Source organism: Brachypodium distachyon, chromosome 3 (assembly GCF_000005505.3).
Source record: "Brachypodium distachyon strain Bd21 chromosome 3, Brachypodium_distachyon_v3.0, whole genome shotgun sequence".
Classification (NCBI taxonomy): Eukaryota; Viridiplantae; Streptophyta; class Magnoliopsida; order Poales; family Poaceae; genus Brachypodium; species Brachypodium distachyon.
The window spans coordinates 32,518,922-32,796,996 of record NC_016133.3 but is presented as its reverse complement, the minus strand read 5'-3'; the positions used below and the strand labels follow the sequence as shown (position 1 = coordinate 32,796,996).

General features: G+C 45.7%; 22 protein-coding genes, 5 long non-coding RNA genes, 6 other non-coding genes and 2 pseudogenes across 54 annotated transcripts; 23 read left to right on the top strand and 12 right to left on the bottom strand.

The window, feature by feature from the left end:
• Nucleotides 1-2,994: 2,994 nt before the first annotated feature.
• LOC104583684 lies at nt 2,995-7,536 on the top strand. The gene is made up of 16 exons (XR_001407121.2): nt 2,995-3,332; nt 3,637-3,687; nt 3,846-4,001; nt 4,599-4,674; nt 4,862-4,909; nt 5,005-5,049; nt 5,142-5,241; nt 5,433-5,484; nt 5,568-5,609; nt 5,739-5,800; nt 5,892-5,990; nt 6,175-6,248; nt 6,330-6,399; nt 6,536-6,601; nt 6,691-6,779; nt 7,089-7,536. It is a non-coding gene; the product is annotated as a methionine aminopeptidase 1A (long non-coding RNA).
• A 7,049-nt stretch (nt 7,537-14,585) lies between these two features.
• On the bottom strand, nt 14,586-21,063 carry LOC100838914. Of its 2 annotated transcripts, none has more exons than XM_014901489.2 (8): nt 20,328-21,063; nt 20,165-20,235; nt 17,817-17,961; nt 17,369-17,627; nt 17,201-17,272; nt 16,839-17,074; nt 16,381-16,447; nt 14,586-14,805 (listed from the first exon to the last, which is right to left on the bottom strand). In XM_014901489.2, the coding sequence occupies exons 1-8, from the start codon at nt 20,433-20,435 to the stop codon at nt 14,798-14,800; spliced, it is 966 nt and encodes a 321-aa protein (XP_014756975.1). In that variant the 5' UTR covers nt 20,436-21,063; the 3' UTR covers nt 14,586-14,797. The 2 variants fall into 2 exon arrangements, with proteins under 2 accessions (XP_014756975.1, XP_010234912.1); XM_010236610.3 differs by having other exon boundaries at nt 16,839-17,077; nt 20,328-20,868.
• Nucleotides 21,064-49,878: 28,815 nt separating this feature from the next.
• Nucleotides 49,879-51,426, bottom strand: LOC104584175. The gene is made up of 3 exons (XM_010238333.1): nt 50,779-51,426; nt 50,346-50,562; nt 49,879-50,273 (listed from the first exon to the last, which is right to left on the bottom strand). The coding sequence occupies exons 1-3, from the start codon at nt 51,424-51,426 to the stop codon at nt 49,879-49,881; spliced, it is 1,260 nt and encodes a 419-aa protein (XP_010236635.1).
• Nucleotides 51,427-59,061: 7,635 nt separating this feature from the next.
• On the bottom strand, nt 59,062-68,697 carry LOC100838006 (tubulin-folding cofactor D). Of its 3 annotated transcripts, none has more exons than XM_010236607.3 (17): nt 68,343-68,697; nt 67,290-67,837; nt 66,946-67,048; nt 66,478-66,654; nt 65,259-65,435; nt 64,507-64,623; nt 64,262-64,366; nt 63,770-63,940; nt 63,469-63,684; nt 62,928-63,126; nt 62,633-62,838; nt 62,187-62,411; nt 61,516-62,067; nt 60,862-61,131; nt 60,354-60,398; nt 59,659-59,877; nt 59,062-59,575 (listed from the first exon to the last, which is right to left on the bottom strand). In XM_010236607.3, exons 1-17 carry the CDS (start codon nt 68,571-68,573, stop codon nt 59,279-59,281), a joined length of 3,858 nt encoding a protein of 1,285 aa, XP_010234909.1. In that variant the 5' UTR covers nt 68,574-68,697; the 3' UTR covers nt 59,062-59,278. The 3 variants fall into 3 exon arrangements, with proteins under 3 accessions (XP_010234909.1, XP_010234910.1, XP_014756566.1); XM_010236608.3 differs by having other exon boundaries at nt 59,659-59,841; nt 68,343-68,696; XM_014901080.2 differs by having other exon boundaries at nt 67,290-67,867; nt 68,343-68,456.
• An 84-nt stretch (nt 68,698-68,781) lies between these two features.
• LOC100830229 lies at nt 68,782-72,138 on the top strand. Its single transcript, XM_003574145.4, has 6 exons — nt 68,782-68,962; nt 69,064-69,119; nt 69,187-69,310; nt 70,333-70,439; nt 71,647-71,713; nt 71,789-72,138. The coding sequence occupies exons 1-6, from the start codon at nt 68,890-68,892 to the stop codon at nt 71,866-71,868; spliced, it is 507 nt and encodes a 168-aa protein (XP_003574193.1). The 5' UTR covers nt 68,782-68,889; the 3' UTR covers nt 71,869-72,138.
• Nucleotides 72,139-80,738: 8,600 nt separating this feature from the next.
• On the bottom strand, nt 80,739-82,567 carry LOC112272042 (serine/threonine-protein phosphatase 7 long form homolog). Of its 4 annotated transcripts, XR_002965722.1 has the most exons (6): nt 82,419-82,567; nt 82,219-82,350; nt 81,848-82,149; nt 81,544-81,767; nt 80,843-81,301; nt 80,739-80,764 (listed from the first exon to the last, which is right to left on the bottom strand). XR_002965722.1 is itself a non-coding variant. In XM_024462568.1 (2 exons), the coding sequence occupies exons 1-2, from the start codon at nt 82,552-82,554 to the stop codon at nt 81,823-81,825; spliced, it is 663 nt and encodes a 220-aa protein (XP_024318336.1). In that variant the 5' UTR covers nt 82,555-82,567; the 3' UTR covers nt 81,808-81,822. The 4 variants fall into 4 exon arrangements, 1 of the variants encoding a protein (XP_024318336.1); XR_002965721.1 differs by having other exon boundaries at nt 82,219-82,567; XR_002965723.1 differs by having other exon boundaries at nt 81,848-82,128; nt 82,219-82,567.
• A 2,242-nt stretch (nt 82,568-84,809) lies between these two features.
• LOC100837698 (pectinesterase inhibitor 7) lies at nt 84,810-85,912 on the bottom strand. The gene has a single exon (XM_003571919.3). The coding sequence runs from the start codon at nt 85,717-85,719 to the stop codon at nt 84,997-84,999; it is 723 nt and encodes a 240-aa protein (XP_003571967.1). The 5' UTR covers nt 85,720-85,912; the 3' UTR covers nt 84,810-84,996.
• An 11,796-nt stretch (nt 85,913-97,708) lies between these two features.
• On the top strand, nt 97,709-111,349 carry LOC100829925 (endonuclease MutS2). 3 transcript variants are annotated; one of them, XM_010236605.3, is made up of 20 exons: nt 97,715-97,945; nt 98,043-98,174; nt 98,665-98,832; nt 98,936-99,019; nt 101,313-101,363; nt 102,092-102,148; nt 102,225-102,307; nt 102,693-102,816; nt 102,890-102,949; nt 104,772-105,014; nt 105,113-105,196; nt 105,268-105,415; nt 105,895-106,022; nt 106,432-106,479; nt 106,915-107,045; nt 107,715-107,797; nt 108,077-108,180; nt 108,703-108,773; nt 110,480-110,778; nt 110,886-111,349. In XM_010236605.3, exons 1-20 carry the CDS (start codon nt 97,739-97,741, stop codon nt 111,062-111,064), a joined length of 2,484 nt encoding a protein of 827 aa, XP_010234907.1. In that variant the 5' UTR covers nt 97,715-97,738; the 3' UTR covers nt 111,065-111,349. The 3 variants fall into 3 exon arrangements, with proteins under 3 accessions (XP_014756807.1, XP_010234908.1, XP_010234907.1); XM_014901321.2 differs by lacking the exon at nt 110,886-111,349 and having other exon boundaries at nt 97,709-97,945; nt 110,484-110,655; XM_010236606.3 differs by lacking the exons at nt 110,480-110,778; nt 110,886-111,349 and adding an exon at nt 108,877-109,141 and having other exon boundaries at nt 97,709-97,945.
• Nucleotides 111,350-117,197: 5,848 nt separating this feature from the next.
• Nucleotides 117,198-120,099, top strand: LOC100837090. Its single transcript, XM_010236604.3, has 3 exons — nt 117,198-117,366; nt 118,130-119,551; nt 119,638-120,099. Exon 2 carries the CDS (start codon nt 118,191-118,193, stop codon nt 118,623-118,625), a length of 435 nt encoding a protein of 144 aa, XP_010234906.1. The 5' UTR covers nt 117,198-117,366; nt 118,130-118,190; the 3' UTR covers nt 118,626-119,551; nt 119,638-120,099.
• Nucleotides 120,100-120,387: 288 nt separating this feature from the next.
• LOC100829618 (probable plastid-lipid-associated protein 10, chloroplastic) lies at nt 120,388-125,789 on the top strand. 4 transcript variants are annotated; one of them, XR_002964349.1, is made up of 9 exons: nt 120,388-120,616; nt 120,712-120,816; nt 120,940-121,080; nt 121,640-121,735; nt 122,462-122,542; nt 123,021-123,107; nt 123,607-123,662; nt 125,334-125,466; nt 125,568-125,789. XR_002964349.1 is itself a non-coding variant. In XM_024460456.1 (8 exons), the coding sequence occupies exons 1-8, from the start codon at nt 120,458-120,460 to the stop codon at nt 125,374-125,376; spliced, it is 768 nt and encodes a 255-aa protein (XP_024316224.1). In that variant the 5' UTR covers nt 120,389-120,457; the 3' UTR covers nt 125,377-125,714. The 4 variants fall into 4 exon arrangements, 2 of the variants coding, with proteins under 2 accessions (XP_024316224.1, XP_024316223.1); XR_002964348.1 differs by adding an exon at nt 123,738-123,904 and having other exon boundaries at nt 120,394-120,616; nt 125,334-125,714; XM_024460456.1 differs by having other exon boundaries at nt 120,389-120,616; nt 125,334-125,714.
• Nucleotides 125,790-126,061: 272 nt separating this feature from the next.
• Nucleotides 126,062-126,834, bottom strand: LOC100829316. Its single transcript, XR_001407251.2, has one exon. It is a non-coding gene; the product is annotated as a protein RESPONSE TO LOW SULFUR 2 (long non-coding RNA).
• Nucleotides 126,835-132,462: 5,628 nt separating this feature from the next.
• Nucleotides 132,463-132,599, top strand: LOC112272115. The gene has a single exon (XR_002965811.1). It is a non-coding gene; the product is annotated as a small nucleolar RNA snoR77 (small nucleolar RNA).
• Nucleotides 132,600-132,656: 57 nt separating this feature from the next.
• Nucleotides 132,657-132,754, top strand: LOC112272065. Its single transcript, XR_002965764.1, has one exon. It is a non-coding gene; the product is annotated as a small nucleolar RNA Z103 (small nucleolar RNA).
• A 696-nt stretch (nt 132,755-133,450) lies between these two features.
• Nucleotides 133,451-134,897, top strand: LOC104583682. 2 transcript variants are annotated; one of them, XR_731587.3, is made up of 2 exons: nt 133,451-134,429; nt 134,531-134,897. It is a non-coding gene; the product is annotated as an uncharacterized LOC104583682 (long non-coding RNA). The 2 variants fall into 2 exon arrangements; XR_001406614.2 differs by having other exon boundaries at nt 134,502-134,897.
• A 2,638-nt stretch (nt 134,898-137,535) lies between these two features.
• LOC112272066 lies at nt 137,536-137,632 on the top strand. The gene has a single exon (XR_002965765.1). It is a non-coding gene; the product is annotated as a small nucleolar RNA Z103 (small nucleolar RNA).
• A 2,354-nt stretch (nt 137,633-139,986) lies between these two features.
• LOC112272116 lies at nt 139,987-140,117 on the top strand. Its single transcript, XR_002965812.1, has one exon. It is a non-coding gene; the product is annotated as a small nucleolar RNA snoR77 (small nucleolar RNA).
• An 82-nt stretch (nt 140,118-140,199) lies between these two features.
• Nucleotides 140,200-140,284, top strand: LOC112272067. Its single transcript, XR_002965766.1, has one exon. It is a non-coding gene; the product is annotated as a small nucleolar RNA Z103 (small nucleolar RNA).
• A 1,245-nt stretch (nt 140,285-141,529) lies between these two features.
• Nucleotides 141,530-143,361, bottom strand: LOC100828816. The gene is made up of 2 exons (XR_138285.4): nt 142,247-143,361; nt 141,530-142,130 (listed from the first exon to the last, which is right to left on the bottom strand). It is a non-coding gene; the product is annotated as an uncharacterized LOC100828816 (long non-coding RNA).
• A 4,063-nt stretch (nt 143,362-147,424) lies between these two features.
• On the top strand, nt 147,425-148,362 carry LOC112271675 (L10-interacting MYB domain-containing protein-like). The gene is made up of 2 exons (XM_024461420.1): nt 147,425-147,751; nt 147,841-148,362. The coding sequence occupies exons 1-2, from the start codon at nt 147,425-147,427 to the stop codon at nt 148,360-148,362; spliced, it is 849 nt and encodes a 282-aa protein (XP_024317188.1).
• Nucleotides 148,363-157,781: 9,419 nt separating this feature from the next.
• On the top strand, nt 157,782-160,835 carry LOC100828515 (actin-2). Its single transcript, XM_003574140.4, has 5 exons — nt 157,782-157,974; nt 159,195-159,266; nt 159,367-159,760; nt 159,893-160,506; nt 160,594-160,835. Exons 2-5 carry the CDS (start codon nt 159,207-159,209, stop codon nt 160,657-160,659), a joined length of 1,134 nt encoding a protein of 377 aa, XP_003574188.1. The 5' UTR covers nt 157,782-157,974; nt 159,195-159,206; the 3' UTR covers nt 160,660-160,835.
• A 1,436-nt stretch (nt 160,836-162,271) lies between these two features.
• On the top strand, nt 162,272-163,966 carry LOC100836163. The gene is made up of 2 exons (XM_003571915.2): nt 162,272-163,082; nt 163,683-163,966. Exons 1-2 carry the CDS (start codon nt 162,590-162,592, stop codon nt 163,964-163,966), a joined length of 777 nt encoding a protein of 258 aa, XP_003571963.2. The 5' UTR covers nt 162,272-162,589.
• Nucleotides 163,967-167,196: 3,230 nt separating this feature from the next.
• Nucleotides 167,197-169,791, top strand: LOC100835857 (annotated as a pseudogene).
• A 2,928-nt stretch (nt 169,792-172,719) lies between these two features.
• LOC100835236 lies at nt 172,720-173,893 on the top strand (annotated as a pseudogene).
• A 259-nt stretch (nt 173,894-174,152) lies between these two features.
• Nucleotides 174,153-179,605, bottom strand: LOC100834624 (protein ROOT PRIMORDIUM DEFECTIVE 1). Of its 3 annotated transcripts, XM_010236601.3 has the most exons (5): nt 178,161-179,605; nt 177,819-177,875; nt 177,455-177,660; nt 176,358-176,870; nt 174,153-174,882 (listed from the first exon to the last, which is right to left on the bottom strand). In XM_010236601.3, the coding sequence occupies exon 1, from the start codon at nt 179,508-179,510 to the stop codon at nt 178,395-178,397; it is 1,116 nt and encodes a 371-aa protein (XP_010234903.1). In that variant the 5' UTR covers nt 179,511-179,605; the 3' UTR covers nt 174,153-174,882; nt 176,358-176,870; nt 177,455-177,660; nt 177,819-177,875; nt 178,161-178,394. The 3 variants fall into 3 exon arrangements, with proteins under 3 accessions (XP_010234903.1, XP_024317036.1, XP_003571961.1); XM_024461268.1 differs by lacking the exon at nt 174,153-174,882 and having other exon boundaries at nt 176,441-177,353; XM_003571913.4 differs by lacking the exons at nt 174,153-174,882; nt 177,455-177,660 and having other exon boundaries at nt 176,441-176,870.
• On the top strand, nt 175,339-176,364 carry LOC100834928. The gene has a single exon (XR_002964912.1). It is a non-coding gene; the product is annotated as an uncharacterized LOC100834928 (transcript).
• Nucleotides 179,606-179,698: 93 nt separating the features above from the next.
• LOC100828212 (probable methyltransferase PMT17) lies at nt 179,699-186,193 on the top strand. 7 transcript variants are annotated; one of them, XM_014900988.2, is made up of 7 exons: nt 179,699-179,846; nt 180,769-181,008; nt 182,980-183,680; nt 183,755-183,965; nt 184,068-184,380; nt 184,464-184,928; nt 185,567-186,193. In XM_014900988.2, exons 3-7 carry the CDS (start codon nt 182,985-182,987, stop codon nt 185,790-185,792), a joined length of 1,911 nt encoding a protein of 636 aa, XP_014756474.1. In that variant the 5' UTR covers nt 179,699-179,846; nt 180,769-181,008; nt 182,980-182,984; the 3' UTR covers nt 185,793-186,193. The 7 variants fall into 7 exon arrangements, with proteins under 7 accessions (XP_014756474.1, XP_024317034.1, XP_014756472.1 ...); XM_024461266.1 differs by having other exon boundaries at nt 182,964-183,680; XM_014900986.2 differs by lacking the exons at nt 179,699-179,846; nt 180,769-181,008 and adding an exon at nt 181,966-182,193.
• A 14,672-nt stretch (nt 186,194-200,865) lies between these two features.
• LOC112271979 lies at nt 200,866-203,977 on the bottom strand. The gene is made up of 2 exons (XR_002965580.1): nt 203,944-203,977; nt 200,866-201,226 (listed from the first exon to the last, which is right to left on the bottom strand). It is a non-coding gene; the product is annotated as an uncharacterized LOC112271979 (long non-coding RNA).
• On the bottom strand, nt 201,365-202,428 carry LOC100827904 (auxin-responsive protein SAUR32). Its single transcript, XM_003574138.4, has one exon. It carries the CDS (start codon nt 202,144-202,146, stop codon nt 201,742-201,744), a length of 405 nt encoding a protein of 134 aa, XP_003574186.1. The 5' UTR covers nt 202,147-202,428; the 3' UTR covers nt 201,365-201,741.
• Nucleotides 203,978-210,629: 6,652 nt separating the features above from the next.
• On the bottom strand, nt 210,630-215,728 carry LOC100827293 (CDPK-related kinase 3). Of its 2 annotated transcripts, none has more exons than XM_014900158.2 (11): nt 214,573-215,728; nt 213,247-213,377; nt 213,037-213,078; nt 212,848-212,956; nt 212,631-212,709; nt 212,232-212,504; nt 212,026-212,135; nt 211,632-211,736; nt 211,411-211,473; nt 211,142-211,309; nt 210,630-211,045 (listed from the first exon to the last, which is right to left on the bottom strand). In XM_014900158.2, exons 1-11 carry the CDS (start codon nt 215,233-215,235, stop codon nt 210,902-210,904), a joined length of 1,887 nt encoding a protein of 628 aa, XP_014755644.1. In that variant the 5' UTR covers nt 215,236-215,728; the 3' UTR covers nt 210,630-210,901. The 2 variants fall into 2 exon arrangements, with proteins under 2 accessions (XP_014755644.1, XP_003574184.1); XM_003574136.4 differs by having other exon boundaries at nt 212,232-212,528; nt 214,573-215,577.
• An 11,192-nt stretch (nt 215,729-226,920) lies between these two features.
• LOC104583681 lies at nt 226,921-228,362 on the top strand. The gene is made up of 2 exons (XM_010236595.3): nt 226,921-227,965; nt 228,070-228,362. The coding sequence occupies exons 1-2, from the start codon at nt 227,101-227,103 to the stop codon at nt 228,084-228,086; spliced, it is 882 nt and encodes a 293-aa protein (XP_010234897.2). The 5' UTR covers nt 226,921-227,100; the 3' UTR covers nt 228,087-228,362.
• A 9,953-nt stretch (nt 228,363-238,315) lies between these two features.
• On the top strand, nt 238,316-243,636 carry LOC100834018 (probable serine protease EDA2). The gene is made up of 14 exons (XM_003571912.4): nt 238,316-238,711; nt 239,468-239,593; nt 239,735-239,890; nt 239,969-240,151; nt 240,252-240,368; nt 241,116-241,169; nt 241,256-241,327; nt 241,570-241,675; nt 241,838-241,934; nt 242,173-242,267; nt 242,608-242,682; nt 242,818-242,901; nt 243,065-243,163; nt 243,279-243,636. Exons 1-14 carry the CDS (start codon nt 238,517-238,519, stop codon nt 243,329-243,331), a joined length of 1,512 nt encoding a protein of 503 aa, XP_003571960.1. The 5' UTR covers nt 238,316-238,516; the 3' UTR covers nt 243,332-243,636.
• Nucleotides 243,637-248,306: 4,670 nt separating this feature from the next.
• On the top strand, nt 248,307-252,941 carry LOC100826990 (probable serine protease EDA2). Its single transcript, XM_003574135.4, has 14 exons — nt 248,307-248,586; nt 248,741-248,863; nt 248,972-249,127; nt 249,227-249,412; nt 249,557-249,673; nt 249,859-249,912; nt 249,986-250,057; nt 250,680-250,785; nt 250,879-250,975; nt 251,539-251,633; nt 251,992-252,066; nt 252,182-252,265; nt 252,445-252,547; nt 252,641-252,941. The coding sequence occupies exons 1-14, from the start codon at nt 248,323-248,325 to the stop codon at nt 252,648-252,650; spliced, it is 1,542 nt and encodes a 513-aa protein (XP_003574183.2). The 5' UTR covers nt 248,307-248,322; the 3' UTR covers nt 252,651-252,941.
• Nucleotides 252,942-256,622: 3,681 nt separating this feature from the next.
• LOC100833705 (zinc finger CCCH domain-containing protein 19) lies at nt 256,623-265,891 on the top strand. The gene is made up of 12 exons (XM_010236594.3): nt 256,623-257,285; nt 257,395-257,474; nt 258,284-258,468; nt 259,280-260,231; nt 260,310-260,437; nt 261,148-261,207; nt 261,308-261,358; nt 261,483-261,553; nt 262,189-262,334; nt 262,434-264,404; nt 264,477-264,634; nt 264,739-265,891. The coding sequence occupies exons 1-12, from the start codon at nt 256,813-256,815 to the stop codon at nt 265,633-265,635; spliced, it is 5,172 nt and encodes a 1,723-aa protein (XP_010234896.2). The 5' UTR covers nt 256,623-256,812; the 3' UTR covers nt 265,636-265,891.
• A 36-nt stretch (nt 265,892-265,927) lies between these two features.
• LOC100826677 (transmembrane and coiled-coil domain-containing protein 4) lies at nt 265,928-270,378 on the bottom strand. The gene is made up of 15 exons (XM_003574134.4): nt 270,149-270,378; nt 269,983-270,064; nt 269,479-269,874; nt 269,220-269,385; nt 268,955-269,107; nt 268,619-268,716; nt 268,407-268,498; nt 268,042-268,112; nt 267,823-267,958; nt 267,112-267,171; nt 266,946-267,028; nt 266,768-266,844; nt 266,623-266,693; nt 266,377-266,434; nt 265,928-266,291 (listed from the first exon to the last, which is right to left on the bottom strand). The coding sequence occupies exons 1-15, from the start codon at nt 270,376-270,378 to the stop codon at nt 266,166-266,168; spliced, it is 1,899 nt and encodes a 632-aa protein (XP_003574182.1). The 3' UTR covers nt 265,928-266,165.
• A 3,304-nt stretch (nt 270,379-273,682) lies between these two features.
• On the top strand, nt 273,683-276,353 carry LOC100826154. Its single transcript, XM_003574133.4, has 2 exons — nt 273,683-274,297; nt 275,738-276,353. Exons 1-2 carry the CDS (start codon nt 273,698-273,700, stop codon nt 276,068-276,070), a joined length of 933 nt encoding a protein of 310 aa, XP_003574181.2. The 5' UTR covers nt 273,683-273,697; the 3' UTR covers nt 276,071-276,353.
• Nucleotides 276,354-278,075: the final 1,722 nt, after the last annotated feature.

Sequence of the window (278,075 nt, the reverse complement as noted above, 5' to 3'; positions counted from 1 at the left end):
TGCCTGCACAACGGGGTGGGATTGCCAGGCTGGCGGCAGTTGTATTTGTTGGGTTGGCACGACCGCACGAGGTCGGGCATAGAGGCACGCTGGGCGGGAGAGGGGACCAAAAATTTCCTTAAACGGAAGGTGCAAGGATGGCTTTCCATATATAGCTGTGCACTTTTGACAGGGGCAAGTGCACGGGCACCCTGTAGTCTCGTCCATATAATAAATAAGACAAGAACTAGATGCCATACAAGAACAAGAACATATCTATCTATCATGCCAAAGGATTAAAGATGACAACCTAGATTAGGAAGGTGAATAGGTTGCCTACAAATTTCAACCAAATTGAATATTTCTTAAGGTGATGAAAGCAAATGGTTCTAGGTGAACAACGTTAAATAGGTTGCCTACAAATTTCAACCAAATCGAATATTTCTTAAGGTGAATGAAAGCAAATGGTTCTAGGTGAACAACCTTAAATACGTATAAAAAAAACTTAAGTACTACCATAAGCTATAATAAGAAGAGAAAGAAGAAGCAACAGCAAGAACAAACTTTCAAAAAGTAAAGCAAAGAGAGTATACCGAAGAGGGGCTGGATATGATGATTTGTTTCCATTGAGGTGGCACCAATCACAAAGGTGCGAATATAGTCACAAAGATAAGAATGTAGGGCTGTCTTTCAAGTTGCTTCCCTATGAGGCTCATGCTCCTTTTAATATTACTTTTATTTCAAAGGTGAAACCCGACCTTCACAAACTTGCCTAGAGAAAAATCATAAGCTTCGATGCTTCCTGACGACCCCAACCATACATGTGTCCTAAACTTCCAGGGGTAACAAGCTTTTATAAAATACATAGCGAAATCATTGTTTGGCGAGGTACCATGCAGCGCGGTCGATCCGACACGCGTCTGTGTGGCCACACACCTCCTCTCTCTCTCTCTCTCTCTCTCTCTCTCTCTCTCTCTCTTTTCGTGCTCTCCTCCTCCAAAGCATCGTCATGTCCTGTCTCTCCATGGCCCTCCTCTCCGCGTCTGCGTCGCAGCTGTCCTCCTATTTGCCGTGTCGTGCCGCCGCCTCCCTCCACTCCCTGGGCTACTAGGAGGTCAGCGTAGATCGAGGGGCGGCCTTCGGGGATATGGATCGCAGCCGTGGGGGCGCCGCCAGGGAGGTGTGTGTGCCGCAGCGTGTCATTGGGAGGTTGACATAGATCGAGGGACAACTACTGTGGATCTGGATCGCCATCGCCGGGGAGGTGTGTGCGCTCCCTTTAAAGACAAGATCCCTTTAAAGACAAAAATTTGACAATCAACCAAACGAGCTTAAGTATTTGGTTTGTTGGTCTCCGTCCCATTTCTCTCAGGTGGTCGCTGTGGCGGTGCCGGAGATGGGCGTCGGGAGTTGGCTCTGGCACAAATACTTCCAAGGGCTACCTTTTCTTTTTCTTCGTTCGGGAGTCGCTTGTGCTTTTGTTGGGGACCTTGTCTCTTTCAGTTTTTTCTTAGTTTTGTGCATGTCTTGTACATTGTCTTCGTTATGATATGAATGGTACATGTATGCTTTAAAAAAAAAAGTTGTTACCTATCTTTTCCATCCTCCTCTGTTACTCATTTTTTTTCTCTCGTCAATCAATCTCGTGATATTTTCCACCAAGATAATTTTTTCAATTTGAATTGATATACTCTCTTCTCCGATCACTTCTCTCCTCGCATTCTTGGTCTCCATTCTTTTTCGAGAAAACATCTCCCTATCTTTGCTCGCAGGATAATTTTTTCAATTTGAACTGATATACTTCCTTCTCTAATCACTTCTCTCCTCGCATTCTTGGTCTCCATTTTTTTCTCGAGAAAACATCTGTCTATCTGTGAGAAGGATTTAAGTTTTTTTTTACTCTACGTCTCCACATCTGTTCAACGACGACCTATGCGAGCCGTGACTGATGTCATCTGAGTATCTGACTCGCAGGAATAAACCATTCTTCCCTTCTCCCTCTCCGACTCTTTTTCCCCCCTCGAGTCCCCAACCCTAACCTCCGCCCTGCGCGCATGCCGCAGGTGAGTAAGACCGGCACGCCCTTTCCTCGCCCTTCGCTTTCCTTTCGTTTCATCACTCTTGTCGATCGGCTGTTGATCCTATTCTGTATTGTCCATTGGCGAAGGACAAATTTTTTTTTGAGGTAGGACGAACTAATATCCATATACATAACATTTAATATTTATTTATGATAATATTTGATGTATTTTTTTAGTTTTTTAATAATTTGTATGACATTGTATTTTTCAACATTTAATATTTGAATAGGTGAATTTATATTGATTTTGGGAATTAATTTAATATTTACGAGTGCCCATAACAAGGCGGGTACAATAAGTCTCATAGAAATACAGATCACTGACAAACATATAGTTATATTTTTTGTAAATACCTCACCAAAATGTGAATGCGTGTTTGTGATGATCTTTGTGCTACGTATGTTTGGTAATTTAATGTTTCATACAACGCTATAATAAATATATATGAATTGTCAACTCAGGTTTTTATAACTGTTAATCTGTAATTATATGTTTTATTCTAGAAACATCTCGATACTTACAAAAAAAAGATCAAGTAGATATGTGACATAGCAAACGAGACTATTCTCAGCAAAGATATTGTTACATTAACAATAGTATAAAAAGTATAAAATAATAAATGTATTGTGTATAAAATAATTTGGTCAGGCCGGCCCGAGGCCCCACCCGTGCCGTGTTTGGGCTTCAACCTCAGGCCGGGCCGGGCACGAACTGTTTATTTTTTTTTTTTTTGGATTAATATATTTGGCCATTAACCTTCTTAATTCTGGCCCAACCTAACTCATTTTTACATTTGGCCCGTGAACTCAATTTGGCCCAAATCTAACATTTTTTTTCCTACCTTAGGCCTGAGGAGCCTTGCTGGGCCGTTGGCCACCTATATTTTGGCCCATCCAGGTGCCGAGCGCCACGCCCCCCCCCCCCCCCCCCCCCGCCCTCGCTGGCACGCTCCGTCCCTCATCTTCCTCCTCGCGCGAGCGCCGCCGCCCCTCCCTCCCCATCCCGCTGCCGGGCGCCGCAGACCCCTGCGTCGTCTCCTCCACCGTAGGTACTATCTCCCATTCGATTCTCTCGGTCCCGACCTCCCATCACCCCACGAGGGCACGAACCCTTTAGTTGCCCGTCATAATCTTCCCCAATTCGTAACCTTGGCCTACCGGGTCCTCCGCCCGTGGTATCGTCCGTGCGGCCGCGCAGCTGAGAGATGGAGAAGGGACCGTCCGAGTCGTCGCCGCTCGACTGCGCTCGCTGCGGCAAGCCGGCCTCCCTCCAGTACGTTCCCTCCCTTCCCCGTCTCCACCAGTTAGTTGCAATTGGGCAGTTGATAGACGCCACCTTTGCGGTGCACTACACTTTGCTGTTGCTGCCGTGATACGAGTTGACGAAATACCTCACGTATTATAAACCATCTAAAACCTCCAATCTCGCGTGACTTATCTCTAACTAAAAAACTTTGTTATGGCGCTATAATTATAGAGAATAAAGCTATAGAGATTGATCTTTAGTTTGTTACAAGGTGCAGTTATTACACGAGCTACTTGTTGAAGTTGTTGTTGATAACATTCGTTATTTTCAGATGCCCCAAGTGCGCACAACTGAAGCTCCCCCGTGAAGCTGCTGCTTTCTGGTAAGTTATAAGCCCTTTCTCCCCCCTTCCCCCAGTTTTTGTACTAGCCGGCCATTATCTGTAAGGCAAACAACGTGCCATCATACTAGCATAAGGTAGAATTGTGCATTTGTGCTTACAAGTGAAAACATTTTATGCTTCTGCGAAAATGTCCGCAGTTCACAGGACTGTTTCAAGGCAGCATGGGTCTCTCACAAGTCTGTCCACGCAAAGCTAGGTGCACTCACATCCCAGCTGTCTCAAGAAGGCTGGAAATATTGTTTGAAAAAAGGGCGGACCCGGACACTGGAACTTCCTCGTTTTGATTGGACAGGGTAAAAAAACATTACACCATATTTACATCTGTATTATTGGGTCTATGCCAAATTACTACTTTTCTTATAGCTAACAAGATACGTTTAACAATTTCGTTTGCAAAAACATGCCTCTATTTGATGAACAGTGCTTCACAAATTTTTTTGTACCTCTATTGCATAGGACCACTCCAACACATTTCTTATTTATGTTAGCTGATAATGTATTACTCCCGCCGATCCATAATAAGTGTTTCGGATATTGTACTAACTTAGTACTCCCTCCGATCCTAAATTATTGTCTTTGTTTTAGTTCAAATTTGTACTAAAACAACGACAACAATTTAGGATCGGAGGGAGTACAACACTTAGTACACAGTTGTACTAAGTTTGAGACACTCATTATGGATCGGAGGGAGTACATTTTTATTGAGACCGTGTCTGGTACCTGTGGTACTTTGAATAACTATACTTGTTTGCTGGTATACATATTAATAAATCCATTTGCAAAATGAGTCTTGATAGACCAAAACTGAACTTGTGACTTTTGTTGCATTGAAACTTATTCTCTTGCATAGGACTAATCAATTTTTTACTTTGCATTAATTGTGTTTTTAGTCCATTGAGACCATTTCCGATATCAAAGATGCGATTGGTGCCAGATGAAATTCAGAAGCCTGATTGGGCATTTGATGTAAGTATTAACTGTGCTCAAGTTTTGTTTCCTCCCATCTTCTGTGTTTTGTTGACATTACCCTTTGCACTAATATAGTAATGTAGCTATCTATACCAACAGAGTGGATCACTAAGTTGTACCAGTGTATTGTTATCTTGTAATCTGCTCTCGTACACTTCACTAACATTGTCAAATATATTTCTAGGGAATCCCCAAGATTGAGCCAGATAGTGATTTGCAGAAAAGAGTAGAGGTAGAACTCTCCAGAGATCTGCAAGTATCATATATGATCCACAAATAGATATCTGATGATTTTTCTTGCTGGATTCATTTCTGCTATTTCTTTAGATCAACTCCCCTGAGCAAATTGAAAGGATAAGGGAAACATGCCGGGTGAGTTCACAGCCAACTCTACTAAAATAGTGAAATATTGCAATGGCATTTTGCTAACTGTTTTCTCATTGTTCTCAACTATCCCTGTTTAGATTGCAAGAGAGGTTTTAGATGCAGGTGCTCGTGTAATCAAGCCAGGAATTACAACAGATGAAATTGATAGAGTGATTCATGAGGAGACAATTGCTAGAGGTCTGAATAACCTTCTTAATGAAATTTAAATGTGTCGTGAAATGTTTCAAGAAACCTTGGACTTTTATAGTTGTAATATCTTGAGATTTATTGTGAATTTGTTATAAAGAAGAGAAATTAAATGTACTCCCAAGCTATTTGATATGCATCTTGTCTTGATATATTTCATAATTTCCATTCTTGATTCTCAGGTGCATACCCGTCCCCATTGAATTACCATTTCTTCCCGAAGTCATGCTGCACGTAGGTTATTTATTATTCTTTAATTAGTATCAAGTCTGCAACGCTGAGTGATATTATTGCTCATTGTTGTCATTTGTATTCAGGTCAATTAATGAAGTCATTTGTCATGGAATTCCAGATGCCAGGTCCCCTGAAGTTTACAAATAGAGCTAATCATTCATTTAATTCCTTGCTTGAAAATGATGTTGCTTTGGCTGATTTTGATTTACATCTGAAAGATTGACTGTTAGTTTCTATCTAAATATTTCCAACAGGAAACTTGAAGATGGTGACATTATAAACATTGATGTAACTGTATACTATAAAGGTGTTCATGGTATAGTCTCAGTTGCCTTATGTGGTACTTAACTGCTTAATATTTATATTTGGATTTTGACTGGGCATGTAAGCTGTAACATTAATCGCAGGTGATTTGAATGATACATATTTTGTTGGAAATGTCGATGAAGCTTCCAAACAGCTTGTACGTTGTACCTACGAGTGCTTGGAGAAAGCTATCGCAATAGGTGATACTTCGTCTTCAATCTTGTACTCTTAGTAATCTCACCTTGCTTTATTTCCTGGCTCCTTTTCTCCACCGTTACTATGCCTTACTTCAAGATATATAATTTCCTTCTGTTTGGAAGAGCTGCTACATTTTGGAAAACATAAGTTATTTATGTATTTTGATTTTGCCATTTTCATGCACAGTTAAACCTGGAGTTAGGTTTCGAGAAGTCGGAGAAATCATAAGTAGACATGCATCGATGTCAGGTTTATCTGTGGTCAGTATTGCTTTGGCTCTTTACTATTTTTATGTTGTATACTTGCACCTTTACAATAGTAACTAAATCTTTTTATTTCAGGTGAAATCTTATTGTGGTCATGGCATAGGAGAACTGTTCCACTGTGCCCCGAACATTCCCCATTATTCAAGTATGTTTCTTGCAATTTGTTTTCGTATTTGCATTTACTTTTCCATTAATGCTGTAAGCTTTAGACTACCATGGTATTTATGTCCTAGTGCTAGAGAAGGCCATCTAATATAATGTATCGTTCCTTCATAATGTAGGAAACAAGGCTGTTGGTATCATGAAGGCTGGGCAAGTATTTACAATTGAGCCAATGATAAATGCAGGCAAGTGTGTAACACTGGCAAACACAATGTGCACTTGATCTAGTTCTGGTTCTGCAGCATCGTTTAACTGAAGTTTTCATATTTGGTAGGAGTTTGGCATGACCGTCTATGGCCTGATGAGTGGACCGCTGTGACCGCAGATGGTAAACGGAGTGCTCAATTTGAACACACCCTTTTGGTGAGTATGTTGTTTGTTTAGACGGAATTAATCCATTTGCTCATGTGGCCATGCGGCACTATAGTTTCACATGTATTTTTATTGCGGAAAATAAAAGCCCCTCATTCGGAATGTAAGTTAACCCTTTGACATACTTGCACCGCTAAGTACCATTACATCTAAACTAAACAGGTTTTACCCTTCCAGGTTGCCTCCAGCTTCATAGTTATTCTGATATTACTTTACTAGCTGCATACAAGCTCGGTTTGATCTTTACTGCATTTTGATGTTATATGTGAGCTTATTCTCTGTGTCTGTTACACACTACAGGTTACGGAAACTGGAGTAGAAGTTTTGACTGCACGACTACCATCGTCACCAGACGTCTATCCATGGTTGAAGCCCTCGGCACCAACTAGCAAGTGAGCGAGTACAATGAGACTGCATAACTTTTTTGTGGTCTACTTGCCAGCGAGATGGTGTCAACTCTTTAAACTCCAAACCATGTGGATCTTCTGGTCAGGGTTGCGGCAACCATTGTTCTTGCTGCGTGTTGATCATTTGGATCAATTTACTTTATATACTTGTTCCGTGGTGTAAGGCACATGAGCTGGATTGGGGTTTCCTTGGCAGCTAACATGCCGAGTATGATCATTCATGTCATTTTGAGCAGATTAAATTTGAAAGTTGAGTGTGGTTGTACCTTTCTCGTGACTTGGGGATTCAATTATTGATGTTTCGAATGAAATGTTGCAGCAAAGCCTGTTGCAGAACTTTTTGACCATAAACTCAACTGCTGGTGTCTGTCCCGACGAACTAGCGTGTGAGTTGTCCAAAAAGTAGCCGCCGTGGTTCAAAAATTTAGCCGGCGCCCCTGGGCCGCTCCATACTCACAGGAGGGTTAGCAAGCTAAAAAGCACCGCGGAACACCACTGTAGGGGCTAACATTTGCGGGGTGCGGCTGAGTGCTGGCTTGACCCCCAAATGAATTGCTTCTGCCGGCTCCCCTCATATGGCCATGCGTCGGACAATTTATGGGGAGACGAGTGAAGATGCTCGTAGGCCTTGTTTGGTGTTATTGTATTTTTTTAGTCACTAGTATTTTGATATTTCGGTGTTTTGGGTTTTCACCAAAAACTCTCAAAAACCCAAACACTTCTTATACTACTGTATTTCTAAAAAACACTAGTATAAGAAGTGATAATCCTCTCTAAACCCTTTTTACTAAACAACCATTTATGGTTTCTAGTGTTTTTGATTTTGGAGTGGATAATACCCTAAAAAACACCCCAAAAACTCTATTACCAAACAATACGTCAGGGTAAAGTTTTGATCCCTTTGATACTCAAATTCAGATATGATCTCTTTGGTTTGCGGAAAGGTTTGCAAATCGCATGGTGGAACAGAACGTGGGTTTGCTAAAAGGTTGTTCCTTAAGGACGTGTGCAAGAGAGAGCCGCCTCGTCCCATCAGATCATCGTCTTCATCATCAAGAATAACAAATAAATGAATTCGCTACATTGCAATTGTAGTTTGTGGAGAGTTTCCACGTCGATCTGCTTCTTGCTGTTTAATACGCTGCCACAGATCCACTTGGAGTTACCGTCAGGACCCCATGCTGATTTTGTGGAAGATGAAAGAGGGGATGAACATGGTTAAGAGATCAACCCAAAGTATTAAAGCATTAGTAAAACATCAGCACATATGGAATATAGGGATCCACTTCTTAGAACATCTCCGACATATGATGTATTATAGGGCTTGTGCCCAATAAACCATTTTTTAGGACACGGGCAGCAAAAAATGCCTCTCCAACAGATGATCTAAACCTATCCAGTGCCCAATAATTTTAGGACGGGCCCAAAAAAACCAACCCAAGTGATGTAAATATAGGGCACTGGATAGGGTTGCCCTATCCCTTCAGTGCCCCCTTCCTCCAAGCGCACCCTGCCAACTCTTTCTCTGCCCCGACCGCCGGCGGTGGCAAAAAGGAAGCGACGCTCTCCTCCGCCGCTCTGCTCCGCACTGCTCATCCGCGCCGCTCAGTTCTGCCCCCATCGTTCCTGTTGTCTCGCCCCCATCGTCTTGCTTCGCCCCGACGGATGGTGCCTCGCGGCACCTGCGGCCCGCTTCCCCGACGAGCACCAGCCCCGCTCCCGCTTACAGCATCGCAGAGACGAGGCGAAGCTCCTAGGGTCGGTGGTAGCAGTAAAAACACAGAGGTGGAGGCTGTCCACGATGAGGGGCAGCGGCCGACGGCGTTGCCGACGCAGAGGCGACGTGGGCATCCGCGGGCTCGGGCGAGCGCACCGGACGAATCACAGAGGCGCCGCGGTGCTCCCTAGGGCGACGACGGGGCGCTGCAGGCTGTGGTCGGGCGGGTCGACGCGGGTGACGCTTCCGCCGAATTTGGGGAAGACGAGTGCCTCGCGACGGCCATGGGCACGCGCGGGCTCCAGGGCGGGGGCTATCGTGTGGGGTGCAGCATGGGGGAATAGCAGGCGCCGGTGATCGAGCTTGGGCGGGCTCGCCGGAGCGGAGAGGGATGGCAGCTTCGGTTGGGGGAGAAAGAGCAGAGGAAGGAGAAGGGAACTCACGGAAGAATAGAAGGGAAAATAAGAGATGTGTCGTTGACTGGTGGACCCCATGTGTCATTGTGAAATTTTGTCACCTGCCTTATTTTACATCATCTTGATTTCTTCTAGTGCCATATTTTACATCATCTGAAATGGCTCTTCTATTTTAGGGCACAAAAAACTGAAAAAGTGGTGCCCTATCCTAAATTTCTAGTGTCCTATTATACATCATCTGTTGGAGATGCTCTTATGTGCTAAAGTTAAACTTCACTCTCCAGATATATGTAGACTAGTGAAATGCCCATGCGTTGCTACAGATCGACAAAAGAGTTTACCTTTAGACCATTCCACTACGACCACCTTGCTATCCCAAAGATGTTGAACTGTCTGTTGCTCCTCCTCAACTCCCGCATGCCTGAGCTTCCGTCGCCTTGATGCTCTGCCTCGGCCGCCGCACATCGCCGTCAAGGACCTCGTCACGGTGCTCTCCGCCGCTCCCGACCTCTAAGTTGCACATGGTGAGCTCATTGTTATCCCGACCATCTTTTCCCTCTCTCCGTGTGTTGTAGAGCAAAGCGCCACGCCCTTCGCCGTCCCGCAAGTCCGCCACTGGCAACGAGCTGCCCCAGGTCACATATTTTGAATCAATCTTCTTGACAAGTGCCGGCACCGTAAATTCCCAACCGATAGAACAATTTCACTTTACAGATAAAAATGATTTCGTATATAACACATGTTGGTGATAATACATCCTGAATGCAAGTAACAGATAGCGAGCAAACCATTTTCATCTGCAAAAAAATGAAAAAAAAATGGTTGTCTTGTTTTGTGAAATAAGTACCCTAGGATTATGATGTCTTGAATGCACAGGAGAACTTGAACTGGCACCAAAAGCAAGAACTCCACCATCTTTCCTTTACAACTCTAGAAATATATACATCAATTATCTTTGCACTTGAAACTATTTACTCTTGATTTATTCCTCTTCTATTCTTTCCCAGAACTGCAATCCTCATATTTACAGCAGATAAATATCATAAATCAGATAATCAAAAAAGGAGCAGCGAAGAAAAAAAAATCCCACAAAGAACACACAAACAGAAGCATCACCTTACTCTTCTTCACACAACTTCTCTAATGTTTGGAATAATCTGAGACACTTGTTATGGATATGAGGAAGTAGCATTAGCAAATCATACAAGATCAATTCTTAGTTTTTTTTAGATAATGTTATCAATTCTTAATCAACAGCACACCGAAACAACCTTGGATAGGAACAAGGAAAACTGGATAGGAACACATCAGGCCATTAATAAGACCTCCCAACCAATGTATTTATGCTCACTTCTGATGATAACAAGCCTCTTTAGATGATTATGGTCCACTATAATCAATACGATTGAATAATATCTTAAGACCATATCTTTCATATATATATATATAAACAGCTAGCTTGTCAAAATTTCATATGAAAAGTACCAAGCATGTGTTTCTCTCTCACTATCTTTTATCTACCCAACCGATTTGTGTAGTCCCTTTTAACCAAATTTTTGTGCAAAAGAGAGCTGAACACCACTCAATGAGTTTAACACAAAATTAGCATTGGGAAAACAATCACGGTAAAGTGGAAAGGTCTGACCCAATGCAATCAAAATTATGCATACAAATTACGATCAAGACAGGTGAAAAGAAAGGAGCCATTAGTGTTGGCATCTGTCAGCGTCATGTGCCTTCGTTCCTCTTTTTATGAAGTCTGAACTTTTCTCTCCTCTGATAGTTACTCCAGAAACATGCAGTTCTGCCATCCTTTAGACATTCAGAGTAGAAATTTATGTAGAAGATGCATGGTAACCAATAGTAATTTATGTGCTAATGTGGTCAGGTTTGATCACCGTTCACATGAAGCATCACTTGTGGAAAAAAAAATTAAAATTAAAATGAAGTATCAAAGCTTGGATTTAACCATCCTACATATACAGAAGAGTAGAAAATTAACACTCAAATAAGCAATGCATATCTACTTGAAGAACTTACACGCCATATACGATATTTTATCTGAAGAACTTAGCTTCGAATTTTGTACCACATAATATGCACTGTCTTTCCTTCCAAAAGACCAACATGAAATGACATGCAGCTGAGTTTTAAAATGAAACAAATTTAGCTTATAAGTGTGCATCCACCTCCTCGACCATATGGCTTAGGATAATTCTCCCACGTCCCTCTACAAATCCACCCAACCCCACAAGGAAAAGAACCCAAGTGATTGCTATCAAGGATTGGTTTTTAGATATACTCCGTTTTTGTACCTAAACATGTCAGCAAACAGAAAAACACATAAACAGGTATGTCCCTGGCTCTACGTGAATAATTTTTTGAACGAATAAGATTGTCTAGACAGCCATGCACTTGTACAGAAACTTGAACTTACACATATATGCTACTCCAGTGCATCCATTTCTCTGAACCAAAAATTATAAGCCTGTTGCTAGTTGTACCACACTACAGATCTGTTGTACTGAACAAGCATACAACATATGAAGCAACACCGCCTTAATTATATCAAGGATTTTTGTGAGCAATTGCAGTCCTAGATCAAATACAAGCTTGTGTAGTGTGTACGACATACATACTCCCAGATTTTACTCTTTAATAGAACTAATGATTTTCTAATTTGACACAGCCTGCTATTATACACAAGGCCTGAAACTGATTTATCACCAAGCCATCCAAGTGGTTAAACAACAAGGACATAAGCTTTCTTTACCTCTGTCAACTCTTCTTCTCTGAAGCTTAAATTCTCAAAGGTTAACCTGCACTCTCTCCCTCACTGGACAAAATTTGTTTAAACAACAAGAACATAAGCGTAATCACCTAGGGATGCTGCTAAACCCTCCTCGGTTCCGGACATCACGAGAACAATCTGCACTTGCCGCTAAACCCTACTGCAATAATGATCACAAAAAGGAAAATTTAGACAACAATTTAATATCTGAAAGTACAACTTACCGAAAACTTGTTTGAGTTGAGAAAATTATGGCATAAAAAATGGTGCCTAACCAACTCCCAAAGCTGTCCAGTTGAAGTGCACCAAGCAGGTGATGATCTAGTACAAGTAGAAGAATTGTCGGTTTCTATTCCAAAATTGAAAATAGTGCAAGATTTCCACTGAAGGTGAAGTAAACATAACCCAAATCTGTTATTTTCCACCATCCGACTGGACAAACAAAAGGAAGTTTAAACAAAAGGGGAAAGTGCATTACTCAAAGAGTGAGTATCTATGCGTCTATTTAAGAAATTTGGAGAAATGCACCAGCAAGCATTGCTACTCTAGTATTAATCCTTCACCTACTTTGTGTATTTAAACAACACATGTGGCTATACTGGCGGACCCACGTTAAGGCCCATGGGGGCAAATGCCCCCACTTATTTTTTTGGTCCAGTAGCATATGGCTCATATTACAAGTAATGCCCCCACTCAGCCCATTTATCCATTTTTACCCCCTCTAAAATGTTTTTTTTCTGGGTCCACCCATTAGGTATACATACCGACATACAGTTCCCATGGTGAAGTTTTAGCAGGTTGTATAACAATCAATATTTGAGCTAGTTGTTACCTTTCTCTCCTGTAAAACAACCAAGTTTTAGCACACGTTTATTTTTACATATCAGCTACGTGTTCATGATTAATAAGCAAAGTGTTCATGATTATTATAACATCACAGGCGCATCAGTACAAAAAGATCGAACTGACAAAAAGACCTATGCTTGCTACTAACTTACTGAAGATGGGGTATGCTGCCTGTGATGACGAAGCGTGGAGAGAGCAGCGGCGGAGGATTGCCGCCTTGCTGCTGCCAGAGGTGATGACATGCAGATAGAGAGGCTGGTGGTTGTGGTGACGACGCGTGGTCGGAGAGGCGGGCGAGGCGCCGGAGTAGGTCGGTTCTGGGCGTGGCGCCAGGGCGGCGGCCCTGGATCTCTTCTTAGGGGGGGGGGGGGGCGGCCGGGCAAGGCTCAGCGGGGGCTGGGTGCCTGGAAGCTGGGGCAGCGGCGCTTGGCTGGCGGGGTGTCGTCGCACGGGGCTCCGACACCAGGGATGCGCGGGCACCCCCTTTTAGGTTCGGCAGTGGGCTACGGGGATCGTTCCGGCGATCGCCGGCGAGGCCAATGCAAAGCGTAAGAATGCAAGGAACACAGAAACACTTTTTACTCAGGTTCGGGCCACCTTGCGGTGTAAAACCCTACGTCCTGCTTGTCTGAGCTCGTATTATCGTAAGATCGAGTGTTTAAGTTGCTGGGGAAGGGTCCCCGGGTGCTCCCTTTCTGGCTAAGTGCTCCTTACTACTTTTAGCTACTACTAGTGGTGAACTGCTTGTTGGTTGAATGAACGAACCGAAAAAAAGAACCACCACCCTTTGACCATTGGCAGGGGTCCTCCTTTTGTAGCCAAGGGGATACCACAGGTGCCAAAGTGCATGGATTACAAGTGGCGAGCAAGGAGCTTGGTCAGCTCCTCCTCGGTGCGCGCATGAGCGCCAACCCCGCGGCTAGGGGTCTAAGGCCTAAAAGTTAGCCCTGAGCAGCCACTGTTTGCCCGACTAGACGGATAACCCCCCTCCTGTCGGGTCATTAAATGCGCCATGCACCTCACTCCTTGTCCTGACGAAACTGCACATTGGGCGCCTGTCGCACGCCCACGTGGCGCTGCTGCTCTGTTAGCTCGGCCCCGCCCTCGTGGCGTAAACCTGTGCCTGGGAACGCCTCCTCCCGGCAAGCGCCTTCCCGGGAGGTGCCCAGGCAGGATTATTCCCCGAAGCGCCGCTAGCCCTGCCGGGCTAGTAGCTTGCCGGGCAGCCTGCACGTTGCTGCCCGGGTTGAGATCCTTTCGAGAACTCAGCGATGCGACCCACGCATCGAGCAGCGGTGGCACTCCGGGTGCCACTGGTGCGACACGAGGTGACGGTTGTGCGGCTGCTTGCGGAGGCGTGTGAGAGCGGCTGTGGGTGATCACGGGCGGTGGTGAGCGGCTGGTCCGGCTAGGGCACGGCTGCGCGTGCACGGGGAGGGCGGCCGCACCGGGGGAGGGTGGTGCCAGCACCAAGTCAAGGGAGACAGATCGGACGAGGTTTTTTTTTGTGCGGGATAGATGGAGGCGCTTGGGAAGATTTCTTTCCTTCTTGTGATCGAGCGGGCAGGCTGACTGACGGTCGGACGGACCAACGTACGTACGTACCAAACTGCAATTAAGTAGTAGTAAAGACGTATAGTTAGCCTGCATAATAACTGTTAACTAACTGTTTTGTCGCCCATTACACAACTGCAGAACAGTAGCATGTTCATCCTACATCCTACACTAGCAACAGATAAACCATCACAAGCTCCTGCTGTCATATCCATGCGCGGTTCTGGAGTCTAACAGCACAGAATGATGCCCCGGTTTGCACTGCTCCTCGGCCTCTTTCACATTCCTGGTCATGTCAACAGTTACGCCAAATAAAAGGTCATTGGGGTAACATAAATACACATCACAAGCTTTTAACATTTTTTCCACATTATCACATGCAAACATTTATAAGTAACACTTTGCACCAAATGTGAAAAACACAGCTTGCGTTCAGCAAAGAAATGAACTTAAACACAGCTTTTGCAGGAACATGATTCGTGTCACCAAGCACTGTTTGCGTTCAGCAAAGAAATGAACTTAAACACAGCTTTTGCAGGAACATGATTCGTGGTTTCACTAGTGTTCAGTCCAATACATCAGGAAACAAAGAGCTGATTTTTTTTTTGGATTAGGGTGAAATAAATAGGTTTTTGTCATGAAATTATCATTTATGTGTATGCCCATAACCTCTATGTCATGAAAGCTATAACCTCCATGGCATTACTAGTGAAACTCTCTTAGAATTTGTTCTTGCAACTCTTGTATAATAAAACCTCCTGACTATATATGGAGGATGATGTACATGCTGAGATGCAAATAAGAATATCCAACTTCATCTCTCACTCCCTCAATTCTATGCATTCCTTTATATATTTTCTGGCAGTCCACAAAGAGTTATTTACATAACACGTTATCAGCACGATCGTCTCAAGACTGTCATGAATTGCACATTTCGTTGATCACCATACCATTGTCCACGGTAAGATATTATTCTAATCCCTGTAATTTATATTATGATATTTACTATAATTTATATTCTGTATTTTGTATATATTGTAGTTTGCTATGCCAAATCATGCCAAACTCGATTGTGTGGCTTTGGATATCACGGGCAAAAAACTATTTGCCATGGGTGCTAGAAGCTGAAATCCAAAGCCAAAAAATCGAGTTTAACAATATTTAACATAGTAAACTACAACATATACCAAATACATAATATAAATCATAGTAATATCAGATTATAAATTACAGGGATTAGAATAATATCTTACCGTGGAGAATGGTATCGGGATCCACAAAATGTGCAATTCATGACAGTTTTGAGATGAGCGTGCTGATAACGTATTATATAATAACTATTTGTGGACTGCCGGAAACTGTATAAAGGAATGCATAGAATTGAGAGAGTGAGAAATGAAGCTGGATATTCTTATTCGCATTTCAACATGCAGATTGTCCTCCATATATATAGCCATGAGCCCATGAGAGGTTTTATTACAAGAGTTACAAGAATAAATGCCAAGAGAGTTCCATTACTAATGCCAAGGAGGTCATAGCTTTCATGACATAGAGGTTATGGACATCCAAATAAATGATAATTTCATAACAGTTTCCTCCTATTTTGGACTGAAAATTAATGCGTTAACAAACTTTCTTGCGACAACTAAATATGAAGTTCAAGCAAAGTAATGAGGTTTTGCAAAGTGTAGGTTTTTTCACCGTACAGACCCAAGTATGACATATTGTGTTGACGCATATATTATAAATCTTGCATATGGCTTTTCTATTTACAAAGAGGGCCTTTACGATGTTATTGCTACCAAGTAAAAGCTGAGTGGTAAAGAGTAAATACAAATAAAAGTTCATGCAAATTACCAACCTTTTTGGAAAGGATGCGGTGATTGAAGCTTAGCTGCAGCGATACTTCGAGTAACTGGTGAGCCACCCTACATTGAGTTACAACTTTAGAAGATTTTGCAAAGATTCAGTACAAATTAAAAGGTCTTCAAGCTAGAGAACAAGGAAGAAAAGGGCAGACTTCTATTTCTATCACATGATGTTTGATTGCCACTCAACTAGTGTGCCAGCATTTTAATCATAATAGGAGCAAAGGTGAAATTTGACAGAACACTGCTACTTAGAATTTAGAAAGTGCATGGTTACTTTATAAATAGTACAATGAGAACGATACATAACGGTTTGTTTTAACTTTTCAAAAAGGTTAATCCCAGGCAGCCACAAGTAGAAGGGGTCAAAAGTGTAACTCAGTCTTAATAAAAATTGAACCAAATTAACAATTTGTAATTGCTTCCTATAAATGTGCAGACTTCAACCAACATTTCCATGATTAGTAGGATCCACAGGGAGTATTGTCTCTTCATTTAATATCTTCCTATTGGGTGTGTCATGCTGAATTGTCTTCCTCTTGGAGCGCCCCCGCTTCAATGAAGCACTACTTGAAGTTGACATTCCATACACCTTCCCACTCCGTAGTCTCCTGCCTGTACTGTCTTCTGAACCTTGAACGACTCCGAACTCTGGACTCATCCCTTTGGCTGGTACTTGTCCTGCATCTTCTGTTCCCAGATGAAATAAGGTGTTGCCAGATTTGTGAGTTCCACATTTTTCTAAGTCAGAGATTATTAGATCTGTATGGTTATGAACTAAAGCAGAGCCAGTGGAGTGAGTAACAATTTCACCTGCATCTAGGTGCATATCTTGATGCTGATTATCTCCTTGGGCACTACTACATGTTTCACCAGGTCCAGGGCCTGCAAAAGATTGATCAGGCATGCCCATTCTGCCATTACATAATTCCTCAGATGCAGCCATGTCGCTGATTGAGTTATCACAATCACAAATATTACCAGATGAGTCCTGAAATCTTGGTGTTCCATTAGACAAATTTGAAAGCCCTTGGATAGGAGTTCCATCTGTATTACCAGTAGACCCCTTAGATGAGTTGAAATCAGTCTCCTCAAAGTTATATTTCATAAAACTCAAGAACTTCCATATGTTATCAATTGATTTTGATGGAGATTGTGCCTGATGTTTTGACTGTTTCATGTTTGAATTAGCATATTTCTCCCATTGAGCAGGAAAACCAAGTTGGAAGTGTTTAGAAACCTGCATAAAATTTAATGTGTAGATGAGAAAAGTTGGGTTGTCTGCCAAGGTAGAATTCAAATATGGAATTGGCAGAGATAAACAAGACAGATCAAGTGAAACTACTTAAACTACACAAGGCTACGATCAATCTTCTTTGTTTGATAGAAAAATCTAGTCAAGCCTGATGTATGAAGGAAGAAAGTAAACCTCATATGGAAATCCATTACGATGCATCTGCTTGATATTTAATGGACCCCTAGTTAATACAATTTTGTGATCTGCGGTCTCAAGAGTACCATCAGCATGCCCCATTGTAATGAAATCAGAAGTGAATACTCGAGCTGCACGATTCCTGTTATCAGAGGGAACTACATCATCTTGATGAGGTGTTAACACAAAAAAATGTTTAAAAACTTGTAAATAAGTCAATACAGTAGACATGTCGAATGTTATCAGTTCCGGTGCATAAGCCAAATAGAAAATGCAAGAAAAAAATTCCTAGAGTCATAGAGAAATAATCATATAGAGGAGCATATATGAAAACTATAGTTTGAACACAAAGAGAAATATTACCAAGGTTTTCCCTTAGTCCGCATTAGAAATATTTGGTGTTGAACTGACATAAAATATTAGCACAAAACACTAAGGTGTAATGTTCCAAAAAAAAAAAAAACTAGAATCATTCACATTTGATCTTCCCATAGATGCCAGAATATGTAACATATCATCAACATAACTGAATGGAGTTACATCAGTGGTAAAATCCTTCTTTTTTATGTAGGCACATGAACTCCTTAAACTAGGTACTTGAGAAAAATGAGAATCTTATGTGTCCCATCATCAACTGGTTTTCTACAGTCCACTCCTGTTATTTTACATCGATGCATGTTTCAGGACAGACATCCAACTAATCTCCAATAAAAACTTGTAACCATGACCTTTTCTAATTATGTGAAAGTCTAAATACTTTTGTGTATACTAGTGGTCGAAGTTTGACTGTGCACATTGTAAAACACATCTACTTGGGAGGGAAATGGGGTGTAAATCCGAGTTTGACACCTATATAAAATAAGTACTTATAGCAGTAAAAGATACCCACTTTAATAAAATACCGCCCAGCTCTTACTGGAACATTGCCTACTAAATAGGAGATCTGTAAGCATAATGTACACACCAATTTGTAGATGCTACCAATACAATATACAACTGTGGATGAGGCTTATGACATTTTGGGTTTTTTTGTGTCCTGAACAAATTTATACTCCCTCCGATCCATAAAAAGTGTCGCTCATTTAGTACAAAATTTGTATTGACTTAGTACAAAATGGATGACAGTTTTTATGGATCGGAGGGAGTAACATGCTGTGAGAAAGTAGGTGTGCAAATAAGCACAAAATGGTTAACCAAACAGTAAAATATGCAAAAGCTGGTTACACAAACAGGATTATCATAATCGACCACAAGACCCTTAATTTTTAGTTCAAAAGAAATATGAAATATCTATATTTTAAGCAAAGGAATCTCTATTGACTGAAAGTAAACGATATATACCTATTAAACACATACATGCTATGAAGATTATACATAATGAAGCTTACGAAGAAAAAGTTTGTTTCTCACATATGTAACCAATTAAGCCCCCAAGTATGTCTACAAGAAGCAGCACTAAAATTTGCGTGCTGTTAACTACGCCAGATCAACAATGACCTACATGTTCAGCAGACAGGAAGACACGGCCACAACGTCAGGCCATAGAAAATCTGAAAATCATAAGCTCCCTAGCAACGAAGCACATCACCAAGCAGATGTAACTATCCTGATTCCTGTGTATGGGACACAACAGAACTGTAGCACCCCAAAAAAGAAAAAACAGGCCAAGAAATCCTTACAGTTGTTACGAATGCGAGGGAGCCCGATCAATTGAACTTTTGCATGCCTTAGTATACAAAATAGCAGCCTAATTCTGTAGCAAGAGATGCAACCTCCCAACAAAACCTTACTTTTTAGAAGGGGAAATTTGCACCGTTATTTTGTGCCCTTTGCCAAAACACACCGCCGGAATGGGTCTTTACCCAGTACCATTACAATTTTGTGGACATTTGCTAGAACACACTGCATCGACTAAAATTGAGAATTTGAAATTTTTACTTGGTCGACGACCATTTAAATCTGATTTTGAACACTTTTTTCCTTTGTACGAATCGATATTTGACAACTACTAGGGTTCGCTGCGCTTCGAACAAAGAGTTTGAAAAATTCTAGACACATTTGCTAAAGGGTAGAATGATAATTCAATGTGAAAAAAAGGTCAAACTTTCTGTTTTGGACCATACAATGTGTTTTGGCAAATGTCCACGAAATTTTAATGGTACTGGGGCAAAGACACATTCCGACGGTGTGTTGCCACAAAATAACGGTGTCCTCCAGCCAATTTTCCCTTTTCGGAAACCGAACGCAAGTCTGTAACTGCGACACAATAATTGATGGGCTCGGGTCCGAGGCAATTGGGCAAAGGAAGAAAGAAGGGAAGGGAGGGGAAGAGGAAAACGCCTCACCTCTCGGTGTACCCGGCGACGCGGATCTTGTCGTCTTGGCCCCTCACCAGCCACCAATCGAGGAGCGCCACCTAACAGAAAAAAGCAGCGAAGGAACACGTTAAGCCCACTGATTGGTTAGCAGGACGGAAGGGGAATGGGGGAAAAGGAAGTGCAGGCGTACGCATTTCTGAATGGTGGCGCGGTAGATGGGGGCATCCACGGAGGCCGGCGGCGGGGCCTGAATCGTCGTTCCGTGTCTGGAGGGGCCTGGTTGGGGTTCGGGCGCCATTCCCGTGTAGGTGTTGGGAACGAGAAATGCTTAGGCTTTGTTTGGTCACCGACCCGGGGTAGGGAAGCCCGGCCGGCGGGTTTCGCTTCTTGCAAGCAAGCGGCGTACGGTGGAGGGCCTGGCGGTGGGAGAAGATATCGCCGGAGATTGGGAGGCGAAGGTCAGAGAAGCTGCGCTTGCTCGGGATTTCTTGCCCGACCAGTCGAGGTCGGGAGCCGCCACTCGTCGTTCCGTAGGATTTGAGCGAGGGGGTTTGAGAAGATATCCAGTTCTCACGTCCTTAAGGCGCCTCTAAATATTTTTTCAAATTTTTTGAAATAAATTGAGTGGGTTACATGAATAATGCCAGCAATTTGGTCTTTTGTGTTTTTGTCTTTTTTCGACCTATTCACATCTGGATTTGTCTTTTTTGTTTCTCCGTGCATGTAATGAATTTGGATTTGAAACCTTGTGACATGATAAACGCATATCTTATTAACTCACTCAATTTATTTCAAATTTTTTGAAAACATTTTAGGAGTGCTACAACGCGTTGAGAGTACGGTAGCACCCTAAGGGGTGGGAGCACTGGAATATCTTCTTGATGAGGTTTCTAATCAATTCTTCTTGGTACTGCCCCAGTATCTACCCCCACCGTCTTTGGTCAACACTTCCCCCTACCCTTTTCCTAATCTTTTTGGCACACTCTGGTAATCTCTGGCACCATGTACCCATCCACCCTTCCTTTTCCATCTCTCTCTCCCTCCTCGACCCATCCTTTCCCGTCTCTCTATCTCCCTCCTGTCTCTCTCCCTCCCTCATCGGTCTCTCTCTCTCTCTCAGATGAGATGTCCACGTTGATGATGCAACAGGCCGGCCTGGGCTCGGCTGCCGTCGCCGTCGCCGTGGGTTTGGGCTCGACCGCCGCCGCCATGGGCCGTGGGCTCGGCCGCCATCGATGTCACCTCCCTGATTCATGTCGCGGCCGACCTCCACCAGCCCGTGTTCTTCCACCACCGCTCCGACCCAACCACCGACCTCCCCTCCATCTTTGTGCCAGATCTGTCCACGCTCTGCCTAGTGGGGAGGTACCTTGATTTCTATTTAACATGTACTCCCTCCGTTCCTAAATACTTCTCGCTGTTTTAGTGCAAACTTGCACTAAAACAGCGACAAGTATTTAGGAACGAAGGGAGTACTAATTTTGCAACGGGGTACTTTGATTTCTATCCAGCTCCGTCCAGTTTTGCAACCTCCCCTCCATCTTCATACCAGATCCGTCCATGCTCTACCTATAGGTCCTGTTTGTTTGGGCTTCAGCTTCATCTTTTGGTGCTTATAGAAATCTAAAAAGCACTTCGCAGGTCCGAGGGTGCTTCTCAGCTTCATGTGTAAGCAGGAAAAGTGCTTTTTGAGATTGTTAAAAACACCAAAAGCTGAAGCAGAAGTCCAAACAAACAGGACCTAAGGAGTTACTTTGATTTCTACTAACATGTACTCATTTTGCAACGGGGGCACTTTTAATTTTTGTCCAGCTCCGTCTAGTTTTGCACTAACGTTTACTTTGATTTCTATCAATTAGCTCCGTCCATATCCTTGCGTTGGTTTCTCTCCCGTGTGATGATGTCTTTCTTTTGACTCCTCAGCGTATCATGTACTCTGATTTTGGCGAGGTACACTCCTTAAATGTACGTGTATATTGATTAGGTACTAAAAAAATGATGAGGTACTATCAGGTACTGTTGATTGTAATTTATTGTTGGCGAGGTACACTTGTTAATTGCATGTGTATATTGATTAGGGCAAGTCCAGCAGTTCCCTAAAATGTATCCCCTATATCTCAAAATAGGAGACTTTCTTAAAAAATTTCTCCCCTAAAAATTGTTCGACTCCAGCAGTTCCCCTAAAAGATCTCCCCTATTCTATTTGAAACCCAACGGCTACCTCTCCAACGGCTAGGTTTTGAACGGCCGGATTTCTAACGGCTAGTTTTTTTATCTATATATACATGATCAGCTCGCTCTCATATCTCTCACAATCTTGCTTCTGCCTCCTCTTCTACTTCGCTTTCACCATATCTCTTGCATCTTTCCACAACAAAATGAGTCGCCGCCGAAGCTTGGCATGTCAATTTTGCGAATCCTCGTCTGATGATGAGGATCTCATGATGGTTGCAGTCATAGCCGAGGAAAAACAGGCGGGGTTGGATGCTCCGCGCCATCGAGGTTCACTTCTAGGACGACATTCTCTTCAGCGCGAATTTGCAGAACGCTTTCAGTGTCTCCACAAAGACTATTTTGCTGTGAATTGTACCTTCAACGCAAGGATGTTTCGCAATAGGTATGTAGCCGGTGCAATTTTGTTTATTTTCCGGCATACTAGTCGCCCTTCATGTCTAATTTAAGTTTTTCGTAGCAGATATAGAATGCACTGTCCTCTTTTTCTCACAATAGTAAGAGCTCTAGAGGAACATGATAGCTATTTTTCCTTGAGAAGAAATTGTGCCGGTACGGTTTACATCCTTATCAAAAGTTGACCTCCGCATTCAGAATCCTAGCTTATGGGATATCTGCTGATGGTACTGATGAGTATTGTCGGCTAGCAAAGTCTACTGCTTTAGATAACCTTAGATCATTTGTGCGTGTTGTGATCGAGGTCTTTGGTGGTCGCTACCTGAGATCTCCAAATGCTGAAGATACTGCTAGATTACTTGCAATTGGAGAGCAAAGGGGATTCCCCGGTATGCTCGGAAGCATCGACTGCATGCATTGGTAGTGGAAAAATTGCCCTACTACACACAAAGGTTTTTTTGTTGGCCATAATCGTGTACCCACAATCATTCTTGAAGCCGTTGCTTCACAAGACCTTTGGATCTGGCATTCTTTGTTTGGTTTACCAGGATCCCATAATAATATAAATGTTCTTTACCATTCACCTGTGTTTGCGAATCTAGCTGAAGGGCATGCTCCAGAAGTGAATTATACCATCAATGGTCGCAACTACAACATGGGGTATTACCTTGCAGATGGCATATATCCGCGATGGGCCACATTCGTGAAGACAATTCCAAATCCAACAACTAAAAAAAATAAACATTTTGCACGATGCCAAGAAGCTTGTCGGAAGGATGTTGAACGAGCCATTGGAGTTCTGCAAGCTCGTTTTGCCATTGTACGTGGACCAGCAAGGTATTGGGATTTGGAAACACTCGGAGAAATCATGACAGCTTGTATCATCCTGCATAACATGATAATAGAAGATGAGCGTGGAAGTCATGTAGACTACCGATTTCAGAACATGGGAGAACTGGTGACACCTTCTCGTGAAGAGGCAACTACATTGACTCAGTTTCTTCAAGCTCACGACGCAATTCGAAACAAAGAAGTTCATTGTTAGCGTCAAGTTGATCTAGTTGAGCACTTGTGGTAGATCCGTGAAGAGATGTAGCTTTAATAAGTGGTAGTAATAATGTAGTGTATGAGATTTCTAATATGTTTTTAAATCACGATGGGATGTAAGCGGTGACTGTATCATTTTCTGCGTAATGCAATGTTTTTCATTACTCCTTTTAGTTCAGATCACAGCACATATCTCTAATATGTATAACCATCCATTACCAAAATCTGAAACTAAAACTCCCATAAAAAAAATCTGAAACTCCTTGGTTCTGCAGACCAGCTCTCCATCTGCAGCCCGGCTCCCCATCTGCACCACGCCCTCCATCTCCACGAAATAGTCCATCTGCAACCACGCCCTCCATCTCCACGAAGCAGTACCAAATCTCCAGCCACGCTCTGTCCATGGCCGCTGCAGCCAATCGAGGAGGAGCCCCAAGTCCTTGCGCCCTCCCCTGCAGGCCAGTGCGTTGCCCACGGCCGGACCATGGCCACCGCGCCCTCCTCGCTAATCCCTCCTTGCACGGGCCCATGCGCCTCCCCAGCGCAGATCCCCGCCGCCTCCCCGGCGACCGCCCCCAGGGCCCAGCCTACGCCGTCGCTGCCACCTCCGGCCCCGTCATCTCGTCACGACCGGCGGCTCGATGCCACAGGCCCCCGGCGCTTCGGCGACGAGCTCGATTTGGCCTCGGTCCGAACGGAAAAACCAGAGAAACCAGAAGAAAGGAGTGCGAGGTACGTACCTGGCGATGCGCGTGGATAGGGGAGGGCTCGGCCTCCCCGATCTGTAGGGGAGAAGTCGGCCTGGATCGGGGATGCGGAAATTTGGGGGGGACGATTGGGGAGCTGCTGGAAGGTGTTTTTTCTGGTTTCTCCCCTATTTTTCCGATCGGGGAGTGTTTCGGGGAGCTGCTGGACTTGCTGTTGCTCTGAGAAATGACGAGGTAATATCATGTACAGAGGGAGAGAAACAAAGGAGGAAAAAGAAGAAGGTGTGACACCAGCTACAGAGAGAAAAAAAAAAAGAGGTCACATCAAAACAGTGGACATAAAATAGTATTCTTTTCTGCTGATCATCTTTTCCAAGGATAAACCAAATTGAAGATGAACGGCACAACAAGCCCCTTGGGTCCGCAACCAAGCCTTAGGGGGCTTTAGACCTAGCTAACCTCCGTCACCGACTCACTGTCTCGCGGCGGCCGCCGCTCTCTTCGTCGTCACGCGGTGCGCCCTAGCGGCAGTTTAGATAGGGCGTTACGCTTAGAGCATCCCCACTCGTCCCCTCAAATGGCTAAAAAAGCCAAAATGGAGGCGCCTGAGAGAGAAAACAAATGCTTCCAGTCTCACCCCCTAAAACCAACTTTTGCGCCGGTGCAAAATTATTTTCATCCGGCGCACCCAGGCCAATCCCGGACCAAAGGGCGGCAAGCGGGGGCGCTGGCTAACAGCACGCCCCAACAAAAGCATGACGTGTGTCCTGTACTGGGACCACACGTGAAGTCTTCCTCCCTGCCCGACCTCATCTTCTTCCAGCCCACCCCGACCGCCTCTTCTTCCCTCTCGCCGGCCGCCTCCGCATCGCCACGGGCATGGCCACCACCCGCCACCACATCCTGTACCAGCCCCGTGACGGTGCCGACCTCAGCGACCTCGTGTCCGACCACCCGCCCGGTGACGGCGTTCTTCTGTTGCTGCGGAAGAGCCCCGGCCCGATCAAGCTCCCGCCGCCATTCTTCTGTTGCTGCCGCGACTGTGAGGCCATGAGGACGAGGTCGGTGCAGCGTAGATCCCGCTCCTCCCGCGGGCGAACTTCTCACAGTCGAACGTGCACTGCTTCCCTCCGCCGTGTGCCTTGCAGAACTCCGTGCGCCCGCACGCGCTCTTGCCGCAGGCCGGGACAGAGCAGCGCTTCCTGCCGCCGTGCGCCACGCAGTTGCTCTTGGGGCACACGCCACCGCCTTCGTACATGCAGCGCTTCCCGCCCTTGGAGCAGCCCTCGAACACGTACCGTCGAGCCCAAGCCACAGATAGAGCCGCCAGCCTCGTCCTCGTCCGTGCGAAATCATCATGTCCGCGACGGCCGCCGGCCTCGTCCTCGTCCGCGCCGGCCACCACCCTCGTCCGCGTCCGCACCGGCCGCTGCCTTCGTCCTCGCGAGCGAGGTGTTTGTCAAAATGTCAGACAACTTTGTTGGGATGGGGCCTGTGACTGGGTGGAGATGCTCCCCTATAATCAAAAAATCGCCGTCGCTCCCCCATACGACCAAACGCCGGACCTTGTAGGGGGGACGAGTGGAGATGTTTTTAAACGTGGCATTTGACTTTTCCGTTCCATCTGGTTTTCGGTATTGCCTTTTGGTTTTGACTTGATTTGTTAGGTGATAGTATAGACAAAAAGACAAAGAATTTACGTGTTTTTATGACTTATAAGGCAAAAGTTAAAAGCCAATAATGACTGTGTTGGGCTAGTTTGGAGGTATGATGCACGGAATTCGTACTTTCTCCTATGTAATGAAGCTTGTAACCAAAAAAAATTAACATATACAGTGTCAAAGTATGATACTATGAAAATATATTCATAATAAAATTAATAATCTCGATTTGGAATCGTAACTGCTGATATTTTTATACTCCGTCCGTCCAACAAAGGATGTCTCAAGTTTGTGAAAATTTGAATGTATCTAGATATGACTTAATGTATAAATGCATTTAAATTTAGTCAAAGTTGACACATTCTTTGTTGGACGGAAGAAGTATCAAGGAAGGCCACTGAACAGGTTTTTTTTTTTTTTTTCGCAAAAGGGCATCATGATGCAAGGGATTGCATCGGAGCCAGCAAGCAACTTGTTGACTGGACCTAGCGTAGGAAGCTAAGTCATGACTAACCCTATTTTGTAGACGATCAATTTTAACAGTGATAATCTCCCTCCCAGAGGCAAGCAGCCTCTTCACCTCCAGAACTAGGCTTCTGTACCTAGAACGATCAGAGTTCCCCAGGTCCATCAGGAGCTTCGCCTGGCTGCTGTCCGTCTCCAGTATGATCGGCAGATCTGTCAGCTGTAACGCCAGGATTAGCCCTTCCATGCAGGCTGCAAGTTCGGCTTCCAAGGCATCGCTACAGTGCTGCAGGCAACGAACAGCGGTGAAGATGACTGTCCCATCATGCCCATGGAGGACCACACCTGCACCCGCAGCACCGGTTTCCGACACAAAGGACCCATCAACGTTCAACTTAGCCCAATTCACCGGCGGCGGCTCCCATTGCAGGTTAGTCTTGGAGGCATCAAGCTTCTTCGCCCGAGGTTCAGTATTGGCAACCAACGGTTGCTTCCCTTTGATCAGATCCGCCTCAGGGTACTTCTTAATCGCGATGAGAGTATCGATGTAACTCTGCAAAAACTTCTGTGAAGCCACAACTGGCGGAGCTGGCTTCTCGTGCGTTATATCATTATGCACATGCCATATCCGCCAGAGGAGCATGAGGATCATAGTAAGCTGCGTGTCACTAAGCTTAGCCATTAGAGTGAAGAGCCCACTCCCACCCGTCATTCGCAATAGCAGCAGCCGCTGGAATGTTCCAGCAATCCGCCATAGCTTCCCAAAGCGCTCTCGCATGCGGGCACCGACAGAAGACGTGGAAAGTGTCCTCCTCCTCACTCCCACATATCAGGCACGTACCATGGACCTCCATATGACGGCTCTTCTTGTTAGCGCGGGTGGCCAGGGTGTTCGTCGCCAGTTTCCAGGCGAAAATTCTGACTTTCTGTGGCACATTTGCATGCAAGATCAAATCCCAACACGGCCTACTCCCGTCTGGTCGGTCGCTCGACGCGCCCTGCTCCTGTGCAGTCAGGCGAAGCCCAAGCTTGTGGGCGCTTCTCACCGAGAAGACGCCTGTTTTCTCCGGGTGCCAGGCAAGGAAGTCATCGTCATCACGGACAGATGGTCGGATCTGGAGAATGCATTCCACGTCCACAGGCAGGAACCACTGATTGAGGAGATCCACATTCCACGCACCATTCTCCTGCAAAAAATCGGATACCCACTTGAAACGGCATCTTCCCTGTTGGGTCACCGGCTTTAGATATTATCGTGCCAGTGGTCCATGGGGTCCCACTGATACAGTACGCGTGGGTTGTCAGTGACGAAGCCCCGTCAGGAAGGCCTTTCGGGAAGCGATGAGTCCGGAAAGCCTGCCTCGAGAAGACGGCTCTTGGTGAAGGAGAAGCTAAGGACCAAGTACAAGAAACTCCCGGGAACCCCGGTCCCGGGAAGCTGAAGAAACGCCCCCCCGGCAACTAGCCAGGTGTACTAGCCGGAAAGGGGCACCCCAGCAATCCACGCTCGGTCATGCAGGTGGGATCTGTAGAACAGTGAAGACAAGACAAGACGGCGGGCGCAGTGCACTTAATGCACCGAAAGGAGTCTTATCAGCAGACCTAGCTTGCTTAGCAAGGGTAGGGCGACTACCCCACGAACCATTTTTTCTACCGTGTACAGTAGACCGGGCATGAATGAACAAAAATGTTTTTCGTGTGGCTGTGACACGCGTCTGGAAACGTGTCACGCTGCATGTATAGGCACTTGTGGTATCCCTTGTCTACAAAAGGAGGACCGATGCCACCGGTCAAAGGGTTCCATTCGGTTCAGTTCAGCATTCACCCAAGTAGCCAAGCCCTTAGAGGGACAAGTAGCAAAGCCCGGGAGTTCCCCTGCAACCTGTAAAACCCATACAAGGAAATACAACTCCAAAGCAGGACGTAGGGTATTACACCTCCGGGTGGTCCGAACCTGGGTAAATTCTCATGTCTACACTTCGTGTCTATCGCCATGCCGGCGATCGCCAGAGCGATCACCTCGCCCTCCACCGAACCAAAAAAGGGGGTGCTCGGCATCCTCGGTGCCGGAGACCCGTGCTCCGACATCTGGCGCGCCAAGCAGGGGGGCGTGCAGAAAGCTTTCATCGTCTATGACATTTTCAACGATTAGCTCCCTATGCCGCCCAAGAGGGCAGACGAGCCCTGGGTCGACTTGCGCGACACCCTCGCCATGCGCACTCGATCCCACGACGCCGCGCGTGCGTCGCAAGCACAAGGGGACCAGGGGTTCCCTCCACGGCAGTAGCAGTCGCAGCTGCCACCTCAGCCTCCTTGGCTGTCGGCGGACAACCAACTGAGGGGGCCTGCGGCGCCTAGCGCCGGAGCCAGCCGCGCGAGCGACCACAACCTCGCCCGCGCCAGCCAGCGAGTCCACTCGCAGGCTGAAGATGCGCAGCGACAACCGCGCCACGACCACAGCGCGTCGCGTGCAACAGAGTCTCGCCCCACACATCCGAGGGCACCAGGTGACAGGGCGGAGGGCAGCCGGTCGGAGAATCGGCAGCCTCCCGCCTAGACCCCGACGGAAGCCATCATAGCCGCGCGTGTCAAGGTGCGCTACGAGCCACCACAAGGCACGCCGACGCATGAAGCGTGGAGTGCAGAGCTGGACGCACTCCTCGCGCTCGCTGCCCAGCAGTCGCAAGGCGAGGGCAGCCCGGCCGCTTCAGGCCGAGGATAGAACCCGGGACGCAGAGACGCGCCCCGCGTCTCAGGGCGCGGAGAAAACCCTCCCCCGCCGGGAGGGCAAGGAGGCGAGGATCCTATGGGGTCCTCGGATTCGTCACCGATCGTTACGCGGGGTGACACGCGGGGCATCCTGAACACCCGCTAGCAGGAAGACCTCCGCCAGCGCTTGGAGCGCCGGCGTGAGGCAGAACGCCAGTGCCCAGAGGAGCAGGAAGATGCTCCATGGTCACTGAGGACGGCTGCGCCGTGTTTACTTGCGAGCTGCGCCGGGTGACGTGGCCCCGCAAGTTCCGAGCACCGATGCTCGGGACGTACGACGGGACCGTGAATCCCAAGGATTTCCTCTTGACCTACACGTTGGGCATGCATGCCATTGGTGCCGATGACAAGGTCAGGGCCAATTGGTTCCCGATGGTACTCAAAGGATCAGCGAGGACTTGGTTGCTCAACCTGCCCGCCGGGTCCATAGCCTCCTGAGCTGACCTGCGCGAGCAGTTCGTGAACGTGTTCTAGGGCGGCTCCAAGCGCCCGGAAACCATGGCGAAACTGCACACGGTAGTGCAGGAACCGTGAGAGACGTTGCGGGACTTCACCAATAGGTTCTCCAACCTCCCCTACTCCATCCCTGAGGCGGAAGCGGCTGCCATCATCAACACATACGCCATCAACGTCCGCGACCCGAAGATGCGTGAGAAGCTGAACACGCACCGGATCCGGACAACAAGTGACCTCTATGTTCTCGTGCACAAGTGTGCGATGGCCGAGGAAGGGCGCCTGGCGCCCGAGCTTGCCGTCAAAGCGGCGGCAAACCCACCGGAGGGCTCCGGGAAGAAGGGCTCCCGGAAACGCAGCGAGAAGCAAGTGCTTGCCGCAGAGCCGGGGGCTCCCCAGAGGCCCACCAAGAAGGCGGCGTCGGCGGGGGCATCAGGTAGCAAGCCGGCAGCGGCCTCGCGCTGCCCATCCACACCAACGCCACTCACGACGCGCAGGACTGCCGCACTCTCCAGACCATCAAGGAGAAGCACGAACAGCGCCACGAGGAGCGCCGTGCTGCCGGGGCTTGCTTCAACTGTGGGGACATCGGGTACCTTTCCTGGGACAGCCCAAACAACCCCCGCGGAGGAGCAGGCCGGGGCGCAGCCGGCGGCGACAAAGGAGAACCCGCGGGGGGTCGCGGTCAGGCCCGCGGCAGCAAGGACCGGCCTCCCCGAGGACGCGACAAGCCTCGTGCCGAGCAGCGCGAGGATGACTACAGCGACGCCACCGACGAGCCGGGCTTCCAGGGGCCCCGCGACGTCGCCTGCATCGAGGGGGAGCATACGCTCTCACGTCTCACGCTGCCATGAAGCGGCTTACGCGTGAGGTCTGCGCCCTCCTCCCTAGCGTGGAGGCGCATCAGCCGTTGATGTGGTCGCACGTGCCGATCACCTTCAACTCGGACGATCACCCGATCCTTCCCTTGGGTTCAGGGGTACTCCCCCTCGTGGTGTCGCCGATCATAAACAAGTTGACGGTGACCAAGGTATTGGTGGACAGCGGGGCAAGCCTCAACCTGCTGTCCGCCAAGCTGGTGGAGAAGCTTCAGCTGCCCCTGGAGCAGATGAAGCCCATCGACCCGTTCCGAGGGATCAACCCCAGAGTGGTGCAGCCCATGGGGCGAATCACGCTCCCGGTGACCTTCGATTCCCGAGAAGCGTTCCGGACTGAGCACATCGTTTTTGATGTGGCTCACACCCCGTTGCCATACAACGGGATCATTGGTCGGCCAACGCTGATCAAGTTCATGGCGGCAACCCATTGCGCCCACGGGGTGATGACGATGCCGTCAACATATGGCATACTCTCCATCAAGTGCGACCTGAAGGATGCTGCTTGGTGCGTGTGCGAGGTGGTGAAGACCTCCGCAGTGGCGGATCTTGGCGACTACAACGTTGCCGGGAGCGAGGACCCACTTGCGGGTGAACAACCCGCACAGAAGAAGGCGCGAGCCGCTCCTGGACAGGATGCCGGGGGCAGCTCCAGCTCCAGCCCGCGTGTAAGTAAGGGCACGAAGCTAAAGGAGGAGGGCACCAAGGTCAAGAAGGAGCCCCTGCATGCCAGCAACGAGGCACGCACCGTCTCCATCAGTGCGAGCCTCAGTGACAAATAGAAAAGCGCCCTCGTCGCCTTCCTCCAGGAGAACTCCGACGTGTTCACTTGGGAGCCGTCAGATCTTCCCGGAGTCCCTAGGGAGGTGATCGAGCATCGGCTGGCGGTGCGGCCGGACGCGCGGCCCGTCAAGCAGAAGGTTCGCCGGCAAGCACAAGAACGCAAAGACTTCATCTAGCAGGAAGTAGAGAAGCTCAAGAACGCCGGGGCAATCAGGGAAGTGTTATACCCACTTGGTTAGTGAACCCTGTTGTAGTCCCTAAGGTTGGAAATAAATTGCGCATGTGTGTAGATTTTACTGATCTTAATCGTGCATGCCCTAAGGACCCATTTCCTGTACCCCGAATCGATCAAATAGTAGATTCTACAGCAGGTTGTGAGTCTTTGTGCTTTCTAGATGCCTTCTCTGGCTACCATCAGATTAAGATGGCAGTCGAAGACGAGGAGAAAACAACGTTTATCACCCCGGTTGGCTGCTACTGTTACACGTGCATGCCTTTCGGGCTGAAGAACGCGGGCTCGACATTTCAGCGCGCCTTGCACGAGTGTCTGGGTTCCCAGCTAGGCCGGAATATAGAGGCCTACATGGAAGATATCATCATCAAGTCGCGGCGTAGGGACTCACTCGTCGGCGACCTACAGGAGACGTTCAACAACCTCCGTAGGATCAAGCTCAAGGTTAACCCCGAAAAGTGCACGTTTGGTGTGGACTCGGGGCACTTGCTGGGCTTCTTGGTCTCTCACAGGGGAATCGAAGCTAACCCACGGAAGATCGAGGCGATCGAGAAGATGGAGGCACCTCGCAAGGTCAGAGATATCCAGTGCCTCAATGCGTGCGTTGTGGCGCTTGGGCGTTTCATATCAAGGCTGGGCGAGCGAGCCTTTCTTCAAGGTGATGAAGAAGAAGGGTCCAATCAATTGGACTCCCGAGGCGGAAGCTGCGTTCCAGGACTTGAAGAGATACCTGAAATCGCCGCCGGTCCTCATCGCCCCCAATGTCGGGGGGATGACCCCGAGTAGGGTCACGACGACACGCTCTAGCCGAGATGACGAAGGCGAAGCCAGCATGGTTGTGTATGCCGGCATTGTAAAGCCAAACTAACACTAAGCCGGCATACCAGGTGCATGCCGGCTATCTTATCTTATGAGTTTGCAGGATAAGGATGAGCACCCTGATCTTGGCCAGCACCGAGATCTCTCAACGGTCTTAATGGCTCTGTCGGCTTTACTGTCTGATGGGACGATGCGCTCGCCTCAAAAGGCGCATCAGCAGTAACTCGGGTCTTATCCTCCCATTATTTTAGAAGAGCGCAGAGTACAAGCAATAGGTGGCATCAATGTCGGCAGAAGTAAGTTTTCTGCTGTTCGTCACGTAGGAGAAAAGAATCTCGGACAAAGGCTGAATAAGCGCGCTGACCCAATATGTCAGACTAACTTGATCTCTACTAAGAGAACTCGGGGTGATCTCGGCATCTTTTCCGGTTAGGCCCTTGTAGGCTTCGATGGTTCGTCTATGGGAAACTGTCGTGGCCCGACATTCTTCCCTGCCGGACCGCAACAGTTTCAGGGACTAGTGTCAGGGGGATGATCCCGGGTAGGGTCACGACGACACGCTCTAGCCGAGATGACGAAGGCGAAGCCGGCATGGTTGTGTATGCTGGCATTGTAAAGCCAAACTAACACTAAGCCGACATACCAGGTGTATGCCGGCATGATTATCTTATCTTATGAGTTTGCAGGATAACGACGAGCACCCTGATCTCGGCCAGCACCGAGATCTCTCAATGGTCTTATCCTGACCGCGCGGTGCAGAGTAAAGCAGAGCCATCATTATCGTGGAAAAGCAGTCGCCGCTTACGTAGCGGTGCCAGGCGACTGCACAAAAGAAGCACCGAAAGAGAATCTCTGACGGGAGCCCGCAGGGGGCAGCAGTACTTGTTGCAGGGTGCCAGGGAAAGTAAAGTTGTCTTGTCCCCTGCGGTGCCACCCGGAGGGAACCAACCCGCGTGCCTGGCGGGGCTCGAGGAAGGTGACGTTAGTACTCGGCCCGCATGTCAGTGTGACATGGGCGGCCTATAAATAGAGCACTACCCCTCTGTGGAGAGGAAGAGAGCACTTAGGCATTTAGGGTTTTCCCCTTGTTCTTCTTCTTCCTCAAGAATACATGTCAAGGAGCGCCATTGTCGAGCTTGCTCATCTCGGCTAATACAACAAAGAAGGAGTAGGAGTCTTACCTCGGCAAGAGGGCTCCGAACCTGGGTAAATCTGTGTGTGCTTGTGTGTTTTTGCATGTTTCCCTTCACATCCTCCCTCCTCCGGTTTCTCCTTCGTCCAACGGCCCCAAGTTAAGCCATCCCATGGCATCTACCGTGACACCACCACGATAGTTGGCGCACACCGTGGGGCCAGCAGCGGCGCTGGCTGGAGTTTTCATCCGGACGGGATGCTTTCTCGCCACCGGAGAGCCCGTGGTCTCCGGTTTGGTCCAGAGATTCGGCTCTATGGGCTTCATCGACAACAACGCGGGCTGCTTCAATAGCGCACCGCTACCTTACGCGGGCCGCTTCATCAACTTCGGCATGCATGAGGTTTATGTCGCTAGTGACCATCCCTGCAGGTACTGTCGCACCAGTGGCACCCGAGGTACCACCGCTGCACGACGCGTGGGTCGCCTCGCCTGCTCCCCGGGAGGATCACAGCCCGGGCGGCAGTGTACAAGCTGCCCGGCAAGCTACCAGCCCGGCCGGACTAGCGGGGCTTCGGGGGAGAATTCCCGCCTGGGCACCTCTTGGGAGGCTACTTGCGGAAGCTACTTGCTGGGAGGGGCGTTCCCGGGCGCAGGTTTCCGTTGCGAGAGCGGGACCGAGCAAGCAGAACAAAGATGCCACGTGGGTGCGCGGCAGGCACCCTGTGCGCAGGGTTCGTCAGGACAAGGAGTGAGGCACACGGCGCATTTAATGAACCGACAGAAAGGGGATTCCCCGTCAAGTCAAGCAAACAGCGACTGCTCAAGAGTAGTTTTTAGACCTTTAGACCCCTAGTTACAGGGCTAGTATTCTTGCATGTATGCCAGCGCACCGAGGAGGAGCTGCCCGAGCTTCCTGCTCGCCACTTGTAAACCATGCACCGTGGCACCTGTGCTATCCCCTTGGCTATAAAGTGAGGACCCCCACCAGCGGTCAAAGGGCTAGACCAACTCGTAGTACCACACTAGTAGTAGCCCAAAGTAGCAAAGGACACTTAGCCAAAAAGAGAGCACCCGGGGGCTCCCCCCGGCAACCTGTAAGTAAGCACTTGTTCTCCTGTCAATACAAGCTCAAACAAGTAGGACGTAGGGTTTTACACCTCCGGGTGGCCCGAACCTGGGTAAAAACGCGCGCTCGTGTTCATTGTGTGTTGGCGCACTTCGCATTGGCCCCGCCGGCGATCGCCAGAGCAATCCCCGTCGCCCACTACCGAACCAAAAAGGGGGTGCCTGCGCATCCCCGGTGTCAAAGCCCCGGCACACGAAGCATGGAGCGCGGGGTTGGACGTGCTCCTCGCGCTCGTGGCCCAACAACCACAGGGCGAGGGCGCCCCGGCAGGCTCAGGCCGCGGGCAAAACCCGGGGCACGGAGACGCGCCCCGTGCCTCGCGACAGGGAGAAAACCCGGGGGCTCCCCCCGGCAACCTGTAAGTAAGCACTTGTTCTCCTGTCAATACAAGCTCAGACAAGCAGGACGTAGGGTTTTACACCTCCGGGTGGCCCGAACTTGGGTAAAAACGCGCACTCGTGTTCATTGTGTGTTGGCGCGCTTCGCGTTGCCCTCGCCGGCGATCGCCGGAGCGGTCCCCGTCGCCCACTGCCGAACAGAAAATGGGGTGCCCGCGCATCCCCGGTGTCAAAGCCTCGTGCTACGACAGGTACCCAGAGCGGGTGGTCATGGCCGAAGATCCTCCCGCCATATGCACGGTTCGCGGCCGGCATGCTGACTGCCCCGCTGACCGTGTGGAGGTCATGGTGACGGCTCATGGCGCCGATGTTGGACGGGGCGCTACAGAAAGTGGCGCGGTCCCAACCAAATCCGGCAGAACGGCAAAGCTCCCCTTGGAGAAGCCAGAAAACATTGCTGCTCAAGCCGGCACGTCGGCCCTGCCGCCGAAGCTGACTCAGCTCCAGGCATCCATCGAACGGCTGACCACGCCGGTGGCGTCGAACGCTAACCCGGCCCAGCTGCAGGCGGAGTTGGAGCTGGAGCGACAAAAACTGGTGAAGGAAGCTGTCGACCTCGCTCACGCTCGGCAACAACTTGATATTTCACTCCGTGAGTATAACAAAGCCCATGGTCTCAGTTCTACCACGTTGACTAACCCTAGCCGAGTTGGGGAAGTGTGTAACCGTGGCAAGAACTTGAACGCTGAGATGGCTAGAGATGGCAGGGGTGTGCCCGCAGTGTCGGCAAGTTTTGCCTCGGTACTGAAGCCGAAATACAATATCCCTGTCAAGAATCTCAGAGCTGCTGAGGCCGCCGCCGAAGAGTTGCCGAATCTTACAAGAGAGGCACTCTGGCAGTAGCAGCTGCGCGTGAAAGAGCTGCTCCGCACAACTAATGAGCAGAATGAGGCATACATGAGAATGCACAGCAAGCCCGATGCATCTCAGGTTATTCACTCGGCAGCAGATGCTGGTGGCCGAGTTGACAAACAAGCGTCTTCGCCTGGTGGCATGCGAGACAAAAGTGTCAACTCTGGCCGAGAAAAGCAACTGGAGCGTTTTGACCCGGCCTTGGCCGAGAAACAGATGGTCAGAAGGGTTGATGACAGCCAGAGTGGCCTACGTCCCGGCGACAATCGCTGAGACCAGCAAGAACTTTACTCGTTTGATCATGGACACCGACCTCGGGGTCCGGCACCCAATACTGCTGCAGGTCAGCAGGGTGTCGGGCGCAACCCCCTGTATCAAGGTGAAGATCGCCAGTATGACCGTTACGATGATGGATACTCGGCCATGGATGATGAGGGTTATATCAGGCGAGAATGTGATAATCTCGGTCCGCTTGGAGCTCGAGTTGGGAACAGGCAAGTATCACCCCTAGATGCCCAACATCGGCTTGACAGAATTCATCTGTCTGAGCTTCTGGAAGAACAAGGCCCTCTTGGACCGCGTTGTTTTGCGCATCGGATCATGAGGGAGAGACCAGCCCCAGGCTTCCAGCTGCCCAGGGGTACTAGAACATATGACGGCAATACTAAGCCAGAAGATTGGCTGGAAGATTATGTCACTGCAGCAAGTGTGGCAGGCGGCAACCGCAGATGGGCGGTACGCTATGTACCCCAGATGCTGGTGGGACCAGCAAGGATCTGGCTGAACAATTTGCCGGAAGGCAGCATCAATTGCTGGATAGACTTTGAAGAAGCTTTTGTCAGGCCAAATCACCCTCAGCAGTTGTCCATGTGCAAGCAAAGAGACAACGAGACTGACCGGGATTACCTGACAAGATGGAACAATTTTCACAATTCCTGTGAAGGGATAGTGGAATCGCAAGCCATAGCGTGGTTTGCCCAAGGATGCCGGCACGGTAGCATGTTGTCGCAAGAGCTGCAAAGAGAGATGCCGGCTACTCTATCTGAGATGATCAGGATCGCCGACATGTATGCGCTTGGGGATCCGACTGAGCCATCACTGATGCCGACAGAACCACAAAAGGAGCAGCCGACATACAATCCTGCCGGGGCATTCTGGAGGAATGATCATCAAGATCACCGCAACAAGAGAAGGGATGACATGCCAGATTACCGATATGGGCCAGCCCGTGTCGCCGCTATTCAGGATCAACCTGATGCCGGCTCCAGCCAGCGTCAGAAAATAGGAAATCAGTAGTGGGTCAAGAAGGGAGAACAAAAGAAGCCCTGGCAAGATAAGCCGAAGTATACGTTCGAGGTGATGTTGGATCAGCCTTGTCGTTTTCACACGACTAACCCCAAAAAGCCGGCGAATCACTCAACGCAGCAATGCAGCTGGATGAAGCGGGCCGAGAAGGGTGAGGCAAGTCGGTTACCCCCTCCTCCACCGCTCACAGGTGCTAACGCACAGATCCAGGGACCCCCTCAGTCAAACAATGCTATCAACCAGGTGGAAGACCAAGATATCCCAGGATATGCCGGAAGAAATGAGTACAAGGAGCATCACCAAAGCTACATGATCTTCATCACTGAGCCGACTGACAAGCAAAGTCAGCGCAGGCGAGAGATGGAAGTCAATGCTGTGATGCCGGCGGTTTTGAAATTCATGTACTGGTCGGAACAGGAGCTCAACTGGAACAGGGCAGATCATCGGAAAGTTATGCCAAATCCTGGTGGATATGCTCTGGTGGTTGACCCGACACTCATCGGGCCCAACATTAACGTCAAGTTCACTCGGGTTCTCATTGATAATGGGAGCAGTATAAATATCATGTACCGGGACACGATGCTCAAGCTCGACATTACTGATAACATGCTTGAGCCTAGCCCGAATAACTTTTTATGGTATCGTGCCGGGAGTGTCTTGTGCCCCGGTGGGCAAGATCCGAGTCGACGTCCTATTCGACACCCGGGAGAATTGTCGGACCGAGAACCTAGTGTTCGAAGTCGTGGACCTTAGCAGTCCATACCATGCCCTCCTTAGCAGACCGACATTGGCCAAATTCATGGCGACGACCCACATAGGCTATCTGAAGATGAAGATGCCGGGGCCGAACGGCACTATAACCGTTACTGGCAACTGCAAATGCTCAATGGAGTGCGCAACGGCCGAGTCTGCTTTGGCCGAGTCACTGGTCATCGCTGGCGAGAAGAAGAAGTTACAAGAAGCTGTTGCGATGGCTCAGGCGGCACAAATTGGCCTGCCGGCTATGACCAATCCCCATGGAAGTGTGGATTTTCAGGCAGCCAAGGAGACAAAGAAGGTACAAGTCGATAGTGAGTTCCCGGACCACACCGTCATTATTGGTGCCGGCCTGGGTGAAAAATAGGAAGGTGAGCTCACCAGCTTTCTCCTTGAGAATCGGGACATCTTCGCATGGTCAAATCAAGACCTGCCGGGTGTGCCGAGGGAGTTGGGTGAGCACTCATTACATGTCAGACCAGACGCAAGACCAGTGAAGCAGCCGAGTTAAGTCTTAATCAAAGGAAAGCCGCCATAACCATATGACGGATGAGAACAGAAGATACATATAAACAAAAACTTACCGGGGGCGCACGGTGCTTTCGGCTGGATGCCAGCGTGGATTTCGTTGATCTCGGCGTTGGTCTCCTTCGGATCGAACGACCAGTTCTTCTTCTCCTCTGGCGGGCCGACTACAAATCCCGACAAGTTGATCTTGTCGGCTTCGGAGGAGTTCTTGACGTAGAAGAAGGTCTTGAGCCACTTTTTACAGGACTCAAGACCTTGAATCCGCGGAAAAACCGAACCCCGGCAAGGTATGACGGTGGCGGCGCCGCATTGGGTCATCGGCTTAGCGGCGCCAGGATTTTCTTTGTCGGGTAAAACTTGGGGCCGGAACATGAAGTATTTGGCCCACAAGTCAACGGAAGGCCAGAGACCGAGATAGGCCTCGCAGCATGTGATGAGCACCGAGAGTGTGAGGATGGCGTTCGCCGGAAGATGGTGTGACTGAAGGCCGAAAAAGTGTAAGAAGTTCCTAAGGAAGTTGCTAGCCGGGAGAGCAAAGCCGCGTTCGAAATGAGCGAGGAATACAACATGCTCACCATGCTCCGGTGTCGGCACGGTCTTGTCGCCGGGAATCCGGCACTCCACGTCCTCCGGAATCCGCCGGGTGCGGCGGAGCCACGCAATGTCCGCTGGGGAGACGTCGGAGCCCTCCCAGCCAGCTCGCTCCGAGGCCGTCCTCTCTTGAACCTGCTGAGCAGCAAGGTCGACGGCGGCAGGGTTGCGGGAAGAGGAGGCCATGGTTTGGGAGTAGATCTAGGGTTTGCTTTTCCGGTGAGAAGGTGTTGGCGCAAGGCTCGAGCGAGCAAGGAAGTGCCGCGGAGAGCCAAGCGAGCACGCGCGAGTTTGCGGCGGTGAGCTCGGTGGCTGAGAGCTAGGGACCGCGGCGGCGGAGGAGCTTGAAGCTAGCAGTGACGGCGGAGTGCGCAGAGAGCAAGGGGGAAGAGGAGAGCGAGGAAGACGAGGAGTGCGAAGGGTTTTTTACCCTTGCCCTCTCCCTCTACTTATACCCGCATCACACTAATGGGGCGCGGATCCCCCGCGCCCATGATCCCTATTGCCAACGGGAAGAACGCGCACGACTGCGGGGGCATTCAACCCCATCAAAGCGCACGCGCTCGGTTACCGCGTGGCGTGGGGCAGAGAATCCCGCCAGATCCGGGAGGATAAGTGTCCGCGTGGGAACCGAAATTCCCTTCTTAATGGCTCTGTCGGCTTTACTGTCTGATGGGACGACGCGCTCGCCTCAAAAAGCGCATCAGCAGTAACTGGGGTCTTATCCTCCCGTTATTTTAGAAGAGCACAGAGTACAAGCAACAGGTGGCATCAGTGTCGGCATAAGTAAGTTTTCTGCTGTTGGTCACGTAGGAGAAAAGAATCTCGGACAAAGGCTGATAAGCACGCTGACCCGATATGTCGGACTAACTTGATCTCGACTAAGAGAACTCGGGGTGATCTCGACATCTTTTCCGGTTAGGCCCTTGTAGGCTTCGATGATTCGTCTATGGGAAACTGTCGTGGCCCGACATTCTTCCCTGTCGGACCGCAACAGTTTCAGGGATTAGTGTCGGGGGGATGACCCCGGGTAGAGTCACGACGACACGCTCTAGCCGAGATGACGAAGGCAAAGCCGGCATGGTTGTGTATGCTGGCATGATTATCTTATCTTATGAGTTTGCAGGATAAGGACGAGCACCCTGATCTCGGCCAGCACCGAGATCTCTCAACGGTCTTATCCTGACCGCGCGGTGCAGAGTAAAGCAGCGCCATCATTATCGTGGAAAAGCAATTGCCGCATACGTAGCGGTGCCAGGCGACTGCACAAAAGAAGCACCGAAAGAGAATCTCTGACGGGAGCCAGCAGGGGGCAGCAGTACTTGTTGCAGGGTGCCATGGAAAGTAAAGTTGTCTTGTCTCCTGCGGTGCCACCCGGAGGGAACCAACCCGCGTGCCCGGCGGGGCCCAAGGAAGGTGACTTTAGTACTCGGCCCGCATGTCAGTGTGACATGGGCGGCCTATAAATAGAGCACTACCCCTCTGTGGAGAGGAAGAGAGCACTTAGGCATTTAGGATTTTTCCTCTCTTCTTCTTCTTCCTCAAGAATACATGTCAAGGAGCGCCATTGTAGAGCTTGCTCATCTCGGCTAATACAACAAAGCAGGAGTAGGAGTCTTACCTCGGCAAGAGGGCTCTCCGAACCTGGGTAAATCTATGTGTGCTTGTGTGTTTGTGCGTGTTTCCCTTCACGTCCTTCCTCCTCCGGTTCCTCCTTCATCCATCGGCCCCAAGTTAAGCCATCCCATGGCATCTGCCGTGATACCACCACGACACCCAAGTTGGGCGAGCCGTTGCTGCTATAACTGGCAGCAACGGATTAGGTAGTGAGCTCCGTGCTCGTTGCCGAGAGGGAAGAGCAAGTCCTGGGGGCTGAGACGGATGGGCCGGCGGCTCTCGGCGAGCTGAAGGAACCCCCAGCTACCTCCTCTACCCCTGGATCCAAGAGACGGCTTATGAAGACTACCCCCCGCAAGCGGCTAGTGCAGCATCCCGTGTACTTCGTTAGTACGGTGCTGCGCGATGCCCGGGTACAGTACCCACAGGTCCAGAAGCTTCTGCCTGGAATCCTTCTCGCTTCAAGGAAGCTGCGCCATTACTTTCAGGCGCACAACATCACGGTGGTGTCGGGGTTCTGCCTGGAGAGGTCCCTCACCAACCGTGAAGCCACCGGGAGGGTGGCCGAGTGGAGGATGGAGAGGGCGGAGTTCGAGCTGCGTTTCGCAAACACAAAGAGCATCAAGAGCACCGCTCTCGCTGATTTCGTCATGGAGTGGACATCGACAAGCATAGAAGAAGAAGAGCCGGAAGCGAGTCTTCTCGGCAGATTGGACGAAGGGTACTGGGTCATGTACTTCGACGGTGCCTTCTGCTTGCAGGGCGCCGGTGCCGGAGTGGTGATCGAGTCACCCACTGGAGACCAGCTCAAGTTCGTGATACAACTCGACTTCGCCAACTCCACCAACAACACAGCAGAGTACGAGGGGCTACTTGTCGGGCTGTGCGTGGCTATCGCCCTCGACATCAAGCCCTCTGTCGATCCCAAGATAGTTGCCGGGGAAGCCCCTCCGGCAACTCAAGGCGACCCTGCAGCTGCGGGGGATCATGCCGCCAAGTTGGTGGCATACACTAGCCGGGAGCCATCACCCTGGGGGACGGATATTATTCGCTACCTCAGGGATGGGACCCTCTCGAAGGAAGACATTGCCGCGGAGCGAGTAGCCCGGCAAGCTAAGATGTACGCCCTGGTGGACGGAGAACTGTACCGGAGGCGTCCTAATGGAGTCATGCTCCTCTGCGTGCCCCGGGAGGAAGGGTGCACATTGCTGGAGGATATACATCGAGGCACATGCTCGCACCATGTGGCCTCCAGGGCACTAGCTGGGAAAGCGTTCCGGCACGACTTCTTGTCGTAGCCCGGGGCTTAGACACCGGGGGTGAGTGGCACCCCCTTTTAGGTTCGTCGGCAGAGGGCGTCGTGGATCGCTCCAGCGATCGCCGGAGAGGCCAATGTCAAACGTGAAGATGCACACGATCGTTTTACCCAGGTTCGGACCACCCTGAGGTGTAAAACCCTACGTCCTGATTCTGTGTTCTTATTAGCCAGTGAACAAGGGTTTACAGGTTGCCGGGGGAGTTTTCGGGCGTTCTCTCCTTTTCTGCTAAGGGCTACTTGCAATTTCTGGCTAAAACTAGTAGAGAACCGAACCCTTTGACCGTTGGCAGGGCTCCTCTTTTTATACTCAAGGGGATACCACAGGTGCCTTGGTGCATGGGTGACAAGTGGCGAGCAAAGAACTCGGGCAGCTTGCCCTCGCTGTGCTGGCTTGCATGCAAGGTGAGTAGCCCTGCAGCTAGGGCGCTACGCGCCTAGAATTCACAGCGGGCCAGTCACTGTGGGCTGACTGGACGGGGAATCCCCTTTCTACCGGAACATTAAATGCTTGCTTGTGCTTCACACCTTGCCTTGACGAGCCTTGCGCACAGGGAGCCCGCCGGGCGGCCACGTGGCGTCGATGCTCTGTCCGTTTGGTACCGTTCTTGTAGCAACTATCCGCGCCCGTGAACACCTTCCCCGGCAAGTGACCTTCCCGGGGAGCGCCCAGACAGGAATTCTCTTGTTGCCTTCTAGGGCAACCCCCGCAGCCCGGCTAGCCCTGCCGGGCTGGTGGCTTGCCGGGCAGCTTGTGCGGTGCTGCCCGGGGCGCTATCCTTGCAGGGAGCGGGTGAGGCGACCCATGCGTCATGCAACGGTGGCACCCCGGGTGCCACTGGTGCGACACTTCTACTGGCCGACAGCACTAGCGATGCCGAGCAATTAGTCAAGACCTGTGAAGCGTGCCAGTTCCACGCCAAGAAGAGGAACCAACCAGCGCAAGACCTGCAAGTCATCCTGCTCTCGTGGCCGTTCGCGGTTTGGGGGCTGGACATCGTCGGCAAGTTGCCGAGAGCAGTTGGTGGCTACGAGTGCCTGCTCGTGGCCATCGACATGTTCTCGAAGTGGATCGAGGTGGAGCCTGTCCGACCCGTCACGACACAGGTGGCCATCAAGTTTTTCAAGGCATTGTGTGCCTGTTTGGTGTGCCTAACGGCATCATCACCAACAACGGCGCACAATTCACTAGTGCGGTGTTCCAAGATTACTGCGAGGACATGGACACTAGGATTCACTTTGCCTCTGTTGCTCAACCGAGGAGCAATGGGCAGGTTGAGCGAGCCAACGCAGAAGTGCTGCGGGGGCTCAAAACCAGAACCTTTGACAAGCTAAAAGGCCACGGGAAACACTGGGTTGACGAACGCCAGCCCGTGATGTGGTCGCTACGGACCACACCGAGTCGGGCGACGGGTCAAACGCCGTTTACCCTCGTCTAACGGGCAGAAGCTGTGTTGCCCCTCGAACTCAAGTATGGGTCACCTCGGGTACGCGCGTACGACGACAAGAGCCAACACGTGCAAAGGATTGATGACCTTACCTTCATCGAGGAGATTTGATGCCGGGCTGTCGTGCGAGCTGCAAGCTACCAGCAGGGACTCCGTCGTTATCACGATAGGAGAGTCCGTCCCTAGGGGTTCGAGGTTGGAGACCTTGTCCTGCGCCAGATACAAGGAACGAAGGCCGGGAACAAGTTGACTCCAATCTGGGAAGGCCCTTTCCGGGTAGTGCAGGTGACCAAAACCGGGGGCTGTCCGGCTGGAAACTGAAGAAGACTTGTCGGTGCCCAATAGGTGGAACATTGCGCACCTGCGCAAGTTCTACCCGTGAAACGGTGGTGCCTTACCCACGGGTGACGCTGCGGCAGCGTACCTCTTTAAGCTAGCGTAGCCGGGCAAGGCCCGATTGTAATCCACTAGCACAAAGTTGAATGCTTCTGTCTCCTGCTCTGGGTGCACAGAATTGTCTCCTCATCCTTGGCTGTGAGCAGGGGGCTGCCGAAACCCCGAAAACCAAGCTCGTTGCCGGGACGCCTCGGAACGAGGCCTAGCAGTTGCCGGACCCCTCCGCAACGTGCTACGTGCCAGCGAGGTACCATGGGAACAGAAAGATACTCACACCCAAGTTTGAGGTCGACTCTTCCATGGCCGGGGGCTGGGAGGCAGGACTTTTTGCTATGCACCTTGGGCACTACAGGAATCTTACATTCAGGTTAAAGATGAGGCGAAGGCACACTGTGATGCTCGTGGGGTGGTCATGGGTGTCGTTGTCTTGCAAGTAAGTTGTACATATATGGCAATTACTTCGAGGCTTGATGCAGGGAATTGAGACAGGGCCAGTGCCTCCACGCGACGACTGGTGGTCCTGCGTGTGTGCAGGCAAGGGCAGCGCTTCGGCTATTTAAATAGACCAGGGCAAGTGCAACACCAGCAACGGGCAAGAAAACAAGAGATGTCGCAGAGAGGCGATGGTGGTGCATCCCTCTGTGCTTGTCGCTGAGGGTGTTCCCACCATCGCGGCCTTGCCACATCTCTTATGGAACGACACCAGAAGTGGCGGTGCAGTGGGCGAGCAGCGTCGCAAAGACGCTGTGGTGGTGCATGCCTCCGCGCATGCCGCTGGAGGGTGCACTGCCACAGCGTCCTTGCCACGGCTCTCAACGAGGCGCTACAAGACCAAAGAGAACGGGAAGCTAAGTATCTCATTTTGGGTACTTGGTTTTTTCCCTTCAGTAAACGCTGGCTTGCTAAGGTAAGCTCGGTCCTCGTGTTGCCGGAGCGTAGGAAGGATGCTAGACGGGTGAGGACGCCCCCCACACGTGGTTCGGATACGAGAAGGACAGAGCCCCTCCCCAGCACACTAGTCTTAGGCAAAGAAGCAAATAAAAGTGGCATTGGATATATTGAAGCTTGAGCAAAACAAGTTGACAAATAACACTTGCGGTGATAAGGGAAAGCTAACATAAAAAGTTCTAAGGTGCCATGCGCCACTTGCAGGAAAATGAATAAAAAGAACAACAGGCAATCATGCGGGAGGTGCTCCCGGGGCGGCTGTGTCGGTGTCGGGTGCATCCTCGGCATCGGGGGCTTTCCTCAGCAGCGGCTTCGTCTTCATCGACCTTGCCCTGCATCCGCACCGCCATCTCGTCCACGACGCCCTGCACCGCTTCCCGGTGGGTCTTGGCCTCTTTCCTCGTCCGACCAGGCGTCGAAGACCAACTCAAATGGGAAGTCAGGGTGGGCGGAGTGGACCCGGGTGAGAATTTCCCCGGCAACCTGCTCGGCCGCAAGGCTGACTTGCCGGTCCCCGAAGGCTGTAACACAACTCCGCAGGCCGCTCAGCTGGCAAAATGAAGTCTGTGAAGAAAGAAGTGAAGCTGCCCATGTCTGCCCCATCGAAGAAAGCCACAGGGATGTCAAACCCCTGCAGCGCCTCCACCGCCGAGTCCGCCAGCTTGGTGCATGCACCGTGAGCCTCCTGAGCCTGCAGCTTGTGCTCGCGGCACTCGGACTTCAGTCTGCCGATCTCGTACGCCTTTTTGGTGTTGTCGTCGTTGATCAGCCGGAGTTCCTGCCGCACCGTGTCGAGCTCGCCCTGAAGAGACGAGCCGGCATCTTGGGCAGCCTTGAGCTGCCCCGCAAGTTCGCGCTCCCGGGAGCGGGCCTGGTCCTGCAGCTCCTTCTCCCGGCACGCTGAGGCTTCGGCTGCCGTTGCAACGGCCGTCTCCAGCTCTCCGACCTCGCGGCGGAGGCGCTGGATCTCTAGCGAGTAGCCGGACAGCAAGTCCGTCTTCTCCCGGAGACACCCCTAGAACGAGTCCAGAGCCGCCTGGTGCTCCTCCTCGCTCTTGGCGTGTGTGGCTTTCACCAGCTCGAGCTCCCGCTGGTGCTCTTGCTGGAGATCCCACAGCTGCTGGAAGACTTCCGCCTGCGGCACCCCCTCCACAGCAGGCGTCGCCCCGACTTGCTGCAACTGCTGGAGCTCCTCCCGGAGCCGCTGCAGCTCGGTGCGCTGCTCCTCTGCCTCCCGCCGCGCCGCGCCCAGTTCCGCTACCACGCGGGCGTGGTGCTGCTGCGTCGTTGAAGAAATCAACGAACATCCGCTGTTCTTGCTGGACGTTGTCAATCACTTGGTGTCCCTGTTGGAACACGCTGGGGTCGAAGGTAATCCGACCCCAAGTCCGCCCGGCGAGTTCCCCTGCTCCCGGGCTGAAGGCGGCTCTAGCGGAGGAGGAGGACCCTGCAGCGACCATCTGTGATCCTGAGGGCGCGTCGGGATTTGACGGCGCGCCCCCAGCCTGGCCAAGCCTTGCCGCTCCCTGCCCATCCGCAAGGGCTGGCGGAGGCTGCTCCGTGTCACCCGCCTCAGATGGCGCCCCCTGCGTGGCGTCACCTGCGGCAGCAATCACGGCCCCGGCGGGTGCCGTGGCCGATTGCTGAAGGCCTCCGACGGAGACAACCTCTGCTGGAGCATCATCGTCGACCTCGCCAGTGAGGTCGATTACCCGCACCTCTGTGGGCGCGGGCGCAGTCGGAACCTCCCCGGCAACTGCACGAAGAGCACCTAAGTCAAGTACGGGAGACGGCGAAGATGAATAAAGGAAATATGGGAACTCGCACGTACCTGCCGCCAGGCCAGTGCCCTGCGAGCTCGAATTGGGGACCCTTGGGTCCCCAGCAGCCGCGTCAGCGGCGTTTGCATCGTCACCGCCCGATGCCGGGCGGGGCTTCTTGGTCGGGGCCGCCGGCGACGTGCTGGTCTACTCCCGCTTCCTCGACGAACTGAAAAGCACAAGAACAAGTTAGTCGGGCACAGAAAAAATTTGTGAATTCAAAGGCGTTTTGGACAACATTGAACTTACCCTGTTGGTTTGACCTTGAGCACCCTGTCCGCCAGGATGCTCCTCGCCGGAGGGCCGCTTCGCGCGGGGGGAGCTGTCGGAGCCGTCGGGGTGGTCGGCGTGGCTATTGCAGCCGCATCGCCGCCGTTGGAGGCCCTAGCCCCCGCGTCGTCGTGAGGCTCCTGAGGCTGTGGGCTGGCCTCCCGCCTGCCCGCCCGCTCCGCCGCGGACTGCCTCACCATGGGGACGTCATCTTCCTCCTCCAGCGTGACCCCGCCGACTGCCGGGGGAGCGTCGTCGTTGTCGCTGAGGTCTCCTCCGACGCGAAGCGAGGGGTTGTCGGAGTCCAAGCCCTCTGCCTTGGCGGAGGCCTAGCCTTGGCCCCCCTTTCCCCGAGTCGGCAGCCGGCTCCTTGCCCCTCTAGGTCCTAGGCTGCGGGGGGGGGGGGGGGGGGAGGGTTCCGCCGAGGGGTCCTCCACGATCCCCCACTCGTCGCAGAGTGGGAGATCCCGGGCTCCTGGGTTCGGGATCACGGCATGGAGCGGGTGCGCTCCAAGCGGGGGCAGCCAGTAAGGTTCGTCCTCGCCGGTGATGCTCTTCACCTAGAACTGCACTTTTTCCGGAAGGAGGTCCGTGCGCTGCAGCCGGGTCCGGTCGCCGGCCCCGTTGTACATCCACGCTGGATGTGAGCGCCGCTACAGGGGAGCCACGCGCCTCCCGATGAAGTGGCGCGCCCCATCCGTGTCCGTGAGCCCAACCACACGGAGCGCCTTGATCTTCTCACAGATTGGGGCAAGCTCCTCGTCCTTCTGGTCGCGGAGCGTCCAGTCGTCGGTGCCCTTTGGAGGCCCGAGGGGCTCCTCGTGGAACTCCTGGAGCTCGTCGGTGCGCACCCAGCACTAGTCGCGGTGCCACTCGTGCTCGATATTTTTCTTCCCCAGCTCGATGAACTCCGACTTGATCCTGTCGCGGAATTGGATTACTACCCCCGAGGACAGGGGAGCCTTCTTCTCCACCCTCGGGTAGTAGTAGTGGAGGAATAACGCCATCGACGGCATCACCCCCACGAACGCTTCACAGAGGTGTAGGAAGACGGCCAGTGTGAAGAACGACGTGGGGTGAAGCTGCGCCATGATGAGCCCGTAGGTCTCCATGATGGCGGAAAGGAAGTACGAGTGTGGCGGCATGAACCTGGCAAGTATGAACCTCCCGAAGATCCGAAAGTACTGCCCCTCGCGCTCCGCACCGACAGGGAGAACCCGCGTTGGCCCGTACTCATTGTGCTTGGTGGCCAGCGCCAATACCATCTTGTCGACCCCCTCGCCGTTGTACCCGGGGGAGAAGAAGGCAAACTTAGCCCGCATTTCCTAATCCTTCCGGGCCCTGTCCGACAGCTCTTTCTTGCCGGCCTTATCGTGCTTTTCCCCTTTGCTGGTGCTCCCCTTGGGACAGTTCTGGCCCTTGGAAGACATCGGCGAAGGTGGAGAGGTGGTTTGGTTGGAGTTGGGGCGCGGGGAGCTTGGGAGGAGGCGATGGATGGAGCGAGAGACAGTGGGGAGTGCCCGCCGCCGGCCTTGGGTATTTATCGGGGCTGGCGGACTGCAACAGACACCCCCACAATCGGCAATAAAGAGCCCTAAAGAATCGGAGATTAAGAGGGGGGTGCGCGACGTGGCCTTAACTCTCTGGTGATTAAGGGGGATAAGGCACGAAATCGTGCGCCCGACCGTTTCGCTCGGTGGAGTGGAACTATAAATGCGGCCTGCAAGGCCGGGTGCCAGGAGGGTTCCCCCTTGGGACCCACGCGTCAGATAGAGCGTAGCCCGGCAACCGACCGAGGATAGCACTTGCTGGGAGCTTCAAGGCTGCCGGCCCACGCCCGAGGGCTACTGTCGTACTAGTGGCCCACGGGGTCCCACTGATACGGGACGCGTGGGTCGCCAGTGACGAAGCCCCGTCAGGAAGACCTCCTGGGAAGCGATGAGTCCAGGAAGCCTGCCTTGAGGAGGCGACCCTCGGTGAAGGTGAAGCTAAGGGCCGAGTGCAAGAAGCCCCCGGGAACCCCGGTCCCGGGAAGCTGAAGGAATGCCTCCCGGCAACTAGCAGGTGCGCTAGCCGGGTAGGGGCACTCCAGCAACCCACGCTCGGGAATGCAGGCGAGGCCCGCAGAATAGTGAAGACAGGACAAGACGGCGGGCGCAGTGCATTTAATGCACCGACAGGAGTCTTATCAGCAGGCCTAGTCTTGCTTAGCAAGGCTAGGGCGACTCCTCTACGAACCATTTTTTCTACCGTGTACAGTGGACTAGGCGCTGCATGGCGTTCAGCATGGATGATCAAAGTTGTATTTCATGTGGCTGTGACACACGTCTGGGAAAAGTGCCACGCTGCATGCATAGGCACCTATGGTATCCCCTTGTCTATAAAAGGAGGACCGACGCCACCGATCAAAGGGTTGGACCTCGGTTCGGTTCGGTTGGGTCCAGTTCAGCATTCACCCAAGTAACTAAGCCCTTAGAGGGTCGAGTAGAAAAGCCCGGGAACTCCCCGACAACCTGTAACACTCATACTAAGGAATACAACTCCAAAGCAGGACATAGGGTATTACACCTCCGGGTGGCCCGAACCTGGGTAAACTCTCGTGTCAACACTTCGTGTACATCGTCATGCCGGCGATCGCCGAAGCGATCACCTCGCCCTCCACCGAACCAAAAAGGGGTGCTCCACATCCCCGGTGCCGGAGACCGGCGCTCCGACAGATATAAATCCCTAGGCATCCAATTATCACGCCACACTCGCACCTTACTCCCTGTACCAATTCTCCATATCATACCTTTTTTCAGTAGCTCAAGCCCATATGCAATGGGTTGCCACGTCGACGAGGGGCGCCCCGTGAAGACAGCATCAATGATATTCCCATGTGGATAGTATTAGCTTTCAACACCTGGGCACAAAGGCTGTTAGGGTTCTCGATCAGCCACCATGCCTGCCTCGCAAGGAGAGTCTGGTTGAAGATACGCATGTCCCGGAACCCAATACCGCCTTGCCGCTTCGGCCTTATCATTTTATCCCACGCCATCCAGTGTGTTTTCTGTTTCCCGTTTTCTGCTCCCCACCAGTAGTTCCTTGTCATTTGAGTGAGATCCTCACAGACAGAGAAAGGCAGCTTGAACACCCCCATGACGTAAGTGGGTAGAGCTTGGGCAACAGCTTTAATCAGTACCTCCTTCCCTCCTACCGATAGGTGATTATCTCCCCATTGCATAAGTCATTTCTGGAGCTTAGCCTACAGGTTCTGAAACTTACTTCGGTTAACACGACCTTCAGGCGTTGGCAAGCCCAGGTACTTTGATTCAAAGTCCACTTCAACCACTTGCAACGTATTCCTCATTTCATGCTTGGTCTCCTCCGGACAGGACTTGCCAAAGAACATGGAACACTTAGCGGGATTGATGAGTTGCCCCGTCCCTCTCTCATATCTATGGATGATATCAAGAACCTGCTCTGCTTCCGCATTATCAGCCTTAAAAAACAGAAGCGTATCATCGGCAAAAAGGAGGTCAGAAATTCCTGGAGCCTGGGCTGATAAGCCATCCGCGACAAATAAGAATAAGAATGGGGATAATGGGTCACCTTGCCAAAGTCCGTGAGATGGTGCAAACGAATCCAAGGGGGAACCATTGAACTTAACTGAGTATCTCATAGTTTTGACGCACGTCATGATCCAATTGATCCATACGGGCGCAAATCCCATCTTTTGCATCGTGCACTCCAAATATCCCCAATCCACCCGATCATAAGCCTTGGACAGGTCCAACTTGTAAGCACAAAAGCTATCACCGGCAGCTGTGTCCGTCTCGATAGAATGCATACATTCAAAGGCTAGCAAAGCATTATCAGTGATAAGCCTACCTGGGACAAAGGCGCTTTGATTTGGAGATATGAGCTCCCCAAGTATAGGCCGGAGGCGGTTCACAAGACACTTAGCCACAATCTTGTACAGCACAGAGCAAAGGCTTATCGGCCGATAATCTTTAAGAGTTCTAGGCTGGTCCACTTCAGGAATCAACACTATAGCAGTTGTATTGACATCCGCCGGCATCTCCCCAGTTTCAAAAAACGGGCGCACTGCCTTTGTAATCTCCTCCCGCATAATCTGCCAATTCCTCTGATAAAAACGGGTAGGAAATCCATCCACACCAGGGGCTTTAAGTGGTCCTATCTGGAATAAGGCATTGGAAATTTCATCATCGGAAAAGGCCTTGCATAGTTCCTCATTCATCTCATCTGAAACAGAAGCATTAATAAGATCAAGAATTCCAGTGTAATCAATCTCCGGATCCTTAGTGAACAGCTCCTGGAAGTAGTTGGTAGTCATAGCATGCATCTCCTTCACCACTGCTGTGGTGGAGCCATCCGGACGATGGAGTTCCTTTATTCTATTTTTATGAGCCCGCCAGACTGCTTTGCTGTGAAAGAATTTGGTATTCCTATCTCCTTCCTTGAGCCACGTAATTCATGATCGTTGCAACCAAAGCATCTCCTCCGGTATAGGAGCTCGTTCATCTTGTCCGTCTCTTTCCTTATCTCTGCCATATCAACATTCATGGCCATCAACTCTTCCAACCTTGTCCGTGATTTCTCGATGGCCTTTATCACATTCCCAACTTTTTTCACCGACCAGATTCTCAGCGAGCCCATGATCCCCTTCAGAGCAGAATGAATTTGGCCCAGATCTTCCTTCTGGCCCATCCGTTCCCATGCACTCTAAATGACTTCTGGCAAGCCTAGTTCACGCTCCCAGGCGATTTCGTACTGCTGGCACCGCACTCGTGGCCGATCGTCAGGCTCTGTTAAAAGGCAAACAAGTATGGGACAATGGTCAGAACAAGGTGACACCAGATGCTTAACAGTGACTGAATTAAACCTCGAGCGCCAGGGAAAGTCAGCCACTGCCCTATCAAGGCGCACTTTAACATTGTGCCTCCCTCTCTGTTTGTTATCCCAAGTAAAAGGAACACCTGTAAATCCCAGATCATATAAGCCACACAGTTCTAATGTGTCCCGGAAAGCGAGCATCTGGTTCTCTGGCCTTAAGCTGCTGGAGAAATGCTCAAATTGCCACATTGCTTCATTAAAGTCCCCCACAACAAGCCAAGGCAAATCACATCCAGCCTTTAAATTCTTCAACAAGTCCCACATGCGATGTCTATTCTCCACTCTTGGTTCTCCATAAACACATGTAAGCCTCCACATATCATCATCAGTAGAAGAGCGAATATAAGCATCAATATGTCTTTCACTCATAGACTGAATATCAACTAGTACATTTTCATGCCATAACAAAGCAAGACCTCCACTACAACCATTACTACTCACACCTTCAAAACCTCTAAGACCTAATTTGCTTCTCAAACGCCTAACTTTCTCTTTTGGTTGTCTAGTTTCACACAAAAACACTAACTCCGAGTGACTCGCCTGTGTGAGTGCGAGAAGGTCACGAACTGTCCGAGGGTTCCCCACCCCTCGGCAGTTCCAGCTTAGGCAATACATTACTCCTGACGGGGTGCCACAGTTGGCCCCTTCAGTTTGCAGTAGCCCCAAGACCGGCTGCTTCCAATTCCGCCTCACTCTCCTGGTTACTATCTCCAATGATGACATCCTTCTTGCCTAGATCATCCGACACTTTCCACTTCTTCGGCATCCCACCGACAGGTTCCTGGCCCTTATAGGGAACCAGGGGTAAGTTGCCAGTCAGGGGTTCAAACACTGCACCTTCTTGCTCCTCAGCCGTTCGCTTCTTCCCCTGATTGTGCCTAGAAGAAATATCAGTGGTTGAGCTATAACCCCTGCTAACATCCCCCTGCAACTACTCACGGAGTGGGGGTATCATGTCAGAGGAGCGAGGTTCCTGAGCACTCGCGGCCCTATCAGCTCTGTTGGTTCTGCGGTACGGCCCGGACCCCTTCTGCTTGTTACTTGCCGAGCGCCCCTTCTCCCACCTATCTACCAGCTCCTTAACATGAGACGGTGGTGGAGGCACCTCCTCATCTCCTTCGTGAACGCTGAGGTCATGAATTTTGTTGGACAGCTCCTCATCTGTCTCGTTCTCACCCGTGTACTGCTGCTGCTGACCCGCCCCTCTGGTTGGGTTGGCACGGCTTGTTGAGGAGCTAGAAGCACCAAAGGGCAACACCAATTTGCGCCGAGTAGTTGTAACATCCCAGAATTTTCCTATTTTAGAATGTTAAATAAAATAGTTATTTTAAATAAAAATATTTGCTTTGGAAATGTTTTGGGTTGTGAATTCTGAAGGATTTGAAATTTTTAAGACTTATTTAAATTTTTCCACACCATGTTTGAATATTCAACAAAAGAGTGGATTAATATGACTATCCAAATTATACAACATGGTTGGGACATTTATGTAAGTTCAAAGTTATCCTATTTTGGACCCATATGCATCTTATGATTTCCAACGGATTATTCTTTGCATCTAAATAAATCCTACGTTCTTTTTGAAGGATTTATTAGCACACTAAGTTTCCAATTTGGATGTCATGACCATTTGAGAGCATCTTTGGAGTATTTGAATCAATTAGAAATAATTTCCGACATTTATTTAAATGTTAAAGTAAGAGAATAATATGACTTCCTCAAGTATATGGTTGGAAAACATATTTAATGATTCGACTATGTTTTTCTCGATATTTGCTTTGTCGTGTTCATTTTGTTTCTGAGAGGAAACTATCAAATATTCGAGAAGAGGATAACATGACATCCTCGTGTGCAAATGTTATTCCAACATTTATTCCGTCGTTGAGAGTGGGATAACGTGACTTCCCAAATTATATATAGTTGGAAACATTTCCTATGATTTCAAAGTGAGTGATTTGGTGTTATAAAGCTATTTGGGAATTTATTGAACCATATAATTATTATGAGATTTTATTTGGAGTTTAACCCAATGGGGTATTTAGTTAAGGAAGGGTTAGTGCAAAGTATGCCAACCCAATATGTTTATTGGAATTTAAACTAATTTTTGAAACAAAGGTTTCATAATAGATTTCAAAATCTATTTTGTTTATTTCTTATAAAGCCTAATGACATTTATATAAGCAAAAATATTTTTACTTATTTTATTTTGAAAGGATTCAAGTTCTAAAAGTTCACACTTTGGAGGATTTGAATTTACAAATTTACTGGAGTTTATTTGAACTTATTTGGAGTTAGGAATCAAAAGTTATTAATAAAAACAGAAAATGGAAAAAGAAAAAGAAAAAAAAAATGGACCGACCCAACTGGGCCGGCCCATCTCCACAGCCAGCGAGCACGAGGAGCTCATGCTTGTTTTTCCTCCTTTGCAAAGCACGTAAGAAATCCTCCTTCCATATTTTTTTTTTCGATTTTTTTCCTTCCCGCGCGTCTTTCTTTGAAAGGAAACCATCCCATCAATTCTCACCATCCCGGGAACCCATTCAGGAAATCAATTTGAAATTTCCTCTCATCATCGCAGTTTCCAAAAAAGACGCCCCGAATGCCGGCCGTCGACATCACGCGCCCGATCTTCCTCCTCGGCCACTATAAAAAGATTCCACGCGCGTTACTTTGAGCCTTTGCCTCTCCTCTCCCATTCCCATGTAGAAAGTTTGGCCTCAAAACCTCTGTACAGTCGGCTATGTCGACGTTTTCCTCCGCCGGTCACCGCCACCATTGTTGCCGGTGAGATCACTCCGAACCTCCGTTCTTCGATTCATTTCACCGGTAGACTCACGTGACCCTTATCTACCTTTTTGACAAGGTTTCGTGACCTCTTGATGCTGTTGGCCGCGCCGTCCCCGACCCCATGCCAAAGCCGCGCCCGGAGCTCCGCCCGTCGCCATCCGGAGACACCCTCGACCCCGAAAACTGCGTCACGGTGTCCGCCTCGACGTCTTCCACGGCCCCATCGAACCCTACATCGACATCATCGCCGTCCTCCTTCAACTCTGGCGAATTCCGTGTCTTTTCCGGTGAGAAACTTTTCAGCCGCAGCAGTTTTGATTAGCCATGTTTAGAAGCCCATATCTTTTGATCTGTGTATCATTTTTGGCCGAATCTTTCTGTTGTTGTTAGAGCACGTCCTCCACTATAGATCATGTCAGTTTTTATACCCCGTCTCCATGATTTTCAGTACGGCATCTTCGTTGGAAATTGCTATTCACAGTATGCTGTTTCTGGATTAGCCACCTTTCGAAATTAATATAAATTGTTCCATTGATCCATTGATCATCAATTAGATCATGTTCTACACATTAGTGTACACCTTGCACAACTTAGGATTCATCTACAGAGGTGCATCTTCAATCAAAAGTCATATCTGTTAACACTGTCACATCAGTTAGCTGTCTTCCGGAGTCTATATCTTTTGAGCCATTTCTCCAAATTAGATGATTCTTTCTGTCATGTCAAGACTAAATCCAAATATAAATCCTAGATAACACCTTTCCAAGTTCATCTACACTAGTGAATCGTCGTTGCAAAACAGTACCTTCAGCAGTTTCCCACACTTAGCCAATTCTAAGCCTTTAGTTACAGAAACTTTGTTATAGATTAGCCTATTTTGTAAGCCTGTATGTTTTGACTCACAACTCCTATTTAGGTTAACCAGTGTCTTTTGAAAGCTTGTTAGATCTAGTTTAATTCATCCCATTGGCCCTCTGTCTTTTGAAGCCATTAGTACCAGTACATTTTCAGTATAAGTTAGTGTCTTTAATCTGTCAGAATCAGACCAGCCAAATTTGCAAGCCAGTAGCTAATTCTCTGTAGATCCTTTTGGGATGAGACTTGTTGGTTTAGCAAGTACAATCTCAATACTGTACAGTAGTATACTTTTCATCCCATGTTCTGCCATTTATCACCATTTGCCAAACAGCCAAAGTATCTAAGTTATAACAGTTCCTAAAGACTTAAATTCCAGACTTGGCCACACTAGTCCATGCCCAACCGAACTTTGTATCTGTTAACACTGTCTTATTGATTAGCAATGTTCCAAAGCCCATACATGTTGATCCATATTTTCAAACCAGTTCATTCTTTTTGTTGTGACAAGAATACACCAAACTCTAATTTCTGGACCACTTTGTACACCTTCCAAAGTTATTCTACAGTAGCTCATGACCCCTAGAAAATTGTATCTATTAACAGCCCGTAGGTTACCAAATCAATTCCGTTCCAACTCCGCTTTTGTCCCAACCTTGTTCTTACCTCTTAGATCTATGCCTAGGATAGCCTAACAGTAGTTAGGTACGGTTTAATTTAAACTTCGTATATTGCTTTGGTTCTTTATTTGGAGTTATGATTTGGAGTTCTCGAATAGTCATTGCTTTTCGTTCTTCGCGATAGATTATATGGAGTGCGGTAACCGTGAGTATCGAAAAGAAGAAGAATACAAAGACACTAATCAGGCAAGTTCACTTTGACCATCATCCCATTATTTTATTATGCACTAGATTTTATTACTTGCATTGTTAGAATTATTACTGTATCTATGCTAGCTATGATCTGTCCTAGTAGTATAGGATACCCTTTGTCATGACCTTACCACCAATTGCCATCGTAGTAGTAAAATGCTATGCTATGATAATATACGTGGGTGGTATTATTACAATGTGATATTATTGAATTACATTATGATTTTCCTAGTGTATGGCAAAACAAGTAATTCAATGAACCGTCCTGGGTGGGCTGCTTTGAGTCTTCGGATGTAGTGACGTTAGGTCCGTTTCTATGGGGCCCGCTGAGTCGTCTCTCCGTGTAATTCGGGAGCGTCCATGGTCGTCTCCCCGTGCGATTCGGGGAGCGCCTGTGTCACAATGTGGGATGCCACCCGGGATAACCAGAGACTGGACTAGTTTCCTGTTTAGTAGCTTCCAGTACAACCACATGGTATTATGGGCTCTGCCAGGATGGATGTAAGAAATATGAACCTGGATCCGAGGTGACATCGGTATGTAGCAGTGTAGGTTGGAACGCGTCCCTCAGGTGGTTTGGGGAAATATGTTCTGAAAATTCCTGTAATCGATGTCGTTGCTACTCTACCCCGAGGACAGCAAGGGATTAACACGTCGATTTCTTGTGGGTAAAGTGTACCACCTCTCGAGAGATTTTATTTTTCTCTTGAGCTAACCCATGTGGTTACGCAATATGTAAGGTACTATTTAATTCTGAATCAATACGATGTAATATACTTTTGACTTTTGTATCTTGATATTACATCTTGAAACTGTGTGTGTTAGCGAGTCGATACAGGGACTAGCACAGTAAGCACAGAGATCGAACCTTTTGTAAGGGGGAGGATCGCTTCAGCAGTCGTATTAGCACGTACAATACCTTCCTTGCGATCAGAACGGCGGATCGGGGAACAACGGAGGCGTGCATCCAGCCCACGGGATTTAGCACCTTGCTGCTCCTTCATACATTCGTTCTTCCCATGTCCAATCAAACCACAATGGAAGCAAAAGTTTGGAAGGTGTTCATATTGGACTTTATTTGTCGTCAACTGGCCCTTGATTCTAATAGAGATCTCATCTTGAAGGGGTTTACGCAACGAAATCTCCACCCGAACACGAAGAAAAGCCCCAAACTGGCCGTTGGTCATGGCGTCCACCTCTAGCACCTTCCCAATCAGTCCACCCAGAGCACGGCCGATACGATCGTTCTGTAGCATGGGCGGAACCCTATCGATATGGACCCAGATGGGTATCGAGTCCACAGGGATTTCCACCAGTGGCACAGAGCCATCTACTGGAGCAACAATAAGAACTTCCCCACGCAGATGCCATGGTCCTCCTCGGATCACGTGCTGGTAATCGCCCTCAGCGTCAAAGGTTACGGCAAAGAGATTATCCTCGACGTCGTGGAACTTCATGTCAGCACGTATCTGCCAGATTCGTCTGAATTCTGGGAGAAGCGTTGCAGCCTTCACCCTGCGCATAGAGTAGAAACAAGCAATAATGCAGCGCTGAACCATCTGTATCGCCTCCTCAGCATCATCAAGATCCAGGTCCAGTACCGCTGCCTCTGGTGCAAGATCTTCACCTTCACCCTCACCCCCTGCCTCCTCCTCATCCACTTCTGCGTCGCCCATGTTCAGATCGCAATTCTCTCCCGCCTTCTAAGCCGCCGCCTCTCCCGTGCCGACCGCCGAAACTACTGCCAATGCCAGATCCATCACCCCTTCCTGCATTGCCTCGGGAACGACGTCACCAGACGGCTTCAGGTGGGTAGCGACCTCACCGGTTGCCCCGTAATCACCCCCACCGTCGAGCGATGCCATCGAGTACTGCAGGCCGGAGGAAGATCTGTCTCCTGGATCAAAGTGTTTCCCAAGACTTGCCGAGGCGGTGTGCTTCGATCTACCTCAGGGCTGGCTTTTAAGGCCGACGTTCTTCACCCCAGGAACGAGTTCGTTCCGGACTCTGAGATCCGCCGTCTTCAGTTTGGGAGGATGAACTACCTGAGCCGGAGCCGAGAGGGACTTCATCCGCGGATCGGAGACAATCTCCATCCGAAACCTTGTCGATCTAGGGCCGCCACCGCCGAGTCGCCCCGAGCGCCTAAACCCTAACCGAAAACCTTTTCGCGGGCTCCATGTCTCCTATGAACAGGTGCTGTTCCACAAGACGACAAGTTGCATCCTTATTCGGAGATACTCTAGTTTGGTTGTACGGGTTTGCAAGATGACAACGGACAATTTGGTCTTGTTGAGCTTCCGCTTTGCATCATGGCCTCCTTCCCTCAAAAAAAGCTTGGGATGCAACAGGGTGGTTGTCAATTCTGACAATACCGATCTGATCAAGCAATGGAGGATGGCGGGGTATGAGCCATACTTCCATGTCCACTTTTTATGATTGCTAGTACCACTTAGCAAGAGATTTCATCAAGATGATCTTTGAACATCATCTTAGAGAAACAAATAGAGTTGTGCATGAACTGCCTGTCTGCTTTGACGCCCCCCTAGAGGTGATTGTTCTCTTATAGGTGGATGATGTAACTTCTCGATTAATAAAGCTCACCTTGATTGTCAAAACAAAACAAAAGACTGAACTGCTCATGTAGGGCTAGTTCATCCACAACAACATTCCTCACATCCCATGCAGTAAATATGAAAGAAAAGAAAAATGTGATGTGCAACAAGTTCCTTCAAAAGAAAAAGAAAGGGAAGGATGGCAAGGGCAAGAGCAACTGGCTCCTGCTTACTAATATCCACTGAATTCAACCAGAGACGAATAAGATGTGTTCTCATCAGTTGAAATAGCATTTTTTCGAATATTAGCTGTTCTTGTTTCTTGTCGATTCTCAGGCTTCTGTGAAGCGATGACACCAAAACCGGCCATCTCATTTAGTTCCGACCTCTTGCTCCTTGCTTCGTCCACATCTCCTTCCCAACATGTCTCTGCTAGTAGTTCCTGGGCTTTATCCATATTTTCCGCCAAGATCAAATGATCATTTTGCAGCAGCACGAGGTACACCTGATCAGCCGCAGTCTTCCGAATCTGTAAGTTGGCAGAGAACATTTGAGCTCAGTTTATCACCGCGTGGCACTCTCGACTCCGAGGCAAGTAACAGCAAATGTTACCTTGGGGTATCTATGGCCTAGGAACACAAGGAGTTGAGAGAATGCCTTGGTGCCAGTTATATCCAACTGTGAAGAAATGTATCCGAGGATTGAGAGGCCTGCACATAACTTTGTGAAGTCCTTTGATCCCTTCAGTTCAGAGCCTAGTAAATTTACTAGTTCACTGTAGAAGTCATCTTGCCCCTGTTGAGCGTCGTTGCAAGACCAGAAGATGTAAAACTTGTACACATAACAAAGATGGCAAAAGCACAGAATCAATATCAGATAGCCAATTTTTGTACATGGTATGGTCAATACTCTGTGAGTGTGGACTTCGTGAAGTTATTTCCAATTTTATGAGCTTTTTCATGTTGCCGACTTTAAGATAAAAATGTGCGGTATAATGGTAATAGTTTTTATTTTGCTCTGATCAAACAAGCTCCACTTCTTACTACTCCCTCCGATCCATAAAAAGTGTCGTCCACTTAGTACAAAAGTTTTACTAACTTGGTACAAAATGGGCGACACTTTTTATGGATCGGAGGGAGTATTTCTCTCAATCGTAATTGCCTAAGAAAGTGAGCTTTGTTTATCTGGTACTACAAATGTGCCGCAGGCATTTCTGCACGTGAAGGTAAGAAGTATGGAATTTTAGCATTCCAGATCGCCTCTCTGTCTTAGTAGAAATCTTTCTTACACTGCTAGAATTAACTCACCTCCTTGTTCAAGAAAACCTTTTTACTGAGCAGAGTCTCGATAGTCTGCAATGCAGGGACCTTGTTAGATTTAAGAAGAGTAGAGAAAAAAAATGTATTGTGCAAGTGTCAGAACAAGAATGTAGAAACTAGAAATATCAGAATTTTAATATACTAAAATTATCAAATCAAAACTAAATTACTAGAACTGGTAATAATGACACCAGTCTACATACATACATGCTTAAGTTTGAATATAGAATTCTTTTGCATAAACTGCTGCTGACAGAAAGCACACCTATTAGATAAACTAACACAACAACTACAAGAAAACAATGATGATCAATAAGACAATAACTACACAAGTAAAAATATCAACAGTGAACAAAAACATAAAAATCATAAATAGCGCAATCATAATTACCAGCATCTGCATGCATTATGTCATGAAGGATAATCATATATGATATATCTAGACGTGCAAAAATGATACATTCAGGCTTGAGAAATATGTACAGACTATTGTTACCTTCAGTGTTGGTGTAATTACGCGGTCACACTTGTGGTAGCGCTGGAGAACCCACAAAATGTCACGACTCAATAGATGCTCTCTACTCTTCCCAGCATCATCTTGTTTGACATTTGAATCTTGCAAGTATCCTACTAAAGCTGATGTTGAAGCTTTCCTTAAAGATTCCTGTAACCCACCGGTAGAAATCACAAGCCCTGAAAGCACAGGCTTGCTGTAACAGCTAGCCTGAAGAATCTTCACCAATCGTGGATATGATACTGTAGGAACCTAGTCAAGGCAAAGGGCTATCAGTTGAAGCTTGAATGACAGTACTATCCCAAGATAAATAAGATGCACAGAATGTTGTAAAGAGGCAGTACAAATTCTTAGCAAGGGAATATTGCCAAAATGGAACTAAATTGTGTTCTCTTAATTACACAAAATAGATAATTTATGGGTTATGTTCACTACGAAAGTAAACCCCTTAGAACTTATTTGCACGATGACTAGGATTTAACAAGTAACTGGTGAGCAACTGAGAATTAAAATATTAGAGCTGATGGCATCAGGGCAGCACAGCTACCTGTACAACATACCACAATGGAAGCACTAGAAATGATAGTTCCAAGTGGGTTTAGAAATTAATAGAAGAGACAGGTGAACAATACTTACTGCCCACTCCAAATCTGCATCATTGGGAATAATTTCTTCCAACAGCTCCCTGTAAGGTATAAACGGGATGAACTGTTCCTGGTTGTACAGTATTTTCTGCAGTGTCTTCACTGCTATTTCTCTTATCTTATCTATTTTCTCAACTGCTTGTTTTGCAATGCCTGCGACCAGATCCTGCCCAATAGCAGAATCAAATAGTTGGGGTATGGTACCAATTGCATTTGCATCCGTGTCACTCCACTCAGACTTATGCTCAGCAACTCGTGCTGTTCTCACTGAAACTCTATCTCTCTTGCAGAGGATGAGGGTGCACCGTTCTAGTGCATCCATTGCTGCTTCACGTACCCAAGAACCCACGTCTCCTCTGTTGTCTACAGCATAATCATCAAGTGCTCTGAATAAAGCTTGCATGACCGTAACTTTTACGTATGCATATATGGATTCTCCAGTATCTGAACTCTGATCAACATTAGATGTTAATGTTTCGCAAACCGAAATTAGCCCCCTAACAGAGTTCACACGTGCTTCAGCATCAGGATCATCAGCCTTATCCTGCAATATTATATGAAATCAGTGTTTCAGTTCCAGCATTCAAGAAGTACATACACGGCACGAGTTATTGTTCATTAGATCTGTTTTAGTGCTGAAACGTTAATAAGAAATTTCGTTACCTCTATTGTGCATGAGCCACAGAGCTTACTCATGACAAGCATCCATTTTAATAACAAGAACCCATATGGTAATGTTCCAAGGGCCAGTGCTCCACCCCGCCTTGCAGCTACATTTGGGTCATCTAGAAGTGATATGTACTTTGAAATGATATCATTACCAATCTTTTCACCAGCAGAAAGCAGATAGGTTGGAATAAAATGCTTCAACGCGTCAACAGCGGCACACTGGACAAGGTTGTGAATAGAACTCTAGTTAATCAAACAATAGCTAGTACGAGAGGCATGCTTGTACAGTACTTGAAAGAGAGAACACACTAGTTAATCAAACAATAGCAACAACAAAATATATGCCACTGAAGGGACATAAGCACACCTTTACTGCTATGTATTCAAAGTTTCAAACTATTGCTATTGCTTAGTACGAGAAAAAAAAAATGAAAGTTCACCTGTATTCGAGAATTGGGATGCCGTAAATTCTCATTAAGGGTTTCTAACAAACTTTTCTTTGTCTTCTCACTCAAGGATATTGCAGCCATAGAAATACATTCAATGAATCGGGAAACAGCAGAACGCATAATTTCCCCTCCTTTACCTCGATAAAGGCGGGCCTTTTCAATTGCAGGGACAACTCCTGACAAAGCTTTCTGCATATCTACAGAAAAGAACAGATGAAAGTACACCCTTTAGGGAAAAGAGTTCAATGAAAAGTACTGCAACATGTAATCCAGATTTGGACCTTACCAGCGGTAAAAGTAAAACCAAGCTGATGCAACCTCAAAGTAACTTCACCAGCAGCTAAAGTGGCCCCATGTCGAGTGCACAAATCCGATGACAGAGTGCAGGGAATTAACTTTTCAAGGGCATGCCCAGCGAAGTAATCCATATCATATTGCACAAGCAAAGCAAGGGCTTGCGCCGCCAACTCTCTCAAGCTTTTCTCCTAAGAAGAACGAAAGATCAGCCAGGTCATTTGGTTAATGAATAGGGAAACAAGAGAAATATACATGAAGACAAAAAATATATAAATAATCTGATGAAAGTGGTATGGATTAGACATCATAAGTAAACTAACAATATTAAAAACAATGGGAATTGCTGTCACAATAATATTGAGAAGCAAATAACACATCTGTATATTCAGTTTTTAAGTTATTCTACCAGAAGTTAATAGGATTGAAGCGCAGGACTCAGAAAACAGGCAAAAACTGTAGTAACGGAGAACAATCAAATAGCAAATTCACTCCAAGTCTCCAACAACAAAAAATAGCAGAGAACTACGTACCCAGTGAGTTATTTTATTGCACAGCAGCTCTTCTGCGAAGGGATAAAAATACTCCTTATATTGAGCAACCGAAACAGCAACACTCAGATAAGAGTTTGACCGGGAAGCCAATGCGAAGTAGTCTGTTGTATTCACAATATCAATGCCATGTGGATAAGTCCCCTGTCTCCCAACATTCTCTTGAAAGGCAGCAGAAGCAGCTCTTCTACAATTAACCTGAATCAGATAGGCAAAAGGACACATAAGATACAGTTATCCAAATATCATCCCACTAGTGAAAGCAGCAGAAAATGAATCTTGCCTCTCTATCATAACAAGCAACCGTTAGAAGGTGGGGAGCAAGTCTTTCCAAGACCACCTTCATATCAAAGTTAGTATAGGCCCGACCAAACGCCCAACAAACGTATGCTGCAGCATCCCTTACATGTGAGCCAATGCTATGTGGACCTCTTCGCACGTCATAGTGCAAAGCCTGCAAAGCAAAATATGTCAGGAAATCAACTGGGACAGTAGCACTGCTGGACTATAACTATACAAGGGTGCAAATACATAAGTATCTCAAATATGTTTCAGAATATAAGTAAGACAATATGGGGCATGCAACAGCATGCTCACATTGAAATTAACACCAGAAAATGAACCATGCAGCAATAATTCTGAAAAATTATGGTTATCAAATAGAGAATTGCAAGAATATCTCACAAAAGAGAGTTGCAAAAATTGTTTGAATCTTTGCTGCCAGAAAGATCATAGGCCATATAATGGTGGTATTAGGTAATATTCTATTATGTACCTTTATTATAACAGGAACAACATCAGGAAAGCTGGAAGGAAGCAACAGCCCTCTCCGAGCAAGTTCAGCCAAAGCCAAGCAGCCTCCATGCCAGGAACCATCACCCTTCAGTACCCAAAAGGCGTGAGTTATTTACTTCAGTAACTCACTAAGAAAACTTGCAATACTGAAAGTGGAAAGATGGAACCACGGAATATCTTGAAACAAACAAAGGATGTTTGGAAGTTCATATGTTATAAACAGACCTCACCAGGAGAAAAAAGCTGCAGGATAGATGATAAAACTTCTTCTGACAGTGCAGGTGTTAATCGTGCAGTTATCCTGCCAACTCCTTTGGCAGCAGACCATCTCACAATTGTATCCTGAACAGAGCAATGGACATTTAATAGTTTGAGGGCTACAATCTTTGAGGTAAATGAAAAGATGAATAGTTCACTTTTCAGTATGAAAACTTGACCAGAGACTACAGTGCTACTCATTGCATTGCCTATCGAATAGGACATCAATATTTGGTACAAAAACATTTGCCTTTTTCATGTAGAGATGCATAGTGCCAAGAATGTACAGTAGTGAATGATGGACATACTCAATTTGGACATATTTCTAAGAGAACTACTGCTGCAGAGATTTTATGTCCTTAGGATCCCCCCTCTCCCTTCCACCGCCCCCAAAAATGAGTTTATGTGGCAGGCAGGCACATTAACTGTTTGAAGCTTGTTCACACTTCATATGGTGATGAAAACTAATATACAGGAATGTCCACGAAACAATTTCATCATCTCTCTTCCAACCCATAAAAAAAGTCATAGTGAAGGAAATTATATTTCACTTATATGTGAACAATCAGAATGCATGCAGAAAGATTGAGAAACACAGCAGAAATAGTGGACCTCTCAAAAGTAAAGAGGACTTCATATAATTTGTAAATATATCTACATGATGCATATAACAAACTCAAATATTTATATTTACAGATAACATTGAGATGAGAACATACGGAATCCCTCAAGCCAGTCAATAGTAGGTCGATAATCTCTTCCACAGTTTCTGGAACATCCATATCTTCTTCCAATGAAAATGTGTCCTCTTGATCAATGTTCACTTGTTGGGATGATCCACTTAAACACTCACCGGTAGAGCTCGAAAGATTTGCACCCAGCGAACTACTAATTGACTGAACAATGGAAACCAGTAAGCACTATGGTGAAACAAGGAAAGAATAGTAGACTGAAGAAAGGTACAAAACAAGAGAAAATACTTCTGACAAGTTTCATCCAGTGAAAGACAGATGTAAAACATGACATCAATAGTTAAACGATGATTCTTCTGCATTAACCATCTCGGAAACTGGCTAAATCATTTCAGCAATTTTAAAAGCAGGAGATGTGATGCAGAGTGTGGTACAGGCTGCGCTTTTGATGCAACTAAAGAGCTTATATGCCCTTAGCTAATCCTCGCATCAGTTTTGACAGGCTTCATCCCAGAAATAGCTTCTCAGGTTTAATCCAAAGAGACAAACGGCATTTTATATAGAAATATCAAATCAACAAACCACCATGTAAGCTGATTACTATTCAGAGTAAGCAGATCCCCACAATAGTCAGTGGATGCTAAGTTAGTGTCAAGCTATGCGTACTGCTACCATATTAATAGTCCACACATCTATTTTTTGACAAATGACTTCCATGAGTAGGATGTGATCTCTAAGATGTTAGATACATTAACATATTTAACAAATGACTTCCATGAGTAGGATGTGATCTCAAAGATGTTAGATACATTAAGTAAACAGCTAGAGGATGCACAGTTTGACATTTTTGGACACTTGATATCAATCTTGTTTCGGTTTTTTTTTTTTTGAACTCCGATTCCTTTTAAATATAAATATATTTCCAGGAGGCATGGCCCTATTGTTTCCTTAAAAAAAAGTGATTTGGAGTTCTGCCAGGTGCGTATCAGTTTATCAGCTTGCATGTACATATGGCCATATCAGACAGACATCTTACACTAAATTTAACAATGAACCAGGTAATGGAAACATTGTAAAGTAAGAGTGCTAGGTAGTCCATCAGTAAACCATTTTTTGCTGTGTGGCAAGAACTTTATTCTGGAAAGAACAAGTGCTACGGAACAATCTATACTCCTAAGCAAGAAAGTATTGATAAAACCATAAAATTAGTGACTAAAACAAAGGTCAACTATGAAAGATTTCAAACCTGATAGCGCCATGATGGCGAACGGGGAGGCAAGCTAATGAGAGCAACTCGCTGAGCCAGTTTGACCAGAAATTTCCTAAGGAGGGGACTTCTGATTGCAATATTAGTCTTCATCAAAACTGAACAATCATTCCAAATACTAGAAACAGCATCATGTAGCATTTTCCGGTTACCAATCTGCAGCACGAGGAACCAAAAGGACGACATAAAGGGTAATTTTTTGACACAAAAACAGTAGGGAAGGTCCCTACGACATGAAGGATAATTGAGATGTTATGTTCGCGTGAATGACTTATGAAAGCAATAAAAATAATCACAGGAGTAATATAACTTCTTAATTCTAAAGACAAAATATAAATGGACTATACTGTTTTCCAAATTGTTAGGTTAAAAAGTGGAAAATAAAACTGTACAACATATGCAGTATTACGTTCAAAAGTAAAAAAACTAAAAATGGCAAAGACAAACCTTAAATATTGATGCTAAAGCTTCCACTATACCGATGGACCTAAATTGATCCACAAAGTCATCTGTGACAAACAACAAGATCTTGTGTGCCCATTCCATGAAACTGAAAACACAACAGAGGCAACTCAATACATTGTCTTCTACTATATGTCATAGATTACAAAGATGGTCAGTTAAATAGAAACAATTAACATTTTGCATTCATTTCAGACAATAACTCGTTCTGACAGTGATAGAAAGACCATGGTTGTCACATTGACAGGATACTTCTGAAGGTAATTTAGCTATTTGAAATTTATATACATGATGGTTGTAAGTTGTAACAAAAAAATTGCAAGGATAACCTGCTGAAAGCCTTCGGCATGTCTGGGCGAGTCAAGAGCCTTGCAAGCAGCAACCCTGACATCCTTCTCATTGGACCAGAATTGGACAGATAATCCTTACAGATGTCCAATATCCTTGTCACAAGCGGGACGACCTCAGATCCACCCATGTGGTCAACAGTAGCAATGCTCGTGTCCACGGAGGAGATATCAAATGGAATTAAGATCAGTATATAAAGCCACAACAGAACAACACACTTTGTCTCCATTTCTCCTGTGCTCTCTTGCCTAAGAGCCGTCGCTGAGCTCATTGTATGGCACTTCTCAAGGAGAGCAACCGCAAGCTCTAGATCTGAAACCTGATGCGGGAAGAACTTGATGACACTTTTATACCCACACACTGTGACCAGAGTGTAGATGATAATACACAAAGGCTTGATAATATTCAGGAGCTCATCGGTGTCAGCACCAAGTTCCATTATCTTCGATCGAACCAATGACATAAGTGGTGAGATGATGCCCTCTAGGTATGGCTCGAGAAGTTGACCCTCTTCTTGATATTTGTCCATCTATTTCTCAACAAAAAACATGGCATTTATCTGTATCAAGCTTTTAAATATTATAAGTTTGTCATAATGGAAGTTCACAGATTGACAAAACCAAACTATTTGTCTACAAAATAAACCTCTCAATTTTCAGTGCAAGGTTTCTTTTCTACTTTTTATAAAGCAAACACGACACCCAATGCAAATTTGCTAGATTAGTCAACCAAAAAACTTAAATCATATCCCCAACAGTGACAGGGTGTTTAGTGAAAAAAACAACATCCTAGCTGTAAAAAAAAAGCATCTTATTGGGGGTTTGCCGAGAACATGAAGCTTGAAACTTTACACGATCTCTTCGAATTTTGTTTGTGCAAGTAGTAATTGCCGCTGAAACAGCTTAATCTCATCCGTAACCCACTCCAACCAAACAAAACCTAGCATCTCTATTAGGGCAAGGCATAATTCTCGTCGAGATCTATGGTTTAGCGACAGGTAACAATCGGAGATGGAGTTGGGGAACAGAACTTACGATGGAGCGGATCCTGTGGACGTCGGCGGGCTCGGCGACACCGCCAGCGGCGACGATGCGGTGGAGGATTTCAGAGACCAGCTCCCACTCCTGAAGGAAGCAGCGCCGCAGGACGACCTCCTTCGAGTCGTGCACGTCGTCGCTGACTTCGGCGGCGCCGTCGGCCGCAGTAGGATCATTCGAGGCATCCCCACCGGCAGTAGCTGCCGACTGGTCAGACGGGGCAGACATGGAGGCACCCGACGGCGGAATGGCGGCACCGTCGGTGTCGCCGGAGCTGGAGGCGGTGGTGGACTGGAGACTAGTGTGGCGTTGTCTTCGCGTGCGTCTTCGGCCGTGTTGTGCGGGAAATGAATCAGTGTGATACACTTAGCAGTTCCGAAAACGTATTCAAGCTTTCTGTGTTTAAGAGTAGGAGGCGTGTTTATCAGCAAACAAGAGTCTGTCAAGCATGAAGGCGCCTTCTGTTCTCTGTACAGACCTCTAGCCTCTCGGGGACTCTCTCCTCCCTTCACCGCGAGCCCCGTCGTCGTCGTCGTCAATTCCGATGCAGCAGCGGCGCGGCCGGCCATCCGGCACGGATGGCTCCGACTTCTCCTACCGCATGGTCGTCGACTCCCGTAAGCATCCACCGCCCCAGACCCCGCACTACACTTCTCGTTGGCTTCAGGAATCCTAACCCAGCCCCCAAAACATCCGCGATTCTCGCGCGCCATCGCAGGGTACCAGAGAGTCGCCGACGGCAGATCCAGGCTCGCCAGCCTCATCCTCGTACAGGTACGGACCAGCGCGTGCGATTGTCATCGCTGTGGTTGCTGATCTGGTCGTGGTTTGATTTCTGTAGGCGCTGCACCAGGTCGCCGGTGGGGCATTGTTGTTCCTCTCGCTGTCGAAGGGGGCGGAAGTGAACAAGTTCGCCGTTCTTTCCGTGGCAGCAGGGCTGCTGGCCATTCTGTTGGGTGAATTAGGTGACGTTCTGGGTCAATCATAATTGTTCTGAACTTATATACCCAAATTCCCTGTCTTTTCCCTGGTAACAATGGATCTAACTACTCCCTCCGTCTCATATTAAGTGTCGAAATATTACATGTATCTAGACGCTTTTTAGGTGTAGATACATTCATATTTGAACAAATTTGAGACACTTAATATGGGACGGAGGGAGTATGTTTTTTGTAAAGAAATCGCACTAAGGTCTTTACAATTCCTAACCAGTTTCAGGAAAGAAAAGGTCTAATGAGTTCACTGAAAGATTCTATTATCTCAAAAAGAAAAAGAAAAATTGATGTAACTGAGCTGAAAAGGGAAAACCACAACTACGGCAGCAAAGAAGGAATCCGTATAGGCAATCCACAAAAATATCGCCAACAGTAGTCACAGGACACTGCACTTCTTAGTGGAGGAGACTAGCGAACTAGGAGAGTTCAGCAATTCGATTGTTCTTGTCGTCTGTTTGACTCATGAGCTTCAACTTGCTAGAGGCTTCAAGCTGTCTATTGATGAGCATCCATGGCATGAAAGATGAAACCCTGCGTGGTAATAGTAGATAGTACTAGTCCTACTTGATAGCTTCAGAGACGATCATGTTAGTATAAGCAAGTATGAGTGTATGACATTATTAAATCGCACATTATCATATGCCTTCCATTGCGGCCAGCAAATTGCAGCAATATCCAAAAAAAATGAGCTTCTGATCCTTTTTCTTGAACAGCCTCAACCACTCTCTCCACATATGGAATAATGATCATGGGACTGTAGGTATCCAAAGTTTACTCCCACCAGATTGCAAATATACTTTCTTAGAGGACATCTGAAGAAATAATGTTTTGTACTCCAGCTATGTTTTTGCAATGATCATCCTCTTTACAGCCTCATTTTATCAGACTACCTTACTCAGGTTGTTGATTGCATTTGAGCTAATCTTGTTGTTGGTTGTTGATTGCATTTGAGCTGATCGTGTTGTTCTGTGTTGTGGTTTGGTGCTCCACAGGGCGGAGGCGGACTATGGCAGTGCTGCTTCGGCTGTACACAAGCTTTTCATCAATTGCTGTTGCATTCTCTGTGACGTGCATTATTCGGTCAGAGTTGTTCGTCAAGGTTTGGACTTTGGACTAAGAAATTTAGTTCATAAATGTTTTTACAAGTATCATATGCCTGTGTGAAGTTGTATCTCACGTGACGCTCTCTTTTTAATGCTTCGGTTCCTCTAAGAGTATGAACAAATCTTCTTCAGCTTCATTGACGTGGCAGCCTGGCTTGTTAAGGCCATTAATTTCTGTAGTTTCTAGAGGGTTGGTTTAAGCAATGAAATATTTGCTATTGTTGGTATGGCTTAGTCCTGTCAATACACATGACCTCAGAAACAAACTCAAGCTGAGTTGTGAACCAAACATGCATGTAAAACCATTGTTCTAAAAGGTGGCCACCTAGACGGCTGCACCTTCCAGCCTAGGAGGACACCTAGTCCCACTGATCCATGTTTAGGCTCTGGTTTACTGTCTAGTCACACTTAATCACTGATTAGGCACCAGACTTAAGTCCAAAAATATGTTATGAATTTGAATATATTACTGATCTTATAATAAGTCCATATTGCAAAATGTTGACCACCTGCTAGAAGCGGCCAAGCAGGGCAGTTTAGGGAAAATTGAAGTCTTTGTGATGATTCGACTACAAAGAAGACTGGACTATACTCAACAAAGAATGACTGACTATATAGAGCATACAAATATTCGGCTATAAAGAAGATGGATTATCATTAAAAAAAAGAATGATTATATAGAGCATATAAATAGCTGTAGCAAATTTGAGAGTTTTAATAATCAGATATAGAATATGTTGTGTAAAATTGTCCACATGCATGTGAAAGGTGACTGCCATTGTCCACAAGTCCACATGGTAGAGCTAGCTGCAAGGAACAGCAATTGACACGTATCTTAATTGTAATAGTTCCAAGTAACAGTGACACGGGTCTCCACATATATCCATTTGGCATTTCTCTCTTTTCTATCTGGTAACTGGCTGTTGATGTCGTCAAATGTAGGACGGCAATTTAAGAAGTTTATGTGTTAACTCCTTTAAATTATGAATTATGTTTTCACTTCACTGCTCTTGGATGCTGCTGTGGATGGGATTATTTTTTTGACGTAAAGGGTGGATGGGATTTTGCAATGCATCCTCTCTGCACTTTGCCGATATTATTTTCTTAGTTTCGTGTACGACTTCATCTTTTTTGTCTATGTTCTTGGCAAACTCTTCCTCCGGACTATGGACACATATATTAATTAGCATTGGTTGTTGCTAGATCATGAAGCAAAACACTGGAGCCATAACTAGCTATGAATTGTTCGATGTGGTTCGTGTTGTACTCGGTAAGTTCTACATTGATCTCTTCAAATCATCGACAGACTATATGATGATAACAATCCTTCATTTCTATTTGCTAGGTGTACTGCTTCAGATGGTGGTTATCGCTACAACTACCAGACTCCTACAGAATATGTCTCCTCCCAAGAGAGCTTCTTGAACATCGTGACACTGTAGTTGTTGTTCTACCCTTAGAAAAGAATACCCTTGTGGAGGTATACTTAATGTGGGGCTAGAGACTTCTTCTTTTGAGAAGGGGCTAGAGCCTTCTAAAGAAGTGGCAATTGGTGCACAACCTTCATGACGATCCTGAGTTGCTCGTTTTTAGCCCCTGTTGTATTCTCCTTATGTGTCCCCCATTACAGAACTTGTATTGACTAAAAGGCTAATGAAGCGTCTAGCAGAACTCTCTGACAGAGGATGCACTGGAGATGTTTATCTTGTGGATGAAGCGGCGGCGGCGTGTTGATGACGATTGCTTAATGAAGAGATCAGGTTGGTGAAGGCCGTTGGGGATGTGCTGTCAATGATGACGAAACAACAGGGTTGTCGGTGATGATGCATGGCTTGAAGGCGTCCTTGCGGCGACAATATGTCGATGGCGTGTTTTCTGTGAGAAATCGGTAAAGAATCAGTTTTGCGTCCAAATCAATTCCGTACTCGCAAGACGCCATTCGATGAGACGAGACGATCAAGTATCCGTCTAGACGAGAACCCGAGGTGTCCAAAAGCACACCAGATCACTTCGTTGCGGTCTCGCGGAGGTGCAGTGCCCGTCGCACCTCTATCACTATGTCGTCTCATCCCCACCTCGCCAATCAAATCTCCGCCGCCATCCCACGCTACAAAATCAAAATTATCATCTGACGTTTCCGAAATCGACACGACAGATGATCCAATCATCTCGACAATCGGTGAAATTTTATTAAGTTTGATATAATATTTAATGAATTTATGTTGATATTAAGGGCCCACGTAGAAAGATATGATTTAACCCTAATTAAGAAGGCGGCAGCGAGTCACACACCCGCCGGCTCGAGGAGGTAGACGACCCGTGGTTGTATGTAAGCAAGCAGTCGCGCGGAGCGCTTCCCAAAAATCTTATTCGCATTCTCCTGTACAGAATCACAAAGACGAAAAATTTCAGAGGGTGCACGCCGACTCTCAGGATGGAGTAGACTACGACAACGACGCAAAAGCGAGAGGCGGCAAAAACCCTAGTTCAGTTTGATAATGTTGTATCAATCGGGAGACAGGGGCGGCTGTATAAATAGTCACGCAGGTAATCCCAGTCCCGCACTGACACGGCTCGGCCTCGAACTCGATCAACGCGGCACGTGCGGCGAGGCGAGCGAAGGAGGAGGAGAAGCGCGCGTGGGGATTTTCATTACTCGCTTGCTTACTAGGTGAGAAGCAATATGCCTTGTATGTTGGTCTCACTCACTCTAAAATCTATTTCCTCCGTTCCATAATTCTTGTCGAAATCTACATGTATCTAAACACTTTTTAGGAATAGATACATCATTTTCTTTGCAAATTTGAGACAAGAATTATGAAACAGAGGAAGTATCAAGGCAGGACTATTCCCACTCCCCTCATCCACTTCATAAATTAATGGGCATTTAAGATTTTCAGAATTTATTATAACTTGGACTTGGACTGATCAGGCCCACCAAATTCTAACATTATATTGCCTTGATGTTTATGAGGTTTATACACAGTACAATGTGAGGGAGACACACACTTGGAGTACAACTGTTAAGTTTTAAATCGATCTATCCTATCTCTCATTATCTCCAAGTGAAACATACTTATTCCTCTTAGCGAAGTGAATTTATGATACGCTAGTTCATATGACATTCTAAAAATTATTTTGGATTTTTTTTTCTATAAAACACCCAAACGGACGTATCATCTTTTATAGAAGAGATAGCTACAGAGCAGAAAAGCGTTCAACGGGTCGCAAATTACAAGTACAACTCAACTAGTGTCTCTTTACGGTAAAGATCATTTTGGAATACCTTTTAGCAGCGATATATACTACTTACAGCACGATGTTATATTACCACAAGATTTTGGTAGCCGTGGAAATTCACTGGTGATAGTGATACCCGATGCATTTTTGTGGCCGTGTACCATATCAGACATTTGATCACACCACTGTACAACTGCTTCCTCCGTTTTATAATTTTTGTCTCAAATTTGCTAAAAAATGGATATATCTATTCCTAAAAAGTATCTAGATACATGTAACATTTCGACAAGAATTATGAAACGGAGGGAGTACATCGACAGAGACACACAAGCAATCAGCAGATACGCACAAACGCGGTATAAACAGGAGTAGCTTTCTCGCTACGTACGCCCGCGGTATATGTCGATCGTCAAGACCTACGCACACATACGGCTATACATACTCCGTACTGGAGGCGTTTATGAGGAAACACAAAAAAGAGATTTTGGAGGAATATGATATTCTAGATAGGAAAGCTGAGACTGTCCAATTAACAGCAGAAGAATGCACAGTCTAAGTAAGAGGATTAATGAAATATGGTGTCAAGAGGAAACCAAAACAAGACAGCGAGCTAGGGAGAGATTTATTTTAGAAGGAGATAGGAATACTAAATGCTTTCAAGCCGTGGCTAACCAAAGAAGGAGGAAGTGCATCATACATGTCCTAGATGGGCCTGAGGGCCCAATATATGAATCTGAGGAGATGATGAAGATTGCAACTAATTTTTACAAGGAGCTGTTCTGTTTTGAACAGAAACCCAATTTGAAACTTAGGGGGGATTTCTTTTCTGAGGAAGAGGAGGTTCTGCAGGAGGAAAATGTGGACTTGGAAGCTAGGTTCTCAGAGGAGGAGGTTAGGAAGGCTCTTTTTGATTCTTATGCTGAGGGAGCGTCGGGGCCTGATGGGCTGTCTTTCCTGTTTTTACAAAAAATATTGGACCATCCTTAAAAATGATATAATGGCTATGTTCCACTGCTGGTGGGAAAACAATCTAGACCTGTATAGGCTAAATTTCTTACACTCATTCCTAAGGAAAATGATGCTAGATCTATGAAAAAGTTTAGACCTATTAGTTTGTTGAACTGCATTTTCAAATAAATTACCAAGGTTCTCACTAATAGATTAGCTTTGTTGATGGAAAGGCTGATTAGACATCATCAATCAGCGTTTATTAAGGGAAGGTACATTTTGGAAAGTGTCGTAGTAGCACATGAAATTTTGCACTCGGTACACACTTCTAAGAGGAAAGGGTTGGTTTTAAAGTTAGACTACGAAAAAGCTTACGACAAAGTGAATTTAGACTTTCTGTTGGAGGTACTTAGAGTTAGAGGTTTCAATCAGAGGTGGATCAATTGGATCCAATCGGTGACAAAAGGTGGCTCCGTGGGAGTCAAGTTAAATGGCATTGAAGGAAATAGTTTTGTTACTGGAAAAGGTCTGAGACAAGGGAATCCCCTGTCGCCACTACTTTTTAACCTAGTGGTGGATGTGTTTGCTAGGATGTTGAGTAAAGGGGCAGATGCTGGGCTCATCAAAGGCTTGTGTCCTGAGTTGTGTGAGGGGGGTGTGATCAGCTTGCAATACGCCGATGACACACTGTTATTTGTTGCACCCGAGGAAAGGAATGCAATTAATCTTAAGTGGATTTTAACTTGCTTTGAGCATATATCTAGAACGAGAATCAACTATCATAAGAGTGAGCTAATTGGCGTAGGTATGGATAGGGCAGAAATTGGACCTTTCATGCATATCTTCCAATGTGTTGAGGGTGCTTTCCCTATTAAATATTTAGGCATACCCTTGCACCATGAGTATTTAAGGAGGGAAGACTTACAACCTGTGGTGGACAAACTCATAAGTAGGATTGCTGGGTGGAGGGGGAAACTCCTGTCCAGTGGGGGCAGACTCACCATAGTAAAAGCGTGTTTGGCCAGCATACCGGTGTACCTTCTGTCCTTTCTGATTTTCCCTAAATGGGCACTAGAGTTAATTAATTCCCAAATGGCCAATTGCATGTGGAATGACTATGAGGGGCACCACAAAGTACACCTTGCGAACTGGCAATCTCTTTGTATGAGGAAGGAATTTGGTGGTTTAGGAATACCAAACTTACAAGATTTGAACATCTGTTTGATAGGTCCTTGGATCAAAAGACTGTTCCAGCAGGAAAAACGGCCGTGGAATCAGGTGTTTGATGCAAAATATGGTGTGTTTTCTCCAAATATTTTTTGCTACAAGGCAAGTAACAACTCTTTCTTCTGGAGGGGGGTGATGCAAGCTGCGTAGGTAGTTAAATTTGGCTATAGGTGGGCTCTAGGGAAAGGAAATAGGATTCGGTTCTGGGAGGATAACTGGTTTGGCACTATACCTTTAGCTACTCACTTCTGGGAGTTATATTCTGTTTTGAATGAACCTAACATGACCATTCGAGAGGTCTGGGATGGTAGAAACATAAGATGCACATTTAGGAGGATCTTTTCTGAACAAATGATGGAACAATGGAGAGAGTTAGAGGCAATAGCTAGTGGAATTAGCTTTACAGATGAGGAAGATGCTGTGATTTGGAAATATGAGAGCAATGGACATTACTCTTCTAGCTCTTTATACAAAATTGTTAATAATAGAGGTGTTACCCCTGTTTTCTTACCTGTCATGTGGAAAGCGATAGTTCCCCCGAAAATTCATATCTTTCTTTGGCTGCTGGCCAAGAACAAACTTATGACTAGAGATAATATGGCTAAAAGAAAAATGAAAAAACCTTTAGGTTGTGTGTTTTGCACTGAACATGAATCTATCAAGCACCTGTTCTTTGACTGTGTGGTAGCTAGGAATATATGGGCTGACATTGCTTCCATGTTTAATATTGTTGTGGTGGATTTTGAATCACTAGCTAGGCACTGGATTAATCATAAGACGATGGCTGTGTTTAATCTTGTGTCAGCAGCAGCTCTGTTGGGGCTGTGAAAATGTAGAAATAACATGATCTTTAACAATGTGTTATGGATCAATATCAAACAGGTGTGGGGGATGGTCCTTCGAAACATCAAAGGTTGGCGTATCCTGCTGCCAGAACCTGCTCGGGAGCAACTATCACAGGGAGTTGCTCAGATCCTGGAGCTTCTGAGAAGGCCTTTGCTGCTGTGTTAGAAGGGGACTGGAGCCGGCTGGTTCTTTCCTGTGAAGCCTCCAAGGTCACGACTGGCAGCCTGGGAGAAGATGGGGTGCTCAACATCAGTGAACTGGAGATGCACCCAATGTACCTGGTGTAGGCGCAATTTGGCTACAAGTATGGCATGATCATCCGTCCTCTTGCAAAGAGGCTGGCTTTGGTAGATAGATGTTTGGAACTGTAATGGAGTGCTTTATTTCGTTCTGGCTGTCGTTTTTAATTGTTTCTGGTGCAGACTTGCTAATTTTTTTTAAATAATACGCTTTTTTTAATCATTTTTAAAAATAATACGCATTTTGTCTCGAATCCTTGCGACTTTTTGAACTAAAAAACTTGACAACTTGAATAAATTAACGTACATCGATAATGTGCTGGACAATTTTGGTGTCGATTCCTTGCGGGTTTTTTGAACTGAAAGCTTGACAACTTGGATAAATTAACATACATCGATAATCTGCTAGTTACAGAACCAAGGCACGACTAAAATAACATACATCGATAATACCGCAATTGGACAGAATTAAAGATAGCAAATACAATTGAAACACAGTACAAGCACCACTGAGTCTTAGGCCATTTTCCGCTCGTATCGCCACGTTCTTCTGCAGCCTTTGCCACGGCGGCCCTTTCTCTTTGCCTCTCCCTTTCTGCCTCACGAGCATCCTTGCGCGTTTGTTCCTCCTCTTGCATGCAAAGCACTTTCTCCCTATTTTTCCTCAGTGCTTCATCAAAGTAACGACGTTGTTCCTCCCTATGCTCTTTGAGCTCTCTCTCGTGCTCCTCTTTCTCCTGGGCTGCAGCTTTTGCCGCACGCTCCTCCGCGTGGATGCACTTCGTGACCTTGTGTTAATCTCTTCAACCGTCCAATCAGGCATCTCCGTGTCAATCCAACGATACCACATGCATAGGGGCGGAGGAGACTACAAAATAGCCTAATGTTACAAAAAAATTGAATATGACACACACAACATGTTTAAGCACACCTAAATGTGCTTACCGGAGGCTTGTCGTACGACGAAACCGGTGAAGGGGCGCGTAGAGATAAACAAAAACATTTTCCTACGCGAACTCCCAAGATCTAGCCGAGGTAGAAGGCCACGAGGATTACCACTAGACGCGCAGTTGCGGATTATTGATGCGGCGCCTTGATGCAGTGCAGTCCCTCGATCCGATCCAGCCGATCCAATCCCGCGATCGTCGAAGTGCTGAACGTACAGCACCTCTGCCGGTATCCACACGTGCGAGGAGGAGCTCCGGCGGCGGACTGCTAGGTCCGGTGCGACGGTTGAACTGAATCGGGCTAGGGTTCTCAACGCATGAGAGTGGAAAAACCGTTCCCCTTAGGCATCCCACGCCCCTGCTTATATATCGAGTGGAAGTGGGCTCCAAGCCTTGTGGCCCATCCACCCTGCGAGTCCAACTCGCATTGTCAGCCCAATTCCAGTTCGGGTCCAACCCGACCAAATACTTGCTCCCGCTCTTAAGTGTGTGACCCCACAGGCTCATGGCGACTTGGACACGATTGGAGTCCGACTCACAATCGATCAATCGGTAGCGGCTCCTAGCAGAACGTGCCGACTCCCAAGTACCATCGAGTCATGACGACGTACCTTCCAATGTGACATACGTCTTAGTCCCTTTTGCCTCACGATATACCTTGTCGAACTATAGGCGATTAATCGTCATCCCTTTAATAGTTCAACTCTCTTCTCGATCTGTGATATATGATTCATCCGACTAACTCTTAGTCGATCGACCCGGTTAACAGTTAACCAAGTCGCGCATGGCCATGCTTCCCGAATCATATCACTCGAGAGGGCCCAGAGAATATCTCTCCAGTCGGAGGGGCAAAATCCCATCTTGGTTATCCACATCACACAGCTTGATTCTCAGTCAACCCGAACTCTGCCTTTATAACTGCCCTGTTACAGAACAACGTTTGACAGAACCTAAGTTGGTGATCCACAACTCGGATTGTGCGATAACCTCAGGTCTAAGGATTACATTGATTGAGACATGCAAATGACGACCTACTCGTTGCATCTCAATATGGGTCAGTCCGACTCGCTAAACTCTTTAGCCGAGTCCGTGTAAGCTGGAATGACATCACCATGCCCATGACAAGTGGAACTGAGTCATCAGCCAACTTTCACATTAGTCTAGGTTATGTGTCCAGCACAACCTCAATGACAAAGGACAATTTAGTATGAACAACATGAATACATAATTCCACAATCAAATCACATATTCAATGATACATATCAGATGTTCAAACAAGGACAACTTAATAATATTTATGAATACATTGGAAATTACATCATACATGATTGCCTCTAGGGCATATTCCCAACAACCGGGACAGGTGGATCATGCTCATAGTTCGCACACATGAAAAACTTCATGCCTAGCTTATCTGAAAAATTTGTCACCTCCTTCACCTTGCATAGATTGTCGCACCAACACCTGAGATGTTCCGCCCCCGGAGGCAACATCGCTTCTTTCATCTTCCTCGGCCTCTAGCCCTGGTCAGAGCAAGGCAAGCTCATTGGGGGACACTGGAATATTGGAAAAAACAGTAGTGGGAAGGATGCTTGGATGACTACCGGAGATGAGGTATTTATAGGCTCTCAAACTCATTCTCCCGCCACCGTTTCCCGCCTAGTTTTCCCGCTAGCGTTTCCCACCACCGTTTCCCGCCAGCGTTTCCTGCCTCCATTTCCCGCCACCGTTTCCCGCCTATTTGTATCTTCTGTAACTATAAAAGACCGTCCATGGTATTGAAGTGTAGTCTCACCATTTCGTTTGGGAAGATGTCGTCCGGTTTCCCAGATGATCGTAGATTTTGGTCAGGTATGTCCCAGAGGCTATTGTGGTTAGCCGGTGATTTCAAGGTAGACAATAGGATAGTTTCATGGGACGAACTCATTAGTAGTGACACCCTACTAACTGAGCTTGGCCACCAATTAAGAAGGTGCAGATTCCCATTGAGGACTTCTGCAAAGATACGGCAAGAACTGCTACGGTTGCACAAAAGGTGGAAGAAGCACAGTCAAGGTAAGAGTGAGTCATACCTACAATGGGCTAGAAAACATCCATTGTTATGGGTTGAAGAAGAGAAATCCAATGAACATATCTTCATGCCAAGCAAAATGGGTAAGAGTTCTTCATCGTCCAAGGGGAAGAGTACTGCACCGTCGAAGGGAAATAGTACATCATCGTCCAAGGGGAAGAGTACATCATCGTCCGATGAAGATATCTTCATGCCAAGCAAAACGGGTAAGAGTTCTTCATCGTCCAAGGGGAAGAGTACTGCACCGTCGAAGGGAAAGAGAACATCATCTTCTAAGGGCAAGAGCATTTCATCTTCATAGGGCTAGAGTTAGGTTATCTTATTTTAAGTTGTCGGTTTTAATTTCAGTCTTTCTATTGCATATGTATTTCAGTCCTACCGTTTTTTATTTGCAAATGTAACTTGAATAAGAATGCGAAAAATAGTAACATGTCTCTCTCATACATAGGTAGAAATATGTCTCATACATATAAATATGTCTCATTCATAGGTAGAAATAAGTCTCATACATAGATAGAAATATGTCTCATACATAGGTCCTACATGCAAATATCAGGCACGGCATCTGGGACGGCGTTCCGGGGGTGCCTGTGGCGTGGTCCAGTCATACCTATGAGGTGGCACAACGTTGCGCGGAGGAATCACGGACCCATCCTCGCGATACTGTGTATCCTCCTGTGTGGGGTCTGGTGGCGGAGTATTGAACATCCAGCTGTGTTTGGACAGAATAGTTCTCTCCTTGAGCGTGATCCCGCTCACTACCTCACGAGGGTTCGGACAACGACGACTGATGCCGTAGGCTCCTGCATGTGGGAAAGTACTTAGCATTAGAATTGTATAGCAGTTATGGTAATGAACACAATAGATAGAAATATACATACCCTGTGGCTAGGTCTGTGGACGAAACTCAAAGTTCATCGTGGGACTCTGCTGGTGCTGCCACGCCGAACCTCCAGCCTGAAAAGAGGGCTGCTGCTGGTGCCAATAGTCCAAAGAAGACTGCGACTGGTGCCACAACGAACCTTCGGCCTGCTCAGGAGGTGGTGGCCTGGGCGTTGACTGCTCTGGTAGACGTGGACGCGAGTGGTGTCGGAGGTGCGGTGCTTCCTGCTGACGTGGCCGCTGCTGGTGCGTGGAGGGACGCAGGGGCCGTACAGATGCCTGGTGGTGAACGACGTCTGAAGTGTGGGTGCACATGATAGCTGCGTAAACAAAGCGTGGCTTCTCCTCCATTCGTCTTATCCAGGACTGGTGCGGCTCCCGTGGTAGTAGAAGTGGACCGGTCGAAAGCGAACATCCATACGCAGCGAACTCGGCCTGTAAATCTGTGTCAACTGAGCCTGCAATTGGCACGAAGAGTATTACATACATACATACATACATACATACATACATACATACATACATACATACATACATACATACATACATACATACATACATACATACATACATACATACATACATACATACATACATACATACATACATACATACATACATACATACATACATACATACATACATACATATGGCAAAGTACGTAACAAACACATGCATTATGTTAAGAGAAAATATTTACCGCGTGTTGTCTAGAGCCTGAAGTAGACTGGCTAAGGTACATATCTTGCAAACTCGGCTCGGCTATCTCCTAGGGTGAGAGTGTTGAATGATGCTCAATCGGGTAGCTGTCATGTACCTTTGCAAATAGCCGTTGAATAGATCGAGATCAAAGGCCTCCAATGGCCAAACCCGTGTCATCGCAGTCTCCCACTCTGTGACCTGGTACTTCCCTTCCTGGTAAACCTGAGATCGCAATAGAAAGTTGAACAATTAAATTATGGACAATTCTGAACGACAATCATAAATTGTAGAACTGCACATACATGTGGACGATCGGTGGAAGTGGATCCTTCGTCGGTAGAGGAACGACCAACTGGCGTGCCCCAAACTGCCTCATGACCCTCTGCTGGGCCATCTCCTCCACGCAGACGTCGAAGATGATCTTTGATTTTGTCATCCAGTAAGTGTAATCTCTCATGCAGACCATGGACATCCCGCCAGGGTATCTAACATCGATGGCGTGCTGTGTGTACGGCTCCCAGACAACCGCCTCAGAGTGCAACACGTCGAACTGCTCGTTGAATGATGGGAAGCAACTCCTGACCTGATCGTGTGCAAAGCGTCTCTGTAAAAAAAAAGGTAGCTTCATTCATGGTTTATGTAAACTAATGTATAAATCTTACATTCGACATACCTTGTTACATGTCCAAATTGTCGCGAAAGTAGGCAGGTCGATGTGTTCTAAGTCAAACAACTCCTGCTTAGGGTTAGCGTGATCACCCGTAACGTCTAGTCGGCCGATAGAAAACCTCTCCCAAGACCAGAGCTGCAACAATAAAGGACATCCAAGCAGGGCTGACTTGGGCGACGCAAGTTGGCAAGCGTTGCACATACCTCGGTACGTAGCCGCTAAGACAGCCGAACCCCAACTCCTCTTTGTGATGTCGTCACCACAAGTTGCATTCGCGATCTCCACTGCAATAGGGATGTAGCGTGCGCTAATGGTGGTGACGTGGTTCTCGGTGAACATCACCTTCCCGAGAAGCCACATTATATATGCCTCAAGGCTCCGAGTGATCTGAGGCTGAGTCATTTGGGTCTCTGGATATCCAAACTTCTGAATCTGCATGCAACAAAAACCAAGTGTTAGTAAACCCATGCAAGTATATGAGGTATGTTCTTAGATATATTAACTTAAAACACATCGATCTAACCTGGTAATTGAGCAACCAATCTAGCTTAGGTCTGTGAGCCTCCAATGTGAGTGGCCCAGCTTCGGCAAGAATACCTTGAAAACGCAGGATACAAATTAACACATAGTTCCACATAGAGTAGAAATTAAAATATAGGCACAAATTAACACATACCTTGAAAATGAAGTGCCATACCCTCCTGCCAATCAGCTGGTGCCTGCAACGGTTCTATGGGATCACCCACCAATGGTAGTCCCAGCAGCATCGACACATCCTGGAGAGTAGGAGCCATCTCTCCCCAGCGAAAGTGAAACATGTGTGTCTCGGGCCTCCATCTATCCACTAAGCAGCTCAGCTGCGAGTGGTCAATTTGTAGCCGTGTAGAGTTGAAGCCTCGTCGCTCGCCCTCTACCATTTCCCCACGAGTTGCCTCAACAAGTCGTGCGAAGGGTAAAAGGCCAGCCCACTTCAAACTGCATAAATAAAATGGACATGCAAGGGATGAATAATAAAATGAACATGCAAGGGATGAATGAATAAAATGGACATGCAAGGGATGAATGAATAAATACCGCTGAATCCAGGCAGGATGTATCATCCAATTTTCCTTAGGAGCGCGCGTGACAAGGGGCTCGACACTCCCAGGATGCGCCACCAATCGAGCAGCCCGATGCTTACTCTCCATCTGCGGAGATAGCAATGATACTCTCTTCATTTTGTACCTGCAGCATTTATAAACATAGTTAGACATACAATACAAAGTTAAGCATAGTTAAACTGAGAGTACATCTTAAAACATAGTTGAACAAAGCGTACAAATTAACACATATTTCCACGCAGAGTACAAATTAAAACATAGGGAACAAATTAACACATAGTTTCACATAGAGTACAAAATAAATCTTAGTTCCACATAGAGTACAAATTAACACATAGTTTCACATAGAGAGTACAAATTATAACATAGTTCCACATAGAGTACAAATTATAACATAATTCCACACAGAGTACAAATTAAAACATAGAGTACAAATTAACACATATTTCACATATTAGAGTACATATTAAGGCCATACGCGTCAAATACTAAACAGTACGGCATAAATAAAATCTAGCCTATCAAAACATATTACTACCGACCATACTATTTAGACGCGTCAAATACTAAGCAGTACGGCAGATTTAAAATATTAATACGCGTCAAATACTAAATAGTACGGCATCAAAAAAAATCTAGTCTACCAAAACATATTACTACCGGACATAATATTTAGACGCATCAAATACTAAGCAGTACGACATTAACCGTTGTCCAAAATAATGAGCACTGCCAAACGCTAAAACATACTTCTATATATACATACACACGTATCCTCGTAAACATATACATTATAGGATAAATACGTGAGAGATTGGGATTTACCCTTGAAGCGTGTGAACCCCAACCTCGAGCAGCCTCACAGTCACCGGATGAGCACCACAACCACCTCCAAACTCCTCCAAATCACCACCATTGCTCCAACTTTGCACCACAAAATTAGCTCTACATGGCCTATGAAAACAGTGGATCGAGGTGTCTTTGGGTGCCAACTAGGTAGGTAATGCGATTTTGTGGGTTACATGGGATCAATATGCACTAATTTGGGCTAGAAAATTGGGGCATTTGAGGAGAAAAGGAAGAACAGAAGAAAACGAGGAGGAAGAAGAAGCAGGGGCGGCTCGTCTGGCTGGGCTCGCGGGCACGGGAGGGATGGGAAGGAAGGAAGGGAAAGGGAAAAAGGAGATTTCGGGGGCCCAGGCCCCTTTCGGCCACGGCTCGGCCGACTAGCCAGTAGGCCCCGGCGTAACTGACTGGGTTTCAGTCGGTCTGGGCTAAGCCGACTGTCTCGTGGGGCCCCATGCGTTGAGCAGTCGGCCACGGCTAGGCCGACTGGGCCTAACCGGCTTGGGCCAGGCCTACTGGGTCCATTCGGCCTGGGCGAGGCCGAGGCCGTATTATTTTTGAAATTTTTGAAAAACGCATATTATTTTTGAAAATGATTAAAAAAATCGTATTATTTAAAAAAAATTAGCTGCAGACTCTGGGAGGGTATGTTTGTATGAACCTGCTTGGCGGGGTTTCATCTTAATAGATGGGGCCGGGGATTAGGTCCCTGTTTTCTAAAAAAAAGACATACTCCGTACTTGTAGTTTTACATTGTATCACGGCGAATGTAGTACGTGTACGCGCGTACCACCGTCGATCACGCATGCATGTACATATCTCCTCGCCTAGCTAGCTACGGCGGCGTCTGGTCATCATCATCGGCCATGGCGTTGACGATGCCGAGCGCGTTGGCGGCGAGGCGTTCGACGCGCACGACGTGGCCGCGAACGGCCTCCCTCCTCCCGCCGCTCCCCGCCGCCTCGCCCTTGAACCCTTCCACGCACATGTCCCCGTCCGTCAGCGCCGCGCTGGCCCACGTCCGCACGCTGTCCACCTCGAACCTTCTCCTCCGCCTCCTCGCCTGCGCCTGCGCGTCGTTCGAATTCCCGCCGCCGCCGGCCTCCTTCTCCTCCTGCTCCGCCTCGACCACGCGCGCCATGGCGTCCGCGGCGTCCCCGAGCTCCCCCGCGGCGTCCGCGAGCATGCTCACGCAGTCCTGCACCGCCTCCGCCGCCACGGGAGGCAGGGCGCCGTTGCTCCCCCGGGCTGCTGCTGCTGCCATGGCCCTCATGGCCGACGTGGCGTTGCGCGCGCCGTCGTGGGCCACCGTCAGCGCGGCCCACGACAGGCGGGCCGGGCTGTCCCCCACAGAGGCCGCGTACGGGGACAGTGTCGAGTCGCACAGCGCCGGGTACTCCGCCGCCCTCGCGCACCACGCCCTCACGAAGCTCGCGTTGCCGCCGCCTTCGCCAAACAACGGCGCCGGCCGCACTGCGCCCGCGCAGGCGTGTTGGCCGCACCAGCAGTACGAGACGACAAGCAGCAGCGACAAGCTGAGGAGGAAGCTACGTGCCATCGGTGGCCAATGTAGCTCGCCTCAGCGCCTCTACGCACGGACGTACTCTACGTGTTCTTAGCGTGGTGTGCCGATGTGTTCGAGTTTTCTCGTGGAGAGCGTACGTGTGGGATTATATATATAGGGCCGGAACCACGAAGGGATAAGGGCGCGGCCTGCGCGTATGGCCATGTGGGCGCGCGCTCCAAAGATGGCGCGCGCTTGCGAGTCACATGCCCCTCATCCGAAACCCAAGCCAGGGACACGTTCGACGACTGATCTGCTCCGGCCGGCCTACGATGTCTTGTTTGTAATGACATGGTCGACCGACGTGCATGTAAAGGGGGAGTGGCCTTCCTTCAGAGCTACCTTCAGACGCAGCTAATGGACGAAAGGTGCGCGTGTGGATGACAGAAAGGGGAACAGGGTGGTTGATGGTATCCCGGCAACCCAGCTGAACAAAATCGAAGACCCTCCCAATCGTTCCCAATGGGAAAGGCCGGAAACCGGCTGGCAGAAGCTGAATGTGGACGCGAGTTTTAATGCTGATACTGTTGTAATTTAGGATAAGGCAAACGTCTAAACTAAATTAAATTCCTGAAAAATCTCAAAAGCCCATTCATCGAGTCGGTCGGTCCGGATCATTGCTTATTCTTTTGGCAGTTGGAATATCTTGCGAACGCGTAACAAATCTCAATAATTGCGGAGTCAACTTTGGTTTCCTAAATCAACACCGGTTGGTTTCCTAAAGCGAAGGTTTTCTAAATCAACGTCGGTTGGTTTCCTAAACCGAAGGTTTCCTAAATTGATGTTTTCCTGAACCGACGTCCGCATGCGTGCGTATATAATAAGACGTTTCCGGCCTCAGAACGAATACGCCAAAAATCCGTCGTTGCACCCACGATCCAATCTCGTTGTTCGCTGCCTTCTGCTACTCCATCCCGCCGGCTGCGTGCACAGCTCACCGGGAGAGCAGGCTTCCGGAACCCCGACCTTCGAGATCTTGCCCGAGAGACGGTCAATAAGGTTTTTGGGGAGCGTTCTTACGCAACTGCTTGCTTCATCACGTCTCTTCCTCGTCGGCTTCTTCGTCACCATGGTCAACAACGGTGATCCTGCGGCTCTGGCTGCCGCTCAAGCTCAGCCGCAGCAGTCTGCTCAACTCCAAGCAGAGCAGAAGATCGAACAACGGGCGACTGCTGCTACCCAGATGCAAGCACAGGTGCTCGCAGCTGCCCAAGAGGTTGCCAGGTCGGCTGCTACAGCCGGCATGAACATCGACGCCGCTGGACTCGTCACTGACTTCAACAAATTCATCAACAAGGAACCAACTCAGAAGAAGGGCACCTTACCGTACGTAATCTGCTTTTTCTTGTTGATTTTATTCAATAGTTATATTATGCATGTTGTGGAATTAGACGAGTTTTATCGCTTTGCGTTGCTGTTTAGTTTGTCTAGTTTGCATGACATAATATGCTACATGTTTTTAGCCATGATTTTCTGGATTAAATATTCATCGAAAATACCTAATTTTTCAACAATCCAAAAACCTTATATGTGTAGGCAATTTTCAATGGCTCAATTTGCTGCTACTTTGAAACCACTTATGTTTACTGGACTGCACTTTAAGAGGTGGCAGTATAAATGTCACATGTGGCTTGTGGCTATGGACGCATGGTGGGTGGTACAACACGGGAAGACTCAAACGGTTGCTCCTGAGCAGCTGTATGAAGAGGCTTTTGTTGTAGTCGTCGGCGCGATCCTAAGTGTGCTGGGAGATAAGATCGTTGATGCTGTGGGATGCGCTCGACGCAAAATTCGGCACATCTGATGCTGGCAGTGAGCTGTACGTCATGGAGCAGTTCTTTGACTATGAGATGGTTGCAAACCGATCTGTAGTCGAACAAGCTCATGAGCTACTGACTATGACTAAGGAACTTGAGCAATTCAAGTGTCCACTACCCGACAAATTTGTTGCCGGGGGCATCATCGCCAAGCTTCCTCTCTCGTGAAGGAACTTTGCTACTTCTCTAAAACACAAGAGACAGGAAATCTCTGTGGAGAACCTGATCGGAACTCTTGATGTTGAGGAGAAGGCGAGAGCAAAAGATGCTGGCCCCAAAGGCAATCCCGTGGAGGGTACGTCCACTGCCAACATGGTTCAGAGGAACAACCATAACCACAACAACAGTAACAACAAGGGAAAGGGAAAAGGATTCAGCATGCCTGGTCCAAAGAACACTACCACTTACCACTTTCAAGAAGAAGAAGAAGAAGAAGAAGAAGAAGAAAAGAGGCAACAAGGACAAGAATCCTTGCTTTGTGTGCGGAGGACTCGGCCACTAGGTGAGTAACTGCAAGGAGCACAAAGGAGGACAGATTCGGCAAAAGTTTGCTAATTTGACCATTGGCAACAATGAAGATGCACACGAGTATTGTAATTCATTTACTGTATTTTCTGTATGTCAATCCACCGATTGGTGGGTTGATACAGGTGCAACTATTCATGTGTGTGCTGATATTTTCTTGTTTTCTTCATCTTGTAATATAACAAAATCCTTACATGGGTCGGGCCGCGATCCTACGTGGCAACGACCAAGTCAACGGATCCCGAAAACCGGTCAAATCGCCAACAAGGCATAGCCATGCCAACTAAGCGCCGGTCAAATGAGTCAAAGGGTCAAGCCTTCCAAGCCATGGTCAAAGGAGCTAGAGTAAGGGCCAAGAAAACTCTAGGAGCAAAGTTACCACCTTACCCTTACTTTTCGTCTCCCTCAAAGGTAGTCATGGTCTTTTGTTATGCACCCTTAGGCTATAAATACCCTCCCATGGGGGCATGTATCATTCACTCTCCATTGAAATAAAATCAAAGGGGAGAGGACTAGAGCATCCCAAGGAGCCCGCTCTCGAGTGCTTGGGTCGAGCCTAGTCTCGACTCGACCTCGAGGACGCGACTTGAGAAGCCTAGTTTCGAGGTTCCGAGCCGTCTAGTACGACCTCGACTCGAAGTAGAGGGGTTGGGTTAGAGTCTCGAGGGTATCCTAACCTCGCTACTTGTGAAGACGAGTTCGGCCCGGGTCCGAGGCGGCCCCTAGAGATCTCTGGCTATAGGCGACTTGGGAAGACGAGTTCGGCCCAAGCGCTTGGCTAACGACCCCCTTGAAGCCTCTCCTAAGATAGGACTAAGTCATACCCACAGGGTCGACCGAACCTATTCAAAAAATATCGACGTGTCAACTTGTCCCAAGTGTACGGCGACCTTCGCTATAAGGCCGGCGTACACCCCCTACATACTATTCTCGCATTCGTGCCATCGTGCATTGGCACCCCCGTACTCCTGTTGTTTTCTAGAACAACAACACTTCATATCAGGCCATCAGGTCCTCAGTGACGATGGGGAACGGCGCCCATGCTTCTGTTCATGGTGTTGGCACGGTGGATCTGAAGTTTACTTCGGGAAAGATCGTGCAGCTGAGGAACGTGCAGCATGTGCCCTCCATTCAAAAGAATCTTGTTAGTGGATCCCTCCTTTGCAAGGACGGATTTAAGTTAGTGTTTGAGTCCAATAAAGTTATTGTGTCTAAGTATGGACAATTTATTGGTAAATGTTATGAGTGCGGAGGCTTGTTTTGCTTATCCCTTTTGGATTTTTGTAATAAGGTCATGAACAGCGTCAATTCTATTAATAATGAGTCTGATGTTTGGCATTCATGACTTTGTCACATTAATTTTGGTTGCATGACGCGATTAGCAAATCTGAGTTTAATCCCTAAAATCACTGTGGCTAAAGGTTCGAAGTGCCAAGCTTGTGTGCAAGTGAAGCAGCCTCGCAAGCCTCACCAGGCTGCTGAGGAGAGGAACCTAGCACCGTTAGAGCTCATACATTCTGATCTTTGTGAGATGAACGATGTATTAACCAAAGGTGGAAAACGTTACTTTATGACTTTCATTGATGATGCGACTAGATTCTGTTATGTGTATTTATTAAAATCAAAGGATGAAGCATTGCATTATTTCAAGATCTATAAAGCTGAAGTCGAGAATCAACTTGAGAAGAAAATTAAACGTTTCCGGTCTAACCGCGGTGGAGAATATTTCTCCAGTGAGTTTACTTCATTTTGTGAGGAACATGGCATAATCCATGAGAGGACGCCTCCCTATTCGCCCCAGTCAAACGGGGTTGCTGAGAGGAAAAACCGCACGCTGACTGACTTGGTCAACGCCATGTTAGACACTGCTGGTTTATCCAAGGCATGGTGGGGGGAGGCACTATTGACTTCGTGTCATGTCCTAAATCGTGTTCCCACAAAAGATAAAGAAGTCACCCCATACGAGCTATGGGAAAAGAAGAAACTCACACTTTCTTACTTACAGACTTGGGATTGTTTGGCGAAAGTAAATGTGTCAATTACCAAGAAACGTAAACTTGGACCAAAAACCGTTGATTGTGTCTTTCTTGGCTACGCACTTCGGAGTGTTGGCTATAGATTCTTGATTGTAAATTCTGGAGTACCTGACATGAGCATCGGTACAATTATGGAGTTCAGGGATGCTACATTCTTTGAGGACATATTTCCCATGAGAGATATGCATAGCACATCTAGAGAGGATCATGATGTACCTGTTGAACCCATCAGTTCAAAGGAACATCAGGATCATGGTGTAGCTCCTGAACCCACCATCCTAGTGGAAAATCTTGAACAAACACTTGATGAGATTTCTGAGGAGTATGACAATGAAGCCCCTATTAGGGGTAAGCGACAAAGGATTGCTAAATCCTTTGGTGATGATTTCATTGTGTACCTTGTGAATGACACCCCTAAAACCATTAATGAGACCTTTGCATCTCCGGATGCAGACTATTGGAAGAAAGTCATTCGTAGTGAGATGGATTCTATCATGACTAATGGTACTTGGGAGGTCGTTGACCGTCCGTACGGGTGCAAACCTATAGGATGCAAGTGGATATTCAAGAAAAAGCTTAGGCCTGATGGCACTATTGAGAAGTACAAGGCGCGGCTTGTGGCCAAGGGTTTTACCCAGAAAGAAGGTGAAAATTTCTTTGATACTTACTCACCTGTAGCTCGATTGACCACAATCAGAGTATTACTATCACTGGCTGCCACATATGGTCTGATCGTCCATCAAATGAACGTTAAGACAGCTTTCCTTAACGGAGAGTTGGACGAGGAAATTTACACGAACCAGCAAGATGAATTTGTAATAAAGGGTCATGAAGGCAAAGTGTGTAAGTTATTAAAGTCTCTATATGGCCTGAAACAAGCTCCTAAGCAATGGCATGAGAAGTTTGACAAAACTTTAATATATGTCGGCTTTGTTGTAAACGAAGCTGACAAATGTGTATACTACCTCCATGGTGGGGGTGAGGGAGTTATACTTTGTTTGTATGTCGATGACATACTAATATTTGGGACTAACCTCAAAGTGATTGAAGAGGTTAAGACTTTCTTGTCGAAGTGCTTTGACATGAAAGACCTTGGTGTAGCTGATGTTATTCTGAACATCAAGCTCGTGAGAGGCGACAATGGTGAGATCACTTTGTTGCAATCTCACTATGTGGAAAAGATCTTGAGTCGTTTCGGCTATGTTGATTGTAAACCTTCTCCAACTCCTTATGATCCAAGCGTTCTGCTTCCAAAGAATCACAAAATTGGAAGAGACCAACTGAGATATTCTCAGATTATTGGTTCGCTCATGTATTTGGCTAGCGCAACTAGACATCACATCTCTTTTGTTGTGAGCAAACTGAGTCGGTTCAATAAGAATCCGGGAGATAATCATTGGAGTGCACTTGAGAGGGTCATGCGCTATCCAAAGGGCACAATGAGCTCTGGTATACACTATACTGGGTATCTCAAGGTACTTGAGGGTTATAGTGATTCAAACTGGATATCTGATATTTATGAGCTAAAGGCCACGAGTGGATATGTGTTCACACTCAAAGGGGGCGCTGTTTCATGGAAGTCTTGCAAGCAAATGATTTTAACCAGATCAACAATGGAAGCAGAACTTTCAGCATTAGATACATCCAAGATTAAAGCCAACTGGCTTCGTGAGCTCTTGATAGACTTGTCGATTGTTGAAAAACCAATACCGGCGATTCTTATGAACTATGACAATCAAACTGTGATAGTCAAAGTGAACAGTTCTAAAGATAACATGAAATCATCAAGACACGTCAGGAGACGTTTGAAATCTGTCAAAGTAATGAGAAATTCCGAAATAATAGCATTGGGATATATCACAACGGCTAAAAATCTGGCAGATCCCTTTACGAAGGGTCTATCAAGGAATGTGATAGAATCTGCATCAAGGGACATGGGGTTGCGACCCACATGAGTTACCATGGCGGTAAACCAGCCTATGTGATCGGAGATCCCGTGAAGTAGGACCTGAGAAACAAGTCATAGGATAACTGAGGAGAGTGTACATTCCTTATCCCACTCCGTTGACGATGCATTACTCTCGTATGTTGTATGATAGGTTGTTCAACTTAATGTGTTCTGATGCGTTACATTAGTTTGCAAGAGAGATATTGTCCTACAGAGTAGTCTCGAAAGAACACACCTATATGAGCCTGACAGTTGGTCGTAGTCTACGAGATTTGGGTGGTCTCTAGTAAGCTCATGAAAAAGGCCTAGAGAATGACTTATATGCTCCGCACCGCGGGGTAGCTTTCGGCAGCCCTGTACCAGACAACAACTTAGTGAAGTTCTAACACAGAAAACTGACTCAGTTGTGTATGAGTGTACCTATTTGTTTAGGTGGATGTTCAACCTTAATCGGTCTCCACTGAAACGCTGGTATATCAAAAACAGAGTTTTGGATCAACGGCATTCTTATGTGCTTATGAGATATTGTGCGGGATTGTTGGAATTTAGGATAAGGCAAACGTCTAAACTAAATTAAATTCTTGGAAAATCTCAAATGCCCATTCATCGAGTCGGTCAGTCCGGATCGTTGCTTATTCTTTTGGCAGTTGGAATATGTTGCGGACGCGTAACAAATCCCAATAATTGCGGAGTCGACTTTGGTTTCGTAAATCAACGTCGGTTGGTTTCCTAAACCGAAGGTTTCCTAAATTGATGGTTTCCTAAATCGACGTCCGCATGCGTGCCTATATAATAAGACGTTCCCGGCCTCAGAACGAATACGCCAAAAATCCGTCGTTGCACCCACGATCCAATCTCGCTGTTCGTTGAATTCTGCTACTCCATCCCGCCGGCTGTGTGCACAGCTCGCCGGGAGAGCAGGCCTCCGGAACCCCGACATTAGAGATCTTGCCCAGGAGACGGTCGATAAGGTTTTTGGGGAGCGTTCTTACGCGACTGGTCGCTTCATCACGTACCTTTCTCGTCGGCTTCTTCGTCACCATGGTCAACAACGGTAATCCTACGGCTCTGGCTGCTGCTCAAGCTCAGCAGCAGCAGGCTGCTCAACTCCAAGCATAGCAGCAGATCGAACAACGGGTGACTGCTGCTGCCCAGATGCAAGCACAGGCGCTCGCAGCTGCCCAGGAGGTTGCCAGGTCAGCTGCTGCAGCCGGCGTGAACATCGACGCCGCTGGACTCGTCACCGACTTCAACAAATTCATCAACAAGGAACCAACTCAGGAGAAGGGCACCTTACCGTACGTAATCTGATTTTTCTTGTTGATTTTATTCAATAGTTATATTATGCATGCTGTGGAATTAGACGAATTTTATCGTTTTGCGTTGCTGTTTAGTTTGTCTAGTTTGCATGATATAATATGCTACATGTTTTTAGCCATGATTTTCTGGATTAAATGTTCATCGAAAATACCTAATTTTTCAACGGATACTGGGCAGGCGGCCTGGGGGTGCATCCTCCGAAATCATTTGGGACAGATCGAGATGTCGGCCTGGGGGAACTACCTCGAGTTCCTAATGCGGGCGTGGCTGAGGCGCTGGCGTGTTTTCACAGTCTCACAACCGCCTCTCGAGTCACCGCTTCCCCCCATGTCCTGGCCACTGACTGCTTGCAGCTGGTTCCCGCCCTTTCGAAGGAGGAGCCAAATCGATCCGATTGATTGTCAGAGAAGTTAAGCTCATGTTTGATAAGTTCTCCCAGTGGGCGGTTAGGAAAAAACCGCGTCAGATGAATGCTGCGACGCACGAACTTGCTAGACTTAGTTGGCAGTGCCTTGCAGGCGACTGTGTTTTTGGTCAGCCCCTAGAATTGTTTTAGACATCTGTCTGAAGGATCGTTGATTAATGAAAGCCCTGTTTTTCAAAAAAAAAAGTAAAACGGGGAGGAGGGGCCGGCCCGGGATATTGCTTAACGTCGCGATCGAAATTATTTCCTCGATCGATCAGTGTACCTGTACTGGATCTGATATGCGTTGATGTCCGACCTCTCAATTGTGTCGGGAACTAAAGATCATCAGCCAGGGTTGCTACTTGCTATGAGTACCAGCTAGGCGGCTAGCGAGATAGCTCTGGGCATGTGCCATTGTGCGCACCTCTAGCTAGCCCGTCCGGACCCCTCTTGCACCCTCCATCCAGCGACCCGTTTGTCAGTGTATAGCGACCGCTTCGTCCGACCAGGAGGCCCGTTTTTGCAATCTAGCACGCTCACATGTGGGCCAAGCAAACTTTGCATACACTTCCAGAAGTCCAGGACTCAAGATGTCTCAGTGGGCAAACCCTGTACGTCCTCTAGGCAAGGTCCGATTGGATAAATCTAGTTCTTCAAAATACTTAAAGCTCACACTAGCTTAATTAATCAGTTTACTCATTAATTTTCCCCTTTGTCAACTTTGTAATATCAACGCTTTGCAGGCAGCCAACTTCATTCCCCAATCCCCAGGGCCCATAATATCAACGATATTTACCGTAAGCAGTTGTCGATAACGTCCCTGTGCTTGAGACGGCACCGTGGCAGTAGTGCACGACGATTGCTCTCACATGCATGTCCCAAGATTTCATCAAGAGGTCACTTCCGTACAGCAGTCCGCGTGAAGCTAACCTGGTGGCTCACGAACTTGCGAAAACTTGCTACTCCTAACTGCTATTGCAAGCTCATAAAGAGACCTTTGCTGTAGAAACAATACTTTCCCTTGTCATGGTTCCCCTTGAGACATCCGGCGGAGTTCTCCAAAGCACCTCGCTATCTGACACATGTTTCATCAACAAAATGCGGATTGGTTCGTCCCATACTGCAACCTTTTTATTTGCAAGAGGCTTATTATATATAGCTCCTACGACTTTTCTTGGCACGTAACGTACTGGTAAATTGCAGAATGCCCGGTACGTGGTCATATAAAACATAACAAGGTCCAGTTTTGAAGTCGTACGTAGGCTGCTACGGGAGCCACGCAGACGCCGGGACGGCCCCTTCTGTAGGAACCGCATCGCTACCGTCAGGGCAGCCTGGTTTCACCTTCGGCCACGGGGAGCCTCGCCGCACATGGATGCGAGGCCCGCAGCGAGCCTCGTGCTCTAGCGCTCGTCTGGCCTCCGGACTGGGCGCGAAAAGGTGGCGAGGGATCCTGGACCGTTGCCTCTCCGGCGGCGACGGAGGCACCGCGGCGGTTCCGTCAACAGCGGCGTCTTCTGTCGTTCCAGGTGGCAGGGCCGTCAACGTGTCGACGGGCAAGTCCTTATCGAGCGGCCACCGTCCGTCGACGCCACTGGAGGCAGGACTGGGCCGCGGTGGCTCGGCTGACGTCGGAGAGAGCAGGAGGCCCATTAGGCACAGCCCGAGGATCATCACACGTGAAGCTGGCATGCTGGCGCTTCTGTGGTTTTTTCTCTAGATCAACAGAGCGTACCGTCTGTGTTCTGCTTAGACTGTTATGCAGCCTGTTTCTTCAACCAAGGCGAGGCAGACGAGTGTACTTATAGGCATAGCAAGTTGATGTAACAGAGTTAGCACATTGCAAATTAAGGGAGTTATTAATGTCGGGTTCAAGTTTGCAACAAATGCCGTAATAAACACACTAAATGAGAAAAAAAAAACCATTGCATTGTTTCAGAAAACTGTTCTTTCTAGGAACAAGAAAACTTCCTACACGCATGGTTAGATGTTACTTAACTGCAGTCTGCAGCATAAGATTTCAGCATAATTGACGAGTACATTTTTGGCACCTAAACTTGAGAAACACTTGAGGCCTTGTTTGGTATCAGAACTTTTGGAGTGTTTTCTAGGGTATAATTCACTCCAAATTGAAAAACACTAGGAAGCCCAAATGGTTGTTTGGTAGTAAGAGTTTAGAGGGATTATCCCTAGTATTCCTCCACAAAACACTTCATTTTTTACCAAATTAAAACACTTCTCATACTAGTGTTTTTCTATAAAACACCGGTGTTTTGGGCTTTGAGAGTTTTGGGTGAACACCCAAACCCCTCAAATACCAAAACATTAGTATCTAAAAAAAATACAATAACACCAAACAAGCCTCCGATTGCTTCCATGGCCTCGGAGGTGCGGCAAATCCCGGCCGTTCGCTGGCGGAAAGACTTCTCCTTCCTTTTGTTTTTGGTTTCCCAGTGTCCTCTTTAAAATGGTGAGCGACAACGACATCTTACAATCATAATAAGGTCGTCCCTTGCCCTTTCCTCACTCTGGTGGTACGCTTAGCGCCGACGAACGGCTCGTGGAGTTCTGTGTCTAACAAATACCTTGGGATCCGGTCAGCTTTTCAGGTTTCCTATGAATTGCTTGGGATCCAGTCAGCTTTTCGGGTTTCTCACGAATTTCTTGGGATCCGGCCGGCTTTCGTGTTTGTTGTGTGCTTTCGGGCCTGACTCTTTCGATCTATGGTTCTCACATTTGACAATAGTTGTATATCTGGTGCGTTTCTCCTTTGGGGCCTTAATACAACGACGACTACACCACCTTTTGCTATAACAAGCTTTCTTTTGGCAAGCTTTTTTCCGGCTCTGGTGATGGAGGGGCAAGAATGATGGTCCGGTTTTAGCTCATTCTAGTGCTAGGTGGTCAACGAACCTATTTATAATTTTATTTTACTTTTAAAACTTTTTGCATTGTTGTTCATGATTTTTAATAGAATTGCGGGAAACCTGATGAAGACATCCCACATGTTGATACAACCGCTGCACCTACAGCCACAACAGAAGGACCTCTCACAAGAGCGCGTGCGCGCCAACTTAATTATAAGGTAATTTCGTTTCTTGGAACGATTCCTCACATACATGAGAATATGATGCTGCATAAATCAGATGTGTTTGTTACACTTAAGAATGATGGACCTACCATGGATGAGAGGGACAAGCACTGGAGCATGATCACGCATGGAGATGATGACATCAAGCATGGAGATGATGACATCAAGCGCGTGAGGGTTGAAGATGATGCCACCATTGGAGATTTCAGAACTTTAGAACCACCATAATAAGCGATGAAGACGTGGACGAAATATAGAGCTTTCTACTTCATAATTTTGTCCCTAATTATATGGTGCTGCGTCACCTTCAAGTTTGAGCCAGGCCCATGTAATTTTCGTCCACATAAAGGGGCTAAACTTTTAAAGTCCGTATAGGTGAAGGAAACCGACCTGAAGAGGGTTTTCGGCCTCCTTTCCCAAGGCTGGCCGCATACCCCTCTATTCCTCATATATACCCCCATTACGTAATTGTTTAGATTTGGATTTTGTTTAGTTTATTAAGACTTAGCCATTGCTAATCTTCGTCATAGGAACAAGTGTCAAATCGACCTTCTGCACTAAGTTGATCTAGCTTCGGCGTGGTCAATAACCTTGAAAGTTGGTGTAGCGATCGCTAAAACACAACGTCTCGCACGTTTGTAGTCGGATCGTCAACTTCAACCTCCACCATAATCGATAGCTACATTCTCATCGAAAGATCGGGCACCTCTTCCCCTGTAAAAACCCCAAGTGATAGCCAAAATCCCATTCGAAGAAAAATAAAAAATAAAAGAAGGGACAGCCAAAATCGACCTGGGCAGTTCTTTTATCCATTCCAAACACGCTGCGGCGCCATTTTCCTCCTCACCGGCTCACCGCCTCGCCTCCTCCATGCTTCGCCTCTCCACCACTCTCTCTCTCCTCTCGCTCGCTTCCCTTTCCCCGCACCACCCGCGCCGCCTCGTCCGGCTGCGCGCCCTCGCGCCGGCGGCCTCCTCCTCGCCCTCCGCCCGCAGCCTCTGCCTCCTCGAATGGGGCAAGGTCTGCCGCGCAGTCGCCTCGTTCGCCGGCACCGCGCACGGTCGCGAAGCAACCGAGGTACCATAGTCTAAACCGCTGGAGTTTCGTAAATTTTCGTCGCCTGATCGCCTACGACGGCCGGGCTTTGCCTCTGACGCGGGGCGTGGTTGTGCAGAAGCAGTTGTGGGGGGTGGAGGACGTGAGCTATGAGCGGAGCCGGAGGCTGCTACAGGAGACCGAGGCAGCCGTACGGCTGCTTGGCACCTCCGGTGGGTCATTCGATTTCTCCGGGCTGGACACCGTCACGGTGAGGCCACCTAAAGTTTCATATTTTTCGTACGCTATATGCTCAAATTCAAGGAAATCGCTCCTGTATTTACTGGCTTTAGTAGAGAGTAACTATTGAACTGAACTAATACAGTACTTCCCTGTGCTTGACAATTTGGCAGACTGTTGTTATACACTGTGATAGTGTGACATCTTCTGGAATTGGACCAGTGTTGTACATGAAGTAAATTGTAGTACCAAATCTATACTGAACTACGGTAACTATGCGGTGTCGAATGTCTACATGAAGTAAATTTTAGTACCAGATCATGCATACGAGCAAAATAATGACCAAATGACCAGTTACACCATTGTCTGTTTATTGATGTTAGTATGTGATCACCATATCAAGTATAGCATTGTCTCTCGTATCTTATTTTCTTATTTTGCTTATCTACTTAGATGCAAAATGGCCGGTTAAACCAGTATCACCGGATACTCTTTGAGTCTGTGTTCTCTGTTAACTGAAGGTAGAGGCAGCAATACAATGTGTCTCTGGCGGTTCCGTGATAAAAGGCCAGGAAGCTATGGCGGTTGTTAGCCTGATGCTGTTTGTTGAATCCTTGCAAGTTACTATTAGAGCTGCTATGAGGCAAGATGAAGAGTCGCATAATCTATTAATGCCCCTTACAGAAACTGTAAGCACCTCTTCTTTTTTGTTATCTTCCCTGTTTTGTCATCTATAGCACAAATATTTAACAGTTAATTCAGTATTCTGAATGCTCTTCTACTGACCTGCAGATTCTAGAGGCCGTTGTTAATAAGTCACTAGTGAAGTCTATACAAGATATCATAGATGATGATGGTTCCGTAAAAGACACTGCAGTTTGGTCTTTGCCTCCTGATTCTACTTTTGTATTGCTTTCGGGTAGCTGTGATACCAGTCTTTATTTCCTTGCGTTGCAAAACAACTGATACTAATTCTTATAAACATTTCAGTTTGAAGTGAATATTTTCATTCAGTTTTCAGAAAATAAATCTTCATTTTTATAAGCAATAACTCAAATGTATTATATTATTAAAACAATAGGACAAGAAGTCACCATGTTTGTCCACATAGGCTAAAATATTCCCACCATTGATCTGGCAGATCCAAATTATAATGGTCCAGATTTATCCAACAAAGATTAGAAGTTTTCTTCTACATAATAACATAAACGTGGGCATGAATTAGGACCCAGTCTCTAGGTTTGTTTGAAAAATCACCACCAGGACTCTACTGATGCTTAGAAATAATGTCACGTACATGGAGAGGGAAAGGAAACAGGCATTATAATTCTCACGCTAATTGAACACATCCACGTACATGATCAGATAGTTGTGTTTTGCCCCAAGCAAATCACCATTGTTGACATGTGCAGTGTCAAATCAGCAAAGACACGCATACACATAGGTCTCTTTGACTGCAGGGATGAGAAACAGATAAGTAGGAAAATACAGGAATTTGACAGCCTGACAGGAACACAAGTGTAAAACATAGGATTGCATGATACAAAAACTGCAAGAATAGTCTTTTGGATAGAACACAGAGAATGCACATGAAAAGTGTCTTGATCCTACTGAACAAACATAAACAAGAGGGAGCATGCATTAGCTTAATGAAAATCTAACGTGCAACCATTAGAGCGGAAGGACCAGCACTTGAACAGTCATCAATAGTTGGATATGATTCAGGTGGGCGCCTCTGCTTCACCGTGCTTCGTCCAACGGCTGGCGACTGTTCACACTTGCCTCCTTCTGCATGAACGGTCACGCCCTAGCAGATTCCTTAGATGTATAAACATATATGCTTTAATTGGTGGTATATGAGAAAAGGATCAATAGGAATATAACAACGATAAGCGGTGCTTGAATTGACGGCCACATGCGGAGGTTGCAGTGGAAAGAGCAAAATGGTGTTGTCACTCTGCAGTGAAGGTTGGAAGAAAAAAAAGTGTCAAAGTATGCCAACGATGAAGCATAAAAGAGAACTGGTGGAGGAGTAAAACTTACCTGACAAGATCAAGTTAGTATTATGTTTATATAGTAAAGAATGCTACACAAATCTAATAATGCAACTGTCATATGGCTGTTACTGATGCGAGTGGAATAAAAGAAGCAAGGTTTGGATTGAGTCGGTGGTGTTTAGATTTCATAACAGGTGGTAGTTCCTAAAAAAATTATGTGAAGATAGACATCAAGAGAAGAGGTCTGGAAGAGAGAACTTGAGGACATATATAAAAGTAAAGTTTTGCATGGCATGCCATGGACCTCGATGTCATCACTCACTTCTGAGTGTTACATAGTGGAATGAGTACAATTATTTCCTTGGAACATACTTTTGGCTACAATTTGTTCTATATTTTGAATGATATGCAAATAATGTAATGGTGGATTAATAGAAAGTGGCAGTGAATTAATAAATGAAACAACAATTGAGGGAGTAAGAAATAACAGACATACTATATAGTACTTAATATTACAATGTGTAATAAGTCTATCCGTGCAAAATGTGTGGGTCATCCAGCTAGTTCCTTTGATTGAGCCACTATGAAGGATTGGACATGCAAATGATACTTACTATATTTGAAGGACATTCTGCCCAAGCAATCTGCCCATCCTAAGTTCGTAGCATTAATCTAACAGCTCATTTGGCATCCATCCTTTGGTTGAATTTGAATTCCAAGTTCAAAAATCATGTTTGTCTACCACATGGATTTGTAGAGTGAGAGACAATTCCAGAGAAATGATGGCTTTTAGAGAGGAATTGGGGTTAGTTATAGTGCGATTCCATGGAATTTGAGATTGAATTCCTGTGGCCAATTCCATGCCAACTAAACAAATTGGTTTCTGGAATTCAAATTGAATTCCAGAATTCTAGGCCCAAATGATGGGTGCCAAACAAACTATAAAGGGAATCTGAACACGCTAACTCCTTCATTCGTAGCATAAAATACAGTATAGCTGTACAAGTGGATTTCAGAACTACCAACACTTAATAGGGACATGTGTATATCATATTGTTTACACGCAATTTATACCTCTTATCAATTGTCTTTAGCTGTTCATTATTTTTTCCTTCAAAATCCATTTTCTCCTGACCATCCTTTCAACTCACAACAAATTATTGTTTTTTCAGAGCCCTGAGCTAAGACGATATCGAGAGCAAGTTCAGTCCCTAGAGAGCAGGGTAGGTGGTTATGGAGATTAGTTTTGCTTACTTTCCTAATCCATGCTTTTTTGCCTAGTATGTATAGCATGGGCAGCAATATGTGTATATGGCAAACAAGTTGCAGTGGGTTTTCCTTCCTGTTCTGTTCCATTTTTGACAATATAGTACTCCGTACTTGAAAACTAGAGTTTGGTGTCATGAAGACATGTCACGCTATCATTTTGGACTTGCCATCATTCTTATTAAGCCATCATAATTCTACAGTAGTTCATACCTTCCGTGTTTTGCTGTATTTACTAAGATAGAAGGGTAGATGAGTTTAGTGTTGGCCTGTATGTCCACCTTTTTTCTGTTCCGGCTTCCAATACTTGTGGTCAGTATGCTGTGGATAGTCACAGCTCATAACTTACATTGCTGCCCTCTATGCATTTAGACAATGCCTAGCTAAATACGCGCAGACACATGCAAAAAAATGAAAGTGGTATGATTGTATGAAACAAGTACATTTAACTGCACAGTGCAGAAAACATCATGCTAAGTTCTCAACCTGGAGGATAAACCGCGGAAGAAAGTTATGTAATCTATGAATAAAAATAGAAAATTTATTTAGGGTGTATGCTTTCCTTGATTAAACTCTTGGCAAGGACAAGGTTATGCTCCTTGCTTCCTGTTGAATTACTACCTAAAGCTATTCTCTGATGTTTATGTTGTTGATGGGTAGTTGTTACATGCTGTTGCGTTTTCAGTTATGTCAGCTTATGGACAGGCTGATACGGAATTCTGACAGTGAAGCTTCCTTGTCGGTACTGTTTCATTCAACTCACTCATTGCCAGGGAAACTTCATGTGCAGTGAATTACAATCTGTCACTTTTCTCTAGGAAGTAAGCATTGTAAACGGAAGATGCTGCATTAAAGTAACTGGGGATAAGTCTCTGAGTTTTGATGGACTACTACTCTCCAGGTGTGTTTACTAAAGATGGTTTTTGTTTTACTATTTGGACTTGCTTTTAATAAGATAATTTTGCTCACAACCTTATATGTCTACCTTTTTTGTGGATAAATTTCCGTAACACTGGGTGTTTTTGAGCTTTGCTGAATTATCTATGAAAGTATTATGTTTGAAATTCGCATCATAGAAGATACAAGATTTCCTTTATATCAGCTAGCATGTTTTCCTCTTTTTGTTAGTACTAACATCACATGCAAGAGAAGTCTGTTAGGAAAACCAAAATCTTTGTCAATTTTGAGTTTTGACAAATGTGTGTAAAAGTAATTTGTGTATATATTGAATTTGATTTGTTGATCTGTTAGTAGATTGTGATCAAGATCTGTCTATATGTATGTAGTGGTTCAGATGCTGGAAGTATGATAGAACCAATTGTTGCTGTTCCACTGAACGATGAGCTGCAGGGGGCAAGAGCGCTAGTGGCTAGAGCTGAACTTGATGCTTTATCAAAACTGACCGACAAGGTTTGAAAGGTTTTCAATTTGGCTTTGCAATTTGCTCTTTTTTTAATCCTTACACTTAATTTTTCACTTGCAGATTCTTCTTGAGCTTGATAATATTCAGATTCTGCTGCAGGAAACAATCACGCTCGATAAGGTGATGTTGTTTTTCCTTGCGTATTTCCATGAAAATAGTTGTCACTGAATTTTTTATTAAGGGAACTTATCTTTCGTAGTACTGCAGGGTCAGTACTCTAAAGAACTCTGACTTGGATTTATGTAAACATAAAACACATACAATAATTTTTTAACTCAATTGTCAGATAACATAAATAAATATCACTTGCCCTCATGTTTTATGCTTGTCCAGTTGTTCTTCTATGATATTGATTGGGTGTTGTTGTTCATATCTTGAAACAAACAAGCACCGCTGCATCTGCCATCGCTGAAAGTTCTTTATATAAATTTCTTGGTGCTTTCAGGGATCAGTTGCATGTAGTTTACAAACAATAGATAACAGGTTCATTTCTCCCTTTCCATAATCTTGACTACCAAACTTACTTGGTACAGTGAAAATACCATCATCAAACACAGCGAGAAGCTAGTTTATGCTAGAATTGACAGCCAAGCAATGTTATATCAGACACTTAAGGATGCTCCATCTTATTGAGGCAGGTGGCATCCAGGAGTTCAGTCAGGCCAGGACCACCAGCCAGGAATCAAAGTGGCTAGCAGGTTGGCCAGGAGTTAATTCAATGGGAAATTAGGGCCCAAAGCTTTATCTTGCATCATATATGAACACAAACAAGAAATAAACTACCACTTTCCAATTGCTATCTCTATTCTCTCGACTCCAATCCCGCCCTTTCTAACCTTGCCTGGCCACAAGGCAACTCAGCATTCAACATTAAGAAGCCACAAGGCCTATCTGAACAGTTCTGACACTTGTTGGTAAATGACAATGGGGGATATCTTGCCATCATTCCTATTCCCAAATTGTCTATAATGTTTACAGTCATGTAGTGAATAAATCACTGCAATTATAGTACTGATCTAGTACTGTCAGTTAAATTCATGATATAAGCTATGAGTCTAAAATCATGGGTAAAGTGAATCTAGCTTAGGGCTTTAGGCCCCATTGACACTGAGATTTTGTGAAAAGCAGCCATTCCCCATTGTCATTGAGATTTCGTGAAAAGCAGCCATTTCTCAAAACAGGTAAGCCTCCATGGTAACTCATTCCTACAATTTGTGCATGAACTCAGCATTAAACATTAAGAATTAAGCAGCCACAAGGCATATCTGTAAACAGTTCTGAGTCCTCACACTTATACATTGGTCAATGACAATGTGGTATCTGGCTATTTGCCATCATCCCTATTCCCAAATTGTCTATCATGAGGGGAGTGAGCCTAGCTCACTTGGTTGGGGGAGTGGATGTACACTCCCACCACCTGGGTTCAATTCCTCACGGATCCGAATTTAGTTCCTATTTATACTGTGGGGCTCTAACTTACAGTTTTCTTTTAAAAAAATATCCATCATGTTTACAATCACACAGTGCATAAATAACTGCAATTATAGTTCTGATACAATGATACTGGTACTGTCAGTTAAATTCACCATACAAGCTAAGAGTCTGGATTCATGGTAAAGTGAATGTAGTTAAGGGCTCCGTTGTCATTGGGATTTGGTGAAAAGCAGCCCGTTTCTCAAAACAGGTAAGCTATTAATATTAACTGCCCTGTTAGCTCCTGGTACTGTATTTGACTTATAAGTGCCTTTTTTTCTACTTGATGAATCTGGGCCCTGATGGTCTGACAAATCTAGTTTCATTGAAATACCCACCCTGAAAACTGGAACTGTGTTACCCATGGTCTGTGCAGGAGTTTTTGGAAGCATGCAGTAGACTTTTTATGCATGTTTAGTTGCTTGCCCCAGACTTTTTGACGTGATATGTCTGTGCACTTGCTTTGCAGGTCACGGCTCGTGCAAAATACAGTATAGCATATGATGGTACACTTCCTGACCTGTATTTGCCAAAATTTGAGCATGAAACTGTCAATACTGCTACAGATTGGCCTGTCAGTGCAACTTCCTCTGCTCAACTCCCTAAGAAGCCATGGAAAGTGTTCATTCCAAATGCATTCCACCCACTATTGCTCCAGCAGCACCAGGAAAATTTGCGTCGTATCAAAAAGGATGTTGCAAGTGCCACAGCAGTTAGTTCCTTAGGCCGACCTTATTCTACTGCCGATGTTTCATTCTTTATTTTTTCAACCTGTAGCTATCCAGTTCCTATTTTGCTCCCATGTTGTAGGAGATTCGGAGGAGGAGGATATACGGACAAGATATTGCAGAGGAAGATCAACTGGCGTCAGACCTTGATTCTATGAAAAATAGGGTTAGTTCTCGATCGGGGTAAATAATGAATATTTGATAGTTGCATTGGATAATTTATGTTTCAGTCTGCAGGTTTCCAAGCTGGAGAGGAACCATCCGATACCGGTAGATTTTATGATTGGTGAAGAAACTACTGTTTTGGTCATAACTGGCCCAAATACAGGAGGAAAAACAATCAGCTTGAAGACGGTTGGTCTGGCATCTTTAATGGCCAAGATAGGTAATTAGAACAATGAAGTGCAGATCGTTTCACTGCCATCATTGTAACCATAAGCTACTCTCCTAAGCTTTATAACATTATGAAGTTACCGACTTTCTGTATCCTTGTAAGTCTGATGTGCATTGACTCCATCAATTGCACACTTTCTTGCATGCCTTCTTGTCAGAAAACCGAAGACATGTTATGTGCTTTTAAACTACAGCTATATACTCCCTCCGTTCCACAAAACAACTCGCATAGATTTTTCTGCTTTGTTCCATAATATAGCTCATTCTTCTCTTGGCTCCCGCACCTGGCCAATAACAGTTCACATCCATTTAGTACTAATCCAATACGAGTGGTCAGGCATTAGAAACAAGAGATGCCTTGGTCCAAGTGCACAAATCTACATGATGATGTGTTTTGTGGAATGGAGGGAGCATACTCTTAATGAGCAAACAACTGGTATATCTTGTATAAGTTTTCCCATTCTGCTACAGGTCTATACATTCTAGCTTCTGAACCAGTTAAAATTCCATGGTTCGATGCGGTTTATGCTGACATTGGAGATGAGCAATCGCTGACTCAATCGCTCTCTACATTTTCTGGGCATCTGAAGCAGATTGGGGTATGTTTAAATTATATCATAATCAATTCTCTTTTAGGAACTTATCAGGTGAAAACCTCTATTCAGTGAAAACTTGAAAACTTTTGATCCTGTCCATTGTATCCTAAATAAATGGATCAGATGAAAGGTGGAACATCTAATCACTTAAGTGCATTTTATGAAAAAAAAACTAAACCTCTAACCATGTGGGGTGGTTTTTATTAAAACGTGTTTAAGTGATTAGAGGTTCCACCTTTCATCTTATCCATCTATTTGAGATCTAATGGCTAGGATTAAAAAATTTCAAGTTTTCACTGAATTGAGGTTTTCACCTGATATGTCGCCTAGTTCCTAGCTCATTAGTTGTATAATTTCACAAAATCCCAAACTATTTAATATGCATCTGAATCTTAATCTTATATTTTATTAGGCTATTCGTGCTCAGTCAACATCACAATCCTTGGTCCTTTTGGATGAGGTAAGTACTTTATCTTTATCCTATACCTTGATAACTATTAGATTAATTTTTATCCGTGCATGCCCATCAGTTTAGTGGTAATTCGATTGTAAACATGTGATTAATTGGCTATCATGTTTTGCATGCCGGTTGTTGTTTATTCTCCAAGGACAATGTGTCATACAGCTCTTTTTTTCCCCTTCATATCATCATGCCATAAACAGTTTTGAATATGAATGCCTGTTTCTCAGTTCTTACCACATGTGACATTTTGTGTTAAGGTACTCATTAATCATTGTAATGCATTAGTAGTTCGGTATGCACTACATTGTACACCATATGCCCAACTCTTCACTGAAATACCATGGATGACAAAGGACTATCCCATTATCTTCATCTACAGTTGAGCCTGTTTCTCTTTAAAAAGGGTTGGTCATGCCCTATTTTCCTGTTTAGGTTGGTGCGGGGACAAATCCACTTGAAGGAGCTGCTTTGGGGATGTCTCTCTTGGAGTCTTTTGCTGAAGCTGGTTCCTTTCTGACTCTAGCTACAACCCACCATGGAGAACTTAAAACACTAAAATACAGGTTCCCAACATTCCAAGTTGAAAGTTTACTGGTATTATGATCTCACCTTTTAACTAAAATTGAGAATTTGTTTAGTTCCTATGCATTTTGTTGTAAGTCAAATGGTGTTGTCTTGGGTACCTTGTCATCAACCATAAGAGTTTGCTTAAGTTCACCCGATGCTAGCCAATTTAATATGATTCATAAAACTGGAAGGACATAACTGTATAAACCCACCAGGTCTAGCGCAGGTTACTCATTGATGTTTAAGGTGTCATTTTCAGTGACGTTTCTTGTATCTTTGTAGAGTGCACTCTTGACTCTACTCAGGCTTTTCAAATTTACAACTCCCTCTGATCCATATTACTTGCCACAGCTTTGTCTAGATATGCATGTACCCACACAATGAAACCTGTCTAGATACGCATGTACTACACAAAGGTGTGACAAGTATATGGATCGGAGCGAGTAATACGTTTCCTTTTTGTTGGTTGGCACTATTAATTATTGTCATTTTTTAAACATACATCAAGAAGCATATCCAGATGTATTTGCATGATTTCAAGCAATTTTATTTACAAAAATAAATTGTAGGAAGGCGGCAATGTAGCATATTGTGTCCTAAAGTACAGAGCAATTCTTATCCAATAAACACTACTGCATAGTTATTTGCTATTTTGATGATTTCAGCAATGATTCATTTGAGAATGCATGCGTGGAATTTGATGAAGAAAATCTGAAGCCCACATTCAGGATACTTTGGGGAATACCAGGTTAACTGTTTTACATTTCTTATACCTTTCTGAATCATCGAATGCTGATACTTATACCTTTTAGGTGCGCATTCGACAAAAAAAAAGCTTGTAATATTGGTGCCACTGCTGTTTCTTTTTTCCAAATGTCAACCTAGCTGATAACTTCATACCAAGCATAAATCTTATTCTTACTTCATCCTCGTTTCTTCGGGTGCTTTTATATGATTATGACTGTTGTCTACTAATTGTCTTTCATTTTTAGAATTTGTTTGTACTCATGTTTTGTTACAAATATAGGCCGTTCCAATGCAATCAACATTGCTGAAAGACTAGGTTTGCCCTTGGATATAATAGAAAGTGCTCGGCACTTACTTGGAACAGCTGGTGCAGAGATAAATGCGGTAAGTTTGACAGGATCATGGCCAGGACTAGCTAATCAGCCGTGCATTGTATGGATAAATCAAATTAGACTGCTTGCTAAAGATAAATTAGATTAAAAAACTACTATATATGAAATTTGGTTATTATATATTAGCGACACTTAATTATCTCGATTTTGGTGAGAAGCATCATGACTATCTTAATCTTTTAATAGACTTAATTGTTTGCATTATAAAGTGGTGAGATTTTTTTACAATAGAAGGATGTGACGGACCACCGCCACCAATTGCCACTTTTATAGAAGTAAAGTTTAAATATTGGGATTGTTGTATTATGCGGTGACTCTCATGTTGGTTTTGATAACATTGAGTTGCTCAGATACTATCATGTTTCATCATAATGCCTTACTAAGAGAAATGGAATCTTCCTCTGGCATTGCAAATACTCCATACGCTCTCAGCCTGCATGATCAAATTATTTTTCAATCTTTAATATGATCCTTAGAAAAAGTCCATCTCAATTCTCAAGTGTTTATTTTGCAGTTGATCATGGACATGGAAAAATTTAAACAAGAATACGATGAACAGCTTCAGCAGGCCCAACATTATCTTATGTGAGAACTTTTGTACTTGCTTCTATTTACCTGAGTATGCTGCACACGTTCCATGTCACTCATTCTTGCTTGGATGTCATATACTATTACTACCTCCTTTCAGGTTTATAAGGCCAGTGCGTATTTCTATATCATCAATTTGATCAACTAAATATGTACTCCATTAGATTCGTATTCGAAAGAACTTCTAATGATATTTTTTTGTCATGTAACTTATATTTGATTAGTCATATTGGTGATCTAGGAATGTGTGGTCTTTTAAACCAGAACGGAGGTAGTATGAATTATAATTCGCAACTCAGCGTATTCCATCTTGTAATGAGAATAAGTTAATGATTTTGAGGTATGGTGTGGATGATTCCTCTGAATCTCTATGTTAATCTTTTTCGAGAAAACGCAAAACCTTTGCGTCTCGATGCATTGATAGAAAGAAGTTTATGTACAAGGCCACAGAGGGCCACACCCGAATTACAGCATGACGTGCCTAACTAGAGACTGCCAGTAGTAACATCCCGAGGCCTGCTGGGCCCGCACTCGCCCAACACCTAGCATCGGTCTTGATCAGGTCAAGGAGGGAGGCGAAGTTGGGGGTGGCATTGTCGAAGACGGCGGCTTTGCGATGCTTCCAAATAGACCACGCCGTAAGCATTATCAGAGATGCCGTGCCCTTCCGCATGGTAGGAGGGGAAGAGTGGATGGACTCCTGCCACCAATCTGCAAAACAAACACCGGCGGTCGGCGGGGCGCAGATAGAGCGGATCCACGAGAGTACCTCATGCCAAAGGACGCAGGAGAACGGGCAGTCCACAAGAAGGTGGTTCATGGTCTCCAAGGTCTTGTGACACAGCAAGCAACGTGGCACGTGGGTCAGGCCATGACGTGCCCGTCTCTCAGCAGTCCAGCAATGGTCCTGGCAGGTCAAACCAAATGAAGAACTTCACCCGTGGTGGCGCCCAAGATTCCAGCTCAGTTTCCAGGTGTCGGAGGTTATCCCACCATGGAGGAGGGCCCGGTAGCATGACTTGAATTATTAATGGCCATCCGTCGTCCATCTTCAGGAAAGGACATCGACCGAGTCCGATAGGCGTACGTCATGGGTCCTTTTCCAAATCTGAATGTACTGCCAAAGAGCCAACGGCCCAAGAGCTCCCTGGATATCACGGATCCAACGTCTATCTGTGAGGGCCTCACAGACCGTGCGAGTTTTCCGAAGGCGTTTCGGAACGAGAAGGTGGAGATCCGAAGCCAGCTCGGAGATAGCCTGGCCGTCCATCCACCGGTCCTCCCAGAACTGGGCGGTGGCACCATTGCCAACTACCATCTTGGTAGAGGCAAAAAAGATGTCATGCTCCACGTGAGAGAACTGGAGATCCAATCCCCGCCAGGGCCGAAGGGGATCAGTTCTCATACGCCAAATCCAGCGAACACGCAGACTGACAGCCAACCTGGCGAGGTCCGGGATACCCAGCCCACCGTAGAGCAACGGACGGCAACACTTAGCCCAGTTGACATGGCAGTTCCCGGCCCTCTCTATGTTTATCTTCCTTTCTAATTGAAATTTAGTCCCACTGCATACAATTCTAGATATTTTCTCATGGTTTTAGTGTGCCTATTTGACGATTACAGTGTGTAAGCTGAAGGTCGTATCAGAACTAGTTATCTTATCTCAAGTCCAATATTTCATATGTCCATTGATGTGGTATCAGGCAGTCCAGGGAGCTTCATAATAACTTGGAAGTGGCGCAGAAGAATGTTATGGATCACACTATTGCTCAGCGGAAAAGAAAGTCAAGAGTAGTTTCGGAGTATGCTGTTATGGCTCGTTCGATCATTCATAAGAAGTTTCAGCAGTTCAGGGAATCTGCAATAGCTCAAAGAGTACTAGAAGAAGAGAGGGCTGTGGAGAAGGCCAAATCTGAGAGGGTCAAGGGCCCAGAGCCGTCAAGTACTTCTGCCATTAAAATGGCACAGAACACAAATAGCAGCATGGCCACAGAAGCTAATGGTAAGATAATAGAAGCGGAATTCTTCATTTTTTTAATTTGTTATTGATCTTCCACTCCCACACAGTTTGAAGAGAAGTTAATTAGCTAAGCTTTCCTTTTGAATCAGATGAAGATGGTGGGATTCCAGAAGTTGGAGATTTAGTTTATGTTCCTAAGCTCAAGAATCAGGCCACTGTAGTAAAAATAGATTCGTCCAAAAATGAAGTTCAAATCCAAGCTGGCATGATGAAGCTCAAACTAAAGTTGAAAGATGTCGTGATCCAGAAACGGAGGATATCCAGATAGAGCGGTTGCACTACCCTGCAATATCAGAGATAAGTGTGTAAATGTTGCTCTGTTCAATATAATATAGCATTTTCCTCTCCCACATCTCCATTTTGACTAATCATATAATCATGCAGCTGTATATCCATAGTTTGCATGTAAATTTAGCTGTTATTTTTCTTTACCAGGGTGTAAATCTAACTGTTAGTACGGTACTTGAGCTACTTTTTGGAAGTTGACAAGTGTCACTGGTAAACGCAGCAGAAGGTTAATAATAGCATTACAGGGAAACACAATTCATTTTCATTTGTACTTGCACAGTTGCACTAGCTGGGGAACATTCTTTTTTAACCGGAAACAGTAGGGCATATCGCCATGGTGAATTGTTGATACTGGAGAGATGTCCGGCCTGAGGTACACTTTTTTTTTGGAGAGGTCCTGAGGTACACATGGTTCAATGACTTCAGTCGCTTATAAAAATGGCTTACAATACGGACCAATCATTTATATAGTGGAGTAAGAACTTTCAGTACAGTTCATCTGCCCTTCAAGTATGGAAAGGCTAATGATCGTTCCAAGCAACTTCCGGTCCCAGTATGGGAATTTCGGCATTTGCACAAGGCCTGGAACAGCCGGGGTCCGGATAAGCCATGGTAGGTTGCGCTTTTATCGTGTGGCCAGGCATGTGCTCGACTGTTTTCTGTCTCCACGGGTAACGTGGTAAGTAGTATGTCGGCACATGTCGTGTAAAGCCATTTGTTTATACTGATCTCTTCATATGGACAAGGATTGGTCAAAAAACTAAACAAGTCAATTCAGTGAAGTGACAACAAAATCAAAGAAACGAAAAAAAGGGCTAAAAAGAAAAAAAAAGTTTTATCCTTGTAACTTTGTAAGGTGTATGTATTTTGTCCAATAAAAGGTGAGAGAATATACATATTGCAGGCACATCACATCTTGGAGTTGTAATTAATATACATACAACCTTGCTCTCTCTTCTCATGTAATTTTTTTTTGTGAAAAGAGAGATTTCACTGATCACAGTTACATCTGGGGCATCCTTAAGGCATCTCCACGGGACGGAAGATAACATTTCTGATGTAATTCATGCCGCATCAAAAAAAAAACCAAGGTGGCAATTTTACCAACACTTGTCGTACCACTATTGGAGATGTCCTAAGGATTAAATGTCATGTCTTGTATATCCTCGCGAAACTCTGGCCATTGAATCAGGATATCAGATTAACCTTAATGAATATACACCACATGGTCAGGATATCAGATTAACCTTAATGAATATACACCACATGGCAAACGTGGTTAGCAATTAAAAATCAATAAAAAAAACCCTTAATGAATATACAGCGAGCTCGAGCGTCATGGATAAGGCTGTTTACATCAAGCCGTCCGATCCCGATCTAGCGGCACGATCCCAACCGCAGGTACGGACAAGTTCCTGGGACTACAGATGCGCATCACCGCAATCCGCATCCAGTGTGCAGCGCGTGCTTGTAAATTAGCCCCACCTCTGTTCAATATCCCACTAATTAAAAATTACTCCTACTCCAGTAGTGAAAGCAGCGACCTAAACCCCGTATAAATTCGTGGTACACTTGATCGTATTCTACTACCCATTCATGGCAGCTGGGGCATCATCCCCATCAAGGTCCCGCGCCAGTAATGGGTCCGTGGGACGAGGAGCAGATGAGACGACGACGATTTCCTGTCCAGGAAACGCTTGCAGCCGATTAAATCCATCACGTGCCTGAGCGTAGGTGGCGCACGAACACGTGTAAGGGGGACCGTTTGGCATTTGCCGGACCAAGCCAGCCTGGTTTCTCGGCTCGGCTCGGCTCAGCCCCATGTCCAAGCGGTTCAATGTGAACGAAATCTTTAAAAAGATCAAGCAAACAGAACACGACTGACCTGACCTGCTCCGTTTCTGCGAGTACGAGGGGAATAGCCGATGAAATGGGCTGGTTCCACTCATTTAAGTTTTTTTATCCCACTCAGTTTAAGTGTACAGGTAGGATAATAGAGACGGTGATTAATTCTTTTGTTTCACCTGGCTCTGGTCGCGCTTGACATTTTGTAAGATGAGCAACCGTCCATCTATGGATGTGTGGAGGCTACTACTAACTGGAGTAAGTCCTAGTAATAATTGCTAACTAAAGGGTTAATTACTGAGTAATATGGCTATAAGATAGCCCAACCTTTATCTAGACCCGGAAATTTCCTAGCAAATTAAAAGCAAAGGAAAATACTAAGAAAACGAACATTGGAATTGATAAATCATTTTAGATACTGAACGTGGACTATGACCAAAGAAATGTTCTTAAAAAACAAATGGCATCACTCCATCAAGGAGCACTAGAAGTACAACACCCAAACTATTTTATTCTCTTTTGCTATACTTAAGTCTCCATCTATATAATGTTGGACTTTTGGCTGAGTCTTCTAGAGCAAAGCCAATCGGACCCGGTAGAGACGTTAGGTGAACTAACACTTCATTGGAGGATGCCCTTTGGTGCGTGCAGCATAAACTAAACTACAAAAGGTAAAGTGAGTGCTATTTGGATTTAATTAAGTTTTGCTCTCTTCCCTCTTTACAATCATTGAAATTAATGAAATATCAGCACATAGGAGAAGTAGTATATACTGTGATATTTGTGGCATGCGAGGACTCATGCCAGTCGTGTGCAAGAAAATACAAGAAAGGCGAGAATACTTGTGCATAATCTATTTTGGCCGAATTGGTTATTATTTTCAATGATTACTAGTTTTATTTCCAGTAATTACGTCTGCGTATTTTTTTCACTGTCCTGAATTTGAAACAATTCATCATATTTTTTTTCACTGTGCTGAATTCGAATGGGAGGGAGATAAGTTGTAGGTTTTGCCTAGGGTTTGAAACAATTCTCTTTTCCACTGTGATGCCGCAGTATAAATTTGGAGTGTCACGGGTTTAGCTTAAGGGAGGAATAGCAGACCGACTTTTCTTATCAGAATTAAAAGAACGGCCAGGACTCTAGAGTAATCGCGGCGATGACACTATTTGAAAGGAAACCTTGCCCCTGTATGGGTTTTGATGAACGATGACAACATGGTTGAGGAACTAATGAGTTACACGAAGTGTTTCAGGTTTTAGTTTCTCAGAAGAGTTGGTTTAACCAGCATCGACGACTCCTAAAAGTTGAAGTATGAATAACTCGGTAAAGAATGTGAAGCGTAGCTTTCTTCATAGGTCTTTTCGTAGCTTATTTCTTCACTTGAGTGTAGGAACGCCGTACTATTAAGAGGGGTTTGAAGTGTGGAGCTGGTTCAGGTGAAACCTATTCTTCATGTTCAGCTTAGGCGAAAACCATTTTCTGTGTGAGTGTTTTCGTCGAAGTGAAGAATGAAGCATTTCAGGCTTCACAGAAACTTCTGCATGAAGTGTTCGCTCTGATTTCAAATGTGTTTGAAAAACTTTGTCGCTTTACGTTTTGACCACGTAATCCAACCGTTGTGAGACAAAGAGATAAAGTGTGAACTGGAGTCTCAGAGATCACTTTATCCAATAGGTCACAACGGCTAGATTGGCCGTGGCCAAGGCTATATAAGACGACCCACCCCAAACGGGTTCGGTGGTGCTCCCCAAAGAGATGTTTTGAAAAACACCTGATAAAACCCTTAGAGCTGAACTGAGCGTGAAGAATGGGATCCCCTCTCTAGCCGAACACTTGAAGCTTGTTACTCTTGTCGATTGGCATCACCTAGACGGCTATGAGTCAGTGTTGAACAGTAATCGAAGCTTGTGATTCGCCATCAACCAGTCTGTGAAGGTCCGGAGATCACCTCAAGATCTACCACGAGTAACTGGACGAGACTTTGGTCTTAACTCAGGAGGATTGGGTGGACTTGTGTGTCCGTGAGTCTTGTGTGACTCAGCCCCCTCAACGGAGACGTAGGATTGTGCCAACAATCTGAACTTCAGAAAAACAAATCCCCGTGTCTTCGTGTCCTGGTGATATCGTTCATCAATCTCATACTTTCTGTTGAAGTATAATTGTTCTTGCTGTTCTTGTCTTCATTGCTACTCTTAACTTGTTCATATTTCTTCATTCCGCACAACTCTAAAACTTGCTAAGTATAATTTCTGTTGTTGAAGTACTGTGACTGTTTTCAGTCTTCAGTCTTCAGTCTTCATTTTTGAAGAAAATTTAAAACTGGTTACATTCACCCCCCCTCTGTGACGTACTCGATCTTTCACTATTCGTGTGTGATATGGACACGGCCACCATGGATATGACCATTAGAACTTTAATTTTTGGAGTATTCAATAACAATTATAATCAGCTGAAATCAATTATTAAATTTGTTCAATATATTACTTGCAAAGAAGCAGAGCTACTATTTTGTATGAACTTATTACGCAACCATCTTATTGAACTCCACGAGTCCAAAGTGAAGATGAGGTGCGATAGCATGCAGCGGATGACGCAAGGTGAAGCCTATCAAGTCTACCTTCCAACAAATCAAACCGCACATGATTCGGAGCTTGCTAGAGAAAGATATCACGAATTAAAATTAAATCCGATTCGGGTCCGAGTTGTCAGGAGACCCGAATTTGTTTTAATCACCCAGGCCGCATCCGGAGTCCAAATCAAGCAAAGAAGTACTTGTTGGAAAGGTAATTACAAGACCTTTCCAACGGATCCAGCCCCACAAGGTGATTCAAGGCGTGCTGACCGTTGCAGACAAAACAAGCTGACGGATCTGTTTTTCTGTTTCCTAAAGAGTTGTAGTTTGTTAGAAAAGTTAGAGATAGAGTTTGATTTCGGCCTCCTTACTCAAGGTGGAGACTTGGGTTTTGTTTAGTTAAAAGTTAGTCATTGCTACTACTTCGTGTAATCGCATGTGTCGGTTAGACCACCTGCTTTACCACATTCGGAACCCCAATTTATCGTTTCGTTGAGACATTGGTTTGATATAGTATATTCGCAATTTCAGATTGCATCTGCTATTTATCTTGTTCTTGCTTGTTCTTCGATTTCTTGCAGGAACAAAAACCTTCGTGGTCAGGTTGATCGTGCCCCCGCGTGATCAATAACCCTCTGGAGTTGGTGTATCGATTGCTAAGGCGCTGCCTCTTAGGCCGTAGTCGGATCGTCAACATCATCTCCTACCCAAATCGAGAGTTACCAACCTCATCGAAAGATCGGGCCATCCCCAGCGCATATCAGTGTGTGGGGGCAGTGATTTGCAGCATGAAGCTATGCAACATCATCCGGGGCAAGCAAAGGTGGAGAAAGCAAGGATCCAGGGGAGGCAGCCTGATGAGGAAGATGATCTACAGGAGTCAGAGCAAAGTTGGTGCTGGAAGATCCAACCCGTCAGAAGATCAGTCACATCCTAAAGAAAAAGAGAAAGTTTACTTTTTGCACTTGCTGTGCGTTCTTGTCGCTACGACGACAAGTGTGTTCAAAACTATGTGGGTGGCGTGTATACTCTGTTCCATCATCTCGATAATGGAATCCAATCGGAAGATCGTTTGGAAAAAATATCAGGAATTTTGATAATTATCCTAACAACCACAAAAACATTATTCGGTGATGGTTACGCTGACAAATTTGGCAATAAATAATCCTCTAACCATTATGTCTGATTTTCATAATTACACCCTCCGATATATCAATGATCTGCTAAACTTAATTTAGTATAGGGCACAAAGAAAATCATTTTCATGATTTTTATTCACTCCGTCCTATATTAAATGACTCAAATTTGTCCAAATATGAATATATTTATGCCTAAAAAACATCTAAATAAATGTAATAAAAAGTCATTTAATATGGGACGGAGGGAGTAACAAATTCATACTATATTCCAAAATGTATATATAAGAATATTTGTGAATTTCTCATTTCTTAACACGGTAAGACTTTTCTTTCCAAAATAAAGATGAATAAAGATATCATGTCGCGAGGTAGCATGCGATTAACGAAACAACAGTTTACTTCACGAGTAACTGAGCCGAAATCCGAGCCAACCCGAGCCGAGCTGCAGAAGTAAAGACAGACAGTGAGCTCCGTCCTCCGTGTCGACTTCTGAGCAATCCACGGTCATTTTCGTCATTCTCGAAAGGCCACAGATCCTATAAATGGAGCACCCACCCCTCGCCCTCCCCACTTCGTCCGGGCGTTGCTGCTGATTCTGCGAGAGGTTCGTGTGTCTCGGGTCCACGCGAGGGGGAAGGGGGAGAGAGGAGGGAGAGGAGAGGACGAAGCTCTCCGTGTTTCTGCGATTCTGCCCCGCCCTTCCTCCGCCTTCGAGCTTTGCTGGTAAGTGCCCATCGTCTCTGCCCGATGTTACCTTGTTTGTACGAGGTTTTCTCTTGAGATTATGGGGTGTGCCGACGAGGAGAGGCGGTATGTTGCCGTGCGGGGATTTTTTGGGTGTGATTTGGTCGATCTGGATCCCCGGGGGAGCTCGACTCGGAGCCGATTTCTATCGATGCTCTGCTTCTGGCGATTTTATTGCGGATTTGTCCTGGTTGGTGCGGTAGGTGGGGGTTTTCCTGTTCAGATCTGGTAAAATTGCAAAATGAAAAAGGGCAGCGGTTAGGCTTTGACTTACCTATAGGTTTAACCGAGGTAGGTGCTAGCTTGTTGAGTTAGGTTTTGTTTTATCTGAGAATTTAAAATATTGGGGACTTTTAGGCTTTTTGGATTTATCTGGGGTTTGATGCCAGGTTTGTTACCCAAAGGATTTCATAATTATGGTTTGGTGTTCTGAAGTAATCTGCTAAAGCGCGAACGAATTTAGTCAATCGTGTTAGTAATGTCAGAATGCAGAAATCATAAAGATGTTCAAGATTTATGCTGCATGTAGTTGTTGGGGAATTAGTGCAAATCTTTGATAGATCTTGTATGCTAGATTTGTCCGTTGAGCCAGTTTAAGTGGTATTTGCGCCAGATTGCATCATTTTTACAGTAATTTTTTTGATGAGTTGGCTCAGTAATAGCAGCAAGAACTGTCAGCGCGCAGGCCGCTTGCAAAAGCTCCAAAACAAAATTCTGAAGCAAATTCTGTTTTGGGTTGCAGAAACACCGATCCCAGGAACCAAGAAAAAAGGGTCCGTGAACAGGTTTCTTGCGGCAGAACAATGGAGGTACTTGGCAAATCTGTGATTGCTGAGCCCAGCAATGTGATTTTCATGTCCACTATTCTTAACACAGAAGGGCCAATCCCCAGTCACAAGTGTGACAAGAGGTGCCAGAATGAGCACATCTTTGGAAACATGTACCGTTGCAAACTGACTGGAATGACACACATTTGTGACAAAAACTGTAACCAGAGGATCCTCTACGACAACCACAGCTCGCTCTGCCGAGTGAGCGGGCAGTTGTTCGCACTCTCGCCACTGGAGTTGCAGGCAGTGAGGGGGATCCGTAGGAAGCATGAAGTTGACAGCCATGAAGGGTGCTCTTCTTTTAAGCGCAGGCGTGGTGCACAGCTGCATCCTTCCCCTTTTGAGAGATCCTACTCCGTCGCATCTCCGATACCGAGCCAAGCTGGAGATGGCATGGACCTGAGCTAGAGCTAACGAGACCTCCATCTTATCTTCCCCCAGCCACCCTATGCGGATTTTTCTACTCCATTTTCCCTTCTTTAACAGGATGGAACTATAAGGGCTTCCTTCTTTGTAGACTTATGAAGGGATATGAGACTCCTTAGAGGCAATAAATAAATGTCTATGTAGTAGCAGTTCATTTTCGTGGAACCTTGTTGTAATCGTAACTTCGATTGAACAGCCTATTCTAATTACGTAGTATTTTGAGATAATCGTCTGCTATTACCGTTTAGATCATTTACCTCTGGTGCAGTAATCTTGTTTGCTCTAACATTATATTATTGTTCTCGTTTCTTTCTTATGTTCTCTTAATGTTAATCATCTAACTCATTTTTGTGCGGTCGAGCTATGCAAATTTGCTTGACGTGGTCGATGATGTATATCTGTTGAACATTATTTGATCCAATTTTTTGCGGTGTGAACTTACTAACTGAATTTCCTGCATAGCGAATGCTTTTCATGGCAGGGGTGCTGATGAAGTCTGGGTTATTTATGGTTTGTTCACATAAGCTTAATTGTTTCTATGAAATGCTTTCTGTTTTGCAGGTTTTGCTTAAATTTACTTATTACCACTTATATTGCTTCTTCCTGTTTTCTATTTATTTGCTTCTTGCACTCACCTTTTTCTGTTTTGCAGGGCCATCCAGGTGCTAACTTTTTCTGTAAATGTTTTTGTTTTTCGTATAATTTTCCCTTTGTTAAGTTGTTTTATTTTGTTCATACAAGTGTTCACTTGTTTCTTTTGCTTGTGCAGGTGACCTTCTGGTCTGCTGTTCTTTTCAAACCGTGGGTCATGGAGGCAAGAGCTACTCAAGAAGATTATTGAAGTCGTTTGCAGCAGAGTTGTATCGGCGAGGTACCCTCGAAGTGTTCTGCCTCACCATGCTTTTCAGGTAATGGCTGTAGTGCTGTTTGTTCGGTTCTTGATGAGGTCTGTTTGCTACTACCTTTACGAAGCCTTATCCTGTGCATTCTGCAGAACAAAAATCAGCAGCAAAGAGGCTTGAAACTATTCAAACAAGGGCCAGTGGCACTGAAATTTCGAAACTTATACTGGAGAAGACCCAACAGCAGCTACCGACTTTCGACATTGCATTGCTGCTGCGTTTGGAGAGGCAGTAAATAGGCTTGAAACTATTCAAACAAGGGCCAGTCTGAAGCCACTGAAACTTCGAAACTCTTACTGGAGAAAACCAGCAGCGGCCCCACTCTTGATTTGCATTGTTTTGGAAAAATTGACTCGAGAAACCACCATCTGGGATTTGTGGAAACCTCTCTGAATGTCTCTAATAAGAGATTTGTTTGTCGCCAATCCGACAAGCTTGCTTTGTACACAAACTTATCTTGTTATGAAGTTTCATTTCACCCTGTAAAAGAGCTTGGGCCATGATTGTACTCCTGCTTCTTGAGGAAATAATATCCAGAGTAAAGTTTTCTCTTGCGTCAAGTCTCGTTGATACTTCTCTTTTAATGATTACCTTGTGAGTTGATGAGTCGTACTCCAATTAGCATGCAATTCTGGATAAAATAAGTGTCATTTGCTGCTTATTCAAAGTGCCACTGCACTCCGAAAGAAAATGATCAAGACGAAATGCGCTTTCAAATTCAAAAGCGAGTTTCATGTATATGTACGTGGCTCGTCAGGGTCGGGTCGTACGGCGAGAATTGAAGCTCGGCCGTCCGATCCTGGATGGGTGGTGACGACACGACAGCAGGCGAGGCGACGGGGATGCATCTCTGGCCAACGGCAACAGATCGGCCATTCACGGCTCCTGCCCAATAGAGCGCAGCAGAAAAACATGGCGCTCGCCGCCGCTCCCCTCCGCCGGTTCCAGACCACTCCTCCACGACCACAGCCGTTTTCGGCTCCTCAGAGACACGCCCGCCTCCGCCCGCGGCACCTACAGCGGAGCCCTCCTCCAATCCTCACCGCCGCGGCCGTTGCCCCGCTCACCGCAGTACAGCCGCGCTTCAGCCCCTCTCACAAGACCTCGTTCCCCCTGGTTGGCTACACCTACACGCGCTCTCTGACGCTCTGCTCGCTCGCTCGCAGGCGGACACGGAGGAGCGGAAGCACGAGCTACTGCGCGCGGTGCAGGAGACGGGGCGCGGCTCCGCGGCCGGCCCCGACCAGCGCGCGGCCATCGAGGAGGCCATCGTACGTGACGGGATCCTGCCCTGGCTCCTTCCTGGTACCGTATTTACGCCCGCGCGGCGTTCCGGAACGGCTGGGGATTTCGATTTGATTGCCTGTGCTGTGCATGTTGGTGGTGTTGTGCAGGTGTGCATGGAAGAGCTCGGCGCCGGGGAGGGGACGCCGCTGGACCTCGCGGCGCTCGACGGGACCTGGAGGCTGTGCTACACGTCGGCGTCGGACGTGCTCGTGCTGTTCGAGGCGGCCGACAGGCTCCCTCTCCTGCAGGTGCCTCTGCCTGTTGTGTTGCCTCCAGCTTTCTAGTTCATCCTGAGAATTCCATTCCAATTACCAACTGCAAATGCCAATATGCAACCCTTAGCAACTGGCGTATGAATTGTTATATACTTCCTCTATTCTAAATATCTGTACATTCAACACTTCTCAGACCAAATAAGATAGAGAGACAATGTTTGGTCTTCCATGCAATTAATTTTGTCATTCATTCAATCCTCTCCCAGTCTATTCTCATCTCCACCTTGCCTTACCCAATAGGCCAATACTAGGATGATAGCATCAAAATTGTTTGTCTAGGGAAACTAAACATGGTTAATTATACAATGATTGATTAGGCTTTCGGAGTCTAAATGTATAGATATTTTGAAAAAGACTTGCCTATGCTTCATGTACAGATAAAAAGAAACAGAGTAAGTACTGTGGAAACTTCTGTTAAATTCTGTCGTGTGCATTTAAACATTCTATAGAAAGCTTGCGGTTGATGATGAGTTGATTTGTGACACTTCAGCAAATTAATGGTGTGTGCTGTGATCCTTTTGAATTTGAGCAGATTGGGCAAATATACCAGAAATTCGAATGCAAGGATAGGTCGGATGGTGGAGTTGTGCGGAATGTTGTGCGGTGGAGCATTGAGAACTTGCTGGAGGTAGACCTGTTATTGGGCGGTGTATCTCTTGTTTGTATCCTTTCTTGGAGGTGTTGATCTTTTATACTAACTTTCCACTACAATTGGTAATGTTAGTCATCATGTGGTTTCAGTTGGTTTAAAATGATCTCTTAATTGTAGCTGGACCTCAAAATTGTACATGTTTGTGTTTTGTGTGTGTTCACGGTGGATGGCCAAACATGCAAAACGGCAAAAGGATGGTGCCCATGCTAACCTGTACCCTAGTTTCAAGCTAGTAGGGCTTCCTTTAGTATTTAATGGAATAGTAAGAGAAAGTGGTGCTCCTCTGCATGTAGCATGGTCTACACAAGTTGTTGATATACTTAAGTAGAGGCTTCAGCTCATCATATGCACGAGTACGACTGTAATAGTATTGTGGAGCACATAGAAAATATGGTGATTTTTAGCTTTGCAGCCAGCAACTTGGGAATTGATTGTTGCAGAATGCTTACTGATGTCCCCTTTTCAGAAATACGGTTATTTGCTCTTTACAGAATCATGTTTTGTTTATGCTATGCAGTGTGCACTATAGTAGTTTTGGGCACTAAAGTCAAATAAAACTAATCTTTTGTTTCATGTAATTTGCATGATCTCAGCCTGTTTGCATGTCATCGAGAAGTACTGTTAACATTATTTTAGTCTTCAATTCTCATTTCTCATTTGGCTTAAGTCTTTTGTATTTGATTATTTTAGTGGTCTCTATAGGAGCAAGAAGGTGCAACATTGATGGTTTCTGCAAAATTTGATGTTCTGTCTAAGCGCAACATATTTCTTCAGTTCGAGGAGGTATTTGTTCTATTAAAAAATATGTTACTTACTGATTAAGTGTTAAAATAAAAGATTGGCAGTGATGGTAGGAAAGGGAGATAGATGTGATGACACGCTCGCTGTGCAATGGTAGGTAGCTCGAGTGATGCATCTGCAGGGTGGAACTAAGCTATATATGAAATACATTAGCAGTTACAACTTAGCATTCTCCATGATTCATTTCGCATCAGCTAGAACATAACCAGATGGATTATCTCTGACAAAATGTTATCATCACAGTTGAGTTCTAAGTTCCAACTTCAGTGTCCTTGGGTACAGGATTTTTTATACTGAAAGCCATTTATTGTGTGCATTTTCATGCACCGTCTTAATCTAAGATTTTGCTTATGCCTAACCATTTGTTCTCTTTCTTTGTTTTCTTTGATTGCTGTGTTTTACCTTCTCTTTTTCTGTATGGCTTGTTAATGATGTTACTTGTTGTCATTTATTTTAACAGGTTGCTGTAGAAAACATCAAGATTAGCGAGCAGCTACAAGCACTAATAGCTCCTGCTATACTTCCTCGGTCATTTTTTAGTCTTCAGGTATATCAGGATATCTGAATATAACATTTCCAATTTGCACACTACCCTTGTTTGCGTTGTTACCCTTTTTTGCTGCAAACTTCCTCCGTAGTTCATATGTGGTGTTTCCGTTAGACATTTATAATAGTTTTGACTTTTCAGAACCATTTTCGCTTGCAGTAGTGCTTTACTTTTTTTGCCTTTGGCATCTTGGTTCTTTTTGGTTTGGCAGGTTTACCCTAGTCAGCTTTTGCACCGTCTTGGTGTTGTTCGTCTAATACAAAATGAAACGTGTTGCAGCGTGTCCGAGAAAAAATAATTGAGAACTGCTAGTTGCCACATAAAATGGTATATATGAAATGTTACTTATTGCTTTTCTGTCCCAAAAGTAAAGGATGAGACGAGAAATAATTGCATTTAGGACAGTGTTTCACTTTCAACATGTTTGTTACCAAAAAACAAAAATCTGATTCATCAACCATGATACAAGAGCTTCATTGCATTGAATCTGTTCATGCAGATATTGCAGTTCCTTAAAACTTTTCGAGCTCAAGTTCCTGTCAACGGCCCTGAAAGGTAGTTTTACCAGTTTACTTTATTTCCTTTATTGCTCTCTTTGTTTTAAATGTTTGAAACTGAATTTGATGTCAGACGATCACCTGGAGGATTATACTATCTTTCTTACCTTGACCGTGATATGCTCCTGGGGCGATCAGTTGGTGGTGGTGGGGTTTTTGTTTTCACAAGAGCCCAGCCTCTTTTATGAAGAGCACAACATATGATGACATGCCGGTTATAGTTGGGCTTACCTATATACAGTATGTATATGTATACTACATTCCATGTGTCCCTATGAAATCTGATAATCATTTGTTCGTACTTTTAGTAGAGCAATCACCTTTTTCTGCTTTGATGTGTCAAAATTAAATTTTGCTATTCTTTAGAATGCTCAGCTAATACTTGATGACTCGTTATCTTGTGCATTAGCATGTCATTTGTTTCTAATGTTATCGTATATATGAAGTATTCTGAATGCATCTATCTCACTCGGTATCACTATCTCACTCAGTATCGCTGGCTGCCTTTGTTCGTTACATATTGATGTAAGTCTTGCCCTGACTGATTCAGTAACCTCTAATGTATAAAAGTAATCCTTGCTTCAATGAGGAATGTCACATGGAGCTGTGAACCATACCACTCAGTGGAGATATCATATCTAGGGCAGCACCAACATTTGTGCTGGAATCATCGCATCTTTTTCTAGACGAAATTATAGTAATCAATTTGGTTGTAATAGAAAGTAGGTTGTATTTTTGCACGGTTTGGTTCATGATTGAATGTAGCTATAACTACACTTTAAAATTGAAACATTGCACATGCCCAAGCTTGTGTGGCTAGGAATCCTATAGGTTTACACGCCTTGTACATACAATTTGGTTGTAACTGAAAGTAGGTTGTATTTTTGCCCGGTTTGGTTCATCTAATGTAGCCATAACTACACTTCAGAATTTAAACCTTGCACATGCCCAAGCTTGTGTGGCTAGGATTCCTATAGTTTTTACACTCCTTGGTTGTACATATCCAGTTCAACTGAATTAGGAGTAGGTGGGAGAAGAGGACATGGACATCTATTGGAATCTCCACACATGCACAAATGTTTTGTAAAAGAAAGAAAAATACACATGGGATTTTTATAGGAGTAACGAAAAGGGCTCGCCTTAGTCACCGTGCTGCTACTGCTCTGTCGCTCTGAGCAATAGGTTGCTACAGTTATTTGACAAAGATGGTACTCCACTATGTTTTTGTTTGGTGCTATACCTGAATATGTGTTCTAAACAAGGTCATGGATAAACGTTTTGTTTAGCCATGCCAATAATCTACTGACTGGAGAATATTCTTTCCATGATGCTTGGATATTCTTTTTTTTATGATTGCCGACATAAACTTGTGTTATGACATCTTCATACACGATATGATGCTTTTCTGGTGAGGTGCGTGTAGCAACGAGCAATCCCGGCACCACAAAGAAAAAAGCCTGTTATATGGCGGGGTCGCAGACTCTTTGTGATGTGCTTTACGTACTGTTGGTCTTTGTCAACTCTATAATATCCTAAAGTCGGAGAGGAATTTACATCTGTCGTGCCGTTTGTTGTTCCGTTGAATTTAGAAGTTGTGCAGAAGATTTTACCGATTGATTTTCTTTCAACTTTTTTTTTGACCAGTGATATTTTTTTAACTTTTCTGCAGAGTGCAGACAAGGACGTTTCCCTCCTTCCAGGTTCGCGTCTGAATGCACTACTCCTGATTAAAGATGAAGTCACCCTGTTTTGAAACAGGGTCGGGTCAGCTAGCTTGTACTCCTACACTTCCACCGTTCATGGTATCCTCTGGAACTCCGTGAAAATGTCCTGTTTTCTGGTGAGCTCGACTATTTGTCCATTTCACACCCAACCAGTTACCTATAAGCTTGCTAATTTCCAGGATGCAAAGGTCCGTGATCAGGAGGGGGAGATATGCCTCTCCGTTTTCTTTTATATTCCAACAACATTAAATCAGTCAACTCTGTTCTGGATGATCGATGTTGCTCAATCTCGGCCGTTTCCTTATTTTCATTTGTTGTTTGATTTAGCGGCTGGCGCAGTCGTTTTCTGTTCCGTGTCAGACGTCTCGTTCCTCTTAATGTCGTGCGGTCGATTCAAATGATTGAACTGTTCAACTTTAATTCAAGTTCAATCCTTACAAGATGTGAGTCAATAAGTATTTGGCCAAATTTTCCAAGGCGAAGCTGAGGTTTCGGCGTTCTCGACTCCCGGCCAGTTTCCCCGTTTCACTTTAACGGCCTTGCCGGTATTCCGGGAAATTAAAAGGCCAATCGCAAGCTTCAGGATCACCTCACTGATATGCAAGGAAGGCGTTGCGTGTAAGTTTAGATGATCATTGCATGCGTCAACACAGATGGGTTACACGATCGCAAATAAAAAAAAGACAGATTATTACACATGATCAGGGCAATATTAATTTTGATGCTCTCGAAGAGATTAAATTGGACTAAGTACTACACAAATGACGCGTCTCAAGAAAAAATGTACATCCTACGTACACACACCACGCACAGGTTTGACATGAAAATACACGCGTTGCCCAGCCTCGCAGAAATGGAAAAGAAGAAATCTGTACAGTCTCGCCATGACCCTTCTTACTCAAGGTAAGTTTAAGGAGTAAGGAAGAAGGAGAACATGGACAGCTAGTCCATGCCGGCGGCCACGGCGTGGAGGCCGGAGGACCTGAGGACGCCGTCCATGAAGGCGAGCCTCTCGGAGAGCTCCCTGACGTGCTGCTGGTACTCGACGGCCTGCGCCATGGCCTCTGCTTCCAGCTCGCCCAGCTGCACGCACAGCCGCTCCTCGGCCTCCTCCGCCACCGCCACCCGCGCCAGCGCCGCCTCCAGCTCCCGCCGCAGCCGCTCCTCCCGGGCCTCCGCCTCCGCCACCGCCCTCGCAACCTCGTCCGAGCTCATCTTGCTCTCCGTGGCCGCCTTCCTCGCCATTCCTTCTAATTATGCCTCTCCTAGATTCTCGGAGCTAGCTAGCTAGCTCGCTCTTGGCTGGTATAGTATTACGATGCTCAAGACAGCTGGTGCGTAGAAGCAAAGGTTTGATCGTGCCGGGTTTTAATTTGATGATTTGGTTTGGATCTCCCTCTGGCTGTGCCGGCTTTTATAGACAGCTGGCTGGAGAGGCTGATGAAGCTGCGAAGGAGGCTAGGAGCGGACTGGAACTCGTCCAGGTTCAATGAATCGATGGGGGGTGTTTGGTGTCGGTGTACGAGTACAGCGGTGCGACATAGAGGGTGAGGTCATCATCGCCCAAGGTTTGCACTTACGTCTCTCCTTCTCCCTCTGACCCCTCTCGCTGTATGGAGTGTTTTCCTCCTGATGATTCGTAGGTGAATGAGACTGAGGTACTGACGTGCTGCGTAGTGCAAAGACCGGGAACCGCATCTATGCTTGATTCATACAGAGTATTCATCATCTGGCAAGTTGTGCTTAAAATGAGCGTGAATTCGTACATCTGCAAGGGAAGCACACTAAAAAAAGAACAAATGTCCGAAAATAACTCCCTTCGAAAATAAATGACTTGATTGAATTTGCATCGGAGGGAGTAAGAACATCTCTAATGACATCCCCCAAAGTTATCACAAATGTCCTATTTGAGGGATATGGACATTTTGCTCTCAAAATCATCTCTCAATGGTATTCCCTAAACGAACAAAATGTCATGTTTGTTCGGACACATCTCCAAACTTGCCTCAAATTTGGGAGAGGTTTGGAGTGTCCGGACATTGTCCAGTGCTCTCTTTTGTTCGCTCCGGCCCCACAAAAAGAGATGGAAAAATGAGAAGAAAAAATAAAAAGGAGAGAAGAAAAGATAAAGAGAAGGAAAAGTTAATTTGGGAGAGAAATTTGGGAATGTGGTTGGGTGATGTGGATTGCTCCTCAAAATGATAAAAAAAGACATTTTTGGACAAAATTTAGGGATCCCATTGGAGTTGTTCTAAAAAAAATTAGTACTACTGCTGACTTTCACTTCGGTGGATTAATAAACGGATCCCGTGGCAAACCTGTTCGCACTGATAGCAGGCTGCTCGTTCGGAGCATACTCAGATACTCGGTGTATTTTTATGGTCCACGCGTCATTAAAAATCTGCCCGGACGGGAGCGAAAGTTCGTCCCCGTGGGTGGTCAAACCCTCTTCGTCAAGTCCGACGAGCGATCCAGAACACGGGAAAAATCTCCAAGGTCGAGACGAAAACTTGCCGTTTCCACCACCACGAGACAGAACAAATCTCCAAAATAACGCCCAACGATGAAAAACGAAAGGAGCCGTCGCCTCACCGTGTCGCAGCGTGCCCTGTTGCCTGTTGGGTGCTATCTCGCCCGGCCGGGTCGCCCCGTCTCGGCATTCAGCAAGTGGCCCTTTCGGCGCACCGCGGAGCCGAGAGAGAGAGCCCGTGCCCGAATCGCGTGGCCCCGCGCAGCGCACCGTGTGGCGCTGGAGCGCTCCGCCCGTCCTTGTCGAGGCCGGCCAAAGCGGCTTTGAGCAATTTCTTTGTCCGCGGCGTAGCTAGTGGTGACCCTGCCTTCGCTTCAGGCTTGGGTCACGGACGAAGTGACGCAAAGCTGTACTACTATCGTCGTCGGCCTGGCCGGCATGACGAATCTGATTCATCTGTTCATGCTCGGTGCCGCGCGCCCGGTTGCCGGGGGCAGGGGCCGGGCGACGTGAAAGGCTGCTAAAAGGTTTCCTCGATGTGATTAGATTCGAGATGTCGTGACTGTCGTCTGAGAAAGTACCGTGGCGTCTTCCTCCGTTTATGTCGACAAAAATATCCTCTTCTTCTAGATGCTTAGTTAAATATAATCTAGCGTAAAACATTAATCAAATTTGATCGCTAAACACCAATTAGCATATTAAACTTAACAGTTTTGTGGGCGATCGGCGTTTTGAGAGCTGGCCTGCATGATCCATGGTGCTGAGCTCCGTGTCGAAATTTTGAAGTGTCAACACCACTGTCTCTGATGTTGACTTCGATCTTCATAACTAACTGTTGCACTTGTTTTAAGGATTTATTTTACTACCTTTGAGGTTATCATAGTAGAACTCCCTCAGCATGTTTGAGGCTTTTGTCTGATGCATGCGAGCTAGAGGCGCATGTAGTAAAAGAGAGGAACACACTCGAGTAGGACTTGTTTGTTTAGGCTTTTGTTTAGCCTTATAAAAAAACACTTCTCCCGTTTACGCATGAAGCTGAAAAGTATGTCCAGAGGTGTTTCCTGCAGGTTTACACATGAAGCTGATAAGCACGTCCGGAGGTATTCTCTCCCCACCCCCCCCCCCCCCCCCCCGAAAGCTGCGGGAAGCACCTCCGGACGTGGTTTTCAGCTTCATGTGTAAACGGAAGAAGTGCTTTTTGAAGGTTATAAGCATGAAAAGCTGAAGTAGAATTTCAAACAAACAAGATCTAAGCATCCACGATTTTCTTCCAAGCTGGAGTATATGGCACAAGCGAGCTTTTTTTTTCGAAAATGGAAACTTTTATTTTTCTCAAAGTTATATCGACCGATACAACCAATAAGCATCACACGCCGGCCTCTGCGCCAAGCACACACAAGTTCGGAACAAAATCCAATGATTGCAACGAACAAAAAATAATAACTCTAAGAGGGCTCAATCCGTAAACTAGACCGCCACCCATTATGGGTAAAAAAGTCCCTGGCCACTTGCTTCAAACCGCTGCGCGCCATCAAAGTCAACTGGTGATCCTAAGCTTGAGTAGAGTAGACCAAGACTGCACGAATATAAGACATGCATAGGAGAAGTTAAGTTCTTTCTATTAAAAACAATATCATTTATGCATAACCAAATTGTCCAACATAAAGCATCAGCTCCAACCATTAGGAGCGCTCTCAACCTTTTGAATACTAGCATAAATGGGTTTTGAGCACTCAATACTCCAGTTGAGCATGAAAGAAAATAGGGAGAAAATATAGCAAAGTTGCGTGCAAGAAAATATAGTGAGAAGAGGAGAAACAATCAGACAACGCAACGGAAGTTAGGAGAATAGACAAAGTCCTAGCAATTTTATTCCTTTGAGATGGCAAATATTTTTTTTAAAAAATATTAAACTCACTGAACACAAAGCAAAATACATATCAGATCGTAACCACAAGCGAAATACATATCACATCCCAACCAGACGTACCGCCGTACCGGAGTCTGATGTGCGGCTTTGCGCCTCAGTTGACGGTGATACGGGCCTTACCGCCACATCTATGCGATCTTATATGAATCAAAATAAACAAGCCTTCGTGCCATGCCACAAGCATAGCTCATATGAAAATTCAGTAAATGACTTGATGTTGATAGGAGTAGGGAGAGTAAATAGAAAATCAATAGCCAAAAAAGGAATGATTTTTAAAAATAAATAAAAAAGAAATAGCCTGGCGTCAACAACGACAGAAAATACACAAAAATAGTTGTATGACCAATGAATTATGGGTATAATAGATACAAATTGTACTGATTAAAAGTGAATTCTTATTGCATCATCCGTACAAAATAATAACTAATCTACCATATATTGTGTTATGAATTTAATGAAACCTAAGAATCCATAGAAAAACAAGAGAAAAAAATTTGGTTAAGTCAAAAATAAAAGAAATTGAACATTCCAAAAAGCATTGAGCAGATCTATACAATACATCTAAACCATATACAGAATGATTCTGTTAGAAAAACAAAAATATAAATACAGAAAAATAACATCCCTTTAACGAGTCTAGCCGCGCAACCTGCGCGGGTCACCCCGCTAGTTTAGACAAATTCGTTAAGATAAAAATAAATATGAAATACAAGATCCAAGAAAATCCTTGGGACGAGTCTCTAACCTAGTGGTTAAAGGCTCTAGTAGCACCTTTTGGTTCTGGGTTCGACTCCCGCTAGGAGCGAATTTCATGCCGAAGGGTTAAAAAACTTCCCTCGTCTTGCCCCACTCCAAAACACAGGTCTAAGGCCGGTTTTATGTCCCGTGTACCGTGATGCCGTTGTATAGATGGATCATGAGGTTCGAGTGTTTTGTAGGCCCATGTGAGAAGGTCCTTTTCTTTCAACCATGCTCGGGATTTTCTTTCCCCACAGGCCTAGTTTTTTTAAGATCCAAGATAACCCGCCCTGGAAGGATCAACGCCTTTTAGATGCCAATGGGCAATGGTCCAGTTCTTTTTTTTCTTCTGAGAGAAAGCAAGGGTTTCAACATGGGCCATTCATATTCTTATAGTGAATTCGCAGATGAAGATACAGGTCCGGATGGCACCCGGCAGTTTCAGGGCCGGGTCCCGCCATACCAGACCCGGCCCCGGCCACCCGCTTTGCGACCCGAACCCGGACCCGACATCGGGTCCAAATATTCTTCAGACCCGGACCCGACACGGGTCCTGGGTACCTGCGGGTAAACCCGGCCCGGCGACTGTATACAAGAAAAAGTAAAAAAAAAAATACAACAAGGAGCTGCACTTTTACACAAACAACCCTGAAGCAAAATAGAAAAAAGCAATCGAGTCCTAGGAGGCTAGGAGCAGCGATGCCATCGACTTGGAAGGCCGGGCCAGCTCCTCGTCGACTTGAAGGCATGACCACTGTAGGGAGGACCGGCGCCGCCGGATGGAGAAGCCGCGCCGCACTGCTGGAGGTAGGTAGAGGGCGTCGCTTCCCTGTCCGCAGCGCACGCGGCATAGAGGAAGGGGAGGGCGCCGCGGCTGTCCGGCTCCGCCTCCATGGAGGCCGCGCATCGGCGGAGGGAGGAGGGAGAGGGCGGCGCGCCAGCAGAGGGAGAGGGCGCCGCACCGGCGGAGGAGGAGGGAGAGGGCCGCGCGCCGGCGGAGGAAGATGGAGAGGCAGCCGTCCAACACGAGGAGGAGGCGGCGGTGGAAGGCGCAGAGGGAGACGGATTGGGATTGGGGAAAGACACGGTGGGGATTAGGGTTTGACTTTTCAGTGTCATATACGAAGGAGTACTGTGGGCCTTATATAGCGGATTCATAGCACTGAGGCCTGTATTATGAATCGGGTCTCCGGGTTTCCGGGTCCAGGTAGGGCACTACCAGACCCGGTCTAGCGGGTCCGAGATTTTCCCGTTTGCAGACCCGCGGGTTTCATTTTTCCTCAGACCCGCATCTAATCGGGTCTAAACCCGTTGGGAAATCGGGCACCATTGCCATCCACAGATACAGGCGTCCAAATCCCTTTGAGTTGTCGCCAAATGCTCCTGCTGGGGCCCTTCACGTTATCTGTTTTTTCTTATCCGAACTACTCGCGGGTCATTTACTAAGTTTGGCCGAAGTAAACAGCCATAGCTTTGTTGGATCGGGCTCAAAACATCTATGCGGCGGTACCTTTTAGTTGGGCCTATAGGCCGTCTGGAGGCGTGGCTGGGCCAACACACCAACGAATCTGAATCGAAAAGCGGTCCAAGATAAAGGGCATTTCAGTAACTTCATATTGACCACAAAACCCCTAATTAGGGCTCCTCCCTCCGTGCCTTCCCCACCTTATAAAATAGCACGAGGCGGCGCCCCCAGGAAAGCATCCCAGAACAGCGGCGCCCCCAGGAAAGCATCCCAGAACAGCGGCGACCCCCATCATCAGCCACAAATCCTCGTTACGCATCGCGAGATCCCCTCGAATTCTCCTGTTTCCTCTGTTGATTTCGTCTGTTTTCTCGTCGCGCCATGCTTTTAATTTTCCATCTTTTGTTTGATGTGCCTTTCTTTGATCCAATCTTCTCATATTTTCGAGAGAAAAACAACGAGCAATGATTCAGGCAGCCCCTTTGTCAAATTACAATGGCAATGGAGGTGTTGCGTTGCTCGAAGATTAAATCTTCTGATCTTCAGATTGGCTGAGGGGGATGCTCTGCTTCCCTCCCTGAAGCCGGTCTAGTAGTCTTACGGACATCTGTTTCGTTCTCAGTTTCTCTTAGGTTTTCGATTTGTGTCGCCTAAGTTCATGGATTATGGATATGAGGATCCTTTCCCCAAATGATCGACTATGATTATACTGTGCGCACATGTAATCCTTATCAGAGGATTCCAAGCCAGAAATCTGATCCATTAGACAACTTCTTGTTTTTGTTTCAGCCAAACAGATTTGTATCTGTTGCAAAATTTGGAATCCAGATTTAGGCTAAACGCTCTGTGGTTACTTTGTTCACCCTACAGTAAACTTTGCCAGTCTAAAAAAACTAAATACTTCAGGTTGCTTCGTTCGCTTTTTCTGTTCATTTTGCCAGGCAAAACGAATCTGAATTTATCATCAAATGGTTGACTGGAAAAAGTGCGTCATCAGTGTCAACAAATCATGGAATAGTGCGTCACGGATCTTAACAAACGAAACAAAGAGATAATATATCAACAACATTGTGCTTACAGAAACTTAATCAAAAGATCTGAGTAAATTATCAAAACAACATTGTGCTTACAGAAACAACATTGTGATTAATCAAAACAAGATCTGAGTAAATTATCAAAAGAAACTTAAATCTTGTTGTTGCACGGTAGAGGTGGTGGAGACGGAAACTGTGGTTGCTCTCCGCGCCATTGATATGGCGTAGATGGAGGAGGTGGCGGCGGCGGCGGGGAACGCACAGTGTGCTCTTTACCTACCGGCGGTGGAGGACGAATCGGCTTTGCGGAGCTCCTACGCGGGGCCGGCTTTGGCGTCGGTGGTGCAGTCACCGGCGGTCTGCCATGCACGCCAACCGGCAAGTCTGAGACAGACAGGGCGGCCAGGATGACCAAGACGGCCAAGGGCTTGAACTTTGTCATCTTGCCGATGAATTCACTCGACGGAAGACGTCTTTGGTGCTGCGAACTGGGCTGCTGCCATTGAGCGATACTCCGTACTTCTGCCGAAGCCGAACATATATACTGAAAATTTTGGGTTGTTGACTTTGCACTGTTTTTTGGAAGACTCCAGTCTGCTTAATTTGAATGCAAATACTCCGTACCATACGCTCGGACCTAAAGCTTGAAAGTCCAAAGTCACGGGTAATTTAACTTGACTCCAATGGGCTTTCATTTGCTTGGGAAATTTGCGCCTGCATTGGCACCACCCTTAAACTTTGGAAAGCACATTTTTAGGTATTCTTCATCTTTATACCGTCTCATGTTGTGGGGAGAAAACGACGAGCAGTGATTCAGGCAGCCCCTTTGTCAAGTTAGAGCCTCTTTGGGAGGGCTTCACTTACGCAACTTCACTAGTGAAGCAGGTCAAGTTGTCTCAAACACCTCAAACTCCATATGTTAGGTGAAATTTTGCTGGAGTCAAGAAAGTGGTGCTTCACCTGCTCCACTTCATCTAAAGTTGAGGTAATTTACCCGCCAATGCCACTGATGACCCCGCAACGTTATCTTCCCGAACAGAACCTCCCTGTCTCCTCTTCCTCTCGCACCAGCGTGCGATTCCTCGTGGCGGCGCACCCGGCCGTAGGAGAGGCCGCGCCCCTCTCCGGTGAGCCCTCGCTCTATATCCGGTGAGGCCCGCTCCCCACCTCCACAACCCCCAAGGAGCCGCAGCCCCTGCACCAGTAGGATCAAGGCGCCGGCGCCGGCCCCTGTACCAGCAAGACCAATACGTCGCCGCCGCCCCTGCTGCACCAGATGTTGTCGGGGTCCCGGCCCCTCCAGCAGAACTCGAGGAGAGATTACCCTGCCGCCACCGCGTCCAGGAACTCGCTGATGCTGCCGCTCTTTGTTCAGCAGGACGTTGCCGCCTCACAACAACAAAGGTAGGAAAAGGCTTCACGGTTGATTGATTAGCATATGAAGCATGATTAATTGACACGTCCTTGGTTGATTAGCTTGACTGATTCCCGTGTGATATGTGAAGCATGAAGAAGAAGAAAAAAGAATAGATTTGTTCCCGTACGGTCAAGGCCATCATGAATCTGGAGCTAGCTAGGTAGCCAAACGCATTTAGTTGGTGAAGTTGAGTGCAGGTGAAGTGGAGTTTAGAGACGAAGTGAAGTTTAGGTGGTGGAACCCTTCCAAACACACCCTTACAATGGCAACGGAGGTGTTGCGTTGCTCGAAGATTATAAATCTTCTGATCTTCAGATTTTGGCTGAGGGAATGCTCTGCTTCCCTCCTTGAAGCCTGTCTAAGTAGTCTTACACCCCGTTTGGATGTTGGTATTGGAGCAAGGAATTGGGAAAAAAAATTATCAAAGGGGTGGCCCCTGGTTTCATTGAAGGAAATCACAGTGTCTTACATAAATTGGATAACACACGAAGAAAACACGCAGCGCACCGTCACCCTAGCAGGTGAACAGCACCCAACGCCCAAAACCGACTGTCCACTACACTGAGCTACAGAAGAAAACGACGGACAAGGTCCTGTAACTTTTCATAACAACTTTCTGAAGAACCAGCACCAGCTTCATTTGTCATCTGAAACTTCAGCCCGTTAGCCACATTGTGATTGGCACCAATCCTCTCGAGCGGCAAAAGATCTCATCAGTGAATCGCCACAGCCGCTGCGAGCATCGCAGAAGCACCTCCTGGGCCTCGGACTTCTGGAGACCATCCCAACGGTCAAGCAAGGAATAAATGGTAAACATTACAGCTGATGGATCATGTGGGAACTCATTATGAAAACAGGCATTGTTTCTAGTTTTCCAAAGCACCCAAATGATGGCAGCGAATCCGACAAGCACCACACCTCGCTCCCGCTTACTAAACTGAAAGACCCAGCTATTCAAAGCATCTTCCATATTAGTAGGCAAAGAGAAGGCACAAAAACTAACATGTACAATCCTCCAGATGTACTGGGCCCGAGAGCAGGAAAATAACAGATGATCGATTGTCTCTATGCGAGAACCAAACACACAGCTGTCAACTCGTTCCCACCCCCTCCCTTTCAGCACATCCCTAGTGAGAATTGAACCCCCTGCTAACTAGCCACAGGAACACCTTAATTTTCAATGGAATTTGACATTCCAAAGAAACTTAAAAGGGAACGGCACCTGTGATCTTTTCAGCAATCTATACAGAGAGCCCACAGAAAATTTACCTTTCGCTTCCAACTTCCAGAACAATTTGTCCTTTCGGTCAGTCAACTGAACACCACTACAGAGCTTTTTCAGACCTTCCCACTATAACAGAGTCTCCCCAGTTAGAGTCCTCCTAAATGTAATTGAACCCCAGCCAAACACTTTGTGAACAGTAATCTCAGAACTGAAAGTTAAATGAAATAAACGAGGAAGTTGCACAGAAAGAGGGTTGCCTTCTATCCAATCATCGGACCAGAACAGAGTCCTCTTACCATTACCAATCAAGCGCCTACAACAGCTAAGGAAAGTGTCCTTCACATGCATAACGCCAGCCCAAAAATGTGAATCCCCATTTCTGAAGCTCGCTAAAGCTAAAGGCTTCCCCCTACAATATTTCTTCCTAATGACTTTCTGCCACACCCCAGATGAGGTTTCCAATCTCCATAGCCATTTACAGAGGAGACAGAAGTTCATGACCTCTTGATAGATGGCAAGCCAGTTAACTAAATGGATTTTTCTCTGGTCACACCCCTCCCGCCACATCAATCTCTTTCGGAAGAAATCTAATTTTTTGATCACCCCTTTAGGAATTTCTAGCGGAGACATCATGTAGTTAGGAATGGAACTAAGACAAGCATTGATCAAGATTAGACGCACCCCCCTAAAGAGCATTTTGCCTTGCCAACTAGCTAGCCTTCCTTCAACTCTTTCCTCAACGTGCTTCCAATCACTATTGGCCAGCCTCCTAAAATGGAGAGGTATCCCCAAATATTTGAAGGGGAAAGCCCTCAATTTACAAGTAAAAATCTCCTCCAAATGAGCCCCCATCTCTTGGGCACCACCAAGACAATATAGATCACTTTTTAGGAAGTTGATCTTTAGTCCTGATGCTTGTTCAAACAAACAGAGAATAAACTTTAAATTCCTAGCACTTTCCACATCAGCCTCAAGCAAGAAAATGGTGTCATCTGCATATTGCAAGATGGCACATCCACTAGGCACTAACTGACAGGCCAGTCCTCTTACTAGACCTCTATCTTGGGTATTCTTAACTAAACAAGTGAGAGCATCAACTGCCAGATTAAAAAGGAGAGGAGACAGGGGATCATCCTGCCTGACCCCCTGATAAGTTCTAAAATAAGGTCCTATTTTATCATTTACTTTCACAGCTACCTTTCCCCCCCACACAAAATTCATCACACAATCAATCCATTGCTGAGAGAAGCCTTTCTGAAACATAACTGTCCTTAGAAAGGACCAATTAATTTTATCATAAGCCTTTTCAAAGTTAACCTTAAAAACAATCTCAGAAGATTTGTTTCTATGAACATCATTCAGGATTTCATGCAACACTACCACCCCATCTAGGATAAATCTTCCTTGGATAAAGGCAGTTTGTGCAGAGTCAATAATCTCATCATCCAGCCCTATCATTCTATTAAGGAATTGGGAATTGGTATTCTATTTCCCGAATTCTGATGTTTGAATGTCACTGGAATTCATCGATGGAATGGGGGCTGAATTCCGAACCGTCTCCGGCACACTTGACGTGCTCGTTCCGCAATTCCGACCTCCCGAACTCTGTATTGCCCCGAATTCAGCTCGCTTCCTCTCCCCCAAAACATTTTCTTCCTTGGAACGGACAGTGGCGAGCGAGGTGACCCCAGGCGACGCGTGGCGGTCGACAAAGTGACGCGGCCTCGACAGCGGCTGGCGGCGCATGGCCTAGATAAGAGGTGTCTCCAGCCACCTCTCGCCATCCGCCCTAGGTAAGAACATGTGTTTTCCTTTTCTCTTTTTTTAGATTCTCGATTTGGATGATTTTTTCCTTCTGGAGAAATTGAATGGAAATGAGGATCCTTTCCCCAAATGATCGACTATGACTATACTGTGCCAAATGTAATCCTTAACAGAGGATTCCAAGCCTGAAATCTGATCCGTCGGTCAACTTCTCCCTTTTGTTTTCAGCCACAAGTTGTCCCCGCACGCCATTGAATTTTATCTGTTGCAAAGTTTGGAATCCAGATTTGGGCCTGAAGTCCTAAACACTTTCTTGTTGTCTCGTTCGCTCAAATGTACAATTCGTCGAAATAAATTTCAAATCCAAGTTTCCATGTATTGTTGACTCGGAAAAGTGCCGCCAAGAATGTCAACAAATCAGTAACTTATTTCATATAAATACACAGACAACATTGTGCTTACAGATCTATGCTACTAAATCAGAACAACATTGCGCTTACAGATGTATGCTAAATCAAAACAAGATGTGAGTAAACTAACTTAAATAATCTAATTGCACGGTAGGGGTGGTGGTGGAGACTGAAACAATGGTTGCTGTCCGTGCTGTTGAGGTGGAGGAGGTGGACGCAATGTGCGCACTTTACCTACTGGCGGCGGAGGATTCTTCTTCGCGGAGCTCCTACGAGGGGCTGGCTTTGGCGCTGGTGGCGCTTTTCCCGGCGTCCTCCCCTGCAGGCCAACCGGCGAGTTGGAGGCAGACAAGACGGCGAGGATGGCCAAGACGGCGAAGAGCTTGGCCAGAGTCATCGTGCCGAAGCTAGCTTGTATCCTGAACGAGAGATGCTTTTGGTTCAATGAACTGAGCTGCTACCATTGGGTGATATACTGAAACTTTTGGGTCAATGACTTGACAGTGCACGGTTATAATGGCAATTTCGATTCGGCGGTTGACTTTACTTGCATCTTGAGACTAGCTAAACTTTGCTTTGGAGAGCTCACATGCACACTGGATGACTGGAGTAGTAAACTGATCTTGAAAGTCTACAATAATTTCGAGGCAGATGAAGGTACGAGGAAAGGAAACAACGCACATGATATCCCTTCCGCTAGAGCTACAGCAACGGGTATTGCGGCGGTGGCGGCAACGCGGGAGGTGGCGGATGAGTCACAACGCGCCAGTGCCACCGCTCGGGCTCGAACCTAGAAGTCCTAACAGCGGTGGAGCTTCGTCGCCGTTACCGCAACGCGCCGGCACCGGCAGCTCATGGGCGGCGATCGACGAGACCAACGCCGCAAATACTGCTGCTACCAGGAGAGCTTGAGGCAACGAGCAGAAGATCAAGAGGAATCTCGCCATGCCGGAGAATGAATGGACGGGCTGGCCGGCGATGCTCCGAAACACTGGGGTTTGGGAGTAGCTCGAATTTGTACAGCGGGGATAAATTATGTTCAATGCACCGGTGGCGCGGGTGAGGCGATGAGCTGGGTTCACCGTTTCGCCCATCGTACGTGCTCGTGCGTTACAACGGCTGACATTCATGGCAGCATCCGTGTGAGTGTGAGTGACAATTGCCATGTGCCCAGCTAGGGTCACATGTATGGACGAGGGTAATCTAGCGGCTGTGGTTTCTCGTTTTTTTTCTAAAAGAAAACTTGGTAATCAACCAAAGTGTGGAGCTTCCGTGCGGTAAATGTTTTGAATTCAACCGTACCTTGAGCACATGCAACACATCAGTCGTGGCTATCAGCCAGGCTGAGCTGGCTGAGCTGGCTCCACCCATTCAAAAAGACCCTCCCAGGCTGATAGCCAGGCTGACTGACTGAGAGTCCAATGTCTTGCTCAGGCCAGATTTGTCGCAAGCTAAGGAAGTGTTTGGATCTAGAAGCAATGATTAGGACATTTATTTTGGGGCAAATTTAGTGTGGTCGTTGATATTGCTGCGGCGCTGCCTTAGCTTGTGTGATGAACAACTGATGCCCCGATTTGTGTATGTCGTCTACTTGCTAGTTCTACCAAAATTGATGAAGCCAATGATGTAGTGATACAAGTCTTTCTTGCGAATTTGTTAGATGAAGTACCATTTTTTGATGAGAAATTTCTGTATGATTAGATACAGCATAACAAACGGTTATCTGGGTGCTTGCCCCACAAGTCAAATTACAATGCCAGTGGAGTGCGGCGATCTTTGGCGCAACGCCTGCTTGTCACCAAATTTAGAGTGGCCTTGGCATTGGTGTGTGGGGCTGACTGTTTGACATATGCCGATGTGGGATTCAGGCAGCTACCGCCGCAGCAGGGGCTTCGTTGGGCTCATTTGCGATGAAGTCGGAGTTGCCAACTCGAGGAGTGATGTGTCATGACGATTACACATGCGAACTACCTCAACGACGGTCTTCACCCTTGACAGCTCATGTGGAGTGCGTTTGGTAGTCAGGTCCGCTCATGATGTCTTAAGGACTTTCATCCACGATAGCTTTTAGGACTGTTGTAACGGTTTTTGTCCCGTTTTCCGTTAATTAGTTGGGGGTCGAATTTTTTCTTAATTAATGAGATGAGGCAAATCTTTTGTCTCCGTTTTAAAAAGCGATGGCAATGGAGGTGTTGAGTTGCTCAAAAATTAAATCTTCTGCTTAGGGGAGGCTGTGCTTCCCTCCCTGAAGCTGATCTAGTAGTCTTGAGGACATATGTTTCTTGAATTTTTTTAAAGGACATCTGTTTCTTTATCAATTTCTTTTATGTTATCGTTTTGATGGGTTTAAGAAATTGAATGGGAACGAGGATCCTTTCCCCAAATGATCGACAATGATTATACTGTCCTTATCAGAGGATTCCAAGCCAGAAATCTGATCCATTAGACGACTTCTTTTGTTTTCACCCAAACAGAAGTTGTGGCGGTACGCCATTAGGTTGGATTTTTTATGTGTTGCAAAATTTAGAATCCAGATTTGGGCTTGAATACTTTCTGGTTGTCTCGTTCTCGTTCTCGTTCGGTTGACTTCGAAGAGTCGGTCACGAAATGTCAACAAATCATGCAAAAGTGCGTCACGGACATCAACAAATTAGGAACTTATATAAATCAACATCAACGTTGTGCTTACAGATCTACTCCGTATGCTAAATCAAAACATGATCTGAGTGAACTGTCAAAACGAACTTAAATCTAATTGCACGGTAGGGGTGGTGGTGGAGCCTGAAGCAATGGTTGCTGTCCGCGCTGTTGATATTGCGGAGGTGGAGGAGGCGGCGGCGGTGGACGCAATGTGTGCACTTTACCTGCTGGCGGCGGCGTCGCCGGAGGCGGTGGCGAAAGATAAATCGGCTTCGCGCGGCTCCTCCGCGGGGCCGGCCTTGGCGTCGGCGGCGCTATCCCCGGTGGTCTACCCTGCACGCCAGCCGGCAAGTCTGAGACAGACGTGGCGGCCAGGATGACCAAGACGGCGACGAGCTTCAACAAAGTCATCTTGCGAGTACTAGGATTCGCTTGGACGGGAGATGTTTTTTGTGCAAAGTGCAATGAACTGAGCTTCTGCCATAGAGTGATGTTCAGCCGAACTAACTTATGGAGTAGAATTTTTTGGGTTGATGACTTTGCATTTTTTTTTTTGAAAACTCCAGTCTACTTAATCTGCATGCAATTCCAAACATTTCGAACTGAGCAGCTCGTTATGGGTACTCGCTCCATTTCAAAATACATGTCATGTAAATTTGTGCATTTGAACCAAGGCAACTTTTGTTTCTAGTGCTTGACCACTCATATTGGGTTAATAATAAATGGATGTGAATAGTTATTGGTCGGGTGCGGGTACCAAGAGAAAATGAGATGTATTGTGAAACAAATGAGAAAAATCTATACACGTTGTATTATGGAATGGAGGAAGTACGTACTGCTATTTGACTTGGAGAGTTTCGATTGCTTGGGAAATTTGAGGCGGCATCGGTGCGCCCTCCAAACTTTAGAGAGCATCTTTTGATGGATGCTTCACTATGCAAGACATTTTTGCAAAGCTTAAAAATAGGATTTATTTTTTATGATCATACTTGGCCTATTCAGTCAGTTTAATTTGTCACACAGATTAGTGGTACCAGATACTAAGAACAAACGGAGTAATGAATCTCAGCATAATGAACTTTTGATACTTCGAACAGAGTAATCAATCTGAACATAATGCTCTTTATACATCAAAATCTATGATAATTGAGTGTAATCCAAGTACTAGACAGACTTTAGCGACAGCGGCACACCGTTATCTCCATGATGGCGAAGAGCTTGGACAGTAGGAGGATCAGATGGTCTGTAGAGCTGCTGCGGGCATCCTGGCAAAGTGGCAATGTCAACGTGCTCTCCGGTGAGGATGAGGCGCCGGTCGGCGCTCAAAAGAGTTTTCGGCTGTGACCGACTACTAGGAAGATCAGTAGAGCTTAGCTGAAGGACCGACCAGGCACAAGCGTGACATACAGCAGCACATGACATCGGTGCCTGCAATTCGAAGTGAGACACGCATGTCAATATGTCATGTCATGCAGCACAAGGTGCGCAACGAGAAAACTGGGCACGAGCCGACAGCCAGGCATGCCGTCTCAGGAATTTCGGTTCCGCAGGATAAACCAGCAGCGGCGGTCCGGAGGGACGGCTTTGGCGCCGGCGACGCTCTCACCGGCAGCCTCCCTAGCACACCCACCGGCGACGAGGCTAACAAGCTGCACAAGAGGTTGAATAGTTTCATCTTGGACAGAGAACAAGAACTGATCTTGAAAGTCTACAATAATTTCGAGCCAGAGCCCAGAGGAAGATACCAGGTAAGGAAACAACGCACCTGATCGATGCCTAATAACCCTTCCGCTAGAGCTACGGCTACGGGTAGTGTGGCGGCGGCGGAGGGGGCATAACCACCGGCTGGTGCGACGGTGCCGATCGTGGCGGTGGCGGACCTCCACGCGGCCTCGAACCGAGAAGTCCCAACAGCGGTGGAGCTTCGTCGCCGTGACAGGCACGCGCCGGCACCGGCAGTTCATGGTCGGCGATCGACGAGACCACCACCACAAATACTGCTACCAAGAGAGCTTGAGGCTTGAGCCACCGAGCAGCAGAGGAAGGGGAATCTTCCCATGCCGGCGAATAATGGGCGAGCTAGCTGCGATGGTCCGGAACCGTTGGAGCTTTGGTTGATTGAATTTATAGAGAAGAGACAACTTATGTTCAATGCACCGGTGGTGCGGGTGTGGGTGTGGGTGAGGCGATGAGCTGGGTTCAGTGTTTTGGCCATCGTACTCGTGACAATTGCAGAAATTCATGGCGCCGCCCATGACAACAACTGCCACAGGCCCATGTGCCTAGCTAAGGGTCACATGTACGGATGGGGATAATCTAGTAACTGTAAAAAAAATGAACGGGAATTCTATTGAACTGATTGTTAAAATACAAACTAGATGTCCTGTGTACGGATTAATCCTTAGACGTCAACGCTGCACCTACTATCTAGACCAGCCATTCCGAGACAAAGTAGCACGCCAGAAACTGGCACACCGAAGCTAAAGATTGGCCTGTCGTTGCTGCGCAACTGTGATATCGTCGTGGTCGCAGCACCGACGGCCGGCAGTACTGTCGACGAACGGCATGTCACGTCGCCTAGGGTGGCAGCGGAGAACCTCTGCGGTTCCTCGCCGGCTCCGGCCGCGGCGGAGTTTGAAGAGGAGCCCTGTCCCCGAGAAGCGTCAGTGGTGGTGCCGAAGACCACGGCGACGGTGGCGACGTGCTAGTCTGGCCATGCGCTGCTGGGAATGGGATGCCGGCAGCTGCGGTAGTGGCAACTACATGCTGACCTGCAAGGAGGACGAAGAAGCCACGCTGGGCGCTCGAAGAAATTGAGGTTGCCAATAGGAGCATCAGCAGAGCCAGGCGATAGGGGGATGAGAATGCCATGTTTGGTGATGCTCTAAAATTGACGACCGAGTGCTCGAATTTATACAGGGAACTTGATCGAACCCATTTGTCTGGACAAGTGTCACGGACTGGACTAGTGTGCATCGTCAAGTCGTCGTGCTTGTCACCTAGTAGTAGCATCCATCTAGCTCTATTGCACGCTCTTGCTCTGTGTCCTGTATCGTCCCATCTACAGCCAGTAAAATTGTCACCCGACGCTGGTCGCTGGGCAATGTGGTTACTACAAAACAGTACAGTTGCAGGAAAAGAATGGGGACAAGCTGGTGAGTTTCGGAGCAAAGCAGCTCACCTGCGGAATCTAAGTAGTACTGGCACTGTTTTAAAATAGATACATTTATTTTTAGATAAATTTAAGACAAGAATTATGAAAGAGAGGAATATATCTTACACATGCTGACGGAATGACATACGAGCGTGACACAGGAAGCGTGACATCAGGGTACAAAAGGCATACAGCACGGCAAAAGGTGGGCAGCCGAAACAAACTGGGCACGGCCGGGCACGTACTGTGTCTCTCTGGACGTTGCATGAACCTTTGTCAATTTCCTGACCAATGTGGTAAGCGTTTGCTCCACACTACACATACAAACTTGTATTCCTCGGTCCAATAAAAGACGTTTCAACTTTGACTAAATTTGAATGCATCTATGCACTGAGTCATGTTTAGATACATTTAAATTTTGACAAATTTGAGATATCTTTTGTTGGACGGAGTGAGTACTAAATTCGTCTCAATTAATATGTAATGAAGGGAGTATAAAATTAGTTTACAGCAGCAAAAACAAATTGCTACCTATACTTTAAATTAGCAAGTTGCTACCAGCACGTCAATTTTTGGGGGCATTTTACTTCCTGTAATTTCAGAAGTACTTGGACAAATCTCCTGTTTATTGCTATGACACAATCTTCAGTAAAAAGTACTCCCTTCCATAATTCTTGTCTCAAATTCGTCCAAAATTAGACGTATCTATTCCTAAAATGCATCTAGATACATGTAATATTTCAACAAGAATTATGGAACGAAGTGAGTAGCTACGAGATACCATGACAAAACAACAGTACTTAAAACCACCTATGCCGATGCCATGTTCACCAAAAAAATTCGGAGGAAGGAGAAGTAGCAGTAGTACCTAAGGAGGAGCGAAGGGTGGCACAGCGGCTGCTCCGAGCGATTGACGTAATGCGAAGGAGGAAGAACAAAATGAGTCATGAGGTTGAGAAAGGGAGGAGGAGGAGGAGGAGGAGGAGGAGGAGGCGGATACGAGGAATGTCGAACATGGGGGTCGAGGATACGCCGGTGGGTAGTCGACGGGGCAGAGGGAAGGGCGGCGGGTCGAGGATGCCAAAGCGGAGGAGTCAACGGAGAAGAGGGTAGGGCGGCGGGTCCAGGATACATTAGCGAGGGACGACAATCGGGGTCGCGCGGTGGCCTAGCCGGCGACGCATCTGGAAGAGGAGGATAGAAGAAGGGATGGAGTATGGGAGGGGGAGGCGGCGTGTCTAGGGTCCCACCCGTTTACCCTCAATAATAATTGGCCTCCCGCGCGCGGTCCTGCCTCTCCGCACCAAAAGAGTTTCGTTCCCATCCTATGCACATGTGCCACCAATTACCTGTCATGAGAAACCTTTGCCGGCAGTTTCCCTGCCTTCGAAGTTATGTACCATCGTCGGCGGTTGACTTTCGGTAATTATCTATTTATGCCGGCAGCTAAGTTGCAAGCATAAAATCTTTCAGGTGAGGACGAGTCCGTCACCACGTGTCCGTAGTCGACGAAGGCGCAGGTGCCTAGAGGCAAGGAAGTTGGCGTCGTGCCCTTGGCGTTGCAGGGCATGGAGAGGAATACCGAGTCGGCGGCACATGCAGTGCACCGACGCCATGCCTCCGCAAAGCTCGCACCCAACACCCTTCTGGCCTGCCAGCCCAACCTCTCCCTTAATGGTCCCAAAAGCGACAAGTGTAACCCTTGTTACGGATACCAAAAAAGGGTGGTCACTTGAAATTTACTACTTCCTCTGTTCCTAAATTTGTCGTGGTTTTAGTTCAAATTTGCACTAAAACCACGAAAAGAATTTAGGAACGGACGGAATACTCATTAAATTATTTCAAGTCCTTTCATAAATAATCCCAAATTTAATGCTTTTCTGTTGTGATTCATCGCAAGAAGATGGATTGTACAGATTGATTCGAGTACTCTGCATTTCCATCTTCGCCTTGTGGCCTGTGTACGTAATGATGAATGACTGATATGCATGGCGCTGTCCCCGTGACAATTGCTACGTGCCTTCGATTGCTGACTGTGGAGTACTAGTTGTTGTTTTATCCTTGTTTTGGAAAGGAAGTTGGGATTTTTTTTTTATATCAATCGGTAAGTCACAATGTTTGGAGCTTCGTGCGGTAAAAGTTTCCAATTCAGACTATCTTATACAGTTATACTATACAGTTATACTACTTCCTTCGTACGACAAAAAAATTTCAAGTTTGTTAAAATTTGGATATATTTAGACATGACTTAATGTATAGATACATTTAAATTTAGACATGACCACACGAACAGATGGATGAGCTGATTGTTAAAATCCAATCGAGAGACGAAATCCTTAAACCTTGTGTTAAAATCCAATCGAGAGACGAAATCCTTAAACCTTGAGGCCGTAGGCCTGTACCTACTGTCTAATGATCAGCCATCCCGAGACGTACTACCACGCAAGAAATCTGCGCGCGCCCAAAGTCCTAATACTGAGTAAAATTTTCAGCTACGAATACGACCATCGTGGTGGCAGCAGCCATGGCGATGGCGAACGGCGAGTCACATCTCCGGCGGCGGCGGAGAAGGAACAATCGCTGGATCGGCGGACCTTTTACGCCGCCCCGGCTGCTTGCTTTCCGCCGGTTCCGGTGGCGGTGGAGTGGCAACAGGTTCACTGCTCCCAAGAAGCGCCAATGGTGGTGGCGCCGGAGCTTCACGCCCGCGCCCGTAGCGGCCAGACCATGCCGCCGGTGGCCGCGACGTGCTCTGATCATCGATCCTTGCACCGGCAGCGTGCTCGCTGACGTCGCCGTGGAGGATGAAGCGCCGCCCGGCCTCGGCGCTTGAAGGGACTACGGCAGCTGCCGCTGCTACAAGCAGGAGGATCATGAAAGCGAGGTTACCGAGGAAGGAGAGTGCCATGTTGAGCGAATGGTGATGGCCGTCTCATCAGACCTGCAACAACTGAGCTATCGAATTTATGCACGGAGGGAACCTTCCGTTTGTTTGGACTCCTAGGAGCAGATTCTACAGCTTCCAGCTCACAGAAGTTGGAGCCCAAACAAACACCACATTTCGGTCCAGATTCTTCCAGCGGATCCCGTGGAGCGCTCCTCACGAATACACTAGCAACAGGAAGCTGGCATATCGGTGCTTCTTCCAGCCGGCTGCAGCTCCAAAAGGCCCATTTACAAGAATACCCTCTCACCAAACCACATACTACGACCAAAATGCCACCGAACGCTTCGGTTCTATTTCTCCTTTCCCCAGCCACATCGAGCAATCCAGCCACATCTCGCGATGGTGAACTAGGGTTCACACCTCTCCTCGCAGGCGCCGCCGGCCGACGTTGGAGCTCCGCCGGCCCCCACGCCCCGGCTCCCGACTCCCTTCTCCGTCGGCTGATCTCCACCGCCCCCCGCGCCCGTCTCCGCTGGCCAATCTCCGCCGCCCCCCGCGCCCGTCTCGGCCGGCCCCCGACGCCCCGGCCCCTGACGCCCCCCACCCCGGCCAACCTCCTCCACCAACCTCTACGCCCCAGCCTCCACGCCCCGCAAGCTCCTCCCCCGACGCCAAGCTTCACCACTGCCAAGGTAAGGATGCCTTGTTCTATGATGTATCCGTATGTTTGATGAAAATGGAGATATTTTGGTGCTTTAGTTGTTAGCTTTGTCTGAAATTAGTGCGAAATGATGATAATTTCCGGTGATTGGCACACATGTTGATGTGTATATGTGCAAATTTGTTGGCATAAATGCTTACTGTTCTGTGATATATATATGGGTAAATATATATTTGTCTAGATGGAACCTATCAAAGTGGATTTTGTGAAAGCTGTGTGGGATGCTACCGCTGCTAGGATTTTTTGTGAGTGCGCCACCAAACAAGTTCAGCTTGGAAACAGGCCAACCAAATTCTTGAGTTCTACCGGATACAAGAACTTAGTGGCAGATTTCAATGCTCAGACCGGGAGAAACTATGAGAGAAGGCAGCTGAAAAATCGTTGGGACGATTTGAAGGCTATTCATTCAGCGTGGGTGTTCTACAAAAATAAGGCAACTAGACTTGGATGGAATGAAGATACGCAAACCATAATAGCTGATGAAGAGCAGTGGGCTGAATTGATCAAGGTATATAATTTTCATATGCAATGATAATTTATTCAATGTTATGATATGTCTCGCATAGACAAGTACTAATGCCATGATATTATTTGCAGATTCACAAGCCAATTAAAGCATTCCGCAAGGGACCACCAGACAACTTGGAGTTGATGCATATTATGTTTGACAAGGCTAATGTTGATGGTACCACATCCATTATGCTGGGAGTGGAAGAGGTAGTTGCCATTCAAGTTGAAGAAGATGTGATTGATTTAGATGAAGAAGAGACTTCTACTGTTAGCCCATGGCTCAAGACTAGGCCCAAACGTCCATCAAGTGCAATACCTTGTAGTCCATCTAACCCGAAGAAGGCCAATATGTCTAATGAGTTCCAAATGTTTGTTGACCATGTTGTTACTGAAAGTAGTAGTAACAGTACTACTACCGAAGCTAAGGAGATTGCAGCCATCATGGAAGAGGTTCCCAAGTGTGGAGCATCCGAGTTGAGTGATGAGCACTACATTGCTACAAAGTTGTTTGCTAAATCTACAAATCGTAGTTTCTTTCTATCTATGAAGACAAATGAGGGGCAGCTCAATTGGCTCAAGAGACAATATGAGGACAGGAAGAGAAACTAGTGTATCCTCGTGTGTTTGCTTTCCATGTATTTCGATGATTAGTGTGGTACAATTTATTTCAAGTATACATTCCTGTGTGGTACAATTTATTTCAAGTATGCATTCCTATGTGCTACAATTGAACCATCTGCTTGTTTGATTCGGTTCTCAAATATTTATGTATGGATTAATTGGTCTTATGTGGTACGAACCTCCTGTAATTGATGTGTTTATAGATGAGCACAACAACTAACATTGCGACTAACAGCAGCAGAACTAACACTTCAATTGAAAGTGGAAGTGAGGATGAATCTGCCATGAGGAGGAAAAAGTTGAAAGAGAAGATATATCTAATGAAAAAGAAAAGGAGAGAGGCAAGGTGTACTGGACAACAATGGGTTTATGATAGTTTGGGGTCTTCCAATGATTGCTATAAGATGTTCAAAATGCGTAGGCCTTGTTTTGATGCATTGCATGAGACTTTGGCACGCAACTATGGGTTGCAAGAAACAAGAAACATGTGTTCAGAAGAGGCCCTTGGGATGTTCTTGTGGACCGTTGGTAGCCCACAGTCAGTGAGTCAAGTTCAGAATCGTTTCCAAAGGTCCACTGAAACTATCAATCGGAAATTCAATCATGTGTTGAAATGTTTGAATTTATTAGCTGCAGACATCATTACACCAATTGATCCCCAATTCAGAAATGTGCATGAGAGATTGCAGAGCTCACGGTTTTATCCTCACTTCAACAATTGCATTGGTGCTATTGATGGTACGCACGTACCTGTTATCGTGCCTGCTAAAGACACGGTTAACCATGTTGGTCGAGCTGGTTATGCAACACATAATGTTATGGGGGTATGTGACTTTGACATGAGATTCATCTCGGTCGTGGCTGGATGGCCAGGTTCGGCACATGACACAAGGGTATTCAAGGATACCTTGGACAAGTATAAAGAAAAATTTCCTCATCCTCCAAGAGGTATAAATTTTAAAAAATTGCAGAACTCGAGTTCACATTTTATAGTCTTTTCTTTTGACTAACACTTGCCTTTGTATAGGTAAATTTTATCTTGTTGATTCTGGATACCCCAATCAGACTGGTTATCTAGAACCGTTTAGAGGCACGAGGTACCATCTACCTGAGTATCAACACGGCGCCGCTGCAAGTGGTAGGAAGGAGATCTTCAACTATCTACATTCATCACTCAGAAATGTCATAGAACGATGCTTTGCCGTGTTGAAGCAAAGATGGCGCATGTTGAAAGCTGTGCCTAGCTACCCACCGAGAAAGCAAGCAAGGATTATCATTGCTTGTATGGCGTTGCACAACTTCATACAAGATAGTAATTTGTATGATTGTCACTTTGCTAGATGCGATGCTGACGAGGACTACATGCCTCCCGGCCATGTCATCAACACAAGTGGTGGGAGCTATGCGGGTAGTAGCAATGCCGCAATGGACGCATCTCGTGATATAATTGCTGATGCTTTGATGGCCGCAAGAGAGTAGAATTGTAATAGGTTAGACTAACTTAATGTCACGATGATCTTATATTTTGCAAACGATGTGTGGACAATATATTATTAGTGTACTATGGTTTATTGTGTTCTCAAAAATTATTATTAGTGTACTGTGGTTTAATGTGTTCTAAAAAATCATCATCCCAACAAAAAATAATTAATTTACTTGTAAAACAGTACAGTTAGCACTAATACCAAATCCACAGAAGTACAGGATCATTCAGGTCATTTCAGCACATTTCAGTTGCAGCTGCAGCCGGATCAGCCGCCCAAACAAACAAGCATCAGACAGCTCCAATCTTTCAGTTGCAGCTCGCAGCCATATCTGATTCTGGAATCTGCAGTTGTAAAATCTGCAGCCGTGGAGCTCCAGCCCAAACAACACAACCTTAAATCATCATGCGCCCTCGTCAAGTCATCGTGCCTGTGGTACGTACGCACATGCCAGTACCACTAGTCCTCAGAAAATTAAAAGGGAGAACCGTACCATTGCACAGATGAAGACCAGATGCGGAGCTTCGGAGCAAAGCAGCTCCCCTGCAGGATCTAAGTACGTAGAATCCGTATTACTCTTACAGGTTACGCATGCTGGCTGACAGAGTGACCAGGTACAAGCATTACATAGGAGCGTGACGTCAGTACAAGTAATACAGCACGGCACAAGGTGCAAGGCCGAAACAAATTGGGCACAGGCACGTACGGTGTCTAGGCGCTAGCAGCAGGAACACCTTTGTCAAATTTCTCTCCACAATGGTTCAAATGGACAAAATGCACGGGCAGCACATTTAGACAAGCTACTGATTAGAGAAAATGGACAAAATGCGCAGGAATTTCTTGTGGGCAGGTGATGAGCAGGCGCACGGTGGGAAGTGCATGGTAAATTGGTTGAAAGTTTGCACCAAAGAAGCTTGGGGGCCTGGGGGTCAAGAACATTCAGTATTTCAGTCAGGCTCTTAGGCTGAGATGGCCATGGTTTCAGTGGGATGCACAAGATAGGCCTTGGTTGGGCACACAGGTCCCATGCAGCGAGTGTGATCAGCTTCTGTTTGTGGCTTGCACATCTATTAAAATTGGCGATGGAAGAAAAACTTCCTTTTGGAAGGATTGCTGGTTGCAAGGGGAGGCACCAATGGATTTTGCTCCGGATTTATTCAGACTTGCTAGAAAGAACCTAATTGGGATTTATTCAGCTCAGCGTGGTCCATCAAAGGGGAAGTAAAGGTCCAATTTTTCATGTGGTTGCTTTTGCAAAATCGACTTTGGATGGCGGATAGATTAGCGGCTCGGGGTTGGCCTTACAATGCTGTTTGCTCCTTCTGTGATCAAGTTCAAGAGGGAGCGTCGCACTTGTTTCTGGGATGCTCCTTTGCGAAGGAGCTGTGGCATGTTTGCGGTGCCAAATGTTCTCGGCTTGCCGTTGTGGCAGGGTCTTGCACAATGGTGAGATCGTGGTGGAGGCATGTAATTTCGGGGCCAAAGTCTGTGATCAAGAAGGAAGAAACTTCAATAGCTGTGTTAACTGTTTAGCATTTGTGGAAGGAGAGGAACAACAGAGTTTTTCAGCAAAAGGAGTGTAGCGTCGTAGTTCTGTGTCAGTTGATCGAGGATGAATTTTATCTCATTATGGAGGCAAGAGAGAGGTAGTCTGTAAATGTTTTCTATTGTCAGCTTGCTGTTCAAGCTGATTACCTTCCTTTGAGCTTATCTTCGGTGTTTTCTGTAGACTGTATTAGGTGAACTTGTTTCTTCTCTTCTTCTAATTGAAAAGGAAGAAACTTCAATAGCTGCGTTAACTGTTTAGCATTTGGGGAAGGAGAGGAACAACACAGTTTTTCAGAAGAAGGAGTGTAGCGTCGTAGTTCTGTATCGGTTGATCGAGGATGAATTTTATCTCATTATGGAGGCAAGAGAGAGGTAGTCTGTAAATGTTTTCTATTGTCAGCTTGCTGTTCAAGCTGACTACCTTCCTTTGAGCTTATCTTCGGTGTTTTCTGTAGACTGTATTAGGTGAACTTGTTTCTTCTCTTCTTCTAATTGAAAAGGCAGTACAACTGCCAGGTTCGTCAAAATAAAAAATTAGACCATTGACAATCAAATAAACACAAGCCGTTGTAGATGCTCTAGGGATGGATAGCCATCACAGGTGGGATATAAGAGCAACTCCAGCCGCCCCCCTAAAGGCCCTCTAAATGGGCTTGGGGGGCGCCGGCGCAAAAATTCCGACCCAGCCGGCCTCACCAATTTGTTTTTTCATCCGGCGGCCTAAAATTTAGCCGGCGCACCCAGGCCGGACCCAGCTCATGCTCGAGGAGGCCAAGGCCCTCCACGAGCACGAGTACCTGGCGCCGCCCGACTGTCGGTTGCCGGCACATTGGACCTTGAGCATCGACGGCATCCCGACGCCGTCGGTGCCAACGTGCCGTGCCCGGATAGCCGCCGTCAATGCCAACTTGTGGCATGGGCTGACGGCGGAGGAGCGCAAGGACCCCGGGTGGAACCGCGCCACAGGGGCAAATTGGGCACCCTTCTTCACCGACCGGCACGCCATTGACATCGCCCGCTACGAGGGCCAAGGCGAGAGCCCGCCGTCGGGCCGCTTCAACATCGACGGCCGGCGCCGGTTCTGGCGCGAGCGCTCCGTGACGGCGATCACCCACGGCTGGAGACACCCCCGCCGACATCGGTACGGCAGGCCAACCAACTCCCCCGGCTCCAGCTCGTTCCGCAGCGCCTCCTTGCCGGCGCTGTGCATCAAGGAGGTGTCGGGGTCGTCTTCCCGTCGACGGGGGTCGAAGCCGCCTCGCGGCCATCTCCGCCACGCCTTGTCCGGCCAAACCCGGAGCCGGAGTGGGTGCCGGCGCTAGATTACGAGCACTTGGTGCTCGAATGGTGCCAGGACGGCGACCCCGAGGACTTCCCGGGGCAGCGGGCGGCAGAGAGTGCCAGCCAATGCGAGGCCGAGGAGGCAAAACGCCTCGGCCTCGCCATGATGGATGCCGAGGCCGAGGCGTGGAGCGACAAGGAGGCGGCGAGGTAGGAGGCCGAGAAGAAGAAGGTGGGGAAGAGGCCGGCGCCGGAGGTGAAGGTGGAGCCGATCAACATTTATGTTTAATTAAATTTCATCGAGTTCAGTTAAATTTCACGTACTTTTAGCTAAATTTTGCCGAAATTCAATTTTTTGGGGAGTTGGTATTGGGGGGCGCAGCTGGATCACGACGGAACCCTAAAAAAAATTCCTCGGGCACCTCCCAAATCGGCTGCGTCGGACACCAAATGGGGGGGCGGCTGGAGATGAGCATCTCCAATGAGAGCCTCCAAACCTATCCCAAATGTCCTTTGGGGGGGGACATGAACATTTTGGCATCCAAAATCAACCTCCAAATGGCATCATCGATACAGACTAATGTATTATTTGTCCGGCCAGCTTTCCCAAATTTGGGGGAGGTTTGGAGTGTACGGACATTGTCTGGTGTCCTCTTTTTGTTAGGGGTGGGCATAAAAACCGATGACCGAAAACCGAAACCGAATAGACCGAGACCGAAAAGACTGATTAGATGTTTGGGTAGAAGAATTTATAGACTGAATTTTCTAGTAATTTGGGTATCAATTCACAAAAGACCGAAAGGCCGAATATGACCGAATTTAGTAAAAATCAACCCATTCTCCTAACCCAATTTAGGCGTCAAACCACTCCCTATGCAAAAATCATGGCACAACAGAGGCAATCGGTTGTTTCACTTTCCTAACCCCCGGTGCCCACGTTGATATGTAAATTTTGTCAGAAATATAAGTGAAACGTTGCTAAATTTGTACGGAATCATGTTTTGTTTTGAATCTATCACCCATCTTTGTAAATTCTGTCATGACCGAATCTTCGGGTAACCGAAATTTCGGATTGCAAAGTTCCTCTGTAAAGTTCGGATATTTATATTTTAGAGACCGAATCGAAAATAGACCGAACTTCCGGTCATGACTGAATGCTCACCCCTAATTTTTTTCCCCCGGTCACACAAGAGGAGATGGGGAAAGGAGAGGAAAAAGTAATTGGGAAGAGAAATTTAGGAGATGTTGTTGAGTGATGAGAGCGAACAGGGACGAACACATGTCCACTAGTTCTCTCCAAACGGACAAAAAACGGACATTTATGGACAAAATTTGGAGGCTTTATTGGAGATGCTCCGCAAGAGACCATTGACCCTTCTTCTGTAAACAAGAAAACTATGAGACGGGAGCCACACCCTCAGGCCATCATTTGTGACAGTGTGCGGCGGTGTCACCTGCAAGCCGTGTAAAGCATCGTCATATTTCCAAATATTGTATGTTAGTTCTCGTAATTTCTAGGTGTGTACAAGACACGTTGACATCACATGTTTTGGGTGCTGGCACTGCCACTGAGTGTGAGGCCCGAAAATAATTCCATGTTATCCTTTAAAATTGTGTTAAACCGATTCACATATATGTTGTAGTAGGAAAACTTGACACATATGCAAGTGAAACCCGTTGACACACAAACAGGAATGAATAATCTAAAGTGAAATTGAGACCCAAAGAAAAAAAAAGTCAAATATTATGGTGCGTAGCGAAACAAAGAGTGAATCCCATCATACCACGAGTTAGAATGGGTAGGCCTCACCACTTAACTTTTTCACTTTCACTATTGTGAGATATGAATAATGGGATTGGAGTAAGAAAAAACAGCAGAATAAAAATGAAATGATATCGGAGCCAAAGGAGAGTGAATAAAAAGCTACTCCAGTTGTCCAACATTTGTATTAGCTGAAAATATCGAGAGTGCTTTTTTTTTATTTTGATTTGTTTTTTTAATAATTATTTTGGTTTTCTTTTAATAATTATATAGGTGTGGCTATATCTCAGCATCTAATTAAATCTAAATCGACCACACCAGATTTGTTGGATTAAGATACATGTGCCATCTTCACTCCCACATCCTCCACATGATGCCGTTAATTAGATGAAGATCGGACGGCCAAACATATCGACTAATTTCTAAATAAAAATCAGGTGACTTCTTAATAACAAAACCGTAATTATATTTGGTTTTCCTTTAGGTTTATTTTTACGTATTCACTTCTGCGTGACGCCGCGCTGGCGCGACCCATCCTCCGCCTCTGATGCATCAGCAATATCAGTACAAGACTGCAAGAGGTTCATCTGTGCATGCATCAGACGACCCAAGCACCGTCGCGCGAGAAGACAAGTCGTTCATTCGTTCGTGCGTTAACATTCCCGTTAGATAGGCGCGTAATATAAGAGGGATCTAGGTTGGACGTGAGACCCGTTACATAGATTTTTTTTCGCACGACTCGGAGGGTGCACATTTTGGAAGCTAGCTACGCCGTGAGTCCGTGATCGAATTCGGAATGGTTGGGCGCCTAGCGACCAGAGGAGGGGAGAGGGATGCGACGCGACTATGCCGGAGAAAGTCGTTGGGCCACGACACGCTGGTGACCGGTGGAACGAAAACCGGCTACTTGCACAATTTGTGCGCGCAGGGCGCATCAAACCTGAAGTCCCGTGCTCGTGCAAACTGTATCGGCGTGCGCATGACTGTTCATGATTTTTTTTCTGAGAAAAGTCTATTTTCAACCCTGAACTTGTAGACACAGTCCGAATCTGACCTTAAACCTTTGAATTTCTGAATTTCAGACCCTAACCTTACTGGTCCCGGTCAATGAAGCCCCTTAATCCCGAAAATGATGTTTGGCGAACTGGTTTTGTTGACGTAACACCATGATTGCTGGCTAAGACTAGAGGAAGGACCCAAATGATGCTCTCGTATCTCTTATTTTTTAGTTTTGATATTTTTAGCTATGTTTAGGAAATAACTAACGAGAATAACCGTTACTAATTTTCTTAGAGCGTCTTCTAATATATTTTTAATTATGTTGGCTAAGGTCTTCTAATATATTTTCTTAGGCGGGAGGACGGCTTGGCTCGCCGCTTGCCGGAACCGGCACTCCCGGCGCGTATGCTCCGCTACTGCTGCCCGGGTCGGGAGGGGTCGCTTCGAGGGAAGAATGTCGATGTCCTCGCCAGATGCCTAGTAGTTCTTTTTTAAAAAAAAATTGTGGATAATTTTTGTCGGGTGATTTTTTCAGGTATAACCGTATAAAAATAAGTACCTGGAACCATATACAATATCACTAGATCCTAAGACACATCATTATCTCGACCTAGGTAAACAGGAAATTTCAGGATAAAATTTAAATTGATCGGGATTAGATAGGTCAGGGGCTGAAAATCCGAAATTAGAAGGATATGGTTTGATTCAGATCTTCGAGTTCGTGTTCAACATGGACTTTTCGCTTTTTTTTTCCTCCGTGCGAAGGAAAAGGATTTCCCGCAGCCCGTTCACCGACGAAGCTCCAATTCTCACGTATGCTCCTTGCGACTTGCGAGGTGCCGGACGTGACGAGCACCAACCAGGTCTACGTACTACGTGCCTGTCTCTTGTTCTTGGCAAGCTACGTACTACTCCAGCACGTCGTGCGAGTAAGAAAGCAGCTGGCCCGGTTGACATGGCACAGTTTACACATCCGTGGTCGATCGTGCGCGCATGTATCTCCGTCCACGATCCACCGAAAACCAGACCGAAAAAAGAAAGAGCCGACGGTTGCTTGCACCAAAGCACATGCCGTGCAGCCAGATCCATAGAGGGATGTTTGGCAGCGTGGAGGCGTTGCCGTAAAGCTAAAACGAGGAGGCAATAAAGTGGCAGGCAGATCACACAAGCTGCCGCCTGCCGTCCACCCACCCATCCACTCTCGCATCCGGCCGGTCCCGCGCCACCGCCCTCGGCTTTCATGAGTCCCCTCATCTTTTCGTCCCCCCCTCCAAATCCGACTCGAACAAAGGCACCAATGACAACTCAAGGCGTACGAATAGGATGATACTCCTACTACTATGAGCATAGATGCACTCTTGGAGATGCATTCAACGACTGGTGGACTCCTTGACGATGAACATGGCTGCTATGGGTCCACAGTTTCACGAATTGATACGGTCCACAGATTTACAATAGTCTCTTGAAACTCTTGAAACTCTGATTAATACTCCCAGATCCATAAAGATTGGCGCGTTTTGAACTAGTTCTAGTACAAACCCGTGCCAATCTTTATGAAACGGAGGGAGTAAGAACGATTGTGCTCCATACCTTGATTAGAATCAAGCAAAAAATATCGAATAGATAAAGTAGAGGAATCAGGCAATTTTGGAATCAATATTCGTGAGTTAATTTGACAATTAATGTTGGAATATAGCGTGATCAGAACTTTGATCTTAGATATAAGATAGCTATTTTCATCCATACAGTTTAGGTTTCATCCGTCCTGGTTTATAAGTGCCTGCGCAGGCTCTTATATCACTGAGAAGTTCTTCCGATCACCAATCTAATGGTTTTTTTTTGTGCAAAGTAATATAAATTTGGTTGATCAGTTTTATGATCTAAAATATGTGAACGCCTTATAAACCTGACTAGGCTTTTAACTTTGATTCCTTTTTCGTGGCAATTAATTCCATTAGTTATATATGTAGGTCTTATAAGTTTTCTCAGAATACTTGTATGTTTAATTTTTTAAAGCCTTATCAATCATTCTACTCTTATTTTTCTACAAACAATTTTAGTACTATCATTCCATTAGGTAAGGGGAGGTGGAGCTGAATAGAGATTGCAGAAAAATAGAATGACTGATGTCATTAATATTTTTAAAAAATACAAATATTAATTTTGTCTTAAAAAGCCATATGTAGAAGTAAAAAGGAAATGAAAAGAGTATAGCCGAAAGGGTAAAAAGGAAGCGATTTTCTAGTGTGTCCAGGCGGCCAAATTATTCCGCGTTGGCACGGCTGCGCTGTCCCTCCCTCCCTCCCCAAACTTTCCAGTGCGGCACCGGCCCCTTTACATCTCACATCCCCACCGTCACCGGCCAGCCAGGCCCTCGCCGCTCCCCCACACGCTAGCACCACCTCTATATCTCGCCCTCTTCCTTCTCCCCACCCACCACTCCCCTCCCTCCTCCTAGTACGCTCCTCGCTGCCTGTCCGCCTGCCGCCGTCACCTTTTCGCCTCCGCCGGGTCTCCTTGCTTCAGGTGAGCATTTGCATCTCTCGAATTTTTGGGCACCCTTTCGGTCTTCTAGCGCTGCTGTTTGTCGCTACTGAAGCTTGTTTAGAGATCGGTCGAGGTGACGGTTAGGTGGTACGTAGCCGCGTCGCTGGTGTAGGTTTTGCCGGCGGCTGTTTCGGCCTGTGTGTTTCTGTTTGTTGTTGGATCCCGATCCGCAGGTAGCAAGCGTTGTACGGATGGACACTGATGATGCGTGCTTGTTGTTGGGGGATCCGTCTCCTTAGATAGCGGACATGCTCGATCTTGTGTGTTGAGGTGAGGAGGGAATAGTCTTAAACTAGATCTGTTATAGCTGTGTGATGCTCTCACAAAACAAAAGTGAAACGGGCCTATTTTTGGCAGATCTCTCCGAGAATTTCGCATGTTCACAGTCGGTTGCTTGTTATAAATCCGTCGTAGTGAGAAATCTGAATATTTGTTTGATTCGTACTTGCGTCTTCATTAGCAATCAGTTTTGTGTTCCTCCGGAAAATAGTTACGGATTAACAGAGGAAAACAAGCAGATCCATGGCATTATTGTGTGACATCGCATCTTAAAATTGGCCAAAATAACATGTTTCCTGGTTGAAATTCCCTAGTCATAAGAGGCTGAATTTTCCTGAAAAGGGAGGAAAATGTCATGTGTGCCTGGACCACCATCACATCTGCAGTCCCCGTTGCATTCATTTCAACCACCAAGGCAAATCAAAATCTAAGTTTGGTTGAATATACGCATGGATCTGTGATATGCCTTAAGCTATTACATAAGATCGAATACTCACAGCCCATCTGATTGACCTGCTGTTGCTTCAGGAAAGCCTTGGCTAATGAATTCTGATCTTCTTGTATGAAATCTACTATCATAATTCATAGATATGTTTCTTTAATTAAAACTGACATACTCTAGTTGGAAAGTGTGGTGTTCCATTGTTACAAGACTACACTTCTCTACATACAGCTAATATTCTTGTTTGAATAATCTCCCTGTCATTTCAGTTGGTTTTCTAGGTAACTGCTGTAAATGTAAGTATGTAACATATCTCAATGAAATGTATTTTGGTTACACATTTGTTGGAGAGTAATCAGGGGATATATATTATTTGTGTATGAAGAACAGCTCTTATTTCTTAGTTTCATCAGTTTAATCTGTATTAGTTAACAGTTCTGCTAGGCCCTGTTTCAGTAAGCTGTTTTCTTCCGTGCAGACCATAACGTAAATGGCTGACGGAGAGGACATTCAGCCTCTTGTCTGTGACAATGGAACTGGAATGGTCAAGGTAATTACATTGCATTCTCTAACATAATTTTCGCCTGGAGCCTGTTGAAGTTTGATCTTTTAATTCATTAAGTGTTGATTGTTTCATTCATCTTTCATAGGCTGGCTTTGCCGGAGATGATGCTCCACGTGCTGTTTTCCCTAGTATTGTTGGCCGTCCGCGCCACACTGGAGTTATGGTAGGGATGGGACAGAAGGATGCTTATGTTGGTGATGAGGCCCAATCCAAGAGGGGTATCCTGACTTTGAAATACCCCATTGAGCATGGAATCGTGAGCAACTGGGATGATATGGAGAAGATTTGGCATCACACCTTCTACAATGAGCTCCGTGTAGCACCGGAAGAGCATCCTGTTCTTCTTACAGAGGCTCCTCTTAACCCGAAGGCCAACAGAGAGAAGATGACACAGATCATGTTCGAGACATTCAGTGTTCCTGCCATGTATGTCGCTATTCAAGCCGTCCTTTCCCTATATGCAAGTGGGCGTACCACTGGTAAGTGAACAAAGAATCAGCTTTACTTATGTGCATATTTTCTTTTCCTGCTATGGAATCTTAATCGATTAGGAACAAACTGAATTTATGCTCTGAGATTTCTGATCATTGTGTTTTTGTTTTGGTCAATAGGTATTGTCTTGGATTCTGGAGATGGTGTCAGTCACACAGTCCCAATCTATGAAGGTTATGCCCTTCCACATGCTATCCTTCGTCTTGATCTTGCTGGTAGGGATCTCACTGATTCCCTCATGAAGATCCTGACTGAGAGGGGGTATTCTTTCACAACCACCGCTGAGCGGGAAATTGTTCGTGACATCAAGGAGAAGCTTGCATATGTTGCTCTTGACTACGAGCAGGAGCTGGAGACTGCAAAGAGTAGCTCGTCAGTCGAGAAGAGCTACGAGCTGCCTGATGGGCAAGTGATCACTATAGGCGCAGAGCGCTTCAGATGCCCGGAGGTCCTCTTCCAGCCTTCCATCATCGGCATGGAAGCTCCTGGCATCCACGAGACGACCTACAATTCTATCATGAAGTGCGACGTGGATATCAGAAAGGATCTGTATGGCAACATTGTCCTCAGTGGTGGATCCACCATGTTCCCTGGTATCGCTGACCGGATGAGCAAGGAGATCACAGCTCTCGCCCCAAGCAGTATGAAGATCAAGGTTGTCGCTCCACCAGAGAGGAAGTACAGTGTCTGGATAGGAGGGTCTATCCTTGCATCTCTGAGCACATTCCAGCAGGTAATAAAAATTTCCCCAATGTCAGTTCTTTATCCATTTTTCTACTTTATTCAAGAATTTGCTGACATGTGGTTTCTTCTTGTGCAGATGTGGATCTCCAGGACAGAATACGAAGAGTCTGGTCCAGCCATTGTTCACAGGAAGTGCTTCTAGAGAGCTGTCGCCTAGTCTTATCCTCCGTGAACACTCTTGTAGTAGGCATTATTAGCTGGTTGTTTCTTGGACAAATATTGGTCTGATGGCTTGTCTATGGGTGTATCTACTCTGTCATGCTTGTAGTTTGATTTCGTGGATTTATATTGGATTCTACCGACTTTATTGCTGATTCATCCCTGATGTCTTCGCCTCCGCCGTAGTAGCGGACTGGCTTCTGCCTCACCAATCCTGCTGCATATTATGGCCCCCCTTCGACAGCTTCTTGTGTGGCTTTACGTCCCAGGAAGTCATAACCGTCTAGAAGGGAAAACTTCTACGGTGCTTATTACTGAAGCCCCCTCGTTTTCCCGTTGGTATCATGAAGGGGCAAAAGAGGTGCTTCCCGAGCTTCTCCAGCGCCCCCTGTTATTATTTCCGTGAAATTACAGAGAATCTGCCCTTTCAGGGTTTCCCGAACCGTTTCCCCTGCCCTCTTCTTCCGAGCCGTTGTTTCCCCCATCCCTATCTCCTCTTCTCTGCGAGCCGCCAGCCCGCCCTCCTCCCGCAGATCCACGCCGCCATGAGATGATGGGTCCACCGGCGACCCACCTCCGGTGAAGATCCCACCCCGAACCATTTCCTTCGCCGGTGGGCTCCCTCGTCTCTGCCGCCTTCGGTTTCCCTTGCGTCGCCAAGTTCCTTGTCCCGCCGCCGCCAAGTCCTGACCTGCTCTGCCGAGTTCTTCCGTTGCCGCCGGTCAGGACCTCCGTCCCACTCCGCTGAGTTCCTCCGTCGCCGGTCAGGACCCCGTCCCGCTCCGGCCTCAGCTCCACGCCCCGGTCCTGCTCCAGCCTGGACCGACCCCAATCTGCTCCGTGCTGCACTAGTCAATTTCTTAATTTCATGTGTATGTGCTGCTCCAGATTTTTGAATCTGTATCCATGTAATGCTGCTGCTAATTTTTGAGTTTGCATGTGGTAATGCTGCTACTCCGTATTATTTTTTCATGAAATAGCTCATACTGCTGATGTATGTACTGATATTTGGAAAATTGCAATAGCTCTCATGCTCCTGGAATAAAATTGCAACCAGCATGCATCCGGCAAACAGGCCAGATTTTCTATGATGTTATACAAAAAATAAGCTGCAGTTCAAAAGCTGTTTGAAAGATTTTCTCTGGACTTCCCCACGCTGGACTCATGTGGGCAGTTAAGCTTAAACTGGTTTCTGCACAAGCGACAACTGTCTAGAAGGGGGCCTATGTATGCTTGTCTAACTGCTAGCGAGACTGAAGCAATAAGAGTATGTACAATGCAAGGTGCTAAGATAGGTGTTTACGAAAATAAATCAACCATTTTTTTAAACACCAGTGCTTATTTGTATAGAGGAGGTGTCAAGTTAGTCATCTGCTTAGTCTAAATAAGCATCAGTGCTTAACAAAAACAGGTTAATTTTTCTAAACACCCATCTAGCCATCTTGCATTGTACATGCTCTAAAGCAGAGCAAAAGCAGCAAAGCACCCTGGTCAGTTTCTGATCTAATTCTAATGAACAAGATGTTGAATGGGAGAGAACGAAATAATCTGATTCGTAGGCATTATTAGGCAGTCCCGTGGAACCGGAGACGTGGCTTTCCTTTTTACGAATACACGAGACGTGGCTATTTGGGGGGAATACAGGAGACGTGCCATTTTACGGGGAATACAGGAGACGTGGCGGCTATGAACCTTTCACGTGGGCTTTTCTTTCGAAAGATTCACGTGGGCTGATACGTTGTTTGTTGGACGAAGCGTCTGATGCATGCCAGGACAGCGACTCTGCCCGACCATATAACCTCGCGTGGCTCCCCTCTCCATTCCACACATCACGGAGCCATAGAATCGAGGAGTGCCATCGCAGACACAGCTAGCACAAGTCTTTCTTTACTTGACTCGTCTCAGCAATCAGGATGCACTTGACGATGAGCTCTGCGGAGAAGCGAGCCGGGCGTTTCCGTCTGCCCCGCAGCACCCTGTCCTCGCGCGCGCACCTCGACATCAACGTACGCAAGCTTTGGGCGTGGCCGGCCTCCGGCGACGACGACGGGCTCACCCGCGCGGAGTCCGTCCTGGCCACGCTCGGCGGGCTCCTTGCGGAGCCACGGGCCGCGGCGGCGCTCCGCGCCCACGGTGACGACCGGATCCTCGACGTCTTCCTCGAGCTCGCCGACGTATGCGGCTCATTCGGGCGGGCGCTGCTCGCGCTCAAGCAGAGCATCACGGAACTGCGGGCGGTTGTCCAGCGACGGCACGGGGACGCCACGGCAACAGTCGCCACGGCGCTCCGCGCGCGCAGGCGCGCCGAGAAAGAGATACGCCGTCTCGCGGCCGCTATACGGCGCGTCTCGAGAGACGCCACCGTGCTGTCGGATGGCGACTCGGTGACCGGCATTGTTTTTAGAGAGAAGGCTTTTTCAGCCCGGCTTTATTAGAAAGCCCCGATTATCCGCTGGGAGACCAGCTTCACAGACATAACACCACCAACCACCAGGCAAACAACAAACAGAAGTCTACAGGCCTTAACAGGTCCATCGCGCATCACAAAAACTCTCGGAACCAACCAACATTACAGAACAAAGCAAGACGTCCTCCAAGGTTAACCCACCCCTACGCGAGCTATCCCCGCCGTCTTGTCTGCTAGAATGACGCCCAGCTTCATCACCCAGAACTTCACGAACTGTAGCCTTTTGTTGTTCATTGCAAAGGAACAGACGGTGGTAGGTCACATTCAAAGGGACATTTCCCAACCAAACATCAGTCCAAAACCACACTCCTGCCCCATTGCCAATCACGTGTTCACTCCCGCGAGCAAACCATTCTTTGATGTCATGCAAACCTTTCAAAAACTGAGATGCCTGCTCTCGCGAGGACTGAAAGAACCCACCTCAATCAATGTTGAATTGCTATACGTGTACGCGCCGTACACAGACTCCCAAAGCGCTCCAGCCTCCAGCGGGTGCCTATGAAAGAAGGAAAGGTGTCCCCGAAGGGACATGACCGGCATTGTGGCTGACGTGGCCGCGGCCACCGCAGCGGCGCCGGAGGCCATCTTCCGAAGGTGCGCTGCGATGTCCCCGGACGTGTCGGCCGTGGCCCAATCAGTGCCATGGCTTGCGAGGTTGCGGGTGCCACCGCCGCCGGCGACTAACAAGGTAGTGTCAGAAATGGCGGCGGCGTTGGAGAGTCTGGAGGAGCGCATTGGCGAGATCAAGCGTGGGAGCGAGAAGGTGTTTCGGAGTTTGCTACGGACGAGAGTTTCGCTTCTCAACATTCATAGTTCCTTCTAATCGACACGGCTGGGGAACCAGATTTTTAGAGAAATAAATGGAGAATTTGTATAGTTTTTTTTTTACTCTGTGCCATTTGCTAGGACGGGAAGGAAGTAAATTATTTAAAACCATCATATTTGAGACGTGTCCAACATAAGCACTTGTTTTGTTTTAATAATGACCACCTTTCGGGGATCCCTGTCATGAAGGCCAATAATCTGGCAATTGATAGCGATTTTGATAGAAAATCCTACATTCCACTCATCAAGTCCAACGTGCGTGGCGAACTGGTATTTTCTCACGGCCTTCTTTGTTCCCCAATCAAATCCCGTACTCAGGAAAATCCAAAATGTGAACAACAGATACAGGACAATCCATTCATTAGCCAGTGGCGCCAGGTAGTGAGATCTAGTGCTACGGCGCTGAGCATGAGTGAAGCAACTCGGTGCCAGTGGCGCTAGGTAGTGAGATCTAGCGCTGCGACAGCGAGCATGAGTGAAGCAACTCATTGTGTTCATTCGCATGTGCGCGATGGAGGAAGCGGCACGGATGACGTGGTGGAGGAAATCAAGGGTGAAGCGAGAGCGCACGGGTTCATGAGCTCCATAGATTTTATCGTAACGGCTCAAAAAATTTTTTTTGCCATGAAAGGCAGGAGCTCTGCCTTTCATGGCAAAACCAAGTATATGTACATGCGACTAAGGTCAAAAGAAGGAAAAAAGCCAAAGACGAAACAGAGAAAGACTATCCCAACGGACCAAACACAGCTGGCCGGTAGGACGGACAGAAAAAACCGATGAACCACAAGAAACCTCACGGCACGGTCACACAATGGAAAGCAAGTCTATGGGTATCAATTGCGTCACGGGCAAGCGACGCGACAACAAAAGCAGGATCTGCCACGGTCTAGAAGATACGGCGGTTGCGTTCCTTCCAAATGTTCCACATGATGTAAATGACCACCTCATTGAAATATTGTCTTCTTTCTTTGTCAATCGTCTTGGAGGCTTGAATCCACCAGGCACAAGTGTCCCTGTAGTCAGAAGGCTTGACCTGCTGAAGGATGCTGAAGTTGTAGTGGTCAAGGACTTTATCCCACACCTGGCGGGCAAAGGAGCATTGAAGGAAAAGGTGTGTCCCGGTCTCATGAGGATCAGTGCAAAGGGAACATCCAGGAGTGTGCGGCCAGCCCCTGACGGCGAGATTGTCGGCGGTGAGGATCTTGTTCTGCACAAGAAGCCAGGCGAAGAATTTGCACTTGTTTTCCACCTTGGCTTTCCAAACAGTGTTAGCGTGTTGGGCATGGATGGAACCGAGGAATTGAGCCTTGTACGCCGAGCTGGAGGTATAGGAGCCATGTGAGGTCCAACGCCAAGTGATGGAATCGAGGGAGTCGGGGTTCAGGACCACACCTTGAAGTCTCAACCAAAGGGAGACAAACTCATCGAGTTGAACCGCATTGGAGATCTTGCCTCTTAAAGCGCGGACCCAAGCCCCCTCGGTAATATCATCATGCACAGAACGGTTCTTCCTAACAGTGATGGCAAAAATGGTAGGTGCAATGACATTGGGAGCCAAACCGTCCAGCCAGGAGTCATGCCAGAATTTCGCCTTACGACCATCGCCAATCTGCACCGTGGTGGAGGCAGAAAAAAGAGCACGGTCACATTTGTTCACCGGAGGGGGCATTCCCACCCATGGCTTGTTAGGACATGTCCACTCGTACCACAACCAACGCAGACGCAAGGCACGACTAAATTTCTCCAAGTCAGGGATGCCTAGGCTGCCAAGCTTCCTAGGCATGCAAACTTTGGACCAATTGACCAAGCAGTGACCACCATTCGCCTCCTCTTTGCCCTTCCAAAGGAAAGATCTACTGATTTTGTTCATCTTCTTGATGGCCCATTTTGTAATGGGGAAGACTGACATGTGGAAGATCGGGATGGCCGACAGGACTGCCTTGGTCAAGGTAAGCCTGCCAGCAGAGGACAACATGGTCCCTTTCCACCTCGGTAGACGCGTCGCAAGTTTTTCAATGAGGGGTTGCACATGGATTCGCTTCAACTTGCGGATGTGGAGCTGCAGGCCAAGGTAGCGGCATGGGAAGCCCATGCGGCTGCCTAGAAAACGGAGGAGCAGTTGGTCAAGGTCGAGGTGATCACAGCAGATGGGGTGCACAGACGATTTGGAGAAGTTTGTAATAAGACCCGAAATCTGACCAAAGGATTCAAGAATGCGCTGAGTGGCGTGTAGGTCTTGAACGGTGGGGTTGATGAAGATCGCCGCATCATCCGCGTAAAGAGAAACACGAAGCTTTGCCGAATGAGAAGGCAGCGGGGATAGAACCTGTTGCAACGAGGCCAAGTGGAAAAGCCTGTGTAAGGGGTCAATCGCAAGGATGAAGAGCATAGGGACAGCGGGTCTCCCTGCGGGACTCCACGGTGGTGCGAAAAGTTTTCACCCGACAAGCCATTGAGGAGGGGGCGAGAGGTAGCAGTGGCAAAGAGCAAGGAGATCCAATCACGCCAACGACGTCCAAACCCAAGAGCCGTCAGGGCCTCCAAAAGGTAGCTCCAGTTGACAGTGTCAAAACCTTTAGCAATATCGAGCTTGAGGAAAAGAGCCGGAGATTTTGATTTTTGGAAGGACTGCACCACGTTTTGGACATAAAAGAAATTATCTTGGATGCATCGACGCTTGATAAAGGCACTCTGGGCAGCAGAAACAAGGTCGTCGAGTCTCGGGCCGAGCCGGTTTGCAAGAAGCTTTGAAAAGATCTTTGCAACCCCATGGATAAGGCTAATCAGCCTGTAGTGAGAGATTGAAGTGGCGTCGCAAGATTTAGGGAGCAAGGCAATGTTGGCCGTATTTAAGAGAGCGAAACCATCAGATTGAAGAGAGTGCAAACGAGAGAAGGCCAATGTCATATCTTCCTTGATCACGTTCGAACAAGTGCGAAAGAATAGGCCAGTAAAACCATCCGGGCCCGGGGCTTTGTCCATAGGCATAGAGAAAATTGTGTCTCTAATCTCCTCCATCGTGAAAGGGAGCTCCAGGTCTGAGAGATCAGAAGGTTGATATCCAAGAGCCCGCCAGTTGAGGGCCGACCCCCTCGGGGAGGACGTACCTAAAGAAGCACAGAAGTGGTCGTGAACAATCTTTTCTTTGTCTTCATGCAGGAATGCCGTCCCATGCTCGGTTGCAAGAGATTGAATGAAATTTTTTCGTTGCCTCGTAGCTGCCCGAATATGGAAGAAACTCGTGTTAGCATCTCCATGTCGAAGCCACTGCAAGCGAGATCTCTGACGAGCCTTTGCCCTCTCAATCACTGCGAGGCCAAGGCACCGGGATTTAAGCAATTTTCGGAGTGCGAATTCCTCATCAGAGATGTCTCGCAACTCACTTGCGCAGTCAAGGCGAAGGATGACTTCACGGGCAATGGGCAGCTGCAGCTTAGTGTTGCCAATCTTCAAGCGATTCCATGCTTTGAGAGCTTTTGCTGTACGGGACAACTTGATGTGAAGGCGACGGATGGGGTTTAGGGAGGAGCACGACTTTGCCCAAGCCGAGGCCACCACCTCAGGGAAATCTTGCATACTCGCCCAAAAATGGAGCTTAACGGCTCAAAATTAAGCTCCATTGTTTTGTAGGGGTATTTCTTATCTATATTATTTTCAATTTTTCTATTTGTGACTACAAGAAAAAAAATAGAGGTGAATGTCCAGCAAAAACAAACTATTTCTTGGAAGTGGATGCATATAATAGGTTAATTGTCGATTTTAATATTGCTCTTTTCGGATGCTGGAATGGTCCAATGGAGAATACAAGAGTAAAAACCACCATCGCTACTAAAAATATTACTCCCTTTTTTTCACAAAGGTTGGCGTTGTATTTGATTTCGTTAAGACAACACTTTGACCAAAATAATTTTATTAATATGCAACTATATGATATGGAACCACAGTTATCAGGGAAAACTTTTGAAAACAAATCTATTGATATAAATTTCATGTGTTGAAAACATATATCAATATAGTAAACCTTGATCAAAATCTTGTCTTAATGAAACCAAATACGCCAACCATCGTGAAAACAAAGAGTATTAGACAAACTAAATTTGCTATCAGAATCTCAAGTGGAGTCACCTTATACGGAAAACCACGTGAAAATCGTGTTTAAAAGCTTATGAAGTCTAATAAATTAAAAATCGTTGGAAGGGTAAAGTTCTACGGGCATGCATAATTTCAGATTTTAAATTTAAACAAATCCAATTTAGACTAAGAGGGTATAAAAATCGAAATCCTCTGATGAATATTAAGCAAATGGTAATTCCAACTATTGTTGCTAAATTTGTGTCTTTCCACCATCTCTACAGTAAACATGAGTTTGATTTTGAAATTTCGCTAGTTTCCAAAATATCACCCATCTAGCAAAATGCTAACACATGTGTGTTATTCGAGATTCTTAAAAAAACTTGGTTCTCAAAAAAAAAGTGCTACAGTGTGGTTTCCACCTAATACTTTTTCTAATCTGCTAGCGAGGCTGTATAGCAAAGAAAAAGAGCAAGAGCAGCAAAACACCCTGGGTGGTCAGTCTGATGAACTAACATTTTTCTTTTTGCTGTCAAAAAAACTAACTAACATATGTTTCTCTTAGCAGGGGTGAACAGAAAATGTTGAACGAGAGATGACGCAATACAATCTGGCTCGTAAGCATTATTAGGCAGTCCCGTCACACGAGGAGACGTGGCTTTCATTTTTGGAATACAGGAGGAGACTTGGCTTTCATTTTTGGAATACAGGAGGAGACGTGGCTGAGTACCTATCACAGTGCTATCACCTGGGCTTTTTGTGTGAAACATACACGTGGGAGATATGTTGTCGAACGAAGCTTCTGGTGCATGCAAGGAACAGACGTCTTACTGCGACACTTTTCAAGTCGCAACCTCCGCCACCTCTCCGCGGCCATATAACCCTCGCGTTGCTCTCCTATCGATTCCACACGTCACGGAGCCATCGCAAACACAAGCTAGCGCAAGTCTTTCTTGCGTCCTGGCCGCGCTCGCCGGGCTCCGAGGAGCCACGGGCCGCGGCGGCGCTCCGCTCCCATGGAGACGACCAGATCCTCGCCGTGTTTCTCGAGCTCGCGGACGTTTACGGCTCGTTCGGGCGGGCGCTGCTGACGCTCAAGCAGAGCATCGTGGAGCTGCGGGCGGGCGTCCAGCGACGGCGCGGGGACGGCGTCGCGTCGCTCCTCGCGCAGACGCGCCGAGAAGGAGCTGTGCCGCCTCGCCGTCGCGATGCGGCGCGTCCCGAGGCATGCCGCCGTGCTGGTGGACGGCGACTCAGTGACCGGCGTCGTGGCTGACGCGGCCGCGGCCACCGCAGTGGCGTCGGAGGCCATCTTCTGGAGGTGCGCGGCGATGTCCCTGGACGTATCGGCCGTGGCCCGGTCATTGCCATGGCTGGCGAGGCTGCGGATCGTTGCGCAGCCGCGGGCGACTAACAAGGTAGTGTCAGAGATGGCGGCCGCGTTGCAGAGTCTGGAGGAGCGCATTGGCAAGCTCGAGCGTGGGAGCGATAAGGTGTTTCGGAATTTGCAACGGACAAGAGTTTCGCTTCTCAACATCCATAGTTCCTTATAGTTGTGACGGCTGGGAAACGAGATTTTATAGTCAAAGATTTTATTATAGGATAAAATAGGCAGTTTGTACCGTGTTACTGTGTTTCTTTGCTACTAGGCGGGAAGGAAGCAAATTAGTAAACCTCTCACATTTGAGGCGTGTGCAACATAACCATTTGTCTTTTTAGTTTTGTTCAAATGACAACCGTTTTGGATACCAATCACGGAAGCCACCGATCTGCCAATTGATAGCGATTTGACACGACATCTGACATGGGATCACACTCGTCAGGGCCAACGTGGTGTTGCTACCGTGGCCAACTAGTTCTTTCTCACATCACGGCCTTCTCTGTTCCTCAATCTAATCTCATATTTGGATAGATTCAAATTGTGAACAAGAGATGCAGGGAATCCCATTAGTTAACCAGGGGAGTCGCTGAGTGAGAACTCAGGCACCTCAGTGTGTTCATTCACATGTGATGGAGGTTTAGTGACGATCTTAATATTACTCCTTCCGGGTGCTGAAATGGTCCAACGGAAAATACAAGTGTAAAACACATATGCTACGGAAAGTACTATTGGACAGACTAACTCTGTGGATCTCCTTTGGTGGCGACTTATAGTTGAAATCGACGTGAAAATTGTGTTTAAAAGTTTCATAAAAGTCCTAAAAATTGTTGGGGCGATGAAGTCTACAGACATGCACAATTTCAGATTTGAAATATAATTCATTTGAGACCGAGAGGGTATGAAAAAGGCAAATCTAGTGATGAATTTTAAACAAATGGCTCGTGGCCAAATTTGTTTCTTTGTACATCTCTAAAGTAAACATGAGTTTGATTTTGAAGTAAGTTTTGCCAGTTTAAAAAATATCACCCTTCTGACATACTGCCATTACACTGTGTTGGTTTTCATGAAGTTATCGCTACGGTGTGCTTTCCACCTAATACATTGCCTAATCTGTTAGCGAGGCCGTATCAAAGAAATAGAGCAAGAGCAGCAAAAACACCCTCGGTGGTCAGTTCACGATCTGATGACAACAAAAGATGTTTCTTTTAGCGGGGATGAACAAAAGACGTTGAATGAGAGATGACGAAATACTATCTCGCTCGGCTCGTCAGCATGCATTATTTGGCAGGCTGATGGCACCAGGAGACGTTGGCTTTCATTTTTGGAACACAGGAGACGTGGTTGGCTGAGAACCAATCACAATGTTATCAGGTGGTTTTCGTGTGAAAGATTCACGTGGGTGATGTGCTGTTTTGTTGAACGAAACGTCCTGCATGCCGCTACCATGGAGGCGGGATCAGACGTGTTACGGCGACACTTTTCAAGTCGCAACCGCCTCCTCTCCGCCTCCATATAACGTCACGGCTCTCTCCTCTTGATTCCACACATCAGGGAGCCATCTAAACGAGCCAACGTAGACACAGCTAGCGCAAGTCTTTCTTTACTCGACTCGTCTCACGAATCAGGACGCACGTGACGATGGGCTCTACGTGGAAGAGAGGGACGTCGGCGAGCCAGGCGTGTCTGTGTGACCCGCAGCACCCGTAGTGGCGTAGTTCCTTCTGAGGAACGAGATCTCGTAGTCAAAGATTTTATTATAGCATAAAATAGGCAATGTGTACATTTTTACTGAAAGGAAGTAAATCAGTTAAAACCATCACATTTGAAGCGCGTGGAACATAACCATTTGTTTTTAAATGTAATTCAAATGACCAACTTTCGACTACGGAAGCCACAGATCTGCCGATTGATAGCGATTTGACAGGAAATCTGAAATTGGGACACACTCGTCGAGGGCTAACGTGGACAGATCTAACTAGTTGTTTCTCACATCACGGCTTTGGTTGTTCCTCAAACTAATACTCCCTCCGTCCAACAAAAAATGTCTTAAGTTTGTCAAAATTCAGATGTATCTAGACATGACTTAGTATATAGATGTATTCAAATTTAATTAAAGTTGAGACATCTTTTATTGGACAGAGAAAGTACTAGTATCATTTTTGGACAGATCAAAACTATGAACAGCAGATACAGGAAAATCCCATTAATTAACCAGGGGCATCGCTGCGTGAGATTTGGTGCTGCGATGGTGAGCATACGAGTAAGGCACCTCATTATGTTCATTCACATGTGATGGAAATCAAGGCTGAAGAGAGAGCACCGGTTCAAGAGCTCCATGAAAGGGTTCAAAAGCTCCATTGTTTTTAGGAGTATTCTTATCTACAGAGTAGTTTCAATTTGCCTTTTTCTTCTTCATGAGACTAAGACAAAATATTACAGGTGAATTTACATAAATAAAAATATTTCTTAGAAGTGGATGCATATCAGACATGCATCGGTTTACTGACGATCTTAATATTGCTCCTTCAGGTGTTGGAATGGTCCAATGGAAAATACAAGAGTAAAACAGATGTGCTCCTAAAAGTATCATCGGACAAACTAAATTTGCGAATCTCCGTGGGTGGCAACTTATAGTTGAAAACGATGTGAAAATCGTGTTCAAAAGTTCCCTTCCCTAAATTTCTTAAAAATTTAAAATTGTTAAAAGGATGAAGCTCTACAGACATGCATAATTTCAAATTTTAAATTAAACTCATACGAGACAGTGAGGGTATGAAAAGGCCAAATCCACCGATGAACATTACGCAAACGGCAATTCGAAGTATTCATTGCCAAATTTGTTTCTTTGCACATATCTAAAGTAAACATTAGCTTAATTTTGAAGTAAGTTTTGCCGGTTTGAAAAATATCACCCTTCTGACATACTGCTAACACATTGTGTTGGTTTTCATGAAGTTTTCGCTACGGTGTGCTTTCCACCTAATACTTTGTCTAATCTTTTTTTTTCAAAAAGGAGGAAAAAAACTCCGGATATTATTAAAGTTTCAGATTTTATGGTCGTACAATCTCGAAAGACAAAACCAAAAATAAAACATCTCCCAAAGGTTACATCCTGAAAATAAAATTAATTAGAAGAATTTTGTCTAATTTGTTAGCGAGGCCGTACCAAGAAATAGAGCAAGAACAGCAAAACACCCTCGGTGATTAGTTCATGATCTGATGAACAAAAGATGTTATTTTTAGCGGGAATTGACAAAAGACGTTGAACGAGAGATGACGGGGCGGAGCTATGTGGAGGGTGGCACCGGGGTCAAAAGAAAAAATTAGTGCATTTCTTTATGATGCACCAGGTACTAACAACATCAGTGCACCAAGCTCAGAGATTTTTTTTGTTGAAATTGCGTATACTTTTGTGTAAATGTCAAAGTTGTGCATCCCGGTATCTCAAACACATGCTATCGATTCCACACGTCACGGAGCAATCGCAAACACAAGCTAGCGCAAGTCTTTCTTTACTCGACTCGTCTCAGCAATCGGGATGCACCTGACGATGGGCTCGGCGGGGAGGAGAGGGACGTCGGCGAGCCAGCCGTGCTCATGCGGCCCGCAGCAACCCGTCCTCGCGCACCTCGACGCTTGCGTACGCGCGCTCCGGGCGTGGCCGGACTCCGGCGCGGACGACGGCCTTGCCCGCGCGGAGTCCGTCCTGGCCGCGCTCGGCGGGCTCCTCGCGGAGCCACGGGCCGCGGCGGCGCTCGCCCACGGCGACGACCGGTCCTCGACGTGTTCCTCGAGCTCGCCGACGTATACGGCTCGTTCGGGCGGGCGCTCCTTGCGCTGAAGCAGAGCATCACGGAGCTGCGGGCGCAGCGCGGGGACGGCGCCGCGTCGCTGCGCGCGCGCAGGCGCGCCGAGAAGGAGTGTGCCGCCTCGCCACCGCTATGCGGCGCCTTTCGAGGCACGCCGTCTCTCTGGCAGACGGTGACTCGGTGACCGGCGTGGTGACAAGGGAGTGTCAGAGGGCTGCGTTGCAATCTCTAGAGGAGTGCATCAGCTAGCTGGAGAGCAGGAGCAACAAGGTGTTTCGCAGTGTGCTAGCAACCAGAGTTTCGCTTCTCAACATCCACAGTTCCTTCTATTTCTGATGGCTGGGAACCAGATTTTGTAGTCAAAGATTTTAGAAGAAATGGAAAATTGTGTTAGAGTTTTACTTGTTACTCCTACGTTTCTAATTAATTGGCACCGGATTTTTTCAAAAAAATCCCTGTAAATTTCCGAAATAAACTTGCAGTCCACGCTCTATTAGAACTTTTGCGAAACCCTCTTGTAAATTTTTGAAATTAACGCGCAGTACACGTTTAATTGAAGATGTGGACTGCAGGTTTATTTCGAAAATTTACAGGTTTTTTTTTTTTGAAAAAAGACCGGTGCCAATTATTAGGAACAAAGGGAGTACTAATTAAAAAACACACTACTTAGATGACAAATCCTGATTTATAATTGTAGAATAGTAGAATTTGGGTTTTGAGGTACCACCCTTCCTGGCTTATCGTATTCAGCAACAATCTGAACTTTGAGAAATGATCGAGCTTCAGTTTGATTCTAGTAGAAGAAAAAAAAAATCGACTCCGACAGATTAGCATTGGAGATGTATGTGCATAAACTTTTCGCACCACGCCTTGCTCCTGCACAGAGTAATTTTTCCCATGAGATTCATTTTCTGGGCGAGATCTGCTCCAACAAGTCGCAACGTCATCAAAACAATACGGTGATCCATCTCTTGAGTTGCAGCTTACATGCTTACCTAGGTTCTTCTGTTGACTTATAAATATTGTCCACTAGCGAACATTGTACATCGGTGTTGTGCATGCCTAGTCTCATCATGGGGTGAAGCCAGCGGACCTGCGGACGGGGGATAGCAACTCTGCCACCTCCAATTTGTTTGCCTCCTCTATCCAAATCCTGGATCCGCCGCAACCACGTGAAGGCACGTCTGCCAATTAGAATTTCCAGACAATATTGTGGTGGTTTACATGATTTGATGGAAACACTTTTTTGAACACCTCTAGCTCCGCGATGCTGAAAGCTCCTCATTCGTAGCCTCACAGGGTAGTTGCAACAACATTTCATCTCTATTGGCAGGGGAGCGTAGACCTCCTTTGATTATTAGTGCTTAATTGCACAAGTGGATCGCTTGTCTCGCTTTTGGTGGTTGAGCAAAGGATGGATGCCAACCTAAACCTGGTTTCGTGGCTTGTTTTACCAGCCTGGTCTTAGCCGCATGAAAACAGAGGCTCCAACGAAACCGAACCCGCCTCCTCCGCCTTTTGGGATGCTCCTAACCATTGGATGAAGCCACGCACAGCCTGGATCGGGGATGGTGATTGGTGAACTTCTCGGCAGAGTTGATAGAACTGCAACTGCAAGCATCTGCTGAGTCGACTCAGCCTGAAAACCTTGTTCTGAAAATGAGAAATATTTACTGTTTTTTTTTTGCGCAAAAAGAAATATTGCTATTTTAACGAAAACAACAACAACGGTAGTAATACTCATATCGCAAAAAATTGCAGGTTGCCTTACTTTCATCAAATTCACGTGCAGAGACTGTATATCCAAGAGCAAAGACCCTCGTACTAATCAATTTTTTCTCCATCGTACTAATCATCTTGTCAGTTTCAACACTCCACTGCTGGATTCCAATTTCAATGGGTAAGCAGGCCAGCTGCACTCTATTCAACGAATCCAAAAGTCATGTCCAGAATCCAGAGTGTATTACCACTAGTAGCGGGTTTGCCGTCATGCCGGAGTACAGAAAACAGCAGCTCCTCGCCTCGCATCGGCCAGCGCCGCGCCAACTCCAAGTGGCAATGATTTCTTTACGTTTTTCTTCGTGCAACCAGCACCTTCGCAACAACCATTTATAATTTATAGCCTGCGCCCCTCAACGCATCAAGGAAGAAACAAAGCAAGCAGCACTCCAAGCAGACATCGGATGCATCTAGCAAGCAGATCAGCTGGGAAGACGGAGGTGGCGGCGCACGCCCGGTCAGCCAGCCTGCCGCACGAGCACACACACCCCGTCCTGGCGCACCTAGATGACAGCATCCGTGCGCTCAGGTCGTGGTCAGCCATAACTGCCGGTAAGTCCTCATCCGGCATTGCGCTAGTGGACGCCATCCTGACGGCGCTCGGCGAGCTCCTGGTGCTGCCGCAAGCCGTAGCAGCCTTCGGAGACAAGGCTGCGTGTGACCCTATCCTCGACAGGTTCCTCATGCTCGCCGACGCCTACGGCACGTTCCTGTCGGCCCTTGTCACGCTCAAGCAGAGCGTGGCAGAGCTGCAGGTTGGCACTCGGTGCGGAGACGGTCCGATGATCTCTGCATCGCTGCGGGCGCACATGCGGACGGAGAAGGAGCTGTGCCGCCTCATCTCCACAATGAGGCACGCCACCAGATGCACACTTGTGGTGTTGAGACCGGCGGATACCATGGACAGGGAGGTGATCGACAGTGGCAGAGGTGGCTGCGGTGACTGTGGAAGCGTCTGAGGCCATCTTCTTGCAGTGTGCGGCAATGTCACCGGACATGCCGGCAATTGTCCAAAAGGTGTCTTCAAGCAAGTGGCTGGCTAGGCTAGGTGTCAGACCAGCTGCCGAGAAAGTAGCATCGGAGACAGCAACTGTGCCACTGGAGAGGTTAGAGAAGCTAGAGGAATGCATCGATGGGCTGGAGATCGGGAGCGAGAAGGTTTTCAGGAAACTGTTGCAGTCTAGAGTTTCACTCCTGAACATTCTAACCCTCCAGTCATGATGACTATGTATAGAAAGTCTAGATTTTAGACGAGGAAGCAGGGTACATAGGAGAGAACTTAAAGAAGAATGTAGCAGGGAATGTCTAAGATGAAAGTAGCAGAAACATGTAGAATAACCGTGACATACCGTATGTAGTTTCAGTTCAGCAGACTCCTCAGTATTTTTTGTTCTTGCACAGATTCGTCTCCCTCGGTTACAAACTCGAGAAATGATGGTACAGACTGATTGAATTTTTCATGTCAGCTTAGATGTAGATCTGAGCAGAGTAACAGATCACGTCCAGACATACAAGTTCAGTGGCAATAGCTTGGCCACAGCTCAAATTCACTAGTTGAATTGTAGATAACTGGTAGACTGATAGCTGACAACATGTCTAATTGTGCAAAACTACAGCCCCCCTGCATTTTGTTCATAGGCCCTGTGGTGATCCTCTCTAAAGCTTCAGAGACATCATACACATCCCTGTTGAGCTCCTTCAGCTAGGAACTAGCAGCAACAATGATGAACTCATTTTTTTTTTGAAACTTTCAATGATGAACTCATTCGTTAGGTTCCGTAAACTGGCTTCAGTTAAGATCATTTCCAGAGAAACCAGGGGACTTTTCGCTCAATGCTTTTCCTTCAAAGTATACTGCAAGCCTGTTTAATGACATGTTAAATTAAACATAAACTTTGGTATGAAAGAAAGAACCATGAAACACTGTCAGTAAGAAGAAGGCAAGCAGAACAGATTGAAGAGCATGAAAATCTGGGAGCTAAAAAGAATAAACCAGGAATTAGATGCACCATGTTTCCTTAGTAAAATATAGAAGACTATGGGGCCAGTCAAGGCAGTCAAACGGATACTGTATTTCTCAACTACGATATTCTTCAATGATACATGCAGAGCTGTGCTGTAGCCAGAATTTTAAGCCAGGGTGGTCCATTTGACACACTTCCCCCCCTTTTTTTGCCAAATATATAACATGCTATATATATACTTTGCCTGTCACACAACACTGAACGCCCTTGACTGCCTCCACGCCTAGCGCTTACCGGCTGCATGTGCGCTATGTTGCTGAGCTCTCCGATTGCTTTGATTTCAGAAATGGGAATGACAGAACAGCTATGTTCGAGAAATCACTTCAGAAACGGAGCGATCAGGATCAGTGATCATACGGCTCGTACAATGAAATGAATACGTCAATACGAGAAGGAGGCCAGAGGCTAAAGCAGATACTGACCTGGTCATGAGATAATTCGGCTGGGGTTTCTGCTGTATTTTACAAAAGAAATTGGGCGGAATTATACAGGGGTATATGCACCGATGGTAAATCCCCTGGCCACCCTTTGGCTACGCCCCTGATGGATAGGCCACAATACAGAAGCCCTCTGACTACATACAGTATGCATGTGTCATCGTGAATAGAGCAACTTATCATACAGTAGCCTATCAGTGAAATAACCACATAAGTGCATACACCATACAGTTTAAATCAGGTTCCATCTAAAAAATTACAGATTGCTAAACTTTATCAGAACTTTCAAATTTCAGGATAACCTGGGAAAACATGAAGCAGATGTAAAAAATCTAGACAAGTTTCATACCATCAAGACTTCAATGCTTTCCTTACTTGCATCTACACCTCCAGCGATAATACTTTTCTGCATAAACCAAAAAATAATGTTAGGCCTAGGCTAGCATATTGCAAGCAAGCAATGTCCATCATTACGCCATCACACAAAATGATACAACTGCAAGCAACCCCACTCAACTGATAGAAAATAGTACTCCCTCCGATCCTAAATTCTTGTGGTGGTTCTAAATTTGAACTAAAACCACGACAAGAATTTAGGATCGGAGGGAGTATCTCTCAAATTAGACCTATCAAATTTAATTGACACAACGTAAGCGTTCCATACTGCTTTGTCAGGATAAAGATACATTACCAGTCAACTATGTGCTACTGAACTTCAATCGTGAGCCAACAAGCCAAGTTAAGAGAGAGATGTTGAAAAGACACCCATCTTTCATGTTGTTAAATGCCAGAAGACAAATCTCCCTGACCATTGACCGACGATGGGCAAAGCACCAGTTAAACAAGTTATGCTAAACAGGAGTTCAATTAAACCAATAATCTCCTTGCTATTTCAGTGCTCCGTCTTCTCAGATACATTGAACCATCAAACATCTAGCTCCTGCAAATCATCATAGCTCTCGTTGGTAGTGGCATTGGCACTTGAAGACATGTTGGCATTAGAATTGGCATTCCCAAGCCCATGGCGACGCAAGAGCATGAGCTCGACAAGCTTTCTCCGTGCCTCAGAGACATCATTTGCCTCAACAAGCTTGTCACGGTCATATGCTTCCCGCAGGAACACGGTATGCCGCTTTCCCTTTGCTGATAGGTAAAATATCCCAGGGTGATCCAAGAACACGTCCCTGACATTCACCTCGATCCCAAACCACTTACGGAACTGGCTGAATTTCTCCACCTCCACCATCTTCTCCACGGTCAGGCTAAGGAACTCGTGTGCAATTCCAACTGCTCTCTTCTCCATCTTCTTCCTTGCCATCTTCGACACCCTCTTGCTCCCGCCAACCTTGCGATCCACTACCTCGTACGGACCAATGTAAGGCAGCTGCTGCCACTCATTAACCTTCTTCCGGTACTCCTTGGTCAGCTTGAACCCCGGCGGGAACTGCAGCTTGAATGCGTACTTCTCCGGCCGGGTCTTCTCCACCGCCGGAGTAAACTCCTCATTGCTCGGATCCGCGACGAGGTGCAGAACATGGGTGTTGGGCTCGGCGGGGTTGGAGGACAGGCGGAAGAGGTGTGGATGCTGCGCGACGACGGATTCCTCGAAGTCGTCGGGGAGAGCGAGCTCGCGCCAGACGCGGAACACGGCGCGGAGAGGGAAGGAGCGGGACGCGGACATGGCGAGGAGGCGGTGGAGCGTCCGCGCGGCAGCGCCAGGGTCGGAGGCGATTGCCAGGAGCTCGGCGGCGGGCGGCGTGAGCGACAGGGAGAGCGGGAGCGGGGGCCGGAGGTCGAAGACACGCGGGAAGAGGCGGAAGAAGTGGAGCGGCCCGCGGCGATGGAGGCGGAGCGGGAGGCGGCGGGCGAGGTCAGGAAGCGCGAGCGGCTCCGGCGACGCCCGGAGCGCGTCCAGCAGCGGCGACGCCGCCACGAGCGGGAGGTAGGCGGCCACGAGCTTTTCGAAGGTGTGGTCCAGGTGCCGCGCCGCCACGTGCTGCGCCGCGGTGGCCTTGCCGCGAGCGTGCAGCAGTATCGCCATCGGCGTCGAGGTCGGGGTCGGCGGCGGCCGCGGTGCGGCGTAAAGCCATTGAAACGCTGGGCGTCATGGGCTGCGATTGGATGCGGCGTCGGTCTCGGGCTCTCGGCCCAATGGCTTCGTTTCAGCCCACCTAAAACGCGGTATCTTAAGATTTCCTTTTTCGTGGACAATGAATCAAAATTCCCCATCTGCGCCAACGCGTCGCGGGTCGGACAATGGTCGAACCAAACGCATCTGGAGAGTAAAAATCGGAGAGAAAGCAGGCTGGTGTCTCTCCATCCCCTCTTCTGCTGTTGCGGCGGCCGCCCCTTGTCGCCGGCGAGTCGAAAACCTGAGGTGAGATTACACACAACCACGCCCACCTTTCTCTGCGTGTTTTGACTATCTCGCGAATGGATTTGATGGAAAGGGGGCCGATTCTCTTGCCAGAGAAATCCTCGTCGGGAAGAAACCTCGCTGCGGGCTTCCGCGGAAAGGAGGAATGTGCCGCTTCTGCGTCCGCCTTACGTCGGCGCTCCTTTTTCTCTTTTCAGATCCCATCCACGGCAGCCATGCCTTCGTCTACGATTCCACGGTTTTATTTCGCTTTCCTTGGATCCAAAAAATGGCCAGTGTTTTGTACCATGTCAAAGGTCATATGTCTATTGATAGCATGATACGCATGCAAATTGGGAAATGCGTGTAGGTTGCGTGCTATACATGGTTCTGAGTTGTTGCTCGGATCCAAATTTAGCTATCTTCAAACACCACGTCTTGTAATTTCATGACCAAAATAGGTAGGATCCCAAAGAAGTAACATTAGATGACACTTTTCGGCCCAATGATCTGTGCGATGGTGCTGAGCAATATCATCCTTTATTACAAATTAACCTCAGTTCTTTTAGTCCCATTTTCTGTTTGCATGATTTGATTAAAGTGACTAGGAACAGGGCTTGGAGGAAACAGCACATAATTTTCTGCCATTTTTTCTCTCCGCAATATCAGGCAAAATAAAGTGGGTCATATGGCACTTGGTTGCATCAACCCCTGTGCCCTGTGGTCCATGCATTTTTATTGCACCGACACTGTTCTTTCTAGCATGACATCATGAAACATGTACCCTTTCTATCCATGGCTATGGTAGTTTATTTATTTATTTCATGTCAAAAGGAAAAACTGTAGAATGCTGGGAGCAAATGGAGCGCCGGCAATCTCTCCCCCAAAACCTCTGTGGTGCTTGCCCTTTCGCCATTGACCAAATCCTGTCCACTCCATGCAGGCAAAAATCAAGGGGGAGGGATAAAACAAAAGTACCAGACTGTGGTGTGTGGGCAGATAAATAAAGGAATAGATCAAAAGTAGAGCCTTTTGGTTTTACCCTGCTTCTACTGCAAACAACCATCCATCATCATGTGGCAAAGCTGCCCAGATCAATGATAGATCAGGCCAGAGCTAGCGAGGGCAGATCAAAATTGCTAGGGTGACAAAAGGGGCGGGTACAGGATTTACATCGGTGAAGGTAACCCTAGTTCTTGAATTATTTATTCATTTAATTGTGTGGTGTTCTTGTTTGCAATCTTGATAATTTAGCAATGATATGCTGTTGTCGGATGACATTATCAGGTTATGTTGCCAATGTATATAGTCTTACTCTGCATGCTAGAAAAGTGATTTATCACGCGGTATTAAATTGTTTCGTTTCAATCTTCTGTACATTATCCTGTCAGCGTTGTTAATTTTTCCACCTTCGATTTGTAGCAATCATCTCGTTTATTACTTGGACAAAAAATCAACACTAGATGTTTGTTTAATAGGTTGGGAAAGAAAAGCAAAGGCAAACGCAACAAGATTTGCTAAAGAAAGTACGTTCCATTCATATTTTATTTTTGAGCAAGTGCAATTTTCATTTACGGAAGATTCTCTCATCCATGCCCTGAAAGCTAAGCACCTTGCCTTTAGCAGATTGGTTCTGTTTCCCAAGACCTAACAAAAACACATGAAACCAGACTACCAGGTTTCCAGGCATTTTCACAATGTGCTTGCCATGGTCCACTTCCAAACGTCAAAGATTGTTCAGGAACCAATAGACCAGTAATTTCCAAGGACCGCCACTGGATCACAGTCTGCAGTTCTTGCCATGGTCCATGGTATATGAAACGTGAAGTGTCACGCCACACTCATGCAAAACGGCCTAACTGCAAGGACTGGAGACCCTGTTCTTCTCCAGTTCTCGTCTTCTCCATTGATTCCCCGGGCCAAAACCCGCTGGGTTTCCATTGCCGTTTGTCCAGTGCCATTTACGGCATCACCACGTGAGCGAGAGTACAAACAGCAGCCTCCCACGCTTTTCCTCCCCAGTTCCACCCTTTTTTATCCCGTGTCGTGTCGGCACGATCTTTCTGCCCTGTTCCATCAGGCCTGTGGGTACGGTGGTGGCCTCCATTTCAGACCTCTTTATTTATGGGAGAGCGGAGTGCCCGGATGGGGGTAACTGGGGCGGGGCGCTACTGACAGGTGAGCGTGTTGGGCGTCAAGCCACTTCACTCACCTCTTCCCATCTCAGTGGCCACACCACTGCCTGCCTCGCTTCGCCATTGTTCCCAAGCTCTCGCATAAAAAGAGTTGGAGCTTGGGCTGGAGGGGGCGGTGCCCTCGGCTCCTTCCTCTTCTCGGTGCGGCTCCTCCTAAGGCAGCTTATTTCCAGGTCTGCGTTCTGGTAGCTTTTCTTATTGCTCTACTGTTTCTCGGAGTAGTGTGGGTGAGTGGATCCCTTGGGGAATACAAGTGCTTTAGCCACTCCGTGAGATATTAGATTTCTCCAGTCTTGTGCTTAGTTGTCCCCTCTTATCTTGTAGCTTCCACTGAGTCCTTTCGCTTTGAATCTTTACTGTTTAGCTCCTTTCCCCTTTATCCCATCATCTTTTCGTGTCTTCAGCAAGAAGCATGCGTCTATGCTTCTGTACAGTTTTCTCCTCTTTCCTGGAGCTGAATTATTTTGATATTTTGTCTTCATGGCCTGAGGATCTTGTTGGTAATGTTTTTTCCTCCTGCTGCTTCCTTGGATGCTATTTGTACATGCTTTTACGTGGTGTGGGATCTCATCATCTCAAGTTGCTTATGCACTGACAAAATGCTCAGGTTTTGTAAGCATTGTGTTCTTGTTAAGGGTTCGGATTGATTCATTGATATCTGTTACCTTCCTTCCCATGGCTAGATTTGACATACAGTAAAACATGCTGAACTGCAAATCTTCGTAGTTCGTTAGTAAGATAACTTCTCGTAGCGAAATAAATCTGTTCTGCTATGCAAGCCTTGCATATAATTTCTACTTCCCTTTTCAGCTCAAACCCCAAAACATGATATGTAGCTTAAATTCGTCAATTTAATCCATTTAGTCGTGAACTATGGGATGCCTTGTTAAATTGGTACATTTCTGCTGCACTTCGTTAAACCCCTGTACTGACACCTCACTAGTTCATCATACTTGCAGGAGCCATGCCTAAAGATTACCCCGCATCTCCTAAAGCCCAGCACCTGCAGGAATCCAAGAAGCATCGTCTTACCTATATTCTAGTGGTCAGCAGCCTCTGCGTCGCCTTCTATGTCCTTGGCGCATGGCAGAACACCACCATGCCGAAGCCCGTGGGCAATTCGGCAATCGCCCGAGTTGACTGTGATCCCACAGCTCAGAGAGACAGCTCGGTGCCATCTTTTGGGTCTGCATCTGAGACTGTGCTCGACTTTGATGCACACCACCAGTTGAACCTCACTGACACGGAGGCTGTGGTCCAGCAGTTCCCAGCGTGCTCACTCAATTTCAGTGAGTACACACCATGCGAGGACCGGAAGCGAGGCCGGCGGTTCGAACGGGAGATGCTGGCATACCGAGAGCGCCACTGCCCGGGCAAGGATGAGGAGATCCAGTGCCTCATTCCCGCGCCACCAAAGTACAAGAACCCCTTCAAGTGGCCACAGAGTAGGGACTTTGCTTGGTTTGACAATATCCCTCACAAGGAGCTCAGTATCGAGAAGGCTGTGCAGAACTGGATCCAGGTGGAGGGCAACAAGTTCCGGTTCCCTGGTGGTGGCACGATGTTTCCACATGGTGCCGATGCTTACATTGATGATATTGCTAAGCTCATCTCATTGTCGGACGGGAAGATCAGGACGGCGATCGATACGGGCTGTGGGGTAAGCGAATCTGAATCTTCTGGCTTCAGGTGTCTGTATGTCATGGAGATGCTCATACTTTTGTATTGTTGAAGGTTGCTAGCTGGGGGGCTTACTTGCTGAAGAGAAACATCATTGCCATGTCGTTCGCACCGAGGGACACACACGAAGCTCAGGTGCAATTTGCACTGGAACGCGGTGTCCCTGCTATCATCGGCGTGATGGGAACGCAAAGGTTGCCTTACCCATCTAGGGCATTTGATATGGCACATTGCTCACGCTGTTTGATTCCTTGGGGAGCTTATGGTGCGCACTTCATACATCTGAAATTTCTCCAATATGTAGCTTATTTTTAGCTTTTCAAGCCATTCTTGGGTTAAAGTGAATTGATTAATTGATTGGCTGTAGTAAATTTTTCTATAGATGGACTGTACCTAGCCGAAGTCGATAGAATTCTAAGGCCAGGAGGCTACTGGATTCTCTCTGGCCCTCCAATCAACTGGAAGACGCATCAGCAGGGTTGGCAAAGGACCAAGGAAGATCTCAAGCAAGAGCAAGACAAGATTGAGAATGTCGCAAGGAGCCTTTGCTGGAGCAAGGTAGTTGAGAAGAGAGATCTCTCCATCTGGCAGAAGCCTAAGAACCACCTTGAGTGTGCCAACATAAAAAAGAAGTATAAGATACCCCATATCTGCAAGAGTGACAATCCTGATGCTGCCTGGTATGAAATTGCTTGCACAAAAAAAATAACCTGACAAATTATCTGTTTTTCTTGCTCTGAATTATTATCTTCCTTGTGTATAGGTACAAGAAGATGGAGGCATGTGTTACTCCCCTGCCTGAAGTTAGCAACCAGGGATCAATCGCTGGTGGAGAGGTAGAGAGATGGCCAGAGAGGGCGTTCACAGTTCCCCCAAGGGTTAAGAGGGGTACAATTCCAGGGATAGATGTAAAGAAGTTTGTGGAGGACAAAAAGCTTTCGGAAAAGAGGTTGGCATACTACAAACGCACCACACCCATAGCAGAGGGGAGGTACAGAAATGTGATGGACATGAATGCAAACTTGGGTGGTTTTGCTGCTTCCTTAGTTAAGTACCCTGTTTGGGTGATGAACGTCATTCCAGTTAATTCAGATAAAGACACCCTTGGAGCAATTTATGAGCGAGGATTTATTGGCACATACCAGGACTGGTGTGAAGCTTTCTCGACGTATCCCAGAACCTACGACCTTTTGCATGCTGACAATTTGTTTAGCATCTACCAAGACAGGTGAGGAACTTTCTTTTTCCAGTATTTATGTTAGCTAGTGCTTCTTAACCTGTTTTAATTACCTTTGTTCTGTTGCATCCTTACGGTTACCATCTTCAAAATGTGTCGATAACTCAGCTGCCTAGTTTGTTACTGTTTTGAGAAGAAACCTAGATAGAGTTAACTGAAATTAAGTTATGTCAGAGATAAGGGGAACTGTGTTCAGGGAACATGACCGCAGGCTAGTAATAAATGATAACTAATGGTGTCATGGTCCTTTAGTCCTTGCTAGGCTCATCACTTTACCCTTTGAGGACTGTATGGCCTCTACAGTAGTGGAGTATTGTTCGCTGTTCATACTGTCTGCAAGTCTGTGCCTTAAGATCATGGTTTAAATGCTACTCCCTCCGTTCCGTAAAGGTTGGCATGGTTCAAATCCGTGCCAATCTTTATGGAACGGAGGGAGTGCTTATATGTGTTTCTGAAAGCACGTTGTTACATTTAACTAAAGCTCACGCTTGCTGAAACCTTATCCCGCCATACCGGATAAGTTACCGTGTCAGCAACGGAAGCGAGTTCGGAAGAACTGTGACTGTAACAAACACAATACTGTGAAGACTCTAAACTCTTAGGTAATGTTTATTCGCTGGAATTTGCAGATGCGATATAACCAACATCCTCCTGGAGATGGATAGGATACTGAGGCCCGAGGGCACGGCCATCATCCGCGACACGGTAGATGTCCTCACCAAGGTCCAGGCCATAACCAAGCGGATGCGATGGGAGAGCCGCATCCTTGACCACGAGGACGGGCCCTTCAACCCGGAGAAGGTCCTCGTAGCGGTCAAGACATACTGGACAGCCGACCCGTCTGAGCACAGCTAGCTCTCTGAACATTGAAACGGCGGCTCGTGTGTTATGATGGCGTCGTAGTTTCGCCATTTCAGTGTAGTAGTATCAGGTCGCATGTTTCTTTCTCTTTTTTTTGTCTAATTCTTTGTAGTTTCAATCAGAATGAAAAAAGAGTTAAGAGAGGGTTTTGGGGTTGGGCATGGGCTTGGTGGGTGATACTGATATTGTGATACAGGAGTTTTCTGCAGGCAGGGTTAAAAGAGAAGTGCAGATCTTGCATAGGTTTCTTGTTCCCATCCCAGTTTCACGCATCGAGGGTAGAGCATAGATTTCTTTGGCTTGTAATATGATGGCTATATGTTTTTCTAGAATACAATATGATGGCTATATGTTGAGCTTAACTGGAATGTGTATTTATTGAGTTTGCTTACGTAGTGCTAGTGCTTGAAATGGTCAGCTCAGCTCGTACAAATAATTCTTTCCAGTTCATTGATCCGTGCACAGTGGCAAACTCGGGTTTTCCCGTCTATATGTTTTGAATGTCCTCTGTGTTTTGAGAAATAGTACGAGAACGATGTCAGTGCTCTGAGTCGGCCTATTAATAATACTCCCTCAGATCGTGGATAAGTGTCAGGTGTTGTACAGGCTTGTTCATAGGATTTTGGCCCATAAACTATAGTATACTCACGCTTGTAGTTGTACATTTTCTGCAGCTTCTTCACTCGATTTTGAAAGATAACCAAAAGCATAACAGTTCAAACTTATAGATGACATTTTGGCAAAACGAAAAAATATATATCATTACGAGCAAGAGGCACAGGCGCTCTCTAGTTCTGTGCTACAATTAACACCAAGCGTCGCTAAACTGAAGAGATTTTCGCTAACTTTTGCATTGCACTACTACAAAACGGTCTATATCTCACGGCCCATCAGTAACGGGTCGGGCGCGACCATTACTGATAAATAACAGCAGTGTCGGTCGCGGCTCCGACCGTCACTGATGAACAGATGGAGGTCTGTCCGTCCCCGCCCAGCCATACATCAGTGACGGTCGCGCGAGGCGACCGCCAATGATGTACCGTCATTCCTCGCGAGAGTCATCAGTGGCGGTCGATGAATGGTCGACTGTTAGTGATGAGTGGTACATCACTAACGGTCACCCGAACGCGCCCGCCACTAATCTCCCACAGACATCAGTAACGGTCGATTGTGGCCCGACCGCCGCTGATGAGAGGTACATCACTCGCGGTCTCCCAGGTAGCGACCGTCACTGATGTAGACGCTATTACCAGTAACGGTCGCGGATGTTCCGACCGCCACTGATAGCTGGCACATATAAAACGATCAAACAAAGCACGCAGCTGGTCGCGCTGCGCGTCTGCACACAAGCCAGCTGCGGCGCCTTCTCCTCCGGCGACGGCAAATGCGCTGCCGAAATTTCCCATGGCGTCAGCCAGCAGGTACTCTCTCTTTCTCCCCCGGCCGTCCTCCTGTAGCGGTGTTTTTGTTCCTAGATCTAGCCGGCCGGCCGCCAGCGCTCGCGCGCGGCTGCTCCGTCTCCGGCACGGCCCCTGCGAGCTACCCCTCTCCCCCTGCGAGCTCTCTCTCTCCCCCTCTCCCTCTATCTCTCTCTCGCGTTGGCCATGAAGCTCCAATTTTTTAGCTCCTCGTCGTCACCCCGAGCTTCCCTCTCCCTTGCAAGCTCTCTCTCACTCCTGATCTTTCTCTCCGGCCTCCAAGTTCTCTCTAAATGTGTCCAATTTGGAACTCCCTAACTTCAAATTTCAAATTTTTAGTAAACCCCTTAATCCCCTTGTTAATTATTAGGCTAACTATTTTGCTTTGTATTTTCTTGTGTATTGTGTTGTAGATCGAAGGACACATGGAAAGAATCAATGCTCGATGGATAACCGAATGGACGGTTTTTTTTGGGTCGCCAAAGATGATATGGAAAGAAAAAGACTTGTGATGATGTGTTGTCCATGTCGCAAATGTGGAAATACATGCATGATGAAGCCTGAAGATGTTCAGATGCACGTGTTGGCATCATGTTTTGTGGAAGGTTATTCACGCTGGACTTGTCACGGGGAGGATGCGGTTGATGTCGGTAGCGGTAGCAAAGATGATCATGTCATGCGGTATGATCTGGCGAATGATTTCGAGAAAGAAATAAAGGTCGATGAGGAGGCTAATGTGGAACGTGAAGGAGCTCCACGTGGCAAGATTGCCGAAATGCTAGATGACCCGTAACTACGAGACCAGCTGGAGGACCCGAAGATGAAACAGAGTGTGCTCAGTTCAAAAAATTGTTGGAGGACCCAAACACACCCTTGTATGAAGGAGCTGGCGAAGAAAACAACGTGCTCGAAGTAACGCTCAAACTTTTGAGACTGAAGGCAGCATCATGTTGGTCAGACAAGGGCTTCACGGACTTGTTGAGTTACCTTGCTTCGGTTTTTCCACAGCCAAACAAGTTGCCCAAGAGCACATACGAGGCGAAGAAGATTACATGCCCGCTTGGATTAGATTGTGTGAAACATCATTCATGTCCAAACGACTGCATGGTATACATTGGAGAGTACAAGAACCATGAGAGCTGCCACATATGCGGTGCATCGAGATACAAGAAGAAAAACGCCAGAGCTAGCGAAGACGATGGGGAAGAAGTGATGAAGGGTAGGCCGGCAAAGACTATATGGTATCTTACGGCAGGTGGCCGAGTTGAGCGTTGGATGCAGAACATTAAGTACGCGAGGTATCTCGTCCATCACGATCCGGCGCAGGCAGCATTCGATCCTGTCGGGCACTACTGTGTGGAGGAACCTGGGGTCCTAAGACACCCTGCCGATGGGACTCAGTGGAGGAGCCCAGAAACCTGAGGCTCGGTCTCAGCACTTGATCGATGCAAAATTTACAGTGATATGTCGTTCTCTCCACAGGGATTGAGTTACAAATATTAAGCAAACTCCCAAAGCTAGACTCACACAAACTGGTGTTTAAAAGTAGTGACAAAAGAGCTCTGAACTGCACTTTAGTGAACTCAAGTAACAGGTTTACTCTGAGTCTAAATTACGGACAGCATAAAGAAACTATATGAACCACGAACAGAAAAATAAACTTGTCTAATGTTTTTGGTATTTTTCTGAAATAATAACAAGCAGTAAAGATATGACTCACTAATTACTGAAACTAAAGAACTGAGGAAGCAAGAGGGCTAACAAAACACAGGTTATCAAATTCTTGCAGGTTTCTGTCTTACAAGAAGCAACACGAACAGCAGCAAGTTTCACACGATTTATCTTTCCAAATGCAAGTACAACAAGATCAGCAAAAGAGCAAGGGAAGGGAAAGAGTGGTTGGACTTCGTCACCAAAGAGCTGCTGTAGAAGAGGGTTCAGAGATTTATCGCCAAGTTGTTGAAGCGGCGAAGCAGGAGAAGCAGAGGAAGCCGGATCGGGAAGATGCAGAACAAATACTCGAGCTTGATGATGATGTGGACGAGCAGCCTAGCGGTGAGGCGGATCTCCAGCCGCGACCTCCATTCTCCTCCCTTCTTCTCTTTTCTGATCTCCTCCCCTCTTCTCGATCTGTCTTCCCTCTTCTCGATCTGTCTCCCCTCCCCCAAAAGAAGCAGAGCTCCCCTTTTTTTTTGGTCCTTCTGGAAAAGCCACCGGCACATGGCCATGGAGTGACTCCCCTTTTGCCTTTTAGTCCTCTAATTATTTTCTTTAGTGCCCAAGTTGATCCCTGCTGCTAACATTCTTCTCCTTGTAAAGTCCTTCTTAATGTTGAGTGAGGTGCTCAGCCTAATTAATTGAAGTTTCTGGGCCTTCTTCGCCCCTTCCTGCATATAAAGAATTGAAGATTGTAATTGCCTCTTTGGAGTGGAATCTGTTACTTTAACATACTTTCAGGAGTGAAAAGAAGAATTTAAGCAGTGAAAAACTCTGAAAATGCGCACGAAAAGTACTGAATATAATGCTCACTGACGGGATAAATCCTTTCGGAAACATGAACAACAAGCACAGGACATGGCTAGTGATCTTGTTTGTCTACAACCTTCCTTCATGGTTAATCATGAAGAGAAAATACATCCACCTGTGCATGCTCATATAGGGTCCAAAGCAGCTGGAAGCTGACCTAAATGTGTATCTGCAGCTAGTGAAGGATGAGCTGAAGCAGCTTTGGAACTCTGGCAGAGTGGTTTGGAACGCAAACAGGAGGGAGTACTTCATGATGAGAGCAGCGCTTCTGACCTGCGTGCATGACTACCCCGCGAATGAAAATACTTCATGCCAGGTGACACATAGCTACAAGGCCTGTACAAAGTGCGGGGAAAACACGACATCAGAGAAGTTGCCCGCTTCATCCAAAATTGTTTACATGGGCCACCGTAAATGGTTGGATCCTAAAGACCCTTGGAGGGATGACAAGGAAAGGTTCAATGGGAAGACGGAGCATGGGACAACGCCGAAAGAGAAGTTTGGTATGCAAATCCTCGAAATTGTAAACGATCTTGAAGTTGTCCCCGGAAAGATTGCTGCAAAGAAATATAAGGAACCTGAAGGCGTCATGTGGAAAAGGAGGTCCGTATTCTGGGACCTGAAGTACTGGGCACATTTAGAATGCCGCCACAGCATAGATGGCATGCACATGGAGAAAAATGTATGCGAGAGCGTGCTGGGGTTGCTGATGGACATTCCAGAGAAGATGAAAGATGGATCCGATGCACGGAAGGACTTGGAACTCGTGTCTATCAGAAAAGAGTTGTGGGGCAAAGATCAAGTGTCGGCAGCCGACAAGAATGGTTTCATGACGGTGACCACATGGTGTTGTCTTGCATGTTACAACCTGTACAAAGACGAGTTGCATACGATGTCCCAGTGCCTGTAGGGCATTAAAGTTCCATCGAACTACTCGTCGAGCATCAAGCATCTAGTTGATATGAAGAGTCACAAGCTATCTGGCATGAAGTCTCACGACTGCCATGTCATACTCACTCAGTTACCTCCAGTCGCAATCAGAGGTATCATGGAGCCGCACATCAAGGAGACAAACATGAAGCTTTCTGACTTCTTTGACAGCATCTCGCAGAAGTCAATCACCGTTAGACGATGCCAGATACTGCAGGATAGTATGATACAGATTTTGTGCAAACTCGAGATGTTCTTCCCTCCATCATTCTTCGATATCATAGTCCATCTAATGATCCACATATGTGATGAGATCTTGTCCCTACGGCCCTCGTTCCTGCATAACATGTATGGCCCTGAACGATACAACGGGGTTCTGAAGCGCTACGTTCGTAACAGATCGCGTCCGGAAGGTAGCATCGTGAAAGGCTTTAGGGAAGAAGAGTACATCGAGTTCTGCACTGATTGGTTGGCTGTCAATAGGTGTTCCCGAATCACGGCACAAGGGCAAGCTCGATGGCGAAGGTGGCCTTGAACATATATTCCTTAATGTCTATGGAAGAGGAAGGGAAGCTGACTTTGAAAGAGCACATTCGGTTGTGTTGCAAACTGTCAATTGTTGCCGGCCTTATCAAGAAATGCATATGCAACAACTGCGAAATGAAAATCCTAAAAGAGGAGAAGTCTGGATCCACTGGGAGCACAGTAAAACATTCGCAATGTGGTTGAAGAGTTATTGGTATGGTAGGGAGACGGCCAATGAATCTGAAAAGACGGTTGCATGTTTGTCACGGGAACCTGCTTACCACGTCTCTACTTGGCAATCATATGCGATCAATGGCTATAACTTCTACACTGCGTCTCAGGACCGTAAAAGCACGTATCAAAATAGTGGTGTAGTCATGACTTCTGAGACCACGACCGACGACAACAGCAAAACCAAAGCGTTTTTCGGCGTTATCGAGGAGATATGGGAATTGGAGTACTCGATCACAAAGATCCCAATGTTCCGTGTAAGATGGACCAAATGTGACAAAGAAGAAAGTCACAGGTTCACGACGATGGTGCTACCTCCTCAGATCCCTCGTAAACAAGTTGACGTGAGAAAAATCCTGGCAAGAGAGGAACCATGGGTCTTTGCTAAACAATGCAAGCAGATATTCTACATAGACGACCCAGCAAATAAAGGCCGCGTCGTAGTAAGAAGAGGGAAAATAAGCATTGTTGGAGTGGACTACAAAGGTTTCCATGATCCGACGACCGCCGCAGATGACGAAGAAGCGGAATGCACGATATTAACGAGGAAAAGGAGAGGGAAAAGAAGAAGTGATGGGACCGAGAACGAGGAAGTACCACAAAAACCCTACCTCAGAAGCACTACTGCGAGGAGTCAAGTTATGACTTATCGAAGGAAGGAGAAGGCCTAGTAGTCACATTGTAATGTACTTGTACTGAATTTGAAAGCAAACTTTGTACTAAGTGAAATTATGTGTGATCGATGTACTTTTGTGCATGCATGTTAGTACATGGCTTTATCACTCCCAAAAATTCAATCCAAAATTATAGGTATTATGTGATGAATTTTTTAAATTAAATTTAGCACAAATACTAGACAAAATGCATGAATTTATTCATCAAACTTTCACTTTTTTGTTTCATCTATTGAATGTGACAAGTACATGTTCTAAAACACTCAAAAGGACAGGTTTTAATTTTTTTAAACGTTCGTATAATTTAAATTGGTACAAAGCTCAACAAGTATTGGAACACATCAGTAACGGTCGCCTAGTTACTCGTCCGTTACAGATGAGTATAGGCACACATCAGTAACGGTCGAGTAACCAGGCGACCATTACTGATGAGTTGTTGGGCATTGCTCATCGGAGCACTTCAGTGGCGGTCGTTGTGTATCCCGCCCGTTACTAATGATTGAAGGAACATCAATAACAGTCGATTCCCTTACACGCCTATTACTGATGATCCTAGGGTATATAAAGGAACACTTAACACTCTTTAGGGTTATTCCGCCCGCACGTCCTCAACACAGAGCGACCAGCAGTAGGCGATTAACCCTAGCGTGGGCGAAGTCCTGCCGGATCTCCGCGCCGCCGCAGCCGTCCTTCTCCTCCGCGCCGTCGACCTCCTCCGCTGCCCCGAGCTCGACGCCCCCGACCCGACGCCCTCCGGCCGTTGCCGCCGTCGACCCCGCCCACGTCCTCCCCAAGCCTCCGCCCCGAGCCCTCCGGCCGCCGCCACTGCTGCCGCCGACCCCGCCGCCTCCTCTCACCTAGCCTGACGCCTCCTCCTCAACCCCAAGTGCGCGCCTCTGCCTCCCTTTCCTCTGCCTCCCTCCCTGATCTCCTCTGATTTAGGGTTAGGGTTAGGGTTATGATCTCCATTAGTTAAAGTTTTTTTTTTATCATTTAGGCTATTTTGTTAAACCTGCTTGAAGATGCAGTATGCATGCATGTATGTTTTGGGTCATGCATGTTATCCCCTAATAGACTATCTACTGTTAGTCAAACATATATATGCTGGAATTTGATATACATGCACTGGAATTTGATATACATGCTGGAATTTGATATACATGCATTGGAATTTGATATACATGTTGTTTATATTTGTTTAATTGGGATTAGGATTTAATTAGGTTTTTATTTTAGGTGTTTTATATGCTATATGTACATGCTGTTCAAAGATTGGTTGTTTGAAAGCTATTCCATGTATATGGGTTATTGTAATTATTTCTTTTATGACATTACTATATCGATTTGATGCTAGATACATGCTGTTTATATGCTATATACATGTTGTTTATATGTTATATACATGCTATATATGATTTTAGCTAGGTGTTTCGATTTTTTGCTGCTGCCGCTTTGGAAAGTGCTTCATTTATGTGAATTGTTGACCCGACCATCGTGTCGGGTCATTGGAGAAGGGGCCGGCCATCGTGCCGAGGGGGTACATATGCGAGTGGGTTTTTTATACAGGTTTCGATCTCCTAGTAGACAAAAATTGCTAGTTTTTTAGAATAGGTCATGCCGAAATTTTTGGCCGATATATATTTGATGGTTTTGATAGCATATGTACGAAATGGGCAAGAGTAGCCAGAAATCAGTTCTTAAGGACGTAGCTCCTGAGCAGGTATATTGTATCGATGAGGAGTCTTCATCGGGAGAGCAAATTGCCAGCTCTAGCGGCGATCATAGCTCTGGTTCAGAAGAGCAAGACAACGAGCGACAGCCAACCGCTTCTACGGCTAAGAAGCCAAGGAAGAAGACGCCGAGGGGGAGTCACAACTTGAAGGAGTTTTACATGGTCACCTGACATTCTGACAGAGGCCGCCCGGAGTCGCCTGAGAGGGCATAAAAGGCCTTCGCAACCACCTGTGGAGCCATTGCACGTAAATATTGCAAGATCACCGACGAGTGGAATGACATCTCTGAAGTCGTTAGAAACACGTGCATAGCGGACGTTGAAAGGAGGTTCTAAGTCAGTGACAAGTGGCGCGAGCGATTCCGAGCGTCGATCAACATAGCATTGCGGAATGGTCTTGCTACTTGGAAAACCACCGCTAGAAAGTGGATGGACAAACCATATGCCATCGTCAAGAAGAAATGGTCGTCGATAACTGATGAGGCTGAATGGGAAAAATTCAAGAAGGAATCGTCTGAGCCTTCCTTCATTGCGAAGAGTGAACGTATGAGGGCGCTGCGCACAAAGAAGCCGTTGAACCACAGGCTAGGGAGTGCAGGGAAAGAGGGGAAGAGGAAGATCTGGCGCAAGCAGGACCGAATGCTCGAGGCGACAGGCAGGGTGCCTCCAGTGCATTACATTCTGGAGGATAAACGTGCTAGAAAACATGCACGTCAGCACATGACACCAGAGGAGTGGGCGGGCATTGAGCCAATTACTCACGTTGTGTCTTACACTCATCCATATATACGCACGTTGGTCCTGTCTTATGATAACAGGAAAATCCCACAAATGGGAGGAGAGCAAGAGGTCAGAATACTCCGCCAACTCCGTGCAGAGCAAGAGGTGGGAGTCGGCTGTGACCGTTGGGTTGCAAAAGGCTGAGCACACAGGCCGTGTACTAGGGGAACGCGAAGGGGCTTGCCGGGATGATTATTTCCCACCTCCTCCGAAGCGAAGCAGGGTCCAGAAAAAGACCCCCGTTAGTGCTGAAATAATAGAACAAGCTAAGGCGGAGGCGCGAGAGCAGGCATCTATGGTGTGTCAAGAGGTGTTTAGAGAATATGCAGTGCAAGCTGTCCATCATTTGGTGTCGGCATTGACCAAAGATCACCCCGCCCTTGACGCCATACTCGGGGGAGGATTGGACGGTCTGAGGAACCTCCTTCCTCCTCTTCCTCCTCTCCCGCGAAAGAGCACCCCGCTGAAGAGCGCCGCCGCCTCCGATACACGTATGGACGAAGATGACACCTACACCCCAGGTTACAGCCCGGCTCCTAGCATGGACAACCCCCCCGCTAGCCAACCGGACCCAAGCGAGGGCATCCGGGATAACGATCCGGGTCCGAGCGACAACATCCTTGTAAGCATGCTTTTCAAACTCTTTTTCACTCCTTACCTTCATGAATAAAGATCTTACACACATATGCCTTCTTTTTGTTACACACAGGCCCTGGTGAAGTGTCGTATTCACGTAGAAAAGCCTGGGAAGCCTGTAGGCGCCATTGGACGCCTGATGCCCAGGCAATCACCGCCACTGGTGCACGGCATTCTTCTGAACGACACACAAGTGAGTGTGATGGTGGACTCCGTCGTCGAGGAGCATCGTGATTATGCTATCCCGCTACCTCCGGAGAAAGGCGTGGATATCCTAGGCGGTTGTCCAAACTACCGCATAATGTGGCCTAGGAGCTTGGTATCTCTCTACAACCAGCGCCGGCCCTCTTTGACTCCATCTCCCTCCGCCCACAGAGGTACTTCTCAATCGCTGCTCGGCCTTTCCCCTAGGATACTGCCTCCTGTCGATGCCGACGGAGATGAAGAGCGGGCAATGTCGTTGCCTCCACAGCTTAAAGATAGCCAGACCACAGGGTCGGCACAGGCTCGAAGCATCCCTCCTACCTTCTCTCTCTTGGGTGTCGCTAAGTCCATGTGTGGCCACAAGATTGATGGCAAGTACAAGGCAGAGGAGCAAAAGGATTGGGACAATATGAGGAGGCATAAAAAGAGGGGACGCGGCGGCAAGACCAGCAAGGACTACTCGAATGTCAACCAAGATGAGATGCACTATGTGCCTGAAATAACTGGAGTGTGGGAAGACAATAGGCCTGATGTTCTCATGAAGAACCCCCGTCAAGGCAAGAGATTCGAAGACGGATCCTATTTCGTGGCTAGGGAGTTTGACCGGGTGCTTAATTACTATCCCGGAAGACCGATGCTCACCGAAGCTTCCCTGCGTGCCGTGTCGAGAGAGATGCAAGAGCTTCATCAGTTCTACATGCAAGCATGAGCTAGTTCTCAACAGCATGCCCAACAAATCAATGTTCGAATCCCACGAGACTATGGCTTCTTTGACCAAGAAACTGGGAGCATTCAGAAACGTCTTATAACCTTTGGTGTGGAGTTCAACGAACTGTTCCATCTCTTCAAGCGTCAAAAGCTTGATATCAACCTCTTAAGGCTGTGATCTGCTTACCAAATAAGAGAAATGCGGCGAATGGAGGTAAAAAATGTAGTCATTCTAGACCATGCAGTGTTCGACTACGGTGACATCGGTCTAGAGCCAGAAAATGAGCACTCAAGAACTCTAGCGTGTAAATACTTGCTGGAATGTCTGGAGAAATACGATGACCACGACTTTATCCTCTTCTTCCTTAATTTGGAGTAAGTTGAATTTATATATGGAACCATTTGTTTTTTTTAATTCAGTCTTTCTTATACACCCTTAGTTAGTAAAGTTTGTTTGTTCTTAAAACAGAGACCATTGGGTGACACTACTCATTTGTTTGCCTTGGTCGACGGTATACTATTTCGATTCACTACTTCCACAGATGGGTGTTCGAGGTCGCTACTGGAAACCCATCAAAATCACTCGTTAAAGTTGCGAGCAAGGGAAAACTAGCTGGTAAAGGATATAAAAACGAACCACACCACAACCACAGGTTCCCTTGCAATCAACAGCCGCCCGGCACTGTGTACTGTGGGTACTACTGCTGTCACATCCTTATGGAGAATGCTAGCATGTTCAAACCTGAGTGGAAGGGGTCAATCACGGCTGCCGAAGAGTACTGGCGGCCCCGAATGACAATGGCACACCGACCTAAATGGATCGTATATAATATCCAAAATGAGTTTGGCCATCTCAACAATGAGGTCATCAAGCCTAGTGGGGACTTCCACGAACGCGTGGAACAAGTGGTTACTAGGGTTCACCCACAACAATAGCTTCAAACTTGATTTTGCTATGAAATTTTGAATCTTTGTAATCAATGTCGTGAAGTGAGATACATTTGTATGCTTTATATGCTTTAAATGATGCGGCTTTATATAGATTTGTATGCTTTAAATGATGTGGCTGTGGTTTTAATTCGAAATATATGTGATGTGCTATGTATTCTCTGTGTATTCGAAATATATGTGATGTGTATTTTCTATGGATTTAATTTGTTTTTAATTACTGAAAACGTATCAGTGTCGGTCACTCGCCCGACACTGATGGGACACAACGACCGTTACTGATGATACTATCATCAGTGAAGGACGCGGAAACGTGACCGTCACTGATGATGGGCATCATCAGTAACGATTGGAGCGCCCGCCACTGATGATGGACATCATTACAGGCAGGAAGGTAGCAACGGCGGCCCCGCCCGTTACTGATGCTGTTTTTTGACCGTTACTAATAAAAATTTCTGTAGCAGCGTTGGCAGTGCTATTGATTTGTCACGATGCCATTCCAGCATCACTGCCGTATAAAAAAAAGCCTACAAAGACCACCTCCTCCTCGATTCCCGGCTTTCAACACACAGGTGCGCCACATTTCTTCATGATTAGCGGCTCCACTTAGAGGCCTAATGGCCTCTCCTTTTGTCTTTTTTCTCTGGCGCGGCATGGTGGTGTCCTTCCTCGTCCTTTTTTCGCGATTATGGAACTTGTTAAGTATAAAAGCTGAGGTTTGTCATTATGTGCAACGATGACCTGGTGTGTGCCTTCCCTTCCCTTCCCTTGACAGATACGTCTGACCACACACACGAATCAGCAGAGTCAGTTGATCAGCTTCGTGCTGCAAGTGACGACTTCCCCGATGGGAAAAATTATCATTTTTCAGACTTATCAACCTAGAACGACCATATTTTCTTGCTCTTTATCATGACGGTTTTGACGCAATACCTTCCTACAAATAAAATCTAAAAACCATTACTCCATATGTTAATTGTTCCCGGAAAACATTGTATGTGTGGACTTGGATAAAATTTGGTGAGTCTTGAATCAAAGTAAATGACCAAATTTCGGACTTCCTGGCTGAAACTAAGTTTGTAGGATTTGTTGCGCACTTTTCTTTTATGAAAATCAACCAAGCGGCTGATTATTTACTCGTAGGCGAAACATTACAAATTTTTTTTGGACTTTTCTTTGGTTGCGGTTGTTAGAACACATGGGATTTTTGTGCGCTGTTATTCAAATAAGCATGCAAAGTCTAGTCTCTCACTGACCAGCATACAAGGAACCACACTCTGATACCTTAGACGAGAGAGAAAATATGAGACGCATCACATACGAGTTCGTACTCAATTGCTCACTCATATAGTCATATTTATATGTTACACGTGACTTTTGACTTCGCAACGATAGCTCGTGGTGTACTAATTGCATCTTCCTTTGTCGTGTGCGGTTTTACCTTATCTGCACATGCACAGACTCTCATGTGTGCAAACAGACAAATCGGTTTATCATGTTGCAACACAATTGGAGAAATCTCGGGGTGGGTGGGGTGGGGGTATGACTCTTGAGCCTTATTAGGCAGATCAAAGCCACGATGTTTAATGGGTTGTTCTAGGAAAGACTCTATACAAGGAGACGCCCCTTTTACGAGAGAAACTCGCCTCCCACACAACCAATCTCTCTTGATACGCTTGGCACTAATGAGTCTTATGACATCCCTTTGTCTGCCATGCAGTAGGTCAACGGAGAGTGGTAGGGTGCGTTTGGTTGCCTAGACAACCGTGGATGGGATAGGGATATCCACCTTTTTAATGGATGTCCCTCGTTTGATTAACTGGATGGGGTGGTTGAGGGCATCCAACCAAAAAAAATATACCTCCAATATCCTGGATGGCCATATCTGAAAAAATTGGCGGGTGGGCTCGTACACCCTCCCGCACGCCTCCTCCCAAACCGTTTTTCTCTCTCTTTTCTATATTTCTTCATCCGTCATGCCGCTCGTCCTCATCCCCACCGACCGCCACCCGCCGTCTACAGCTCCGACACGCGCTGTCGGCTGGTCCCGCACCCCGCCCTCTACCGCCGAGGAGCGCTCCAACGCCTACTCCCTCCGGCAGCTGCCATCTACGGGCTGGTTCCGCACCCCGCATCGCCGAGGAGCTCCCCGCCTCCTCCCTCCTCCCCTGAGAGTGCAGAGCAGAGCCCCCCGCCTAACTCCGATTTGGACGTCAAGCCGCCGCAGTCCTCACTTCCAGCCGCCCCTTCAATTCGGTCGGCCCCAGCCCCGATTCACACCGTCGACGTCTCAATCCCGTCCACCGCCACCTCAATTCGGTTCTCCTCGACTCCGGCGTCTTCCCAGACATCCCCGACCCCGAATCCCATTGGAATCGAGGTCAGCCGCAGGAGGCGGACCGTGGGTGCAGGCGAGCAGTGTCGCGGTCAGTACGCGGGCCGTGCGCTGCAGGCGAGCGGAGGCATGACTAGGCGGCTGGCTGAGCGCGCAAGGGGGCGGCCGCGCACGGCGGTGCAGCATCGGGTTGGCCGATGGCGGCTTGGTATGGTTTTTAGTGTTGTGCAGAGGCAGAGGAAAGGGAAGAAGAACAGTAAAAATAAAAGTTGACCCACTGACAGGTGGGACCTATAGCATGCCATCCATTACTCATCCATCTAAGCCAAACAGAAGCCGGGCTCATCCAACTTAAGCAATCAAACACGGGCAGGGATATCCCCATCCATGTCTATCCCTATCCATTTTTACTTGTCAGGAAACCAAACGCACCCGTAGTCTTTCATCTTTCACTGACAATCAAAGACCTATACGGGTGTCAGACGATAAAGATTATGGGCACTGCTTTGCGTGGCTACTCACCTTTGATCGTCATTGCCTCTTCAGACGATAATTTTAGTGTCGGGTCTTGCGCAAGAATTTATTAGGTCCATGTAAAAACCATGCATTATTTCAAACATCGGTTGCATTTAGGAGCCAACTAGCATGAATTAAATTCTATAATTCGCAAACTTAGACAATGCAAGGTGTTGTCATGCCCATGGCGCTAGTCAATTAGGAAGGATCTTGACGTATTGGTGTTGCACTCTAGAAAAGAGTCTCGCTCTTGCATGTTTCCCTTGATATTCTAAACTCATCAGGAATCCCTGATATCAGAAGGCTAAATGTGCGCTAGTAGAAATTTGTAAATATATCAAGGGTGACTCCATCAAGCGCGCGGCAGCATTATATTTTGGCTGACACGCGTCATGGTGGTTAATTATATGTGCCCATAGAAACTGCTCTCTTTAGCATTTAGTAATCCACGGGAAAAAATCGATGCAAATTAAACTGGTCATTTCTTCCAAAAGGCATGGCGTCTGGTTGAGCAATTCTCCGTTTGCACTTCGATCCAAGCTGGTAGGCGTGTGGATACAAGCCTTATTTGACCACCATATTCTTGTGGAATCCAACCGCATGCATACGTAAGTCAAACCTAGCTGCCCCCAACTGCTACCGCCATTTACGCCAATATATCTGGCCGGGTAGCACAGGCAGATCATCTTTCCAAATCTAATGGACTAATTCAAAAGTGGCCGGTTAGTAATGGAAAGGGCGTGTATAAAGAGTAATCTTTTTAGTAGCAGCCGGCCCCCAAATTAAGAAGCACAGCAGACTTATCCAAATTAACCTTCATAGTCATCTAAAATTATTCTTTAGTTAAATTAGCAACATCTAAGACACAATTTGATTATCCAGTGATGACAGCCTCCCGAAAATATATTGAATAATTGGTGTTATTTTAAGCATTGTGGCAGGTTGATCTGAATAGACTGGAAGCAACCCCCAAATATTACCCAAGTATACGACAGAATATGATAACAAGGTGGGAAGAGGATATATATGCATGTCATGATGCATATCAATTTTAGTTAATTGTGCCGTCTGATCTATGCCATGTATTTATTTGTGCTACTCCACTAGATATTGTACAAAGAGATTCCCCCCTCCCCCCCTTTTATTCTGGTGTACAAATCGTCATTCCCAGTATTCTACTCCCCATGAAAAGGAATTAAACTGCTGGATGAGAAAGAAATCTCGCGCGGTGGTCGACATCCACAACTTGATTGTCGCGAAGTTTCCTGAGAAGTGGGAATTAATCAGCGGATAGTTCCCCGTCAACGGCTCCCCCATGCAGCTGATTACGATCGAGCGTATATTCATTAAGCAGCGCTAGCTTGATTCAACCCGTTATTGGTGCTAATCGTGTAGGTAAACAATTCGCACAAACACAGCCGCTTTTTCTGCGGAAAGCATCAAAGCACATTCACACAAGAACAGAAGACTGCTAGCTAGTACAGTAGTAAGATTTAAGCTAACAATATTCTCCTATCTTTACACTTGAGATCTAAATTTATCATCATCATCAACATCGATCGGTCGAGATCGTCCTGCGTTTTCTTTTTCTCCCAGCACAAATTAAACCAATACTAGCATACACCCGAGACATACCGACGGCCGGCGAGAACAGACGGACGGCGAAACAACAAACCAGCAAGAACTACTACTTGACCAACCAACCAGACAGCCCGCCCTAAAGAGGAAAAAAAAAACAGAAAGATGGGGATCGACCGTGAAATCAGCGCCCGATGGTCGATCAGGCGCGGAAGCAGCCGACGAAGCGCGGCAGGTGGTGGTGGCTGTGGCCGTGGCCGTTGGAGGAGGCGGCGGCGCAGTTGTCGAGGTCGACGAGGTGTTGGTGCGCGGCGGGGCCGAGGTCGCGGTCGATGAGGTGCTCGACGTGGACGAAGCGGTCGACGCGGCAGGGGATGGCGATGGCGCCCTGGTGCCTGAAGCCGTACTCGCGCTCGGCCTCCTCCAGCAGCTCCCCGAAGAGCGGGTGCTTCAGGTGGCCCAGCGGCACGGCGAACCGCCGCTGCTCCTCCCCCTCCGCGCCCACCCGCACAGTCACGCACCCCTTGGGCGCCACCGTCCCGGCCATGGCTCCTCCTCCTCCGCCGCCGGACACCTTGTGCTGCTGCTGCTTCATGTGCATCGGCATCGGAATTAAGCAAAGATCGACGAAGGCTTTGGTTAATTTGGTTTTGTTGGATTGGAGATCGAAGAAGGGGATCGAATTAAGAAGGGGTGTTTGGGTTAGAGAGAAAAGGGCCAGGGGTCGGAGCTGGAGATTGCGAGGCGGAACACGGTGAGCGACGAGTCGCGGAGGGAGGTGGGCACGTTGGACATGGCTACCCTTCGATGCTTTTCTTCTCGCTTCTGATGACGCGATGGATCGATGCCGAGAGAGAGAGGAGGAGGGGGTTTGGGAGGCTACGGAACCCCGCCTTTTATAGCGCCCCCCCCCCCCGCGCGGTTGGTAACCAGCTGGCCTCCTCCACGGCGCCGGGAAGACCGTGGAGACGCGGCCTGGCGTGGGACGGTCGGACTCCGGCTTTGGGGTGTTGGCGTGTCGTGTTGCTTTGGGGAGAAGGAATTCATCAGGGTCGGTCGGGTCAGGTCGGGCGGGCCTTGGCGTGGCGGTTACGGCCAGGGACGGGCGATCTGGGTTCGGATCAGGATCGATGGCAGTTAAGACACACGCTCCCGATCGAGTCCCGGAGTTTGTTTTTGTTTCGTCGACTCTAGTTTTCTTTGGATTGGAGGCATGGGGTTGACCGCCACCAGGTAGAGTACCTGTCCGCTGGAAAGACCCTACTATAGTATAAGGCCGGTAGGTTTCGGGATCTGGGAGGAGTTCGGTTGCGGAGGATGTGGTGGAAAACAGGAAAAAGGATATTCGTTGGCGGAGTATGCTATGGGTTTGCGTTTGCAAGTTGACCCGCAAATATTCTATGCATGCGTAACTACATTCAAACAATGATCGATAGAATAGAGTAACCAACGTCCAATCCAATTTCTTATGTAGCATATGGTTGCCTTCAAAGGGATTGAAAAATCTTAACGCACACGTCACGCTCTCGCGCTCTCACGCGCGTTGCCGGTCTCCAGAATTAAACGTACATCACGTCGGTTACATCTTACATTTCCACGATCGTACGCGTATGCAGCATGCATGCGCACAACGATGATAATCGATCACGAGGTTGGCTGCGGTACGATTCACGGCGCACTTGCATGGCTCCTACACGCATGCGCGCATGAACTGGTGTGGTGTTAGAATTATTCCGCGGATCTTTTTCTTTCTTTCTCGCACTATTCTAATGAACGGTCCACGTCTCGAGAGCTAGCTAGCACGTACGTCACGGGGCCATTACACGTTATTTAGCGCCAGAGGACCTGATTCTTGTACGTTTGAGCGAGTAAAGCTGGCTACGGCGATGCTTCAAGCGTCTTAAGGGTTACTACTCCGATGCAGCAAAAAGGTGCACTGATCGATCAGATTATGCAACCATGCACACGTAAACCTAATTAAGCCGGCCTTTCCCGGCCGTTCGTCTCTTCTTATACGGCCGTGATCACCACCACCATGGCCCGCGCGCTCGATCGTAACAGTCTAGCGACCACCGGAGGCCGATCAAACAATCGAACCAGAGATTCTCCGGTCGGAAGCTCCGGGAGATTTTTCTGCTGTGTGTGTGAAGGATTGAGACACCACCACAAGATGTCAGTGCTACTTGTCAGCGTCGTCGCATGCGCAACACAATAAAAATTCTTGTTTCCGCTCGTTCTTTCCCGGCCATCAGATTTCGAGGTTTAGATCTTGATATTGTTTGCGGTGTATATGGTGGTGATTTTTCGCTCATTCTCTCTATCGCGATTCCTCCCGTGGAAAAAATAAAATAAGAGATTACGGTGGAGCTAGCTAGCGCTGTCGCAAACCAAGGTGCAGGGTTACCTGAGATAGAAGGGCGCCGGAGTCGTGGCAAAGGGGGATGCAAAGTTTGTTGTCCTCTGGCCGGCCGGTCTACATCAAAAAAACGCATATATGTTAGTGCTTCATCAACTTAACCACATAAGTTGGAACCAGTACGGCCCGTTATATGACCATGTCTATTCCGTCATTCCGTGTTGAGTGGGGAACTACCAGAAGAACTGCCTCCCGGGCCTCTCGATTTGGTTTAACTCGATCCAGCCAGCATTATTCCCCGCGCTGGACGGCTACCGTCTAATCCCATTCACTACTAGTAGCTCCGAACAAATAAAAGCTGACAATTATGTTCGGTTGCATTGCACGACACATTTGCTCAAGCAGTCAAGCACAAAGGTAAACCTGTCTAATCGCACCGAGGGAGGGGGGCGAGCATTTCAGAAATAGAACGGTCATAATTTAATCCGGACTTGACCGCGTCGATCCCACTGGACTGGAGTACTGCTCGATCGATCGAAACGCGGCTAGCTTAGCTGGACCGCGCAGTTCCCGTTCGACTGGAACCACATGCATGGAACACGCGGGCCACGGCCATCTAGAACGAATCCATCGGCACCATCCCCGGAAGGGAAGGGAAGGGAGCCACACGCGGCGGTTCTGCTGCCAGGAGATCGAGGAGAGCAGAGCACGGCGGGCGCCGTTGACATGTCCATCTACTGGCATACGGACGGGTACAGCTGTTGGTTCGAAGCGCACCCGGTGGCGCCGGCCAGTGATCGAGATCGAGTGCGGATGGTTGGTGCAACGTACGGCTTAATGTGTGCCGCGGGAGAATCGATCGATCGATTCCGGGGGCCCCCGCCGCGCGCGCGGCTCTAAGCTTCTAGCTAAAGCTTCTCGTTCGGTGCATGTAAACACGGCCGCACGTATACGTAGGGTTCGAGCCCTTCGAGGCCAGGTTTCGACACGTCTAGCGCATGGCAGGTGGTGGGTAGGACTGCTGCTACTACGCCTTGCGTAAGCTTCGATCGTTTGTCCTGGACTCGCCTGGAAACTGGGAAATGGGCGGCATGTCATCGGCATTGATTCGGGGAGGCAGGATCAGGTGAAGGGCACACAGGCGCGTAACTGCCGGGCGGTTGCCGCCTGTGGTTTCAGGCGCAAGGGGATGATGGGGCCTGCCTGCCCCGGATGCCTGGCACGCAGTCCACATTCTCCTGCAAGCTTCTTCAGTGTACAGACACAGACGACGTCTGGTTCTTTCTTTCTGTTATAAAAACGGTAGTATGGGTTTATGTTCATTTAAAAACGGTATGTCGGTATGGGTTTATGTATTTGAAAAAGAATGCAAAGACTATAACACGTACTGGGGTAAACTGACACCAAAGCTCTCCAGTGTTTCTACTGTTCTACAATCCGTTGTGTCTTTTGGTGGGCTGGCAGAGGATTGCGATATGCATGCAAGTATGCAACCTACCGCCTCGATACTTCGGATGCAATGCAAGCTCCGTCTAGGCTAGGCTAGCTAGCGTGCTGACCGCCCTGCATCTGTGTAGAGACCTGAGCGGCGCTGACACGCATGAGTGTGCCGGCGAAAGTCAAAAGGACAGCATCGCTGGAAACGGACGCGCGCGGGGTAGCCTGTAGGGAAGCGTCGCGCTGGCGCATCGATCGATCGCTTGCGTGCCGGATTTTAATCTGCGCCGTTTGTTAAGGGCCGCTTCGTTTCTCCAGATTTCCCTCCTTTCACGTTGGAATTCACTCGGCCTTGGAACGAACCCATGCAGAGTTATGTGGTACTGTAGTGGTGTTTCTTTAAAAAAAAAGTGTACTGCATGATAATACCGTATTGGAAAATTACATGCTCGGCTGGAGAAGAATTAGGAATTTAAATTCGAATATAACTGTTCTTTGAATTTGATTGTTGGAAACATGATTTGAAAGACGGTGTTTTTTAGACGGAGTGGAGCTTGTTTGCCGAAAGAGGTCGAGAGGAAACGGAACAGACAAGGACACTGTTTGGATAGAAGTTTTTTTTTTAAGGTACAGCATTCAGTTTAGAAATGCTTTTAATTAAAACAGACGTTTTTTTAGGAAACTTTTTTTTGAGGTTTTTTTTAGGAAACCTTTTTCTTTAAAAACAAGGCTATAGGTGTATGGGGGCGCCGTGTCTGGGTTGGAGTTTTTTTTACGGGCTACTGGGCTGGAGTTGACATTCAACTATTGAAGCCTAAAATCTATGGGCATCCATTCGCGTAAGCCTCGAGAAGAGCACGATGGTGGTCCTCCAGGCTTTGGGTCAGCTTTGTTATGAACTGGGCTCAGCTTCATGTTTTGTGAAGTATTGGGCCTTGGGTAATCGTTTTGATTAATTCTTTCAAATTTCCTTCCTGAAATTCAGGTGTCTTGAATGAGATCACCAGAGTTTCTCAAAAAAAAAAAAAGAATGAGATCACCAGTGTACATTTTTTTAGTTCAACTGATTCAGAAATTTCGCTCAAGAAAAAAAAAACAGATTTAGAAATAGTTATTTTCCTGTAGGTGTTGATAGTCGCCACATCAAGATGTTCTCATCCTTCTGTAGTTGCACAAATCTCATGTTTAGATTGTATGGTTCGCCGCGGCGGTAATTTAGAAATATTACTTTTCAATCAACAGAGAAATAAAAAAACTAATTAAATAATTACTATGTATATGCATTTTCTCATTTGTTTTTAAACTAGCACGATGTCATGCGCAGTTGCGCAGGAGATGTATATATAATCATGTTTAAAAAATTCAGCCATTCATCATTATCACTGAGCAAACTGATTTCAGTATGTCATCTTTAGAGCTTGTTAGGATTGTAGAACTTACTTTAGGGAACTTTTTGTTAGAAGATTTATTTGGACATAGGATAGTGATTGCTGAATACTACAGTGCGCATTACTATGATCCCATTTTCTTAGGAGATCGAATATAAGTTTAAATCTATTTTTTATAAGTCCAGGACACATTCGTCTCTCTCTATATCTCCCTCCACTCTCTTGGTCTCTCCATTTGTCCATAATGCCTAGATTTATTTTATTTAAATTCCAAAGGCATAACTAAAAAATCCTTATGTTTTAAAATCCTGTAGAAATTTACAGCACATGACATCTTGTTTCTATGTTTTTTAGTTCATGTGTTCCATAATTTCTGCAAACCGTAGAGGCTCTCGGCTATTAGGCAAACATGCCCCATGCCTAAGACATGCAGATAGTTGGCAGAGAAGAAGTGATAAGCATAAATAAATAAATAATATTAAAGAAACAAAGCTAGAAGTGTTATATCTTGTGCATGCATGCCGAATGCAAACACCCATAAGAGTCAGGCCTCGCTTATGTGCGTTCATAGAACATAGATCCTTCATTTGTTTCAAGCAAAACTATAATCAGCTGCTATCTACTTCTCGAGGCCGAGGATCGATGCATGGATTATTTCCGGCCCAGATAACCGTCCTGTACCAATTGGACAACATGGGCTGCGAGACATTAATGTTTCTCTGAAAGAAAATATAGAGTTTGAATTTGACTTGTTCTGGCTCAGAAGCGAAACCTGTGCCAGTACAAATATGGACCAACTCATTCAAATTATCCGGCTCAACTATTTGATGTGGCCCAGAACAAAAAGTTGTTGTACCGATTTAAAAAAGCCCATGAACATGTACCAATCGATCTGGCTCTCATTAAAAAATAACTCATTTGTGTAGGTCCATGTTCGGACATGGGACGGTACATGTTTCCAGTGGGCCTGAACAGTACCTTTGAATGAATAAAAAATCCAGTGGCCTTCCTGAAATACCGGGACATACGTAAATGGGTCACTGCTATACCAATAGGGTCCGGCCCATCCTGGCTGTCCGTTTGAAAAATTGGTGGACTGGATAACAAGAGCACTGGATCGCGAGAGTCAATTGACATTTTCAGAGGATGCATACCTTATTCTCCTCCCAAGCTAGTCCCAACAGCTTGATCACGCGTGTCTTTAATTTTGTGGGTCCTATTTCTGATCTTCATAATTACATATACACAACACATCCTTTAGATCACCATAATTATACCTACACATTAACACATATCACAACTACAGTTAATAGATTGTCGCGATCATGACATTATGCATGTTACGCTGTGGCTATACCTTAGTTGTCTGATTTTTTAGAAAAAGTCTTAAATCTAAGTTGACGTATAAGAGCCATTGGATTATTTGGATGTGATCTCACTCTTCTGTGGCGGATCCACCTAAACTTATACATTTTTCCGTAGTATATATGTGTATTTGTGTATGAATTAATCAATTTTGAGCACTACTTGTTGGTTCTGCCACACCTGATTTTCTTTTCTAGGTCCGCTACTGCTCTTCTCTTTCTGATTGTTCGTCCGAATCTTAAAGCCAAAAACCATATCCAATGGTCGAGGAAACAACTCATCTCTAACTAAAAGTCAGGCAACTTACATATAGCAAAACCAATTTTTCTTTTACCAAGCATTGGCATAGGTTCTCTGTCATTATTGCACACTATTGTATGAGAATTCTGCTACTAATTTTATGTCACCTTTTATTCCACATCTCTATCTTAATTTAATTCATATTTTAAATAGAATTGCAATTTCGTGTCACATAATATGCTTTACAATCTAGGCCCATTACTATCAACAACGTATAGACAATTTAGGCTATGTTCATTGTAATATTGAGTTGGATTAATCCTTAAACATGTTGCTTTTGCAGAAATTTAGAGAAGTTAGATTCGATCCAATCAGCCAATTCTTGTGATTGTGATTAACCCTATCCGTCAAGAAATTTTAAGATGGTCCCAGATTAATATATGTCTCACCTAATTTTTGTGTGTCTCATATGCATAAATTATGACATGGCGCTTCGCTAGGACCTACCCGGGCACCATCCATGCACAGTACCCGGACATTTACAATTAACATTTTGTTTCTTCGTTTTCAAATAAATGAAGAAGCTTTGTTTACTTCCAAACTACTCGGTAAAAAGTTGAATTTTCTGAAGTTTCATTTGATTCGTTAAGGACTGCTTGAAAAGAATCATTGGATTTGCTACTTGTAGTTGTAAGTCTATTGAGAAATGCTCGGTTCTTTTCACAAAGAATTGCAGCACCGATAATGAGACTAATGATTTGAGAGTTACGTGCTACAAAAATTATATCATCCGATCTATATTTCAAAAGCGTTTCCAACAATATAAAATTTATATCATATTATTGGTTTAATTGTTGGTCAAAGTTTGACATCGAAATGCATGCGCACCATTCTAACATAATGTCTGGCGCCTCTAGTAGCACCCCTTTGATCATGGGTTCGACTCTCATTGGGAGCAAATTTCAGGCCAAAGGGTTAAAAGAATCCCCTCCTCTGACACCAAGGACATGTATAAGGCCGGCTTTGATCTCACATGGCGCCGCGGTGGCGCCACGTATGGGTGGAGCATGGGGTTCAGAATTTTTCTAGGCCTGTATGAGAAAGTATTCTTTTTTCAGACGATACCTGAGGGTTTCTTCTCCCCGCAGGCAAAGGAGGGAGTATTTGATTTTAAGTACCAACACAATTTCTAAACTGACTACTTGATTCTGAGTTTTCATTCAATAGACAATTAAGTTGATTAATTAGAAATAAGAACTTCGTGGTCGATATAGGAATAGAAAAGGTGCAGTTCCAAGAAGGCAAGAACTCAGTACCCCTCCGTTCTAGAAATTGATCGACGCGCAATTAAGGCAAAGTTGGATAAAGGCATATGTATGTCATATGCCAGCCTAGATGCCAAAGGAAGCGTGATGCATCATGCACCTAACCATGGATGTCCTGCAAATCTAGAAACCAACTGGCATTCATGGAAAAACAAATTTACTGTTTTATAAAAAGTGTATCCTTCCTGGTATCTGCATTAACCGATGTACACAATCTTTATGTTACTGGACACTATTTGACTTGGTGCCAATGCACCCTAAGACAGTTTCAATGGACCACAGATCATCATCCTTCCTAGGTCATTTGGCCGAAGTATCCTCGTCGACATTCTTCACAGCCGCATTGGTAGCATTAACAGACGGCATCACAATAGAGACATACAATCATTCTTTGAAGAAGGCCTCCCGATCTGACTCCTGGAATCCAATCTCCACGACTTTATGTGTTCATGTTGAACATTTCTTTTTTTTTTCTTTGCGGAAAGCTCCATTCTTATTGATATGAACCACAGATCTCATCACCCAAGGATAACGCATATCCTAAATTCTTTGAAAGTGTCTTTCGTACTTGAATGCATTCTTAATTACCCTGAGCACCCATAAAAGCGCGGCCGTACGATTGTCCGGAAAAGGCGAAACATGCTACGGTACTTACGGCCTGCTGCCCCCTTCTGCCCTGGATTTCCTAGATTAATCGTGCATTAGCTAGCATATGGTAAGAACGTTCCAAACCACAACACCTTTTCATGCACTACTCACCGGATATTTTGGTCACAGTTGCAGCAAATCAAGCGGAGCAGGGCCTTGTACTTTCCTTTTCATAATTCTTACACATTTAGGAATAAATACATTCATTTTTAAGACAAATTTGAGACAAAAATTATGAAAGGAAGGTAGTACTAATTATGCTGCTGCTGCTTTGACAAATAGCAAGGGGATGCTACCAGGAGTAGGACACACAAATGCAGTAGAAGGCAGGTTAGCAAATCATGTATGGGCCACTGTACAGTGCCCATGTATATGACAGATTAAGAATGATGTAACAGCAACAGGATGTGCTAAAACAGAGGTAAAACCACATCTTTGCTTCTAAAACTCCATTATGAACTTACATTTTCTGTTTCTTTCTTTTCTCTCTCTACAAAAGCTAAGCCACCAAAAAGAAAAGAGAGGGAGAAAACACCATCCATCCAACTCCCCACCAATGAAAGCAATTGATTGAAGCAACCTAAGCAACCGAGGCGAAGCAGATCACTGCTGCTGCCGCCTCGCATTGCTGCTGCGCATAGTCAACCCATGCAAAAATTTGGTGTAGCCCACAAAGCTAAGCTTTCCATCTGACGGTCTAATCCAGTCGCGGACGATAGAAAACGCCGAGCAAGTAAGATTCATTTCCTGTATGCAGAAAGGGAAGTCCTTTGATTAGTGACGCACGAGACGAGATCAAAGAAAGATTCATGTCACTCTCAGATTTGTTCGACTACTGCATACCAGAGCCAGCTCCTCGATTGTGATGACACGATTGCCTTCCTGCTCGAAGCACTCAAACGCGGTGTTCGCGATTTCTTCCCACCTTGGTGAAGCCTCCAGTTGGTAAGGGCTGACTGTCGCCGTACAGAACTCCGCAAAGTCCATTTGCCTATATGCAAGCGGCTCCAACTGAAATGGAATACACGAGTAAAATTAAATCATGATCAATTATCATATATGTGTGCAAACGAAGATATTGGGAGGTGAGCCGTAGCAAGGGCATTTCATACCGAAAGCAAGATCTCAGGAACTTTAGATTCTGTCATAGCCTCAGTAGAGTTCTTTAGAAGAGCCTACATAAATTGAAGAATGAAAAAGAAGTATCGAGTTTAGTCTCCCGCAAATGGAAAGCACTTCAATAAATCATAATTACATGATTGGAAATCAGAATGTGAACAAGCCAACAGAAAAGTTTAATTGCTAACCGACTTGACAATATAAGAGCACTTACTATCCTGAAGTTCTCAATACATATTCGGCCATCTCTAGGTTCTAACAAGTTGAACTGCGCTCTGATGTAGGTAAGCTCATCTTCTGATATTGCTCTAGACAGAGCCTGTCAAATAGACCAGGGAGAAATTAAGACAGCGAATTGGGCAACATAGTATTAGCAAGACAACTGCAGCCAATAATAATATGAACACCACACAGCCAATCTTTGGCACCTCCCACCATATGTCTATTAAACATAGCTAGCTATTTTTCCAAGGAATTAAAGGAGGTACATTTCAAATGGATGACCTGTACATACTACTCAATGCGCAGATTTTAGTCTCACGGAATCAGTATCGAAAGAAGTACAGCCCCCTGTTTACATATTGAAAAGAACATGGTAAAGAGCAAACCTTCAATGCTGCCCGTTTGAAAGGCGTAGAACGGAGATATGCCTTAACCAACCTGAAAACCAAGATATCCAGAGGGATTGGGCGGCACTCATGTCGCAACCAGGGGTGAGCTGGATACACAAACAGTACATAAGAAAATCATCAAAATCTATGGAAATTCAAAAGGGGGATTATAAAGTGATACAGCCGTATTTGACACTACTTACAGAGTGCTTGTGCAGCAGTCATTCTTTTCCTATAGTCCTTATTAAGAAGTCTTTTGACAAAGTCTTTAGCTTCAGGGGATATTGATGCCCATGGTGAATCATCAAAATTCGGATCAGCCCTCAGCACTGAGCGGAAAATTCCTGACTCAGTTCGTGCCCAGAATGGCCTGCTACCACACAGCAAGATATAAATTATAACGCCGATGCTCCACATGTCTGCTTCTGTGCTGTATGACCGATGCAGGACTTCTGGAGCAACATAGTATGCGCTACCTACAATATCATTCAGCCTTTCATCTGTAAAAACAATCAAATTAGGCCTTGCCACTTTGGCACACATTTTTTTTAAAGAACATTTGAAGTATTTCATTGGTCATAATCTCCGAGTGGAGGCAGTACCTGGCCTTATAAAATCTGAGAGCCCAAAATCGATGATCTTCATAGGCGAGTGTTCCTCACGAGTGCTGAAGAGGAAATTCTGCTCAAAATAAAGGGTGAAATTATCAGAAACCAAGGGCAGAATTATTTGCAAAAATACCACGATATTGATAACAAAGCAAATTAAATTCAATGAGCATAATAGACACAAAAGAGACCAAATCAAGGCTCTACGGACCTCTGGCTTCAAATCTCGGTGCACAACACCCTGAAGATGGCAGAAAGCAACTACACTTAATATCTGCCCAATAATAACTTTGGCATCGACTTCAGTGTACCTCCCGCCTCTGAAAAAAATACCAATAATTTATAAGAGCAATGCTTGCTTTGCTATTCCGAAAATGTATCTGAAGGAAAAATGGTCTACCTGGACAAAATTCTGTCCAATAGCTCTCCCCCTTCACACAACCTGGTGAAAAACAGGGCAGAAAACATCAACCACCATTATAATTTTGCATAATGTGAGATACTGCCAATCCGATAATAGAACACACAGAATAAAATATGCACACTTCTGCAAAAAATTAAATTAAATTACAGTTTATGGATACAGTGAAGGTAAGATAAGAAAACATACTCCATTATAATGTAGACATTAAGAGCATCCTCACATGCATCATAAAATTTTACAAGATTGGAGTGCCCTGACAAAGCCTTCAGAATTTTGACCTCTCTACGTACATCCTCGATAGATATTGCAGTTGTCATCTGCTTGAGAAGAACAAAATGTTGAGATTAGGCTGTAAAGAATAAAACGTGAAACATGTAGCCGTACAACCCAGAGACATTATTATTTCTATAACTAACGAGCTAGACAAGCGAACTTGCTGCTAACTGATTGATCTTCCTATTAAACTGCTTAGCTTAAAGAAAGATCCATATCAGTATTAATTAGCTTCTATCATCATAGGATCAAAGCTGTCAGGGAACGAGATTCATACCTTATGTGATGACAGGGAAGATAATTGTATCAAATACAAATAAAAAAACAATATGAGAACGAGAGATGCATTAAACTTTATAGATATGTCTAGGGTTCGAATCATTTAAGTAACTAGTAGTCCACACTGGAGACTAGCAGACCAAAATAGTCAGTAATCAATATAAGCAATAACGCTCACAGAAGAAAACGACAATTACGTGCATGAGAAACATCAATGCTGGCATGCACGTATACGTGCACGTAGAATTTTCATAGCGGCATTGTCTACTAGGTTTTATCGACAATTCGCAGAGTAAAAATGAAGAAGCAACAATAAGAAACAAAAGATTGTTTGAATCATATTATTAGTCCCCGAAGGGCAATACAAGCGGTCAACAGTTGAAACTAATCAGCATATGCTCAACTTTCGCAATCCCCCAAGAATCTAAGTATGCATATTTAACTGATTACCTCCCAAACCTTTTTCCTACATTTGCTTGTGGCTCTGATCATACCATCAGAGTGCCACGGTATGGATTCAAGAACTACTGGACTCTAACAGGTGTACTGTCTCCCAACTTCCCCAGCTACAATGCTTCTACCATTTGACAAGATAACAGGGGGATCTCACACAAAACTTAATAACTTAGATCATGATAAAAGACAAAATATCAACTGCAGCATTGTTGAAACAAGATCTCTGCCCTTCTCACCTCCCAGCAAATGCCAATGCGCTTACGAATGCCCTACCTCGTTATGCAAAGCAGAAAAAGAAACAAATGTTATACAATGCAATGCCTGTGCTAGTAGCATTGCCGAGTTGCTAAATTCTTGTTGCAAAACTAACAAATAATTCCCATTCATCAAGTAAACAACTGAAAAGCAAGATTTTCGGTCGATGGCCTTCTCTAGGACTAGCTGAATTGGTTGACACTAAAAAGATCATGCATTAAGGAAGAGATGAGCGTGAATGAGTTCGACCTTGGCTTTGGAGATGACCTTGACAGCGAGGACTTGGCCTTTCATGTCCCCCTTGCGGGCACGCGCGAGACAGGTGTGGCCGAAGTGGCCGCGACCCACCTCCTTTCCCAGCTCGTACTTGGCGGCGAAGTGGCGGTCGTAGCCGAAGCTCTTGTCGAGCTCCCTCTCCACCTCTCCGCCGCCGCCGCTGCCGCCCGCGTGCTCCGGGATCGCGACCTGCGGCCTGGCCGCCTGCGCCTGCGACTGCGCCGCGGAAGACGCCGGGGAGCGGTGGCCGAGGCGGCGCGCCAGGGACGCCTTGATGTGCTTGGCCGGGGACGGCGGAGGGAAGGGGCGCCGGAAGAAGCGCCTGGGCGTGGACGCGGACGTCGCGGGGGACGGCGCGATGCCCTCGGGGAGCGGGCTGGCCGCCCAGGGGCTCCCCGCCACCGAAGTCCTCGCCGGGGTCGCCCCGGACCTCCCCCTCCGCGGCGTCCCCGCCGGCGACGGCCTGCTGCTCCGCCTCCCACCTCCTCCCGCACTCTCCCCCACAACCGCCGCCGCCTCGTGCCCGGCGGCGGCGGCGGACACCGAGATGGTGGTCGTCACCCCACTGCCAACGCCACCGCCACCCTCGCCCCCATCCCCATCGACGTGTACGTTCTTCGCGTAGCACTGCCCCATGGCTGGCCCCCCCGGCGCCGATCACCGGAGGCAACCCCCGCAACACGCCTACCTACCAGCCCACAGGAAATGCGGCGGGTTTTGGGGGAAGGAAGGCGAAGGACACAGGACGAAGCGAGGGGAGAACTGGGGGAGGGGCTGGGACTTATAGGGGGAACCCCAGGAACGGGACGACGGGGCGCAGCCCAAGCATTAATGCGGGGCGAAGCGGCGGAGGATATCTATGCTGAGGTGCGCCGCGCGATGAAATGGCCGGTAACGTACGCGTATCGCCGGAGGAGCGGAGGGAGGAGGAGTCCGCGGGGAGAGAGGACTAAAACTGAGGCCGCAGTGACGAAGGGGGGAGGCAGTAGAGTAGACCGATGGGGTCCGTCCGCCCGGGGCTGCGCGTGGGCCCCGCAAGGCAGCCAGCTAGCCAGCCGTTTCTGTATACGATGGGGTTTATACACTGTATCATGCGTCTATGGGCGTCTAGCGGTGTACGCTGGTTGTGAGTATTTCGTCTAGCCGTTGTAGAAATGTGGAGATTTACTTCGACAGATGGATGCCGCTGGATGATTTTGTGGTCGTCTAGAATATTTTACCCCTTCTATATAAATTCGTTTCATTCATTTTGAGACTGCCGCTGGATGATTTTGTCATCGTCTATAATATTTTACCTCTTATATACAAATTCATTTCATTCATTTTGAGACGGAGGGAGTATTTGACTTTTACATATCCGTTCTAGATGAAGGCAGTTAAAATTATGCGTGCATTCAGCTCAAAAGAAAAAAATTTCATACATTTACTGCTTGGCTTGCATTTATTTTATTTTTTCTGTTTAGTTTCCAACACAATGCGCGTCAATGTTGTTGGTATAGACGACGACAAACGAATTTTGCAACTTGTGATTTCTGGCTGCAAACATTTAGCATGCGAAGGATCAACCCAACTTAATAATATGTGTGATCACTCACAAAACAGATATATTTCTTCGTTAACACACATTGGTACAAGATAACATGCATGATCACCAAGGGAAAGCCATGGCTCTCTCGAATACGATGAAGGTCATCAACACCCGTATCCAATTTCTAGCAAAATCATTAAATTATACAAGGGGGTGATTTCAATACCCCAACGGCAAAAAGATGGATGCTATTCATCATCGGATTATTGCGGTGAGAAAAATTCATTTGTGGAAATATGATATACGTACATGTACACAAGTATACAAATTTAAATTATTTCCAAATACAATTATACGGTGCATGCACCAGCCAATGCTTCACATCTCCTAGGATATGCAGCAATAACTGAGTAGACCATAAAGTAAAGTTTATGTGTCCCGAGCGAAATTTTGCGCACAGCTAGATATCGATCGTATCCATTTAATTTGGCAGCCTTTAATCGCTTGCCTCCATTTATGTCTGCATATCCTGGATTTGGCCTGGAAATTTGGCTCTACACATTTATTTTCGATTGCTTGCTTGACTGTCCGGCTCGTTTCGCAGGCAGGTGACGTGGCCGTGGTCCTAGTACGTCCTCCTAGCGTCTCTTGCAAGCTTTTGTGCTGCCTTTCTTTGCTTGCATCATAGAAGCTCATTTTATTTTTCTTTGGACGGCGCTGGATGGTTTTTCTTCCTCTTCCGTCCTCGCACGCCTCCAATTTCCCCTGCCTACGTCTCTCCATCGACCCGTTGCTCGTCGTTCTTCCCAATCGTCCTGTCCCCGAGCCAGTAGGGGTAAAACGGTAAAATCTGGAGTCACTGGGTTTACCCGTCCTCGTTGTTGTTTTTTTCGTAATTTAATTATTTAGTTAATTCTGCCAGCCGTAGATTGATCCAATTCCAGATGAGTATCACCATTACTCCAACACGGCATTTCTTAGAGATTAAGCACGGGACGGGAAGAGCTGTAAAAATAAGCACGGGAAGGAAGAAACCGATCCGTTTTGACCTAGTAGTACGTACCTTCGTGATGTTCGTTGCTTGTTTAAAATAGTCTTTCATTTGAGAAATGATCTCACATGTTTTGTGCAGTAAAAAATTGGTATGGGAAATGCAAATCAACCGGAGCTGCTCCGATCTATCACACCTTGACATGTGGCCGAGTCCCATAGAGAAACTAAGTACACATTCGACACTTGAAGATGTGGTTTCTGTCCAATTAATGGACAATCATGTGGACTCTCTTGCTCTAGCATATTGTTCCATCAAAGATTGCTATGCTTTTTTTTTGCGGGTACAAAGATTGCTATTGCTATGCAACGTGTACTAAAATCATACCGAGCTTTATAGATCGTATGAATAACAGCGCTCAGAATAGAAAAAACTCGTTGCATAGCAATCTTTGAACATCATAGTTCTTCACTCGAGTTACTACATCCACTTGTGCCAGCAGCTGCAGCGTCTGCCTAAAACTTCTGCGCCTCCTTTAGGTAGTGTTTGCTTGAAATTATGGAGTAAAAATGTACTGAAATTGTTTCAAAAGTCGAAATGATTCCTGTGTTTCGTTCCTAGAACATAGGGAGTAGAAAACTAAAATGGATTCCTCTAAAGGGAATTTTTTCCCAATATGCTTAACCATCTCATTCATAAAAAAAAAAATTGGAGTGAGTTTGTAACATCCCAGCGTCACTCCTGACAGCTCTCTAAGCTTCAAGACTGGCCCCACAAACAACACATGTCTTTTCAGCGCACTTTGTCCTCACTCATGCGTTCCCGGGAGAAACTTCCGTCTCGGTCACCCATCCTCAAATATTGCTCTCGGCCAAGCTCGCTTAGCTTTGAGGTTCCTTTCGGATGGGCTCCCGAAGAAGAAGGTATACCTTGTTGATATGAGTATTCTAGGTATACCTTGTTGATATGAGTATTCTATCAATCTTATTAAGCCGTAGGACAGTGTGTCACACACACCCCTCCTCAAAGGACCTGACATCCTTGTCAGTCATATGCCCAAGCCAGATCGTTTCCTCTTGGCACACGCCCATATGCGTCCAGTGCCGGCACATGTCCTCATGTCCGCACACCTGATCCGCACGTCGGTAACCGCAAGGGTCGGCTCTGATACCAATCTGTAATGCCCTAGCTTCACTCCTGACAGCTCTATAGGCTTCAAGAGAAGCCCCACAGACCAACACATGTCTTTCCAGCGCACTTTGTGCTCACACATACACTCCTGGGAGAAACTTCCGGGTTGGTCACTCATCCTCAAATTTCTCTCGGCCAAGCTCGCTTAACTTTCAGGTTCTTTTCAGATGGGCTCCCAAAAAAGAAGATATACCTTGTTGATATGAGTATTCTATCAATCCTATTAAGCCGTAGACCAGTGTGTCACAGAGTTGGTTTCAAGTGGAACCGGTGATTAAAGTGTTTAGTTCTTAGGATATAAAAAAGTAGAACCGTTCCATTACATTCCATTACTATAGGAATAGAATCGTTTCATTCCATTCCACCTCGCTCTAAAGCCAAACACTAGTCAACTAGGACAATACTCGTACGCTACAACGGAATAAAAAATAATATGTTTGAAAAGAATGTTGTACTCCTTCCGTCCCAAATTAAGTGACGTGGATTTGTATAAGAATCTAGACAAACCCACGTCAGTTAATTTGGGACGGATGGTGCAATATTAATTGGTGATTTCATATACACCATCAGTCCCATATTAAGTGACTTTTTATTACATGCATCTAGACGATTTTTAAGCATTGATACATCCATATTTGAACAAATTTGAGTCACTTAATATGAGACGGAGAGAAAGTATATTTTATATCTTTTTGATCTGATTGAATTGTGCCAAATCAACAAAGGAGGGAATTTTTTTTTATCGAGGGACTCGGTCTAATGATGACGGACTGACACCACGCCAATTGAGTCTTTATAGGAGTGAAGATGATTTGTGCTACATTACCAAACAATTAAAAAAAATCAAAGCACGCGGTCCAATGGTGACGGACAGCCGCCACCAATTGAGTCTTTTATACGAGGAAAAATAAAGATAACGTGGGCTGATGGTATATCGCTGATCCAACAATTCCAAACTGTGTGTTGTCTCGGCGCTTTTTATCATGGGATATATTTTTCCACAGTAAAGAAGGTTTTAAAATAATATGATACTTCCTGCAAAATTATGAGTAGAAATAAAGAACCACGTGGCAAATGTTGTTAGCAATTAAAAATGCAATTAAAAAAAATAGAAATAAAGAGATAAGAAACGAAGAAAGTAGACTCATCTCTTGTTAACCAACGGACAACCAACCCCTCGCTTATTCCTCTGACCTACTGGACACAGCAGATGATGCGTCTTATTTTTATAAACACACACATCCAGAAGCTTACTTAATTAAGAAATGTCAAAATCAAGATAATGCTAAAGATATACTCCACGAGCAGAGCAACTGATTCTTCTTGTTCTGTCATGCACGGTGTCTTTTGTGTCCAACCAGAGCACCGACTGAAAAAATATGAAATCGATTGGCAAAAAGCACCTGCCTGCGTCCATGTAGGGGCCAGCATGGGCAGGAGCAACCCTGCCATTTGCCAAATCGAAATCACTGGGGAGTTTCAGGCGTTGCCCCCCGTCGATACAGGTTTTTATCAGGGTCGGAGACAGCAGGGGAGATTCCTCTTGAATTGACAGTTCAGGGAGGCCTGCACGAATGGTTTGTTCTGTTCCTGGATTTGGACTGGATCGAGTTAGGTAGACAACATATCCGCAGAGCAGGGGCACCCAGAATCTCTCCGTTCTCTCGCACGATTCTACCAACCAACCTCTAGCCTGCCCGCCGATCCTACGTTGATCTACGTTTGCAATATTCTTAGATTCTGTAGTACTAGTTTAGGTATTGCATGAGGAACTTAACCTCCTATATCATTGAGGATTACGAGACAGTGAGATCCAAATTAGAGAAGCAGAAAAGGTATATACTATGAAACTGCGCATGGTGTCGATCGTCCGGGCTTTAGTTCCTTGCATCCAAACAGTCGTTCTTTTGGTGTCACATGCATGTTGCTACATGGTGAGTTGAGAAATTAATTTACGCGTGGTCTCTTCTATGCATGACAGCCAGAAAAATCCTGCTCGTCGCAAGAGGCACGCGTGTGGTTAATTTGGCTTCTCCTGCTCGTCGCCAATCCGGAGCTGTAAAGTTTGCTCGGGAGAGCCGGCCTGGGAATTGGGATGGAATCGATCGACAACGCAGAAATGACATGGTTGCCGCATTCATGGACATCCCCGTGATTATTCCGCGACAAACTTCATTAATCCACGCGGCCGGTATCACCGCAGGAACCGTTCCTGGCTCGGCAAAGCTAGCAGCAGAGTCCCGGCCAGCGCCAGATTCCCGGCGGTTATTACATCTGAAAAGATAAGATTCAACGGCAGCGCACCGTGATCGGAGCGAGTTCTTTTGTTGTCATCCTTCGGGGACGGAAGAATCCCAGCGGGCTGCTCCTGTCGTCATCTCCTCGGTAGTTAGCGCAGCAAGGAGACAACAGCAGCGGTATGCAAACAAAGGACCAGGTAGATGCTGCTGCCACTGTGCTGGCGTGGTAGTTGAGTACTGGAGTGCAGTGGCAGAGGCGCCGTAGTACAGACAGCCCCTACCTGTGTTCTTGATGGCAAAAGAATGGAGGACAGGACAGTCAATCGGGGTCCCGCGATGCATCTGCACTGCATGGCAGATGAGAGGTAGGAGCAACGGTTTGGAGCATCTGGTTCTGAGTTTCTGACGCCCTGGGACCTGAGCGAGGGATCGAACCATTCATTTCAGTATCCCTCGAAGTATGGAAACAAAATATCCCGCAAAAGGTCGCTCTTCAATGAGAACACTTTGTACAAACCACATTTTACAAATTCTAAAAAATGTTGAGTACTCCGTATGCCGTGACACATTGAATCGGAGGCAAACATGTAAAGTTTGAAGATTTAATCCCAGGCTGGAGTTTAGGACCTACTGAGCACACCAATAAGTGAAATTAACTCGGCGGAACCGTGCCCATCATTGCGTTGCATTTGATTTCGAGCACACCAATTAAGCACGCTGATTCAGGTCATATTTTTTCCATGATATGTTCTCAATTCTATAGTAAATTAACATAAGTTCATATCTCAGCTTTTTTTTTTGTTTAGAACTAAATCTGAAAAATTCATATCCATTCCCTAAGAGAAAAACACGACTTTGATATCAGTGAGGACGTTTGGCTCCCGATTTCACTTGCACTCTTTGTTTAAAAAATAATAATTTAGAAACTGGGTCTACAAAGTTCAGAAAAACAACATCACGTGTGGACCTTAGAATGTACTCCTACAACACATTCACATTTTAATGAGAAGATGTGTTTGATGTGTAATCCGCAGCAGGGGCGAATCCAGGATATACCATTATTGGTGTCAATAACCTAGTAGAAGTAACTTATGTGTATTTTTCACTAGGGTCAATTTAATATTTAGGTTGCTTTTATAAAGGTTTGGACGACGGTCATCGGTGTCAGCTGACACGCCCATGATCCGTAGGAACGAGGGGCTAATTTTTTTTGCCACTTCTTCTATGTTCTTTTCACGGTCCGCAAAAGTAAATTTTCGCAGGACTTTCTTTTTGTATTCACGATTTCACTTCATAATTAGTCATTGACACTGATGAAATATATTGACTGTCTCTTTCTATTAGTTTGGACTTTTGATTAAACTGTCTAATACATGCAATTCAATATGGCATCGGAGCACAAACTCTTTAGTTCAAATCCCGGCCAATCGTAATATTAAAAGACGAAATTAAAAAAATTGACTTGCGTGGTCTCTTTCTGTCAGTTGGGCATCTCGTGGGATTTTGGAGGGAATATTTTCACCATATACCAAATATTTCTTGTATGCCCGGATCACCTCATAGTTCCCGTGCCTAATATGCTCTAATATCGTGTAAAAGCCCGCACACGTGACATTTGCTCCTAACTTTTGCTATTCCTATGCGTTTTATTAGGCCAACTCACCTGAAACTCTGAATAGCGCAGATAGTGTCAGAAAGCCCGAGTTAGGCAAGCGCACAGCACAGAGTTTTGGTCTCCGAAGCCTGCAACCAAACCAGGGGACAAAAGCGAGCGCACGGCCGGCGCCGGGCTCTCCCTGGACACGGCATCCCGACGGAGCAGGTGACGCCCGGGCACTGCCGAGGAGTGAGCAGGGTGCAGGCGGGGTAGAGCTGGCAGAGATTTTCAAACGGTGTCATGTCATCCTGTTCGACAGCGCCTGCCTGCCAGGCTTACCAACCGATACGGAAACACGCCTCTGCCGCCCCGGGCTGGTCCCTTGCGCCGCTCGATCGGGCTTGCGCGCGCGCACGTGCGTACGCTCTTGGCAGGCACCGCAGGCGTGGGGAGCGTGCGTGGGTGGGCTAGGGATCTCGTTTCGTTTCTGAATTTTTTTGGCCGCCAGTTTTTATGCGGCCGGCGTGTCAGCGTGTGGGAGTATAAATCAGTGGCTTGAGTGGGAGATGTGATTGTGTCGCAACCTAGCTCGTACTACTATTGTGAATGCTGAAATGTTTACTTGGGGAAGTTCATGAGTCACGACTCGTTCTTCTTCTTTTGGATCAACGGCAGCAGGCGTGGCATGCGCACATGGAGATGCTGACTGAGTTCTTTCTTTTGTGCCGAGTGCTGACTGATAAGTTCGTTTTACGGAAGCACAGCGACCGCTGACTGATAAGTGACAGGGCCAGCTAGTCCCAGGGGCGAAGCTAGAAACAAAATACCATTGGTGTCATTTTAACATTGCTGATTGCTGGTGTTATCCTTTCAAATATAATGACGTGAACTGCGACTAACTCAGATGGTCTAGTTCCTTGTGGTTGAACCATCCCACTCAGATTCAAGTCTTAGACTTGAGATGGGTGTCACATTTTTCTGAATTATTTTAGGATTTAATCGGCGCTATTTTTCAGTGGTAGGTGACGTACCCGTTAACAGCGAGACGCCAGCGGTGACTTCGTCAATCTCTCAAGAACTGCCGGCTCAATCTTTCGGAGGTGCTCATAGTGGTACGATGTGCGTGTGTGCGTCCATAGGGGTGAGTGTTGTAAGAAAAAAAAATAGGTTTACGCCTACCCTCTATTCCTCTGCCTTATTGGTGGTGCCGCTCACAATGCTATTTGAGGCTAGAGGGGGGGACCTACTTATATTGCTAATTCCAGAGTCCTGATCTGTATAGAGATAAGTTTTCAAGTTTAAACAAACTTGTTTCCAAATAGAGTCCAGGTATAATTAACAACCACAATATAATTCACCTGTAATCGAATACTATTCGTGATGTCCCAGGACACGCACATGTGAGTTGTGCGCCATAATTAATCTAACTAGATTAATTATTTAGATTATAATCAGGGCTGTAATCTGACCGTTAATCTGGCTCCCTTCCAACTAATATTGTACCCGGGTTATATTTCCAGTATAACATACATGTATACTGTATTCCAATATTAATTGACCAGCTTCCTTAAGCATGCGCTCAAGTGTATACTCCAGCAAGAGTGTATTCCAATATTGATCAAATCAATATGTGTACACTTATAACTAATAATTCCACTAATAAGCAACTTTATCTATCATAAATAATATTTCCATGCTTATACAAAGCACCATTCCACAATGAGGTAATATGAATAATGACAAGTAATATTTGGATATAGTTGATGGACACAAATTCCTACATCTCCCACTTGTCCGAAACAATTATTCAAATATACGAAGACCCATAGCATTGACATGCTTGCTAAATAATTCCTGACCAAGAGGCTTAGTTAGTGGATCGGCAACCATATCAATACTTGGTAAAAACTCAAGACTAACTAACTTTAATCTGTTTATGACATCATGAATATAATGATATCTTCCCTCAATGTGTTTACTCTTGCTGTGAAACCTGGGATCCTGGTAACCTTGAGTGCCGCCTGATTATCACAATACACAGTAATTGGCTTGTTTACACTATCCACAACCTTTAGAGTAGAAAGAAAATCCTTCAACCAAACAGCTTCATTGACAGCTTCAGAAGCAGCAATATATTCTGCCTCCATAGATGACAACGCCACTGAATCTTGCTTCTTGCTCCTCCAAGAGATTGCACCACCAGCTAATGTGAAAAGATACCCAGAAGTGGACTTTCGATTATCCAGATCACCCTGCCAATCAGCATCAGTAAAACCCTGCAGCTGTAGATTGTCTTGATTAAAACACAGGCAAAAATCCAGAGTAGCCCGAACATATCTCAAAACATGCTTCATTTGATTCCAATGTGCAGCACCAGGATTCTTTTGATATCTACTTAAAATTCCTACTACATAGCATAAATCGGGGCGTGTAAACAACATGGCATACATCAAGGACCCCAAAGCAGAAGCATATGGAACCGATTCCATTTTCTTCTTTTCCTCGGGAGTTTCAGGACATAATTCCTCGCTGAGTTTGTTCCCTGCTGCTAAAGGTACAAGTGCAGGTTTGCATGTTTCCATAGAGAATCGTTTGAGTACACTTTTCAAATATGACTTCTGAGACAAGCCCAAAATTTCCTTCCTCCGAGCTCTAAGTATTTCCACTCCTAGTACATAAGAAGCGTTTCCCATATCTTTCATGTCAAAAGTAGTAGACAGCCATGACTTAACTGTTGGGAATATGCCCTAGAGGCAATCATGTATGATGTAATTCCCAATGTATTCATAAATATTATTGAGTTGTCCTTGTTTGAACATCTGATATGTATCATTGAATATGTGATTTGATTGTGGAACTATGTATTCATGTTGTTCATACTAAATTGTCCTTAGTCATTGAGGTTGTGCTGGACACATAACCTAGACTAATGTGAAAGTTGGCTGATGACTCGGTTCCACTTGTCATGGGCATGGTGATGTCATTCCAGCTTACACGGACTCGGCTAAAGAGTTTAGCGAGTCGGACTGACCCATATTGAGATGCAACGAGTAGGTCGTCATTTGCATGTCTCAATCAATGTAATCCTTAGACCTGAGGTTATCGCACAATCCGAGTTGTGGATCACCAACTTAGGTTCTGTCAAACGTTGTTCCGTAACAGGGCAGTTATAAAGGCAGAGTTCGGGTTGACTGAGAATCAAGCTGTGTGATGTGGATAACCAAGATGGGATTTTGCCCCTCCGACTGGAGAGATATTCTCTGGGCCCTCTCGAGTGATATGATTCGGGAAGCATGGCCATGCGCGACTTGGTTAATTGTTAACCGGGTCGATGGACTAAGAGTTAGTCGGATGAATCGTATATCACAGATCGAGAAGAGAGTTGAACTATTAAAGGGATGACGATTAATCGCCTATAGTTCGACAAGGTATATCGTGAGGCAAAAAGGGACTAAGACGTATGTCACATTGGAAGGTACGTCGTCATGACTCGATGGTACTTGGGAGTCGGCACGTTCTGCTAGGAGCCGCTACCGATTGATCGATTGTGAGTCGGATTCCAATCGTGTCCAAGTCGCCATGAGCCTGTGGGGTCACACACTTAAGAGCGGGAGCAAGTATTTGGTCGGGTTGGACCCGAACTGGAATTGGGCTGACAATGCGAGTTGGACTCGCAGGGTGGATGGGCCACAAGGCTTGGAGCCCACTTCCACTCGATATATAAGCAGGAGCGTGGGATGCCTAAAGGGCACGGTTTTTTTCCACTCTCATGCGTTGAGAACCCTAGCCCGATTCAGTTCAACCGTCGCACCGGATCTAGCAGTCCGCCGCCGGAGCTCCTCCTCGCACGTGTGGATACCGGCAGAGGTGCTGTACGTTCAGCACTTCGACGATCGCGGGATTGGATCGGCTGGATCGGATCGAGGGACTGCACTGCATCAAGGCGCCGCATCAATAATCCGCAACTGCGCGTCTAGTGGTAATCCTCGTGGCCTTCTACCTCGGCTAGATCTTGGGACCGCCGGTTTCGCCCTGTCGTAGCGCCTTAGATGTCGTTGCGAGATTCACAACGCCGATAGATATCGTTTCTATGCATAACTTGTTTTGCAGGATGTTGTGAATGGTATGGCTTATGTGCATGTGATGTGTGTAATCCATACGTGATCTGCGTGTCACGTTTTTTGTCAGCCGGCTGGAGCCTAGGTGCTGTCATTTATTGTATAACGACCTGCGTGTCGAATTTTCCATGTAATTTCCGTTCACTAGCTAGTGTAGCTACTTGGAGAACCTGGAGGACATGCAATCCGATGTACAAGTCGGCGACATGGAGTAAGGCGGCACGTGACAAGAATTGGCACGAGTCTACTTACAAGCTTTGTGGAGATGGAGATCACCATGAAGAGAGCCATACCATTTCACATTATAATTGCTTTATTTGTGTTATTGTTATGTCTCAGTTTTACCTCTATTAGATAGTTGGTAGTTTAAATCTCTCAAAGAAGGTCTAGTCGGTCGCCCCGCCAAGTGCTGCACCATCACAAGTTGGACATTCTTGGTAGTGGGCTCATGAAATTGAGGTGCTACCAATTATTTCCAACTAGGTGGGTTTGAGTCGGACTCTTACAGCGGAAGCACTTGGTAAGCTAGACGAGTCCATCACAACGGTTGTGGGGCTCGGGGCGAGGTAGGTCGGGAGCCGAGGCATGTGATGCCACCCGACTAACAGGAGTCGTATGAGATGCGATTGGCAAGGTGTTGCCTACCCAGATCACTTGGCGGCTAGCGGTGATGCTAAAGCTCACTAGTCGTTTTGCTTATTTAGGATCCTGAATCACTTAGTAACCATCGGAGAGATGTTGGTTCTAGTGGGAGCATAAGTATTAAAGCGTTTAATATTCCTGCTCTTTTATGAATACATGTCTTAAGTGTTTTGCATATTTTCTGTTGTAGATCAATGGCACCTAGCAACCTTCCTCATTTGTCCACTTTTGCGTTGAGGTCGATCCTAGAGAAAGATAAACTTAATGGAACTAATTTCACCAACTGGTATCGTAATCTGAGGATAGTCCTCAAGCAAGAAAAGAAGGACCATGTTCTAGACACTCCACTCCCAGATGAGCCTGATGAAGATGCGACAGTCGCTGTCATGAATGCCCACCGTAAGGCTAGAGATGAGTCTACGGAAATTAGCTGTCTTATGCTTGCACACATGGAACCGGACTTGCAGCAGCAGTTCGAGAATGTTGAGGCCTACGATATGATCGAAAGCCTCAAAAGTATGTTCCAGGCTCAGGCAAAGACCGAGAGGTATCAAGTCTCTCAAGCTTTGCTTGGCTGTAAGCTCAAAGACGGCGATCCACTGAGTCCGCACGTGATCAAGATGACTGGTTACGTGCAGTCTTTGGATAGGCTGGGTTTTCCCATAAGCGATGAGTTCGCTACAGATATAGTTCTGAACTCTCTTCCTAGTGCATATGCTCCGTTCATCTCGAACTATCACATGCATGGTATGGATAAGAAGCTCACTGAACTACATGGGATGCTCAAGACAGCAGAGGCTGACCTCAAGAAAGGCACCAGTCAAGTGTTGATGGTGCAGAATAAGGCTAAGTTCAAGAAGGGTTCTTGGACTAAGAAGAAGAAGGCTAAGTCAGGAGGCAAAACTCAGGACTCTGTCCCGAGCGCTGCCTCAGGGACTAAGCCATCTCCTGCAGCTGGATCCACTTGCTTCTATTGCAAGACGGATGGGCACTGGAAGAGGAACTGCAGCAAGTTTTTGGCTGACAAAGCCAAGAGTGGAAGTGGGACTTCTAACTCAGGTACGCTTGTTTGTAATGTTATAGACATTTATCTTGCTGATGCACCTAACAGTTCATGGGTATATGATACCGGATCAGTAATTCACATCTGCAACTCGTTGCAGGGGCTGGTAAGAACTAGGAGCGTGGCAAGAGGCGAGGTTGATATTCGAGTCGGCAACAAAGCGAGAGTCGCTGCGTTGGAAGTCGGCACGATGCAACTTCATTTACCTTCAGGATTCTTAATGGAGCTGAATAATTGTTATTATGTTCCAGTGCTTAGTCGAAACATTATTTCTGCCTCATGTTTAATGAGACAAGGTTATGAGTCGAATATTAAGAATAATGGTTGTTCTTTATATTTGAAAGATATGTTTCACGGCTTTGCACCCGTCCTGGACGGGTTATTTATTTTGAATCTTGATAGTGAATCAGTCTATAACATAAATGTGAAAAGGTTAAAACCAAATGATCTGAATATGACTTACTTTTGGCACTGTCGGCTTGGTCATATAAGTTGGAAGCGCATGAAGAAGCTCCATGATGATGGACTTTTAACTTCGTTCGACTTGGAGTCGTTCGAGACATGCCTACTCGGCAAAATGACCAAGACGCCTTTTGCAAGGAGTTGTGAAAGGGCGTCTGACTTGTTGGATCTAATACATAGTGATGTATGTGGCCCAATGAGCACGACAGCCAGAGGTGGTTATGAGTACTTCATTACCTTCACTGATGATTTGAGTAGATATGGATATGTCTATTTAATGAAACACAAGTCGGAAGCCTTTGAGAAATTCAAGGAATTCCAGAGTGAGGTACAAAATCAACTCGGCAAGAAAATAAAGTTTCTACGGTCGGACCGTGCAGGCGAGTACATGAGCCATGAGTTTGATGACCATCTAAAGAGTTGTGGAATAGTTCCTCAGCTTACTCCACCGGGTACGCCGCAGAGGAACGGTGTATCAGAATGGCGGAATCGGACCTTGTTGGACATGGTACGATCAATGATGAGTCGAACAGATCTACCTTTGTCATTTTGGGGATATTGTCTAGAAACTGCAGCGTTCACACTAAACAGAGTACCATCGAAATCGGTAGAGAAGACACCGCATGAGATGTGGACTGGCAAAAGGCCGAGTTTGTCTTTTCTTAAGATTTGGGGCTGTGAAGCATTCGTCAAGCGACTTCAGTCGGACAAGCTCACGGCCAAGTCGGATAAGTGTATTTTCGTGGGGTATCCAAGGGAAACCTTAGGGTACTACTTCTACAACCGAGAAGAGGGCAAAGTGTTTGTCGCTCGGAACGGTGTCTTCCTTGAGAAAGAATTTCTCAGTCGGGGAGTCAGTGGGAGCACAGTGCAACTCGAAGAAATTCGGGAGGAACCTGCTAGAGGCGAGTCAGCTACAGTCTTAGAGGCTGAGCCGGTCGTGGTATCTATGCCGGTAAAAGCACCAGAACCACGGAGATCTGCTAGATTGCAAAGTGCTCGTGAAGTATTACTGTTAGACAGTGATGAGCCGACAACTTATTCGGAAGCGATGGTGGGATCTGATTCTGAGTCATGGCTTGGAGCCATGAGATCTGAGTTAAAGTCCATGGATGAAAATCAAGTTTGGACCTTGGTTGATCTGCCAGACGGTGCAAGACCCGTCGAGAGCAAATGGGTCTTTAAGAAGAAAACTGACATGGATGGAAATGTTTCTGTCTATAAAGCACGGCTTGTCGCGAAGGGGTTCCGACAGGTTCAAGGAGTTGACTACGACGAGACCTTCTCGCCCGTAGCGATGCTTAAGTCGGTTCGGATCATGTTAGCTATAGCAGCCTATTTCGACTATGAGATATGGCAGATGGATGTCAAGACGGCTTTCCTCAATGGAAATTTAACTGAGGACGTGTATATGATACAGCCCGAAGGTTTTGTCGATCCGGCTAACGCTGACAAGGTATGCAAACTTCAGAAATCCATTTATGGACTGAAGCAAGCATCTCGGAGTTGGAACATTCGCTTTGATGAGGTAGTCAAATCTTTTGGCTTCATCAAGAGCGATCATGATTCTTGTTTGTACAAGAAGTTTAGTGGGAGCAAAGTAAATTTTCTAATCTTATATGTGGACGACATATTATTGATGGGAAATGATGTCTTGATGTTGCAAGAAACCAAAGAATCATTGGAAAGGAGTTTCGCAATGAAAGATTTGGGTGAGGCAACTTACATACTGGGAATCAGGATCTATAGAGATAGATCTAGGCGGCTCATTGGATTGAGTCAAAGTACATACTTGGACAAAGTGTTGAAGAAATTCAACATGGAATCGTCTAAGAAGAGATTCTTACCGATGTCCCATGGTGTAAAGCTTAGCAAGACTCAGTGTCCTTCGACAACTGATGAGCGAAATCGGATGAGTGCGATCCCGTATGCTTCGGCAGTCGGATCCATCATGTATGCCATGATTTGTACTAGGCCTGATGTTTCCTATGCTCTAAGTGCAACAAGCAGATACCAGGCTGACCCTGGCGAAAGCCACTGGGTAGCAGTTAAAAACATCCTTAAGTACTTGAGAAGGACTAAGGACATGTTCCTAGTTTATGGAGGTGAGGATGAACTCAGTGTAAAGGGTTACACGGATGCGAGTTATCTCACCGACTCAGATGATTCTCGTTCGCAATCTGGATATGTGTTCGTGATGAACGGAGGGGCTGTGAGCTGGAAGAATTCCAAGCAAGATACTGTGTCTGCGTCTACAACAGAGGCTGAGTATATTGCTGCCTCGGAGGCAGCAAAGGAAGCCGTTTGGATCAGGAATCTCCTGATTGATCTTGGTGTGGTTCAGGGCGCGTCCAATTCATTGGACGTATATTGTGACAACAATGGTGCTATCGCACAAGCCAAGGAACCTAGACAACACCAGAAGAACAAACATATACTCATGCGTTACCACCTCATTCGCCAGTTCGTCGAACAAGGTGATATCAAGTTATGCAAGGTACACACGGATGCAAACATTGCAGATCCGTTGACAAAGGCGCTACCACAGCCTAAGCATGAGGCGCACATGAGAGGTATGGGCATTAGATGTCTAGACATATGATGTCAAGATGATTGACTCTAGTGCAAGTGGGAGACTGTTGGGAATATGCCCTAGAGGCAATCATGTATGATGTAATTCCCAATGTATTCATAAATATTATTGAGTTGTCCTTGTTTGAACATCTGATATGTATCATTGAATATGTGATTTGATTGTGGAACTATGTATTCATGTTGTTCATACTAAATTGTCCTTAGTCATTGAGGTTGTGCTGGACACATAACCTAGACTAATGTGAAAGTTGGCTGATGACTCGGTTCCACTTGTCATGGGCATGGTGATGTCATTCCAGCTTACACGGACTCGGCTAAAGAGTTTAGCGAGTCGGACTGACCCATATTGAGATGCAACGAGTAGGTCGTCATTTGCATGTCTCAATCAATGTAATCCTTAGACCTGAGGTTATCGCACAATCCGAGTTGTGGATCACCAACTTAGGTTCTGTCAAACGTTGTTCCGTAACAGGGCAGTTATAAAGGCAGAGTTCGGGTTGACTGAGAATCAAGCTGTGTGATGTGGATAACCAAGATGGGATTTTGCCCCTCCGACTGGAGAGATATTCTCTGGGCCCTCTCGAGTGATATGATTCGGGAAGCATGGCCATGCGCGACTTGGTTAATTGTTAACCGGGTCGATGGACTAAGAGTTAGTCGGATGAATCGTATATCACAGATCGAGAAGAGAGTTGAACTATTAAAGGGATGACGATTAATCGCCTATAGTTCGACAAGGTATATCATGAGGCAAAAAGGGACTAAGACGTATGTCACATTGGAAGGTACGTCGTCATGACTCGATGGTACTTGGGAGTCGGCACGTTCTGCTAGGAGCCGCTACCGATTGATCGATTGTGAGTCGGATTCCAATCGTGTCCAAGTCGCCATGAGCCTGTGGGGTCACACACTTAAGAGCGGGAGCAAGTATTTGGTCGGGTTGGACCCGAACTGGAATTGGGCTGACAATGCGAGTTGGACTCGCAGGGTGGATGGGCCACAAGGCTTGGAGCCCACTTCCACTCGATATATAAGCAGGAGCGTGGGATGCCTAAAGGGCACGGTTTTTTTCCACTCTCATGCGTTGAGAACCCTAGCCCGATTCAGTTCAACCGTCGCACCGGATCTAGCAGTCCGCCGCCGGAGCTCCTCCTCGCACGTGTGGATACCGGCAGAGGTGCTGTACGTTCAGCACTTCGACGATCGCGGGATTGGATCGGCTGGATCGGATCGAGGGACTGCACTGCATCAAGGCGCCGCATCAATAATCCGCAACTGCGCGTCTAGTGGTAATCCTCGTGGCCTTCTACCTCGGCTAGATCTTGGGAGTTCGCGTAGGAAAAGTTTTTGTTTATCTCCACGCGCCCCTTCATTAACTTCTACTAGCATTTCCTTATTGTTAGAAACAATAAGTATATCATCAACAAAAAGAGACAGTAGAGTATAATTTCCTCCTACTATCTTAAAATAAATGCAATGGTCTCCTTCCATCATTGAAAACCCATATGATGTGATAGCATGATCAAATAATATATTCCATTGACGTGAGGCTTGTTTTAGGCCATAAATTGACCGTTTCAACCTGCACACCTTTCCCTGATTTCCCTTTTCAATAAAACCATCAGGTTGAGACATATATATCTCTTCCTCCAAATTACCATTCAAGAATGCAGTCTTAACATCCATTTGGTGGAGTTCCAGATCAAAGTAAGCCGCTAAAGCACCAATAATACGAATGGAAGTAAACTTTGCAGCAGGAGAAAAAGTTTCCACAAAGTCGATTCCTTCCCTTTTTGTGTACCCTTTTGCAACAAGCCTAGCTTTGTACTTTTCCACACAACCAGATGCATTTAGCTTCCTTTTAAAAATCCACTTTGATCCTATAGGCTTTCTATCGTTTGGCAAATCCATCAATTCCCAAACTTTATTCTTTTCCATGGATTTGAGTTCCTCCTGCATAGCGGCCATCCAAAGTTTGGACTCTGCACTAGACATAGCTTCCCTAAAAGACTTAGGTTCTTCCTTAAAGTGTTGTGTTTTGGAATATACTTCCCCCAAAAACACATAATAATCATCAAGATATGCAGGCTTATTAATATTCCTCCCACTTCTTCTAGGTTCACTAGTGGTAGGAGTTTCAGCATTAAAATCAGCTTGATCCTGATTAGAAGCAACCGTTTCAGCATTATCCATGTTAACATCTTGATCAGAGATTAACAATTCCATCCTCGCGCGTTTTGCTCTGCGAGGTGTGACCTGATCAAGAAAAATAGCATCTCTACTTTCCACTAATTTCCTGTTCTCAAAATCATAAAACCGATAGCCATTAGACCCAGTAGAATAGCCTATAAAAATTCCTGGTTGGCTCTTAGGTTGCAGTTTCGTTCTAAGTTGAGATGGCACCCTTATCTGTGCATTGCAGCCCCAAACAGCAAGATGTCTAACTGTGGGTTTCCTTCCTTTCCATAGTTCATAGGGAGTCACTGGAACAGTTTTCGACGGTGAATGATTCAGCAAATAAACAGCAATATGCAGTGCTTCACCCCAAAAACTCAATCGTAAATCAGAGTAAGCCATCATTGATCTAACCATATCTAACAGGGTTCTATTCCTCCTCTTTGCTACACCGTTTTGTTGAGGAGTGTAGGGTAATGTATAATAATGCACAATTCCATGCTCTTTGCAAAAATCATCTGATATTCCTGATGTGTGTTCGCCTCCACGATCAGTTCTCAACACCTTAATCTTCCTATTTAACTGATTTTCCACTTCTGCCTTAAAATTCTTGAATATCTCAAAACCTTCAGACTTATGTTTTAGAAGATATACATACCCATACCTAGAGAAGTCATCTATAAAGGTGATAAAATAGACTTTTTGACCTCCTAGAGTAGGTGTAGAAAATTCCCCACAAATATCAGAATGAATTATGGCTAGCTGTTCACTAGATCTCTCAGCCTTGGAAAAGGGTGTTCTGGTCATCTTTCCCATAATGCAAGCCTCACACAAGCCATAATCCTCCCACTTAAAATTCAGAATTTCAGAACTAATCAATCTCTTAATTCTGTTTTTAGAAAATATGTCCAAGCCGTAAATGCCAAAGATAAGATTCTACAATTACCACTTCCATTTATATTCCTCACTACTAAGTTATTTTCAGTTACCATGCAATCCATGTTTTCAATGTCCAAGATGTCCTCAATATAGTACAAGCCTTCAAATCTATTTCCTGATTGAACTAATTTTCCGTTCATCAGTATTTTGACTTTTCCATCTCCAAACAGAACTTTTAAACCAGGTGATTCCAGTCTAGACACAGAAATTAAATTCTTCCTCATATTGGGTGAGTATATTGTGTCTTTGAGGATTATTTTTCCTCCACAAGGGAGTTTCAGAATATAATCGCCAACTCCTAGTATGTCAGCTCTAGCAGTTGTTCCTAGATAAATAAATCTAGTTCCTTTTCAATTGGTTTAAAACAGGAGAAACCACTTTTATTCCTGGCTATATGCAAAGTGGAACCAGAATCTACTACCCAGTGGTCGGATGCAGAAGTTGTAAATAAAGATTCTGAACAAACGAATAAATTGTACGTACCATCAGGAGAAGAGTTATCCTTCTTGTTCTCCTGTTGTTTCCTCTGGTTCTCATTCGGCTTGTACTGCTTCTTCCTACTCGGACAATCAACATGAAAATGTCCTAATTCCCCACAGTGATGGCACTTGTAGTTCCCTTTGTTAATTTTAGACTTTGGATGCTCAGACCACCTTTTCTTCTTGTTAAGTTTATCTCTCAAGTCTCTTCCTGAATTCTTTTTATTCCAGCTTCTTCTCTCTTCACCAAGGTGCAACTCAATGGGTTGTGAGTAATTTTCTTTCCCTTGTGAAGATTTCCTGTCCTGTTCCATTATCAGATGATGCCGCAATGTACGCATATTCAGAGACCTTTCAGAGTGACAAAAGGAGACTTTAAATTGTTCCCAAGAGTGTGGTAGTGAGTTGAGGGCCACCATAACTTGCACTTCTTCAGAGAAGGGATAACCTGCATTTTTTAGTTTCTCACTAAGCACACACATCTTGTTTAAGTGCTCATTCACAGAGCCACTCTCAGTCAACTTTGAAGTCAAGAATTTATTGACCAAGCTAAGCACTTTAATCAAAGAAACCTCCCCAAAATCTTCCTCTAGCCTCTTCATAATCACACATGCTCTTTCTTCACTTTCGTATTCACCGGCCAGTGAATCAGTCATGGAGCCAAGTACAAATATTCTTGCCCTCTTATTATCCTTTGTCCACTCCTTCAATTTCTCTCTGTAACTTTCCTTTTCCTCATCATCAGCTTCTTTTGCAGGTTCATTTGGCTCATCCGTCATAGCCACATAATCAATATTTTCAGCAGTGAGTAAAAACATGATCTTTCTTTTCCAAACTGTGAAATTTGATCCATCTAACTTGCAATCTCTCACGAGCTCAGCAAAACACTACTGGATGCCAGCTATCTTCAAAACAGAGTATACCTGAAAATTGATTCAGTAGAAGTTCCCTTGCAGCTTCCTTTGCACTAGAACTTGGTTAGTAGCAGCAGCAGCAGCAAGCGTCGTGAGATTGCCTAGGGATTCCGGATGCGACGGCTGCAGGACGTATCTCGGCGAGACGGCGAACTCGAAGGGGTAGCCGTAACTCGACGAGAGGGCCGCGATGAGGTTGTACAGCACCGCGTGCACGATAAAGATCCGCGGAGGAGCGCGGCGTCGACAGGACGCGGAGGTCGCCGGGGTGCGGCTGTGGCATCGACTGTGGCGGATTGAAATCGAAATCGCAACTCGCCGGTTTGATTCAATCTGAGGCTTGGAGTTCTGAAGCGTGGAGGTGTTGTTCGTGGTGTACCCCCGAACAAGCAGAGTAGCAGCAGAAGTTGATCTGGGATCAGCAACGGAATCACGACAACATTAGCCGAATCGATTAAAAATTGTCGTCGACGCCTGAAAGCTCTGATACCAATGTAAGAAAAAAAATAGGTTTAGGCCTACCCTCTATTCCTCTGCCTTATCGGTGGTGCCGCTCACAATGCTATTTGAGGCTAGAGGGTGGAACCTACTTATACTGCTAATTCCAGAGTCCTGATCTGTATACAGATAAGCTTCCAAGTTTAAACAAACTTGTTTCCAAATAGAGTCCAGGTGTAATTAACAACCACAATATAATTCACCTGTAATCGGATACTATTCGTGATGTCCCAGGACACGCACATGTGAGTTGTGCGCCATAATTAATCTAACTAGATTAGTTATTTAGATTATAATCAGGGCTGTAATCTGACCGTTAATCTAGCTCCCTTCCAATTAATATTGTACCCGGGTTATATTTCCAGTAACATACATGTATACTGTATTCCAATATTAATTGACCAGCTTCCTTAAGCATGCGCTCAAGTGTATACTCCAGCAAGAGTGTATTCCAATATTGATCAAATCAATTGTGTACACTTATAGCTAATAATTCCACTAATAAGCAATTCCATCCATCATAAATAATATTTCCATGCTTATACAAAGCACCATTCCACAATGAGGTAATATGAATAATGACAAGTAATATTTGGATATAGTTGATGGACACAAATTCCTACAAGTGTATGCGCGTGTTGTGAGCGTCTATGTTTGTACGGTGTTCTTAAAAAAATGGTGTCATTGTATATAATTTACAAGCATATTTTATCACTTTTATTGAAGGATGATAAAAATCCATTGGTGTCAATTGACACCAATGGCTCTACACTAGCTCCGCTGGCAGCTACATGTCTGCCAGGAATACCTTATACCTGCCCGAGAAAAGTATATTTTCAGCCCTTAACTTGTAGACAAAGTCTGAATCTGACTCTAACCTTTGAATCCCACCCTGACTTTAGTGTTTCCGGTCAATTAAGCCCCTTAATCCCGGAAATCGTGTTTGGTGGATGGTTTCGTTAACGTAGCACCGGGATTGCTTGCTAAGACTAGAGGAAGGTCCCAAATGATGCTCTCGTATCTCCTATTTTTCAAATTTTGATATTTTTAACTATATTTAGGAAATAACTAACGAGAATAACTGTTACTAATTTTCTTATAGCGTCTTCTGATATATTTTTAACTATGTTGGCTAAGGTCTTCTGATATATTTTGATATTTTTGTCTCATCAACTTAGTATACTGTACATGAATATCATGGATCCGAAAGTATATCAGAAGAGCCGCAAAGCGAACGTACGATTGACTCGAAAAATGGTAATATAAATATCATGGCGTCGGTGTAAAAAAAAAATATAGAAAAGTGAGAACCTTGTCTTGGAACCGACACATTCAGCCTATTTGGAAATCCCGGCCCTAAGTAAAGGAAACTAGTCTACCAAACATGATTTTCAAGATGGAAGGTTTTAATTGACCGGGATCGGTAAGGTCGGGTCTGAAATTCAAGGATTCAAAAATTAAGATCTGTTTTAGACGCCCTTTACAAGGTCAAGGTTGAAAATAGAGTTTTCTCTACCTGCCTTCGATCCGTTGTGTCACCAACTGTGCAAACTACTTAAAACTCTGTTGCAACATCAAATTCTCAGATGCAGCGTATCTTTTTTTACATTTGCAACATTGATCTCATAGCACACTTCGTATCGAAAATAATCTCTCACGACAACGAATTGAATTTTTTTTTGCTTCACCGGAAACACTCACTCATAGCACATTCAGAATAGCTGCATGCATAGGGGCCTTCTGTAAGTTTGTAACGTCGAAAATTTCAAGTGCATTATCCTTTCACTAGCAAGCGTCGGACGTGTTGTATTCACCGATTTGTACTCGATGACTACGCATCCTGGTCCCTGGAGTCTCACCTGAGCCGGATTGGTTGACCAGAAACTTTTTTTGTTGGTTGACCAGAAACTCATTCCTCTCGATCTCAATGCCTTTGAACCATAGTGACACTAACTCAACCTGTATGATTCATCGATGACACAAGCTCCATGGGAGGAGAAGGAAGAGGAAAAATCCATAACGGCTCAGGAAAGATGAGCATGAGGAGCGGAGGAGGAAGAACTTGGAGGAGGAGGTGGAGAAACTACTCCAGAGGAGGAGGATGGCTTGGCCTTCAGCTAGCGAGCGAGCACAGATCAATCCACCGTTTGAATTATATCGTCCCCCTGTGTTGTGTTATTTTTTTTTTGAGCGGTTTTTTTTTTTGAGAGGAACACTACTATATGATCCCGCTTGAGCAATCTTTACTAGCGCACGAAATCCTCCCTGACTGGATCAACCCAATCCAACAAAATAGTCCAAGAAGCAGGCTCCAACAGAAAGCCCAGTGGACGCAAGGCGATCTTGCGCCCAAGAAAAACCGCACCTACTTCTTCAGTTTCCGTCTCTGGAAAGAAACGTGCTCCTGTGCTCGGGGACACAGATTCGCTTCGCTTCGCAACTTCGCATCCAACCGCGCCCCGCTTCAGCTCACCGGCGTCCGGCGATGACGGGGTCTCGTGCCGCCACTGCCTGCGTTCCCTTCTTGCTCCTGTTCCTCCTCCTCGCGCGCGGCGCCGAGGCTGTCGGGCTCTGGCGACCGCCGCCGGCGGGGGGCTCGCTCTTCGGCGCCGCCCCAGGCAGGTACCTGACGCAGGAGGAGCACTGGATGAGCCAAACCCTCGACCACTTCTCCCCCACCGTTAAGTATCCTCTCTCTCCGCTGCTCTGTTTGCTCAGCGAGGCCCCTGCCGCGGGGATTTCTGTTCAGTGATCTGTGTGTTCTTTTAATCTTTTTCTGGGGAATTACCGTTGACTGTTGAGCCTATCTATCTATCATCTGGCACCGGCAGTGCGGGACTGGGACTGTGTGTGTGGGGGGGGGGAGGGGGGGGGGGTATAGACAAATCTGGGGACTTAATAATGACGAAAAAGAAAAATCTGCTACTACTAGATGTTTTGATGAATTATACGGGAGCCACTGCTATTCGTGGTAACACCATTTATACTGTTAAGGACTCATATCACTCATGCGACCTTGAACCAGAGTAAAGAACAATGAATAGCTCCGGCTGCACTTGATGTCTCAGACCGCACGAAATAATAGATCGGTGTTCCCTGATTTTTTTTTGAAAAGAACAAATGGGTGCTGGGACCAGATGCCTCTTGTTTCTTGCCTCCTGCTTTTAAGCAACTAAGCATGGATTCTGGTCTATGTCTATGTTTTTTAGCCTGCTGGACTTACTACACAACCATCAAGGACTTCGATGATAGAAGGGTCTATCGCATAGCAAAACATATGGTTCTTCGTACTTCCCCATATCATGTCTGACTCAATCACTCAAGTAGTTCCAAATACTACTTGCATGGTGCAGAATGTTCAGTCTATGCTCTTAGGCTCTTAGATGTCGTTTTTTGCATCCCTTAACCTGAAATTTGTGTTTTCCTTACTATACAGGATCATCGGCAATTCAAGCAGCGGTACTACGAATTTCTTGATTACCATCGTGTTCCGAATGGGCCAGTCTTCTTAAATATATGCGGAGAATCTTCATGCAATGGAATTTCTAACAGCTACTTAGCTGTGAGTTTATGAGTACATGGTCACACCTTGTTTTGAGTGCAATAGTTAGGCATTATTTGTTGCATGATTTGTACTTTGTGCTTTGTATTGCATGTAGTAACTCCATAGATAAGATATTTCTGTGATGGATTGTGTACATAGGTGATAGCCAAGAAGTTTGGTGCTGCTTTGGTTTCTCCTGAGCATCGATACTATGGAAAGAGTTCCCCTTTTAAGAGTTTGACGACAGAAAATCTAAGGTTCTTGTCATCAAAGCAGGCCTTGTTTGATCTGGCTGTTTTCCGCCAGTATTATCAGGTGTGCATGTGGTCATTTGCACCGGCAATGTCCAAATGAGTGCTGTCTTCTCTGAGCTCCTTTTTCTGCTATCTGAAGGAAACTTTAAATGCCAAGTACAACCGTTCGGGAGCAGACAATTCTTGGTTTGTGTTTGGAGGGTCATACTCTGGAGCACTCAGTGCATGGTTCAGATTGAAATTTCCTCACTTGACATGTGGAAGTCATGCAAGTTCAGGAGTTGTTCTTGCTGTTTACAACTTTACTGACTTCGACAAACAGGTTAGTGCAGGTGGAGATCCTGGTTCATGTGATAAAGTTATGGCACTTTTCGCCTTCACCTAAAGTGCTAGTTTTATGTATATAATGCATATCTCTGGAGATTGGGGAGTCAGCTGGTCCAGAATGCAAAGAAGCACTTCAAGAAACAACAAAACTTGTTGATGGACAACTTCAGTCTGGCCGCAACTCAGTTAAACAACTGTTTGGAGCAAGAATGGTAACCCTTTTGACTTTTGCGTAACATGAAGTATATCTATTATTTTTGCTCAACTTGAGTTTGTTTGGGATTTTACCGTCACCAAATGGTCTTGGTCAAAGTATCAATTGTTTCAAGACGGCAAAACTTGAAAGCACAGAATTGTACAAAGTGATCAATGTTAACTTCAAGAGTCATAATCAGTGGTCCTAAAAAGCACGAATTTTAAATTATTAACTTTTTTCCTGACTATGCAACTTCTTTATAGATCATGTCATAAGTCATAACCTGGTGGAGTGTGCATTTTCATAGGTACTGTAGGTATACCAATCAGTAAACATTTTGTAGAATTGTAGATGAGACTTGTTGAGCATGCCTACAACTAGTTTTTTTTATCTCTAAAATTTCTCACATTGATACTATAATTTCCTTAAACTGTTTGCAAACACCTACAACTTCAACTTAGTTTTATTAAATCCGTTATGACATATATGTTCATAGTATACTTATTTGATGTTTGTAGATATTAGTACATTTTTTCTTATAACCTTTGTCAGATTTTGAAAAGATTGACTTAGGACAAACCTAGAACATCTTATACTCCCTCTGTTTCATAATTCTTGTCGCTGTTTTAGTACAAATTTGAACTAAAACAGCGAAAAGAATTATGGGACGGAGGGAGTAATTTGAAACGAAGGGAATACCACATTTATAACTTACAATCTATAATCGTATATTTATCCATCAATTTATTTTGGATACTCGCAGTTACAAAATGATGGTGACTTCCTTTACTTACTGGCAGACGCTGCAGCTATTGCGGTATGCTCGGTGTCCATTTGCCCATTTTTTTAACTTTATTGTCTATCAGCAATGATTGTTGTAATGAAAACATATGCGATTTGCAGTTCCAATACGGTAATCCTGATATTCTGTGCTCCCCGCTAGTTGAAGCAAAGAAGAACGGTACAGATTTGGTGGTAAGTAGTATGGTGATTTGAAAGAACAATGCATGTTCCTATTAGTAATTGGTGGTAAGAAGAATACTGCATATAACTGCTATCAAGAAATGAACAATTTGCCAACATTTTCCTTTTCCAAAAACGATTGTGCGCCATTACTTAACATGTGATACTTCCTTGTGGACCTTGACTCTCATTTAACCCCTGCTACTATAACTTTCTGGTAAATCTGGCAAGTTCTTACAACTTTTGCTGTGCAGGAAGCATTTGCTCATTACGTGAACAAGTATTATGTTGGAACATTTGGGGCATCAGTTGCATCATATGATCAACAGTATTTGAAGAACACAACTCCGGCTGAATCTTGTAAATGCTAACCCCAACATTCAGCAGCAGCAGCAGTAGTACTCTACTAGATGTCATGCTTTGAGAGTTCTTAATGAAACACTGTACATAGATATTAGATTGCGTTAATGCTACCGAGATATTCTATAATTTACCATTCATTTAACTATTGATTCTATGTAGCATATAGATTGTGGTGGTACCAAGTTTGCAGTGAGGTCTCATATTTCCAAGTGGCACCAAAAAATGACAGTGTCCGTTCTGCAAAGATTGATACAAGGTTGCTAGATACCTTTGCTTATATTTCCCATCGCTTTCCAAGCATCAGTTGCATATCCTTCTGCAAGTTGCACTTGTCATGATCTGCAAATCATTATGCAATTCAACCATCAGTCACTGGATCTTGAAAGCTATAATAGCTTATTGATAGGATCCTCCTTTCATGATCTCATAAAAAAATGTTATATGTTTCTGTACTTGGATTCACTAATGTGTCCTTGTGGTTCTTTTGTTTCAAGGTATCATTTGGACTTGTGCAAAAATGTTTTTGGGGAAGGAGTTTATCCTGATGTGTCCATGACAAACTTATACTATGGAGGCACAAGAATTGCAGGTATGCCTTTCGATTAGTTATATTCAGTTATTACCTGTTACTGTGTTACCTTCCTTAATATCTTTCTTTCTATTTAGCGGTAAGATCATTGAGCATAGGTAAATAGAAGACAAAATAGTTAAGTGGCTTGTGTCTGGAGTTCTAGTAGCCTCTTTTCGCTGACCTAGGAAGCTTTGTATTTGCTTGCAATAGCGTGATCTATTAATGGATATTGTGTATACCCAATCATGTGTAAAATACCTCAGATTTGAAGTATACTGTTTAGCTGGTAGTTTAAATACTAGTATACTGATTGTCAGATATCCCTGGATAATTTACAACATATATCACATGCCTGCAGGTTCTAAAATTGTTTTTGCAAATGGCTCTCAAGACCCATGGCGCCACGCATCTAAGCAGAAATCGTCGAAAGAAAGTAAGGATCTGGAGTCCTTTATACCATTTTGTGGCTATTTCCACCATTTTATGAGCACAAATTATGTTTCCACTACAAGCAAGTTTGAAGAGATTGTTTTTTATGATGCTCATAAAAGCTTTCCAATGCCTGCAGTGCCATCATACTTAATCGAGTGCAGCAATTGCGGACATTGCAGTGATCTCTCTGGATGCCCTCAAGCACCTTCAAATATTGAAGGTAGATCCAATCTTTCATTTTTTGTTTCTGAAGAAAGCCTTTCTTGAGGATAGTAACTTGTCCTTTTTTGCCTCGTGTCAGATTAGATTACATTAAACATGCAGATTTTTTTTGGGTTCGCACCTCAACACAAGTATGAGCTGTTTGTATTTATGTCCATCAGGTGATTCATCCAAATGCTCATCTCCAGAAGCTGTGAACAAAGTAAGAAAGCAGATCGTCGATAACATTGACTTGTGGTTATCAGAATGCCAAGATCAAGGTCGGAATCTGGGCTATGCAGTTACAGTACCATTACACTACAACAGTTTTGAACAGTTCACACTCGCAATTCAGTTGACATTCAATCACATTGTTGCTCTGCGTATACGTTTCAGGGCACGACAAAGGGCCTTCGATGCGGACTAGATGGAGCATTGCTAGTTACTGATCAAAGTTAACAAGCTAATATCGCTGTTATTTACGCAATAAGACAGACAGAAGAGTGTTCCATGTCTGCAGCATCACGGTCTTCGATACTCTCCTGCTGACCACTGGCGGGATCAACTATGTCACCGTCGCCTCAAAATCTAGGGGATACTTGCGGAGTTCAGACCTGAGACTTGAGTCTGTCTGACACGGAAAAAAATCATTATATGTAAAAATTGTAACCGAACTGTGCACCAGCCGAACTGAGACATTTGACGATACACATGTATCTATGACTGAGATACAAGAAGATATCCATTACTCCCACCCCTTAGGGTGCTACCGTGCTCCCAACGCAAGGTAGCACTCCTAAAAAGTTTTAAAAAATTGTGAAATAAATTGAGTAGATTCACAAGATACGTGTCTACAATGTCACAAAGTTTCAAATCCAAATTCATTATATGCATAGAGAAACAAAAAAGACAAATCCAGATGTTAGTAGGTCACGAAAAGACAAAAACACAAAATGCAAAATTCCTGACACTATTCATGTTTGCATTTGTCTTTTTTGTTTTTCTTTGTGTATAATGAATTTGGAGTTGAAACTTTGTGACATGGTAGACACGTATCTTATGAACCCACTCAATTTATTTTAAAATTTATGAATACTTTTTAGGGGTGCTACCGTGCGTTGGGAGCACGGTAGCACCCTAAGGGGTGGGTGAGAGCACTGGATATCTTCTCGACACGAGAGCTATATACTATGGTTACAAGTTTTATCTACCGTATCTTTTCAGGCCATGCAAGAGAAAGATTGCCACCGCAATGACGGGTAGTGATCCATCCATTAACATGAAGCTGATTCATTTGGCTCACTAAACAGTTTTAAGTGAGAAAATAGTACTCTAGATGGTCATTCCAATGCTCATGGTCAACTTAGTAACTTAAATACTGAGTATGACAATATAATCAATCAGCATTGTATCACTCTCTCTTGTGGAAATTCTTGGACTCGTGGCCCCAGATCATATATCTAAGTAACATCTACTCCCTTCATTTCACTTGTGGAAATTATTGGCATATTTTGTTTCGTTAAGACAAGGTTTTGACCAATGATAACTCTATTAATATGTGTTTTTACATACATTAAATTTATATCAATAGATTCGTTTTTAAAAGTTATTTCTAATAATCATGATTTGTATCATATATGTTACATATTAATAGTGTAATTATTGGTCAAAATCTTGTTTTAACGGAACAAAATACGTCAATCTTTCTGAAATGGAGGGAGTATTATTCAGTGCTTATTTCATGCTTGGCAAGCCCATTTGGAAATTGAAATTACGTGAATGAACTAAAGATTGTCCTAAATAAATATAAAGTTGAGGTTTGGAGGTAAAATAAAAATAAATTAAAAATAAAATAATGCTTGTTTCCTTGGTAATTCTATAGACATTGTATCAGTGATCCTTGGACTCCTTTTGTTGGACAGACTACTTGACTACTTGAGCGTCTGCATTATCATGAGAATTCGATGTTCTTTTTCGATTATAATTCGCTGTTCCTCTTCGAATATATCCATTGTGCATCCTAGTTGATAGAGCAGCTGCCAGGTTACAATAGAGATATGATATGTTGAGTTGGTATTCAGGCATAAGTTTTTTCTTTGGACGATTCCGCTTGAATTAAGGATTACAAGGCCTCCAAATAGATCTTAGTGTTTGAAGCAGAAGTATATTTGGTGCTACTAGACAACTTTCCACATCCCAAACACAAACCTGTCATCATCGAATAAGGGACCCACCCTCGGAGCAGAAGTATATTTGCTGCTATTATCAAGTTTAACCCAGTTTAACGAGGAGGTATCAATCTGTACAACATCAAGTTAGTTTAGTTAGATGTTCGTAAATATATTTTTATGGTAAATTTGTTGATATTGTATATGTTTAGGACTGGATTATGTAACGGCCGTATGGCCGTTATCATAGCCGTCGTACGTTTCCTGGCCTCCTCTTCCGATCCTTCCACACGAGCCCGAGCACGCGACAGCTAGGGAGAGTGCTGCACCCGCATGCTGTTTCAAGAAATTCAAATGAAAAGTACAGCATACATGCGAATAAGACAAAAAAGATGATGTCAACGAAGATTCCTCATAGTTCAAAAAATTAAAACACTTTAACTCCATAATGACAAATCCGATTTGCGATCCGTATCCATGGTTGAGTTCGTCATGACAAGAGCTTCCAAACTAGATCTCACTTGGATATGTTTCGACAACATTTTTTAAAAGTTACCAACCATTAGTACACAAATTACCAAACCCATCACAACTAATTATTCGCTTGAAAATTGTATCTCACTTAGAACGTTTCAGCGACTCTTTATGATCTCAAAAGTACTAGGTAATAAGTTACCAGGCTATTCACAAGGCAATGTTGGTTTCAACACTACATCTTATCTAGGTTGTTTTGGAAACTCTTTTTTCTTTCTAAAACCCATAAGTTACCATCCAATATTATTTGAGTTATCGGACTATTCACAAAAGAGTTATCAGCTAGAAAAACTAAAGCTCACTTGGAATGTTTGGTTGACTTCTCTGAACTTAAGAAGTTATCAGCTCATGATACGAGAGTTATCGGCTTCAATACTATAGAACTAAATTACCTACATTTCAATGACTTTTCCTGGAGTTTAGAAGTTACCAACCCAATAATGCATGAGTCACCAGAACATTCGCAACAGGATATATCATATCTACAAGTCGGGTAACTAAAATGGTGACATGGTGATAATTATATCACGAACACGTTGGTGACTAAGTAAGTGTGTCATGTTGGTAATTGTGTGAGTTATTGGAGTATTCACAACGGAGTTATCAGCTAGAAACCTAAAACTCACTTGGAATGTTTTCGATGACTTCTCTGAACGTAAGAAGTTATCAGCCTATAATAAGAGAGTTATCGGCTTCGATACTAGAACTAATACCTACATTTCAACGACTTTGCCAGAGTTTAGAAGTTACCAGCCCAATAATACATGAGTTACCATAACATTCACAACTAGTTACCAGTCTATATCATATCTAAGGTCAGGTACCTAAAATGGTGACCTGATGATAACTGTATCACGAACACCTTGGTGAGTAAATAAGTGTCATGTTGGTAATTGTGTGAGTGACTTATTGGACTATTCACAAAGTAGATATCAGCTAGAAAACTAAACATCACTTGGAATGTTTCGATGACTTCTCTGAACTTAAGAAGTTATCAGCCTATAATACGTGAGTTATCGGCTTTGATACTATAGAACTAAATTACCTACATTTCAATGGCTTTTGCTGGAGTCTAAAAGTTACCAGCCCAATAATGCATGATTTACCAGAACATTCACAACTAGTTACCGGGCTATATCATATCTACAGTCGGCTAACTAAAATGGTGACATGGTGAGAGATGTATGAATACTGACTGTTGATTATCCTCATCCTCTAAACATGCTACACATAGAACGTCAAAATTTACTAACTTTGAAAACCAAGTGACGCACTGTCCAACGTGTGGACTGTGGAGGATCTTGAGCTAATTCACCATTCTTCATAATTAGAATTCTGAAAGCCAGTTTCTCTTTTGAATTGGAATGTGTCGAGTTGATTCCATCGTTCCATTGCACGATGTTAATATAACTAGAAGGATGCGGCTTGCAAGCATAACTAAGGGTCAGTTCCATTACGAACTGTGCTGCGCTGAACTTATTTTATAATCTGCTGTGAAAAAATACACATGAAATTAGGAAAATGTTGGTTAGCCGAACACAAAAATAGTAAAAAGTGGGTGCAAAAATAGGATTATGATAATCCACCGCAATGCCAAACCGAGCCTAACTTACTTGGTTCAACCTGAAGAAAGAATGGATAGATGTAGAAGTAACAAACTAGACCAAAAGGAGGAACTTGGGACATACAGAAGGTACTGAATAGAAGTGGGAGGTCACCATTGAGACCGACGATGAGGAGGTGGAGGACGGTGGCTCGGATTCGTGAGATGATGCCTGGTTGTACAATGACGACGAGTAGGCTAGGTTTTTTTTCCTTCGTATTTTGCAATAATTTCTCCCAACTGGTTAACTTGCGTTGTGTTTCGTAAAATTTATTCCTTTTTAACTCTTTTTTTCGTTTTGGTATTGGGGGCCAGCCGGCGGATCCCCAAAATTTTATTTTGCGCCGGCGCCTTCCCAAATGACCTACAAATCGGCCATGCCGGACCCAAATGGGGGGCGCAATGGAGATGATCTTGCATACTCCGTAGTTGTTTTGCTGTTGTTCGTCTGCTCTCATTGCCCGGCGACTTGATCCACCAACTGATGATATTGCTTTTTTTTACTAGATTGATTGGATCTGTTTGAACAGATCCTAGTTCTTTTGTATTCTTCTATGATATATTCTTTTTTCGTGTGCGCTTTCGTTTAACGGATGTGTTATAATGACGTTGTAGTGATTTTTTTTAAGGGAAATCTACAGGCGAGGCCCATTGTTAAAAAAAATCAGACCTCCTTCTTGGCGTTGTTTTTCTTGGTCGCACAACGAGCTTAGCTTTCTCTCCGGACAAAAATCAGCACAGGATGCTGAATAATTTATACATGAAAAAAGGCACAAGATGCGCGTTGGCCGTGTGTGATGAATGGAGTAATTTACAAGGTTGGTGCCTTGGTGGAGTGATGATTGGTGATGTGGCTGCTCAGTCATCTCTGAGTATTGTTTTTGCTAGTCTCGAATCGAACCATATCCTGACGTCGTTCTTTGTAGAAAGAAGAAAGCATGCTTGTCGTGCACAGGCTGCGACGTAGGATTGACAATAAAAAAGATCTTGTACGGAATGTAGTCTCTACTTTATTTAGGAAAAGTAGCTCCCACGGAATGTAAGTAAGTAGTCTCTACTTTTCCTAAATAAAGATAATCTAATGCCCGAGCTCCCACGTAACGAAATCAGTAGTACTGGTATTTTCTCGCTGCCGATGACTGAGCGAGCGCAAGTGCCAGTCCAAAACAAACACGAGGTAAGGAAAGAGTTTTTTCAGCCGGAGAAAATGGAGTCGCGCGCCCGATTCGTCTCCCTCCTCTGTGCCTCCTTCCTCCTAGTCCTTGTGTGCGGCGTCGAGCCGCTCGGGCTCCGGCACCGGCAGCTGTCCCCCGGCGGCGAGCCCCTGGACGTCGCCGGCAGGTACCTGACGCGGGAGGAGCGCTGGACGAACCAACGCCTCGACCACTTCTCCCCCACCGTAAAGTCTTCTCCCCCTCTCTTCTTCGTAACGAATCCGCTAGAATCTATCATGCGATTCGCGAATAACTCCCTACGCGCGCGTAGATTCTATCTGGCCCGGCGGCAATTCCGTGCAGTTAATCCGAGAGCGCCGTGTACGACCTTACCTGCAGGACCACCGCCAGTTCAAGCAGCGCCACTTCGAGTTCCTGGACTACCACCGCGCCGGCGGCCCGGTGTTCCTGCGTATCTGCGGCGAGTCCTCCTGCGACGGCATCCCCAACGACTACTTGGCCGTGAGTCGCATCGCTCCAAGTCCAACCCCATCCACATACGCGCGCCAGTTCCTTTACAGACCGTTCGTGCTCTAACTGTTGGGTGTGCATCCAATCCCGATACAACAGGTGCTCGCCAAGAAGTTCGGCGCGGCGGTGGTGACGCCGGAGCACCGCTACTACGGCAAGAGCTCCCCGTTCGAGCGCCTCACCACCGAGAACCTGAGGTTCCTGTCGTCCAAGCAGGCGCTCTTCGACCTGGCCGTCTTCCGCCAGTACTACCAGGTCGGGTGACGCGCCTACAGTTACAGATACTTAGATGCATTCCATCGTTTGATTCTCTGTTCTGAATTCTACCTTTTTTTTTTCCTCTGGGATTCGTAGGACGCCTTGAATTATCGGTACAACCGAAGCTCGGGGTTTGATAATCCCTGGTTCGTCTTTGGAGTTTCCTACGCCGGGGCTCTCAGCGCCTGGTTCAGGCTAAAGTTCCCTCACCTGACTTGCGGAAGCCTCGCGAGTTCCGGGGTGGTTCTTGCTGTGTACAACTTCACAGATTTCGACAAACAGGTCGGTGCACCGTGCACAGCGGCATGGATGACCGTCATGCTTCCATCGGATGGATTGAATTGAACCCCTGCTGCTGTAGTAGTGTTGTGTTGTCTGGTCTATTTTTGGCTCATTTCAAGTTCCTGCGTGGTCAACTCTACGCAGGTAGGAAAGTCGGCTGGCCCTGAGTGCAAAGCTGCCCTTCAGGAAACAACTGAGCTTGTCGAAGAACAACTTCAATCGGATAGCCACTCAGTGAAGGCTTTGTTCGGAGCACAGACGGTAACCCCTTGTGTATATTGGTAGTACTCCCTCCGTCCGGAAACAAGTGACTTGGATTGTATAGATTCTTTAGGAGTTGCAGTTTTACTTTTGAACACAACATTGACTGCCAATTTCAAGTGAACTTGTGACCAGTAACTTCACATTTATTCAATTCATTGTTGATTTGTTTTCTGTAAATGCAGCTGAAAAATGATGGTGACTTCCTCTTCCTACTGGCAGATGCGGCAGCGACATCGGTATGAACAGTCAACTTGTAGTCACATAGAAATATATTTTGGAGTTATTGAGAATCTATATGATATCTTACAGTTCCAGTATGGGAATCCTGATGCGGTGTGCTCCCCTCTAACCAAGGCAAAGAAGAATGGGAAGAATTTGTTGGTAAATGACAAATGCCCTTTTTAACCAACTATTCATACATGATCACTTCTAGTTTGCTTGGTTCCTTAGGCATCTTGAATATATTTCTGGAAATGAGTGTGAATAAATAAAATTGCATCAGCCCACATTTTCTTGAAACATTAGCTACACTAATTGAATTACTATCTAATAAAGAGCCACTGACCAATGAGGATCTTCCTCGGGGGGAAAAACAGTGAGAGGAACATGGCAACCATGAAAGCTAAAGTCCTCGTATCTATGTCAAGCGAAAAAAAGTACAACTATTAAGTGGGATTCTATAGCCACCCTATCGAGTATCATGGGCAAGCCATTCATGATTTTCAGCCTGTTGTTCCTTCCTCTTTGGAGCTTTTTATAATTCACGCACTTCCTATTTAAAATACAATTATACAATGATAATAAAACGCCTAGTTAAATCTTGACATATTATGGTGCTTTAAACATTTCAAATTTCACATATAATTGGCACGTGACTGCTTTTTATTGTCCATTTATCTTATTGTGACTATTCTAGTTTATCAGCTTATCCTTTTTGGTATTCTGGCAACATTTTTGTGGACATATATGTGGCTTCTCAAAACTCCATGTGCTTGTTTTTCAGGAATCATATGCTCAGTTTGTACGAGACTATTACATTAAGAAGTTGGGGACAACTGTATCTTCATATGATCAAGAGTATTTGAAGAATACGACTCCCGATGATTCCAGTGAGTTCAAATGATGGCTCAACTTGTCTTTTGGTACATCTCTTATTTACTGACATGGCTGCAATATTGTTGTGCCTACTATTTATTTTGTAGGTTCTAGACTTTGGTGGTTTCAAGTTTGCAGTGAGGTTGCCTATTTTCAAGTGGCACCCAAAAATGATAGTGTTCGGTCTGCAAAAGTCAATACAAGGTAATGTTCCATGCCTTTTTTTCCCTCGGCATGTACTGCTTTTTCTTTCTGTCAAGCCTAGGTACCTTTCTAAGAACCTCTTGTATCCTGATTACTCCAAGAAAGAGTGTGATTACAAATACTGTGATCATTACAGTTCGCACCATAATATGGATTGAATAGTGTCAGCATACTGTTTCAGACTGAAGTTTTTTTAATACTAGCTAAATGTTTGTGTGTTGCCACGGAATTGTTTATTGTATGATTTGTTTAACCATCAATCCCTAACTTTGTGCAAAATAAAAGATTTATCTCAAAATATACATCAACCAGTCAACTGATTAAAAGATCATTATACATATGCCTAGAGTGGAAGACAATTGTGTTTCTAGCAGCCCAGGTGGTTAACTCGTGAGAGTGAATGGACCGCCAACAACTCAGATCTATAAGAGTAAAGATAAAAATATTCTACATGCATTACAGCGCATATGTCCTGGATATGCTTAACAGCTATCTTTTGCCTACGTTCTGGAAATCAGTTATATTATGTACCACTTATGCTGGTTTTGTTTTGTGTACCTCAGGTACAATTTGGACCTGTGCAAAAATGTTTTTGGGGAAGGCGTTTATCCTGATGTGTTCATGACAAACTTATATTATGGAGGCACAAGTATTGCTGGTTTGTCTCTGCAACTTACTTTTTCTCTGTGTTTATGTTACTTAGTAGACCAAGTTGTGTGCAACAGTTAGGGTATCTGTGCTTGTAAAATGGCATCAGCAGTCCAGTTGGTGCCCTGACCATGTGTACTATTAATGTAGCTGGTAACACGGCCTCCCCACTGCATCAATTGGCCCTTTTGTAGTTTTGTATATCATGTAAATTGTTGCATTGGTCCTACTCCTACAAAGTAACCATGAGCATACCATGGTAGCACTGGTTTATGGAGTACGACTTCTTTGGTTTCTCACATTTTTGTCTGGTGATAATACAATTTGCTGACTAGTCTTCTTCCTGATCTTGTATTAAATATGTGCAGCTTCTAGAATTGTGTTCACAAATGGCTCTCAAGATCCATGGCGCCATGCCTCCAAACAGAAATCATCGGAAGACAGTGAGACTTCAAATTTCTACTTATCATGCCTATTCCCGTGTACAATAGCCTTGCGCTTTTATGTATCGATCTTACAACTCTGGAATGATTTCTTGCGGTAATACAACATGTGCAGTGCCATCATACTTGATCAAGTGTAGCAACTGCGGACATGGTACTGATTTGAGAGGATGCCCCCAGCTCCCTTTCAGGATTGAAGGTAGACCCATTACTCCACAAACCTTCTTATTATGATGGACCAATAGTGCAACATAACTAATTGGGCCCCTTGTTCTCGTGCTACTCTCACTTTATTTACTGGGTATAGATATCCGAAGACTTTGATGTATAACCTATTCAGATGAAATTTCTGACGCCTTTCACATTTATATTCGTCAGGTAACTCTTCAGACTGCACCTCCCCGGAAGCCGTGAGCAAGGTAAGAAAGCAGATCGCGAAGCACATCGACCTGTGGTTATCGCAATGCCACAACCCCACAAGGTCAGGTTTGGGTTGTACGCCTACATTCTGAATTTCTGATGCAGTCCACTTCTTGCGCCATCGAGATTTAATCCTTGTGTTCTCTGCCTGCAGTGGCTTGTGAGGCGAGGCGACGAGTCGCACCTGTCCAGGAGGAGTGAAGCAGCAGACTGTTTGTTTGAATCATCACAAGCGCTAGAAGGTTGCGCTTGCATGTGAGCGAGCGACTTGGGCTGATGAGACTCGGGTGCATTCGTTGTGGCAGCTATTACATATGAGCTCTGATGACTTTGATGTTACTATTCCGGTTATGTAATGCTGAGCGGCGAGCGCTAGCCGGAGACCAATACAACTCATATGTGACAGGCCCCTAAAAAGAAATAAAAAAATTATTCGTAATGAATTAGCAGCTGCAGATCACCGGTGTGAAACAGTAGAATTTGTGGGCCATCCGATCTATATGCTACGGTCCAGATTTCTCCCCTAAATGGTCCACCACCACCTCGGCCTCCCTCTCAAGCTGCATTTGATGTGGCGGTGGATTATGATAAGTCATTTGATTTAACAGTTTATCTTACAATTTTTGGCCGGAGAGTTTATCTTACATTTGCTTTGGAACGGTTTGATTAGGAAAATTAGGAGCACGTGGTTTCACTATATTTGTTACTGGCCCTGGAACTATTGCACTCTTCTGCTTTGTTCTTTTTTTTTTGCGGATTTCTGCCTTGCACTTCATTGCTTTGAAAGACATGAATTTGCAGATTCTTTTAGGGCATCTTTGATTCATAGGATTAAAAAGTAAAGAAATAGAAAAAATGTAGGATTGCAATGTCATGTCCACCTTAGTCCTATATGATTTTGCTTGCATCAAAGTTTGTTCGATTGGATCAAATGATTTCTTCCAAGAGGTTGGAGTGGATGTAATTTTTTTTATGGAATGTAGTACAAATGAATCCATAGGAAAAATTCATATATGATTTAATCCTACGAATCAAACGACAAATATAGGAAAAATTCCTAAGGATTTCAAGCCTTCAAAATTCCTATGGAAATCCTTTGAATCAAAGGAGGCCTTAGCCTCTCTCCTCTCCAGTTGCTAGTGTTTTAGTTTCTGTTTTTCTGTTGCTCCTGTTCGTTTGTACTCCTGAGTTGATCTGCTCGACTCTCCTTAAAATAGCAGCCATGGCTGTTTTTGGGTAAAAAAAAATGAAATTGCAGATAAGCTCCACAATTAATTTTGAAGGATCTTGAAGAGAGACATAAGAAATTTTCCACTAGAAATCATATGGAATTGGGTTGTACAAGTGCAAACCATTGGAATTCGGACGTGTCATTCCTTTGATCCAAAGAGACACTACCCTATGTAGTTAAAAATTTCATGTGGATATGGATTGAAAAACTATATTCTATGAAAAACCTTTAATCCATAGAGTTCCTAAATGGTTGTAGCATGCCATTTACTAATAGAGTCGCGGATGGTCATTTTTCATAACCTTATTTTAATGATCATCATAAAAATAACTTTGTTTTAAATCCCATGGTACAATTGGGGTATGCGCCGATGATGTGATGGCAACTTACACATTGAGAGAGAGCGCGCGCGGGGCCAGAGCAAGCTTGACAAAAGAGAGGAGATGTTTTCGCTTTACTCTAAGTTAAATTTATTAAAATTTGAATAAGTTTATAGAAAAATGTATTAATATCTACAATATCAAATAAGTATACTAATTTAGAGTTGTGCATTCTAGTAGATTTTTTATTAACTTGGTCAAACTTTAAGGATTCATTCGGTTTGCCGGATTTTTAGAGGTTTTTACATGATTTTAACCCTTCACAGGAGTAGAGAATCATATGGATAGATAATCCTAAAGATTATGTGCAAAATAACCTAACTCCTAAAATTATTATCATCGGTTGAGATCCCATGAAGATTTTCTCAGGATTAAAGTGTACGGGACATTCCAATCTCTACCTTTTATTCTTTTGATTTCAAAATCTTGTAAGTCGAATAAGCTTTATTTTTTTACTTATTAGTGCAAACTTAGAATATCTTATATTTTTAAAAAGAGTGATACCATACTTTTAGGTGCTGTATTTTAGTAGTGTTAATTAGATTATAATCTCATTTTTCAAACACAATGCATTTTGGCAAAAGTTGGCTACAAGCTGCTTCTTTTTCTAAGAGAGAGGTTTGCTCCAAGCTAGTAAATGTCATTTTTAATAGTACTCCATTCGTTCCTTTCATTGTTTTACTAAAACAATAACAAGAATTTGGAAATAGAGAGAGAGTACCACTTCCTTTTTTTTTCCGTTATTGTTTTCGGGTTCACCGGTAAACCAGTAGCAATCCTGTCCTGTTTAGTGCATAGAGAACAGCAAAATCCATCCGGAAAAAAAAAGAGAACAGCAAAATCCATATACGCCGTGCTGATCACTTATGTGCTTGACGCCGAGTATCCAATTAGCAGTCTTGGTTTGGATCTGTCGCTATCGCCACGCCTGATTGTATATCAGAGTTTAACAAGCTAGCGATGACGGAGCCTCCGTCGTCGTTGAAAAGTTAAAATAACGGAACACTATGCCTTCGGTTCGATACGACGAACATACGAGCAAAACAGCCGACTTTTTTTCAGGGAAAAACGACCAACTTGATGGCTTTTCTTCTTCTTCTTTTTCGTTGTTTCTAGCGGACACGGAAAGAAACGTAGCTTTCACTGCTTTCCCAGTTCGTGAAAAGTTAACGTCTCAATGAAGCAACATGTGTTACTCGAAAAAAAAACATGTGTTAATATTTAATAAACACTATTGCTAAGTACTCCCTCCCCTCCGTTCCTAAATACTTGTCGTGGCATCCTTCCGTTCAATACTTGTCGTGGTTTTAGTAAAATTTTGCACTAAAACCACGACAAATATTTAGGAACGGAGGAAGTAGCAACTATGAAATCAAACTTTGTGTTAGTAATATGCATGGCCCCTTGGCCCTTGTTCTCGTATTTGGGATCCACAACGGCAGATAGGCTAAAAAAAAACATTAGTGTCTTATGCTCGACTTAGTTGGGAGTCAGTGGAAACATTAGTGCAGTGTATGTACTCCAGTATACTTCCTCCATTTCACAAAACACATCATACAATGCCTCATCATTGGATTACTACTAAATTAATGTGAACTGTTATTGGCTGGCTGCAGGTGCCAAGAGAAAACGAGCTATATTATGAAATAATCAAGAAATTTATGTGAATTGTTTTGTGAAACAAAGGAAGTCAACATCACCCCTCGAGCTTTTCTTAATTTGTTCGGAGAATGTCAACAACAAAAGCAAAAGAAGTAGAGGCACAACATGGTGACCCTCAGGGTATCCTTTAACTCCACTTAGTTCAAACAAATGAACTAGTTTTTTAAAAAGTTGTGTCATTTTAAAATTTTAGTTCATTTGGTTGAACTAAGGAGAGTCAAATGGTATCCTGAGGGTCACAAAATTGCCGCTCTAAAAAAAATGGTACTTTCAATAGGACAGACGTAGATGATATCCGGTTGAACAACACACCATGCCAACCATAAGGTACAACATTATTTGGTTGCAATAGATGGAGATAGAACGGACTAACACTCACATCGGCCTCAATTTAGAGTTGCTGAATTGTGTTGCGCTGAATTTATTTTACGATCTGTTATGAAAAAAACTTAAAAACAAAAAATTGGTTAGCGAAGAAAAAAGGACAAAAACTTAAATGTTCACCGCGTCGAACTCTACTGCCAACGGCATCGTGCTCGTGCGGTATACATGGCCCGAGTTCCAGGGGCGCGCGGCAGAGATGTGAAAACTGAAAACCACGTCCCTCCCCTACCTCCACGCCGTCAACCCAGTAACTGCATCATCCAGCCAACTGCTCTCCACCCGCCCGCCCCACAGCCCACAAGGCCACAGCGGAGCGGGAAAAGCGGCTGCCCTTCCGTTTGGCCTCCCCGATGCGTCGCTTCCCCGGGCCACACTGGCAGTTTGGCACGCACCATCTTCTGCGCCCGATCGCCTGGGATTTTACCCCGACACCCGGAGTTAATTACCTCCACTGCCCCGTCCTTTCCGTCTCGAGGCTGCTCAGCCCAGCTCCCTTCCCCCCTTCTCTCTCTCCCTCTCTCGCTGGCTGTACTCTTCCCACGCGCTCGTGGTCGCACACCAACTCGACCTACCACGAGCCGATTGGACCGCCGCGACGGGGGAGGTTTGCGAGGGCCGAGCTAGGGTTAGGGTTTTTGCCCTGGATTCACGAGGCGTATAGCCTGATCCATGGACGAGGGTCCGGGCCCGGTGGGCGAGATGCTATCCCCCGGCGAGGCGGAGTGGCCACCCGAGCTGCGCCTCCCGCCGCCGCCTCCCATCCACGAGCCCGCTCCTCCTCCTCCTCCAGCGCCATCGGCAGGGTCGGGCCACCGTCTCACTGCGTGGCTGCACGCTCCTCCCGCCGTGCCGTCGCCGACGAAGAAGGAGCCGTCCCCGCCTCGTCATTCCGAGGGGTTTGACGACTCGCACTTCCTGGGATCGATCATGGGGGCTGCGGCCCCGCTCCAGCAGCAGCAGCAGCACCCGGCCGTGGCGGAGGCGCCGGTTTTGGTGAAGAGGAAGAGAGGGAGGCCGCCGAAGAACAGAGACGGAGCGGCTGCCGCACCTGCGCCGCCCAAGCCGGTGAAGAAGACGGACGGCGAGGAGGTGGTGTGCTTCATCTGCTTCGATGGGGGCAGCCTTGTGGTCTGCGACCGGAGGTACGTCACGTGCAGGATTAGTAGCTTCCGCTGTGCTCCTGCGTGCACAAGTGCGGCGGGCTGAACTCTGTGTTCGAGTAAGCTGACAAGCGTATTTTGGTTGCTGTAGGGGTTGCCCGAAGGTGTACCACCCCACGTGCATCAAGCGCGACGAGTCGTTCTTCAGGTCCCGTGGCAAGTGGAATTGCGGTGAGCTAGCATCTTGGACTGCTGCTTAGTATGTGTGTTTAGTGTTATTAATCATTTATAGTTTTGAATTAATAGGATTACACCATGAATGCTGGAGTAGGTGTTGGATATTCATAGATATTTATTAAATATTCCATCCGTTGTACTAAATAGCAACACTTAATATGGGACGGAGAGAATATTTAACATGCAATTACTTCTGACATAATGGCAGACGAAACTGGTGTTGAAAAAAAAATAACTCTTGAAAGAAGCAGGCCGTGATGATTTTCTATACTGCTTCAATAAATACATAAATTGAATATGCTGGTCTTGCCCTGTTGGGCACCTCCAGCATGAATACGTGATCTGGTTCAATGATGATGTAGAGTTCGTAGAAGATGACTTTTTGTAAAGCAATATAGCTTATGTCCAATCAGGCCCTGCTATAGCCTTGTGTATATCCTGAAGCCAAATCATATTTATTGTATTTTTAGTTTATGGAGGAGTGATGGGTACGTTCAGTTAGCATTTCATCATATTGGGGAAGAAGCTCCACATTTCCAGGACATCCGTCTTTGTAGTCTGTTGATGTGTTGTGTCCTGATATAGTCTTTGTATACACTTAAGTAAAAGTAGATTTTATTGGTTTCGAGGGGAAATAGATATGTTCAGTGGAAGGAAGCTCCATGACAAAACTTTTGCTGCTTTTAATTATTCTATATAAGTATGTTGATATACATATATATACACACATGTAGTATGTGCATGTAGCTACTGAATAATAGTTTGATCTGACATGTCCTGTTTCTTGATGTCCGACATGTCAGGTTGGCACATCTGCAGCAGCTGCGAGAAGGCAGTACAGTACATGTGCTATACCTGTACTTACTCCCTCTGCAAAGGATGCATCAAACAAGGCAAATTCTTTGGTGTTAGAGGGAACAAGGGCTTCTGTGATACTTGCTATGGCACTATATTGTTGATAGAATCCAAAGATGAAGATGTTGCAAAGGTATTTTACTTGTAATCTTTCAACTGTATATGTTGCTCCGTTTTCTGAATCCTAGAAGCATTTGTATACAAACACCTAAACAGATGTATGTTTGTGGAACCAGAATTCATTGATCCTGCTCTCATTCCTTTAGAAAAAAGCATCACTGTGTTTTAATTAAATAATTAATTAGTCCAGTACCGTAGAAATGCATGTAATTAGGAACATACCATCCACTATGAAGGTGACATATGAGACCCATGGCCACATATCATCATCATCATCACACGTGATGCTATTTTTCCTATTTATGCATCTTTGCAGTGGTGCTGGTTTAGATTCAATAAATTGCGAAATCAGCACCTCCTTCGTCATATGATGGCTATTCTCTTTAGTTTGCAACTTTGTTTGCACTGTCTTCGAAAATGTGTACACATTTTTAACTTACATCGGAATGTATGACGAGTCTCCATTTGTGAGCTTGTGTCTGGATTGTATGTATCAATTGAAGTTTCATGAGGGTAATTTGGTTGATACTTGGTAATTGTTTGCTTGCGTGGTGGCATCACATTGAGTCATTGACTGGTCCTTTGTACGCTTGGAGAACTCTGTTTTAGCCTGCAACAAACAATACTACTTTTTAAAGTTGAAACCTTAAATGCCTTTAGGTGTTTGTTTCGGAAAGAGTTATTAGAGTGGCACCTGGAACAAGCAATACTTCCATTCAAGGTTTAACTTTACATACCATGAAATGATATATTTTGTTTCTGTTTTGTTGATAAGGTACCTTGGATATTTCATATGATTTGTTATCCTATTTTTCCTATGCCAGGTTAGGGTTGATTTTGATGATAAAAGTAGCTGGGAATATCTTTTTAAGTTATATTGGCTGGATCTTAAAGGGAAACATTCATTGACATTGGAAGAACTAATCAGTGCCAAGAGCAGTTGGACTGTTCAAAGCTATTCTGCTAGGAAAGAAAAAGAGGAGTCTTCTGGTGAACGATATGATGCAAACAATGACCATGATGCCAGTTCTGACAGCTCTTCGAAGAAACGGAAACGGTGTACCTCTCTAAGGAAAAGGGGGCGGAAGCGTCAAACTCATGGTGGTATTACTGCAAGGAAATATGAAATTTCAAATAAAGTTGCTGAAAGCTTACCCAAGGAAGTACCATTTGAAGGGACAAACTTGTTAGGTGACCCGAAATGGGCCTCATTGGAGCTGCTGGAATTCATTGGGCACATGAGGAATGGTGATCAGTCTCAGATTTCCCAATTTGATGTTCAGGTTCTTTTGCTCGAGTATATAAAGCAGAATAACCTCCGTGATCCTCGCAAAAAGAGTCAAATTATTTGTGATACAAGGCTTAGCAGTCTGTTTAGGAAACCACGTGTTGGTCATTTCGAGATGTTAAAACTTTTGGAATTGCATTTTCATGTGAAAGAGACTCCAAGAGTAAATGGTGATACACAAAGAACCCTTGATCCAGATTCAGCTCAAGTAGATGGTGGAGGATATAGTGAGATGGCACCTAAATTAAGCTCTGATAAGAGGAGGAAAACCCATAAGAAGGTTGAAAGAGATCCACAAGCTGATCTAGAGGATTATGCAGCCATTGACATGCATAATATCAATTTAATTTACTTGCGTCGCAGCTTGATGGAGGATCTTATTGACGATGTTGCTGCATTCTCTGAGAAAATTACTGGTGCTTTTGTAAGGATAAGAATTTCTGGTGTCGGCCAACAACAGGATATGTATCGTCTAGTTAGAGTCCTTGGTAAGATTTTTACCATTACTGATTTACAGATTTGAGTTACTCAATTCTGATTTAACCAGAATTTGATTTTGTATGCAGGTACACATAAAGTTGCAGAACGATACAGTGTTGGTAAGAAGACAACAGATTATGCACTCGAGATATCAAATTTAGATAGGAAGGAGGTTATCACAATGGATACAATCTCAAATCAGGATTTCACAGAGGTAATACAAGCAAGTATTGTTTGATATCTACACTTTGTATGAACTCATTAATCAGGAAATACTGTTAGATTTAGGATAATCATGTTAGGATGCAATTTTTGCCACATACATATTGTTGGCTAAAATATACTCCCTCGGTTCCTTGAATTAGGGCGTATATTGTTTCCTTTGACCCAGCCTTTGACGAAAATTTAGTCTATCTATTGTAACTTAAAATTGATATCATTGCATTCGTATTCAAAAGTACTTGTTTATGGTTATGATTTGTATCACATAAGTCACATGTTGATTGAGTAATCCTTGGTCGAAGGCTCGGTTAAAGGAAACAATGTACACCCTAATTTAAGGAACGGAGGGAGTATTATACATATTGTAACTCCCTCCGATCCATATTACTTGTCGCAGCTTTGTCTAGATACGCATCTATCTAGACGCGTTTTATTGTGCATACACATGCGTACCTAGAGAAAGCTGCGACAAGTTACATGGATCAGAGGGAGTACTAAATATGTTATGCACTTGGACATTACCCGTGCTCTGTTATGGATAAAGGATATGTAACTGGTCGTATTAAGGCATCACCACTGGCGCTCTCCGTTCTTCCCTAGCTATGAGAGGCAATTTTCCTCCTGCTGATTGCTGATGTTACTGCATGAGTTTCTTCTCGTGTTTGGTTCCATCTAAATGGTTTGTTGGCTTGTGTAATGTAGGAGGAATGCAAACGTTTACGCCAGAGTATGAAGTATGGTCTAATTTCTCGACTTAAAGTGGTACTGTTGATCAAGATTCATTCTATGATGATCCATCTGATTCCTAAGTCACCACATTACGTATATGATCTGAATTATCTTCTTTGTTTTGTTAATTCAGGGAGACATCCATGAGAAAGCTAAAATCTTCCAATCCCTGCAAATTAATGATGTAAGTACAATATTAACAAAGGAAAGTTCGCTGCATGGTGACCTTGTTTGTTTTGCAATGCCTCTAGGCTTTGCTGCTTTACTGTGACCTAACAGCTCTTATTCATTGTTAAATCCTCTTACAGTTGTTGGAAAATGAAAAGCAGAGGCTGAGCAATCTCCGTGACCGTGCTAGTGAAATTGGACGCAGAAAAGAATATCCTTTTAACTTAGCATGTTGAGCTATTTTTTTTTTTTTTTTTTGCTTTTCTCCTGGTGTTTCTCTGGGCCATATGTGGCAAATATATTATGGTCCTTGAATTGGCACAGCTTTGAGTACATATGCTCACCAAAGTCAGAAACGTTAAAATTGGCACGCATAACCTTTGGTAAATATTTAAAGGCATGGTGAAATTATTTTGGCAAATTTGTACTTGAACCCATATTTTGATCAAGGAAAGTGCTATTGCATTGTTTAGAAGTTGTGAAATGAATTTTGCACTATGCTCTCATGCTTTGTTTTTGTTACAACAATTTGATATCTTGGCAAACAGCTTTTGTTGTTAAACTTGGGTTATCATTCAGATGATGGATGCACATCTATCCTGTCATACATTCTCAAGCAATATATGTTCTGATTTTCTGTTTGCTTACAGTAATTCTTTTGATGTTATACTCTTTCTATGATGAATTGCATTGATGGTACGTTTCTCTTGTTTTTTTCTTCAAATTGTTTCAGTAACCCCAACATTTGTAATGCTAAAGCTTTACTTTACTGATAAGTGAAAAGCATCAAGCCATCAAGAGCTGCATGCTGTTGTTGGTAATTTTATGTCCTTAACTATGTCATACACTTAGAGAGTGTGTAGAAAAGTTAAAACTTCTGAACACTCCTGAAGAAAGAGAACGCAGGATTAATGAAGTTCCAGAAGTACATGTTGACCCCCATATGGCTCCTGATTATGAGTCTGCTGAAGAATGGAATGACAAAACAACCGGTACTAAATCTTTAACTGTTCCTATTCTACAATGATGTGTGCCACTTGTAAAATGTAAATATTGATTTTCTGGGAATTTTCTTATTGACTTGAATGCAGTTGATTGTACAATAAAAAGGAATGGATCAGACCTGTTATTTCATGGAGGAAAAGGGGCAGAATCAAACTCTGTGATGTACACGACACAAAAAAATTCTGACACCAGTTGTCACACGAGTTTAAGTCCACCTACAGAAGGTGTATCAGATAAACCAGGAACAGGAAGCAACATTAATTTACCGTCAGCAAATGGATGGAATATTCCTCGGCCTGGTATTGATTTAAACAACACAGCAGGTGAATCTGCGTCAGTTTCATCATCTGGAGTTGTACCAAGTGACACAGAGCCAGAAAAGGTATGGCACTACAAGGACCCTTCAGGAAATGTTCAGGGACCATTTACACTTTCCCAGCTATCCAAGTGGACTAGTTATTTCCCTCATGACATGAAAATTTGGCTTACATTTGAGAGTGAAGAGAACTCACTGATGTTGACTGAAGTGCTCGCAAAGCAGCAGAAAGATCTCATTCGACCTACACCAGTTATCAACAATAGTAAATCCACATCGGCAGGCCCAGGGAAAGATAGAAGTGACTCAAGTATGGCTGAAAATATCACTTCCCCAATTGGTTATAACGTTCTCTACTCTTCTGGATTACCTAAACAGTCTGCCGACCGTTCTCCTCCAAGAATAAAAGGTCCTAACCATTTGGGCGAAGCTTTGCCATCGGCAACAAGCTGGGAGCCTCCGAAGAATGCTCCGACTTCATGTGTCCAGACCCAGCATCGGGCTAACTATTCATGCACCATTCCATCTTCTGTGGGTTCATATGGACCACCAGGATCTCATGCTGAGGGAGTCCCCAAAGAAAAGGCTGGGGGGAAGAACAATACTCAAGAAGCTGGTGGTTTGTGGAGCCCAACCCCACCACCACACAAGAGTCAAATTAGTCAGAGTAGCATGGAGCCTCATCCTGTTGCGTGTACTACGAAGAAGCAATTGCAGATTGTTTCTAATAGTAATTCGCTAGCAGGATCTGTGGAAAATTTGAATATGCAGATGGATTTCGGTCCACAGAAAGTACTCACTCCTTCACAACAATCTGAGAGAGACCTTACCATTTCACTTGGTACTTCCAGTTCACCTGAGTTTAAAACACAGGAAGGTGCTTGCTGGAGTTTAACAACAAAACCCACTGCTCATGATGAAATTCAATTTTCAATTGCTTCAGCAAAGCCTGAGAGCCGTTCAAATCCTGTTGAAGGCAGCAATTCCAATTCAGCCTTTGGCTTGCCTAGTCAGTCAGGAACTGCAGCCCGCAGTCCACAATCAGCCCCATTCACATGTAGTTCTAATTCTAGCAAGACTGAGAAGACCATGGATCTGCATAAAACATGCCCTGCTGATGCCTCAAAGGCCCCAGTCCATCAACTTCCTGAACCTAAAATTGACCTGGTCTCATACCCTGGCACTCAAGAACAATATCCGAGTCCAACTCCAAAGCTTGAGAGGAAGGAGTCTTCCATGAACAAGTCAGGGTCAACAACAGTAGAACCTGAAGATTCAGCTACAAAAGCATATGACCGCTCTTTGACAGCTTTTGTATCAGAAACATCTGGTCAACCTTCTAGTAAAATTGTTGACTTGCAGTTATTCAAGGAGACCTCATGTGTTGAAGAAAGAGATCTGAAACATGGAGGGGTTCCATTAGCTAAGAGAGATAACATAATTGTTAATCCTGTAACTGATGCTGAAGCAATAGCTGTGTCCAATGTTTTGGAATCTTTAACGGAACAAAACTGTGGAACATATAATATGCATGGAGCAACTCCTTCGGAGAATTTCGCACCAGTTTCAGTCGAGGAAGAACGGCCACAGTGCTCAAGCCCTATTGCGCTATCTCCTTGGGGCGAACAAAGTTACTATCAAGGTGAAGCTGTTGATTCTGCTCTATGGGGTGTCCAAGATGACCCAAGCAATGACATGTGGTCGTTGTCTTCACCAACACCTGCTCTCCAGCCTTCTTCGGGTTAGCAAAATGATATGCTTTTCCTGTTTACAGTATTTGCTTGACAGAAAAATCTTACGTAGTTTTCTACAGGTCTTCGAGTTGATGGAAAAGATACTTCATGCATCATACAGGACATGATAGTAGCCCAAGGAAATAGCGCTGTTGTTGAAATGTCACCAACACCAGAGGAGAAAAAGACGGAAAAATGTAACTCGAGTGCTTCCACAGCTTCTGGAGTGCCAGAGCAGGTAATGCTATTTCATGAAACAGATGTCCAATAAGATGTGTCTTCCATAAAGAGAGTCCTAGCAACATGATCTTCCTTGTCCCAACTAACGTCTGACTTGATTAGGTAAAACCAAAATCAAGTGCTGCATCGGGCTCATCTCTCAGGAGCACAAAAACTTCAGACGGGCAACCACCAGTTTCATTCCTGGACAGGAGCACAAAAGCTTCAGGAGGGCAGCCACTAGATTCATCTTTGGAGGGGTGCACAAAAGCTTCTGACGGGCAACCAGCAGTTTCATTCCTGGACAGGAGCACAAAAGTTTCAGGTGGGCAACCATCAGGCTCATTTCTGGAGGGGAGCACAAAAACTTCAGTGTGGCAACCATCAGGTTCGTCTCTAGAGGGGAGCACAAAAGGTTCAGGATGGGGTTCATCCCTAGAAGGGAGCACAAAAGGTTCGGGTTGGGGGTCAGCTCTAGAAGGAAGCACAAAAGCCTGTTGGCTACAGTCGAGTTCATCTCCGGAGGGAAGGAAAGCTTCAGGTTGGCTACAGTCGAGTTCATCTCCGGAGGGAAGGAAAGCTTCAGGTTGGCCGTCATCAGTTCGTGAGAGTTCAAAGGTGAATTCCACATCAAATGCCAGCCAAAACCGTAACTCTTCTAGTCACCAAACAACGGCACCATCAGCTAAAAACTATTCAGAAGCACCAAGGAGACATGGAAACACCAACCAAAGTTCTGGCTGGGGAGAGGCAGTAGGGAACAACAGGAGCTGGCACTCATCTTCTGGTAATGCTAGCCGGGGCAGCCAGTCGAGTCAGCACCATGATAGGTACTCTCATGGCAATGAATCACGGCGGGGTAGCTCGAATCATTCAAGGAGGCCTGACCATCGCCAAGATCATGGCAGCGGCGTGCAGTCGAGATCATTCTCAAGAGGACAGTCTCAACGGGGTATATGCAAGTATTATGAGAGTGGCAACTGCAGGAAGGGCTCATCTTGCTATTACATTCACCGCTGATCTCCGTTGTAGGAAACACGTCGTGAAGTAACCACGTCGGACCTCACATTTTTGTAACTGCAGGAAGGGGTCATCTTGCACTTCCACCGTTGACCTCCGTGGTAGGAAACATGTCGTGAAGTTACCACGCCATACCTCACATTTTTGTATAGCCTGATAACTTGATAAGTTAACCTTGTAGTCAGCTTAGAAGAGAGCTTAACTTTGGCGTCACTCAGTTCCCAGTAAATATATCTGTCAGCAAGTTGCATTTTAACATTCAAGCAGCACTGCTGAACCATAGATTGTCTCGTTTCGGAGCATAATTTATTCCACTCTTCAATTAAATGGTATCAACTCGAATTTCTCCATAACCAGGTAAATGTTTCTACAAAAGTTCCTAGGACGCATGTAAAAGAGAAAAAAAACACTCTACAAGTCTACAACACTGGACGTTTCTCTTTTAACAACAAACGCTCCCTTTATTTACTACAGCCCGTCGTTCCTGACGCACGAAATATTTAACTCCTGTGCCTGGACGCACGGCGTTGTTATTTCGACCTGGGCGTGTGGGGGCAGAACACTGGGTAGTAGGTGTTCAGCTCAAGCTGGTCCAGAATCTGCTGGAGAAGTCCCAGGTATGAAGAGTGCCCGACGACTAGCTCGCTTACATCAACCTGCGAATTGAACAATGTGATCAAGATAAAAGATTCATGAGGATACGAATTTGCTCGGTTGGATACGCCAAGCCGTCACACTTACATTCTCCACTCCGGGGACTGGGATCGCCTGGATGCCAGCCAAACCTTGCGTGAGCAGGCTGCACGAGATAGCATTTTATCAGGTCGTAGGCAAATGAGCAGGCTCACCAATGAATGGGAAATAACTGGCATGGTGATCGTCAGCGGGAGCATTGGAGATGTTTGGAAAGCGTGAGTTTCATGAGAATTTTCCAAGGAACAGTTCACAGTTCCCGCCATAATTTTTACCTACTTGTGCTTCACTTACCTTGCACGGAAAGTGACACCGAGGATCCAGTCATTGGTGGAGTACACGTTCACGAGCCTTCCAGCAACCATCTGCACATATGAAAGAAGGATTTGCCAGTTTCTTCTCATCCCAGGTGCCTGGGACAAAAATATCAGAATATTACCTTCCGGGCAGGCCCCCACAGCTCATCTTTAACTGAGACCGGCGCACCTATCAGTACAGCCCTCTCGACAATCCCCTCTGCTCATGTTACAATTGTCAGTTGAATAAACTCGATTTCGAAACGGGCCTTTCCTATAGAAGTTGAAAAAAATATTCCTCCATTGCTAAACGAGCCTCACCATTATTGCCCGATAGAGCTAATTCCTGCAAGCATTTGAACACGACACGTGCCCCAAGAGAGAAACCGATGAGAGTGACCGGCCTGGAAGGGGTTGAGATGCCAAATTAGCTCCATACAGACACATGGTTTATTGCACAGATATAGTAGAAAGCAAGCAGCAGTACCTGCTTCCTTGCAGTCCCTTGAGCAACACTTCGGCAAGCATTTTCCCAACCTTATCTGACCTGGAATCATCTACTAGATTTATCAAGTCGAAATGATTACTGGTCTGCAGGCTATGTTTAGAAAGAGGAATTCTGGTTTAATAGAAGTAAGTGGGGTTAACCCCTATATTTCTTAAAAATAAAAGTTCAGAAAGAATCAACAACTGAATACTCCATAAAGTATACTAACTAACTCTTAAGCAGGATCCAGTTTCTCGTACGGGCCTGGTCCCCGTGAGTATCCGGAACTGTCTTTTTTACTGGCGGAAGGTTGGTCAAATATCAGACCATTTTGTATTTCAGAAGTTAAATGCAAAATTCGTATTCAGTTTCCCATACTGGCCTTTTTACCGATTACTGGTATGAACTGGTTGAATTTCAGATGGTTTTGGATTTCAGAAGTTCAATGCAAAATTCAAAATGACAGTAACTAAAAAAAAGATGTGACATCAATCACGGGGATTCAAGCTTCTTTGGTGTACACATTGCGGTTTTTTTACAAAATTAAGAGAAACTACAGATTTTCAAACGAAAATTTGATTGAAAGTGTGCTCTTAAGCCTTAGAATAATATCATGAAGTTTTGTGCAACTCTATACAAAATCGCCTTAAATATGGAAACACAAAAACAAAAGTTCAGCAAAATTTTGCTAAGGAGAGTGCATGAAGGCACCTGTCAATAGCAATGGACCATTTACTGTCTATAAAATCTGCAGCAGTTACCAGGGTAGCAGGCCATGCAAATGCTGAGATTATACCACTTAACACAGTCTGCATTGCACCTTCCCTCATCAACTCCATTGCAACTCCTGCGGTGATAGGTTTTTATTTATTTTTAAAAATAATGCGTGGAAAGAATTCATATATTATGTGCGTGAATCATGAACCTTACTTGATGCCAGAAAATCCTGTATTGCTGTACTCAAGGCAACAATATGGTTAGTCTCCCACTGAAGAATATACCTGCCAAATGTTAGTGAGAATTGCAAGTATCCTCTAGTTACACATGGTAAGCTTGTTCTGAAAAGAATTACGCAATGCAACCTTACTGAAATGGGTTATGTGAAAACTCACGTCCCATCCATGTTATCTGAATTTCTTGTATTCTATAAATTTGTCCAATTCTTTTCTATCTAGATGAATGGTGGGAACAGTCTGCCCTTCGAGGAAGGCTTACAAAGGCATGGGAAAATACTACCAAGAATTGGCATATAATAAGAAAATGTGTTCAACGACTAATGTATTAGAAAAAAGTACCTCTCTAAGTTAGTTTTCCATCCTTCCCATGGCTTTAAGAAATCGTCCTCATTAAAACCAAATCCAGAAACCATGATGCAAACTGCTAGGCGCTGGAGGAACAAAAATATTCATGGAACCCAGTTAGTCTTATCAGTAAACAAGTTGTTACTGAAAAAACAAGACAGAGCATTTGATAAACCAGAGCACAAAATTTGAAGAGAAAAACCTACACCCTGGTTATGGTTCTCGCCCATAGTTTTGAACTCAAATTCTCTCACATTTCCAATTCTTTTGGCCATTTTGCTCCCAGTCAACCCAGCTCCAGCAGCTGATTATCATACATGATGGTCAGTTTGTAGATCATCTAATGGGGAAATATGTTCAAATTAGCAACATATTTCATGTATCCTCACTACAGTCATTTGATTTTTCACTAGAGCATTACTGTAGTTCTGCAAACAGCTGATCATTAACAGTACCTTAACTAACAGGTAGATTAAGACAAAAAAATTCTTGACATTATGAAGCCATCACCAAATATGTATTCAAAGAATAATCAGGTTCACCTCCAAATGATGCAGCAACCGCCACAGAGCCAGCGGTGTGTCCAGCAGCAGTTGCCATAGCAGCAAATCCACTTGCTCCTATAATAGGGACAAGTGCGTGCAGTGTTGGGGCCAAAGCACTAAACCCTGCAGCGATCGCAGGAGCAGCCAGACCTGTGAAAGGTTTAGCCATCTAATTCAGCATGCAGATTGCAGAAATCTCAGAAAGATTCCAAGGAGCTAGCTAGCAAGGGACATCATTCCGAAAGGTGATGTGATGTGATACCTCCAGAGATGGCCATGAGCGTCCCTCCGGTCAAGGCAGCGGCGCCGATGATCCCGCCACGCTTCCAGTTCTGCCACCTGCTGCGCGGCGAGATGCATTCACGCGACTCCTCCTCCTCTTTCGCTGCAGCCATAGCAGAGCAAGCAACCATTATCTCGATAGCTTCCTACAATGCCAAAGTGTTCGATACCAAAAGACAGACTTAGCGCTGTTGGGGCATGGTTTTGCACTCGATCGAGAAGAAGTATTGGGGGTTTACCATCTTGATCCACTTGACGTCAAGCCACGTCGCCAGCAGCCGGAGCGCGACCCGGTGGCGTGCGTCGTAGCCCTTCCTGATGCGGGGGGAACCCACGCCGTCCTCGGCCATGTTCACGTCCGCCACGCAGGCGGAGAGGAGCATGTACAGCACCGCCATCTTCCGGTAGTCCTTGGAGGAGGAGCGGCGTGACGGCGACCCGTCGTCGTCCGCGGCGGGGTCCTGCTCGTCGGCCTTGATCTGCTGCTTCATGAGGTCGCTGGCTCCGATTCCGGCGTCGTGCTCCAGCCCCATCGCCATGGCGTCGACGGCCTTGGCGAGCGCGAGCTCCAGGTCGGACCTGTCAGCCGCGGCCTTCTCGCCGTCGTCCTCGTCCTCGAAGACTTTCCGGAGGAACTGCATTGCATATGCGCGGGCGGTCCGAGGAAGGAATCGTCGTTACGTTATGTCACATGGAAATGGCAAATGGGGGTTGATGTAAATGCAATGCAAGACGACACGTACGGCTCCGATGTGGTGCTTGGGATCGGAGGTCGCCGCCGTCTTCTCCACGCCCGGCCACGCCTTGGGGTCGATCTCCAGGAACCTGCAGCACCCCTCCATGTCACGCCGGCCGGGTCATGCGAAGCGAGAGAGGGAGGTGGGTAAGGGAGGGGATGACTTAATTTACCTGAGGACGGGGAGGAGGAGGGCGCGGGATTCGTGAGTCCAGAGTTCACGGCCGTCGGGGTCGTCGGGTCGGGGGGAGATGACGCCGGGGTCCGGGCCGTCGGGGTCGTCGTCGAGGCCGTGGGAACCGAGGAGGACATGCTGGTGGATCTGCGCCTGTCGGAGCGCGAGCGCCAGGAGCGCCCCCGCCGCGTACCGCTGCGTCTGGCTCAGCGTCGTCGACGCCGCCATTGCCGGGCTTCGCCGACTTTGGCTGGGCTTTGATGCGTTCCCGTGCGGGATCGAGACGACGCGATTGAGAACAAACGAGCGCAAGCGGACGCTCGGAAGGTCTCGCGGGCGACGGCCAGGCCCGGCAACGCGTTGCGGGTTACATTTAGCCCACGGAGGACCATTTTGGAGCCCGTTAACTTTTGGTCCGCAAGCAGCCTCGAGGGCCCTGACGGCCCGGCCCGTCAGGAGGCCCATGATGGAAGCGAAATGGTGATCGCGTGCACGACGGCGATCGAGGACCCGCTCACTCACACTTCACGTACAAGCCGACCCAAATTCAAAGCTTGGAGCGTCAACTTCACAAGAAAAAGCTATCAACGGAGAAGACTAATTGCATTTCCTTAAAAAGAAGAAGATTAATTGGACAAAGAAGAGCTTAGCTAGGCTGAAAATATGTGTGAGATTTGTCATATGTCTCACCAACCCCAAGCTCGCATGCACGCGCATAGCCCACATCTTGTCTCCGTCTCTACTCTCTACATCCAACAGTCAATGGTCCTGCTCTACATCGTAAACGGCCCGGACTTAAGAGCTTGGATTAATGCAGGGACGAAAGGGAAAGCGAGACCATGACAGCAGCGACAATTTCAACAAATGCTAGTGGTAAATGTTAATTGCGTGCCCTGTTAGAGCATGCATGGAGTACGTGTGCCCTGTCAAAGCTAAATTTGAGATGAAACCACGATATATATATATACAAACTCTCATACTGGTATGTATTTTGTTTATCCAATTGAATGAAGAATTTCGTCTGCTCTACCTTGCAATAAATCAAAGATACTGCGGAAACTATAACGCATCCAGGATATCGAGCACCTATATATAATGCATGAAAAGTTAACCAAGTGGCGCCAATCAAAATATGTGCTCAAGAATAGAGAACCGGTACTCTCTCCGATCCATAACAAGTGTCTTAAGTCTAGTACTCCCTCCGTCCAACAAAAGATGTTCAAATTTGATAAAACTTGAGACATCTTTTGTTGGACGGAGGGAGTACAATTTTATATTAAATTAGTACAAAATCTGAGACACTTGTTATGAATCGGAGGAAATAGCTATCGCTGATCGAGAAGGGACGACCATCATGCTTATCCCGTGGCCAATCTGTGGATTCTGCTAGTCAACGGACGGCGCCATCAGCAACTTTTCTCTTAGTAGGCTAGTACTTTCTCCGTCCAACAAAAGATGTCTCAACTTTGACTAAATTTAAATGTATCTATACACTAAATCATGTTTAGATAGATTCAAATTTTTGACAAACTTGAAACATCTTTTGTTGAACGTAGTGAGTAGTACCTTCGTGGCATCCATCCCCACGACTCAGCATCAGCAGCTCGTGGAGCAGAACCAGCGGCCGGCGCGGGTGTGCCGTCAAACCCCGATCGATCCTGTGCCTGATCCTGATTCCCGCCCCACTGAGACTACAGTATGAAGGCGAGGGTTTACATGTGTGTCGCTACGTACGGCGTGTGTCACGTCAGGTTTGGGATAAGAGGGGCTGAGCGCCAACGGAACGCCGTCACATCAGCACTGGTGACCAACCCGCTATTCATCATCATCTCACGAGGGAAACGAGTGATCACTGTGTTTATTTTTGTACTGCAAATCAGAGAACGCATAATGTACGTCCACACACGAGTGCAGATGCAGATATCACTGTCTCACGAAAAAAGAAGAGACAAGTGTTCCATCGTTCCATTAGTCGCACTCCCTTCTTTTCAAAATAATACATGACCAATTCGTAATGTATTTTGACGTCAAAGTTGTAGACTGAATGTATAATTATGTTATTCATATTTTGGAAAGGAAGGGTAACTTTTAACTTTGCGCTCCTATGGCATGACATGTCAGCAATTGGCTGATGCAACCACGATGCATACCCACATGTAAAAAAGAAGAAGAAGCATGTAGCCTACACAGGACATTAACCATTAAAAACGGCAGTAATGACCTGCCCTGAGAGGCGGTACCATGGAAATAGATGAGCAAACATTAGTCGGGACACCATCCGAGCTTATCATGAAGTATAAGATACAATATACGGGGAATTCTGTCACCCCAATTGCATTTTAAGCTTCTCGACATGAGAGACATCGTTGTGGAAAGAACTAAGCTGAGGCAGTTTTATTCAACACGGCACAACCCTCACCAACCAACCCCACCAAAAGAAACAGAGGCCTTACCTTTACAAAAAAAACACAAAAGAGAAATAGGACTCCACCTCCTACTCCCTCTGCTGGAGCCGTGGTCGAAGGGAGGCAGAAACCGCAACCTTCCGGTGTTCAGCAGAGAAAGAGGTGAACTTAGATAATTAAAGATGCATGAAAGATGAAAAAAGTGCAGATAGAAAAATGAATGACTCGTGCGTGTATCCACTCTAAGAGACATATTTACCGAATCAGCCTATGTTTAGATGTTAAGTCTAAAATTTAAAATGACTAATTTACTCCTGGTTCCTTTCGTTCATAACAAAGTTCTTTTCAGCTTCTAAACCAGCTTCTAAGAGCAGCCCAACACCCGAAATCCTTCACAAGAGAAAAAGCTGGTCCAAGGCAGCTTCTTGGGCTTCTGAAAAATCTCACTTTTTCTTGCCCCCAAAAGACCCTCTATTTACCTCCAAAGTGCCACCGCGTACTGAACTGCTCGTCTCCTCCCGCAACACCAGCTGCTCCCTGTCTGACTCTTCTCGATCCCCTTCTCTCGTCTTCGTGCGGCTAGGGTTCAAGCTAGCTACCGCCGCCGCCGCCACCCAATGCCTCTTTCCGCCACCAGTTCTTGAAGCCGCCACCACAGTCGGGTTCGCCTCCTCTCCTCTCCTATTTGGGCCTGCTGGTTCTGGATCCGCCGCTGCCGTGTGGCTCTCTTGCCGCCTCCTCTCCATAGCCAAAGCCATGGCTTGAATTTTTTCTCCGACTTGTTGCTGTCTGCCGCCATGGCTTGGATCAGATGGTGACCATTAGCAGCCATGATAAAATAATGGTCTCCATGGATGAAGCAATGGATGATTATCTCTTTTGCATGATTTTTTTTGGTCGGTTTGGATAATGAATAGAACAAAACACAGCGTGGATGTAGCCTTGGATTAATAGATTTTGTTTTTTTATAAGAATGTGTATATAACTTAATACAAATAGCCAAGACAAAATTTTAAAGTATGGGTATTACAGATTTTTCAACAAACAACTCCTCAGACAATAAGCTTCTATGGTTAGAGAAGTACGAGCAGAGAAGGTAAAGCCGTTTCTGAAGAAGCCCAACCTAAAAAGAACCGGCATACATGGATTCTGTTACACGCTGGCAGGTAGGGCCCAAGTCATCGTCAATTTCTTATCTCCTTTTCGGCGCTTCCAGTTCCACTCTGTTTCTGCAGTTGCGGCTGGCTTCGCTATCGCTTGTTATCCCCTCCCAAGTCCGTCGCATCCTCGTCGGCATTCCGGCAAGCACCATGACGGGCGTGGCGGTGGCGGTTACCCTCCTCCGCCTTCCTCTCGCCCGCCTGTCCTCCCATCTCCGTCCCCTCCCTTCCCCTCCCGTCCCGCCCCCTCGCCTCCGTCTCTCCGTCGCCCACCGCCTCATCTCCTCGCTCCTCGGCCCCGGCCACGGCCTCGCCGTAGCAGTCGTGTCCGAAGCGGTGGCCGAGGTGGATGAAGAAGAGTTCGAAGCGACGGAAGAGCCGCAGCTGGAGGCGGCGCCCCCGTCCTTCGTGCTCCCGCGGCTGCCGCGACCTAAGCTGGACGTGAAGGAGCGGAAGGAGCTGGCCTCGTACGCGCACGGCCTCGGCAAGAAGCTCAAGTCGCAGCAGGTTGGTAAGGGCGGCGTCACTCCCTCTCTCGTATCCGCCTTCAGCGACAACCTCGAGTCCAACGAGCTCCTGAAGGTGCCCGCCCCCTCCCCCTCCTCCTTGTCTAGTTCATGCTGCCATTAGTCTTTCCTACTCCCTCCGTCCAACAAAAGATGTCTCAAGTTTGTCAAAATTTGGATGTATCTAGACATGACTTAATGTATAGATGCATTCAAATCTAGTCAAAGTTGAGACATCCTTTGTTGGACGGAGGGAGTACTACAAATTTCGTGTTATACCAGTATACATCAAGCAAATTACACATGGTGTGCACGTTTTCGTCGCGAAATACCTATGAATTAAGGCATAGTAGGGTTGTTTGCTACTAGCTGCATCACAACCAAGGTTCTTAGTCCAGCCCACCTGGTTTCCAGATCAAATGCGTGCTGATAACCGCTTCCGATTTAGGTAGATATGTCATGTTAGACTTAACAATGGAAACGGCTGAAGAGCATCAGTGATCAATGAAACCAACTCCTCTTTATTGGCTAGGTCTGGTGCCACCTCTGCATGATGGTCCCCATGTTTGTCATTAGATCATGCATTGGGCTTAGATCTTAGAATCTAAATCTATGGAACTTAGATACTTTTTCCAGTTCTAGATCTTAGGGCTCCTGACATGGAGTTGATTGATCATCAAGTTCTTCTAGATTTGGATTTAGCGTCTAGCATGCATGTCATCGCACACACCATGACACACATGTATTGTGTTGCTTGGGGCTGCTGTCCATGTACCAATCACCATATTAGCTTACAATAATGAGTTAAGGACAAGTCTTACACCAGCGTGTTTTTAAACTGTCTATAAGATGATACTCACGGAGCAAATGCACATGAACCCTTTTTATCACGCGTGCATGACATTTTAGAAGATTCTCTCATCCAAAAGTCCTACAAATGCCAACAGAGATGCACTCTAACCCCTTTTTATCACTCATGCATGAGATGTTAGAAGATCCTCTCTTCCAAAGGTTCTAAAATAACCAAGAGAGATACTTTTGTGTTGTTTACCTGCAGAGGTTCCTGTCTATTACCAGTCCTACCACTCATATATACAACAAAATTCTTGTTCATTTGAAACTATGTACTCCAAGCCTATCATTGAAGAACTTTGTGTGATAGTGTGAAGCTATATAAACTTTACTATTATTGACAGTGATAAATTAAAAATATGTAAGTTTGTCCTGAAAATAATTAGCTTATCGTAGATGGCGCCCTAGAGTACTGTACTTTGGAGCCTGGCCAAGTTGGGAGCTACGCGTATATCAGAATTGGGTGGCTGTGTCCTTCTATCTGACTAACACTTGCAATAGCTTGCATACAGATTTCCTTCTTTCTATTTTGTCTGTGAGTACAACAATAAGACTGTACGATATGGTGTATCTTATGCCTTTTTCGTGTTTTAGTGTCCTTTTTTCTTCAGCTTTCTTCCCTCTGTTGTTATGTTGTTCACCATCATTCCATTCAACACAACAGCTAAAGATTCACGGGAACTGCCCTGGGGAACTACCTGATGTGATATTACAACTTGAGGAGTCAACTGGATCCATTGCTGTTGACCAAATCGGCCGCTCGGTTATTCTATATAGGCCAAGCTCCAGCAAGATGAAAAAGAGGGAAGAAGTTGCTAGAAAGAGGGAAGAATTTGCTAGAAATAGCACGAGATTTCTCAAATCTGAAGGTGGATTCGAAGAACATCCCAGAAACAGCACAAGCAGGAGATTTGTGAAATCTGGATCAACATTTAGGACTCAACAGAAGAGAAGATCAATTGCATCCAAGGGGTCGTCATACAGCCGAGGAAATTAATATATGTTTTTGTTCTTATCTGGAGTAATCATCTAAATTTTAGACTAACTACTCGTATAATGGATATTAGTGTTAAGTTTCCACCAGTAAACTATGGATACACAGGAACGCACCAAGTGGTGGTGATCCCTTCAAATAGAAGTTCTGGGTTAGTGACTTAGTGGATATTAACATCATATGCCATATGGTCTACATGCTAATCTGAAGCCTGTAATGAAATTTGATATAACTAAACTGATGTGTGCATCTCACCTATTCCAGCAAGTTAGGTGATTCATCATAAGCATTCAGCCTCTAATCCTCTCATCTCTTTCATTTGGTCCTTCAAATAGTAGCATAGTAGCATGCATGCCTCTCCATTTTTTCTGCCTCTTCTGTTAGTACTGAGCTACAAGCCTACAACAACGAGGTCTGGGCTCTTGCAACTTCTGTATCCTCTCTATTCGGAAATGCAGGTTGACCTAGGTCCTTGCATTCAACACTTTGAATTTTTTTTGCTATTAAATGTGAAACTATGTACACTAGACTAACTGTATAGAAACAATATCATTGGATTGCCTTGCAATTTTCTTGACAATATGCATGCTTTAAAAATTTGTTCATACATTATGACTGGAAAGGCTTCGAGAAGTAAAAATGACGGCCTACATTTCTGGACAGAGGGAGTAGATATCTTGTTTGCTGAATGTTTTAGTGGGCCTTAGTAATGAATATCTTTATAATCTGTTGTCATCCATATTGCTCGAGTCCTGATCATTAGGTGCGAGGGGTACAGTACCATCTTAGCATCATTGCCAGGGTTTAGAACTTCAGACCATTTGCACAAGAAAATGATAAATAACTTGAGAAGGACATAAAATGTATAGATTTTCCTGCTGCAAAGTGAACCTCTTAATTTCTTGAGTTCTTTCATGATTGCCAACATTTTACTAGACCCATTTGCCAATTTTTCTTTCTAATTGACTGAGTCTACCCCAAAGAAAATGAGAGCCATTGTGCTTTGGTAAATCAACAAAAATGTTGTCAGCTTTCACAAAGTCTTCTTCAAATTGCCAGCATGATTTGGTTGTAGAGTTTGCCGCATCTTTGACTCTTCTACTTCTCATATTGATCTTGACATATCATTACTCAAATAGTCCAATTCATGGTTGTTGGTGAGAGTTTTGCTATCATTGACTTGATCTTTGTTGTACTTGAACTGTTGGAGCCAAAAGGTCAATTAATACGGGAAAGTTTTAACATTTCGTCCTTCAATAGTAGGACTGTAGTTCCCATTGGTTGTTGAAAAGTTTTGATCGACTTGGTGGTGTTTGGATGTAAATTGAGCAAGAAAGGTTTTAGGACCATATAAAAGGGACTTGTGAGGTAGTCAAATATATACTATTCTTTATTATTATGCTAAAGAGAGAAAATGTAACCTTTGACTGTTTGAGTAGGTGATGTAGATTAAAGCAAACTCATAGGACATATACGTATATATTTTAAGGCCACAGCATACCACGTGTTTGTATTGCCTATTTTGTTGTTCGTTCAGAGGAGCATACAGATTACACATGCAGTACAGCAGTAGATTGCTAGTCTGTTAGTGTTAACCATTTGCGTTGTCCCAAACTTCAAGATGATGCAATATTGCATGAAGGCCATTAGAGTGGCACAACCAAACCATCTTCTTTACTAGCTCCTACTGTGGCAGAGTGACACTCTTGAGAACTACTCTATGCTCCCATCAACCTCTGTTGTTGGATCACTCACCTTGTCCTGTCATCTAGTCCTCCCTACCCACTTCGAACAGTGAAATGGAACTCAACCCAGATCCTCCCCTCCCCCTCCCTCTCTGGGATTGAACAAACAAAAGCAAGTCATTGTTCTGCCTCTGGTTGCATCTTCTTCTCCTTTGCCAAACAGCGACTGCATGTCTTACCATGAAAAAGAACATCCTACTGCTCCCGGTGACACGTCCTGGATGCTTTTCTACCTGCCAAGCATAAGATACAAATCAACGACG

Excerpts from the sequence above, each read along its gene's own strand:
- LOC100838006 (XM_010236607.3), bottom strand. The coding sequence starts at position 68,573 with ATGTCTGCCCCGTCTGACCAGTCGGCAGCTACTGCCGGTGGGGATGCC. Across the intron at positions 64,624-65,258 it reads TGACTGGCTTGAGGGATTCC|GATACAATTGTGAGATGGTC; the intron begins GTATGTTCTCAT and ends TGCTCTGTTCAG. Across the intron at positions 61,132-61,515 it reads ATGCAGATTTGGAGTGGGCA|GTTCCTACAGTATCATATCC; the intron begins GTAAGTATTGTT and ends TGCCTTGACTAG.
- LOC104584175 (XM_010238333.1), bottom strand. The coding sequence starts at position 51,426 with ATGCATGCTATGACTACCAACTACTTCCAGGAGCTGTTCACTAAGGAT. Across the intron at positions 50,563-50,778 it reads AAAAGATGGGATTTGCGCCC|GCTGATAATGCGGAAGCAGA; the intron begins GTATGGATCAAT and ends CTGTTTTTTAAG. Across the intron at positions 50,274-50,345 it reads TGAAGGTCGTGTTAACCGAA|GAGGGAAGGAGGTACTGATT; the intron begins GTAAGTTTCAGA and ends ACCTATCGGTAG.
- LOC100828515 (XM_003574140.4), top strand. The coding sequence starts at position 159,207 with ATGGCTGACGGAGAGGACATTCAGCCTCTTGTCTGTGACAATGGAACT. Across the intron at positions 159,267-159,366 it reads ATGGAACTGGAATGGTCAAG|GCTGGCTTTGCCGGAGATGA; the intron begins GTAATTACATTG and ends CATCTTTCATAG. Across the intron at positions 160,507-160,593 it reads CTCTGAGCACATTCCAGCAG|ATGTGGATCTCCAGGACAGA; the intron begins GTAATAAAAATT and ends CTTCTTGTGCAG.
- LOC100826990 (XM_003574135.4), top strand. The coding sequence starts at position 248,323 with ATGACTGAGCGAGCGCAAGTGCCAGTCCAAAACAAACACGAGGTAAGG. Across the intron at positions 249,128-249,226 it reads TCTTCCGCCAGTACTACCAG|GACGCCTTGAATTATCGGTA; the intron begins GTCGGGTGACGC and ends TGGGATTCGTAG. Across the intron at positions 249,413-249,556 it reads TCACAGATTTCGACAAACAG|GTAGGAAAGTCGGCTGGCCC; the intron begins GTCGGTGCACCG and ends AACTCTACGCAG.
- LOC100834624 (XM_010236601.3), bottom strand. The coding sequence starts at position 179,510 with ATGGCGATACTGCTGCACGCTCGCGGCAAGGCCACCGCGGCGCAGCAC.
- LOC104583681 (XM_010236595.3), top strand. The coding sequence starts at position 227,101 with ATGGCACCTAGCAACCTTCCTCATTTGTCCACTTTTGCGTTGAGGTCG.
- LOC100836163 (XM_003571915.2), top strand. The coding sequence starts at position 162,590 with ATGCACTTGACGATGAGCTCTGCGGAGAAGCGAGCCGGGCGTTTCCGT. Across the intron at positions 163,083-163,682 it reads GACCGGCATTGTTTTTAGAG|TTGTGGCTGACGTGGCCGCG; the intron begins AGAAGGCTTTTT and ends ACATGACCGGCA.
- LOC100829618 (XM_024460455.1), top strand. The coding sequence starts at position 120,458 with ATGGCGCTCGCCGCCGCTCCCCTCCGCCGGTTCCAGACCACTCCTCCA. Across the intron at positions 123,108-123,606 it reads GGTCATTTTTTAGTCTTCAG|ATATTGCAGTTCCTTAAAAC; the intron begins GTATATCAGGAT and ends CTGTTCATGCAG. Across the intron at positions 123,663-123,737 it reads CCTGTCAACGGCCCTGAAAG|ACGATCACCTGGAGGATTAT; the intron begins GTAGTTTTACCA and ends ATTTGATGTCAG.
- LOC100826677 (XM_003574134.4), bottom strand. The coding sequence starts at position 270,378 with ATGGCGGCGTCGACGACGCTGAGCCAGACGCAGCGGTACGCGGCGGGG. Across the intron at positions 267,959-268,041 it reads ACAGGATTTTCTGGCATCAA|GAGTTGCAATGGAGTTGATG; the intron begins GTAAGGTTCATG and ends CTATCACCGCAG. Across the intron at positions 266,435-266,622 it reads GGTGTCACTTTCCGTGCAAG|CCTGCTCACGCAAGGTTTGG; the intron begins GTAAGTGAAGCA and ends TATCTCGTGCAG.
- LOC100838914 (XM_010236610.3), bottom strand. The coding sequence starts at position 20,435 with ATGGCGCCCGAACCCCAACCAGGCCCCTCCAGACACGGAACGACGATT. Across the intron at positions 17,628-17,816 it reads GTAATGGATTTCCATATGAG|GTTTCTAAACACTTCCAACT; the intron begins GTTTACTTTCTT and ends AATTTTATGCAG. Across the intron at positions 17,078-17,200 it reads AGATATGCACCTAGATGCAG|AAGATGCAGGACAAGTACCA; the intron begins GTGAAATTGTTA and ends ATCTGGGAACAG.
- LOC100827904 (XM_003574138.4), bottom strand. The coding sequence starts at position 202,146 with ATGCCGATGCACATGAAGCAGCAGCAGCACAAGGTGTCCGGCGGCGGA.
- LOC100837090 (XM_010236604.3), top strand. The coding sequence starts at position 118,191 with ATGGAGGTACTTGGCAAATCTGTGATTGCTGAGCCCAGCAATGTGATT.
- LOC100834018 (XM_003571912.4), top strand. The coding sequence starts at position 238,517 with ATGACGGGGTCTCGTGCCGCCACTGCCTGCGTTCCCTTCTTGCTCCTG. Across the intron at positions 241,676-241,837 it reads CACAACTCCGGCTGAATCTT|CATATAGATTGTGGTGGTAC; the intron begins GTAAATGCTAAC and ends GATTCTATGTAG. Across the intron at positions 242,902-243,064 it reads AGCACCTTCAAATATTGAAG|GTGATTCATCCAAATGCTCA; the intron begins GTAGATCCAATC and ends TATGTCCATCAG.
- LOC100833705 (XM_010236594.3), top strand. The coding sequence starts at position 256,813 with ATGGACGAGGGTCCGGGCCCGGTGGGCGAGATGCTATCCCCCGGCGAG. Across the intron at positions 260,438-261,147 it reads CAAATCAGGATTTCACAGAG|GAGGAATGCAAACGTTTACG; the intron begins GTAATACAAGCA and ends TGTGTAATGTAG. Across the intron at positions 264,405-264,476 it reads TGCTCTCCAGCCTTCTTCGG|GTCTTCGAGTTGATGGAAAA; the intron begins GTTAGCAAAATG and ends AGTTTTCTACAG.
- LOC100827293 (XM_003574136.4), bottom strand. The coding sequence starts at position 215,235 with ATGGGGCAGTGCTACGCGAAGAACGTACACGTCGATGGGGATGGGGGC. Across the intron at positions 212,136-212,231 it reads GACTGCTGCACAAGCACTCT|CTCACCCCTGGTTGCGACAT; the intron begins GTAAGTAGTGTC and ends TTGTGTATCCAG. Across the intron at positions 211,737-212,025 it reads TCAAACGGGCAGCATTGAAG|GCTCTGTCTAGAGCAATATC; the intron begins GTTTGCTCTTTA and ends TCTATTTGACAG.
- LOC100830229 (XM_003574145.4), top strand. The coding sequence starts at position 68,890 with ATGCAGCAGCGGCGCGGCCGGCCATCCGGCACGGATGGCTCCGACTTC. Across the intron at positions 69,311-70,332 it reads CATTCTGTTGGGTGAATTAG|GGCGGAGGCGGACTATGGCA; the intron begins GTGACGTTCTGG and ends GGTGCTCCACAG. Across the intron at positions 71,714-71,788 it reads TGTGGTTCGTGTTGTACTCG|GTGTACTGCTTCAGATGGTG; the intron begins GTAAGTTCTACA and ends TCTATTTGCTAG.
- LOC100828212 (XM_014900985.2), top strand. The coding sequence starts at position 182,433 with ATGCGTCTATGCTTCTGTACAGTTTTCTCCTCTTTCCTGGAGCTGAAT. Across the intron at positions 183,681-183,754 it reads CGATCGATACGGGCTGTGGG|GTTGCTAGCTGGGGGGCTTA; the intron begins GTAAGCGAATCT and ends GTATTGTTGAAG. Across the intron at positions 183,966-184,067 it reads GATTCCTTGGGGAGCTTATG|TAAATTTTTCTATAGATGGA; the intron begins GTGCGCACTTCA and ends GATTGGCTGTAG.
- LOC112271675 (XM_024461420.1), top strand. The coding sequence starts at position 147,425 with ATGGAACCTATCAAAGTGGATTTTGTGAAAGCTGTGTGGGATGCTACC. Across the intron at positions 147,752-147,840 it reads AGTGGGCTGAATTGATCAAG|ATTCACAAGCCAATTAAAGC; the intron begins GTATATAATTTT and ends TATTATTTGCAG.
- LOC100826154 (XM_003574133.4), top strand. The coding sequence starts at position 273,698 with ATGGATTCTGTTACACGCTGGCAGGTAGGGCCCAAGTCATCGTCAATT. Across the intron at positions 274,298-275,737 it reads AGTCCAACGAGCTCCTGAAG|CTAAAGATTCACGGGAACTG; the intron begins GTGCCCGCCCCC and ends TCAACACAACAG.
- LOC112272042 (XM_024462568.1), bottom strand. The coding sequence starts at position 82,554 with ATGTTCACCGAGAACCACGTCACCACCATTAGCGCACGCTACATCCCT. Across the intron at positions 82,150-82,218 it reads CAATTTGGACATGTAACAAG|AGACGCTTTGCACACGATCA; the intron begins GTATGTCGAATG and ends TTTTTTTTACAG.
- LOC100837698 (XM_003571919.3), bottom strand. The coding sequence starts at position 85,719 with ATGGCACGTAGCTTCCTCCTCAGCTTGTCGCTGCTGCTTGTCGTCTCG.
- LOC100829925 (XM_010236605.3), top strand. The coding sequence starts at position 97,739 with ATGCTTCGCCTCTCCACCACTCTCTCTCTCCTCTCGCTCGCTTCCCTT. Across the intron at positions 99,020-101,312 it reads GTTCCGTAAAAGACACTGCA|AGCCCTGAGCTAAGACGATA; the intron begins GTTTGGTCTTTG and ends TTGTTTTTTCAG. Across the intron at positions 108,181-108,702 it reads CTGGTGCAGAGATAAATGCG|TTGATCATGGACATGGAAAA; the intron begins GTAAGTTTGACA and ends TTTATTTTGCAG.